Raw genomic sequence first — 288358 nt, 5'->3', positions numbered from 1 at the left:
GTCTACTACAGCATTTAAATCAGCCTGCAGGTTTTGTGAATCCTAAATGGCATCTATCACTCTATAAACACAATTATCAGCAAACATCCTGAATGAAGACTGTATACCAAGTGAAATGTCATTAACATACAACAAACACAACACTAAGCCTTGGGCAACTCCTGACGTAACTGATGCCTATTCTGAAGACATATTTCTCAGAACAACAGCTTGTCTCCGAAATGAATATTCGGCGATCCACTCTATTATTTTACCATCCAAGTTTTAGGGTTTTAACTTGGAGAGTAGGAAACCGTGTGCGACTGCATCAACTGCTTTACGGAAATCTAACAAAACGCAGTCCACAACTTGTGTCTTATCAGTTGCCGAGGCTAAATCGTGAATAAACTCACCAGTTGCGTATTGCAAGATAAACCACGCCTGAAACGATGTTGGCTGGGGTTTACGAGATTATGCTTGGTTAAATGGGCCATAACGCAACTATATATTACATGCTCGATAATTTTGCAGGTTTTACTAGTTAAGGGAACAGGACTGTAGCTCTGAACGGAGCTTCGATATTCCACCAGCCATCACATTGCATCTCAATGGCAACGTTATTCCAAGGCTAGACAGACTACGTGTACTAGGCCTTCACATACAACACAACGGGAAGGCCACACATACCCTACACATGCTCTGCCTACAACTAACCCAGGTAACGCACATGATAAAGCGCATTAGAAACCGCCGACAAAGACTCCTAGAAAAAGACGTACTCCGAATTGTGCAAGCTCTCATAATTAGCTGATTAACCTACCACCTCCCCTATCATAATCTGACTCAGGCTGAGATGCACCAGATGGACACCCTCCTCCGTACGGCACTAAAGGCAGCGCTGGGACTACCCCAACATGCGTCTACGCAGCTCCTACTACGACTGGGGGTGCACAACAGCATCCGCGAAATAGTCGAAGGTCATCTTAACAATCAATTGCAACGTCTGCAACGAACAATGCGAGGGTGCCACATTCTATCCTGTCTAGGATACCAAACACCAAGAAAACCACAACAGGAAAACCGCACACTTCTTGCGCTTAGCATTCGCAACAAAATTTACGTGGCCCCATTTCCCCGGAATATGCACCCTGACCGTCATAAAGGCCGAAGAAAGGCAAGAGCACAAGCCCTGGCTCGACTCTTTGGCGATGGCACATCGAACACACCGTTCCTATACACCGACGTGGCCCGCTACCCACAGAAACGTGCCCTATGTCTAGTCGTACTAGATAGTACAGACATTCCGAGGGCTTCGGCCACGCTCAACACTGTGGACAGTGGCACGGCGGCAGAGGCTGCTATCGCCCTAGCCATCGTACACGCTTCAACCATGCCGGCACCGGATGGACCCATCACAGTGGTCACTGATTCGCAGACCACCTGCCGGACTTTGGCACAAGGTAGGGTGACACCCTACACACCACCGCATCCTTACATCATTACACTCCACAGCGCTACACAGGGTGCGTATCGTCTAGACACCTGGACACGCCTCTCTCCATGGTAATGAACGCGCTAATGCGGTAGCCCGAGAGCTTGCTAACCGGGCGCCATCGGAAGAGCTGTCCAACCCAGTATTACAGAGATACCAGGAGGCACTTCCCTCAACCACATTATTCCCTTAACTGAGAAGATGCCGTCGCGTGGCGGCAGCTTCAAACTAATTCATTTCCCTGCCTCTTTTATCTTCACCTCTTCCACCCCACACAATATCCCTCCTACTGTCCCTATTGTGGAGCAAAGCCCACAGTATATCATTGCACCTGGGAGTGCCCACACCCTCCGGGTTACTCCCTCATTCATTCACCTTCCTCCTGGGAGACTGCGCTGACCAGCTTAGACTCGCAAGAGTAGCAACGGCTGATCCGGCGGGCACGCGGAGTGGCGCGAGCCAATGGGGCCCTGAACTAAGGGCTCCACCCTACGAGGAAGTCACCCAATCTGACTACAAATAAATGTTTTCTCTCTCTCTCTTCGCACACCACTCTATGTATGGGCACGACTCGCGCTATCTTCTAGTCATCAAGCATGGCAATTTCATTGAGGGACTTCTAGAACAACCTCGTGAAATAAAAGCGTAACCCGTCCGCAGAATTCCTTATGATAGCGACAGGAATGTCATCAGTGCCGCTTGCCTTAGCTCGAACAGTCATTCATGAATCATCATGAATGACTGTTTGATCATTTTTCAAAGCGGGTATCCATCTGTTGTCCTTGCCATTACGTTTCGCATACTTCTAAAATTATTTCATATCCCTGACTTACGGATACCACTGACGCAAAAGGTGACTTCCCGCATGCGGTGTATTTCAACAGGTAATGCCAAACAAAGATCACGTGAGCTAGACGGCAAAAACACTGATGTCGGCTAAAAATTTCAACTTTAGACTCATCATCATGAATGACTGTTTGATCATTTTTCAAAGCGGGTATCCATCTGTTGTCCTTGCCATTACGTTTCACATACTTCTAAAATTATTTCATATCCCTGACGTCTTTCTCCTAGATTCAAAAAGTCCCAGTATAGGCGCTTCTGCGCATGACTGCTATTGATTTTGATTTCGAGTGAGTGAGGCTGGGTCTCATTTCGGTTCCAGGGTGAGTTATATATATTTATCACCTCTGCATGCAAGTAGCGATGTTTCCATTCCTTATAGATGTTGTAAATTATTAAGATTTTTTTTTTCTCATGAGTCGTTAGCACTGCCTACCGGAAAGAAAAACATTACTGAAATACATATCATTCACGTGCATTTCACACGTCGTTTATAAAAGAAGGGGTCACTGAAGTCTGCAGGTTTTTTTGCAGGGTCAAAAAAAGCACGCAAAGCAACTTGAAGGGAGGTGAACATACGTTAACATATTCCTTCTCTAGGCATAGGCTATCTATACCATTAGAAATACGTGTTAGTTGGCTACCTCCTTCTCTTTAAAAATCTAATAAACCTTGTCCTGTGTATATACTTAAATATATTGCTTCTAGGCACGGTGTTCACTCTGGAAATAAAAAAAAAATGTTGAAGTGAAAAAATAGGAATGAGGTAGCCGCCGCTGGTGTTCTTAATGCACTTGTCCTCATATTGTCAGGATCTGCATAAATTAAGCGAAGGTATGAACTAAAATCCGTGCATGTTAGCGCCAACAATGATGTATAGTAAGCTTTTAGCCACAATTAATTTGTAACTGAAATGGTAGAGGCAACTCGAAAGAAACCTCAAATGATGTTGGTAACACAACTTTGGTAATAACAGTTAAGAGGGTGGGGTGGGTGTAGGATTCGGCATCGCCAGGGGGCGCAGAGCACCTCCCGCCCCCGGAGCTCCGCCTCCTCCCCCCCCCCCCCCCCCCCGCGGTAGTCAGCGCCTATGGTCTAAGCTGATGTAGTGTTTCTTCTCTAGGTACGTCAGAATGCATAATGATCGACAAAGCGCTGGACGTCAACTGAAAGTGAATTTGCACGCCATCCCGAGCTCTGCACAAACCTTCGGAGCTGTTAAGTTCCCACGCAAGTTTCAAACGTGTTTGTGAGTGAGCGCTTCTGTCGTTGTCTAGTGACCGTTTAAATTCGAGCAACTCTTGGCAAAACGGCAATATTGTTTACGAAAGTCGCAACACTCGTAATACGCACGGCATTCACACCTTCTACTTTTGTATTCTCTCCACCAGCGGCGAAAGTGGAGTCGTCGTACAAGCCGTTACTCAACCACGGGTGAATGCAGACGACTGACTACGCTCTCACAAACAAGCAAAGACAGAAAGAGAGAGAGAACAAGAAAATATGATGTTCGTAGCTTTGCTTCTGTGTCTCAGGGCCTCGCTACAGCGAAGGCTTGGCGTCCAGAACAGAAAGGCGACGAGAGTTGGCGCATCACTAACTCTGGCGTTGCGTTAAGAGCGGAGCCAGTCATCAAGGTGAAAACAATGGACTCCCAGATACGGTTGCCATGGGGACCCGCAGGGGCTTTTAAAAAGGAACCTTTCTATCGTGCGGGGCACGAGGCTTGTGACTCTTCCGAGATAGCAGCGCCCGCTCTCGCTGCGGCGCGACGGAGAGTGGACTCTACCGGGCGCCCTTTCCAACGCACCTTCGCGCCGACGTGCGTCCGTTTATTCACATTTTATCAACGTGCTTCGGCCGCCTACTTCGCGCCCCGCGACGGTGCCAAAGCGAAGGCGCCGTACGGTTCTGCAGCTTCTGCCCTGCGAGGGTGCGCCTGGTCTCGGTAGTCCAATAACCGCCGGCTGCGGCTTGGGCGGAACCGATGGCCCTACGTGACCGGACCGCCAAAGGCGATCGCCGGTGGAGGAAGAAGCCGCCGCCCCCCCCTCCCCCGTAACCCCGTGAGGCATTGCACTGCTGAGAAATGGAGATGCGCCCCCCCCCCCTCCGCTTTCCCTTTCTTTCTCGCGGGGATTAATGGAGTATACGCCCAACCAGCTAGCTATCCGCATGCAGTGCGGCTCCACAAGCTCGTGTACGGAGCACCTCAAATGTACCAGGGGCGCAGCTTCGAGATGAACCATGAGCGGAACCTCGCAATTTTTTTGTTTTCTTTCTCTGGCCCTTTTGGTTTTCTTCCGTCTCATTTAAAGTTCGTATGTCCGCGCGTGTGCCGGAGTATAATCTCGGCGCTGAAAAGCTCAAAGGCCGGTGCGGGGGACGTGGGACTAAGAAAAGTAAAACAAAAGCTTAACCAGCTCACAAACGTATGATTACTATTTTAAATGTTAATTCGTAGCGCTTTACTATCTGTGACGTAAGTCCATGGTCGTGTTTGTTGAGAGGGTGGAACTTTCTAGTGTTCAAAGCAGTAATGAGATAAATATTGGCCAATATGTTTGTTCGTGTCTGTAATTTATTTGCTTTGGCCCTGGAATAAGAGAAAATGAATAAAAGGCACGCTTGTACTGCAGAAGAGCGTCAACCAACGGAAGATAACCTTCCATTGGCATATTACATTAAACAGCTATGTAATAAAAATGCATGTTGGTAGCTAAAATTCTCGATTGACAACAGTATTCTTCGACTAAGGCGTCTTTAGATGAAAATTTCAAAGAAGCACTGCTGAATGGAAAATGGAAGTGCAAAACGGCAGCCGAGCCAAGTCTTTTGCCTCGTACACGACGGTGGAATGGTCGTCAAACCGGCTTTTCAGTGAGCCAGTTGGAACGTGTTTGGAAAGTGAAAACCCGCACAGATAGCGAAAGGAGTGGGACTCGTAAAACAGAAAAGAGGATTTATCGTCTGAAGAACGGCGAAGGAAATTTAACGTAACCGACGGAGAAATGTTCTGCGCTGAAGGGTGTAGGTGCATGCTGCCTCATTTGAGTGTGCAGAAAGCAGGGAATCGATGCGCCGAATAATGCAAAAATATAGCCGACTGAATTCCCTTGTGAAAATGGGTTTAGAGTTCCTTTAGAACTCCTAATGAGTTCCTATGAAGTCAAAAGGGACCGTATAGGAACTCGCGATCTATAGAGTTTTTCTGCACAGAATCTCTATAAGAAGTCTAAAGAAACCTGTCTACAGAAACAAGTCATTTCACACACAATTGATGTGCACTAGAGGGTGTATTTACGTAATATGTACTGAATTCGATAAAGAAATTTCCATAGAATGTCTTTAAAACTTCTAGCACGACCTCTCTATAGAATGGCCCTCCATTCGCCCTCTATAGACGTTCTATAGAGGGTGTATTGGTATCATATGTAGTAAATTCCATAAAATAATGTCTACAGAACGCTTTTAACATTTATAATGCGGCTTGTCTATAGACTGACTCTCCATTGACCCTCTATAAGCGGTCTATAGAGAGTTATTGTCATCATATGTACAACATTTTATGGAAGAATGTTTATAGAACGTTTTTAGCACTTCTAATGAGGCCTGTCTATAGGCTGGCTCTCCATTCCCATTGTAAAAATGTGCCATCATATGACATCATATGTATTGACTTGTACAGAGGAACGTTTATAGGACATATAAAGAAGCTAAAGTGCGGCCTGTCTACGAGTGGCTCTATATTTGCACTCCATAAACATTCAATAGAAGGAGTTCAATAATGTTGAATAATATCTCAAGTTGTCTTTCTAACTCGGAAAGGCAACAGTGCACCCATGGAAAATTTTGTACATGGAACAAATGATATGAAAAGTGATGTACGTTACTTCAGAGCGAATATGGAGGGTGCTCTTTGTGCTAGACTTCTAGCACGACGCTCCCAGCCTGGTGCGTGAAGCACAAGCCATGTGCGGAGTACCAGCATACAAGTCGTACAAGCTACTGAGGAGATATTGCGGCTATTTATCTGACCATCGTAGTTGTAGGATCAGCGCACTAGGACGATCTATGACAAACACAATCGCCGAGTTTGTATTCGGTGTGTTCGTTCGTGTTTATATAAGTGCGCCGCCTCTACAACTACAATCGTACTAATTAGGTTTGCTCGTACGTCTTGCTTATTATCACTCTTCTATCAGCGTCCAGAATCCCTCTTGACTTGCACGGTATTTTTAATCATACGCGCTTATGCAAAGCACGTACATTAAAGGTGCTAAACGTGATCACCATCATTATTATTCCTTATTCAAATTTTATTTATATTCTTGTGCAGCAGATGGATATTGAAAGAGGAGAGGTTAGAAGGGGCGCTCGGCTAACAAGTTTGATATATGACAGTGTCGGTAGGGCGGGTTTCTTTTCACTCATGGACCTTTTACTGAAAGGAGTAACAGTAACAGCAGGGGGCAGCATGGCATCAAGGGATGTGACTCTATCTCCGGTTACGTCTGAATACGTGCACTGGAAGGACTCCGACAAGCCCATGCCGCGCTTCTGCTTCGAACCTGTATGGATTCAGGTTGCCCCAGCTCGGCACATAACGACAGACCGGTTCTCTTTGTCATGGTATCGGACCGGCATTGAAGAAGCGGGCCTTTCTCCATACCGTACCGAAACGCCTGAAAGGCGAACGAGAATGAGATGAACTTGGACGTAACATTCGTCGGTGGCACTCGACCGCAACTGCCTGGAGCTTCCTATCACAGGCAAGCATTTTAGAGAGTGCGTATTTGTCATTACTCTCGCCTCGTAAAATGTTGAACAGCGCGCGCACGAGTGGAACTGTTAACACTCACTCACTCACTCACTCACTCACTCACTCACTCACTCACTCACTCACTCACTCACTCACTCACTCACTCACTCACTCACTCACTCACTCACTCACTCACTCACTCACTCACTCAGTAGTAGTGGGCAGTCACTGCCAGGATGTAATGTACACTTCTTATGTTACACTTCATATTTTGTTTCAATAAAGATGAAAGAGGTAGGCCGCGCGACGGTGACGGCTGCTCCTTTCAATCAGAAATACCAGAAGTTGTGACCGGCGCGAAAATACGTACCAATAACGCGTGACCATGTACACAGGTAAATTGTGCAAGTTTTAACTTCTGCGCGTTTGCGTTGTATTTCCGTTTACGTTGTATTTTTATGCGCACTTCATGTATGTGCAGTGCTCGACAGCGTTCTCACTGGAAAGAGAGAGAGAGAGAAAAAAAAAGGAAAGGCAGACAGGTTAACCAGACTTTGTCGTTTGCTGCCCTACGCTGAGGAGTGAGATGGGGGAGTAAAAGAAAGAAAGAGAACACGTGAGCCTAGCTGACATGACAAGCAACTACCCTCAAGTAGGATTTGCTCTCTTTACAATAGGACGTGGTACATGACATATCTGGCTAAGGCAGTAGCGGAATTTTAAAACATTCTTTTATAACTTCACGGCTAGCAGAAATTAGAAAGTGAGCGGGTTATTAACGATAAGCAACATTTACATCGTTCACCAACATGTTCAAAGTGTGGCACAAACTTGTGTTCAGTATTCTCACTCCTAAACTAGGTATTCAGGACAAAACTGGAGGTTTCGATTAAAATTAGAAGGCAGATGACGCAAGGACCCGGTCAGTCAACCCATACAGTCAACCCCGTAGGTAAACTGTATGAAGCGTCTCTTGGAGTCTAAGGACATCATAAACTTCATTCGCTCATTGTAAGGTGACCGTCTTTTATGCGCTCCCACAGTCTAATGTGATAAGCACCCTCGTTGAGATGCGCAGTCGATATGCAAGCACCGTTGGCCGAAGGCTTGAGCTCTGTCTGCCACACCCGAACTGTGACGCGACCTTTTGGAGCTTTATGAATAAATAATACGCTTATATCAGGCGCTCCTTATCCCGAAAAATCGCCTCCACAGCCAACATCATTTTCTTCGTACTCTTCCTCTTTCCTTTTCTCTGCTCGGGGTGCATGTGACTGCCGCGTAAGGAATTAGAACGCGATTGAACGATGCAGTAGTCTTCAACGGTGATCCCTAGTCAGTGACTCAAGCCCCCGTCCTGCGCTCAAAGCGTGTGTAAAGTTCTTGTGTCCAAACATTGGCTCAAACCCACGACGGGGGATTCGGTCAAGAAGCGAGCTATTTCACATGTGTTGCTATTCGGACTGTAACCGTAATAAATTTGTTTACAGAGCGAGGGTTAAAGAAAGGTAAATGTAGAAATTAGAAGACAAAACAAAAAGATTCTGAAATAAAATAATTAAGCATCCAGAAATAAAATAGGAGAAGTTATTGATAATCTTAAAAATTCAACAAGGTAATCTTTTTGTGCCCCTAACAAAATGGTAAATTGCGAGAAAATCATCCCTGTGGCTGAGTCCTAACGAAAACTCCGAAAAGAGAGAATGGTTGGCGAAGTCAGTGATAGCCTGAGTTATTGAAATGATATTTCTAAGAGATTTCTTTGTCTTAAATATCGTCGGCAAGAAAGAGAGAGAGAAAAAAAAGCCTAATAGATTCAGGTAAACTGCAAAATAACACAGAAGCGGCACAGCTACACCGGACCTGTGTAAGTAAATATTTAAAGGCAGAATAGTGCATCTCAATTTCGTAAAGTAATCTTCAAATTGTTTTGAATAATGTTAGTTATGCCATGGGAAACACAGATGATGGAATTCAGGGGACGATGCTAGAGTGGGTTTTGCGGAGTTCTGCGATGTGGAAAGAGGTGTACCAGAATGTGCTGTTCGTCGTCGTCGTCGTCGTCGTCGTCGTCGTCATCATCATCATCATCATCAAGAAAGGAGCAGTAGAATAATGGGCAGTAAGAATACGGCGAAAAAAAAAAGAAAGAAGTCGAAGCAAAATAATAATAACAATGTGGTTATTCGATCTTGGCATGCCATCCACTCCTTCCAAGAACCGAAATCACAAACTTACTATATAGGAGCACGGCCATCAAGGATGGGCTGCAGAGCGCACAAGTGAACGGTTCATAAATTAACGTACATAAGACCACTGCGGTGTTTGAGTCCCAAGATCGCGAGCGACAGAAGCCAGTCAGTCGGCCTCTTTATTGCCAGCATTTCAGTCATAGGAAGCGCATCGCAACCGGCCAAGCTTAAGTGGAACATGCGGGTAACAGATAGGCACCACAACACCTGCAAGCAAAACTAGTATTAATGACGAATGGGCACGTAGTTCACAGTGCTCACTTTTGTGAGGAGGAGTAACAACGATAGCGAGTGCAAGCTTAAACCAAGAATACGAAAGCGACCACCTCACTTAGTTCTAATAATTAATGCCACACATAAACGAGGTTTTACAGACGCCATCACTGTTACGCGAAGAAGAAACGTAGCTTAGCTTTCTAGGTGCAGGGCGTCAGGTTGTCAGTCAGCGAAGGTCGTAAACCTCCCACGCCTCAAAAATTGTTATAAGAGAAAAAAAAAGTGAAAAGTACAAGACTGCACGCCGCTGTTACTGTTCCTTATCGCGACTTCTTAAGAAATTGACCTGTGGGTGTGGCTAAGGCAAAAGCTTCCACTGTGCCGGATTTAACGATAAGAAGAGTTTGTGACTCAAACGAAAACTGCTGGTGGAGGTAGGTCGGCAATTCGAGGACCATTACTCGTACCTTAAAATATTTACAGGCGATTACTCACTCGCTGTTACGCTTATTCGCATATTTCAAATTGTTCACCTTGCGCCTTCCGTAATTTTTACTGTAAACCTTTAAGGGGCACTGATAACCTCATCTTTAATCGCGTGCACTGTTCAAGTAGAAACAGCTTATTGGCTGCAATGTTTCTGCTATCCTTTCTTTTCATTTTTTCTCCCCGTTCGTCGGGTATTTTGTCTTGTATAGACTGTCATAATTTTCCTTCCTTTCTCTATTGTTTGTTTGTTGGTTGGTTTGTTAGATTCATTCATTGACATATGTACTATAGGTCTTCTTGCAGCCTTTTCTTGCAGTCGTACTGCGTGCTTCATCGAACACATTAAGCAATTATTAAAACAAAAGTACTATAGAGATAGGGAATTTGTTTTGCTGCCACATTTTAGCCGCTCCTGAGCACATTGAAATGAATTGTGCGATAATCACTAAATAATTTAAAATGAACTAAAATTCACCGTTCAATTATTTCCTAATACAGATTACAATAGCTGAATCGCAACCGTTTATTTAACGTTCAAAGAATATATATTTACATAGGGCCCCTAAGTAAGTATTCTGAGATTGCTACCGCGTTCGACATATTTGTGCCCAAAATGTGACAAAACATGCAATGGTGCTCCGTGCACATTTGTACCGCATAATGGGGGTAATGATTTCAACACAAGAATAGTCAGTTGAACGCCCACGCATTTCGAAGTTTTCGCGTGTGCGCCTTGGTGCCAGTCTCGGGATAGGTGATGAATGTACACGAAATGAGCACGCACTGAATGGCTCAAAGGAACATTAAAGATAAAGTTAAGCTGTATCAGTGAATCGCCCTTCTACAATAAAAAAAAAAACGCTCACTTATTGCGAGAGGAGGCTTGATAAACTTGAAAAGACGTTAAAATGAAAGAGTGGTGGCGACGCCACCTTGTAGCTTCAGAAACAACTCGCCGTGTCCTCTTAAAATTCAGCTACTGAAGCATGCACTCTAAAATAAATATGAAAAAAAAGTTCATTGGCAGATTTCAACGCATTGGGAGATCACGTATCTATAATGCACATTTGTAACCTTATTATGCACGGTAAACTGAAACTGGACGACATAATTTGTAATCTACACCCAAGCGAACAATATCACCGACAAAATGACCTGTCTGTGTTATACAGCATTTCTTTTTTCAAGAATGACAAGGTCTCTTCTGCACAACCTGGTATGTTCATTCGTAAAGTTATCAGACCTACACCTCCAATGCTTCGGCATCAAATTTCAGACTGGGGTTCCAGAATGTCCTCGGTCCTGTGTTGTCTTTATCTTCGTCTCGTTACTTTTATAACATTATAAATCTAACGGGACGAAGATACGGAATAACCTGCTTAAGCCGCAGATACGCTGGTGCAGATTGTCTCTCGTGTTTCTTCTTCTTTTTTTTTTCTCGCACCTTTGTAAAGTTGAAAGGTCATTGAATTGCAACGGCCACTGCGGTTACTGAATTCGACTCATCCATTTTTTTCCGGCTTCCTGCCTCTTTGCACTTACCAGGTGCTATTTTTTTTTTTTAGCTGCACCAAACTTTTTAAAATTCCCTATGCCAGCTGGATAGCACGATTCGAACATTGAGCTTAATTACTCGATGAAGCGGGCATTACTTCTACGAGAAATCAATATGCTTAGTTGAATAATTAACATAATTACGCTAATTAGCTTTTAAATTATTTACTGTACAGCGCATACTTATTTTACGAGTTGTAGCTGGCGAGTTCGCAAGGCATATCTGCTTGGAACTAATTCTCAAAACTACACCAGTTTCGAGATATTTATGTTGAAAGGGTCCAACGAAATGGATTTGCGTTCCAGTTACGTGCTTCAATACATAAAACGACGTTTTTTTTAAACATTTAAGTGGAAAAACAGTGCATATTTAGCGCAAGTTTGACGGTGCATATCTTGAAACTGGTGCCATCCTGAAAAATCGTTCCCTGTCAATATGCCATGCAAACACGCTAGCTGCAGTTCGTAGATAGAAATATGTGCCGTAACGTAATTAATTATAAGGTTAGCATAATTATGTTTACGTTCAATTAAGCATTTCGATTTTCTGTAGAAGTAATGGCTGTCTTATCGACTAATTTAGCTCAAGGGCTGGAATTTTTTTCTCTAGCCGATAGCACATTGTTACAAATTTTGTGCAGCTTACCGAAAAAAAAAAAACCCACCCTATGTGAGCACGAAAGCGCGTTATAAACGTTTGCACCGTCTGCATTAACTTGGGTGTCATGAAATGTGTGCTTTGCAATTGCCAAATGCAACTAGGAAGTGGTGCCACTGTTCATGTCTTTTTTGCAGAAAACTTTGTTTTCACGATGCAGTACGCGCACCACGTGTTCAATGTGGGACATACAATATAGAAGGTGGCTGCAAGAAATTCTCGACACCGCCATGGTACCGGGAATTTTGGCCTATTTGGTGGTTGGTTGGTCGTTACTTAGTAAAATGACGCAATCCGCTACTTTCCAATCTTGCAGGAAACCACCTAACTTCGCCATTCTTTTGTCATTCTTGTACGACTGCGCCACCTAGGGCTGATCGCCGGAATCGTCGACCGCTCACGTCTGGTTCGCTCGGCAGCAGGTGGCGGGCTAGGTATACGGCGAATCGCGCAAATATAGGTGTTCTGCGGTAAAACTCCCTGAGCAAGAGAACCAGGGTGCACACGTTAAATCCTGTCGTCACGCTGCCACCTCTGCTTGTTTGATATCGTCGTGGTTCACATAGCCAGGACAAAGAGGCCTCTGATGATGGCCTCGTTACCCGCTCTGAGGCGATAGTTGAAAATGTTGGTGGTGAGAGAGAGAGAAGAAACTTCTGGTATTATTTTTATTTTATTACTATCGATGAAGTTCGCAGCGAAGAGTACAATTCTAGTGACGAACCATGCTGCCACATTACGCTTTACATTTTGGGACTAGAACACAAGAGATGCAGTGACTAGGTAGCAGTGCTATTAATGCGTTAGCATTTTTAAGTTACTTCACGCACTCAGGCCGCGGGACGTCTCTCTACGTAATTTGTCTCCAACCGCCTCGATTCCACATATGTGGGTCACAGGCTGGTCCACGGTCGAATGGATTGCGCATAGGGCTGCTGTGCTGAGGGATAAGGGTTGTAAACCAACCATCAGACCAACTTTGGGGTCACCGAGAGTGTGGCGATTTGTACACATTTGCCGCTCTTTCACCCCGGCATGGGTCACTGTAGATGCGGGACTGGGTAAGTGTCGCTGTTCAACTGTACAATGAAACTGTTTGACGCCGACTTGGACCACTGGTTATGGGCCACGCGGACTGCGCTGGTCTTCAATCAACGTCTTTGACGCCAACTTTGGTAACTATATGTTTTTGCCGCTCTACAATGACGAAAGAGATCTTTTAAATGTATCTGATGCTGGGCGGAATCGCACCCACTTCACAACGGTCCCTCAAGGACAGCAGCCCGACGCTTTAGCGAGCTGCGCCATGAATGTACTGGTTACGTGCCGCTGGTCAATGAGCATCTCGCCAACTTATTTATACTGAGTATGTGCCACTAGGTGTGCGGCAAGTCAGCGAACAATAATCAGCATTCGCAGGCACCGGCGCGTCATGCTTCTCGTCTCGGAGGCCACACGCGGGCTTCTTGGCAGCACCACTAGATGGCGCAGCGTGTCCAGAAAGAAGCGGGAAAGAGCCCGGTTTCCGCATGACGCGTTTATCAGCGTTCGCAAATACCGGCACTCTCCGCATTTCGGAGGCCACGCGCAGGCTTCGCGGCGCCGCCGCTAGATGGCGCCAAGTGTTCTGACGAAAGCCTAAAAGAGGAGTCCTGCTGAACGCGTGGCTCCGCCGCGCGTTCACGCTTTCTTGCTCTGGCAGCCCGCGGGTAGCCAGAAGTGGAAAATCGAAACCCAATGAGCGACGCAACAGTTGGTAATGCTTCGTCTGCCACTGCTGCTAAACGAGCAGCTCCAGCAAAGGCTCAGCGCCGCCATCGTGAGGACCCTGTCGTTCAAAATGAAATTCTTCACGATACATCCCGAATCTACGCTCAAAAAGGGAGTATCGTGATCGTCGTTGAATTCTTTTGGCCTGCATCCCTTCGTCCTAGGTCAAGCATGCTCTTGCGAAATAAAATAATTCTTGGGAACTGAACTCCTTTCTCAACAGTTAAAGTAGTTAATGTCTAAAAGTAGCTGACTACAGTAGGTGCTACGCCGAAAATACGACAGAAATATGTGTGGTTGCTGCTTTCACCAAAAGAAGGCTTCTCTGGTTTACATTATTCGAAGAGAGAGGGGTCAAAGTTTTATCGATAAAAGACGCACCACAGGGCACAGTGCGTAATCACACATATTAGTCCGCACCTTAGTACACGCAGTTAACAAACTTTATTTGAACCACGTAAGCATTTCCGGATATGGCCTTTAGAAGAAACTGCAAATTCACAGCACACTTGTCTGACTCCACTCGCCTCTCGCGAGGTTGAACTTCACACTTTCATGTCCATACACCCAGCTGTCAGCCAAAGAAAATGGAACACAAAAACATCGTGAAATATCGGCTAAGTATGAGCAAAAAGGCATTGCCCTTCCCTTTGCCCATTCAAAGGAAACGGTAAGAAGGAATAAAAAAAAAATGCTTATCTTCAAGTTTCCAGGAAAGGCCTTGGCACCGTAAATCAGTCCAAAGCACTCACCACACTGCTTCAGCCGATATTCAAGGCTCAATTAATGGGAGAGGGGACAGCAGAGGAACGCATGCAGAGGTCCGATATGATCCACGGAAGCAGCAGCAAAAACGGGATCACAGGACGTGAAGTTCATGCGCAGCGATCGGCAGCGTGGTGCGCCGCGCTGAAGGTAGCTTTCTGCGGAAACTGTCGCGGGTCGTCCGTGTAGTTGAGTGGTCCCCGTTCGCAGGCAGCCGCCGGCGCCAGCCTGCGGGCTAGCCGTCTCAAATTTTGACCCTGGAGCGTCGGGCTCATACGCCACCCCAGGCTCAAGCTGCCGCCGCGATGCCGGCCTCGTACCAAACATTGTGTCATGCTGACACTCGCCTTCGGTGAAGATGTTCGGGAAAACCAGCTGCTCACCCGGTGGTCGTCGGTCACTCATGGTGCAATCTAGGGCTGCAGTAGACTCGTACTCGTTGAAGTCGTGCGACGTTGGCACTGGGTCTTGCTTCGCAGCGGCAGCCTGGATGCCAAGACACACGGAACGGAAGCAACGCGGCTGCGCGTGCCGCCAGTTGCCCGCTTCTTCGAATAAGCTCTACGTGCTCGTGCCACCACCAGGCTTCGACCGAAGCTCGTTCGCCACGGGCCTAGCAAAAGAAACCAAAGAAAGAAATAAACAACACCGTTGCCCCTCTCGCTCGTTCCTAGCCACAAAGTAAATGTACAGAATAGAGCTTCATACAATAATTAACTCTGGCGCTGGAGTTTTCGGAAATTGCAAGCGGGCTCACATATAAAGAACAAAGAGCGGGCTGGTTCAGCTAACATGGGAATGATGGATTCGCCTAAACTTCGTCCTTCTGGCTTCAAACGGTTTCGTCACTTCGTAAACACATCATTGCAAATTAGGTTTTCTGTCATAACTAATTCAATAAATACAATTAATATCGCCAGAAGACAGGATTCGAAGACACGACGGCAAATTACACAAGCCCGATATTGGAACCATTACGTCAAGTACGTATGTATCCACGCACGGAGGAAGGAAACTTCCTCCTTTCCATCCTCCGTGTATCCATGCGTGTATCGACAAGCGGCATAGGACGAGACGTTCTTGCGGGTACCCTAGCCGTTTGTGCGCAGGCGCGAGTACGAGCGGATGCGAGAGTGAAAATCTGGGGGCTTTTGCTCCTTGAATATATGAGTCTGCCTAGGCACTACGGAGGATGTTTCTTAGCGTTTGTTGTATGCGTTTGGGTCCCCTAGACATGCCGGCATAGCGGAGTGGGGTCGAGTTTACGCTCCGACGCTGGCTGCCCGCGCGGTGAGGCAGTGGACACGGACGCCCCATTTGGTGATCGCTGTGTCTGAAGGTACGTCGGACAGACTTTCTCGCGCTTGCGGCGCTGGTGCTGAGTCCGTCATGCCGGATTAAACCTTTCTTGCCCCTTACGGCGCTCTACCTTCAAAAAAACATCGCTGATTTTTTCGGGGGATAGGTACCGGCTGTAGAGGTCCGGCCTGCTCTCCTAGTGCAGTATCTTCGCTCTTGGCAGGCTTTTCGTATGCTGCTGTCCGCGACTTTTCAGGAGCATGTTTGAGTGGTACCCTCTGAGTTAAATAAACGCACACCGCCTCAGCAACCGCGGTTGAACTTCACTGCCTGATGTCACGCCGTGAGGATTATTGGCTTTGCGTATCGCTCACACTAGCTCAGGTTAGCTTAGGTTTAGGTTATGTTTAGGTTGCTATAGGTTGGTTACGTTAGCGTAAAAGGCGTTAGGGTGGCGCGGCGTATTCTCACAGCGGTTACGCCGTGCAGATTTTTGTCTTTGCGTCTCGGCCACATTTGCTTACGTTAACGTTAGGTCAGGATAGGTTAGGTTAGCATAAGAAACGTTACGATAGCGCGACGTATTCTCATTGCGGTTGCAGGGGCGTCGAGAGTCACCGGCGGCCTTTCAGCCACTGGCGTTCAGACGCGGTTGCTAATGCGTTCTGACTTCTAGATTTTCAATATATGCGGTCCGGCCACTACTACGGTCCCTATCGCTTCCACGGAAACATCTGTGATGTTATTTCCAAGGTACATCGCCGTAAGACGCGAGAAAGCCATGGTCGGGCACGACTGACTTAGCACGAGCGCCGTCAAATGGGGCGTCGGTGCCCGCTGCTTCACCTATTTCACCGCACCGGCAGCCAGCGTCCGAGCGTAAACAAACTCGACCCCACTGCAGCAATGCCGTCACGCCTAGGGACAAAAGCATAGAACGCGTGCTAAGAAACCTCCTCCGTATAGTGCCTAGGAGTCCGCGCTGCGCTGTGTTTTCGCTACTTAGTTCGCGTTGATGCGAGCGGCGGCACGAAGGCCAATTCGCTCGCTGCTGCTGCTGCCGCGTCTCCTCACGACAGCGTTTTGACAGCAAGTTTTCACGTCCTATTCTCCTGCCCGGCACACCTGCCCCCTGCCTCTTGGCGCCTAACCAATCCGCAGCAGTGGGAGGCTGCTTTGTCCAGCACCGAGCCGGAACTCCAACTTCGGCTGGTGAACTGGGCGGAGGACGTCGCGACTAGGCATGGCACGCCACAACCGGCAGCCTGAAGGCCGCCCACAACGCTGCTTTTTTAATTTGTTTTTACTTTTAGCCTTCTCATCAATAAAGTTTTTCACCTGCACCACCTCCGCGATCTTCGAGTCAGACGTGTTCATGTCTGCTGGTGCGCGCGTGACACCATGCTTGTTAATTTAGTTAGTTGGAAAAAGTAACCATCTCCTTAAGGACCCTGTCGTAAAAAACACTTTACCAGATCTCACATAAAGATGAAGATCTATTCGTAATGTCGCGGCGGTATAAAAAAATGTGGCGCTGGATCACTTTCCTAAGAAAGAAAAAATCCTCTATACCTTTCCACAATATTTCTAAGTCAGTCAATAGTGCACTTCCTAGCCATAAATTGGAACTGTCGGGCGCAGTCTTCCCTTACACTGCTGGTTAAGTGTGTTGGTTGGCCTAACACGTTGGTTGGTTCCTGTTTGCGCCGTTGCAGAAATTTTTGAATTTTAAGTTTAGTAGTCTTAGATTAAAAATAGCGGTGCGCCGTGGGACGGCGGGGCAGGAAAAGTGAATTAAATGTTTAGAATTTCTGCATATGGGTGACAGTGTCCCGCAAGAATAGCAGACCCAACATGCTAGTCTGCCAAACTTACTCTAAGTGCCACGGCTGTCTCGGTGGTTTGCGTATGGACCTCCTCCTGGTGACCACGTTGGCTGCGCGCAGGCACTCGTGATGGCCTGCTGCAGTTGGAGTGGCCTGGAAATCATGGCTGTCAATTCATCTTAACGCGACAGCGTTAAGGAGCACGTGTCGCAGTATATCCGGCGTCCAGCGTTGGACGTCGCCTCGGCAAAATAATATTATAACCGAATGGCGAACCATGCATACCCAACCACTTCTCTACCACCAAAGTTGCCCATACCTCGTCTTTCATTCTTTACAAAGTTATTCCTCGGAATGTTGAGAACGGCAGCCCACAAGCAAAACAAAACGAAAACAAAAACGAAAACGTAACGAAATGTAACGAAAAAAACAACAACACACACACACAAACAGCGCTTGTCCTTTACGTTAGCTCTTCTCAGACTGCAATATTAAAAGTGCGAAACAATAACAGGAGATCGACCCACGCAAGAGGCCGCGTTTCTACCAGAAAGCTCGCCTTTGTGCATAGCGTTCGCAGCCAGCGTTTCCCGGTAAAAGTTATGGTTACATAAGCTGCAGTTGCCGGGAAGCATGAAAAGCAGTAAGGGTCTTTGAACGCTATCGCGTTCCACTCTTAAAGGCGATGCTTAAGCGTCCTCCAAATTTTTTAGGTGACGAAAAAAATAAAGCATGCCAATTGTAGCGACAATCATTTTCTATTTTGCTCGGTTTTCTGGTTCTCTCTTCTGTAGTTTCATTGACATTTTCTGTTGATAACTTTTTCTGTCATTTTACAGAAAAAGTTTGTTACATAGATTACTCTCTTACGAGATTGACTTTGGCTCCCTCATGAACTTTTATCGAATACAAGAGACTCAAATGCTGATATGCCGTTGTAACAGATCATACAAGTACAAGCACGCTACATAGAACATATGAGATGTAACAAGACAGACGATGACAAGGCACCCGGCATTATGCGACGCATCCAGGTAGCCATACTCTACCGGTATGCGTAGCTGGGCTCTGAGTGGCATGACTCGCGTGGAGAGCAGCTGTATCTGTTTTCAAAAATTAAGACTAATTGGTTCGCGCATGTAAGATCTACCTGCCTACGCATACGTAGCTGGTGAAACTGCAAACAAATATCATTGAGAAGAACAAAAGGACGAACAAAACTCATTACAGTCACAGCACTGATGACAACATTTTCATTTTATTGTATAAGGAGCAATTCTTTTAAAATCAAGAAAAATTTTGTTTTTCAGCGTAAGCAGAAAAAATACATTTTTTTTTTTGTATATCGAAGAATCTCGGTAAGGTACGGTCCAAAATTCTTCTCTAATGAGAATCCACCGTTTTTCACAAAGTTTTTTTTCTATGTTTTGGTCTAGGGGTCTCAAATGCCTTTCTCGACCTACGTAATAAATGAACACGTGCAGGGTTGCACTAAAGTCATTACAGACACACCGATTTCGGTGGGAAACCGACCCACTTTTAGGGCAGGTCGGTTTCCCGCCAATGGACGTGACGCGCCTCAGCGCCGATCTGCGCTAAAGCGGATCGCGGCTTGGCGTTAACAATACAGGCCTGGGATTGCAGTGCACGGAAACGTTGGTGCTGGCACTAATTAAATGACGTATTTTCCGGAACATATGATGCTGTCCCTTTCAAGCACCAAGAAGAGGTGCATGAAGTGATTTTCGCTCTCGGGTTGAAGACGCCCAGAAAACTTTGGCGCCGGTCTGCCAGTAAAAGCTGCCAAGAAACGGTAACTGGCTCAGTGATAAACGTTAGAAGGCACGAGAGAAAGCTCACATCACGCGAAAACTGAATGCAAATATTTGTGCATCGAAGCGACAACACAGCCTCAATTTTAAAAACCACTCGAATTTATTCTCGAGATGCCTCGTCAACGATATATATGGATCGTATTATGTGAATGAAATGAAGCACTGCAAAGTTTCCGAACGTCAATGAGCATGCAACAGCATGGATTGCTGTTGGAGGTTAGGCAGATTCAGCGTTTTCAGTACTACCAAGGGCGTACTTTGTCTGCTAGGACTGCAATGTCACTGACCGCGCCAACGCAGGCGCCCTACCTTCCCGAGAAAGCTGCATGTATACGTTTAGATACACCGCGTAGATGAACGTGATGCGGCTTGTTCTCATTATACGGCACCAGAGCGAGTAGCCTCGTGGAACGAAACGTTTCTATGACCCACGTTTCCCTTCTTCCGCCTGGGTCATACCGAGTCGAACGAGCAAACTATGCTGTATCGTGTGTGCCTCTGCGTCGCGGTCGAAGTTATGTGCATTTTCTATTATTTGGACGGCTGACATTTCTGTACCTGATACGGCTGTGCTGAGATGATGAGACGTCGCGCTTTCTTGACGTCTCTTCTCGTTACACTGCTAAAAGCTGATTGCTTAGCGATGTATTAGACAACTATATCACACGTTCGCACATTATAAAAACAAACATTTTTCGGAAAGTTATCCGAGCCTGCGCTAATATGGCCGCTAGTGCGTTAGTTCATTTGCAGAGGTCTGTATGGTCCTGTAGCATTCCCTTTGATAGTGCTGCATACACCTTCTGCTTTGTGTGACCGATTTCGCTTGGCCTACTCTTGCTTGTCTTTTGCCTTTTCCATTCTCTCTACATCCCTTTAGCTCCGGAGTTTGAACAGAGGTTTGCTCTATCTTCCCGTCTCTTCCGTTGTGCCTTGATCCCTGCATCGTTTAACTAGTAGTATAGACAACACGTTGTGACACTTTACCGCTGCAGAACTTACGAGCTAGCTCAGAACAGGGCTTGCTCTCTCCGTTTCATTACTCTGCGGTGTGCGGTGTCGTGCTATCGTCGTCGCATATCGTATTTTCACCGTCATACCGCATACCGTCACCGCATACCGACATTTTCACCGTGTCGGCGCTGTCAAGCTGTCGTTGTCGTCACCACCGTATTTATTTTCATGCTTTCATCATTGTATACAGTCCGGGGCCTTTGCAGAAGATTGAGGGGGTTTTGCACAAGGCTGAGGACGTTGAAGGTAGTCGGCGGCAGCCACTGGCGCAGCTACTATATCGCAGACAACGAGTTCAGAGCCGCAGAAATAGCTGAAGTGCCTACATTCGTTGACTGAATGACGGGTTCTACGCATCCTAGAGCAACGCAGGGGCTATGAAAGACACCGTAATGGAGAGCTACGGATTAATTCTGACCTCTCAGGGGTTATTAAGGATGCACCCAAAATTTAGTCCACGAGCGTTGTTGCATTCCGCACACATTGCAATGCGGTCGCCGCGCCCGGAGCTCTAAAACACGGTCTCGTGGTCAGCAATACAACGGAATAGCCACTAATCCATCGCAGTGGTTGCAAGGTGCTCAAAAGAAACTACGTTGGGTAGACTTGGCTGCCTATGTTTTGCCTACTTCCTCCATCTCTCTTTGTTCCCTGAACAACAACAACAAAAAAATACTGGACGAAAAACAAGAAGAAAGTGGCATGGAGGAAAGAAGTAACGAATGGAAAGGAAGTTGCCTGAGAAATAACAGATGCAGCAAAATTCTCGACACACGGGTTCTTTGTCTCCGAAGAACTGCTTATGGGCTTCGGCGTCGTCATTGTTCTTGATAGCATGCGAACAGGTGGTCGTTACGCGGGATTGTTTCCTCCTCTTCTTGTTTTTACTTCATTTTTTATGACACTGAACAGGGCTCTTGCATGCAATGTGCACCCTTAACATTCGCGAATGGTATAAGGAAGAACATAAAGGAAATAAAAGCACGAATTATTATATCATGCAGCAGAGAAAAGCTGCAGGAGCTTTCGACGGCAGTTGACAGAGAAATTAGCGTCTCTGAGGCAGGTGCGGATCCATGGTTGTCTCCGGGGGGATGGTGCTAATCAATGCATACAGAAACGGGGGGGGGGGAGGGAGTATCCCCCCTCCCTCCACTCTCGTACCGTTAGTACTTTGAGGGATTTCGATTTCATTTCTGCGTTATATGTAAGTCCTGTTATTGGACCATCTAAGCCTTATCTATCGTCAGGCTGGTTGCTCCGAAAACTCCAAGTTAGTGAGGATTGTATCTTTCAGCATGAAAAAGCGTGGCCACACATATCTTGTCAACTTCATCATTCTGACAGCACAATTCTTGGTTCTAATAAACTTACTATACGTACTAAGCGTCAAGGTAATACCTTGAAAGTGTTGTGAAGCATGTGGGAGTCAAAATAATCCACAAGCTGTAGCATTGCCTTCCTATTACCCGGTAATATGTGGACCACAGATGGAGTTGTTAACGTGATGCGCCCATGTGTTGCCTTTCTTTTTTCGCCGTCGTTTAACGCTCCTTCAAAAATATCCATGTACCTAGGAGCCCAATTTTCAAGCCCTCTGCCGTTATGTCTTTTGTGCTTGTAAACGGTGACTGTATTATACGGTGACTACATTCTAAGAGCCGCAAAATATTTATTTCTAAAGTGATTAAAGTCAAATGTATTCGTATGCGCTCTCGGGCAGCATCGACCTAGCAACGCTTAACCACAGCACGCCGATTCGCTCCCACTCTTGTCGATCAGCCACAGCGGCAACGGCAGAGGCTGTAGCCGGAAATCGCTGCGTTGAAAAGAGAGCCTTTCCAGCAGAGCATGCCCTGTGCCGTTGCACAAGTGCCGTTCACTGGCATTTCTTTGAATAACAGCGCATGCACATACAGATAACGGTACTGTTCACTTCTTCATTAATTATTTATCAACTGCAAAGCGATTTACCAGCACAACACAAAAAGCGCGTCACTCAGAAAGCCAATTGATTCTGTCGATTTATACTTAGCATGTGGCGTTATCGTAACCGTTGTGGAAAGTACAGATGTTATGCGGTGTCTTGTCAAGAACGCGTAGCCATAGTCAGGTGTTATCGCTCTGCCAGCATACACTGTGTACTGCTGACAGGAGGACGAAAATTAAGGTTGGCGCAATTGCAGTGTGCTAGGAGTATGACATTGTTGAGGTAATAGATTAATTGCTGTGAAAATGGAGCTCAGATCACTGAATGAAGAGAGGGCCACCCCAAGCGAATCAGCTGTACCATGCTTGATAGAGTCATTGACGTTTCATGTTTCAAAACAACACGAAGAGGTTCTATGAGATGCCGTATAGTTTAAGGCTGCAGATTAATTCTGCCCACTATAGGTGTTCATTAGCATGCAGTCAAAATTCAGGGCGTGGGCAGCGTTGTTGTATATTTCACCCGCTTCTGAATGTAGCCGCTGCGACCGGTAATTGAAATGCTGCTTTACGGGTCTTACGTTTGGTGTAAGTGAACCAGTGCTTAGCAAAAGGCTATATACAGTGTGTCTATATTTACATCGGACACTTTTTATAAAAAAGGCCCGCAAAAGTTACTCGAATTATGTCACGTTATAGACGAGCTATGTGCCCCGGAGGTCACTGTTTGCAAGAAATATCAAAGCAATTCATTTACTTAATAAACTAAGTTTATTATTTACTTCATATTTGAAAAAATTACGGCACATGCTTATAGTGGAAACAGGAAGTATATTCTCATCAAAGTCTGGTTCCGTGTTTCTACATTTCAAAACGGCCATGTAGACTGAAATAACGGGCATCAAATTATTCGTTCAATTTACCGGGTTACGCAAGGGGAACCGTAAAACACGGAGCTCTCTGCCCAATCCTTGTATGACACAAAAGCGTGACGTAACACGGAACTGCCGCCCAACTTCCGTCTTCCTACGATATTCTGCCCTTCGGCGCTGTGCGCCAATCACGATTGGATGCCTTCAGTCACTTCAGCAGCTGGGGCGAGACAGATCGCTTTATCGCGCCCTATTAGCCCCGAGAAAGAGGAATGGCGCCCTCTCGCGAGTGACGTCACGGCCAGGACGCCGCTCGCTCCGGCTCGCTCGGCTGCCGCGCGCGCTCGTTCCCTTCGTGTATGCTTGGGGTATAGGTGGCTCGAGCCGTGCGTATTGAACAATAAGTCGGCTTCTTTCAGCTGCAATACCTTAACCACAGTTTCTTCATCAAAAGCGTGTGAGTCGAGAAACTTTGCGGCTTGGATATCGCAAGCTAAGCAGCGTTAAAGGGGTCTACTAGGTTTTGCAATGCATATATGCGCCGTGTCTATCGGTAAATTTTGACTAAATAAAGAATATCTGCAAATTCAACGCGCGAAGTTGTGTATGATGCTTCGCTAAACACTTAACATTCCTTTAGTATTTAGCTATGAGAGGTATTGCATTTTACGTGGAAGAAAAATTTGGTAATTGGCGTCAACATGTTATCCGATGTTAGAAAGACACTGCCCAGCGAAGCTGTCATCATGATTCCTATTACTCTGGTGTGTTGTTCTATTCAAATATGGCCATTCATTAATGCGTAAAAAAATAGTTAGGCGCGCATTTCTTATGAAAATGTTTGCTGCTACTTTCATCCCCCTCTGAAACAGGCCTCCAAAAAACGAATTGCTCATGGCTGCTAACACGACGGCGTGTCATGTAGAGTATTTACATAGTTAATTCACAAACACCATAGTAGCAATCACCTGAGAGAAAAGTTTCGTTGTTTAGATCTACAGCCACTCAATTGAAAGTGATGAAATGTATCATAGTGGCCCTCAGTAGCCTTTATCGACAATATGGCACACCCCTGATCACGTAACGGTAGCAATCGACTGTCCGTATTGCGAGGCACGCTATGTTCGCGAAACCCATCAGTTCACTTCAACTTCGAATTAAAACCATAAAGCATTTTTTTACAGCGCCAACTGGAATGGCTAAAGTATTCTCGAGCTACTACTACGCAGCTTAGATTGCCTACAAAAGGAAAATTCAAGCACCTTTTGTCTCACCATGTCTCGATCCAGCGTTATTTAATTATACAAACGGATAACTATTCGCTTCGTCGGTACTTAAAAGAGAACCTTGCAGGCTAATTTAAGTTTGCTCCAATCCAATCGCAAACATTCATAAAGAAAGCACCACAAGCCTTGCATATACTTTCACTTGATTTCTGACCCTCCACAGGGGGAATTTTGATATCTTCAATATGTCCCATACTACTAGTCATTGACGCTTCGACTGCTTTCTGGCTGCAGCTATGTGGTCCAGCAGGCATACTTCACTAAAAAAATTGGGCCGAGCAACATGTGTCAGTTTGCCAAACAGATTCGTCATGTATATTCCTCAAGCAACAAGCACCAGTAAATTTCTCAAGTGAGTTTGATTTGATTTGATTTATTAATTTCCATTTACACACACACATGTACAGAGGAGTGGTAAATGGAGGTGGATGAGGGAAAAAAGCCGCACAGACGCGGCTTGAGGTAATCTCACCCTCTTAGGTACAATATGGCTGCATGGGGTAACACATCAAGCGCCATATAAATTACATTTATATAGTGGCCATAAAACATTGCAGTTATACAATATATGAAAGCACAGTGAAATATTTCCACGATAACAATGCAAAACACACTGCGGCATTGAAATAAATAAATGATATACACTTGGTAACATAGACAAAAAAAGAGGAACATAACATGCATTATTAATCATTAACAAACCCACTCTAAAGAGGTGAGTTGAACGTGTAGCACGGAAAAGGGAATATATATTGGTACATTCCTATTTGTACTCTGTAAATAGCTGTAAGCCTTCATTAACTTTACTTCAAATTTCCGCCGCTTAAAAAAAATAAACACGTGAAGAACCGCCTAATGTTGACAAGCAGTTAAAGAAGCAAGTGAGGCGTGTAGAATCTAAGCTCCAGTATTAGTTAAGTCACCGTGCTACTGCCGAGCGTTTCTGTGAGGAAATGCAAAAATTCGATATTATACCATGAACTACTCGTCGTGAGCAAACCTGTTTTAGCGGAATAAAATCAACGTAACTGCTGTAGAAGTCATATATAGCCAGCTTTGTGACATACTTGTTGCACCGCGGCAGGTATGGTATCATAACTGGATTCCTATAGGCTATGTTTTTGCGATTGTCTATCCGCGTATGAAAAACCCGCAATGGGCTGGTCTGCGTCGCTTCGGCTGGCACTGTAGCGTTGCCTTCGAGAGCTGCATTGTTGTCTAAGAAATTAGCTCTTTGAATAAATGTTCGCAAAGGAAGACGTCATAAAAATATATTTGAGACGGCCACCATAAGTATACAAGCAGAGAGAACGAGGGCGAACAAACGAAAACACCGCAGAAAGCGCCCGTACAACGCCCGAACTGTAGCAGACGACAGGCGCGAGTCCCCGCCCTGACGTCACGCGAGCGGCGCTCGCAGCGCCGCTCGTGTTCGTTCTCGGGGCTAATGGCCAAGCTTCATATTACGCCGTCCTTCTATAGACCTTTTCATCGGGCGAGGAGGAAAGGACGCACGGCGAGCCTTTCCTCCTCTCTGGCTTGGGCGATCCGGCGCGGCGCTGCTTGAAAGTATTGCTGTCGCGTGCTACGGAACGATTTCGAGATGTTTTAGATCGTACTTTGTGAAATTCACGCAATGTCCATTCATATAAGCTCGTCAGGGAAGCCTATCGGTGCATCGGTAATTACACTACGCGCAAATATATCTTGGGGGCGCAAACATGTGACGCGCATTATCAGCCGCGGTGTGTGTATGTGTTGTGAACTGTTTTGCGTATATCGGTTTTAATTCAACGAAGAAAACTGGTGTCTTTATTACCACTATGAAATGGTAAATCAGCTTACTATCTGATCGCTTGTCGTAGCGACTGAAATATAAAACATAAGAGCGCATGCTCGCACGTGTACGGCCAACCTGAGGCAACTACGAAACATCCAAGCGGCAGGCGCTATCAAATATTTGTGATACACCGGCATCGTTCTCCCGCACTTCAAGTCAAGTAGGCTTGAAATCACTGTCTACGCTAGCCTTCCTGCATGAGGCCGATGGCGCTGCTCAACAGAGCGACCAGTGCGGCTGGCGAACCAGCATGATACATATATAAGCTATGTGCTTCGGCATTGCCTTTTTGTCCTGTAAAGCCATGATATATGAAAGGGATCGCATAAAGACAATGCGACGGCTATTCTTGAGGACAAAATTTCCGTAATAAGTGTGAGTGCGTCGTAGAGAACGGAACGAACACTCAAAAAAAAAAAGTCGGTTATCGTCCTTTTTCCTGAAAAAGAGAGAAAACGGGCTAACGCCGCAATATGACCTCGCATAGTCACGCCGCACACTGTTTATAGATCTATAAACGTTGATGCCGTATGCTTGGACCATGCGCTATATAGAACAAAGATATCTGTAATCCAGCACCTATCACTGCTTAGGTCGCTCACGCAATTCGTAAATGGTCGCTTTTCTGGACAGGTATGCTGCTATTACTAGCCAAAACTATTTTATTCATGGGCGGAAACCTCATCCATCGAACCAAGTAGTCATGCAATGTAACCAGCAGCGAACAGTTTGAACGCTTGTCAAAGTATAACAGCACATACCGTAGCAGAACGGTACCCACGCTGTTACGATCGTCGCGTATGTTACATGGCTCCTAAACAGCAGCTTAGAACCAAGGAAGAATACCGCTATAAAGTGACATTAGTGAATGGAACATTCAGAAATATACAGTTTATCTCCGAGGCTGATTGTAGGCTCAAATATGCGCGCACACATCGCGCTGCGTGCTCCATCCGACACAACGCCAGCAAAAACAAAAACAAAAAAAAATGCCGGCCATGCCGAATTGAACCACTTCCACACGTCTCACAGAACCGTTTACCACGTAGAAGATGCACGACATACTAAATAGATAGCACGAACGGAAAAACAAACGCCCAGAAACTACCGCCGAACGTATACCTGCCGTGCAAGACGGAGCGCTCGCCCAAGCCAGCATGCCGACTGCCCATAGATGGCGCCACTGCGTAGCAATATAGAAGCAGGAAGAATTGGGAAGCTTACCAGCAGGTATGCGGCCTGTAGGGTGGGCAACACAGGAACAAAGAAGGTCAAGCGGAAAGTCAGAGAGGCTGAAATAATCTCATGGGTGGCGGCAATGGAAAAGAAACCTGCCATGAGTAACTACTTAAGAGGAAAAAAAACGAAATCAAGAACGACACCACTTATGATAACTCAAAGGGAAAGCTCATTACTTTTCGAAGCGAGATCGGGATGTCTTATAACACGCACCTATAAAGCGAGATATAAGAAAGAAGAAGAAGCATGTGCTTGCTGCGGTAAAGCTAGGGAAACGACGGAGCATGTTTTATTAGAATGTGAAGACGTCTACCCAGCGGTTGATTTAGGCACCACTCGCCTCCTTGAAGCGCTTGATGTTCAGCGGGAGCAGTGGTAAAGCAAACATGTCCGCAATAGGCATTAGGAAGAGGCGATTGGAGGAGTGGTGGAAGAAAAGTAGGGAAATGACAAGAGACGGAGACGTACAAAAGCACAGTTCGCAATAGGGGAGCAGAAAATTTGGGCGTGGTAGTTCATAGTGTTTTTTTTTTCATTGTTTAACCTAGGTAGGACATTAGGCAGTATAATAGCAAGAGCTTGGTGGCGCAACCCACCACCCCGTTCCAAAGGGGACGCTCATAACATCCATCCATCCCATCCAAAAACGGTGTATACGACAGAGGCGGATTGCACTGCGAGGCGTACTCCGCAGGGCTGGGTGCGTAATCAGGTAAATTGAACGGATAATTCGTCCTCATTTATTTCAGCTTGCACGGTCGTTTTGAAATCTAAAAACAGAGAAGTAGAATTTTATGACGATTGCCTCCAACTTTCCAATAGAACCTTTTGCGGTAAAGTTTGTAACTAAGGAATTAAATAATGTAATTAGTTTCTAGCGAATAAACTATTTTGCTGTTTCGTGTGTGTTAGTGATGTCCACCTGGCCAGTGGCCAGACAATAATTCTTACTGACGTGATTTGAGTAACTTCTGTGGGCGTTTTAAAGACTAAAGAGAGTTCTAAGTAAAAAAAAATAATGGATAAATATATACATATATATGAATGAGAAGAAAGGAAACCTGGGGCCAAATTTTTATTAGTCATAGCATAAGAGGCCAACAACGGCTCGTTTGTTGGCTACTTATGACTATATACATATATAATCATATGATAACAAACCAACAAATTAAAACACCAAGGAAAACATAGGGGATATTACTTCTACTTACTAACTGAATCAAAGAAATGATAAAATAATGGAAATGAAAGTGGATGAAAAAACAACTGGCCGCAGGTGGGATACGAACCTACGTCTTCGTATTACGCGTACGATGCTCTGCTGTGCCGTTTTCTCACCCACTTTCTTGGGTATTAAGAAAGCATGACGAACTAATCATGGGATTGTTAGCCATCGCCACCACTCGCAAATCTTGGCGGCGGATGTGGAACATCCTTTCTGCCGCAGGCGTCACGAGTACGTGATCTATTTGGGTGACGGCACCTGCATGGTGCAGCTACCTGGTGGCTACCTGGTGGCATGCTGAGTCTTTTACATGTATCCATAAACTGCAGATATGCATATCAGATCCCTACGAGCATTTTAAAAATTCAATTATTTTAGACAACACGCACATATGCAATACTGACATTATCTCAAATACTACTAAGCAGCTGGGACACATATTTGTTGAGTATACTCGCAGGGTAAAATAAGTAGATCATGTGGACAGCTCCAGCTTTTCTCGAGCACCGAATATTTTGCTGTACAAGCAAGAGAACCCACCCCATTAGTGTAACATATGTTGTACAGCACACTAATCTGTGCTTTAATTTACCAAGTGAGATGAGTTACATTTATGGCTCATTCAGTCAAATCACACTGCAAGCTGCATTCATCAATCTTCTATTGGATTTTGCAAATGTTTAATCAAACATGTTTCCCTGTCACGTAGATATGCCATGGCAAGCTCGTCTGTGTGTTCCAAAGGCCAAATTTAAGCTCTGAATTAAAGAAGGCATTTCTAGTCAGAAACAACAAGCAAAAATGGTGAATGCATAGTATCAGAAGCTCAAGGTACAGAAATTATGAGAAGTCCCGTATGATTTTAAGGAAAGAATGGTATTTGAAAATGCAAGACTCTTTAGTGGAGGTCAAGCAAGTCAATATAGGTAGAATACTCTGCAAAATTATGCGAGTAATGGGATAGCAAACAATGGGTCAGGAAATGCGTTGTTGTTCTGCAAAACAAAAGCTGATGATTGTCGTTACATCAGTCACTTTAGCATCATGAGACTGCTGCTTGATAAATTCAGAAACAAACCAAACAACAAGCGACGCAAAAATAATAATAAAACAATTTAATGATGCTCTCTCCGCACTGGGATAAATAAAAAGAAACGGATCACATCTAATGTGGTCATATCAGACACCTTGTGAAACACTAAAGGAAAAATTCAGTATCGAGCTATGGCACTTTCCGCATAGATGTGGGGGCCTTGCACCTATACTGATAGTTACTACTGCATTTAGAAATTGCAAGCATTCATGGAGGCAAAGATAATTCTTTAAATTTTTGGCTACCACTTCAAATGCCTCCACCAAGTGTTACAATGCTGCACGCAGTCATACTAAGGATCTCACAGCAACACCTGCAGGTAAAAAGCAAAAGCAGTCAAAGTGCTGGTGCATTCTGGACACTATCTTTGAAAACGTTTAGGCAAGAACTGTGCAAGGAGCAGGCATAAGAACTGCATTTATTTCCATAATTCCACATTTGGGGGGGGGGGATAACCTTATCTTTTTGCTTAGGCAATGCCTACACCTAGCCACAGCAGCTCTCTCATGCAGACTCCGCAAGCCAAGAGGCTGTGGAGGCAAATGCAGGTCAGAGGCAAGAAGCAATAGCACTGGTATTGACATTCAACCAAATTTTTTTCTTTTTCTTACGTTTAGGCAGCCAGCACACCTCGAACAGCCACCTTGACTGCGGATTTGTCACCCTAGTCGCCAAGGAAGCATTTAAGGGAAAGCGATAGGCAATGTACACAGCCACTTCTCGATGTAAACGATATTGTTTCGCTCGGATAACTCCTACGCCTCGCCACGCCAGCTCACCTGTGCAGACTCCATCAACAAAGATGCCGTGGAGGCACGTGCAGGTCAGAGGCAAGAAGCAGTGGCAATTGAGTTTGACATTCACCCAGTTTCTTTCTTTTTCTTACGCTGAGGCAGCCAGCACACCTCGAACAGCCACCTTGACTGCGGGTGTGTCAGCAGATTCCTGTTGTACATATGCTCATAATAAACTTCAGTAAACTTGAACTTGATATTAAACTTGAAGGCAAATGGGACATTTACGCATTGCTTTTTTTGAAAATTTAGTGCACACATAAAATATATGTTATACTTTGCAGTGCTACCGAACGTATTTTGAAGCTTCCGTCTATAGTTTTCACCTTTAATTACGTATGTGTTGTGTGGCCGTCAATGCAGCTTATGTTGTAGCAGCTGCTTTCTCTGTGTATTGCACACTGCATTAAGCTTGTGATATCCACATGTGCAAAAGGCCTATACTTCTCTCAGAGATACAAAATAAGGTTTTATGTCGTTTTCAGTGTTACAATAAAAAATAAAGGTAAACAATTCCATCGTGGAATTTTGTTTATTACAGTAATTCCTATGAGATTTATTGACAAGTTGACAACTTGAACTGGTCAATCCGTCATGGGAAGGAATTGTATGTATACGTATAAAAAAAAGGGGTATATGTGTGTGTGTTTCTAGGGGGGGGGGGATATAGGATTAGGGCGGTACGAAAAAACGTACCAACACTGTCCTCTAGACCCATTTCTTTAAGGTAACGTAACAAAGCGTATTATGCATAAAGTTCATACAACTAACTCTGATATTACTACATACGCCAGGCGACGCGAGCTACATATGCCCTAACTCGCATTTCCGGCTGCACCGGATGCCCTCCATATTATACTGGTTAATCGTGCTCATTGCACCGAGGCAAAAGAAAGATCATGGGCGCAGGTGCCTTTAGAGTATCTCGACCTTGCGAGGCACCGCTGCGCGTGCCAGGGGAGCTGTCCGTGCGAACACTCCATGGCACACACCTGCCTCGGAGGCCCCAACCTACGTACCGTTCTGCTTCGAGCTTTGATCCCCCAACTGTCCCTTGGGTGCCTGTAGTTCCTGCGCCGCCTAATTTATAATAATCTCGGGTGCTCTCCTGACACTGCTGTTTGTCGGTTACATGTGCCCTACAGCTGGATCAGTACTTGTAAAAAAAAAGATCTATCGTCGCAACGAGAAAAGCACCCCACAACGAAAAAAGCAACCAGCGACTTCTGCAACATACCGCGCCCGTGCGAAGTGAATTACGGAACCCCAACGAGGAATCTGACCACAGCTTCGAGCTCCTAACTAGTAACCTCGTCGAGTGACACCCCTGCAACAGGCGTGACCGCTGAAAACCGCGTACCACCGGAAACTTCAACAGGATCATCCTTCTATTGCATAACTGCCACCTGCACGGCCACCATTGACCACACCCACACCATCCCGCAACATAGAATAAACAACCAACTTATAAAGCCCAAACACACGGCTGCCCGCGCACCACATCACCACACTACAAGCGAGACGCCATGCTGCTACGCGGCTACGGTTGCCAGATTAAAACTGACTACTGTCACGAGGTCTAGTAAGCGTCTCAGGAGCTGGCAACCTCTGCGCGTAGCAACATGGCGGCGCTCTTGCGGTTCCCGATTTCAATGCATGGGCCCTATGGGTAGCTTGTCCTCTAGAGTCGGTGTAGTAACTCTATGTATGGAAGGGCTTTATTTTACGCCTCTGGACATTCGTAAAATCACCCAGCAGCTCGTCTGCGGTTACAGGAATACCGGACACGCTCGGTGTTGTGACAGAACACTCGCAACGCACCTGAATGGATAGATCTCGCTGGAGATCGACAGCCCACTGAGAGCTGTCCAAGAGAAGTTGGTGCCGAACACAACTGGTAGTGCAACGCACGCGTAATGCGGAGGTTGTGGGTTCGGCTCCCACCTGTGACAAGTTATCTTTTCGTCCACTTGAATTTCCCTTTTCCTTCGTTATTTTCTACATTCCAATTTCAACGACAGTTAATTTCCCCAATGCTTTCCTTGGCGACATTGTCTGTTGGCTTTATGTGGTCGTAATATATACATATATAGTCATATCATCAGAAGCCATCAAACAAGGACACCAAGGACAGCATAGGGGAAATTACTTATTACTATTACGAACAGTCTCGCATTTTATGGTAGTTTGTAAAACAGTACACACTGCAGAGATGGCGACAGCTTCTCTTTAACATAGTTCGTCTGTAATTTAGATTCTGGAGAACCAACGTTTAGACGACGCACACAGAAAAATCTTAAACACATTCCTTTGAACAGGCCCAAGTTTTACAGCGAAGCTGTATATTGCTAGGGTTCCATGCATTTTTGTTCTCAATGAACAAACACTATCATCATGAATGCCTCATACGCCCGTAAGCGTTCATGCTCCCATAAGCAAGAAAAGAATGTAATGGCTCATATGCCTGTAAGGCAGAGGCTACGAGCACTCAGCAAAGTGAAGCGAAGAGTGCTTAAATTCTTTCTAATCACACATACAACACACAGAAAAGCATGTCGAAAACTGTGATCATCAAATGCTCATACCACCGTGAGCAGTGGCTCATACCGCCGTAAGCAAGCAAAAAAAGCATGACCTATTCCACTCTGTGAAGGTGTTTGACCAGCGAAGCTGTTTAGCACACGACACAAAGGTGACACATAATATTGAACAAAGCTCCGAACTCATTCAAGAGCGGTTTACGTGTTCTGTGTTGCAGACATATCCCTTGCGATGCCACACCGATCCGGCCCAACCGGCCACCAGGGGCGTACCTGCATCGATTTGACATTATCAAAGAATGGGATTGCAGCTGGGAGTGAAATACTCACTTTGCGTGAATTAGGCGAGATGACAGTACCTTTGTGGCAGTGTCGGTACCGAAAAGGGAGCGGTTTACGCGTTCCGTGTTGCAGATATATCGCCGTACAATGCCACACCGATCCGGTCCAACCGACCACCCAGTGGCGTACGTGCATTGATATGACATTATCAAAGAATGTGATTGCAGTTGCGAGTGTACTAAAGACCATCGATCAAGACAATAAATTAGTTCGTACCTTTGTTCAGAATTATGCGTCACTTCCGTGCCGCGTGCTAAACAGCTACGCTGGTCAACCACCCTCACATAGGCGAATGGCTTGTGACTTTTACCCTGTTTAAACTCAAGGTGCTGCCTATAGAGGAGGCTGGAGAAATGCAGCCCTCCGTCACACAGATAGTAGCAGGAGCGAGCACCCTTGTGTGGCTCCTGCAAGGCGACGCCACTAGGGGAAGGAGTAAGTGTAGCGTAGTCATCAGCGCGGAGGAGTACATGACGTCCTAGAAGTGGACCACGAAGATACCGAAGTTATTTGCTGTAATAAAGAAACCCTTTTTGTGCACACTTAGTGTAACTGTAGTATAACAGTAGAATTAGGAAGAAAAAGAAAAAGTGACTGCCGTCCAGCAGTACCACAATCGTTGGAGCAAACACGATTACTGGCATTTATTTGTATTAGCGAAACGTTATTGACGAATATGGTGATATGCTGAATAAAATATTCAAGGTGAACGAGCTTTGGGCAGCTCTTCTAAAGGCGCTGTCCAGGGACACCAGGTTACCACATCTCAGCTTCATACAAGTAGTGATGGAGTCTGTTCCAGCATATGCCCATCAAGGAGCCTTCGATGATATTGCCAAACATGACGCGACACACTTTGGCTGAGCAGTTCTTCGGCACGTAACAGGTACACGAGGGGGAACGGAACAAGCTGATGAATGGCGCGTACAACACGCCCATTGAATGGATAGCATACGGAGAAGATGCGCCGAGCTCCTCTGCACAGCCACCACTCGGAAGACGACACAACGCCGCACCAGCTCCACTAATAGTCGCGTGATCGGCAGCTCCTGGCGTCCAAGGTGGATTTCGGAGTACAGGACGCCCGCCCGCCCTCGTGTGGTAGCTCCACGGGCGGCCACCACCTGGATAACGACACGATGCCGCGCCAGCTCCACGAGCCCTCTGATCGGCAGCTCCTGGCGTCCAAGGTGGAGTTCGGAGTACAGGCCGCCCGCCCGCCCTCGTGTGGTAGCTCCACGGGCGGCCACCACCTGGATAACGACACGATGCCGCGCCAGCTCCACGAGCCCTCTGATCGGCAGCTCCTGGCGTCCAAGGTGGAGTTCGGAGTACAGGCCGCCCGCCCGCCCTCGTGTGGTAGCTCCACGGGCGGCCACCACCTGGATAACGACACGATGCCGCGCCAGCTCCACGAGCCCTCTGATCGGCAGCTCCTGGCGTCCAAGGTGGAGTTCGGAGTACAGGCCGCCCGCCCGCCCTCGTGTGGTAGCTCCACGGGCGGCCACCACCTGGATAACGACACGATGCCGCGCCAGCTCCACGAGCCCTCTGATCGGCAGCTCCTGGCGTCCAAGGTGGAGTTCGGAGTACAGGCCGCCCGCCCGCCCTCGTGTGGTAGCTCCACGGGCGGCCACCACCTGGATAACGACACGATGCCGCGCCAGCTCCACGAGCCCTCTGATCGGCAGCTCCTGGCGTCCAAGGTGGAGTTCGGAGTACAGGCCGCCCGCCCGCCCTCGTGTGGTAGCTCCACGGGCGGCCACCACCTGGATAACGACACGATGCCGCGCCAGCTCCACGAGCCCTCTGATCGGCAGCTCCTGGCGTCCAAGGTGGAGTTCGGAGTACAGGCCGCCCGCCCGCCCTCGTGTGGTAGCTCCACGGGCGGCCACCACCTGGATAACGACACGATGCCGCGCCAGCTCCACGAGCCCTCTGATCGGCAGCTCCTGGCGTCCAAGGTGGAGTTCGGAGTACAGGCCGCCCGCCCGCCCTCGTGTGGTAGCTCCACGGGCGGCCACCACCTGGATAACGACACGATGCCGCGCCAGCTCCACGAGCCCTCTGATCGGCAGCTCCTGGCGTCCAAGGTGGATTTCGGAGTACAGGCCGCCCGCCCGCCCGCGTGTGGTAGCTCCACGGGCGGCCACCACCTGGATAACGACACGATGCCGCGCCAGCTCCACGAGCCCTCTGATCGGCAGCTCCTGGCGTCCAAGGTGGATTTCGGAGTACAGGCCGCCCGCCCGCCCTCGTGTGGTAGCTCCACGGGCGGCCACCACCTGGATAACGACACGATGCCGCGCCAGCTCCACGAGCCCTCTGATCGGCAGCTCCTGGCGTCCAAGGTGGATTTCGGAGTACAGGCCGCCCGCCCGCCCGCGTGTGGTAGCTCCACGGGCGGCCACCACCTGGATAACGACACGATGCCGCGCCAGCTCCACGAGCCCTCTGATCGGCAGCTCCTGGCGTCCAAGGTGGAGTTCGGAGTACAGGCCGCCCGCCCGCCCTCGTGTGGTAGCTCCACGGGCGGCCACCACCTGGATAACGACACGATGCCGCGCCAGCTCCACGAGCCCTCTGATCGGCAGCTCCTGGCGTCCAAGGTGGAGTTCGGAGTACAGGCAGCCCGCCCGCCCGCGTGTGGTAGCTCCACGGGCGGCCACCACCTGGATAACGACACGATGCCGCGCCAGCTCCACGAGCCCTCTGATCGGCAGCTCCTGGCGTCCAAGGTGGAGTTCGGAGTACAGGCCGCCCGCCCGCCCTCGTGTGGTAGCTCCACGGGCGGCCACCACCTGGATAACGACACGATGCCGCGCCAGCTCCACGAGCCCTCTGATCGGCAGCTCCTGGCGTCCAAGGTGGAGTTCGGAGTACAGGCCGCCCGCCCGCCCTCGTGTGGTAGCTCCACGGGCGGCCACCACCTGGATAACGACACGATGCCGCGCCAGCTCCACGAGCCCTCTGATCGGCAGCTCCTGGCGTCCAAGGTGGAGTTCGGAGTACAGGCCGCCCGCCCGCCCTCGTGTGGTAGCTCCACGGGCGGCCACCACCTGGATAACGACACGATGCCGCGCCAGCTCCACGAGCCCTCTGATCGGCAGCTCCTGGCGTCCAAGGTGGATTTCGGAGTACAGGCCGCCCGCCCGCCCGCGTGTGGTAGCTCCACGGGCGGCCACCACCTGGATAACGACACGATGCCGCGCCAGCTCCACGAGCCCTCTGATCGGCAGCTCCTGGCGTCCAAGGTGGATTTCGGAGTACAGGCCGCCCGCCCGCCCTCGTGTGGTAGCTCCACGGGCGGCCACCACCTGGATAACGACACGATGCCGCGCCAGCTCCACGAGCCCTCTGATCGGCAGCTCCTGGCGTCCAAGGTGGAGTTCGGAGTACAGGCCGCCCGCCCGCCCGCGTGTGGTAGCTCCACGGGCGGCCACCACCTGGATAACGACACGATGCCGCGCCAGCTCCACGAGCCCTCTGATCGGCAGCTCCTGGCGTCCAAGGTGGAGTTCGGAGTACAGGCCGCCCGCCCGCCCTCGTGTGGTAGCTCCACGGGCGGCCACCACCTGGATAACGACACGATGCCGCGCCAGCTCCACGAGCCCTCTGATCGGCAGCTCCTGGCGTCCAAGGTGGATTTCGGAGTACAGGCCGCCCGCCCGCCCGCGTGTGGTAGCTCCACGGGCGGCCACCACCTGGATAACGACACGATGCCGCGCCAGCTCCACCACGGGTTCCATGATCGGCAGGTCCTGGTATCCAAGATGAAGCTCGGAGTATAGTCCGCCCGTCAGAGTGTGGTAGCTCCACAGGCGGCCACCACCTCGATAATGACGCGATGCCGAGCCAGCTCCGCGGTGGGTCCTCTGAGGGGCCGCTCCTGGCGTTCCAAGAGACGTCTTGCCGAGATCGAGAGCGCGTTCTCCTTGCTCGTGGCTCGAGAGGCGAGCTCACGAGATTGCGACGATTCTGGCAATGATGATGTTCATGGCGATGACGAAGACGCTATATTCGGCCACTGAGTGAATGGCATATATCAGCATCAGCATAAAGAAGGGCACAGGCTCCTCCAGCCTCTCCGCCCGGCCACTACCCCGAAGACGCCTATTCCATAAATGTTCCCCTCAGCTGCCACTCCTCAAGACCAGGATGAATTTCTGAGTATAGGCTGCCTAATGCAGACGGAACGGAAGCGAACGCCGGGAGCCCGACAAACGGCCTACATTCACACGAGACGGATCGGCGAGCATGCGAACTTCACATGCGCAGCCGGCCTCACTCGCTTCGGTGAGTGGCGCGTCTGGCGTGCCGCTAGCGTGTTGCTAGGTGACGCAAGAAAAATGAGTCGCGAAGTATAAGTTCATTTATACGCAAAGCTTTTTAGTTTTAGCGGAGAAGAATAAAAAGGAACAAAACGTCTGTAAGTTCCTTTCACATTCTTTTTTTCCGATGCTCGCGTTAACTAACGGATGGAATTGACACTAGGCGTGACGTGTTTCCTGTTGCCAGTTTTTGCCGAGTGTCTCCTGTTGTTGAATTTCTTTCTCTATGGTGGAATTGTCAACGTGCGCGCTGTCACTCGCACTATAGGCCTACTCGACACCAATTTCAGTCTGCCGACTACCGGCGACAGCGTGTTTTCCTTCGTGTCGGCGCCTCTGTCACACTGTACCGACGCCGACAATCTGCCGAGGGTCGGCGGAGAGCTCAGCGTCGGTACAGTGTGACAGAGGAGCCGACACGAAGGAAAAAACGCCGTCGCCGGCAGTCGGCAGACCGAAATAGGTGTCGGGTCGGCCTATAGTATGAGTGAGCCTTTAGGAAAGCAGCTCCGAAACTCTTTCGGGGGACACAAGCCTGGCTGAGAGTCCTAAGCACAACCCACTATATGATGGAATTCAAGAATCTGGAGTAGTTGGACAATGCATAATTTTGTGTGGCCATTGGCAGTAGCATGTTGCGTTAATTCCACTCTACCCACCCAAAGTTGCGCTGTTTTGCAATGATGGCGGTGTTTAGTTATGCATCCCAGTATTTAGGCATCTCAACTTAGGCGTTCTCATTTTGGTCAGAATATGTACAATCATTTATTTATTAAGCTAGTCATTATTTTTTTCACGAGCCATATTTCACTTAAGTTTACTTGAAAAATTGTGATATTTTGTCACTTATGGACACCAGACTTTTTGTCAATGCCACTTTCTTCTTTCTCAGCTGCCGACAAGTATTTGTTCTCGAACTTTTGTTTATTTATTGGATGAACTTATTTTTTTGTTTTGTGTCCCTTTCCTTTTAGAACTGTCCAGCGAAGCCGTGCTTACAACTATATTTTGCGGGAAATAAGGACACCGGATTGACGAACCCTCTTCACTACGCTATGGTTCTATTACAGCGAAGCTGTTAAGGGCTACTTTCCCCACTATCGTTCCGGCACCCGCCGTGGTTGATCAGTGGCTATGGTGTTGGGCTGCTGAGCACGAGGTCGCGGGATCGAATCCCGGCCACGGCGGCCGCATTTCGATGGGGGCGAAATGCGAAAACACCCGTGTGCTTAGATTTAGGTGCACGTTAAAGAACCCCAGGTGGTCAAAATTTCCGGAGTCCTCCACTACGGCGTGCCTCATAATCAGAAAGTGGTTTTGGCACGTAAAACCCCAAATATTATTATTATTACTATCGTTCCGGCGTGTAAAAAAAATCCCAATGCTTGTGCAATACCGGGCCGACCCGCGGCGGAGGTGAAGCAGGCGTTTAGCACTTCCCATACGTGAGCCGATCCCAAAGATAGTGCAAATGCCGGGCCGACCCGGGGCGGAGGTGCAGTTCGCCATTAAGTGGCCCACATGCATAGCTTCACTGGTAATCCTTCTTCACAGATTGCAAGGGCACTGAGCTTTTCCGTTTATTTTTCCTTTTGTGGTCTCTGCCTTTAGGAAAACCTACCGCACACCCCTACTTTCACCATGGTCACACTAATGCCTTATTTTGAAAATGTCCGTTTTCTTTAGGCTCAACATTCTCTTTCGTACCCGCTTATTCACCTTGTCTAGGGGAAGAGAGTGAGTATGTAAGCATTGTCAAGGAAACGAGAAAAAAGAGGGTTAACCGACGAGCCTGATTCTTTATGAGTCATATCATAAGGAGCCAACAAACACTGACACCAGAATAACATAGGGGAAAATATTTGTGCCTAATAAATAAAATAAAGACGCGATAAATTAATGGAAATGAAAGTGGATCAAAAAACAACTTGCCGCAGGTGGGGAACGATCCCACAACCTTCACATTTCGTGTGCGATGCTCTACCAGTGTAGCTACCGCGGCGCCGTTTCCCCATCCACTTTCTTGTGTATTTATGTTTGCAAGTAGAAACTTGGGAGTGTTAGCCAGCGCCACCACTCACAGACTTCGGCGGCGGATGTGGAACATCCTTTTCGGCGCAGGCGTCACGATAACGCAAACATAAATACCCAAGAAAGTGGATGGGGAAACGGCACCGCGGTAGCTCAATTGGTAGAGCATCGCACGCGAAATGCGAAGGTTGTGGAATCGTTCCCCACCTGCATCAAGTTGTTTTTTCATCCACTTTCATTGTGAGCTTTTCGGGGAACAGAGGGATCGCAGCGGAGCGCCAGTACAGGAGGACCAGCGTAGCTGGCTTCTAGAACATAACAACTCGCGCCATGCTCTCACATTGAGCCCCCGCCGCCCATCTTTATTTTCCTCATCTTCAGCAGTCGGCACCAATGCCCCGGCTGATAGCGCCGACCTCGCCCCCTCGTTACGGCGTCGGTGGGCGCTACAAGCTATGTGAATCTTGTCGGAGAAAGCAATCGTTGCGGCGACGAAAACGTGTCGCCTTGTCGAAACGTTGGCTTTAAGCTGAAACTATCATTCTCAGCTTATAGTGCCGATCATAAAGAGGCGAAGATAGAATTCAAGAAATAAAACAAGAAAGAACGTAAGAAAAATAATAAGACACAAGCATGGCTAGGCAATTACTGCAGAAACTCCCTAGTGCGACTCATCAGATGGTGCGTAAACATTATTTCCAGTCGCTCATCTTGCACTCGTGCAAAGAATTAGTGGTTGAGTAGCCGAGTTGCGCACAGCGCGGCTAACAGTGTCGAGGATGACGCAATGAGCTGCAAGTATTGCAAGACCTGTTGCAATTACCTGATCGGTGAGCCTTATTAGTCGGAATTAATCTTAATGCGACCTAAGTCATATTAATTACCCTGATTAAACCCTGCTTTGCATTTATCACTCAATTAGACTCATTTATCACGAAATTAGACTTAATCAATCTGAAGTACCGTTAATTAATCTTTGTTATGCGGATTAACTTAACCTATAATAAGTTTGATTAGCCTCACTGTTCGTAATTAGCCTCAGTAATTCTTCATTACGCTTAAGTAATTTCATCGTAATTAATCTCCATTACACTTCCCTACCCTTCATTCAGTCCTAAGGAGTCTTATTAAGACAGTTATTTCATTGAAAGGAATCTTATTAGCCTTTCATTAGCCTTAATTGCTCTTAAAACCTCTTCAATACTCACTATATATAGTCATAATCACAAATAGGGCTTAAATAAGAAACGTTTAGTCATAGGGCTTTCTCACATATCTAGGACCATAGGACCCCGTCTATATGCTCGTGGAGCGCATCGCGTCACGTGTTACAGATTACAGATTTCCGAGGGAAGTAGCCCTAGAATACTTACGCATTTGAAAGTAACCGAAAGCACATGCTCAGCACTATCGACCCGTGCGCAAGGAATTCCCTTTCTGGAGATAAAACGCGGCGCAAAACAGTAGTCCCACCAGCGATGAATTTCGGCCGCCTCCATGATTACCCTTACCAACCTCACTGAATATTATCAGTTATCGATAGGCATCCTAAGCACTGCTAATGGAGGCATCGCGGCCTAAATTTTAGCATTTCTCGAGAGCCTAAGGTTTGGCGCTGAACAAAATCCCAGCAGGAAGGACACAAGAGCTAACAAAACAACTGAACGTCTATTACATAACGAGTACGAACGCCAGAGGATATTAAAACTTTTTTTTTCATTCCGCCTACTTGCGTAATTAGTCTTAATTAATCAATAAACTTCTCAAACATTATAATTATATGAAAAGTGTCAATGAGAAAATTGTGGAACGGCACAAAAAGCTCCCGACACAGCTTTCTGTTGCTCAATACGTGCTGCTTTTTAAAAGTGACAGAAGCCCACAATACACGCAAACTGCCTCGAGCGGCCAGTCGCGCGGCAATACCCAAAGAAAAACATTTATATTGTATTTAGAAGTACTTCTACGCAGGATGTCGAACCGACAAGAAAAAAAAGAATATACCGGTTCGAGTTCAGCGCACTCGGATTTCGTTCCGGTTCGCGAAACGGTTCGCAATACTGAACCGGTTCGCTAACCGCTTCGGCGCAGTCAACGTTATCCTGCCCTACGGCGAGATGCTGCACAGTACTGTCGACTTGTACGCACGACGCATGCGCAGGCTTCGTCGGAAGGCCTGGCACACTGAAAACGGAAATCGGTGTTTTTTTTTCTTTTTTTTACGCGAATATCGGCGAACGTTAACGTTGTGGTGTTGCAGCAGCCATGCACGTAAAGACGCTCTTAGGCAGTGCTACCGCGAAGAGCGTGCGGTACGCGGCACGATGCCTCGACGTGTCCTCCCTCTTTCCCGCGTTTGCTTTCATTGTCAATCCTATTGAGTACGGGGAAAACGGTAGAAATTCATTCGAAGCGCAAAATTTTTGAGTCGAATCGAATACGAGTATTGGAGAAGAACGACCGTCCAATATAGCATAGAAAATCGAATATTGAAAATTTCTAAAAAAGTGAAACAAATGATTTCGCCGAGCCTGTTCGTCCATAAAAAGTTTGCATTATTTCATACATGTGCACCGTGATACAGTACGATAAAATATGGTACGCAATGACGTTGAAAGTAGTGAAGAAAGGAACCGGACCCCAAATGCACGTAGTAAAGAGTAGGGCTCATTAAAAGAGCAAAGTGCATTTCATACAGTGCCGCGCATCGTTTCGAAGGAATCCAAACATGATGAGATTGGTCAAGTAATAAATTTATTTGTCTAAATTGAAACAGCGAATTCATAAGCTTCCTAATTGGAGACGTGTGCGTTTACTCAAAGGCTGGTAATTGTTGTGCACTGTAAAAATGTTTACACCTTTAAGGGGTTTTTTGGGCTCACTGGTGACACCCTCACCGTTAGGGCCTTACAAACACTTATAGAGGCCGACAACGGAGCTCTAACTAGATGTGTGATGACAAAAGAGGTAGTTGAAAAGTACGTAATCATTCTGACAGCCTTGGGCGCACAGAGATATCCGACAAGAGATTTTCACAGGGAGAGATATGAAACTCTCCTGTTTGTCAAGATGTCCCACCGTATGGGCTTCACCGCGGTGATATAGGAAACCGTGGAAAATAATTCGAATTGCAAAGAAGTATACGGGGTGTTTAACTTAATTTGAGCCAGACCTTAAAATATGCAAATGCTACGTAGCAGGAGAGAACCAAGGTATATGTTGTTAGTCATCGCTTGGAGATACTCATATTATTTTTTTTTGCATTCTCCTGATTAGATAATTGCTGTTAGTTAATTTCTCTATTATTTTAATTCGATGAAAATGCTCAATGATAAAATTTTAGAGGCACAGTAGAAACTCCCGATACAGCTTTCTGTTGCTCAACACGTGCTCCATAGAAGTGTTTTGCCAAGCGTGAAGAAGCCCGCGAGTACACGCAATTTGACTCCAGCGGCCGGTCGCGCAGGAATATATATATATATATATATATATATATATATATATATATATATATATATATATATATATATATATATATATGTGTGTGTGTGTGTGTGTGTGTGTGTGTGTTTGTGTGTGTGTGTGTGTGTGTGTGTGTGTGTGTGTGTACGTGAATGTGTGCATGTTCGTGTTTGTGAAGAACTACGTAGAGTGGGAAGAGACAAGAAGAAATATACACCTTATCGACTCTCGTCTACAGACAGTCTAAAGACGAAGAACGAACAACAAGAAATAGAGACTGTATCGATTTTCGTCTATAGGTAGCCTATAGAGAGGAAGTAGACAAAAAAGAAACAAACATCATATCGACTTTGTTCTATAGACCGTCTATAGACTGCGAATAGACAAAAAGAAATTGAAATCTTATTAACTTTCGTCTATAGAAAGTCTATAGAACAATAATAGACAAAAATAAATAGAGACTGTATCGACTGTCTATAGGCAGCCTACAGAGGCGAAGTAGACAAAAAAGAAACAAACACCTTATCTACTTTTTTCTATAGACCGTCTATAGACTGCGGATAGACAAAAAGAAATAGAAACTTTATCCACTTTCGTCTATAGACAGTCTATAGATTTTGTATCAGCAAAAGTCCAAATCTACAGAAAGGCAAGGTCGTCTATAGAAAGTCTATAAACTTTCTATAGACAGTCTAAAGTCATTTTTGTAAGGGGGGCGCGGATTCGCCATATTGCGTGTTGCTGTAAATAATCGTTGTAAATATATTCCGTCTCTTTCTTTCCTCGTTACATTTTTGGTGGAGGTGCGGCGTAACGCAACGCAACACCGGACTCCGCAGTGGTCTCCTCGTACGACCCCAAGCCATGCCGACTGATTCACATATGCCCCCTCCGGCTGCTTCTCCGTCGACCACCGCACCATCGGTCATCTTAGCGCAGCCTCGTGACTCTGGTACAGTTTCTGCAAACGGCAGTGTCCACGTCGAGGACTGGCTCAACTGGTATGAACGCGTCTGCCTCACAACCGCTAAGATCAGGCGTTCATGCTTGCAAATGTTATATTCTGCTTGCAAGGCACAGCGCGTGTATAGCACGAAACACATGAAGCGGAGATCACAAGCTGGGACATCTGGAAGAAAAAGCTTCGAGACCTTCCCGGTAAGATGAACGGTCGTCAGTGCACCGCGAAGAAAAAACTCGCCACTCGTGCGCAAGCGTCTATCTAATCGTACATATATATATCCTACATTCAGGATACCTTGGTCCTTTGCTGCAAGGTCGATGACAAGATGTTATCATCGGACAAAGTTGACCACGTATTAAAAGGAATCGTTGACAATGCTTTTCATTCGCTCGTATTAAAAAAATTGCGCAACAGCCGCTGGCATCATTGCAGGGTGCCGGTGGTTTGAAGGAGCGAAGAGTCGCCGAAACGAGCAGGAATTCGTCCGATTGCCCAACACCGCTGCTACTTCATCTTGCGAGGACCTACCCTTGCCTGACCAATCGTCCGCGACCGAAAACGTGGTGCGCATCGTACGACGCGAGATTGAGGCCACTCGTCCTACTGCTGTCAATGCCGCTACAACGAAGAACCTCGACCAACCATTGCGCTTATTCAAGCCGTCGTGCCCCAGGAGTTAGCGGATGCTGGTATAGAGCGCGCCTCTTTTCTTAACCGCGAAGACGTCAGTCCTATTTCTTTGTCTTTGAGCATAGGAGAAATTTAAGGGATATCTTTCGTCATTATAGGGCGGCACATTCTCAGTGGTACATACCTGGTTACCCAAACTGGCATCAAAGAGGTTCATTGGACACCAGCACAGACCGAGTGTTTCTTCGAACAGCTGTACGTAACCAGCCCCGCGTCTACACTGCCCATGTAGTGGTGAAAGAGTTTGGTTGAAGAGCGGCACGCATATATATACGTTCACTTTGCCACATACTCAGAGACCCAAGTTGGTCCGATGGCTGGTTTCGAACCTTGTTACCTCAGCACGGCAGCTCGATGCGCTACACAATCGATCACTGACTACCCAGTGACCCAGGTAGGCGGGAAAGCGGTTAGATGCAAACATATTGTTAATATATATAGACATATAGACACGGACATACAAACCTAGATATATAGACAACCACTGAAAACTGCGTGAAGTACCCAAAGAATCCTAACGCATTAATATTGGTAAGAACATGGCTTGTAAGGCCTACAAAAATAATTTACAATGGAAACGGGGGATATGATCGATAGCTTTCCTATGCCCGAAATGCAAAATAGGAACATCGACGGGAGTGTAAGTCGTGAGGAGGTATAAATCTGATTGTGCGAAAGGTGCATAAATCTGCTTGATGTACACACATGAGAAAAACTATATGGACCAGGTATAGCGCAATGTATAAAGCTGATTTTCTCCTCTGCATCTCAATGTAACTTGAAATTAAAGACTGCAGTTCAAACTTAGCACTGCGAAATTTCCAGTACACTCTTCAATTTCACCTTATGCATGTTAACGACGAAGACAGTCAGTTTTTTCGGTGACCCTGTGGTTGGTATGCCTTTGCTCATGGGTGTACATACATTCCTCTTGGCAGCTACTCTGCACTATAGGGTAAGACAGAAAGAAGCAGAAACAAGATAGGTGACAATGACGACAGAAGGAAGAGGCAGAGCACAGAATGGGCAAGTGTACTCGTAGTCTGGAGTGCACAGCCGTACCTTGTAGAAAATAATTGGCCTGGATGGCATGAAATCTACATCGGCAGTCACGTCAAGGGCCCAATACGACGTCCTCTGGCAATGGGTGAATGTCGAGATGTGCAAGAGCCTCAGTCAACCTCCGTCGCTCTTCAATGTACTGAGGTAGTAACAGAGCACCTTCTTTATAAATTTATGCATGTGACACAGGTCACTATTTGAAGACTCACTGCGTTGTATTAAGTGCAAGTAACGAAGCGTAAACACAAACCAGCCTAAGCCTGTTCAGAAAACTGGCATTGCTGTGATGAAGTTTTGGTGGTAGCTCTGGTCCTGTCTCTGGAGGCGTCTGGGGCGATATTGCGGAAGGTTCCAGTGCTTTCTTCTCGTGTTTCGTATAAGAGTTGAGAGGATACAATTGCCGTACGTCCTTCAAAAAAATCTTAATCAGTGGCTTTGAATACTTGAGAACCTTCTTCGCTTCAACATGCACCAGTTTATTGTTCTATAGAACAGTGACAAGGAATCCATTGAAATACAATATGATGACCATTCTCTACCGCAATAGAGTATGTTGCTCGGCAGTGTGAAAAACCAACTCTCTGTAGCGGATGTCTTTCGTTACGCCTATATGTACCTGCAGTCGCTTTCGCAACGCACACCTTCTGCACGTCCATGGCTGCGTGCCTACCGAACACGGGCAGGCTACCTCATCTCGGAATTTACCTTGGGATTTCAGGAACAGCGGGTCACAGGAACCCTTGTGGCGCTGACGTAGTGCCTAAGCGGGGAAGCATAGGCGAACGGCTTACTTTTTTGATGCCATTCACTCAGTGGGTGAATGCACCGCCATCATCATCGCGATCGATCATCATCACTCGCTATTGTAACCACCGCTGATCCCGTGAGCTCGCCTGTCGAGCCACGAGCAACGAAAGCGCGCGCTCTCGATTTCAGCAAGGCTGTTCGCTGAAGCTGCTGTTCTGCTCGATAATCTTCTGGCCAGGTACGACGGCACGCCACGTCGGCCGTACTTACATGATCCTTACAGGGCTATCACTCATCTGCCGACTGCGTTAACTACCAGCGCCTGGTGAGCGCTGATATGCTACGTAGGCTGAGTGCTGGTTCACCATTCGGGCCCGACATTCCTCCGACGAAGCGAGGCCGGCCAACGGTCCTTGACAGGTTCACGCTGGGAAATCTGGAGGACACCGCTTGGGGACGCTTCAAGCAATGGGGCACGAGGGCGACGCTCAAACCCGTCACAGAACTCGTCGAGGAGCGGGCGCGGTATCACGTCGTGATCCGGGTGATGGCCGTCCGTTCAGTGTACCGCACGCAGACGGACCACCGCGTCTACTCGCAGCTCCCCCTTGGACGACAGAAGCGGCCGCTCATGGGACCCATCGTGCTGCTGGCGCGGGTACGTGTCATCCGAGTGGTGGCCGTGCAAAGGGGCTACCGCACGCAGACGCACCGCCGCGTCTACTCGCAGCTCGGTCTTGGACGAGAGAAGCGGCCCGTCATGGGACCCAGCGTGCTGCTGGCGCGGGTACGTGTCATCCGAGTGGTGGCTGTGCACAGGGGCTACCGCACGCAGACGGGTCACCGCGTCTACTCGCAGCTCCCACTTGGACGACAGAAGCGGCCGCTCATGGGACCCTCAGCTCAGTGAGAACCATGTTTCGGAAAACAGCCAAGTAGAAAAAGTTAGGGCCGATTGCGTCACATTTCAACAGTGCATTGAGAAGAGCACAGGTAAAAAGGCTGAACGCGAGGTTCGCTTGGAGAAGGAAGTAAAGGTTGTTATTTCGCTCAAAGAAAAATGTGCCGAGCATGTTGCTGTGAATGTGCACCTTTACCCCGAGCTCCATCTTGGAAGCCAGGAGTGGCCGTGCACGGAACCCATCAAGGAGAAGACGCGGAACCGCGTCGTAAACCGTGTGGTAGCGGTGTGGCGGGGCTACCACGCCGGACGGGCCACCTTCACCCCAGCTCCCCCTTGGATACCAGGAGCGGTCGTGCATAGGACCAGTCGCGGAGATGGCGCGGAACCGCGTCGTAAACCGGTTGGTGGATGTGTAGAGTGGGTACCCCACGCGGACGGCTCGCCTCTTCTTTGAGCTCCACTTCGGACGCCTGTAGCGCCGCTCATGGTGCCCTTTGTGGAGCTGGTGCGGTCATGCTTCCAGCCGAGTGTTAGCCGGCCAAAGGAGCTCAGGGGATTGGTTTATCTGCGTACGTCACCCAGTCAGTGGGCGCGCAACGGAGAATTCATATGCTTGCCCCTGCCACCCACCTGTGCCTGGTGATCGCCGACGAGCTGGGCAGCCCGAACGGTGGTTGTGTGGCCCTGGCCACTGAATATCACCGGATGCTGCTGCTTCTGTGCCTGTGGTTACATATTTCCTATATTGCGCCAATGTTTTTATTAGAATATTATAAGGTGGGTTTTCTTTGCCATGTACAAAAAGCTTTTCTTTTAGTCTGTTTATGGTACAGAAGTACAGACTGGTCACTAAATAACTGTATATTGATACAGACCAAATAACTGTTTAGGGTAGACATGTCGGTGCTTGACGGCACACACTATCGCGAAAGGTGCTTCGTCAGCGATAGAAACACCGCGGGCACATTTATTTACCAGACGGCAATCTTCACATATACCAATCTTCACTGTGCGTGTGGCCGTGCAGGACAAGCCAAGTAAGGAAAAGAAAATACGCCGCGCAAGCGTGTACTGACGCCATAGATATATCATAAGCTTAAGGAGCTTTAGTGACATGCCTTGTGTAGACCGCTACGAGGGACTACCGCTTTTTTTGGGCCTCATGCAATTTTTTGACGCATACGCGGCTGTAAATCACGTACAGTAATTGCATAACAAAGGCACGGAATGTGTCATGATTAAGTAAAATTTCGGGAAGTTGAAAATACAAGAGAAAGGTATGCGACCTGGGAAGGGAGTTGCGCCTTGTTAAGTTTGTAGTGTCCAATGGCATGACATAAGAAGCCATGTATTGTGCACTGTGTATTGCTGCCTCTTACACAGTATTCATATCATCTTGAGCAGTGGTTCATTGTTTTTTGCGTTCCTTTAGGCTAGTGTTGATGGCCATGTCGCGCCATAGCCTGCTGTTTCCCTGACACTCCTTCTCTTCCAACATGTATTAGCACTGTTCTTTATTCAGCACCGCCCCCCCCCTCCCCATCATGTTGACTTGGTGTAGTTTCGGGGGATACATTATCATCTTTACATGCAGGTATGTGAGCGCAGATCCACCGACGTTTTTCCTCGAAAACGCATGATGCGCCGAACTTGCTTTCGCGCCAACATCACTAGCGCGCTCAGACACGTCCCAAAGATGTCGCTGACAGTCTGTCTTTTCCCTGCATGCGGCTGCCGTTGCTTACCGGTAGCCATGAGAAATGTGTTGTTGAGAAGTTACAATCTATAACGTATTTTCTTCGGGAGAGCTAGCAGCGCTTGTAAAACGTTTTAAGGCGAAAGATTAAGCGGCTCATACCCCCGATGGCCTTAAAAGAACGCGTCGACCAGTTCAATTGTACAACTATCATCATCAGCAATTGCTCATACTCCCTAAGCAAGCAAAAAGATGCAATGATTTATCACTCTCGTAATGCAAAGGCTACAAGCCCTCGTCAAAGTGAAGCGAACAGTGCATAAATTCATTGAAATCACCCATACAACGCACCGCAAACGCTTCAATCTCCGGCTGAGAGGGTGCAACCTAAAGTCGAAGAGGAACCTCATTGGCGCGACTGTGACCCCGCTTTACGAGCTGACCAACTGAGGACGAACTGAAGAAGCCGAACTGCGAAAGCAGCAAGGCGACGTTTCGAGACGGTGCAATATTAAGTGTGCAGCAGGCTTTCGCCTTCACGTATTAGAGGAATGTAACGTGCTGCCGAACTTTTTTAGTGTTAGACGAGAAATATGTTTGCGTTTGTTTGAGGTGTGTTCCTTGAACACACAGCACCATGGGACTATACCTTACGGAGGACTTTTTTAATGTCATCTGGATTGTGAAGGAAACTTCTGACGTTCCAGTGAACTATTCGAGTGTCCATATAAGAAAGAGTTTTGTGCTGTATGTTTAAGAAAATAAATCCACTCTCTGAAGGTTGGTGTATCGCGAAGCTGGGGACGTATTCTGAAACGATCCACTTCCGCGATACCATCGCCGTCAGGCGCGCGCTGATTGGCTGGTTGAGAAAAATCGGGTGACGTAGCGTTTAACCAGCCAATCAGCTCTTCCAATTTCGTTAAAACAGTCAATCAGTGCGCGCAGATGACGAAGGCGTCGCCAAGGCGATAGTATCGCCGAAAGTGGTCGTTTCAGAACGCGGCCCCTGTTCAGCACACGACACAGAGGTGACGCAGAATTTTGAACAAAGGTACGAACACATTTATTTTCCTGATCGGTGGTCATCGTGACGATAGTAGGTACGCGCAGACATTCTCGTGCCACCAGTGTTACTAAATGCGTGAGCATTTCTATGCTTACCCAATGAGAAATTTGTCCGTCGCTAAGTTAATCAATAGCTCATATTATTATTATTATTATTATTATTATTATTATTATTATTATTAATATTTGTTTTGAACACATATACATTTAGCAGGAAAGGAAAAGCGAGGAGCAGGCTGCCAACTGCCACCGCGGGAGGGGCACAACGCCTGCCTACTCTTAGAAGGGAGGTGACAGCAACACAGAAATGAAAGACAGGAATGAGGGAAGCATAGAGAAATGAAAGAGCAACAGGACAAATCTAAAAAATAGACAAGAACACACAGTACAGATCACACACAGTAGAGCCGGTCACTAAAGGTCACGCAACTACAGAATTATAAATAGAAGAAATAGTATCGACGCTACAAACGTGAACCTAAGTTAGTTAACTCTAGGGAAGTAAGTAGAGCGCGATAAACCGGATCACGTTTAGACGCACAAACTCTGTGTACAAACATTCGTCGAGTGTGTACACCGCAGCCCGAGGAGATGATACCCCCGTAAGGAAGAAGAAGAAGAATGAAACGGCCCATGACCGTGCGCGAGAACTTGCCCGCCGCGACGGTCCCACGGCCTCCGAGGGGCTGGACATTCAGTTTAATGACCCGCTACTCACATACCAAGAAATCACCTCACACTATCGAAAAGGCAGAATGAAATACCCGCTCCCGCACGCCAAACTCGAGCGCGCGCAGGCGGCCGCGTTTCGAATGCTGCAAACGGACTCGTATCCGTCACGAGGCCTATTAAGCCACTACAATTCAGAAATCCCGGCTAATTGCCCAGACTGCCCAGAACCCTACTGCTCACTCTCGCACATGCTTTGGCAATGTACCGCGTTACCAGAGGGCCCTCTCTCCAGTGAGCCCGAATGGGAAGAAGCCCTCAAAAGCCCGGACCTCAAACTGCAATTCAAGGCCGTCCAGAGGGCCCAAGAACTGGCGGAGCGTCACCACGTTCCCGTCCCGACTTGGGCGTCGCCTACGGTTTCGGCCCAAGGAGCTCGCCGCGTGCGATTTCCAACGGCTTAGACCCCTCAGGACCTCAATAAAGTTCTTGACTGACTGACTGACTGATTAAAAAGAATGGTGCGGCAGTTTTGGTTGTGGTGGTTTCAGATGGCGGCAAGAAAAAAAAATTATACATATGCTATGGGAATGTAACGCCCAACGCCAAAATGAGTTAAACTCCGAGACCCTATCGCTGAGGTGGGCCGCCGGTCTGCGCAGCTCCGACCTCGGCGACCAACTCTGGGCCGTGCAGCAAGCCCGCGAGGGGGCACTGTGACAAAATCTCGACGTCTCAAAGGGAAGCTCATTACTGTTCGAAGCGAGATCAGGATACCTTAGAACACGCACCGATAAACCCAGATATAAGAAGGAAGCAGAGGCATGTACTTGCTGCGGTAAAGCTAGGGAAACGATGGAGCATGTTTTATGAGAAGGTCAGCGGTCGATTTAGGCACCACTGGCCTCCTTGAAGCTCTTGGGTTCAGCGAGAGCAGGGGAAAAGTAAACATGTCCGCAATAGGGATCAGTAAGAGGCGATTGGAGGATTGGTGGAATAAAAGTAGGGAAACGACAAAAAACAGAGACGTAAAAATTATTGAGTTCATAGTGTTTTTCTTCTTTTCTTTCTTTTTTAACCTACGTAGGACATTAGACAGTATAATTGCAAGACCTTCGTGGCGGAACCCACCGCCCCGTTCCAAAGGGGACGCTCATAACATCCATCCATCCATCCGTCCGACGTCCCGTCGTGGAGACTTGAGCCCGGGTCGCCAAAAGCCTGCAGGACAATTCAATGAAGTTATTACTAACCAATTGCCTGAGAGTCTACTGATCTGGAAAGTGGTGCCTATTGATAACTAATCTTCTGAAAATACATATCCAAATGATGAGACGTAGAAGCTTTTGCACAGAATGAAGCGATATTGCATCAAATTAGGGAACTGAGTTCTTGCACACACAGTCTTTTTTTAGCCGGACACGGAAAATCCACGGGACCCTAGCCATAAAAGCGCTTCGCAGGAAGTTTTCACTTCCTATTCGCTATTTCCATTTTATCGGCGCGCCAGAAAATGTATTAAGTGCTTACCCTAGGTGGCCCTCGGAATTCAATTGCGTGCAAATGTTTTATTTAGTCAAACCAACTACAAGTATCCCTCTGAAATGACTTTTGCAAAAGAAGTGCCAACCAAGAGACAGCGGGAATCGCTCACAATCGTGGAGTAATAATCACTGACCTGCGTGAAGCAGAGGAAACCCGTGTTAGGCCACATGCCAATGCTCCGTCCGACGTGCCCACTGAACTCGAAGGCTTGTGGATAGCCTTTTACAGTAGCATTTGATGACGTAACGCCGCGTAATGGCGCTAGGCTGGTAGACACGAATCACAGGAGGGCAGCAACAGGGCGTCGCTGATACGGATGAGGCCGCCAGGCATGCGTCGTTCGTTGAGTCATTTTGCTGATATGGCGTTCCGGCAAGGCTAACCAAAAAAACCTGCGTGAAGCAGAGGAAACGCGTGTTAGGCCACATGCCAATGCTCGGTCATCCCGTGCCCACCAGGGTTGGGTACTTGTGCGGAAACACTTTCGTTGGGATTTGTGTGCTTTGGTGCGTCTGAAATTGGTCTTGATCGTGATCTTCGTTCTGTTGCACAGACCGGCAACCGGGGACGGGACTCGCCAATTGTCCGACGCCTTCGCTGTCATCTCACCATCATCTCTTGCGATGTCAATGGCAGGCTGAATCGAGCTCGCGTGTATTTCATGAACAGAACCGTTACCGCCCATTACTACATCATGTAAATAGGGGAAGAGAAAAAAAAAAATTCGCCGCCGATGTATGAAAAATGTTCAAAAGACGTACCACTGGTATGTACCCGTGGGGCCGCGCAATGTGTGCTGGTGGTTATATGACCCAAGGGCCAGCGGGAATCGGCCGCTCTTCAATTAACCTTTTTTGACGTAAATTCTTGGATCACTGCAAGTATCACAGCAGCACCACACCTACGCGGCGACATTCACGTAACGCGATTTTTCTTGCAAAGGAAGTTCGATGTCGACGATATCTTTATTACCCGCCGTGGTTGCTCAGTGGCTATGGTGTTGGGCTGCTGAGCACGAGGTCGCGGGATCGAATCCCGGCCACGGCGGCCGCATTTCGATGGGGGCGAAATGCGAAAAACACCCGTGTGCTTAGATTTAGGTGCACGTAAAAGAACCCCAGGTGGTCAAAATTTCCGGAGTCCTCCACTGCGGCGTGCCTCATAATCAGAAAGTGGTTTTGGCACGTAAAACCCCAAATATTATTATTATTATTATTGATATCTTTATTTTTTTTTTCGACTCTCAGAAAGCGTGTTTTTGCCAAATCTGACCATCAACATCGCGTTTTTGCTCTTTATGGGCTTTATGTGGATGACATTAAGCTAAAAGACTTTCGCCGCTAGCGAAGTATTTTACGAGGACTGTTTTTATTTTCCCTTTAATCATACAAAGACAAAATATTTGTGAGCAAACTGCAAAGATTACCAGAATAAGTGCTGTGGTTACGAGCGTTAACATGTAGGCCTGCGCGCTTGTTCGTTGGCTTCATTTGCAACGTTGATTGATTTCTTTGGCGCGTCCCATCTTTGTCTCTCAGCATCGCTACGAAACAATGTGAAGTCAAATCATTATAATGTACATAGTGAACACCATTTTGTGTATCGTGACGATTAGTTCATGTGTAGCTGTGCGTTTCCGTAGGGTTATGTGGTTATATGTTAGTGAGTGCTGTTGTGCCATTACCACAAGCCCGGATTCCGAATCTGCAAGATGCAGAATCTATCCTGCGAGCGCCATAATTCTCCCTTCACAAGTCAAGATGCTGCGCCTTCGTGCGGGAGAAGCCTCGGCGAAGCAGCGTGTTTAAACGTGTCCGCGTGTGCCCGACAGCCCGGCGCCGCACCTCCCTTTGCCTGGAGGTCACCGCGCGCGCGAACTTTGAACCGGGTGGCCAGCGCGGTCGCTGGTTGGACCCCTCGGACGACCGTCGTGTGCTGACTTTGTATTGGGCCGTCTGCGTGACAATGGTGCTCGGGGATTATAAAAGCAGCAACGCGCTGCCTCGAAAACAGGATCCGCCAACCCACCGGGAGAGAGGGTCGCTCCCGACTGGGGCTCGGAGTCTTCGCTACCAACGCTCTGTCACGAAACGGGTGAAGAGCGCTACGGGACCACAAAGCCGTAATCGTGGTGCAGCGGTGCAAGTTCGTAACACTGGTGGCACCGGTTGGAGTTCATAACACTGGATGGCAGCTACGGGATTGACCGGCATCAGCTACCTCGGCGCGGTGAGTGCCTGAAGTTTACCTCAAACACCAGACTTTCTCTGACACAGGTTATAGTAGCTTAGGGAAGGATTTGGTGTTGCATTGTGATAACCTTGTGTGTTTCAAGCCTAGTAAGAGTGTTTTGAAAACCAGGGGATGCTGAGGGGGTAAACAGGGCAGTGTGTGATATACTTGCATAGGTGTTACTAGTAGTGTTATAGTAGCGTACGGCAGGTATTTTCAAAAAGGGTAAACAGCAGGAGGACAGTGTGAACGATGGAGAAGTACAAGGTGAAGGAACTTCTCGAAATTTGTGAGGAGTTGGGCATTGAGTTGGGCTCAACCAAAAGAAAGAATGCGATCCTTGAGGTCATGAGGACCGGGGACGTAACGGCTGAGGAAGCCGCTGAGGCCTGGGCGGGTATCAATGAACGTCGGGAAAGGGAGGAGAAGGAACGTTGCGAGCAGGAGAGGAAGGAAAATGAACGACGGGAAAAGGAGGAAAGGAGAGAACAGGAACGTCGCGAAGAGGAAAAGGAGGAAAGGAGAGAACAGCAACGTCGCGAGGAGGAAAAGGAGGAAAGGAGAGAGAGGGAGCGACGTGAGCACGAGCTTAAAATGAAAGAGTTGGAGATCCGAAATAACTCGCCGGCGCCTAGTCTCACTTCTAATGTTCCCAGAATACGCGATCAACTTCCACCCTTTGTCGTCGGAGAGGATATGGCCAAATACCTCGTGAAATTTGAGCACGTGTGCGAACGGAATAGCATTGAGCGATCCCTTTGGGCACAGAATCTGTTAGCCTTGCTTCCTGGGGAGGCATCAGACGTAATAACTTGCTTATCGAAAGAGGCGTTTGAGAGCTACAGTGATGTGAAGGAAGCGCTACTGCGGAAGTACAAATTGTCGCCCGAAGCTTTCCGGCAGAGGTTCCGGTATGCAAAAAAGGGTAAGGAGTCGAATGTTGACTTCGCGTTTCGTCTAAAAGCCGACTTGGTGGAATGGCTGAAGGGCGAAGAGGTTTACGACGACCGCGACAAAATTGTCGAATGCATCGCGTTGGAGCAGTTCTACCGTTGCATTGATGAGGATGTCCGGCTCTGGCTGCAAGATAGGCTAAAAGAGGTTAAGCTAAACAAGGCAGCAGAGTTAGCGGAAGAGTATTACACCCGCCGCAGCTTGCACAGCAAGGCAGTGCGCGTAGAAAAAGCTGATAGGAGAGATTGGTTTTCCGGGAAGTCCGACGAACGGAAGCAAATCACGCGTCGCGAGTTTCGGAAAGATGAGTCTCTTACCAAAGAAACTGTAAGGGAAGGACAGAATACATCTCAGAATGCTAACGATGGTCCCAAGCAGCGAAACGATACGACGCGTTCTTTTGAAAAACGGAAGCCGTTAACTTGCTACAATTGCAAAAAGCAAGGGCACATCGCAGTGAGCTGCCCGGAGAAAATTGCTTTTGCGACAATACGGGAAACTAACAAAAACATACGACTATTGGAGCCATATATGCGGGAAATTAAGGTAAACGGCAAGAAGTGCCGAGCACTTCGAGACTCGGCAGCAACTATGGACGTTGTTCAGCCGTCTTTCGTCTCGTCGAGTGATTTTACGGGAGAATGCGCTTGGATACGGCAAGTGGCCGAGGAGGAGAGTGTCTGTTTACCGATCGCAACGGTTACCATTGAAGGAGAGTTTGGGAAACTTAACACAGAAGCCGCTGTGTCTGCCGCCCTCCCGGAGCATTTTCCCTACCTCTTCTCAAATAGCTCGGAGCAGCTGCTGAAGGAGCAGGGCAAATCATTCTTTGCCGACGTGGCGTACATGGCCCTCACGCGATCCAAAGCGCGCCAGCTGTCGAGGGAACTTGACTTTGAGTCGGTGAGCGAACAGCGGTGCGGCACACGGACTGATCAGGGTAACTTGAGTGGCGAGCAGGCACGGGAGAGACAGAGCTCGGAGGCTGGCCTGGTCGAGCGTGTCCTGGAAGTGACTGGGAGTGACGCGTCCCGTGCTAGCCGCGATAAGGACACGACGCCGCAGTTAGGCGACGCAGGATCCCTACTCGCTCCGGTTTCCGCCAGCTGGCAGGAGCTGGCTGCAGTTGAAAGAGAAACTCTGATTCGCGAGCAAAAGGAAGATTGTTCAATAGCCGATCTGATGAAGAGCGTCAAACTGGGAGTGAAAAAAAAGAGGGTTTCATTTTACGAGGAATCTGGCTTATTGTACCGCCGCTACACAGATAAGCAGGGTCGCAAATATGAACAGCTTCTGATTCCTCGGAAATATCGCCGACAGTTACTGGAACTCGCGCACGAAAATGCGTGGGCAGGGCATCTTGGCTTGAAAAAGACCAAGGCTAGAATGGCTCAGGAGTTTTATTGGCCGTATTGTTGGAAGGATGTCGAACAATTCGTGCGCTCTTGCGACACCTGCCAGAGAATCGGCAAATCCACTGACAAGTGGAAGGCACCGATGAAGTTGGTGCCAGTCATATCCGAACCTTTTCGGCGACTAGTAATCGATATCGTAGGCCCTCTGCCAGAATCAACGAACGGTTGTAGGTATGTTCTGACCGCCCTGTGTGTCGCGACCAAGTTCCCCGAGGCAGTACCTCTTAAGGAGCTAAATTCCTCCCAGGTCGTGGACGCTCTGCTCTCAATGTTCGCACGCGTCGGGTTCCCTTCCGAGATTCAGTGCGACAATGGCAGCGTTTTTACCAGCTGCCTGACTTCTACTTTTTTGGAAAGATGCGGCATTAAAATAGTGCACAGTTCCATCTATCACCCGCAATCTAACCCAGTAGAGCGGATGCACTCGGTGCTGAAGCGAATATTGAGAGCCCTGTGCTTTGAGCGTCACTGTGACTGGGAGGCCTGCATTCCCGCCGCTATGTTCGCCTTGAGATCGGCTCCCCATGAGAGCACCGGCTTTAGCCCCGCGGAGCTTGTATATGGCCGGAGCCTAAGAACTCCGTTGCGCATGCTGCGAGAGTCTTGGGAAGGCAGTGACGACGACCCAAATGTAGTCTCGTACGTCCTCGACCTCCTCCAGAGGCTCGGGAAAACCAAAGATCTTGTAGAGAGCCACATGAAGGCGGCGAAAACCTTGTCAAAGGAATACTACGACAAGTCAGCAAAAAAACGCACCTTCGAAGAAGGTAGCCAAGTGATGTTGCTGCGACCGTCGAAAAAAAACAAGCTCGAGGTTCATTGGGAGGGGCCCGCAAAGGTTGTAACTAAGCTTTCCGATACCAACTACGAAGTTAAATTAGGGAAACGGCCCAACAAAATTTACCACAGTAACTTGATGAAACCCTACATTCAGCGTCGCGCGATTATAAGCATGACGATAAATGCTGACGATGAGGAAGGGGCCGAAATCCTGACGACGGCTGATATGAAGGGATGTGGTATAGAGCTAATGGTGGAACAGCTGACGTTGGAAGCGCGTCTAAGTGCCGCCCAAAAGGAGGCTTTAAAGGGAATCGTTTCAGAGTTTAGGGAGGTTTTTTCGAGCCGTCCCGGAAGAACGACGGTCCTAGAGCATGACATCGAGTTAACCTCTGATCAACCGATCCGCAGTAAACCGTACCGGTGTTCGCCCGTGCAGAAAAAAATCATGGCTGAGGAGATTCAGCGCATGCGTGACTTGGGGGTTATAGTACCAAGTGAGAGCGACTACACGTCGCCCTTGATACTAGTCCAGGCTCCAGGAAAAGATCCGAGGCCATGTGTCGATTATCGGCGTCTGAACGCGATAACCCGAGATCAGACATATCCTATACCGAACCTGGAAGAAAGGGTAGAGACAGTGTCGAAGGCAAATTATATCTCTACCCTGGATCTCGTGAGAGGCTATTGGCAAGTACCCCTTACGGAACGGGCTAGCCGCTATGCCGCCTTCGTTTCCCCGCTTGGAACATTCCGGCCACTCATGTTGAGCTTCGGCCTCAAAAACGCGCCGTATTGTTTCTCTAGCCTGATGGACAGAGTGCTGCATGGTTTAGGCGAGTTCGCATTGCCGTACCTCGATGATGTTGCCATATTTTCGGACACTTGGGAATCACATCTGGAGCACTTGCGAGTCGTGTTGAGCCGGTTGAAAGAGACAGGTCTTACTGTGAAACCAGCTAAATGTCACCTAGGTTGCGGTGAAGTGACTTATTTGGGCCATGTGGTGGGGCGCGGCCGGCGTAGACCGTCCGACATCAAAGTAGCTGCTATTTTGAACTATCCCCGGCCAACCACGAAGACGGATATACGGGCCTTTTTAGGTTTAGCTGGATATTACCAACACTATGTGAGAGACTACTCTGACCTTGCCAGCCCGCTAACCGACGCACTTCGCAAGTCGGAGCCCGTCAAGGTGACGTGGGACTCAAAGAAAGAAAATGCGTTCCAAATGCTGAAGCGAGCATTAAGCCATAAGCCCGTTCTGACGGCACCAGACTTTTCGAAAGGTTTCGTCATTCAATGCGACGCGAGTGATCGCGGCATGGGAGCGGTACTATGCCAGGAAGATGCTAGTGGTCATGAACGACCAATTTTGTATTTAAGTCGCAAACTAGGTTGTAGAGAAGAGGCATACAGCACCTCTGAGAAAGAGTGCGCCTGCGTTGTGTGGGCCGTTCAGAAGCTGGCTTGTTATGTCTCCGGTTCTAAGTTTGTTGTGGAAACAGACCATTGCCCTCTAACTTGGTTAAGTAGCATGTCCTCTAAAAGCGGCCGTTTGCTGAGATGGAGCATGACCCTACAGCAGCACAGCCTCGTTGTCCGTTATAAGAAGGGAAGGTTGAACGCGAACGCTGATGCTCTAAGTCGTGCATTCTAGGCCTCGCTTCTTTCAGTGGCCTACTCGTTCCTGCTCGTTGCTTACCTTCTTTTACTTCGCGACGACCTGTCCTGTTCACAGGGAGATCGGGGCAAAAATGAATGACCTCATTTGCTTCCTCAGTAGTATGTTTTCGGTCCAAAGCGATTTCAAGGGGACCATTCTATTTATCATTATTATTGCTGATTATTAATTGTTTCTATTTTGTTGTGTTGATGATTTGAAAACTGATTGTTTAAGCCTTGTGTGCTAGATCGTACACCTGCCTCTTGTTGCAGCGGGAAAAAAAAAGGGGGAAAACAATTTAGTTAGGTTGATTTGAATTATGGCCTTGTCTGGTGTTTGACGGGAGACAGAGGGCACTTGTTCGTGTTGGGTGTTGCCTTTTGCCGGTCGGTTTTGCAAGCTGCAGAACGACCAAGCGGGACCAGTGGCGAGAAGCAAGGTCTTAGGAACGACCCGAGCGGAGCTGGTCAAGGTGCCTTGGCGACGACGTGGTGAGCAGAGCTCCTGTCCTGGCGAGTCGGACCTGGGCACGTGAGGTTACCTGGCGTCCCGACACTGGACGTGAACTTGGACGAGCCTGACGAACGTGCGCGCCTGGCATCCGAGCCACGTGGAGGCAGCTCGTCTTCCCGGCGCCTTATCTGAGGGCGGGGATGCTGTTGTGCCATTACCACAAGCCCGGATTCCGAATCTGCAAGATGCAGAATCTATCCTGCGAGCGCCATAATTCTCCCTTCACAAGTCAAGATGCTGCGCCTTCGTGCGGGAGAAGCCTCGGCGAAGCAGCGTGTTTAAACGTGTCCGCGTGTGCCCGACAGCCCGGCGCCGCACCTCCCTTTGCCTGGAGGTCACCGCGCGCGCGAACTTTGAACCGGGTGGCCAGCGCGGTCGCTGGTTGGACCCCTCGGACGACCGTCGTGTGCTGACTTTGTATTGGGCCGTCTGCGTGACAATGGTGCTCGGGGATTATAAAAGCAGCAACGCGCTGCCTCGAAAACAGGATCCGCCAACCCACCGGGAGAGAGGGTCGCTCCCGACTGGGGCTCGGAGTCTTCGCTACCAACGCTCTGTCACGAAACGGGTGAAGAGCGCTACGGGACCACAAAGCCGTAATCGTGGTGCAGCGGTGCAAGTTCGTAACACTGGTGGCACCGGTTGGAGTTCATAACAGTGCGTACTCGGACACTTTTTTTCATAACGTGCCATGTATACAATGCTTCGTACTTTGTATAAGTTATCGTCCTGGAGGAATTGTGACTCTGTGTACGTATCGTGATGAACTTCCCTTTGAGCTATCATAAATTGTTTCTTTCCTGATTTTCTTTTTTCCTCTCTACGTAGTTACTCATGGCAGGTTTCTTTTCCATTGCCGCCGCCCATGAGATTATTTCAGCCTCTCTGACTTTCCGCTTGACGTTGTTTGTTGCTGTGTTGCTCACCCTACAGGCTTCATACTTGCTGGTATGCAACGCTCCCTGGAGGGATGGAGGGATGGATGTTGTGAGCGCCCCCTTTGGAACGGGGCGCTTCTCGGCCGCGGCGGCCGCATTTCGATGAGCGCGAAATGCAAAAAAAGAACAATAACAAAAAACACCATGTTCCGTGCTATGGGTGCATGTGAAAGAACCCTAGCTGGCCCAATTTATTCCGGAGCCTTTCACTACGGCGTGCCCCATAATCAGATCGTTGTTTTGGCGCGTAAAACCCCAGAATTTATTATTTTCTGTGCCAGTACACCATAGAAATTATGCGTCGCGGAGCAACCTTCTAAAGAGCATCTTTCGTCAGTGAGGTGACAGCTTCCTCCCGCGCATGTCCGGGAACTTGTGCGGAAACGCTTTTGTTGGGATTTGTGTGCTTTGATGCGTCTGAAATTGGTCGGGATCGTGACCTTCGTTCTGTTGCACAGAGCGGGAACCGGGGACGGGAGTCACCAATTGTCCGACGCCTTCGCTGTCATCTCGCCATCATCTCTTGAGATGGCAATGGCAGACTGAATCGAACTCGCGCGTATTTCATGCACAGAACCGTTACGGCCCATTACTACATCATGTAAATAGGGGAAGAGAAAAAAATTCGCCGCCGATGTATGAAAAATGTTCAAAAGACGTACCACTGGTATGTACCCGTGGGGACACGCAATGTGTGCCACTGGGTATATGCCCCAAGGGCCAGCGGGAATCTGCCGCTCTTGAATGAACCTTTTTCGGCGTAAATTATTGGATCAGTGCAAGTATCACAGCAGTATCACACCTACGCGGCGACATTCACGTAACGCGATTTTTCTTGCAAAAGAGGGTCGGCGTCGACGAGATCTTTTTTTTTTTCGACTATCAGAAAGCGTGTTCTTGCCAAATCTGACCATCAACATCGCGTTTGTGCTCTTTATGGGCTTTGCCTGGATGATATTAAGCTAAAAGGCTTTCGCCGCTACCGAAGTATTTCACGAGGAGTGTTTTTATTATCTCTTTTATCGTACAAAGACAAAATATTTGTCAGCAGACTGGAAATATTGCCAGAGTGAATGCTGCGGTTACGAGCGGTAACTTGTAGGCCTGTGCTCTTGTCCGTTGGCTCCATGTGCAACCGTGACAGTTTTCTTCGGCGCATACGATATTCGTTTCTCAGCATCGCTACGAAACAATGTGGAGTCAAATCATTATAGTACATACCCTTTGCGTAGGCTGTACATGTTGAAAACCATTTTGTGTATTGTGACGTTTAGTTCATGTGTAGCTGTGCGTTTCCGTGGGTCTATGTGGTTATATGTTAGTGAGTGCGTATATAACGTGCGACATAAAAACCGAAAGACAATTCATCAGTTGCGTTTAGTGTGACCGTGCGGAACGAATGCCCCCAGCGCCTTTTATTTTCAGAAATGGTGTCAGTAGCAATGGTGTCCTCAGTTCTGCTCGGTGTTATGAAACGCATGTTAATTAACAGGATAAGGGATAGTTACAACCATACAAAGAAACCATACAATGAAGCCAGAGAAAACTACATCTTATTAGCTTCAGCGTTCCCTGGTTTTATTAACTTTTTTTCTTCATTTGATTTTAACTAACAAAAGAAAATCGAGACCATCGGATCTTCTTATACTTCTGGCTTAGCATCATGGATAGGCATTCGAAACAGTCAGGCTCAAATTGCCAAAGTACGACTGTACCAGGAATGTTAAACAAGTAGCAGTGCGTGAATATTCCGAAGCTTCGAATACACAACGGAACAACTTTTCTATTCTATTGCGTCCTAGAATAGAGCAGTTGCTGTGTTGATCAGGTCATCGAACGAAATATTTGCACTTTGAAATTTTTAGAATTTCTTTAAACCGTTTTCGAATATACCGCAATTATATCAAAATGGTTTACAACCGGATTTGAAACGCGTGACCTCCCTGCCGAATCGAGGCTACGTGGGCCAGAAATGTAGAAGAAGGCGGCGTGCTTACAAAACTATCCGAAATCTTGGCACCGTATTCGGAGGGTATTCGCAAACCATTTATTACGTTTTTTTTTTCGACGCTATGAGTATTATATGATTCTGATCGGATCCCATGCTACGAATTTTGGAATCCTTTTCGCTTCAGATTTAAATATGTCTATTTGCGCACACTGAAAATAGTAAAGGAAAAAATTCTACAGCCGTGCCCTACTTACCCGTAAGATACCTTCTTTAGAAAAAATTATGGGGTTTTACGTGCCAAAGCCACTTTCTGATAATGAGGCACGCCTTAGTAAGGGACTCCGGAAATTTGGAGCACCTGGGGTCCTTTAACCTGCACCATAAATCTAAGTACGCAGGTACTTTCGCATTTCGCCCCCCATCGAAATGCGGCCGCCGTGGCCGCGACTTTGTGTTTAGCAGCCCAACTTCATAGCCACTAAGCAACCACGGCGGGTGATACTTTATTTAAAATGCATGCCAGGTTTTTCATGGCGAATGAGCATTTTGTGCAACCTAGTGTCGCAAAGCTCCTTTTCATGTTCTTAATGATTCCTGGTCCAAGCGTATGTATGTATGTATATATATATATATATATATATATATATATATATATATATATATATATATATATATATATATATATATATATATATATATATATATATATATATATATATATATATATATAATGGCAACTATCAGGCACCCGGGTTTAAACATGTGCAACTGCAACCTTGCTGGGCAGAACGAAGGTAGCGTTCTTTGCCGTCGCTTGGAGATACTCAGACAATTTTTTACATTCTGCCTGTTTGCAGAATTAACTTAATTAATCAACTTCTCAAATATTATAGGTAGATGAAAAGTGTGAATGAGAAAATGGTAGAGCAACAAAAAAAAGTCCTGACACAGCTTATGTTGCTCAATACGCGCTACATAAAAGTGTTTTTCCGAGCGTGAAAGAAGCCTACGAATACACGCAAAATGCCTCGAGCGGCAATTCACGCGGCCATTTTGCGTATATATTTGGGCTGCTTTCACGCTCTGAAAAATACTTTTATGCAGCACGTATTGAACAACAGAAAGCTACATCGGGAGTTTTTCATCTTGCTCTACAATTTTCTCATTGACACTTTTAATCTAACTGTAATACTTGAGAAGTTGATTGATTAATTAATTAAGACTAATTATCTAATTAGTCGGAATTATTAAATTATACATCTCCAAGCGACGGCAAACAACATTACCTTGGTTCTGTCCAGCAACGTGGCACTTGCATATTTTTAATGTTTGGTTCAAGTTACGTGGGACAGACTATATATCATAAAGTTTTATTATGGATAGCTTTTCGGCCGCTCCAGCAAGGCTAGCCGCAGCTCTGCACCTCCAAGAGGGATGTCTGCAAGTATACAAGTAAATGAACGAATGAATAAAGCCTTTATTTTAAGGAAGGGGACGGCTCTAGGCCGCTGATGGGGATTAGGAGGGAAGGGAATGTTGGTACCCAGACTGTTGGCTGAAACACTTCTTCATCTGTCTGGGATCTTCCGCTTTATGCAGGCTCAGGTGCATGTTCAGTTCCGCCGCTCTCACATGGGCTGATCGACCCCTTTTACGCTATTCGAAACAGGCCACTTTGTCTGCCATATGTCGCAATGGCTTTCTGTGTTTCAGGGTAATAAAGAACAAATATAGAGCAACCTGTTAACATATTTAGAGTGGCTAGAATACATAAACATACTCTTGTTTAATTACTCCAATTTGCCGTCTGCAGAGGCGAAGAATAGTAAGCTTTACTTGTCAGTTGGCTCTGCGCATAGAGCCACCACGCGTTCATAGAACTCCTGACGTCATGGGATGCCTCTTGGAGAAGCAGCACATTGTGCGGTTGCTGCTTCTTGGCACTGTTACCGGGATTGGCCCTCATTTTTGGGTGAGCACGCCTCCTCAAAAAAAAAAATCCCTACCAACTATAGTGGCTAACAACTTCGCTGTAAAACGCGTGATACGACAACCGCACTCCCCCTCTCGCGCTTGCTTCTGGATACGCTGTGCCATCTAGTAGCGCTGCCGAGAAGTTCGCGTGTGGCCTCCGAGACGAGAAGCGTGGCGCGCCGGTGCCTTCGAGCCCTGTGAATTGCTCCCTCGCTCCACAGTGAGTTGCTGGTGCAACTCGATAAAGCGTTGGCGTGAAAGGCGTTCATTGCAAAGTGACATATGCCCAGTGGCACATTAGCTGCCCAAGTTGGCGTCAAAGACGTTCATTGAAGAGCGGCAGGCATGCCTACTGACACATACCCAATGACCCAAGCTAGCATCAAAGAAGTTCATTGGGGACCAGCACAGACTGAGTGCCACTCACCCAGTACTCCAAGTCGACGTCAAAGAGTTGCTTCAAACAGCAGTACCTACCCAGCCGTGCGCCTGCACTGTCCATATCGGGACGAAAGGGGTTAGTGGAAGAGCGACACGTATGTTCACATTAGACAGTTTTAGTTAGGCCTCCGCAACAGCTCTGCGTACGCAGCAAACCCGCTGAGGCGACAGTGCGCAGGCGCAGGGCGCAAGAGCACGCACGGTCTCTTGCGTGCGCCCGCAGCTTTTCAAAAGCTGGTAGAGGACGCCCAACTACGACAGTCTATTGCCACATACTCAGTGGCCAAGTTGGTTGATAGTTGATTTCGAACTTTGTTACCTCAAGGTAGCAGCCCGATGCGCTAAACATTCGAACACTGACTACCCGGTGATCCAGGTACGCGGGAAAGTGGTTAGATACAAATATATATATATATATATATATATATATATATATATATATATATATATATATATATATATATATATATATATATATATATATATATATGTATAATAATTCATGACCAGCGCTAAAGCCGAATACGAAAGAAGCACATATGACAGGACGGACGGGCGCTACACTGACAACTACTAGCATTTATTTCAAACGATCATGTATTACGTGATCATACGAACGATTGTATAAGTCAATCAGTTCATACACAAGATTATATAGTCCGTCTGTTCACGAGTCTATAGATACCTCGAAAGTCGAGGCATGATAAAGAAGTGACTTTTCTTTCGAGCCAACACACTGTATAGGGCTCTCTTTCGTTACACCTATAAGTAGCTGCAGAGTCGCTTTTGCAACGCACAGCTGCTGCATGTGCATGGCGTCGGGCCTACCGAACACGGACACGCTATCTCATATCAGAATTCAACTTGGACTTCAGAAGTGGCGGCTCACGGAAACCCTTGTAGAGCTGGCATGGGGCCCCCGCGTATTCCGGGGAGTGCCTTGGCGGAGAGGCTTGCGGAAACCCCTTCCTTTTTTTTTATGCCATCCACTCAGTGGGCGAATATAGCGTCATCATCATCGCGATCGATCATCACTCGTCATTGTAACCATCGCTAATCCCGTGAGCTCGCCTCTCGAGCCACGAGCAAGGAGAACGCGTTCTCGGATTTCGGCAAGGCTGGACACTGAAGCCGCTGCTCTGCTCGGTTATCTTCTTGCCAAGGACGACGGCACGTCACGTCGACCACCTTCGCATCGTCCTTACCGTGCCATCACTCGATGTTCATCTGTTGCCTAATTGTTCAGCTACCTACATTTCTAACTATCTACCTACAACAACCTAACCTCTTTCTGGTCCCATTGCACGATCATGCTCGCGCCTTCGTCGTTATCGTTGTCGTCTTCGCCTCTCCTTCTCAACGCAGCACGTGCACCTCATGACAATGCCCCATGGATGGCCATAAGGCAACCACGTTCGAGCTGGACGAGTCGCAGCAGTTTTTGGTAGAGTGCACGACCACCTCGTGCGATTTCAAAGGATCCTCGGCCTGGTAAGGGATCCCTTTCTGCACTCCGCCTATGTCGAGCGAAGAACCCGCAGCAACTGCAGTGAAAGCTAACGAGGAAGCGGCAGCGCTTCATCGCTGGGACTGCTGACTACTCGCTAAACTATAGGGATGCATCGCGATATGTCGCCAGAGAGCAGCGCGGTCGTGCGCATTATGGCGGGCATGAAGAGGGACATGAAGGAATCACATAATGATAATCTTACCGCTGATAATTTGTATACCGTCCCCATCAGACATGTGAACCTGTTGGTCGAGCAAGCGCCGCATTTCCAGGAGCAACTGAGGCCGTTAGCTAACGGGACATGGATGCAGTCGCACCATCCTGGGCGAGCAGCGGGACTGCGGGCAGCGGGCAGCAGAGCCTAGATAAACTATGCAAACTGTTTCTTATTTTGTCCACTAGTTAAATATAAACGTCTATTTCCCAAAGGCTCATTCCCGTGATGTATGTCTCCCTTTTTCTTTATATACACCGTAGCGGTGGTGTTTTCTATTTAATCTCAAAAACACTTATTTTTTAGAAATTCAGTTTTTACTGAAAAAGGTCAGCATGCAGTTTTTAAATGTCTGACCATTTTTCAGCGTATAAGGACATTTTCAAACTTGTTGCGCGCGCCAATGACGAGATTTAAGTTTTTGAAACAATGTTTAGGGAGTACACGAATTATGCAGCACTTATAAAGGGGGCACAGGAAAAAGAACCGCTACAGGAAAAGATCTTAGCGAAAGAACTGCGGCAGCCTACTCAGAAAGGCAGAGACGCGGCGACGTAAACCAAGCGTAAACACAGGCAAACAGGATAGACCGGAAGTTTTCTGGGACGTCTTCTGGTGGCTGTAATTCAGGTGGCTGAAGCCTGTGCTGCCACCTGTAGGGATTTTTTCTTAGAAGGGTCTATATTGGAAGCACCACGGCTGCACGCTGTCCTTTTTTAAATTTGCCATTACGATGCGGCGTGAGTGTTTGTGTGATGAACGACGCATCGCTTAATTAGTACAGGATGCGGACGCTGTGTACGACATTTTACAACTTGGGTCGTCGTGTGGCCGGCATCATTCCTCCGCCACCGCCATTGTCGTCGTGTCATCGTCTTCGTTGTGTTCATCATGCCGCCGACGTCATGACACCGGCCTCGACGTCATGTAGCCGTCGTTGTACTATACAGATAAGCGACTTAGCACAGGAGTTCAGGGGATTGCAGAAAGTATGGGATGTTGGGGAGCAGTCGGGGACTAAATTAGTGCTGCCACTGTAAATGAGTTCAGAGCCACAAAAATAGCTGACGCGCACTGATTTCTATTTTTCCATACAAAACTGACAACATTCAGCTGCGGGGAGAGGGAGGCGAACGATTTACCCCAACTCCCGCTACGCCCCTGCTGAGAGAAAGCTTAACATCGAGCATGGATCGAGGGGGCAATCAGTAGCTGCTTCCCTTCGATGTTTACGAATGCGAAGCAGCAGTTCGGGGAAAGATAAAAAAGAGAAAGGAGGGGGCGCGAAGTCAAGGACTGGAACGGAGAGTACGCAGACGTTTCGTACAACTAACTTACCGTTACGCTCTTTCCTCCACGCTACTCGGCTTGCGTGAGCTAAAATAAATGCTGCTTAATTGCCAATGGAAATAGTCAAGCAGTGTCTACTACCCCCTCGGGGCTCGCTTGTTATATCTACACCGAGCCTTATATATCGAATGTGTTTTACTTAGTTGACGCCCGAGATCTGTGGGGTGGATCCCCGAGCCTGCCAATTTATATTTAATGAGAACTGGCAAAACTCATAAGTGGTTCAGCAATAGTTTGAGTGCTAGGAAAAGCTAATTAAAAGTGCCTAAAAAGAAAGATAGAAACGAAAGAAGGCAACAGCAGATCGCTTGAAAGTTTGTTTGATCCAGAGGTGCCGTTACAAAGTTTTCAAAGCACTTCATCACGACTTTGCGTCAACTTTGCGGGCAAACTCTGCCTGTTTAATGTATATTAATTGTTGTTTCTTTTAATATATTTGATGATGACACCTCAATACTGGATGCTAGGAGACCACTTGTTGTGCAAAAACATAAACGGCAGGATACTGATATAATATCTAAAATTATGTAAGGATCTTCCGGAAGTGTGAGCGATATGTTACGCGAATGACAGTTAATGAATCAGTAAACGCAGGCGTTGCATGACAAAAGTGTCCGCTCGTTGTTCCGCAGTCTGGTTGGCAAGGCTTAAGTGATCAGACCGGGCTCCGTTTTCGTGGTTTCAGCCGCAAAGAGAAATACGTGACAGGGCCTTCAAGCGCCAACTTCCAAGTGAGTTTTATTCGATCAAGACATATTTCAGCGTGACAGATGTTGGGGCTCGAAACTTTGTTTGCACTGGCTGTCCGTCTTTCATGCTACGCCTACTTGTCATCAGTTCCCAACGTGCAACATGCACAACAGGCAACATCTGGTTGAAGAAGACCAAAACTCGGCATGCCGCCGGCTCGCGGTATATCGAGCTCGTGCCCTTGCAGAAATATGCAGGGTCTTCAAAATTAAGCTTTAGGTTTTCTTAAATTTAGGCACTGAGGGGCACGCGGAGACCGCCTGTACAAATAAGTTATGTGGCCAGGGGGGCACAAAGTGAGATGATAATTATCGCTGTCAGCAGCACAATTGACTAAATTTGAATAATTAAATTTTTGTTGACTGCAGTAAGTGGGTATGCTTGTATTGAAAAGCTAGAGGCAGTCGTGTTTCTACACAGCATCAGTTGGATGGATTCCGAACAGGCCGCCATTGGATTATGAATCTGGCAACGTTTAACGCTAGAACGTTATCTAGTGAGGCGAGTCTAGTAGTGCTATTGGAGGAATTAGAGGGCAGTAAATGGGATATAATAGGGCTCAGTAAAGGTAGGAGGCCGAAAGAAGCATATACAGTGCTAAAAAGCGGGCACGTCCTGTGCTTCCGGGGCTTAGCGGAGAGACGAGAACTAGGAGTCGGATTTCTGATTAATAAGAATATAGCTCGTAGCATACAGGAATTCTATAGCATTAACGAGAGGGTGGCAAGTCTTGTTGTGAAACTTAATAAGAGGTACAAAATGAAGGTTGTACAGGTCTACGCCCCTACATCCAGCCATGATGACCAGGAAGTCGAAAGCTTCTATGAAGACGTGGAATCGGCGATGGGTAGAGTGAAAACAAAATACACTGTACTGATGGGCGACTTCAATGCCAAGGTAGGCAAGAAGCAGGCTGGAGGCAAGGTAGTGGGGGTATATGGCATAGGCACTAGGAATAGAAGGGGATAGTTATTAGTAGAGTTTGCGGAACAGAGTAATATGCGGATAATCAATACCTTCTTCCTCAAGCGGGATAGCCGAAAGTGGACGTAGAGCAGCCCGAACGGCGAGACTAGAAATGAAATAGACTTCACACTCTGCGCTAACCCTGGCATTATACGAGATGTGGACGTGCTCAGGAAGGTGCGCTGCAGTGAGCATAGGATGGTAAGAAATCGAATTAGCCAAGACCTGAGGAGGGAGCGGAAGAAACTGGTACATAAGAAGCCGATCAATGAGTTAGCGGTAAGAGGGAAAATAGAGGAATTCCAGATCAAGCTACAAAACAGGTATTCGGCTTTAACACCGGAAGAGGACCTTAGTGGTGAAGCAATGAACGACAATCTTGTGAGCATCATTAAGGAGTGTGCAATAGAAGTCGGTGGTAACTCCATTAGACAGGATACCCCAGTAAGCTATCGCAGGAGACGAAAGATCTGATCTAGAAACGCCAATGTATGAAAGCCTCTCACCCTACAGCTAGAATAGAACTGGCAGAACTTTCGAAGTTAATCAATAAGCGTAAGACAGCTGACATAAGGAAGTATAATATGGATAGAATTGAACATGCTCTCAAGAACGGAGGAAGCCTAAAAGCAGTGAAGAAGAAACTAGGAATTGGCAAGAATCAGATGTATGCGTTAAGTGACAAAGCCGGCAATATCATTACTAATATGGATGAGATAGTTCAAGTGGCTGAGGAGTTCTATAGAGATTTATGCAGTACCAGTGGCACCCACGACGATAATGGAAGAACGAATAGTCTAGAGGAATTCGAAATCCCACATGTAACGCCGGAAGAAGTAAAGAAAGCCTGGGGAGCTATGCAAAGGGGGAAGGCAGCTGGGGAGGTTCAGGTAACAGCAGATCTGTTGAAGGATGGTGGGCAGATTGTTCTAGAAAAACTGGCCACCCTGCATACGCAATGCCTCATGACTTCGAGCGTACCGGAATCTTGGAAAAACGCTAACATAATCCTAATCCATAAGAAAGGAGATGGCAAAGACTTGAAAAATTATAGACCGATCAGCTTACTGTCCGCTGCCTACAAAGTATTTACTATGGTAATTGCAAGTAGAATCAGGAACATCTTAGACTTCCGTCAACCAAAGGACCAGGCAGGATTCCGTAAAGGCTACTCAACAATAGACCATATTCACACTGTCAATCAGGTGATAGAAAAATGTGCGGAATATAACCAACCTTTATATATAGGTTTCATTGATTACGAGAAAGCGTTTGATTCAGTCGAAACCTCAGCACTCATGGAAGCATTGCGGAATCAGGGTGTAGACGAGCCGTATGTAAAAATACTGAAGGATATCTATAGCGGCTCCACAGCCACCGTAGTCCTCCATAAAGAAAGCAACAAAATCCCAATAAAGAAAGGCGTCAGGCAGGGAGATACGATCTACCCAATGCTATTCACAGCGTGTTTACAGGAGGTATTCAGAGACCTGGATTGGGAAGAATTGGGGATAAGAGTTAATTGAGAATACCTTAGTAACTTGCGATTCACTGATGATATCGCCTTGCTTAGTAACTCAGGGGACCAACTGTAATGCATGCTCACTGACCTGGAGAGGCAAAGCCGAAGGGTGGGTCTAAAAATTAATCTGCAGAAAACTAAAGTAATGTTTACCAGTCTCGGAAGAGAACAGCAGTTTACGATAGGTTGTGAGGCACTGGAAGTGGTAAGGGAATACATCTACTTAAGACAGGTAGTGACTGCGGATCCGTATCATGAGACAGAAATAATCAGAAGAATAAGAATGGGCTGGGGTGCGTTTGGAAGCATTCTCAGATCATGAACAGCAGGTTGCCATTATCCCTCAAGAAGAAAGTTTATAACAGCTGTGTCTTGCCAGTACTCACATACGGGGCAGAAACCTGGAGGCTTACGAAAAAGGTTCTCCTTAAACTGAGGACGACGCAACGAGCTATGGAAAGAAGAATGATAGGTGTAACTCAGATTGGGTGAGGGAACAAACGCGAGTTAATGATATCTTAGTTGAAATCAAGAAAAAGAAATCGGCATGGGCAGGACACGTAATGAGGAGGGAAGATAACCGATGGTCATTAAGAGTTACGGAATGGATTCCAAGGGAAGGGAAGCGTAGCAGAGGGTGGCAGAAAGTTAGGTGGGCGGATGAGATTAAGAAGTTTGTAGGGACAACATGGCCACAATTAGTACGTGACCGGGGTAGTTAGAGAAGTATGGGAGATGCCTTTGCCCTGCAGTGGGCGTAACCAGGCTGATGATGATGATGATGATGAACATGATGATGATAGCTCGAAGAAAAGCACGTCAAAATTCGAATTAAAAAATACAGTAGAACCCATCTCTCGATTATTGTCGACGGTGATGCGTTATCATTGGATGAAATGGCGACACAATATCTTGCCACCGGTGAAACGAGTTATATATGAAACACGTACTGCATAGTGCACGTACTCTTTCGTGCTTCGCTATGAACAGTCGGTGTCATCTAGAGCTGCCTCCGAGATGCAGGGCGCGGCGGTGCTTGCGAACACTGAGAAACGCGTCATACGGCAACCGGACGCCTCTCTCCCGCTTATTTTTGGACACGCTGCACCATCCAGTGACGTTGCTGAGAAGTTTGAGCGTGGCTTCCGAGACAGGAAGCGTGGCGCGCAGATGCCTGTGAAAGCTGAGAATTGTTCCCTCATTTGGGCGTACAATCAGTGGCACATACTTAGTAAGCCAAGTTTGCAAAAAATAATTATGGGCTTTTACGTGCCAAAACCACCATCTGATTATGGGGCACGCTGTAGTGGGAACTCCAGAAATTTGGACCACCTGGGTTTCTTTAACGTGCACATAAATCTAAGTACATGGCTGTTTCGCAGTTCGCCGTCATCTAAATGCGGCTGCCGTGACCGGGATTCAATCCCGCGACAACGTGCTTAGCAACCCAACACCATAGCCACTAGGCGACCTCAGCGTGTCCACATTGGCGAGAGGTTCATTGAGGAGTGGCACATACCCCGTGCATTAATGGCGCAGCCTGCTAATGCGTCGAGTTGCTGTCCTTGAGGAACCTTGTCACGTGGTCTTGTTTCCACTCAACATACGAGAAATTTAAGGGATATCTTTCGTCATTATAGGGCGGCACGTTCTCAGTGGCGCATACCTGGTTACCCAAACTGGCATCAAAGAGGTTCATTGGAGACCAGCACAGACCGAGTGTTTCTTCGAACAGCAGTACCTGACCAGCCCCGCGTCTACACTGCCCATGTCGAGGTGAAAGAGTTTGGTTGAAGAGCGGCACGCATATATATACGTTCACTTTGCCACATACTCAGAGACCCAAGTTGGTCCGATGGCTGGTTTCGAACCTTGTTACCTCAGCACGGCAGCTCGATGCGCTACACAATCGATCACTGACTACCCAGTGACCCAGGTAGGCGGGAAAGCGGTTAGATGCAAACATATTGTTAATATATATAGACATATAGACACGGACATACAAACATAGATATATAGACAACCACTGAAAACTGCGTGAAGTACCCAAAGAATCCTAACGCATTAATATTGGTAAGAACATGGCTTGTAAGGCCTACAAAAATAATTTACAATGGAAACGGGGGATATGATCGATAGCTTTCCTATGCCCGAAATGCAAAATAGGAACATCGACGGGAGTGTAAGTCGTGAGGAGGTATAAAGTCTGATTGTGCGAAAGGTGCATAAATCTGCTTGATGTACACACGTGAGAAAAACTATATGGACCAGGTATAGCGCAATGTATAAAGCTGATTTTCTCCTCTGCATCTCAATGTAACTTGAAATTAAAGACTGCAGTTCAAACTTAGCACTGCGAAATTTCCAGTACACTCTTCAATTTCACCTTATGCATGTTAACGACGAAGACAGTCAGTTTTTTCGGTGACCCTGTGGTTGGTATGCCTTTGCTCATGGGTGTACATACATTCCTCTTGGCAGCTACTCTGCACTATAGGGTAAGACAGAAAGAAGCAGAAACAAGATAGGTGACAATGACGACAGAAGGAAAAGGCAGAGCACAGAATGGGCAAGTGTACTCGTAGTCTGGAGTGCACAGCCGTACCTTGTAGAAAATAATTGGCCTGGATGGCATGAAATCTACATCGGCAGTCACGTCAAGGGCCCAATACGACGTCCTCTGGCAATGGGTGAATGTCGAGATGTGCAAGAGCCTCAGTCAACCTCCGTCGCTCTTCAATGTACTGAGGTAGTAACAGAGCACCTTCTTTATAAATTTATGCATGTGACACAGGTCACTATTTGAAGACTCACTGCGTTGTATTAAGTGCAAGTAACGAAGCGTAAACACAAACCAGCCTAAGCCTGTTCGGAAAACTGGCATTGCTGTGATGAAGTTTTGGTGGTAGCTCTGGTCCTGTCTCTGGAGGCGTCTGGGGCGATATTGCGGAAGGTTCCAGTGCTTTGTTCTCGTGTTTCGTATAAGAGTTGAGAGGATACAATTGCCGTACGTCCTTCAAAAAAATCTTAATCAATGGCTTTGAATACTTGAGAACCTTCTTCGCTTCAACATGCACCAGTTTATTGTTCTATAGAACAGTGACAAGGAATCCATTGAAATACAATATGATGACCATTCTCTACCGCAATAGAGTATGTTGCTCGGCAGTGTGAAAAACCAACTCTCTGTAGCGGATGTCTTTCGTTACGCCTATATGTACCTGCAGTCGCTTTCGCAACGCACACCTTCTGCACGTCCATGGCTGCGTGCCTACCGAACACGGGCAGGCTACCTCATCTCGAAATTTACCTTGGGATTTCAGGAACAGCAGGTCACAGGAACCCTTGTGGCGCTGACGTAGTGCCTAAGCGGGGAAGCATAGGCGAACGGCTTACTTTTTTGATGCCATTCACTCAGTGGGTGAATGCACCGCCATCATCATCGCGATCGATCATCATCACTCGCTATTGTAACCACCGCTGATCCCGTGAGCTCGCCTCTCGAGCCACGAGCAACGAAAGCGCGCGCTCTCGATTTCAGCAAGGCTGTTCGCTGAAGCTGCTGTTCTGCTCGATAATCTTCTGGCCAGGTACGACGGCACGCCACGTCGGCCGTACTTACATGATCCTTACAGGGCTATCACTCATCTGCCGACTGCGTTAACTACCAGCGCCTGGTGAGCGCTCATACGCTACGTAGGCTGAGTGCTGGTTCACCATTCGGGCCCGACATTCCTCCGACGAAGCGAGGCCGGCCAACGGTCCTTGACAGGTTCACGCTGGGACATCTGGAGGACACCGCTTGGGGACGCTTCAAGCAATGGGGCACGAGGGCGACGCTCAAACCCGTCACAGAACTCGTCGAGGAGCGGGCGCGGTATCACGTCGTGATCCGGGTGGTGGCCGTCCGTTCAGTGTACCGCACGCAGACGGTCCACCGTGTCTACTCGCAGCTCCCCCTTGGACGACAGAAGCGGCCGCTCATTGGACCCATCGTGCTGCTGGCGCGGGTACGTGTCATCCGAGTGGTGGCCGTGCAAAGGGGCTACCGCACGCAGACGCACCGCCGCGTCTACTCGCAGCTCGGTCTTGGACGAGAGAAGCGGCCCCTCATGGGACCCAGCGTGCTGCTGGCGCGGGTACGTGTCATCCGAGTGGTGGCTGTGCACAGGGGCTACCGCACGCAGACGGGTCACCGCGTCTACTCGCAGCTCCCACTTGGACGACAGAAGCGGCCGCTCATGGGACTCATCGTGCTGCTGGCGCGGGTACGTGTCATCCTAGTGGTGGCCGTGCACAGGGGCTACCGCACGCAGACGCACCGCCGCGTCTACTCGCAGCTCGGTCTTGGACGAGAGAAGCGGCCCCTCATGGGACCCAGCGTGCTGCTGGCGCGGGTACGTGTCATCCGAGTGGTGGCTGTGCACAGGGGCTACCGCACGCAGACGGGTCACCGCGTCTACTCGCAGCTCCCACTTGGACGACAGAAGCGGCCGCTCATGGGACCCATCGTGCTGCTGGCGCGGGTACGTGTCATCCTAGTGGTGGCCGTGCAAAGGGGCCACCGCACGCAGACGGACCACCGCGTCTACTCGCAGCTCACCCTTGGACGAGAGAAGCGGCCGCTCATGGGACCCATCATGCTGCTGGCGCTGGTATGTGTCATCCGACTGGAGGCCGTGCACAAAAGTCGGCCACTTCTGATGCCATGAACCAGGAGCTGCTCAAGTCAAACGCCGAGCTCAACGCACCTTTGCGATCATCGGAGGTGGCAAAGGTGGCGCAGGCCGAAAGCATGCGTGAAGTTGTAGCAGAGAAAAGAAAACATCCGGATGCATTGCCTCAACAGAATGCAAAGATGTTCGCTCTGGACAGAATACTTCGGAATCAGGAGTGGAAGCTTACAGAAGCGGTTGGACGAAGTGTATTGCTTTCATGCCAACTGTCGGCCAGCTAGGAACAGTGGGCAAAACTTGAAGCCATTGTGACAGTGCGCACTGAACTGGAGGCAATCGGTCTCGCTGCAGAGAGCTAGAACAACAGTTGAGTCAGACTGGATGCGAGGAGGCGGCTCATGCAACGCAACTACTGGAAGAACAAGATGAACTGAAGAGTGTTGCGTGCGAAGCAGACCATCTTCAAGCACGGGTACAAGAACTCGAAGCATCCAAACAACAGCTGGACACGCCCTTCTCCGAGCGTCGCCATAAGCTAAGTGAGAGCGAGTGCCAGCTTAACCTAGCTGCCGAAGACAAGAGTGCGTTGTTTGAAATTAAGGAAGAAGTGCGAGCAGCTCACGGCTCCTTGCGTGCCCAGTTCGATGAAAGAAGTAATCGACATGTGACGATAATAGCGTCTCTGCAGCACCAGGCACATGCGTCGGAGGCCGGCCCTGGTTGTCAGACTGAACGAACAAAAGCAAACTCTTACTAAGAATTCTGGATAGCTTGAGGCCGACCCCGAACTGCTTCGTTCTGAACTGGTAAAATTACGCGAAAATAATGCGATGCTTGCGAACGAAGTATCTGAGGTTGCTCATTCTCGTGAGGAGCTCAGTGAGAACCATGTTTCGGAAAACAGCCAAGTAGAAAAAGTTAGGGCCGATTGCGTCACATTTCAACAGTGCATTGAGAAGAGCACAGGTAAAAAGGCTGAACGCGAGGTTCGCTTGGAGAAGGAAGTAAAGGTTGTTATTTCGCTCAAAGAAAAATGTGCCGAGCATGTTGCTGTGAATGTGCACCTTTACCCCGAGCTCCATCTTGGAAGTCAGGAGTGGCCGTGCACGGAACCCATCAAGGAGAAGACGCGGAACCGCGTCGTAAACCGTGTGGTAGCGGTGTGGCGGGGCTACCACGCCGGACGGGCCACCTTCACCCCAGCTCCCCCTTGGATACCAGGAGCGGTCGTGCATAGGACCAGTCGCGGAGATGGCACGGAACCGCGTCGTAAACCGGTTGGTGGATGTGTAGAGTGGGTACCCCACGCGGACGGCTCGCCTCTTCTTTGAGCTCCACTTCGGACGCCTGTAGAGCCGCTCATGGTGCCCTTTGTGGAGCTGGTGCGGTCATGCTTCCAGCCGAGTGTTAGCCGGCCAAAGGAGCTCAGGGGATTGGTTTATCTGCGTACGTCACCCAGTCAGTGGGCGCGCAACGGAGAATTCATATGCTTGCCCCTGCCACCCACCTGTGCCTGGTGATCGCCGACGAGCTGGGCAGCCCGAACGGTGGTTGTGTGGCCCTGGCCACTGAATATCACCGGATGCTGCTGCTTCTGTGCCTGTGGTTACATATTTCCTATATTGCGCCAATGTTTTTATTAGAATATTATAAGGTGGGTTTTCTTTGCCATGTACAAAAAGCTTTTCTTTTAGTCTGTTTATGGTACAGAAGTACAGACTGGTCACTAAATAACTGTATATTGATACAGACCAAATAACTGTTTAGGGTAGACATGTCGGTGCTTGACGGCACACACTATCGCGAAAGGTGCTTCGTCAGCGATAGAAACACCGCGGGCACATTTATTTACCAGACGGCAATCTTCACATATACCAATCTTCACTGTGCGTGTGGCCGTGCAGGACAAGCCAAGTAAGGAAAAGAAAATACGCCGCGCAAGCGTGTACTGACGCCATAGATATATCATAAGCTTAAGGAGCTTTAGTGACATGCCTTGTGTAGACCGCTACGAGGGACTACCGCTTTTTTTGGGCCTCATGCAATTTTTTGACGCATACGCGGCTGTAAATCACGTACAGTAATTGCATAACAAAGGCACGGAATGTGTCATGATTAAGTAAAATTTCGGGAAGTTGAAAATACAAGAGAAAGGTATGCGACCTGGGAAGGGAGTTGCGCCTTGTTAAGTTTGTAGTGTCCAATGGCATGACATAAGAAGCCATGTATTGTGCACTGTGTATTGCTGCCTCTTACACAGTATTCATATCATCTTGAGCAGTGGTTCATTGTTTTTTGCGTTCCTTTAGGCTAGTGTTGATGGCCATGTCGCGCCATAGCCTGCTGTTTCCCTGACACTCCTTCTCTTCCAACATGTATTAGCACTGTTCTTTATTCAGCACCCCCCCCCCCCCCCTCCCCATCATGTTGACTTGGTGTAGTTTCGGGGGATACATTATCATCTTTACATGCAGGTATGTGAGCGCAGATCCACCGACGTTTTTCCTCGAAAACGCATGATGCGCCGAACTTGCTTTCGCGCCAACATCACTAGCGCGTTCAGACACGTCCCAAAGATGTCGCTGACAGTCTATGTCTTTTCCCTGCATGCGGCTGCCGTTGCTTACCGGTAGCCATGAGAAATGTGTTGTTGAGAAGTTACAATCTATAACGTATTTTCTTCGGGAGAGCTAGCAGCGCTTGTAAAACGTTTTAAGGCGAAAGATTAAGCGGCTCATACCCCCGATGGCCTTAAAAGAACGCGTCGACCAGTTCAATTGTACAACTATCATCATCAGCAATTGCTCATACTCCCTAAGCAAGCAAAAAGATGCAATGATTTATCACTCTCGTAATGCAAAGGCTACAAGCCCTCGTCAAAGTGAAGCGAACAGTGCATAAATTCATTGAAATCACCCATACAACGCACCGCAAACGCTTCAATCTCCGGCTGAGAGGGTGCAACCTAAAGTCGAAGAGGAACGTCATTGGCGCGACTGTGACCCCGCTTTACGAGCTGACCAACTGAGGACGAACTGAAGAAGCCGAACTGCGAAAGCAGCAAGGCGACGTTTCGAGACGGTGCAATATTAAGTGTGCAGCAGGCTTTCGCCTTCACGTATTAGAGGAATGTAACGTGCTGCCGAACTTTTTTAGTGTTAGACGAGAAATATGTTTGCGTTTGTTTGAGGTGTGTTCCTTGAACACACAGCACCATGGGACTATACCTTACGGAGGACTTTTTTAATGTCATCTGGATTGTGAAGGAAACTTCTGACGTTCCAGTGAACTATTCGAGTGTCCATATAAGAAAGAGTTTTGTGCTGTATGTTTAAGAAAATAAATCCACTCTCTGAAGGTTGGTGTATCGCGAAGCTGGGGACGTATTCTGAAACGATCCACTTCCGCGATACCATCGCCGTCAGGCGCGCGCTGATTGGCTGGTTGAGAAAAATCGGGTGACGTAGCGTTTAACCAGCCAATCAGCTCTTCCAATTTCGTTAAAACAGTCAATCAGTGCGCGCAGATGACGAAGGCGTCGCCAAGGCGATAGTATCGCCGAAAGTGGTCGTTTCAGAACGCGGCCCCTGTTCAGCACACGACACAGAGGTGACGCAGAATCTTGAACAAAGGTACGAACACATTTATTTTCCTGATCGGTGGTCATCGTGACGATAGTAGGTACGCGCAGACATTCTCGTGCCACCAGTGTTACTAAATGCGTGAGCATTTCTATGCTTACCCAATGAGAAATTTGTCCGTCGCTAAGTTAATCAATAGCTCATATTATTATTATTATTATTATTATTATTATTATTATTATTATTATTATTATTATTATTATTAATAATAATATTTGTTTTGAACACATATACATTTAGCAGGAAAGGAAAAGCGAGGAGCAGGCTGCCAACTGCCACCGCGGGAGGGGCACAACGCCTGCCTACTCTTAGAAGGGAGGTGACAGCAACACAGAAATGAAAGACAGGAATGAGGGAAGCATAGAGAAATGAAAGAGCAACAGGACAAATCTAAAAAATAGACAAGAACACACAGTACAGATCACACACAGTAGAGCCGGTCACTAAAGGTCACGCAACTACAGAATTATAAATAGAAGAAATAGTATCGACGCTACAAACGTGAACCTAAGTTAGTTAACTCTAGGGAAGTAAGTAGAGCGCGATAAACCTGATCACGTTTAGACGCACAAACACTGTGTACAAACATTCGTCGAGTGTGTACACCGCAGCCCGAGGAGATGATACCCCCGTAAGGAAGAAGAAGAAGAATGAAACGGCCCATGACCGTGCGCGAGAACTTGCCCGCCGCGACGGTCCCACGGCCTCCGAGGGGCTGGACATTCAGTTTAATGACCCGCTACTCACATACCAAGAAATCACCTCACACTATCGAAAAGGCAGAATGAAATACCCGCTCCCGCACGCCAAACTCGAGCGCGCGCAGGCGGCCGCGTTTCGAATGCTGCAAACGGACTCGTATCCGTCACGAGGCCTATTAAGCCACTACAATTCAGAAATCCCGGCTAATTGCCCAGACTGCCCAGAACCCTACTGCTCACTCTCGCACATGATTTGGCAATGTACCGCGTTACCAGAGGGCCCTCTCTCCAGTGAGCCCGAATGGGAAGAAGCCCTCAAAAGCCCGGACCTCAAACTGCAATTCAAGGCCGTCCAGAGGGCCCAAGAACTGGCGGAGCGTCACCACGTTCCCGTCCCGACTTGGGCGTCGCCTACGGTTTCGGCCCAAGGAGCTCGCCGCGTGCGATTTCCAACGGCTTAGACCCCTCAGGACCTCAATAAAGTTCTTGACTGACTGACTGACTGATTAAAAAGAATGGTGCGGCAGTTTTGGTTGTGGTGGTTTCAGATGGCGGCAAGAAAAAAAAATTATACATATGCTATGGGAATGTAACGCCCAACGCCAAAATGAGTTAAACTCCGAGACCCTATCGCTGAGGTGGGCCGCCGGTCTGCGCAGCTCCGACCTCGGCGACCAACTCTGGGCCGTGCAGCAAGCCCGCGAGGGGGCACTGAGACAAAATCTCGACGTCTCAAAGGGAAGCTCATTACTGTTCGAAGCGAGATCAGGATACCTTAGAACACGCACCGATAAACCCAGATATAAGAAGGAAGCAGAGGCATGTACTTGCTGCGGTAAAGCTAGGGAAACGATGGAGCATGTTTTATGAGAAGGTCAGCGGTCGATTTAGGCACCACTGGCCTCCTTGAAGCTCTTGGGTTCAGCGAGAGCAGGGGAAAAGTAAACATGTCCGCAATAGGGATCAGTAAGAGGCGATTGGAGGATTGGTGGAATAAAAGTAGGGAAACGACAAAAAACAGAGACGTAAAAATTGTTTGAGTTCATAGTGTTTTTCTTCTTTTCTTTCTTTTTTAACCTACGTAGGACATTAGACAGTATAATTGCAAGACCTTCGTGGCGGAACCCACCGCCCCGTTCCAAAGGGGACGCTCATAACATCCATCCATCCATCCGTCCGACGTCCCGTCGTGGAGACTTGAGCCCGGGTCGCCAAAAGCCTGCAGGACAATTCAATGAAGTTATTACTAACCAATTGCCTGAGAGTCTACTGATCTGGAAAGTGGTGCCTATTGATAACTAATCTTCTGAAAATACATATCCAAATGATGAGACGTAGAAGCTTTTGCACAGAATGAAGCGATATTGCATCAAATTAGGGAACTGAGTTCTTGCACACACAGTCTTTTTTTAGCCGGACACGGAAAATCCACGGGACCCTAGCCATAAAAGCGCTTCGCAGGAAGTTTTCACTTCCTACTCGCTATTTCCATTTTATCGGCGCGCCAGAAAATGTATTAAATGCTTACCCTAGGTGGCCCTCGGAATTCAATTGCGTGCAAATGTTTTATTTAGTCAAACCAACTACAAGTATCCCTCTGAAATGACTTTTGCAAAAGAAGTGCCAACCAAGAGACAGCGGGAATCGCTCACAATCGTGGAGTAATAATCACTGACCTGCGTGAAGCAGAGGAAACCCGTGTTAGGCCACATGCCAATGCTCCGTCCGACGTGCCCACTGAACTCGAAGGCTTGTGGATAATCTTTTATAGTAGCGTTTGATGACGTGACGCCGCTGGTAGATGGCACTAGGCCGGTATTGACACGAATCACAGGAGGGCAGCAACAGGGCGTCGCTGATACGGATGAGCCCGCCAGGCATGCGCCGTTCGTTGAGTCATTTTGCTGATATGGCGTTCCGGCAAGGCTAACCAAAAAAACCTGCGTAAAGCAGAGGAAACGCGTGTTAGGCCACATGCCGATGCTCGGTCCGCCGTGCCCACCAGGGTTCGGGAACTTGTGCGGAAACGCTTTCGTTGAGATTTGTGTGCTTTGGTGCGTCTGAAATTGGTCTGAATCGTGATCTTCGTTCTGTTGCACAGAGCGGGAACCGGGGACGGGACTCGCCAATTGTCCGACGCCTTCGCTGTCGTCTCGCCATCATCTCTTGCGATGTCAATGGCAGGCTGAATCGAGCTCGCGTGTATTTCATGAACAGAACCGTTACCGCCCATTACTACGTCATGTAAATAGGGGAAGAGAAAAAAAAATCGCCGCCGATGTATGAAAAATGTTCAAAAGACGTACCACTGGTATGTACCCGTGGGGCCGCGCAATGTGTGCTGCTGATTATATGACCCAAGGGCCAGCGGGAATCGGCCGCTCTTCAATTAACCTTTTTTGACGTAAATTCTTGGATCACTGCAAGTATCACAGCAGCACCACACCTACGCGGCGACATTCACGTAGCGCGATTTTTCTTGCAAAGGAAGGTCGACGTGGACGAGATCTTTATTTTTTTTCGACTCTCAAAAAGCGTGTTCTTGACAAATCTGACCATCAACATCGCGTTTGTGCTCTTTATGGGCTTTATGTGGATGATATTAAGCTAAAAGACTTTCGCCGCTAGCGAAGTATTTCACGAGCACTGTTTCTATTTTCTCTTTAATCATAAAAAGACAAAATATTTGTCAGCAAACTGCAAAGATTACCAGAATAAGTGCTGCGGTTACGAGCGGTAACATGTAGACCTACGCGCTTGTTCTTTGGCTTCATTTGCAACGTTGATTGATTTCTTTGGCGCGTCCCATCTTTGTCTCTGAGCATCGCTACGAAACAATGTGAAGTCAAATCATTATAATGTACATAGTGAACACCATTTTGTGTATTGTGACGATTAGTTCATGTGTAGCTGTGCGTTTCCGTGGGTCTATGTGGTTATATGTTAGTGAGTGCGTATATAACGTGCGACATAAAAACCGAAAGACAATTCGTCAGTTGCGTTTAGTGTGACAGTGCGGAACGAATGCCCCCAGCGCCTTTTATTTTCAGAAATGGTGTCAGTAGCAATGGTGTCCTCAGTTCTGCTCGGTGTTATGAAACGCATGTTAATTAACAGGATAAGGGATAGTTACAACCATACAAAGAAACCAGACAATGAAGCCAGAGAAAACTACATCTTATTAGCTTCAGCGTTCCCTGGTTTTATTAACTTTTTTTCTTCATTTGATTTTAACTAACAAAAGAAAATCGAGACCATCGGATCTTCTTATACATCTGGCTTAGCATCATGGATAGGCATTCGAAACAGTCAGGCTCAAATTGCCAAAGTACGACAGTACCAGGAATGTTAAACAACTAGCAGTGCGTGAATATTCCGAAGCTTCGAATACACAACGGAACAACTTTTCTATTCTATTCCGTCCTAGAATAGAGCAGTTGCTGTGTTGATCAGGTCATCGAACGAAATTTTTTCACTTTGAAATTTTTAAAATTTATTTAAACCTTTTTCGAATATACCGCAATTATATCAAAATGGTTTACAACCGGATTTGAAACGCGTGACCTCCCTGCCGAATCGATGCTACGTGGACCAGAAATGTAGAAGAAGGCGGCGTGCTCACAAAACTATCCGAAATGTTGGCACCGTATTCGGAGGGTATTCGCAAACCATTTAATCCTTTTTTTTTTCGACGCTATGAGTATTATATGATTCTGATCGGATCCCATGCTACGAATTTTGGAATCCTTTTCGCTTCAGATTTAAATATGTCTATTTGCGCACACTGAAAATAATAAAGGAAAAAATTCTACAGCCGTGCCCTACTTACCCGTAAGATACCTTCTTTAGAAAAAATTATGGGGTTTTACGTGCCAAAGCCACTTTCTGATAATGAGGCACGCCTTAGTAAGGGACTCCGGAAATTTGGAGCACCTGGGGTCCTTTAACCTGCACCATAAATCTAAGTACGCAGGTACTTTCGCATTTCGCCCCCCATCGAAATGCGGCCGCCGTGGCCGCGACTTCGTGCTTAGCAGCCCAACTTCATAGCCACTAAGCAACCACGGCGGGTGATACTTTCGTTAAAATGCATGCCAGGTTTTTCATGGCGAATGAGCATTTTGTGCAACCTCTTGTCGCAAAGCTCCTTTTTTATGTTCTTAATGATTCCTGGTCCAAGCGTATGTATATATATATATATATATATATATATATATATATATATATATATATATATATATATATATATATATATATATATATATATATATATATATATATATATATATATATATATACATATAATGGCAACTATCAGGCACCCGGGTTTAAACATGTGCAACTGCAACCTTGCTGGGCAGAACGAAGGTAGCGTTGTTTGCCGTCGCTTGGAGATACTCAGACAATTTTTTGCATTCTGCCTGTTTGCAGAATTAACTTAATTAATCAACTTCTCAAATATTATAGGTAGATGAAAAGTGTGAATGAGAAAATGGTAGAGCAACAAGAAAAACTCCTGACACAGCTTATGTTGCTCAATATGAGCTACATAAAAGTGTTTTTCCGAGCGTGAAAGAAGCCCGCGAATACACGCAAAATGCCTCGAGCGGCAATTCACGCGGCCATTTTGCGTATATATTTGGGCTGCTTTCACGCTATGAAAAATACTTTTATGCAGCACGTATTGAGCAACAGAAAGCTACATCGGGAGTTTTTCATCTTGCTCTACAATTTTCTCATTGACACTTTTAATCTAACTATAATACTTGAGAAGTTGATTGATTAATTATTTAAGACTAATTATCTAATTCGTCGGTATTAAAAAATTATACATCTCCAAGCGACGGCAAACAACATTACCTTGGTTCTGTCCAGCAACGTGGCACTTGCATATTTTTAATGTTTGGCTCAAGTTACGTGGGAAAGACTATATATCATAAATTTTTATTATGGATAGCTTTTCGGTCCCTCCAGCAAGGCTGGCCGCAGCTCTGCACCTCCAAGAGGGATGTCTGCAAGTATACGAATAAATAAAGAACAAATATAGAGCAACCTGTTAACATAATTAGAGTGGCTAGAATACATAAACATACTCCTGTTCAATTACGCCAATTTGCCGTCTGCAGAGGCGAAGAATAGTAAGCTTTACTTGTCAGTTGGCTCTGCGCATAGAGCCACCACGCGTTCATAGTACTCCTGACGTCATGGGATGCCTCTTGGAGAAGCAGCACATTGTGCGGTTGCTGCTTCTTGGCAATGTTTCCGGGATTGGCCCTCATTTTTGGGTGAGCACGCCTCCTCAAAAAAAAAAAAAAATCCCTACCAACTATAGAGGCTAACAACTTCGCTGTAAAACGCGTGATACGACAACCGCACTCCACCTCTCGCGCTTGCTTGTGGACACGCTGTGCCATCTAGTAGCGCTGCCGAGAAGTCCGCGTGTGGCCTCGGAGACGAGAAGCGTGGCGCGCCGGTGCCTGCGAGCCCGGTGAATTGCTCCCTCGCTCGCCGCACTCTCAGTGGCACGTCCACAGTGAGTTGCTGGTGCAACTCGCTAAAGCGTTGGCGTGAAACGCGTTCATTGCAAAGCGGCATATGCCCAGTGGCACATTAGCTGCCCAAGTTGGCGTCAAAGACGTTCATTGAAGAGCGGCAGGCATGCCTACTGACACATACCCAATGACTCAAGCGAGTATCAAAAAAGTTCATTGGAGTTCAGCACAGACTGAGTGCCACTCACCCAGTACTCCAAGTCGACGTCAAAGAGTTGTTTCAAACAGCAGTACCTACCCAGCCGTGGGCCTGTACTGTCCCTATCGGTATGAAAGAGGTTAGTGGAATAGCGACACGTATGTTCACATTAGACAGTTTTAGTTAGGCCTCCGCAACAGCTCTGCGTACGCAGCAAACCCGCTGAGGCGACAGTGCGCAGGCGCAGGGCGCAAGAGCACGCACGGTCTCTTGCGTGCGCCCGCAGCTTTTCAAAAGCTGGTAGAGGACGCCCAACTACGACCGTCTATTGCCACATACTTAGGGTTATTCGTTTTCGGGTTTTATATTTTTTCGAATTCGGGGGGTAAAAATCGGGCGTTATTTTTCGGCTTGATAATAGGGGAGAAATCGGGTTTTTCGTGGAAAAATTCCGCAATTCGGGTTTTATCGGGTTAAATTTGCAAACTAATCATTTATTTGGTTTGCTCTAACCGGTGGGTAACAATTAGGGCTAGATTTTGGGCTGCTTTCAAGAAAATATTGCAAAATTTGGCGTTTATTTGGTAATTAATTATTACTCGCAGTGAGAGGCAACGGTCAGTTTTGAGAAAAGAAACATTTTATTCACGAGGGCTGGTCATCGACGTTCTACACGTCCTTATTAACATACATAATCATCTGCATGCGCAACATCTCGGTTTCCATACGAGACCTGTCTGGTCTCTGCTGGTACCTTAGCTGAGAGAACGTTCGCTCAACGTCACAGCTGCCATTAGCTAGGCACAACAATGATAACGCTGCATTTGCTAGCCTTGGGTAACGCACAGTTGCGTCGTTCCAAACGTCCATGCACAGCAATTTCGTGGGCACAGTTGTTTCAGAAATCGGGAAAAATCGGGTTTTACCCGAAAACGAATAACCCTACACATACTCAGTGGCCAAGTTGGTTGATAGTTGATTTCGAACTTTGTTACCTCAGGGTAGCAGCCCGATGCGCTAAACATTCGATCACTGACTACCCGGTGATCCAGGTACGCGGGAAAGTGGTTAGAAACAAACATATATATATATATATATATATATATATATATATATATATATATATATATATATATTATATATTAATTCATAAACAGCGCTAAAGCCGACTACGAAAGAAGCACATACGACAGGACGGACGGGCGCTACACTGACAACTAGCCTTTATTTCAAACGATCATGTATTACGTGATCATACGAAAGATTGTAAAAGTCAATCAGTTCATACACAAGATTATATAGTCAATCTGTTCACGTGTCTATATATACCTCGAAAGGCGCTGCATGACAAAGACGTGACTTTTCTTTCGAGCCAACACACTGTATAGGGCTCTCTTTCGTTACACCTATAAGTAGCTGCAGAGTCGCTTTTGCAACGCACAGCTGCTGCATGTGCATGGCGTCGGGCCTACCGAACACGGACACGCTATCTCATATCAGAATGCAACTTGGACTTCAGAAGTGGCGGTTCACGGAAACCCTTGTAGAGCTGGCATGGGGCCCCCGCGTATTCCGGGGAGTGCCTTGGCGGAGAGGCTTGCGGAAACCCCTTCCTTTTTTTTTAAGCCATCCACTCAGTGGGCGAATATAGCGTCATCATCATCGCGATCGATCATCACTCGTCATTGTAACCACCGCTAATCCCGTGAGCTCGCCTCTCGAGTCACGAGCAAGGAGAACGCGTTCTCGGATTTCGGCAAGGCTGGACACTGAAGCCGCTGCTCTGCTCGGTTATCTTCTTGCCAAGGACGACGGCACGTCACGTCGACCACCTTCGCATCGTCCTTACCGTGCCATCACTCGATGTTCATCTGTTGCCTAATTGTTAAACTACCTACATGTGCCTGGTGAGCGCCGATTCACTGAATACACTGAGGGGTGGTTCATCGCTGGCAGACACCGAAAGGATGTGTGAAGTTGTAGCGGCGAACAGGAAACATCGGGATGTATTACCTCGGCGGAATTCACAGATGCTCGCTCTGGACACAACACTTAGGAATCTGGAGATGAAGGTTACAGAAGTGTTTGGTAGAAGTGAACGCACTGCCAACCACCTGTGCCTGGGAATCTCCGAAGACACAGGCAGCTTGAGTTGCGTGACCCTGACCGCTGACTTTGCTCAGATAGGAGACGTCACTACTCGGATGAAGCGAGGCCTACCAACTTGATGCTCCTGGACATTTTCCACATCGCGATGACCCGCCTTACTTTGCTCCTGCCCATGGTGCTCTGCCTTGACATTCGCTATGACTCTGGTATAGTCCACTGCATATACTTTTCAGGTTATTATGTTTATCAACATATTCATATTCGATCAAATAAATGCCGATGGTCGCCATGCTTCTCTCTCGGTTGTGTTATGGCCAGTCGGTAGTCTCTGTATTTTTCACTTTTGGCGCCATGACATTCCCCTTCAGCATCAGTAATATAGATGAATGCTGACGAGGATTTATCGCGAGAATAAAAATATGCTAGAGCGCCTTCTCCGAGAAGCCGCGTCTACCAGCCGCTCTCGGAACCATTGGCACCATAATTGGCCTATATAAACTGGCCGCGGCGACTTTCTTTCGGCCCGCCTCAACAATTACTATTTTACTCATGTTATATTTAGAGGTAAAGAAGTTTTTTTGAATGATGATGATGATGATGGTGATGATGATGATGAACCTATGTCATGGCTCGCACCCACTAAGAATCGGGCGGCAGGAGGTAGCTAAAGGAAATTCTTATTTGAGGACGATAAACGCAAAGTAAAAGAAATACAAAAACTGGAGATGATGAAATAGCTAGATTTTTTACCCCAAATACGTTTAGCATGGTCATGCTCTTTTTCTTCAAGAGTACGGTTGTGCATCAAGTAGGTAATGAAACTGGATGATAAACCCTCGAGGCGTCTTCGTACACAGATCTCGCATTTCTTATCGTCGAAAGCGCCGGCGTCTACAGCGGGCAGGGTTCCTGGAAATTATGCTAAGACATCTTGTTTGGCACTGTTCCAAAAATGTCGCCCGCATATAGAGTCCGCTGCGTCGGGTGATACTCACATCAAACATTGCGAAAGTGAAATTATCCTCGAGGGTAAACATCCGGAAAGGGGACCCTACAGGTGTAACCGAAGCAAGGGTGGCTCACGGACATGTAAACTCGGCCTCCGAACCAGGCATGTTTTCTCGTGCGCTAGTGCAGAGGCGCCATTCCATCGTCCATGGCCGTTGTACTAAATCGACCCTCGGGTCATGGTTCGTTTCCTCGGGGGAGTGCACCTTAAGCAGCTCCCTGTTTGCCTCTCCTACAATCTCATCGAAACTGGAGCGGGGAGCAAGGAAAGGGCGTCAGTGGGCCCTATTATTGTCTCTTTCATGATCCTGACCGGCCATTGAAGGAGTGAGCAACCAACTGTTGCCATCTGATCCCTTCTTCATCTCCCGCAACAAGCATAATCTGACATGTCTGCTCTACGTTGCCAACTGACAAAGCACCTTGTAGATACTATCGTATCTGCCCATCTTACTGATCCATATAATGTGTGGGGATTTGGGGAATTCGACGCGCCATTGCGCGGGCGCATTTCCCCCATGTCTGCAATCCTTACGCCACGTTCGTTCTCGCTCCGAACCAGCTTTAGCGGTGGCGCTCCACTCGCGGTGGTTCACGGTGAGGGCGGAGCTAGTGAGGTCACGGAGCGGCCCTTGGTGGCTACTGCCGTGACGGTAGCGACTCTCTTGCTCCTTGGGACAGCGCCCGGTACGTACATGCTTCCTCTCGTCCGCCGACACCTTTGTGACTGGGACTGAGCTCACGCACGGTGCCTTTGCCCGTGCGGGGAGCGCGTACGTCGTGTTGTTCCTATGCCGACGCTAAGCCGAAGAACGTGTGCCTAGTGCTCGCGCGAGGTCGTACCGCACCGAGCCGCACTTATCGGAGGCCCAAGCCGAAGGAGGTTGCCCGAGCTCTCGCGAGTTGGCCCGTCGGTTATCGCGAGATCAAGTAGCATAGCCGCCGGGACTTTTCCAAGCGGCGCGTCCCAGCTTGAGCCTGTGCTCTCGCAGCGACGTGCTACAGGTGCCCCTAACTGTATTTTTCGCCCTTGGTGCGGGACCCCTTTGGTTCCCCGCCGTCCCGGGACCGGGCGTTCGTGCAGCGTTGGGTGCCGCTGGAGACAATAAACGGTTTCCGTGAACTTAGGGCAATACTGTGTTCTGGTGTGCGTCGCTCGGTAGGCCCTTGTGGCCAGAGCTCGCGCGCAGCGGCGCTAGAGGCTGACGGCTGACGCGGCCCTGTGGCTCGCTAAACTCGAACCCGCGGTGGTCGGTACTCCTGTGAGACCGGAAGACCCCACAAATGATACAATGCGCAATGCGACGTCAGGCTTCATTGTGAACTGTAAAGTAAAGAAAGCAGCAGAGTAGACTGCCATACTTGTTCTGCTCGTAGGCCTGTACGAGCTACGTACGGCAACAAAACTTTCAACTGCTGGTGGGGACGCGCTGCGCACAATGGATGAGTTTACTCGTCGCGAGGATTCTGTTATTACGGCTGTTCATGACTACGACACCTCGCTGCGCAGTCGCAGAAAGTAGCCGTCATGACCGCATCGGAATGACCATACTACACCATACCCGCTGGCAAGAAATATCAGAATTATACCTTGTATAGCAGGAATGAATTTGCCATTGTGTTCTACATTTTTAGACGCATGCACTTCATTCACTTTAAATTTCGTACATTCGGCCGCCAAGAAAAAAAAGAAAAGTAAGGAGATATTCCGTTCTGTGAAGGTGGATGACCAGCGAAGCTGTAGCACACCCCACAGGGTTAGACAAGGGCATATGTGTTCATTTTCATCATATGGTAATGGTAACGACGATAGCTTTGGGATTGGCCAAACATAGTGTTTTTTTTTTCATTGTTTAACCTAGGTAGGACATTAGGCAGTATAATAGCAAGAGCTTGGTGGCGCAACCCACCACCCCGTTCCAAAGGGGACGCTCATAACATCCATCCATCCCATCCAAAAACGGTGTATACGACAGAGGGGGATTGCACTGCGAGGCGTACTCCGCAGGGCTGGGTGCGTAATCAGGTAAATTGAACGGATAATTCGTCCTCATTTATTTCAGTTTGCACGGTCGTTTTGAAATCTAAAGACAGGGAAGTAGAATTTTATGACGATTGCCTCCAACTTTCCAATACAAACATGTGCTGTAAAGTTTGTAACTAAGGAATTAATTAATGTAATTAGTGTCTAGCGAATAAATTATTTTGCTGTTTCGTGTGTGTTAGTGATGTCCACCTGGCCAGTGGCCAGACAATAATTCTTACTGACGTGATTTGAGTAACTTCTGTGGGCTTTTTAAAGACTAAAGAGAGTTCTAAGTAAAAAAAAAATAATGGATAAATATATACATATATATGAATGAGAAGAAAGGAAGCCTGGGGCCAGATTTTTATTATTCATAGCATAAGAGGCCAACAACGGCTTGTTTGTTGGCTAGTTGTGACTATATACATATATAATCATATGATAACAAACCAACAAATTAAAACAACAAGGAAAACATAGGGGATATTACTTCTACTTACTAACTGAATCAAAGAAATGGTAAAATAATGGAAATGAAAGTGGATGAAAAAACAACTGGCCGCAGGTGGGATACGAACCTACGTCTTCGTATTACGCGTACGATGCACTGCTGTGCCGTTTTCCCACCCACTTTCTTGGGTATTAAGAAAGTATGACGAACTAATCATGGGATTGTTAGCCAGCGCCACCACTCGCAAATCTTGGCGGCGGATGTGGAACATCCTTTCTGCCGCAGGCGTCACGAGTACGTGATCTATTTGGGTGACGGCACCTGCATGGTGCAGCTACATGGTGGCTACCTGGTGGCATGCTGAGTCTTTTACATGTATCCATAAACGGCAGATATGCATATCAGATCCCTACGAGCATTTTCAAAATTCAATTATTTTAGACAACATGCACATATGCAATACTGACATAATCTCAAATACTACTAAGCAGCTGGGACACATATTTGTTGAGTATACTCGCAGGGTAAAATAAGTAGATCATGTGGACAGCTCCAGCTCAGTTTCCTTAAATTAGTGTGTACAAGGGATACGCAAAAATAATTTTTTTCTCGAGCACCGAATATTTTGCTGTACAAGCAAGAGAACCCACCACATTAGTGTAACATATGTTGTACAGCACACTAATCTGTGCCTTAATTTACAAAGTAAGATGAGTTACATTTATGGCTTATTCAGTCAAATCACACTGCAAGCTGCATTCATCAATCTTCTATTGGATTTTGCAAATGTTTAATCAAACATGTTTCCCTGTTACGTAGATATGCAATGGCAAGCTCGTCTGTGTGTTCCAAAGGCAAAATTTAAGCTCTAAATTAAAGAAGGCATTTCTAGTCAGAAACAACAAGCAAAAATGGTGAATGCATAGAATCAGAGGCTCAAGGTACAGAAATTATGAGAAGTCTCGTATGATTTTAGGGAAAGAATGGTATTTGAAAATGCAAGACTCTTTAGTGGAGGTCAAGCAAGTCAATATAGGTAGAATACCCCGCAAAATTATGCGAGTAATGGGATAGCAAACAATGGGTCAGGAAATGCGTTGTTGTTCTGCAAAACAAAAGCTGATGATTGTCATTACATCAGTCACTTTAGCATCATGAGACTGCTGCTTGATAAATTCAGAAGCAAGCCAAACAACAAGCGACGAAAAAATAAAAATAAAATAATTTAATGATGCTCTCTCCACACTGGGATAAATAAAAAGAAACGGATCACATCTAATGTGGACATATCAGACGCCTTGTGAAACACTAAAGGAAAAATTCAGTTTCGAGCTATGGCACTTACCGCATAGATGTGGGGGCCTTGCACCTGTACTGATAGTTACTACTGCGTTTAGAAATTGCAAGCATTCATGCAGACAAAGGTAATTCTTTTATTTTTGGCTACCACTTCAAATGCCTCCACCAAGTGTTACAATGCTGCACGCATTCATACTAAGGATCTCACAGCAACACCTGCAGGTGAAAAGCAAAAGCAGTCAAAGTGCTGGTGCATTCTGGACACTATCTTTGAAAACGTTTAGGCAAGAACTGTGCAAGAAGCAGGCATAAGAACTGCATTTATTTCCATAATTCCCCATTTGGGGGGCGGGGGGATAACCTTTTCTTTTTGCTTAGACAATGCCTACACCTAGCCACAGCAGCTCTCTCATGCAGACTCCGCAAGCCAAGAGGCCGTGGAGGCAAATGCAGGTAAGAGGCAAGGAGCAATAGCACTGATATTGCGATTCAACCAAATTTTTTTCTTTTTCTTACGTTTTGGCAGCCAGCACACTTCGAACAGCCACCTTGACTGCGGATTTGTCACCCTAGTCGCCAAGGAAGCATTTGAGGGAAAGCGATAGGCAATGTACACAGCCACTTCTCCATGTAAACGATATTGTTTCGCTCGGATAACTCCTACGCCTCGCCACGCCAGCTCACCTGTGCGGGCTCCATCAACAAAGATGCCGTGGAGGCACGTGCAGGTCAGAGGCAAGAAGCAGTGGCAATTGTGTTCGACATTCACCCAGTTTCTTTCTTTTTCTTACGCTGAGGCAGCCAGCACACCTCGAACAGCCACCTTGACTGCGGGTGTGTCAGCAGATTCCGGTTGTACATATGCTCATAATAAACTTCAGTAAACTTGAATTTGGCAATAAACTTGAAGGCAAATGGGACATTTACGCATTGCTTTTTTTGACAATTTAGTGCACACATAAAATATATGTTATACTTTGCAGTGCTACAGAACGTATTTTGATGCTTCCGTCTATAGTTTTCACCTTTAATTACTTATGTGTTGTGTGGCCGTCAATGCAGCTTATGTTGTAGCAGCTGCTTTCTCTGTGTATTGCACACTGCATTAAGCTTGTGATATCAGCATGTGCAAAAGGCCTATACTTCTCTCACAGATACAAAATAACGTTTTATGTCGTTTTCAGTGTTACAATAAAAAATAAAGGTAAACAATTCCATCGTGGAATTGTGTTTATTAGAGTAATTCCTATGAGATTTATTGACAAGTTGACAACTTGAACTGGTCAATCCGTCAGGGGAAGGAATTGCATGTATACGTATAAAAAAAGGGGTGTATGCGTGTGTGTTCCTAGGGGGGGGGGGGTATAGGTTTAGGGTGGTACGAAAAAACGTACCAACACTGTCCTCTAGACCCATTTCTTAAAGGTAACGTAACAAAGCGTATTATGCATAGAGTTCATACAACTAACTCTGATATTACTACATATGCCAGGCGACGCGAGCTACATATGCCCTAACTCGCATTTCCGGCTGCACCGGATGCCCTCCATATTATACTGGTTAATCGTGCTCATTGCACCGAGGCAAAAGAAAGATCATGGGCGCAGGTGCCTTTAGGGTATCTCGACCTTGCGAGGCACCGCTGCGCGTGCCAGGGTAGCTGTCCGTGCGAACACTCCCTGGCACACACCTGCCTCGGAGGCCCCAACCTACGTACCGTTCTGCTTCGAGCTTTGATCCCCCAACTGTCCCTTGGGTGCCTGTAGTTCCTGCGCCGCCTAATTTATAATAATCTCAGGTGCTCTCCTGACACTTCTGTTTGTCGGTTACATGTGCCCTACAGCTGGATCAGTACTTGTAAAAAAAAAGATCTATAGTCGCGACGAGAAAAGCACCCCACAACGAAGAAAGCAACCAGCGACTTCTGCAACATACCGCGCCCGTGCGAAGTGAATTACGGAACCCCAACGAGGTATCTGACCACAGCTTCGAGCTCATAACTGGTAACCTCGTCGAGTGACACCCCTGCAACAGGCGTGACCGCTGAAAACCGCATACCACCGGAAACTTCAGCAGGATCCTCCTTCGGTTGCATAACTGCCACCTGCACGGCCAACACTGACCACACCCACACCATCCCGCAACATAGAATAAACAACCAACTTATAAAGCCCAAACACACGGCTGCACGCGCACCACATCACCAGGCTACAAGCGAGACGCCATGCTGCTACGCGGCTACGGTTGCCAGATTAAAACTGACTACTGTCACCAAGTCTAGCAAGCGTCTCAGGAGCTGGCAACCTCTGCACGTAGCAACATGGTGGCGCTCTTGCGGTTCCCGAATTCAATGCATGGGCCCTATGGGTATCTTGTCCTCTAGAGTCGGTGTAGTAACTCTATGTATGGAAGGGCTTTATTTTACGCCTCTGGACATTCGTAAAATCACCCAGCAGCTCGTCTGCGGTTACAGGAATACCGGACACGCTCGGTGTTGTGACAGAACACTCGCAACGCACCTGATTGGATAGATCTCGCTGGAGATCGACAGCCCACTGAGAGCTGTCCAAGAGAAGTTGGTGCCGAACACAACTGGTAGTGCAACGCACGCGTAATGCGGAGGTTGTGGGTTCGGCTCCCACCTGTGACAAGTTATCTTTTCGTCCACTTGAATTTCCCTTTTCCTTCGTTATTTTCTACATTCCAATTTCAACCACAGTTAATTTCCCCAATGCTTTCCTTGGCGACATTGTCTGTTGGCTTTATGTGGTCGTAATATATGCATATATAGTCATATCATCAGAAGCCAACAAACAAGGACACCAAGGACAGCATAGGGGAAATTACTTATTACTATTACGAACAGTCTCGCATTTTATGGTAGTTTGTAAAACAGTCCATACTGCAGAGATGGCGACAGCTTCTCTTTAAAACAGTTCGACTGCAATTTAGATTCTGGAGAACCAACGTTTAGACGACGCACACAGAAAAATCTTAAACACATTCCTTTGAGCAGGCCCAACTTTTACAGCGAAGCTGTATATTGCTAGGGTAACACGCATTTTTGTTCTCAATGAACAAACACTATCATCATCAATGCCTCGTACGCCCGGAAGCGTTCATGCTCCCATAAGCAAGAAAAGAATGTAATGGCTCATATGCCTGTAAGGCAGAGGCTACGAGCACTCAGCAAAGTGAAGCGAAGAGTGCTTAAATTCTTTCTAATCACACATACAACACACAGAAAAGCATGTCGAAAACTGTGATCATCAAATGCTCATACCACCGTGAGCAGTGGCTCATACCGCCGTAAGCAAGCAAAAAAAGCATGACCTATTCCACTCTGTGAAGGTGTTTGACCAGCGAAGCTGTTTAGCACACGACACAAAGGTGACACATAATATTGAACAAAGCTCCGAACTCATTCAAGAGCGGTTTACGTGTTCTGTGTTGCAGACATATCCCTTGCGATGCCACACCGATCCGGCCCAACCGGCCACCAGGGGCGTACCTGCATCGATTTGACATTATCAAAGAATGGGATTGCAGCTGGGAGTGAAATACTCACTTTGCGTGATTTAGGCGAGATGAGAGTACCGTTGTGGCCGTGTCGGTACCGAAAAGGGAGCGGTTTACGCGTTCCGTGTTGCAGATATATCGCCGTACAATGGCACACCGATCCGGTCCAACCGACCACCCAGTGGCGTACGTGCATTGATATGACATTATCAAAGAATGTGATTGCAGTTGCGAGTGTACTAAAGACCATCGATCAAGACAATAAATTAGTTCGTACCTTTGTTCAGAATTATGCGTCACTTCCGTGCCGCGTGCTAAACAGCTGCGCTGGTCAACCACCCTCACATAGGCGAATGGCTTGTGACTTTTACCCTGTTTAAACTCAAGGTGCTGCCTATAGAGGAGGCTGGAGAAATGCAGCCCTCCGTCACACAGATAGTAGCAGGAGCGAGCACCCTTGTGTGGCTCCTGCAAGGCGACGCCACTAGGAGAAGGAGTAAGTGTAGCGTAGTCATCAGCGCGGAGGAGTACATGACGTCCTAGAAGTGGACCACGAAGATACCGAAGTTATTTGCTGTAATAAAGAAACCCTTTTTGTGCACACTTAGTGTAACTGTAGTATAACAGTAGAATTAGGAAGAAAAAGAAAAAGTGACTGCCATCCAGCAGTACCACAATCGTTGGAGCAAACACGATCACTGGCATTTATTTGTATTAGCGAAACGTTATTGACGAATATGGTGATATGCTGAATAAAATATTCAAGGTGAATGAGCTTTGGGCAGCTCTTCTAAAGGCGCTGTCCAGGGACACCAGGTTACCACATCTCAGCTTCATACAAGTAGTGATGGAGTCTGTTCCAGCATATGCCCATCAAGGAGTCTTCGATGATATTGCCAAACATGACGCGACACACTTTGGCTGAGCAGTTCTTCGGCACGTAACAGGTACACGAGGGGGAACGGAACAAGCTGATGAATGGCGCGTACAACACGCCCATTGAATGGATAGCATACGGAGAAAATGCCCCGAGCTCCTCTGCACAGCCACCACTCGGAAGACGACACAACGCCGCACCAGCTCCACTAATAGTCGCGTGATCGGCAGCTCCTGGCGTCCAAGGTGGATTTCGGAGTACAGGCCACCCGTCCGCGTGTGGTAGCTTCACGGGCGGCCACCACCTGGATAACGACGCGATGCTGCGCCAGCTTCACAGCGGGTCCCTGATCGGCAGCTGCTGGCGTCCAAGATGGAGTTCGGAGTACAGGGCGCCCGTCCTCGTGTGGTAGCTCCACGGGCGGCCACCACCTGGATAACGACATGATGCCGTGCCAGCTCCACGAGCCCTTTGATCGGCAGCTCCTGGCGTCCAAGGTGGATTTCGGAGTACAGGCCGCCCGCCCGCGTGTGGTAGCTCCACGGGCGGCCACCACCTGGATAACGACGCGATGCTGCGCCAGCTTCACAGCGGGTCCCTGATCGGCAGCTGCTGGCGTCCAAGATGGAGTTCGGAGTACAGGGCGCCCGTCCTCGTGTGGTAGCTCCACGGGCGGCCACCACCTGGATAACGACACGATGCCGTGCCAGCTCCACGAGCCCTCTGATCGGCAGCTCCTGGCGTCCAAGGTGGATTTCGGAGTACAGGCCGCCCGCCCGCGTGTGGTAGCTCCACGGGCGGCCACCACCTGGATAACGACGCTAAGCCAAGACAGCTCCACAACGAGTGCCCTGATCGGCAGCTCCTGGCGTCCAAGATGGAGTTCGGAGTACAGGGCTCCCGTCCGCGTGTGGTAGCTTCACGGGCGGCCACCACCTGGATAACGACGCGATGCTGCGCCAGCTTCACAGCGGGTCCCTGATCGGCAGCTCCTGGCGTCCAAGGTGGATTTCGGAGTACAGGACGCCCGCCCGCGTGTGGTAGCTCCACGGGCGGCCATCACCTAGATAACGACACGATGCCACGCCAGCTCCACGAGCCCTCTGATCGGCAGCTCCTGGCGTCCAAGGCGGAGTTCGGAGTACAGGCCGCGCGCCCGCGTGTGGTAGCTCCACGGGCGGCCACCACCTGGATAACGACACGATGTCGCGCCAGCTCCACGAGCCCTCTGATCGGCAGCTCCTGGCGTCCGAGGTGGAGTTCGGAGTTTAGGCCGCCCGCCCGCGTGTGGTAGCTCCACGGGCGGCCACCACCTGGATAACGACACGATGCCCCGCCAGCTCCACGAGCCCTCTGATCGGCAGCTCCTGGCGTCCAAGGTGGATTTCGGAGTACAGGACGCCCGCCCGCGTGTGGTAGCTCCACGGGCGGCCGCCACCTGGATAACGACACGATGCTGCGCCAGCTCCACGAGCCCTCTGATCGGCAGCTCCTGGCGTCCAAGGTGGATTTCGGAGTACAGGACGCCCGCCCGCGTGTGGTAGCTCCACGGGCGGCCACCACCTGGATAACGACACGATGCCCCGCCAGCTCCACGAGCCCTCTGATCGGCAGCTCCTGGCGTCCAAGGTGGAGTTCGGAGTACAGGCCGCCCGCCCGCGTGTGGTAGCTCCACGGGCGGCCACCACCTGGATAACGACACGATGCCGCGCCAGCTCCACGAGCCCTCTGATCGGCAGCTCCTGGCGTCCAAGGTGGAGTTCGGAGTACAGGCCGCCCGCCCGCCCGCGTGTGGTAGCTCCACGGGCGGCCACCACCTGGATAACGACACGATGCCGCGCCAGCTCCACCACGGGTTCCATGATCGGCAGGTCCTGGTATCCAAGATGAAGCTCGGAGTATAGTCCGCCCGTCAGAGTGTGGTAGCTCCACAGGCGGCCACCACCTCGATAATGACGCGATGCCGAGCCAGCTCCGCGGTGGGTCCTGTGAGGGGCCGCTCCTGGCGTTCCAAGAGACGTCTTGCCGAGATCGAGAGCGCGTTCTCCTTGCTCGTGGCTCGAGAGGCGAGCTCACGAGATTGCGACGATTCTGGCAATGATGATGTTCATGGCGATGACGAAGACGCTATATTCGGCCACTGAGTGAATGGCATATATCAGCATCAGCATAAAGAAGGGCACAGGCTCCTCCAGCCTCTCCGCCCGCCCACTACCCCGAAGACGCTCCGGCGCCATGCCTATTCCATAAATGTTCCCCTCAGCTGCCACTCCTCAAGACCAGGATGAATTTCTGAGTATAGGCCGCCTAATGCAGACGGAACGGAAGCAAACGCCGGGAGCCCGACAAACGGCCTACATCCACACGAGACGGATCGACGAGCATGCGAACTTCACATGCGCAGCCGGCCTCACTCGCTTCGGTGAGTGGCGCGTCTGGCGTGCCGCTAGCGTGTTGCTAGGTGACGCAAGAAAAATGAGTCGCGAAGTATAAGTTCATTTATACGCAAAGCTTTTTAGTTTTAGCGGAGAAGAATAAAAAGGAACAAAACGTCTGTAAGTTCATTTCACATCCTTTTTTTCCGATGCTCGTGTTAACTAAGGGATGGAATTGACACTAGGCATGACGTGTTTCCTGTTGTCAGTTTTTGCCGAGTGTCTCCTGTTGTTGAATTTCTTTCTCTATGGTGGAATTGTCAACGAGCGCGCTGTCACTCGCACTATAGGCCTACTCGACACCAATTTCAGTCTGCCGACTACCGGCGACAGCGTTTTTTCCTTCGTGTCGGCGCCTCTGTCACACTGTACCGACGCCGACAATCTGCCGAGGGTCGGCGGAGAGCTCAGCGTCAGTACAGTGTGACAGAGGAGCCGACACGAAGGAAAAAATGCTGTCGCCGGCAGTCGGCAGACCGAAATAGGTGTCGGGTCGGCCTATAGTGCGAGTGAGCCTTTAGGAAAGCAGCTCCGAAACTCTTTCGGGGGGGCACAAGCCTGGTTGAGAGTCCTAAGCACAACCCACTATATGATGCAATTCAAGAATCTGGAGTAGTTGGACAATGCATAATTTTGTGTGGCCATTGGCAGTAGCATGTTGCGTTAATTCCACTCTACCCACCCAGAGTCGCGCTGTTTTGCAATGATGGCGGCGTTTAGTTATGCATCCCAGTATTTAGGCAACTCAACTTAGGCTTGCTCATTTTGGTCAGGATATGTACAATCATTTATTTATTAAGCTAGTCTTTATTTTTTTCACGAGCCATATTTCACTTAAGTTTACTTGAAAAATTGTGATATTTTGCACTTATGGACACCTGACTTTTTGTCAATGCCACTTTCTTCTTTCTCAGCTGCCGACAAGTATTTGTTCTCGAACTTTTGTTTATTTATTGGATGAACTTAGTTTTTTGTTTTGTGTCCCTTTCCTTTTAGAACTGTCCAGCGTAGCCGTGCTTACAACTATCTTTTGCGGGAAATAAGGACACCGGATTGACGAACCCTCTTCACTACGCTATGGTTCTATTACATCGAAGCTGTTAAGGGCTACTTTCCCCACTATCGTGCCCGCGTGTAAAAAAAATCCTGATGCTTGTGCAATACCGGGCCGACCCCCGGCGGAGGGGGCGCAGGGTTTAAGCCCTCCCCATACGTTGGCCGATCCCGATGATACTACATACCAGGCCGACCCGCGGCGGAGGTGAAGCAGGCGTTTAGCACTACCCATACGTGAGCCGATCCCAAAGATAGTGCAATGCCGGGCCGACCCGGCGCGGAGGTGCAGTTCGCCCTTAAGGCGGCCCACATACATAGCTTCACTGGTAATCCTTCTTCACAGATTGGAAGGGCACTGAGTTTTTTCGTTTATTTTTCATTTTGTGGTCTCTGCCTATTAGGAAAACCTACCGCATACCCCTACTTTCACCACGGTCACACTAATGCCTTATTTTGAAAATTTCCCTTTTCTTTAGGCTCAACATTCTCTTTCCTACCCGCTTATTCACCTTGTCTAGGGGAAGAGAGTGAGTTATGTAAGCATTGTCAAGGAAACGAGATGAAAGAGAGTTAACTGAGGGACCCGATTTTTTATTAGTCATTTCATAAGAAGCCAACAAACACTGACACCAGGACAACATAGGAGAAATTACTTGTGCTTAATAAATAAAATAAAGACGCGATAAATTAATGGAAGTGAAAGTGGATCAAAAAACAACTTGCCGCAGGTGGGGAACGATCCCACAACTTTCGCATTTCGCGTGCGATGCTCTACCAATGTATCTACCGCGGCACCGTTTCCCCATTCACTTTCTTGTGTATTTATGTTTGCTAGTAGAAACTTGGGAGTGTTAGCCAGCGCCACCACTCACAGACCTTGGCGGCGGATGTGGAACATCCTTTTCGGCGCAGGCGTCACGAGAACGCACACATAAATACCCAAGAAAGCGGATGGGGAAACGGCACCGCGGCAGCTCAATTGGTAGAGCATCGCACGCGAAATGCGAAGGTTTTGGAATCGTTCCCCACCTGCGGCAATTTGTTTTTTCATCCACTTTCATTGTGAGCTTTTCGGGGAACAGAGGGATCGCAGCGGAGCGCCAGAACAGGAGGACCAGCGTAGCTGGCTTCTAGAACATAACAACTCGCGCCATGCTTGCACATTGAGCCCCCGCCGTCGATCTTTATTTTCCTCATCCTCAGCAGTCGGCACCAGTGCCCCGGCTGAGAGCGCCGACCTCGCCCCCTCGTTACTGCGTCGGTGGGCGCTACAAGCTATGCGAACCTTTCGGAGAAAGCAATCGTTGCGGTGACGAAAACGTGTCGCCTTGTCGAAACGTTGGCTTTAAGCTGAGACTATCATTCTCAGCTTATACTGTCGATCATAAAGAGGTGAAGATAGAATTCAAGAAATAAAACAAGAAAGAACGTAAGAAAAATAATAAGACACAGGCATGGCTAGGCAATTACTGCAGAAACTCCCTAGTGCGACTCATCAGATGGTGCGTAAACATTATTTCCAGTCGCTCATCTTGCACTCGTGCAAAGAATTAGTGGTTGAGTAGCCGAGTTGCGCACAGCGCGGCTAACAGTGTCGAGCATGACGCAATGAGCTGCAGGTATTGCAATGACCTGTTGCAATTACCTGATCGGTGAGCCTAATTAGTCGGAATTAATCTTAATGCGACCTAAGTCATATTAATTACCCTGATTAAACCCTGCTTTGCATTTATCACTTTAAAGTTATTCTATCGAAATTAGACTTAATCAATCTGAAGTACCGTTAATTAATCTTTATTATGCGGATTAACTTAACCTATAATAAGTTTGATTAGCCTCACTGTTCGTAATTAGCCTCAGTAATTCTTCATTACGCTTAAGTAATTTCATCGTAATTAATCTCCATTAGACTTCCCTACCCTTCATTCAGTCCTAAGGAGTCTTATTAAGACAGTTATTTCATTGAAAGGAATCTTATTAGCCTTTCATTAGCCTTAATTGCTCTTAAAACCTCTTCAATACTCACTATATATAGTCATAATCACAAATAGGGCTTAAATAAGAAACGTTTAGTCATAGGGCTTTCTCACATATCTAGGACCATAGGACCCCGTCTATATGCTCGTGGAGCGCATCGCGTCACGTGTTACAGATTACAGATTTCCGAGGGAAGTAGCCCTAGAATACTTACGCATTTGAAAGTAACCGAAAGCACATGCTCAGCACTATCGACCCGTGCGCAAGGAATTCCCTTTCTGGAGATAAAACGCGGCGCAAAACAGTAGTCTCACCAGCGATGAATTTCGGCCGCCTCCATGATTACCCTTACCAACCTCACTGAATATTATCAGTTATCGATAGGCATCCTAAGCACTGCTAATGGAGGCATCGCGGCCTAAATTTTAGCATTTCTCGAGAGCCTAAGGTTTGGCGCTGAACAAAATCCCAGCAGGAAGGACACAAGAGCTAACAAAACAACTGAACGTCTATTACATAACGAGTACGAACGCCAGAGGATATTAAAACTTTTTTTTTCATTCCGCCTACTTGCGTAATTAGTCTTAATTAATCAATAAACTTCTCAAACATTATAATTATATGAAAAGTGTCAATGAGAAAATTGTGGAACGGCACAAAAAGCTCCCGACACAGCTTTCTGTTGCTCAATACGTGCTGCTTTTTAAAAGTGACAGAAGCCCACAATACACGCAAACTGCCTCGAGCGGCCAGTCGCGCGGCAATACCCAAAGAAAAACATTTATATTGTATTTAGAAGTACTTCTACGCAGGATGTCGAACCGACAAGAAAAAAAAGAATATACCGGTTCGAGTTCAGCGCACTCGGATTTCGTTCCGGTTCGCGAAACGGTTCGCAATACTGAACCGGTTCGCTAACCGCTTCGGCGCAGTCAACGTTATCCTGCCCTACGGCGAGATGCTGCACAGTACTGTCGACTTGTACGCACGACGCATGCGCAGGCTTCGTCGGAAGGCCTGGCACACTGAAAACGGAAATCGGTGTTTTTTTTTTCTTTTTTTTACGCAAATATCGGCGAACGTTAACGTTGTGGTGTTGCAGCAGCCATGCACGTAAAGACGCTCTTAGGCAGTGCTACCGCGAAGAGCGTGCGGTACGCGGCACGATGCCTCGACGTGTCCTCCCTCTTTCCCGCGTTTGCTTTTATTGTCAATCCTATTGAGTACGGGGAAAACGGTAGAAATTCATTCGAAGCGCAAAATTTTTGAGTCGAATCGAATACGAGTATTGGAGAAGAACGACCGTCCAATATAGCATAGAAAATCGAATATTGAAAATTTCTAAAAAAGTGAAACAAATGATTTCGCCGAGCCTGTTCGTCCATAAAAAGTTTGCATTATTTCATACATGTGCACCGTGATACAGTACGATAAAATATGGTACGCAATGACGTTGAAAGTAGTGAAGAAAGGAACCGGACCCCAAATGCACGTAGTAAAGAGTAGGGCTCATTAAAAGAGCAAAGTGCATTTCATACAGTGCCGCGCATCGTTTCGAAGGAATCCAAACATGATGAGATTGGTCAAGTAATAAATTTATTTGTCTAAATTGAAACAGCGAATTCATAAGCTTCCTAATTGGAGACGTGTGCGTTTACTCAAAGGCTGGTAATTGTTGTGCACTGTAAAAATGTTTACACCTTTAAGGGGTTTTTTGGGCTCACTGGTGACACCCTCACCGTTAGGGCCTTACAAACACTTACAGAGGCCGACAACGGAGCTCTAACTAGATGTGTGATGACAAAAGAGGTAGTTGAAAAGTATGTAATCATTCTGACAGCCTTGGGCGCACAGAGATATCCGACAAGAGATTTTCACAGGGAGAGATATGAAACTCTCCTGTTTGTCAAGATGTCCCACCGTATGGGTTTCACCGCGGTGATATAGGAAACCGTGGAAAATAATTCGAATTGCAAAGAAGTATACGGGGTGTTTAACTTAATTTGAGCCAGACCTTAAAATATGCAAATGCTACGTAGCAGGAGAGAACCAAGGTATATGTTGTTAGTCATCGCTTGGAGATACTCATATTATTTTTTTTGCATTCTCCTGATTAGATAATTACTGTTAGTTAATTTCTCTATTATTTTAATTCGATGAAAATGCTCAATGATAAAATTTTAGAGGCACAGTAGAAACTCCCGATACAGCTTTCTGTTGCTCAACACGTGCTCCATAGAAGTGTTTTGCCAAGCGTGAAGAAGCCCGCGAGTACACGCAATTTGACTCCAGCGGCCGGTCGCGCAGGAATATATATATATATATATATATATATATATATATATATATATATATATATATATATATATATATATATATATATATATATATATATATATGTGTGTGTGTGTGTGTGTGTGTGTGTGTGTGTGTGTGTGTGTGTGTGTACGTGAATGTGTGCATGTTCGTGTTTGTGAAGAACTACGTAGAGTGGGAAGAGACAAGAAGAAATATACACCTTATCGACTCTCGTCTACAGACAGTCTAAAGACGAAGAACGAACAACAAGAAATAGAGACTGTATCGATTTTCGTCTATAGGTAGTCTATAGAGAGGAAGTAGACAAAAAAGAAACAAACATCATATCGACTTTGTTCTATAGACCGTCTATAGACTGCGAATAGACAAAAAGAAATTGAAATCTTATTAACTTTCGTCTATAGAAAGTCTATAGAACAATAATAGACAAAAATAAATAGAGACTGTATCGACTGTCTATAGGCAGCCTACAGAGGCGAAGTAGACAAAAAAGAAACAAACACCTTATCTACTTTTTTCTATAGACCGTCTATAGACTGCGGATAGACAAAAAGAAATAGAAACTTTATCCACTTTCGTCTATAGACAGTCTATAGATTTTGTATCAGCAAAAGTCCAAATCTACAGAAAGGCAAGGTCGTCTATAGAAAGTCTATAAACTTTCTATAGACAGTCTAAAGTCATTTTTGTAAGGGGGCGCGGATTCGCCATATTGCGTGTTGCTGTAAATAATCGTTGTAAATATATTCCGTCTCTTTCTTTCCTCGTTACATTTTTGGTGGAGGTGCGGCGTAACGCAACGCAACACCGGACTCCGCAGTGGTCTCCTCGTACGACCCCAAGCCATGCCGACTGATTCACATATGCCCCCTCCGGCTGCTTCTCCGTCGACCACCGCACCATCGGTCATCTTAGCGCAGCCTCGTGACTCTGGTACAGTTTCTGCAAACGGCAGTGTCCACGTCGAGGACTGGCTCAACTGGTATGAACGCGTCAGCCTCACAACCGCTAAGATCAGGCGTTCATGCTTGCAAATGTTATATTCTGCTTGCAAGGCACAGCGCGTGTATAGCACGAAACACATGAAGCGGAGATCACAAGCTGGGACATCTGGAAGAAAAAGCTTCGAGACCTTCCCGGTAAGATGAACGGTCGTCAGTGCACCGCGAAGAAAAAACCCGCCACTCGTGCGCAAGCGTCTATCTAATCGTACATATATATATCCTACATTCAGGATACCTTGGTCCTTTGCTGCAAGGTCGATGACAAGATGTTATCATCGGACAAAGTTGACCACGTATTAAAAGGAATCGTTGACAATGCTTTTCATTCGCTCGTATTAAAAAATTTGCGCAACAGCCGCTGGCATCATTGCAGGGTGCCGGTGGTTTGAAGGAGCGAAGAGTCGCCGAAACGAGCAGGAATTCGTCCGATTGCCCAACACCGCTGCTACTTCATCTTGCGAGGACCTACCCTTGCCTGACCAATCGTCCGCGACCGAAAACGTGGTGCGCATCGTACGACGCGAGATTGAGGCCACTCGTCCTACTGCTGTCAATGCCGCTACAACGAAGAACCTCGACCAACCATTGCGCTTATTCAAGCCGTCGTGCCCCAGGAGTTAGCGGATGCTGGTATAGAGCGCGTCTCTTTTCTTAACCGCGAAGACGTCAGTCCTATTTCTTTGTCTTTGAGCATAGGAGAAATTTAAGGGATATCTTTCGTCATTATAGGGAGGCACATTCTCAGTGGCACATACCTGGTTACCCAAACTGGCATCAAAGAGGCTCATTGGAGACCAGCACAGACCGAGTGTTTCTTCGAACAGCAGTACCTAACCAGCCCCGCGTCTACACTGCCCATGTCGAGGTGAAAGAGTTTGGTTGAAGAGCGGCACGCATATATATACGTTCACTTTGCCACATACTCAGACCCAAGTTGGTCCGATGGCTGGTTTCGAACCCTGTTACCTCAGCACGGCAGCTCGATGCGCTACACATTCGATCACTGACTACCCAGTGACCCAGGTAGGCGGGAAAGCGGTTAGATGCAAATATATTGTCAATATATATAGACATATAGACACGGACATACAAACATAGATGTATAGACAACCGGTGAAAACTGCGTGAAGTACCCAAAGAATCCTAACGCATTAATATTGGTAAGAACATGGCTTGTAAGGCCCACGAAAATAATTTACAATGGAAACGGGGGATATTATCGATAGCTTTCCTGTGACCGAAATGCAAAATACGAACATCGACGGGAGTGTAAGTCGTGAGGAGGGATACAAGTCTGATTGTGCGAAAGGTACATAAATCTGCTTGATGTACACACATGAGCAAAACTATATGGACCAGGGATAGCGCGATGTATAAAGCTGATTTTCTCCTCTGCATCTCAATGTAACTTGAAATTAAAGACTGCAGTTCAAACTTAGCCCTGCGAAATTTCCAGTACACTCTTCAATTTCACTTTAGGCATGTTAACGACGAAGACAGTCAGTTTTTTCGGTGACCCTGTGGTTGGTATGCTTTTGCTCATGGGTGTAGATACATTCCTCTTGGCAGTTACTCTGCACTATAGGGTAAGACAGAAAGAAGCAGAAACAAGATAGGTGACAATGACGACAGAAGGAAGAGGCAAAGCACAGAATGGGCAAGTGTACTCGTAGTCTAGAGTGCAGAGCCGTACGTTGTAGGAAATAATTGGCCTGGATGGCCTGAAATCTACATCGGCAGTCACGTCAAGGGCCCAATACGACGTCCTCTGGCAATGGGTGGATGTCGAGATGTGCAAGAGCCTCAGTCAACCTCCGTCGCTCTTCAATGTACTGAGGTAGTAACAGAGCACCCTCTTTGTAAGTTTATGCATGTGACACAGGTCACTATTTGAAAACTCACTGCGTTGTATTAAGTGCAAGTAACGAAGCGTAAACACAAACCAGCCTAAGCCTGTTCAGAAAACTGGCATTGCTGTGCTGAAGTTTTCGTGGTAGCTATGGTCCTGTCTCTGGAGGCGTCTGGGGCGATATTGCGGAAGGTTCCAGTGCTTTGTTGTCGTGTTTCGTATAAGAGTTGAGAGGATACAATTGCCGTACGTCCTTAAAAAAAATCTTAATCAGTGGCTTTGAATACTTGAGAACCTTCTTCGCTTCAACATCCACCAGTTTATTGTTCTATAGAACAGTGACAAGGAATTCATTGAAATACATATGATGACCATTCTCTACCGCAATAGAGTGTGTTGCTCGGCAGTGTGAAAAACCAACTCTGTAGCGGATGTCTTTCGTTACGCCTATATGTACCTGCAGTCGCTTTCGCAACGCACAGCTTCTGCACGTCCATGGCTGCGTGCCTACCGAACACGGACGAAAGACAGGCTACCTCATCGACGAAAGAAAGAAAGGCTACGAAAGACGAAAGAAAGGCTACCTCATCTCGGAATTCACCTTGGAACTTCAGGAGCAGCGGCTCACAGGAACCCTTGTGGGCACTGACATACAGCCCCCACATATTCCGGGTAGTGCCTGGGCGGGGAAGCATAGGGGAACCGCTTACTTTTTTGATGCCATTCACTCATTGGGCGAATGCACCGCCATCATCATCGCGATCGATCATCATCACTCGCTATTGTAACCACCGCTGATCCCGTGAGCTCGCCTCTCGAGCCACGAACAACGAAAGCGCGCGCTCTCGATTTCAGCAAGGCTGTTCGCTGAAGCTGCTGTTCTGCTCGATAATCTCCTGGCCAGGTACGACGGCACGCCACGTCGGCCGTACTTACATCGTCCTTACAGGGCTATCACTCATCTGCCGACTGCGTTAACCACCGGCGCCTGGTGAGCGCCGATACGCTACGTAGGCTGAGTGCTGGTCCACCATTCGGGCCCGACATTACTCCGACGAAGCGAGGCCGGCCAACGGTCCTTGACAGGTTCACGCTGGGACATCTGGAGGACACCGCTTGGGGACGCTTCAAGCAATGGGGCACGAGGGCGACGCTCAAACCCGTCACGGAACTCGTCGAGGAGCTGGCGCGGTATCACGTCGTGATCCGGGTGGTGGCCGTCCGTTCGGTGTACCGCACGCAGAAGGACCACCACGTCTACTCGCAGCTCGGTCTTGGACGAGAGAAGCGGCCCCTCATGGGACCCATCGTGCTGCTGGCGCGGCTACGTGTCATCCGAGTGGTGGCCGTGCACAGGAGCTACCGCACGCAGACGGGTCACCGCGTCTACTCGCAGCTCCCCCTCGGACGACAGAAGCGGCCGCTCATGGGACCCATCGTGCTGCTGGCGCGCGTATGTGTCTTCCGAGTGGAGAGCGTGCACAAAAGTCGGCCGCTTCTGGTGCCATGAACCAGGAGCTGCTCAAGTCAAACGCCGAGCTCAACGCACCTTTGCGAGCATCGGAGGTGGAAAAGGTGGCGCAGGATGAAAGCATGCGTGAAGTTGTAGCAGAGAAAGGAAAACATCCGGATGCATTGCCTCAACAGAATTCAAAGGTGTTCGCTCTGGACAGAATACTTGGGAATCAGGAGTTGAAGCTTACAGAAGCGGTTGGACGAAGTGTATTGCTTTCATCCCAACTGTCGGCCAGCTAGGAACAGTGGGCAAAACTTGAAGCCATTGTCACAGTGCACACTGAACTGGAGGCAAGTCGGTCTCGCTGCAGAGAGCTAGAACAACAGTTGAGTCAGACTGGATGCGAGGAGGCGGCTCATGCAACGCAACAGCTGGAAGAACAAGATGAACTGAAGAGTATTACGTGCAAAGCAGACCATCTTCAAGCACGGGTACAAGAGCTCGAAGCATCCAAACAACAGCTGGACACGACCTGCTCCGAGCGTCGCCATAAGCTAAGTGAGAGCGAGTGCCAGCTTAACCTAGCTGCCGAAGACAAGAGTGTGTTGTTTGCAATTAAGGAAGAAGTGCGTGCAACTCACGCCTCTTCGCGTGCCCAGTTCGATGAAAGAAGTAATCGGCATGTACGCAGATAGCGTCTGTGCAGCACCAGGTACAGGCATCGGAGGTCCTGGTTGTCAGACTGAACGAACAAAAGCAAACTCTTACTAAGAATTCTGGAAAGCTTGAAGCCGACCCCGAACTGCTTCGTTCTGAACTGGTAAAATTACGCGAAAATAATGCCATGCTTGCAAACGAAGTATCTGAGGTTGCTCATTCTCGTGAGAAGCTCAGTGAGAACAATGTTTCGGAAAACAGCCAAGTAGAAAACGTTAGTGCCGAGTGCGTCAGATTTCAACAGTGCATTGAGAAGAGCACAGGTAAAAAGCCTGAACGCGAGGTTCGCTTGGAGAAGGAAGTAAAGGTTGTTAATTCGCTCAAAGAAAAATGTGCCGAGCATGTTTCTGTGAATGTGCACCTTTACCCCGAGCTCCATCTTGGAAGCCAGGAGTGGCCGTGCACGGAACCCGTCAAGGAGAAGACGCGGAACCGCGTCGTAAGCCGTGTGGTAGCCGTGTGGCGGGGCTACCACGCCGGACGGGCCACCTTCGGGAGATGGCGGGGCTACCACGCCGAACGGGCCACCAGTCGCGGAGATGGCGCGGAACCGCATCGTAAACCAGTTGGTGGATGTGTAGAGTGGGTACCCCACGCGGACGGCTCGCCTCTTCTTTGAGCTCCACTTCGGACGCCTGTAGCGCCGCTCATGGTACCCTTTGCGGAGCTGGCGCGGTCATGCTTCCATCCGAGGGTTAGCCGCCCAAAGGAGCTAAGGGAATGGTTCATCTGCGTACGTCACCCAGTCAGTGGGCGCGCAACGGAGAATTCATATGCTTGCCCCTGCCACCCACCTGTGCCTGGTGATCGCCGACGAGCTGGGCAGCCCGAACGGTGGTTGTGTGGCCCTGGCCACTGAATATCACCGGATGCTGCTGCTTCTGTGCCTGTGGTTACATATTTCCTATATTGCGCCAATGTTTTTATTAGAATATTATACGGTGGGTTTTCTTTGCCATGTACAAAAAGCTTTTCTTTTAGTCTGTTTATGGTACAGAAGTACAGACTGCTCACTAAAAACCTGTATATTGATACAGACCAAATAACTGTTTAGAGTAGACATGTCGGTGCTTGACGGCACACACTATCGCGAAAGGTGCTTCGTCAGCGATAGAAACACCACGGGCACATTTATTTACCAGACGGCAATCTTCACATACCAATCTTCACTGTGCGTGTGGTCGTGCAGGACAAGCCAAGTAAGGAAAAGAAAATACGCCGCGCAAGCGTGTACTGACACCATAGATATATCATAAGCTTGAGAAGCTTTAGTGACATGCCTTGTGTAGACCGCTATGAGGGACTACCGCTTTTTTGGGGCCTCATGCAATTTTTTGACGCATACGCGGCTGTAAATCACGTACAGTAATTGCATAACAAAGGCACGGAATGTGTCATGATTAAGTAAAATTTCGGGAAATTGAAAATACAAGAGAAAATGATCCGACCTGGGAAGGGAGTTGCACCTTGTTAAGTTTGTAGTGTCCAATGGCATGACTTCAGAAGCCATGTATTGTGCATTGTGTATTGCGGCCCTTTACACAGTATTCATATCATCTTGAGCAGCGATTCATTGTTTTTTGCGTTCATTTAGGCTAGTGTTGATGGCCATGTCGCGCCATAGCCTCCTGTTTCCCTGACACTCCTTCTCTTCCAACATGTATTAGCACTATTCTTTATTCAGCACCCCCCCCCCCCCCCCGCCCCCATCATGTTGACTTGGTGCAGTTTCGGGGGATACATTATCATCATTACATGCAGGTATGTAAGCGCAGATCCACCGACGTTTTTCCTCCAAAACGCATGATGAGCCGAACTTGCTTTCGCGCCAACATCACTAGCGCGTTCAGACACGTCCCAAAGATGTCGCCGACAATCTATGCCCTTTTCCTGCACGCGGCTGCCGTTGCTGACCGATAGTCATGAGAAATGTGTCGTTGAGAATTTACAATCTATAACGTATTTTCTTCGGGAGAGCTAGCAGCGCTTGTAAAACGTTTTAAGGCGAAAGATTAAGCGGCTCATACCCCCGATGGCCTTAAAAGATCGCGTCGACCAGTTCAATTGTACAACTATCATCATCAGCAATTGCTCATACTCCCTAAGCAAGTAAAAAGATGCAATGATTTATCACTCTCGTAATGCAAAGGCTACAGGCCCTCGTCAAAGTGAAGCGAACAGTGCATAAATTCATTGAAATCACCCATACAGCGCACAGCATACGCTTCAATCCCCTGCTGAGAGGGTGCAACCCAAAGTCGAAGAGGAACCTCATTGGCGCGACTGTGACCCCGCTTTACGAGCTGACCAACTGAAGACGAACTGAAGAAGCCGAACTGCGAAAGCAGCAAGGCGACGTTTCGAGACGGTGCAATATCAAGTGTGCAGCAGGCTTTCGCCTTCACGTGCTAGAGGAATGTAACGTGCTGCCGAACTTTTTTAGTGTTAGACGAAAAATATGTTTGCGTTTGTTTGAGGTCTGTTCCTTGAACACACAGCACCATGGGACTATACCTTACGGAGGACTTTTTTAATGTCATCTGGATTGTGAAGGAAACTTCTGACGTTCCAGTGAACTATTCGAGTGTCCATATAAGAAAGAGTTTTGTGCTGCATGTTTAAGAAAATAAATCCACTCTCTGAAGGTTCGTGTATCGCGAAGCTGGGGATGTATTCTGAAACGATCCACTTCCGCGATACCATCGCCGTCAGGCGCGCGCTGACTGGCTGGTTGAGAAAAATCGGGTGACTTAGTGCTCAACCAGCCAATCAGCGCTTCCAATTTCGTTAAAACAGCCAATCAGTGCACGCAGATGACGAAGGCGTCGCCAAGGAGATAGTATCGCCGAAAGTGATCGTTTCAGAATGCGGCCCATGTTCAGCACACGACACAGAGGTGACGCAGAATTTTGAACAAAGGTACGAACACATTTATTTTCTTGATCGGTGGTCATCGTGACGATAGTAGGTACGCGCAGACATTCTCGTACCACCAGTGTTATTAAATGCGTGAGCATTTTTATGCTTACCCAATGAGAAATTTGTCCGTCGCTAAATATTCAATGGCTCATATTATTATTATTATTATTATTATTATTATTATTATTATTATTTGTTTTGAACACATATGCATTTAGCAGGAAAGGAAAAGCGAGGAGCAGGCTGCCAACTGCCACCGCGGGAGGGGCACAACGCGTGCCTACTCTTAGAAGGGAGGTGACAGCAACACAGAATGGATGACAGGAAGGAGGGAAGCATAGAGAAATGAAAGAGCAACAGGACAAATCTAAAAAAATAGACAAGAACACACAGTACAGATCACACACAGTAGAACCGGTCACTAAAGGTCACGCAACTACAGAATTATAAATAGAAGAAATAGTATCGACGCTACAAACGTGAACCTAAGTTAGTTAACTCTAGAGAAGTAAGTAGAGCGCGATGAGCCTGATCACCTTTAGACGCACAACCACTGTGTACACTGTGTAACAACCACTGTGTACAAACATTCGTCGAGTGTGTACACTGCAGCCCGAGGAGATGATACCCCCGTAATGAAGAAGAAGAAGAAAATATACTTCATTAAAACGAATGGTGCGGCAGTGTTGGTTGTGGTGGCTTCAGATGGCGGCAAGAAAAAAAATTAATATACATATGCTATGGGAATGTAACGGCCAACGCCAAAATGAGTTAAACTCCGAGTCCCTATCGCTGAGGTGGGCCGCCGGTCTGCGCAGCTCCGACCTCGGCGACCAACTCTGAGCCGTGCAGCGAGCCCGCGAGGCGGCGCTGAGACAAAATCTCGACGTCTCAAAGGGAAGCTCATTACTGTTCGAAGCGAGATCAGGATACCTTAGAACACGCACCGATAAACCCAGATATAAGAAGGAAGCAGAGGCATGTACTTGCTGCGGTAAAGCTGGGGAAACGATGGAGCATGTTTTATGAGAAGGTCAGCGGTCGATTTAGGCACCACTGGCCTCCTTGAAGCTCTTGGGTTCAGCGAGAGCAGGGGAAAAGTAAACATGTCCGCAATAGGGATCAGTAAGAGGCGATTGGAGGATCGGTAGAATAAAAGTAGGGAAACGACAAAAAACAGAGACGTAGAAATTGTTTGAGTTCATAGTGTTTTTCTTCTTTTCTTTCTTTTTTAACCTACGTAGGACATTAGACAGTATAATTGCAAGACCTTCGTGGCGGAACCCACCGCCCCGTTCCAAAGGGGACGCTCATAACATCCATCCATCCATCCGTCCGACGTCCCGTCGTGGAGACTTGAGCCCGGGTCGCCAAAAGCCTGCAGGACAATTCAATGAAGTTATTACTAACCAATTGCATGAGAGTCTACTGATCTAGAAAGTGGTGCCTATTGATAACTAATCTTCTGAAAATACATATCCAAATGATGAGACGTAGAAGCTTTTGCACAGAATGAAGCGATATTGCATCAAATTAGGGAACTGAGTTCTTGCACACGCAGTCTTTTTTTAGCCGGACACGGAAAATCCACGGGACCCTAGCCATAAAAGCGCTTCGCAGGAAGTTTTCACTTCCTACTCGCTATTTCCATTTTATCGGCGCGCCAGAAAATGTATTAAGTGCTTACCCTAGGTGGCCCTCGGAATTCAATTGCGTGCAAATGTTTTATTTAGTCAAACCAACTACAAGTATCCCTCTGAAATGACTTTTGCAAAAGAAGTGCCAACCAAGAGACAGCGGGAATCGCTCACAATCGTGGAGTAATAATCACTGACCTGCGTGAAGCACAGGAAACCCGTGTTAGGCCAGATGCCAATGCTCCGTCCGACGTGCCCACTGAACTCGAAGGCTTGTTGATAGCCTTTTACAGCAGCATTTGATGACGTAACGCCGCTGGTAGATGGCGCAAGGCTGGTATTGACACGAATCACAGGAGGGCAGCAACAGGGCGTCGCTGATACGGATGAGGCCGCCAGGCATGCGTCGTTCGTTGAGTCATTTTGCTGATATGGCGTTCCGGCAACGCTAACCAAAAAAACCTGCGTAAAGCAGAGGAAACGCGTGTTAGGCCACATGCCAATGCTCGGTCCGCCATGCCCACCAGGGTTCGGGAACTTGTGCGGAAACGCTTTCGTTGAGATTTGTGTGCTTTGGTGCGTCTGAAATTGGTCTGAATCGTGATCTTCGTTCTGTTGCACAGAGCGGGAACCGGGGACGGGACTCGCCAATTGTCCGACGCCTTCGCTGTCGTCTCGCCATCATCTCTTGCGGTGTCAATGGCAGGCTGAATCGAGCTCGCGTGTATTTCATGAACAGAACCGTTACCGCCCATTACTACATCATGTAAATAGGGGAAGAGAAAAAAAAATCGCCGCCGATGTATGAAAAATGTTCAAAAGACGTACCACTGGTATGTACCCGTGGGGCCGCGCAATGTGTGCTGCTGATTATATGACCCAAGGGCCAGCGGGAATCGGCCGCTCTTCAATTAACCTTTTTTGACGTAAATTCTTGGATCACTGCAAGTATCACAGCAGCACCACACCTACGCGGCGACATTCACGTAGCGCGATTTTTCTTGCAAAGGAAGATCGACGTCGACGATATCTTTATTTTTTTTTCGACTCTCAGAAAGCGTGTTTTTGCCAAATCTGATCATCAACATCGCGTTTGTGCTCTTTGTGGGCTTTATGTGGATGATATTAAGCTAAAAGACTTTCGCCGCTAGCGAAGTATTTCACGAGGACTGTTTTTATTTTCTCTTTAATCATACAAAGACGAAATATTTGTCAGCAAACTGCAAAGATTACCAGAATAAGTGCTGCGGTTACGAGCGGTAACATGTAGGCCTGCGCGCTTGTTCTTTGGCTTCATTTGCAACGTTGATTGATTTCTTTGGCGCGTCCCATCTTTGTCTCTCAGCATCGCTACGAAACAATGTGAAGTCAAATCATTATAATGTACATAGTGAACACCATTTTGTGTATTGTGACGATTAGTTCATGTGTAGCTGTGCGTTTCCGTATGTTTATGTGGTTATATGTTAGTGAGTGCGTACTCGGACACTTTTTTTCATAACGTGCCATGTATACAATGCTTCGTACTATGTATAAGTTATCGTCCTGGAGGAATTGTGACTCTGTGTTCGTATCGTGATGAACTTCCCTTTGAGCTATCATAAATTGTTTCTTTCCTGATTTTCTTTTTTCCTCTCTACGTAGTTACTCATGGCAGGTTTCTTTTCCATTGCCGCCGCCCATGAGATTATTTCAGCCACTCTGACTTTCCGCTTGACGTTGTTTGTTGCTGTGTTGCTCACCCTACAGGCTTCATACTTGCTGGTATGCATCGCTCACTGGAGGGATGGATGGATGGATGTTGTGAGCGCCCCCTTTGGAACGGGGCGAATCTCGGCCGCGGCGGCCGCATATCGATGAGCGTGAAATGCAAAAAAAGAACAATAACAAAAAAACACCATGTGCCATGCTATGGGTGCATGTGAAAGAACCCTAGCTGGCCCAATTTATTCCGTAGCCTTTCACTACGGCGTGCCCCATAATCAGATCGTTGTTTTGGCGCGTAAAACCCCAGAATTTATTATTTTCTGTGCCAGTACACCATAGAAATTATGCGTCGCGGAGCAAGCTTCTTGAGAGCATTTTTAGTCAGTGAGGTGACAGCTTCGTCCCGCGCATGTTCGGGAACTTGTGCGGAAACGCTTTTGTTGAGATTTGTGTGCTTTGATGCGTCTGAAATTGGTCGGGATCGTGACCTTCGTTCTGTTGCACAGAGCGGGAACCGGGGACGGGAGTCATCAATTGTCCGACGCCTTCGCTGTCATCTCGCCATCATCTCTTGCGATGTCAATGGCAGGCTGAATCGAACTCGCGCGTATTTCATGCAAAGAACCGTTACCGCCCATTACTACATCATGTAAATAGGGGAAGAGAAAAAAATTCGCCGCCGATGTATGAAAAATGTTCAAAAGACGTACCACTGGTATGTACCCGTGGGGCCGCGCAATATGCTCCAAGGGCCAGCGGGAATCTGCCGCTCTTCAATGAACCTTTTTCGGCATAAATTCTTGGATCAGTGCAAGTATCACAGCAGCATCACACCTACGCGGCGACATTCATGTAACGCGATTTTTCTTGCAAAAGAGGGTCGGCGTCGACGAGATCTTTTTTTTTTTCGACTATCAGAAAGCGTGTTCTTGCCAAACCTGACCATCAACATCGCGTTTGCGCTCTTTATGGGCTTTGCCTGGATGATATTAAGCTAAAAGGCTTTCGCCGCTACCGAAGTATTTCACGAGGAGTGTTTTTATTTTCTCTTTTATCGTACAAAGAGAAAATATTTATCAGCAGACTGTAAATATTGCCAGAGTGAATGCTGCGGTTACGAGCGGTAACTTGTAGGCCTGCTATCTTGCCCGTGGCTCCATGTGCAACCGTGACAGTTTTCTTCGGCGCATACGATATTCGTTTCTCAGCATCGCTACGAAACAATGTGGAGTCAAATCATTATAGTACATACCCTTTGCGTAGGCTGTACATGTTGAAAACCATTTTGTGTATTGTGACGATTAGTTCATGTGTAGCTGTGCGTTTCCGTGGGTCTATGTGGTTATATGTTAGTGAGTGCGTATATAACGTGCGACATAAAAACCGAAAGACAATTCGTCAGTTGCTTTTAGTGTGACAGTGCGAAACGAATGCCCCCAGCGCCTTTTATTTTCAGAAATGGTGTCAGTAGCAATGGTGTCCTCAGTTCTGCTCGGTGTTATGAAACGCATGTTAATTAACAGGATAAGGGATAGTTACAACCATACAAAGAAACCAGACAATGAAGCCAGAGAAAACTACATCTTATTAGCTTCAGCGTTCCCTGGTTTTATTAACTTTTTTTCTTCATTTGATTTTAACTAACAAAAGAAAATCGAGACCATCGGATCTTCTTATACTTCTGGCTTAGCATCATGGATAGGCATTCGAAACAGTCAGGCTCAAATTGCCAAAGTACGACAGTACCAGGAATGTTAAACAAGTAGCAGTGCGTGAATATTCCGAAGCTTCGAATACACAACGGAACAACTTTTCTATTCTATTCCGTCCTAGAATAGAGCAGTTGCTGTGTTGATGAGGTCATCGAACGAAATATTTGCACTTTGAAATTTTTAGAATTTATTTAAGCCGTTTTCGAATATACCGCAATTATATCAAAATGGTTTACAACCGGATTTGAAACGCGTGACCTCCCTGCAGAATCGAGGCTACGTGGACCAGAAATGTTGAAGAAGGCGGCGTGCTCACAAAACTATCCGAAATGTTGGCACCGTATTCGGAGGGTATTCGCAAACCATTTAACATGTTTTTTTTTCGACGCGATGAGTATTATATGATTCTGATCGGATCCCATGCTGCGAATTTTGGAATCCTTTTCGCTTCAGATTTAAATATGTCTATTTGCGCACACTGAAAATAATAAAGGAAAAAATTCTACAGCCGTGCCCTACTTACCCGTAAGATACCTTCTTTAGAAAAAATTATGGGGTTTTACGTGCCAAAGCCACTTTCTGATAATGAGGCCCGCCTTAGTAAGGGACTCCGGAAATTTGGAGCACCTGGGGTCCTTTAACCTGCACCATAAATCTAAGTACGCAGGTATTTTCGCATTTCGCCCCCCATCGAAATGCGGCCGCCGTGGCCGCGACTTCGTGCTTAGCACCCCAACTTAATAGCCACTAAGCAACCACGGCGGGTGATACTTTGTTTAAAATGCATGCCAGGTTTTTCATGGCGAATGAGCATCTTGTGCAACCTAGTGTCACAAAGCTCCTTTTTTTGTTCTTAATGCTTTCGCCATATATATAATCGCCATATATATATATATATATATATATATATATATATATATATATATATATATATATATATATATATATATATATATATATATATATATATATATATATATATATATATATATATATATATATATATATATATATATATATATGTATATAATTGCAACTATCAGGCACCCGGGTTTAAACATATGCAACTGCAACCTTGCTGGGCAGAACGAAGGTAACGTTGTTTGCCGTCGCTTGGAGATACTCAGACAATTTTTTGCATTCTGCCTGTTTGCAGAATTAACTTAATTAATCAACTTCTCAAATATTATAGGTAGATGAAAAGTGTGAATGAGAAAATTGTACAGCAACAAGAAAAACTCCTGACACAGCTTTATGTTGCTCAATACGAGCTACATAAAAGTGTTTTTCGGAGCTTGAAAGAAGCCCGCGAATACGCGCAAAATGCCTCGAGCGGCAATTCACACGGCCATTTTGCGTATATATTCAGGCTGCTTTCACGCTCTGAAAAATACTTTTATGCAGCACGTATTGAGCAACAGAAAGCTACATCGGGAGTTTTTCATCTTGCTCTACAATTTTCTCATTGACACTTTTAATCTAACTATAATACATGAGAAGTTGATTGATTAATTAATTAAGACTAATTATCTAATTAGTCGGAATTAAAAAATTATACATCTCCAAGCGACGGCAAATAACATTACCTTGGTTCTGTCCAGCAACGTGGCACTTGCATATTTTTAATGTTTGGTTCAAGTTACGTAGGACAGACTATATATCATAAATTTTTATTATGGATAGCTTTTCGGCCGCTTCAGCAAGGCTGGCCGCAGCTCTGCACCTCCAAGAGGGATGTCTGCAAGTATACGAGTAAATGAAGAACAAATATAGAGCAACCTGTTAACATTTTTAGAGTGGCTAATAATAATAATAATATTTGGGGTTTCACGTGCCAAAACCACTTTCTGATTATGAGGCACGCCGTAGTGGAGCACTCCGGAAATTTTGACCACCTGGGGTTTTTTAACGTGCACCTAAATCTAAGCACACGGGTGTTTTCGCATTTCGCCCCCATCGAAATGCGGCCGCCGTGGCCGGGATTCGACCCCGCGACCTCGTGCTCAGCAGCCCAACACCATAGCCACTGAGCAACCACGGCGGGTTAGAGTGGCTAGAATACATAAACATACTCCTGTTTAATTATGCCAATTTGCCGTCTGCAGAGGCGAAGAATAGTAAGCTTTACTTGTCAGTTAGCTCTGCGCATAGAGCCACCACGCATTCATAGAACTCATGACGTCATGGGATGCCTCTTGGAAAAGCAGCACATTGTGCGGTTGCTGCTTCTTGGCACTGTTTCCGGGATTGGCCCTCATTTTTGGGTGAGCACGCCTCCTCAAAAAAAAAAAATCCCTACCAACTATAGAGGCTAACAACTTCGCTGTAAAACGCGTGATACGACTACCGCACTCCACCTCTCGCGCTTGCTTCTGGACACGCTGTGCCATCTAGTAGCGCTGCCGAGAAGTCCGCGTGTGGCCTCCGAGACGAGAAGCGTGGCGCGCCGGTGCCTGCGAGCCCGGTGAATTGCTCCCTCGCTCGCCGCACTCTCAGTGGCACGTCCACAGTGAGTTGCTGGTGCAACTCGCTAAAGCGTTGGCGTGAAAGGCGTTTATTGCAAAGCGGCATATGCCCAGTGGCACATTAGTTGCCCAAGTTGGCGTCAAAGACGTTCATTGAAGAGCGACAGGCATGCCTACTGACACATACCCAATGACTCAAGCTAGTATCAAAAAAGTTCATTGGAGATCAGCACAGACTGAGTGCCACTCACCCAGTACTCCAAGTCGACGTCAAAGAGTTGCTTCAAACAGCAGTACCTACCCAGCCGTGCGCCTGCACTGTCCATATCGGGATGAAAGAAATTAGTGGAAGAGCGACACGTATGTTGTATGTTCACATTAGACGGTTTTAGTTAAGCCTCCGCAACAGCTCTGCGTACGCAGCAAACCCGCTGAGGCGACAGTGCGCAGGCGCAGGGCGCAGGAGCACGCACGGTCTCTTGGGTGCGCCCGCAGCTTTTCAAAAGCTGGTAGAGGACGCCCAACTACGACAGTCTATTGCCACATACTCAGTGGCCAAGTTGGTTGATAGTTGATTTCGAACTTTGTTACCTCAAGGTAGCAGCCCGATGCGCTAAACATTCGAACACTGACTACCCGGTGATCCAGGTACGCGGGAAAGTGGTTAGATACAAATATATATATATATATATATATATATATATATATATATATATATATATATATATATATATATATATATATATATATATATATATATATATATATATATATATATATATATATATATATATATATATAAATATATATAATAATTCATGACCAGCGCCAAAGCCGAATACGAAAGAAGCACATATGACAGGACGGACGGGCGCTACACTGACAACTAGCATTTATTTCAAACGATCATGTATTACGTGATCATACGAACGATTGTATAAGTCAATCAGTTCATACACAAGATTATATAGTCCGTCTGTTCACGAGTCTATAGATACCTCGAAAGTCGAGGCATGATAAAGAAGTGACTTTTCTTTCGAGCCAACACACTGTATAGGGCTCTTTTTCGTTACACCTATAAGTAGCTGCAGAGTCGCTTTTGCAACGCACAGCTGCTGCATGTGCATGGCGTCGGGCCTACCGAACACGGACACGCTATCTCATATCAGAATTCAACTTGGACTTCAGAAGTGGCGGTTCACGGAAACCCTTGTAGAGCTGGCATGGGGCCCCCGCGTATTCCGGGGAGTGCCTTGGCGGAGAGGCTTGCGGAAACCCCTTCCTTTTTTTTATGCCATCCACTCAGTGGGCGAATATAGCGTCATCATCATCGCGATCGATCATCACTCGTCATTGTAACCATCGCTAATCCCGTGAGCTCGCCTCTCGAGCCACGAGCAAGGAGAACGCGTTCTCGGATTTCGGCAAGGCTGGACACTGAAGCCGCTGCTCTGCTCGGTTATCTTCTTGCCAAGGACGACGGCATGTCACGTCGACCACCTTCGCATCGTCCTTACCGTGCCATCACTCGATGTTCATCTGTTGCCTAATTGTTCAGCTACCTACATTTCTAACTATCTACCTACAACAACCTAACCTCTTTCTGGTCCCATTGCACGATCATGCTCGCGCCTTCGTCGTTATCGTTGTCGTCTTCGCCTCTCCTTCTCAACGCAGCACGTGCACCTCATGACAATGCCCCATGGATGGCCATAAGGCAACCACGTTCGAGCTGGACGAGTCGCAGCAGTTTTTGGTAGAGTGCACGACCACCTCGTGCGATTTCAAAGGATCCTCGGCCTGGTAAGGGATCCCTTTCTGCACTCCGCCTATGTCGAGCGAAGAACCCGCAGCAACTGCAGTGAAAGCTTAACGAGGAAGCGGCAGCGCTTCATCGCTGGGACTGCTGACTACTCGCTAAACTATAGGGATGCATCGCGATATGTCGCCAGAGAGCAGCGCGGTCGTGCGCATTATGGCGGGCATGAAGAGGGACATGAAGGAATCACATAATGATAATCTTACCGCTGATAATTTGTATACCGCCCCCATCAGACATGTGAACCTGTTGGTCGAGCAAGCGCCGCATTTCCAGGAGCAACTGAGGCCGTTAGCTAACGGGACATGCATGCAGTCGCACCATCCTGGGCGAGCAGCGGGACTGCGGGCAGCGGGCAGCAGAGCCTAGATAAACTATGCAAACTGTTTCTTATTTTGTCCACTAGTTAAATATAAACGTCTATTTCCCAAAGGCTCATTCCCGTGATGTATGTCTCCCTTTTTCTTTATATACACCGTAGCGGTGGTGTTTTCTATTTAATCTCAAAAACACTTATTTTTTAGAAATTCAGTTTTTACTGAAGAAGGTCAGCATGCAGTTTTTAAATGTCTGACCATTTTTCAGCGTATAAGGACATTTTCAAACTTGTTGCGAGCGCCAATGACGAGATTTAAGTTTTTGAAGCAATGTTTAGGGAGTACACGAATTATGCAGCACTTATAAAGGGGGCACAGGAAAAAGAACCGCTACAGGAAAAGATCTTAGCGAAAGAACTGCGGCAGCCTACTCAGAAAGGCAGAGACGCGGCGACGTAAACCAAGCGTAAACACAGGCAAACAGGATAGACCGGAAGTTTTCTGGGACGTCTTCTGGTGGCTGTAATTCAGGTGGCTGAAGCCTGTGCCGCCACCTGTAGGGATTTTTTCTTAGAAGGGTCTATATTGGAAGTACCACGGCTGCACGCTGTCCTTTTTTAAATTTGCCATTACGATGCGGCGTGGGTGTTTGTGTGATGAACGATGCATCGCTTAATTAGTACAGGATGCGGACGCTGTGTACGACATTTTACAACTTGGGTCGTCGTGTGGCCGGCATCATTCTTCCGCCACCGCCATTGTCGTCGTGTCATCGTCTTCGTTGTGTTCATCATGCCGCCGACGTCATGACACCGGCCTCGACGTCATGTAGCCGTCGTTGTACTATACAGATAAGCGACTTAGCACAGGAGTTCAGGGGATTGCAGAAAGTATGGGATGTTGGGGAGCAGTCGGGGACTAAATTAGTGCTGCCACTGTAAATGAGTTCAGAGCCACAAAAATAGCTGACGCGCACTGATTTCTATTTTTCCATACAAAACTGACAACATTCAGCTGCGGGGAGAGGGAGGCGAACGATTTACCCCAACTCCCGCTATGCCCCTGCTGAGAGAAAGTTTAACATCGAGCATGGATCGAGGGGGCAATCAGTAGCTGCTTCCCTTCGATGTTTACGAATGCGAAGCAGCAGTTCGGGGAAAGATAAAAAAGAGAAAGGAGGGGGCGCGAAGTCAAGGACTGGAACGGAGAGTACGCAGACGTTTCGTACAACTAACTTACCGTTACGCTCTTTCCTCCACGCTACTCGGCTTGCGTGAGCTAAAATAAATGCTGCTTAATTGCCAATGGAAATAGTCAAGCAGTGTCTACTACCCCCTCGGGGCTCGCTTGTTATATCTACACCGAGCCTTATATATCGAATGTGTTTTACTTAGTTGACGCCCGAGATCTGTGGGGTGGATCCCCGAGCCTGCCAATTTATATTTAATGAGAACTGGCAAAACTCATAAGTGGTTCAGCAATAGTTTGAGTGCTAGGAAAAGCTAATTAAAAGTGCCTAAAAAGAAAGATAGAAACGAAAGAAGGCAACAGCAGATCGCTTGAAAGTTTGTTTGATCCAGAGGTGCCGTTACAAAGTTTTCAAAGCACTTCATCACGACTTTGCGTCAACTTTGCGGGCAAACTCTGCCTGTTTAATGTATATTAATTGTTGTTTCTTTTAATATATTTGATGATGACACCTCAATACTGGATGCTAGGAGACCACTTGTTGTGCAAAAACATAAACGGCAGGATACTGATATAATATCTAAAATTATGTAAGGATCTTCCGGAAGTGTGAGCGATATGTTACGCGAATGACAGTTAATGAATCAGTAAACGCAGGCGTTGCATGACAAAAGTGTCCGCTCGTTGTTCCGCAGTCTGGTTGGCAAGGCTTAAGTGATCAGACCGGGCTCCGTTTTCGTGGTTTCAGCCGCAAAGAGAAATACGTGACAGGGCCTTCAAGCGCCAACTTCCAAGTGAGTTTTATTCGATCAAGACATATTTCAGCGTGACAGATGTTGGGGCTCGAAACTTTGTTTGCACTGGCTGTCCGTCTTTCATGCTACGCCTACTTGTCATCAGTTCCCAACGTGCAACATGCACAACAGGCAACATCTGGTTGAAGAAGACCAAAACTCGGCATGCCGCCGGCTCGCGGTATATCGAGCTCGTGCCCTTGCAGAAATATGCAGGGTCTTCAAAATTAAGCTTTAGGTTTTCTTAAATTTAGGCACTGAGGGGCACGCGGAGACCGCCTGTACAAATAAGTTATGTGGCCAGGGGGGCACAAAGTGAGATGATAATTATCGCTGTCAGCAGCACAATTGACTAAATTTGAATAATTAAGTTTTTGTTGACTGCAGTAAGTGGGTATGCTTGTATTGAAAAGCTAGAGGCAGTCGTGTTTCTACACAGCATCAGTTGGATGGATTCCGAACAGGCCGCCATTGGATTATGAATCTGGCAACGTTTAACGCTAGAACGTTATCTAGTGAGGCGAGTCTAGTAGTGCTATTGGAGGAATTAGAGGGCAGTAAATGGGATATAATAGGGCTCAGTAAAGGTAGGAGGCCGAAAGAAGCATATACAGTGCTAAAAAGCGGGCACGTCCTGTGCTTCCGGGGCTTAGCGGAGAGACGAGAACTAGGAGTCGGATTTCTGATTAATAAGAATATAGCTCGTAGCATACAGGAATTCTATAGCATTAACGAGAGGGTGGCAAGTCTTGTTGTGAAACTTAATAAGAGGTACAAAATGAAGGTTGTACAGGTCTACGCCCCTACATCCAGCCATGATGACCAGGAAGTCGAAAGCTTCTATGAAGACGTGGAATCGGCGATGGGTAGAGTGAAAACAAAATACACTGTACTGATGGGCGACTTCAATGCCAAGGTAGGCAAGAAGCAGGCTGGAGGCAAGGTAGTGGGGGTATATGGCATAGGCACTAGGAATAGAAGGGGATAGTTATTAGTAGAGTTTGCGGAACAGAGTAATATGCGGATAATCAATACCTTCTTCCTCAAGCGGGATAGCCGAAAGTGGACGTAGAGCAGCCCGAACGGCGAGACTAGAAATGAAATAGACTTCACACTCTGCGCTAACCCTGGCATTATACAAGATGTGGACGTGCTCAGGAAGGTGCGCTGCAGTGAGCATAGGATGGTAAGAAATCGAATTAGCCAAGACCTGAGGAGGGAGCGGAAGAAACTGGTACATAAGAAGCCGATCAATGAGTTAGCGGTAAGAGGGAAAATAGAGGAATTCCAGATCAAGCTACAAAACAGGTATTCGGCTTTAACACCGGAAGAGGACCTTAGTGGTGAAGCAATGAACGACAATCTTGTGAGCATCATTAAGGAGTGTGCAATAGAAGTCGGTGGTAACTCCATTAGACAGGATACCCCAGTAAGCTATCGCAGGAGACGAAAGATCTGATCTAGAAACGCCAATGTATGAAAGCCTCTCACCCTACAGCTAGAATAGAACTGGCAGAACTTTCGAAGTTAATCAATAAGCGTAAGACAGCTGACATAAGGAAGTATAATATGGATAGAATTGAACATGCTCTCAAGAACGGAGGAAGCCTAAAAGCAGTGAAGAAGAAACTAGGAATTGGCAAGAATCAGATGTATGCGTTAAGTGACAAAGCCGGCAATATCATTACTAATATGGATGAGATAGTTCAAGTGGCTGAGGAGTTCTATAGAGATTTATGCAGTACCAGTGGCACCCACGACGATAATGGAAGAACGAATAGTCTAGAGGAATTCGAAATCCCACATGTAACGCCGGAAGAAGTAAAGAAAGCCTGGGGAGCTATGCAAAGGGGGAAGGCAGCTGGGGAGGTTCAGGTAACAGCAGATCTGTTGAAGGATGGTGGGCAGATTGTTCTAGAAAAACTGGCCACCCTGCATACGCAATGCCTCATGACTTCGAGCGTACCGGAATCTTGGAAAAACGCTAACATAATCCTAATCCATAAGAAAGGAGATGGCAAAGACTTGAAAAATTATAGACCGATCAGCTTACTGTCCGCTGCCTACAAAGTATTTACTATGGTAATTGCAAGTAGAATCAGGAACATCTTAGACTTCCGTCAACCAAAGGACCAGGCAGGATTCCGTAAAGGCTACTCAACAATAGACCATATTCACACTGTCAATCAGGTGATAGAAAAATGTGCGGAATATAACCAACCTTTATATATAGGTTTCATTGATTACGAGAAAGCGTTTGATTCAGTCGAAACCTCAGCACTCATGGAAGCATTGCGGAATCAGGGTGTAGACGAGCCGTATGTAAAAATACTGAAGGATATCTATAGCGGCTCCACAGCCACCGTAGTCCTCCATAAAGAAAGCAACAAAATCCCAATAAAGAAAGGCGTCAGGCAGGGAGATACGATCTACCCAATGCTATTCACAGCGTGTTTACAGGAGGTATTCAGAGACCTGGATTGGGAAGAATTGGGGATAAGAGTTAATTGAGAATACCTTAGTAACTTGCGATTCACTGATGATATCGCCTTGCTTAGTAACTCAGGGGACCAACTGTAATGCATGCTCACTGACCTGGAGAGGCAAAGCCGAAGGGTGGGTCTAAAAATTAATCTGCAGAAAACTAAAGTAATGTTTACCAGTCTCGGAAGAGAACAGCAGTTTACGATAGGTTGTGAGGCACTGGAAGTGGTAAGGGAATACATCTACTTAAGACAGGTAGTGACTGCGGATCCGTATCATGAGACAGAAATAATCAGAAGAATAAGAATGGGCTGGGGTGCGTTTGGAAGCATTCTCAGATCATGAACAGCAGGTTGCCATTATCCCTCAAGAAGAAAGTTTATAACAGCTGTGTCTTGCCAGTACTCACATACGGGGCAGAAACCTGGAGGCTTACGAAAAAGGTTCTCCTTAAACTGAGGACGACGCAACGAGCTATGGAAAGAAGAATGATAGGTGTAACTCAGATTGGGTGAGGGAACAAACGCGAGTTAATGATATCTTAGTTGAAATCAAGAAAAAGAAATCGGCATGGGCAGGACACGTAATGAGGAGGGAAGATAACCGATGGTCATTAAGAGTTACGGAATGGATTCCAAGGGAAGGGAAGCGTAGCAGAGGGTGGCAGAAAGTTAGGTGGGCGGATGAGATTAAGAAGTTTGTAGGGACAACATGGCCACAATTAGTACGTGACCGGGGTAGTTAGAGAAGTATGGGAGATGCCTTTGCCCTGCAGTGGGCGTAACCAGGCTGATGATGATGATGATGATGAACATGATGATGATAGCTCGAAGAAAAGCACGTCAAAATTCGAATTAAAAAATACAGTAGAACCCATCTCTCGATTATTGTCGACGGTGATGCGTTATCATTGGATGAAATGGCGACACAATATCTTGCCACCGGTGAAACGAGTTATATATGAAACACGTACTGCATAGTGCACGTACTCTTTCGTGCTTCGCTATGAACAGTCGGTGTCATCTAGAGCTGCCTCCGAGATGCAGGGCGCGGCGGTGCTTGCGAACACTGAGAAACGCGTCATACGGCAACCGGACGCCTCTCTCCCGCTTATTTTTGGACACGCTGCACCATCCAGTGACGTTGCTGAGAAGTTTGAGCGTGGCTTCCGAGACAGGAAGCGTGGCGCGCAGATGCCTGTGAAAGCTGAGAATTGTTCCCTCATTTGGGCGTACAATCAGTGGCACATACTTAGTAAGCCAAGTTTGCAAAAAATAATTATGGGCTTTTACGTGCCAAAACCACCATCTGATTATGGGGCACGCTGTAGTGGGAACTCCAGAAATTTGGACCACCTGGGTTTCTTTAACGTGCACATAAATCTAAGTACATGGCTGTTTCGCAGTTCGCCGTCATCTAAATGCGGCTGCCGTGACCGGGATTCGATCCCGCGACAACGTGCTTAGCAACCCAACACCATAGCCACTAGGCGACCTCAGCGTGTCCACATTGGCGAGAGGTTCATTGAGGAGTGGCACATACCCCGTGCATTAATGGCGCAGCCTGCTAATGCGTCGAGTTGCTGTCCTTGAGGAACCTTGTCACGTGGTCTTGTTTCCACTCAACATACGAGAAATTTCAGGGATATCTTTCGTCATTATAGGGCGGCACGTTCTCAGTGGCGCATACCTGGTTACCCAAACTGGCATCAAAGAGGTTCATTGGAGACCAGCACAGACCGAGTGTTTCTTCGAACAGCAGTACCTGACCAGCCCCGCGTCTACACTGCCCATGTCGAGGTGAAAGAGTTTGGTTGAAGAGCGGCACGCATATATATACGTTCACTTTGCCACATACTCAGAGACCCAAGTTGGTCCGATGGCTGGTTTCGAACCTTGTTACCTCAGCACGGCAGCTCGATGCGCTACACAATCGATCACTGACTACCCAGTGACCCAGGTAGGCGGGAAAGCGGTTAGATGCAAACATATTGTTAATATATATAGACATATAGACACGGACATACAAACATAGATATACAGACAACCACTGAAAACTGCGTGAAGTACCCAAAGAATCCTAACGCATTAATATTGGTAAGAACATGGCTTGTAAGGCCTACAAAAATAATTTACAATGGAAACGGGGGATATGATCGATAGCTTTCCTATGCCCGAAATGCAAAATAGGAACATCGACGGGAGTGTAAGTCGTGAGGAGGTATAAAGTCTGATTGTGCGAAAGGTGCATAAATCTGCTTGATGTACACACGTGAGAAAAACTATATGGACCAGGTATAGCGCAATGTATAAAGCTGATTTTCTCCTCTGCATCTCAATGTAACTTGAAATTAAAGACTGCAGTTCAAACTTAGCACTGCGAAATTTCCAGTACACTCTTCAATTTCACCTTATGCATGTTAACGACGAAGACAGTCAGTTTTTTCGGTGACCCTGTGGTTGGTATGCCTTTGCTCATGGGTGTACATACATTCCTCTTGGCAGCTACTCTGCACTATAGGGTAAGACAGAAAGAAGCAGAAACAAGATAGGTGACAATGACGACAGAAGGAAAAGGCAGAGCACAGAATGGGCAAGTGTACTCGTAGTCTGGAGTGCACAGCCGTACCTTGTAGAAAATAATTGGCCTGGATGGCATGAAATCTACATCGGCAGTCACGTCAAGGGCCCAATACGACGTCCTCTGGCAATGGGTGAATGTCGAGATGTGCAAGAGCCTCAGTCAACCTCCGTCGCTCTTCAATGTACTGAGGTAGTAACAGAGCACCTTCTTTATAAATTTATGCATGTGACACAGGTCACTATTTGAAGACTCACTGCGTTGTATTAAGTGCAAGTAACGAAGCGTAAACACAAACCAGCCTAAGCCTGTTCGGAAAACTGGCATTGCTGTGATGAAGTTTTGGTGGTAGCTCTGGTCCTGTCTCTGGAGGCGTCTGGGGCGATATTGCGGAAGGTTCCAGTGCTTTGTTCTCGTGTTTCGTATAAGAGTTGAGAGGATACAATTGCCGTACGTCCTTCAAAAAAATCTTAATCAATGGCTTTGAATACTTGAGAACCTTCTTCGCTTCAACATGCACCAGTTTATTGTTCTATAGAACAGTGACAAGGAATCCATTGAAATACAATATGATGACCATTCTCTACCGCAATAGAGTATGTTGCTCGGCAGTGTGAAAAACCAACTCTCTGTAGCGGATGTCTTTCGTTACGCCTATATGTACCTGCAGTCGCTTTCGCAACGCACACCTTCTGCACGTCCATGGCTGCGTGCCTACCGAACACGGGCAGGCTACCTCATCTCGAAATTTACCTTGGGATTTCAGGAACAGCAGGTCACAGGAACCCTTGTGGCGCTGACGTAGTGCCTAAGCGGGGAAGCATAGGCGAACGGCTTACTTTTTTGATGCCATTCACTCAGTGGGTGAATGCACCGCCATCATCATCGCGATCGATCATCATCACTCGCTATTGTAACCACCGCTGATCCCGTGAGCTCGCCTCTCGAGCCACGAGCAACGAAAGCGCGCGCTCTCGATTTCAGCAAGGCTGTTCGCTGAAGCTGCTGTTCTGCTCGATAATCTTCTGGCCAGGTACGACGGCACGCCACGTCGGCCGTACTTACATGATCCTTACAGGGCTATCACTCATCTGCCGACTGCGTTAACTACCAGCGCCTGGTGAGCGCTCATACGCTACGTAGGCTGAGTGCTGGTTCACCATTCGGGCCCGACATTCCTCCGACGAAGCGAGGCCGGCCAACGGTCCTTGACAGGTTCACGCTGGGACATCTGGAGGACACCGCTTGGGGACGCTTCAAGCAATGGGGCACGAGGGCGACGCTCAAACCCGTCACAGAACTCGTCGAGGAGCGGGCGCGGTATCACGTCGTGATCCGGGTGGTGGCCGTCCGTTCAGTGTACCGCACGCAGACGGTCCACCGTGTCTACTCGCAGCTCCCCCTTGGACGACAGAAGCGGCCGCTCATTGGACCCATCGTGCTGCTGGCGCGGGTACGTGTCATCCGAGTGGTGGCCGTGCAAAGGGGCTACCGCACGCAGACGCACCGCCGCGTCTACTCGCAGCTCGGTCTTGGACGAGAGAAGCGGCCCCTCATGGGACCCAGCGTGCTGCTGGCGCGGGTACGTGTCATCCGAGTGGTGGCTGTGCACAGGGGCTACCGCACGCAGACGGGTCACCGCGTCTACTCGCAGCTCCCACTTGGACGACAGAAGCGGCCGCTCATGGGACTCATCGTGCTGCTGGCGCGGGTACGTGTCATCCTAGTGGTGGCCGTGCACAGGGGCTACCGCACGCAGACGCACCGCCGCGTCTACTCGCAGCTCGGTCTTGGACGAGAGAAGCGGCCCCTCATGGGACCCAGCGTGCTGCTGGCGCGGGTACGTGTCATCCGAGTGGTGGCTGTGCACAGGGGCTACCGCACGCAGACGGGTCACCGCGTCTACTCGCAGCTCCCACTTGGACGACAGAAGCGGCCGCTCATGGGACCCATCGTGCTGCTGGCGCGGGTACGTGTCATCCTAGTGGTGGCCGTGCAAAGGGGCCACCGCACGCAGACGGACCACCGCGTCTACTCGCAGCTCACCCTTGGACGAGAGAAGCGGCCGCTCATGGGACCCATCATGCTGCTGGCGCTGGTATGTGTCATCCGACTGGAGGCCGTGCACAAAAGTCGGCCACTTCTGATGCCATGAACCAGGAGCTGCTCAAGTCAAACGCCGAGCTCAACGCACCTTTGCGATCATCGGAGGTGGCAAAGGTGGCGCAGGCCGAAAGCATGCGTGAAGTTGTAGCAGAGAAAAGAAAACATCCGGATGCATTGCCTCAACAGAATGCAAAGATGTTCGCTCTGGACAGAATACTTCGGAATCAGGAGTGGAAGCTTACAGAAGCGGTTGGACGAAGTGTATTGCTTTCATGCCAACTGTCGGCCAGCTAGGAACAGTGGGCAAAACTTGAAGCCATTGTGACAGTGCGCACTGAACTGGAGGCAATCGGTCTCGCTGCAGAGAGCTAGAACAACAGTTGAGTCAGACTGGATGCGAGGAGGCGGCTCATGCAACGCAACTACTGGAAGAACAAGATGAACTGAAGAGTGTTGCGTGCGAAGCAGACCATCTTCAAGCACGGGTACAAGAACTCGAAGCATCCAAACAACAGCTGGACACGCCCTTCTCCGAGCGTCGCCATAAGCTAAGTGAGAGCGAGTGCCAGCTTAACCTAGCTGCCGAAGACAAGAGTGCGTTGTTTGAAATTAAGGAAGAAGTGCGAGCAGCTCACGGCTCCTTGCGTGCCCAGTTCGATGAAAGAAGTAATCGACATGTGACGATAATAGCGTCTCTGCAGCACCAGGCACATGCGTCGGAGGCCGGCCCTGGTTGTCAGACTGAACGAACAAAAGCAAACTCTTACTAAGAATTCTGGATAGCTTGAGGCCGACCCCGAACTGCTTCGTTCTGAACTGGTAAAATTACGCGAAAATAATGCGATGCTTGCGAACGAAGTATCTGAGGTTGCTCATTCTCGTGAGGAGCTCAGTGAGAACCATGTTTCGGAAAACAGCCAAGTAGAAAAAGTTAGGGCCGATTGCGTCACATTTCAACAGTGCATTGAGAAGAGCACAGGTAAAAAGGCTGAACGCGAGGTTCGCTTGGAGAAGGAAGTAAAGGTTGTTATTTCGCTCAAAGAAAAATGTGCCGAGCATGTTGCTGTGAATGTGCACCTTTACCCCGAGCTCCATCTTGGAAGTCAGGAGCGGCCGTGCACGGAACCCATCAAGGAGAAGACGCGGAACCGCGTCGTAAACCGTGTGGTAGCGGTGTGGCGGGGCTACCACGCCGGACGGGCCACCTTCACCCCAGCTCCCCCTTGGATACCAGGAGCGGTCGTGCATAGGACCAGTCGCGGAGATGGCACGGAACCGCGTCGTAAACCGGTTGGTGGATGTGTAGAGTGGGTACCCCACGCGGACGGCTCGCCTCTTCTTTGAGCTCCACTTCGGACGCCTGTAGCGCCGCTCATGGTGCCCTTTGTGGAGCTGGTGCGGTCATGCTTCCAGCCGAGTGTTAGCCGGCCAAAGGAGCTCAGGGGATTGGTTTATCTGCGTACGTCACCCAGTCAGTGGGCGCGCAACGGAGAATTCATATGCTTGCCCCTGCCACCCACCTGTGCCTGGTGATCGCCGACGAGCTGGGCAGCCCGAACGGTGGTTGTGTGGCCCTGGCCACTGAATATCACCGGATGCTGCTGCTTCTGTGCCTGTGGTTACATATTTCCTATATTGCGCCAATGTTTTTATTAGAATATTATAAGGTGGGTTTTCTTTGCCATGTACAAAAAGCTTTTCTTTTAGTCTGTTTATGGTACAGAAGTACAGACTGGTCACTAAATAACTGTATATTGATACAGACCAAATAACTGTTTAGGGTAGACATGTCGGTGCTTGACGACACACACTATCGCGAAAGGTGCTTCGTCAGCGATAGAAACACCGCGGGCACATTTATTTACCAGACGGCAATCTTCACATATACCAATCTTCACTGTGCGTGTGGCCGTGCAGGACAAGCCAAGTAAGGAAAAGAAAATACGCCGCGCAAGCGTGTACTGACGCCATAGATATATCATAAGCTTAAGGAGCTTTAGTGACATGCCTTGTGTAGACCGCTACGAGGGACTACCGCTTTTTTTGGGCCTCATGCAATTTTTTGACGCATACGCGGCTGTAAATCACGTACAGTAATTGCATAACAAAGGCACGGAATGTGTCATGATTAAGTAAAATTTCGGGAAGTTGAAAATACAAGAGAAAGGTATGCGACCTGGGAAGGGAGTTGCGCCTTGTTAAGTTTGTAGTGTCCAATGGCATGACATAAGAAGCCATGTATTGTGCACTGTGTATTGCTGCCTCTTACACAGTATTCATATCATCTTGAGCAGTGGTTCATTGTTTTTTGCGTTCCTTTAGGCTAGTGTTGATGGCCATGTCGCGCCATAGCCTGCTGTTTCCCTGACACTCCTTCTCTTCCAACATGTATTAGCACTGTTCTTTATTCAGCACCGCCCCCCCCCCCCCCCTCCCCATCATGTTGACTTGGTGTAGTTTCGGGGGATACATTATCATCTTTACATGCAGGTATGTGAGCGCAGATCCACCGACGTTTTTCCTCGAAAACGCATGATGCGCCGAACTTGCTTTCGCGCCAACATCACTAGCGCGCTCAGACACGTCCCAAAGATGTCGCTGACAGTCTATGTCTTTTCCCTGCATGCGGCTGCCGTTGCTTACCGGTAGTCATGAGAAATGTGTCGTTGAGAATTTACAATCTATAACGTATTTTCTTCGGGAGAGCTAGCAGCGCTTGTAAAACGTTTTAAGGCGAAAGATTAAGCGGCTCATACCCCCGATGGCCTTAAAAGAACGCGTCGACCAGTTCAATTGTACAACTATCATCATCAGCAATTGCTCATACTCCCTAAGCAAGCAAAAAGATGCAATGATTTATCACTCTCGTAATGCAAAGGCTACAGGCCCTCGTCAAAGTGAAGCGAACAGTGCATAAATTCATTGAAATCACCCATACAGCGCACAGCATACGCTTCAATCCCCTGCTGAGAGGGTGCAACCCAAAGTCGAAGAGGAACCTCATTGGCGCGACTGTGACCCCGCTTTACGAGCTGACCAACTGAAGACGAACTGAAGAAGCCGAACTGCGAAAGCAGCAAGGCGACGTTTCGAGACGGTGCAATATCAAGTGTGCAGCAGGCTTTCGCCTTCACGTGCTAGAGGAATTTAACGTGCTGCCGAACTTTTTTAGTGTTAGACGAGAAATATGTTTGCGTTTGTTTGAGGTGTGTTCCTTGAACACACAGCACCATGGGACTATACCTTACGGAGGACTTTTTTAATGTCATCTGGATTGTGAAGGAAACTTCTGACGTTCCAGTGAACTATTCGAGTGTCCATATAAGAAAGAGTTTTGTGCTGTATGTTTAAGAAAATAAATCCACTCTCTGAAGGTTGGTGTATCGCGAAGCTGGGGACGTATTCTGAAACGATCCACTTCCGCGATACCAGCGCCGTCAGGCGCGCGCTGATTGGCTGGTTGAGAAAAATCGGGTGACGTAGCGTTTAACCAGCCAATCAGCTCTTCCAATTTCGTTAAAACAGTCAATCAGTGCGCGCAGATGACGAAGGCGTCGCCAAGGCGATAGTATCGCCGAAAGTGGTCGTTTCAGAACGCGGCCCCTGTTCAGCACACGACACAGAGGTGACGCAGAATTTTGAACAAAGGTACGAACACATTTATTTTCCTGATCGGTGGTCATCGTGACGATAGTAGGTACGCGCAGACATTCTCGTGCCACCAGTGTTACTAAATGCGTGAGCATTTCTATGCTTACCCAATGAGAAATTTGTCCGTCGCTAAGTTAATCAATAGCTCATATTATTATTATTATTATTATTATTATTATTATTATTATTATTATTAATATTTGTTTTGAACACATATACATTTAGCAGGAAAGGAAAAGCGAGGAGCAGGCTGCCAACTGCCACCGCGGGAGGGGCACAACGCCTGCCTACTCTTAGAAGGGAGGTGACAGCAACACAGAAATGAAAGACAGGAATGAGGGAAGCATAGAGAAATGAAAGAGCAACAGGACAAATCTAAAAAATAGACAAGAACACACAGTACAGATCACACACAGTAGAGCCGGTCACTAAAGGTCACGCAACTACAGAATTATAAATAGAAGAAATAGTATCGACGCTACAAACGTGAACCTAAGTTAGTTAACTCTAGGGAAGTAAGTAGAGCGCGATAAACCTGATCACGTTTAGACGCACAAACACTGTGTACAAACATTCGTCGAGTGTGTACACCGCAGCCCGAGGAGATGATACCCCCGTAAGGAAGAAGAAGAAGAATGAAACGGCCCATGACCGTGCGCGAGAACTTGCCCGCCGCGACGGTCCCACGGCCTCCGAGGGGCTGGACATTCAGTTTAATGACCCGCTACTCACATACCAAGAAATCACCTCACACTATCGAAAAGGCAGAATGAAATACCCGCTCCCGCACGCCAAACTCGAGCGCGCGCAGGCGGCCGCGTTTCGAATGCTGCAAACGGACTCGTATCCGTCACGAGGCCTATTAAGCCACTACAATTCAGAAATCCCGGCTAATTGCCCAGACTGCCCAGAACCCTACTGCTCACTCTCGCACATGATTTGGCAATGTACCGCGTTACCAGAGGGCCCTCTCTCCAGTGAGCCCGAATGGGAAGAAGCCCTCAAAAGCCCGGACCTCAAACTGCAATTCAAGGCCGTCCAGAGGGCCCAAGAACTGGCGGAGCGTCACCACGTTCCCGTCCCGACTTGGGCGTCGCCTACGGTTTCGGCCCAAGGAGCTCGCCGCGTGCGATTTCCAACGGCTTAGACCCCTCAGGACCTCAATAAAGTTCTTGACTGACTGACTGACTGATTAAAAAGAATGGTGCGGCAGTTTTGGTTGTGGTGGTTTCAGATGGCGGCAAGAAAAAAAAATTATACATATGCTATGGGAATGTAATGCCCAACGCCAAAATGAGTTAAACTCCGAGACCCTATCGCTGAGGTGGGCCGCCGGTCTGCGCAGCTCCGACCTCGGCGACCAACTCTGGGCCGTGCAGCAAGCCCGCGAGGCGGCACTGAGACAAAATCTCGACGTCTCAAAGGGAAGCTCATTACTGTTCGAAGCGAGATCAGGATACCTTAGAACACGCACCGATAAACCCAGATATAAGAAGGATGCAGAGGCATGTACTTGCTGCGGTAAAGCTAGGGAAACGATGGAGCATGTTTTATGAGAAGGTCAGCGGTCGATTTAGGCACCACTGGCCTCCTTGAAGCTCTTGGGTTCAGCGAGAGCAGGGGAAAAGTAAACATGTCCGCAATAGGGATCAGTAAGAGGCGATTGGAGGATTGGTGGAATAAAAGTAGGGAAACGACAAAAAACAGAGACGTAAAAATTGTTTGAGTTCATAGTGTTTTTCTTCTTTTCTTTCTTTTTTAACCTACGTAGGACATTAGACAGTATAATTGCAAGACCTTCGTGGCGGAACCCACCGCCCCGTTCCAAAGGGGACGCTCATAACATACATCCATCCATCCGTCCGACGTCCCGTCGTGGAGACTTGAGCCCGGGTCGCCAAAAGCTTGCAGGACAATTCAATGAAGTTATTACTAACCAATTGCCTGAGAGTCTACTGATCTAGAAAGTGGTGCCTATTGATAACTAATCTTCTGAAAATACATATCCAAATGATGAGACGTAGAAGCTTTTGCACAGAATGAAGCGATATTGCATCAAATTAGGGAACTGAGTTCTTGCACACACAGTCTTTTTTTAGCCGGACACGGAAAATCCACGGGACCCTAGCCATAAAAGCGCTTCGCAGGAAGTTTTCACTTCCTACTCGCTATTTCCATTTTATCGGCGCGCCAGAAAATGTATTAAGTGCTTACCCTAGGTGGCCCTCGGAATTCAATTGCGTGCAAATGTTTTATTTAGTCAAACCAACTACAAGTATCCCTCTGAAATGACTTTTGCAAAAGAAGTGCCAACCAAGAGACAGCGGGAATCGCTCACAATCGTGGAGTAATAATCACTGACCTGCGTGAAGCAGAGGAAACCCGTGTTAGGCCACATGCCAATGCTCCGTCCGACGTGCCCACTGAACTCGAAGGCTTGTGGATAATCTTTTATAGTAGCGTTTGATGACGTGACGCCGCTGGTAGATGGCACTAGGCCGGTATTGACACGAATCACAGGAGGGCAGCAACAGGGCGTCGCTGATACGGATGAGCCCGCCAGGCATGCGCCGTTCGTTGAGTCATTTTGCTGATATGGCGTTCCGGCAAGGCTAACCAAAAAAACCTGCGTAAAGCAGAGGAAACGCGTGTTAGGCCACATGCCAATGCTCGGTCATCCCGTGCCCACCAGGGTTGGGTACTTGTGCGGAAACACTTTCGTTGGGATTTGTGTGCTTTGGTGCGTCTGAAATTGGTCTTGATCGTGATCTTCGTTCTGTTGCACAGACCGGCAACCGGGGACGGGACTCGCCAATTGTCCGACGCCTTCGCTGTCATCTCACCATCATCTCTTGCGATGTCAATGGCAGGCTGAATCGAGCTCGCGTGTATTTCATGAACAGAACCGTTACCGCCCATTACTACATCATGTAAATAGGGGAAGAGAAAAAAAAAAATTCGCCGCCGATGTATGAAAAATGTTCAAAAGACGTACCACTGGTATGTACCCGTGGGGCCGCGCAATGTGTGCTGCTGGTTATATGACCCAAGGGCCAGCGGGAATCGGCCGCTCTTCAATTAACCTTTTTTGACGTAAATTCTTGGATCACTGCAAGTATCACAGCAGCACCACACCTACGCGGCGACATTCACGTAACGCGATTTTTCTTGCAAAGGAAGATCGACGTCGACGATATCTTTATTTTTTTTTCGACTCTCAGAAAGCGTGTTCTTGCCAAATCTGACCATCAACATCGCGTTTGTGCTCTTTATGGGCTTTATGTGGATGATATTAAGCTAAAAGACTTTTGCCGCTAGCGAAGTATTTCACGAGGACTGTTTTTATTTTTCCTTTAATCATACAAAGACAAAATATTTGTCAGCAAACTGCAAAGATTACCAGAATAAGTGCTGCGGTTACGAGCGGTAACATGTAGGCCTGCGCGCTGCTTGTTTGGCTTCATTTGCAACGTTGATTGATTTCTTTGGCACGTCCCATCTTTGTCTCTCAGCATCGCTACGTAACAATGTGAAGTCAAATCATTATAATGTACATAGTGAACACCATTTTGTGTATTGTGACGATTAGTTCATGTGTAGCTGTGCGTTTCCGTAGGTTTATGTGGTTATATGTTAGTGAGTGCGTACTCGGACACTTTTTTTCATAACGTGCCATGTATACAATGCTTCGTACTATGTATAAGTTATCGTCCTGGAGGAATTGTGACTCTGTGTTCGTATCGTGATGAACTTCCCTTTGAGCTATCATAAATTGTTTCTTTCCTGATTTTCTTTTTTCCTCTCTACGTAGTTACTCATGGCAGGTTTCTTTCCCATTGCCGCCGCCCATGAGATTATTTCAGCCACTCTGACTTTCCGCTTGACGTTGTTTGTTGCTGTGTTGCTCACCCTACAGGCTTCATACTTGCTGGTATGCAACGCTCACTGGAGGGATGGATGGATGGATGTTGTGAGCGCCCCCTTTGGAACGGGGCGAATCTCGGCCGCGGCGGCCGCATATCGATGAGCGCGAAATGCAAAAAAAAGAACAATAACATAAAAACACCATGTGCCATGCTATGGGTGCATGTGAAAGAACCCTAGCTGGCCCAATTTATTCCGTAGCCTTTCACTACGGCGTGCCCCATAATCAGATCGTTGTTTTGGAGCGTAAAACCCCAGAATTTATTATTTTCTGTGCCAGTACACCATAGAAATTATGCGTCGCGGAGCAAGCTTCTTGAGAGCATTTTTAGTCAGTGAGGTGACAGCTTCGTCCCGCGTATGTTCGGGAACTTGTGCGGAAACGCTTTTGTTGAGATTTGTGTGCTTTGATGCGTCTGAAATTGGTCGGGATCGTGACCTTCGTTCTGTTGCACAGAGCGGGAACCGGGGACGGGAGTCACCAATTGTCCGACGCCTTCGCTGTCATCTCGCCATCATCTCTTGCGATGTCAATGGCAGACTGAATCGAACTTGCGCGTATTTCATGCACAGAACCGTTACCGCCCATTACTACATCATGTAAATAGGGGAAGAGAAAAAAATTCGCCGCCGATGTATGAAAAATGTTCAAAAGACGTACCACTGGTATGTACCCGTGGGGCCACGCAATGTGTGCTACTGGGTATGTGCCCCAAGGGCCAGCGGGAATCTGCCGCTCTTCAATGAACCTTTTTCGGCATAAATTCTTGGATCAGTGCAAGTATCACAGCAGCATCACACCTACGCGGCGACATTCATGTAACGCGATTTTTCTTGCAAAAGAGGGTCGGCGTCGACGAGATCTTTTTTTTTTTTTCGACTATCAGAAAGCGTGTTCTTGCCAAACCTGACCATCAACATCGCGTTTGCGCTCTTTATGGGCTTTGCCTGGAGGATATTAAGCTAAAAGGCTTTCGCCGCTACCGAAGTATTTCACGAGGAGTGTTTTTATTTTCTCTTTTATCGTACAAAGACAAAATATTTGTCAGCAGACTGTAAATATTGCCAGAGTGAATGCTGCGGTTACGAGCGGTAACTTGTAGGCCTGCGATCTTGTCCGTTGGCTCCATGTGCAACCGTGGCAGTTTTCTTCGGCGCATACGATATTCGTTTCTCAGCATCGCTACGAAACAATGTGGAGTCAAATCATTATAGTACATACCCTTTGCGTAGGCTGTACATGTTGAAAACTATTTTGTGTATTGTGACGTTTAGTTCATGTGTAGCTGTGCGTTTCCGTGGGTCTATGTGGTTATATGTTAGTGAGTGCGTATATAACGTGCGACATAAAAACCGAAAGACAATTCGTCAGTTGCGTTTAGTGTGACAGTGCGGAACGAATGCCCCCAGCGCCTTTTATTTTCAGAAATGGTGTCAGTAGCAATGGTGTCCTCAGTTCTGCTCGGTGTTATGAAACGCATGTTAATTAACAGGATAAGGGATAGTTACAACCATACAAAGAAACCAGACAATGAAGCCAGAGAAAACTACATCTTATTAGCTTCAGCGTTCCCTGGTTTTATTAACTTTTTTTCTTCATTTGATTTTAACTAACAAAAGAAAATCGAGACCATCGGATCTTCTTATACTTCTGGCTTAGCATCATGGATAGGCATTCGAAACAGTCAGGCTCAAATTGCCAAAGTACGACAGTACCAGGAATGTTAAACAAGTAGCAGTGCGTGAATATTCCGAAGCATCGAATACACAACGGAACAACTTTTCTATTCTATTCCGTCCTAGAATAGAGCAGTTGCTGTGTTGATCAGGTCATCGAACGAAATATTTGCACTTTGAAATTTTTAAAATTTATTTAAACCGTCTTCGAATATACCGCAATTATATCAAAATGGTTTACAACCGGATTTGAAACGCGTGACCTCCCTGCCGAATCGAGGCTACGTGGACCAGAAATGTAGAAGAAGGCGGCGTGCTCACAAAGCTATCCGAAATGTTGGCACCGTATTCGGAGGGTATTCGCAAACCATTTAATACGTTTTTTTTTCGACGCTATGAGTATTATATGATTCTGATCGGATCCCATGCTGCGAATTTTGGAATCCTTTTCGCTTCAGATTTGAATATGTCTATTTGCGCACACTGAAAATAATAAAGGAAAAAATTCTACAGCCGTGCCCTACTTACCCGTAAGATACCTTCTTTAGAAAAAATTATGGGGTTTTACGTGCCAAAGCCACTTTCTGATAATGAGGCACGCCTTATTAAGGGACTCCGGAAATTTGGAGCACCTGGGGTCCTTTAACCTGCACCATAAATCTAAGTACACAGGTATTTTCGCATTTCGCCCCCCATCGAAATGCGGCCGCCGTGGCCGCGACTTCGAGCTTAGCAGCCCAACTTCATAGCCACTAAGCAACCACGGCGGGTGATACTTTATTTAAAATGCATGCCAGGTTTTTCATGGCGAATGAGCATCTTGTGCAACCTAGTGTCACAAAGCTCCTTTTTATGTTCTTAATGCTTTCGGAAATCGCCATTATATTAAGATTCCTGGTCTAAGCTTATATATATATATATATATATATATATATATATATATATATATATATATATATATATATATATATATATATATATATATATATATATATATATATATATATAATTGCAACTATCAGGCACCCGGGTTTAAACATATGCAACTGCAACCTTGCTGGGCAGAACGAAGGTAAGGTTGTTTGCCGTCGCTTGGAGATACTCAGACAATTTTTTGCATTCTGCCTGTTTGCAGAATTAACTTAATTAATCAACTTCTCAAATATTATAGATAGATGAAAAGTGTGAATGAGAAAATTGTACAGCAACAGGAAAAACTCCTGACACAGCTTTATGTTGCTCAATACGAGCTACATAAAATTGTTTTTCGGAGCTTGAAAGAAGCCCGCGAATACGCGCAATATGCCTCGAGCGGCAATTCACACGGCCATTTTGCCTATATATTCAGGCTGCTTTCACGCTCTGAAAAATAATTTTATGCAGCACGTATTGAGCAACAGAAAGCTACATCGGGAGTTTTTCATCTTCCTCTACAATTTTCTCATTGACACTTTTAATCTAACTATCATACATGAGAAGTTGATTGATTAATTAATTAAGACTAATTATCTAATTAGTCGGAATTAAAAAATTATACATCTCCAAGCGACGGCAAACAACATTACCTTGGTTCTGTCCAGCAACGTGGCACTTGCATATTTTTAATGTTTGGCTCAAGTTACGTGGGACAGACTATATATCATAAATTTTTATTATGGATAGCTTTTCGGCCGCTTGAGCAAGGCTGGCCGCAGCTCTGCACCTCCAAGAGGGATGTCTGCAAGTATACGAGTAAATGAAGAACAAATATAGAGCAACCTGTTAACATATTTAGAGTGGCTATTAATAATAATAATATTTGGGGTTTTACGTGCCAAAACCACTTTCTGATTATGAGGCACGCCGTAGTGGAGCACTCCGGAAATTTTGACCACCTGGGGTTCTTTAACGTGCACCTAAATCTAAGCACACGGGTGTTTTCGCATTTCGCCCCCATCGAAATGCGGCCGCCGTGGCCGGGATTCGACCCCGTGACCTCGTGCGCAGCAGCCCAACACCATAGCCACTGAGCAACCACGGCGAGTTAGAGTGGCTAGAATACATAAACATACTCCTGTTTAATTACGCCAATTTGCCGTCTGCAGAGGCGAAGAGTAGTAAGCTTTACTTGTCAGTTGGCTCTGCGCATAGAGCCACCACGCGTTCGTAGAACTCATGACGTCATTGGATGCCTCTTGGAGAAGCAGCACGCTGTGCGGTTGCTGCTTCTAGGCCCTGTTTCCGGGATTGGCCCTCATTTTTGGGTGAGCACGCCTCCTCAAAAAAAAAATCCCTACCAACTATAGAGGCTAACAACTTCGCTGTAAAACGCGTGATACGACAACCGCACTCCCCCTCTCGCGCTTGCTTCTGGACACGCTGTGCCATCTAGTAGCGCTGCCGAGAAGTTCGCGTGTGGCCTCCGAGACGAGAAGCGTGGCGCGCCGGTGCCTGCGAGCCCTGTGAATTGCTCCTTCGCTCGCCGGACTCTCAGTGGCACGTCCACAGTGAGTTGCTGGTGCAACTCGCTAAAACGTTGGCGTGAAAGGCGTTCATTGCAAAGCGGCATATGCCCAGTGGCACATTAGTTGCCCAAGTTGGCGTCAAAGACGTTCATTGAAGAGCGGCAGGCATGCCTACTGACACATACCCAATGACTCAAGCTAGCATCAAAGAAGTTCATTGGGGACCAGCACAGACTGAGTGCCACTCACCCAGTACTCCAAGTCGACGTCAAAGAGTTGCTTCAAACAGCAGTACCTACCCAGCCGTGCGCCTGCACTGTCCATATCGGGACGAAAGGGGTTAGTGGAAGAGCGACACGTATGTTCACATTAGACAGTTTTAGTTAGGCCTCCGCAACAGCTCTGCGTACGCAGCAAACCCGCTGAGGCGACAGTGTGCAGGCGCAGGGCGCAAGAGCACGCACGGTCTCTTGCGTGCGCCCGCAGCTTTTCAAAAGCTGGTAGAGGACGCCCAACTATGAGTGTCTATTGCCACATACCCAGTGGCCAAGTTGGTTGATAGTTGATTTCGAACTTTGTTACCTCAAGGTAGCAGCCCGATGCGCTAAACATTCGATCACTGACTACCCGGTGATCCAGGCACACGGGAAAGTGGTTAGATACAAGTATATATATATATATATATATATATATATATATATATATATATATATATATATATATATATATATATATATATATATATATATATATATATATATATACATCCTTCATAAACTGCACTAAAGCCGAATACGAAAGAAGTACATACGACAGGACGGACGGGCGCTTCCCTGACAACTAGCCTTTATTTCAAACGATCATGTATTACGTGATCATACGAAAGATTGTATAAGTCAATCAGTTCATACACAAGATTATATAGTCCGTCTGTTCACGAGTCTATAGATACCTCGAAAGGCGAGGCATGACAAAGAAGTGACTTTTTTTTTCGAGCCAACACACTGTATAGGGCTCTCTTTCGTTACACCTATAAGTAGCTGCAGAGTCGCTTTTGCAACGCACAGCTGCTGCATGTGCATGGCGTCGGGCCTACCGAACACGGACACGCTATCTCATATCAGAATTCACCGTGGACTTCAGAAGTGGCGGTTCACGGAAACCCTTGTAGAGCTGGCATGGGGCCCCCGCGTATTCCGGGGAGTGCCTTGGCGGAGAGGCTTGCGGAAACCCCTTCCTTTTTTTTTATGCCATCCACTCAGTGGGCGAATATAGCGTCATCATCATCGCGATCGATCATCACTCGTCATTGTAACCACCGCTAATCCCGTGAGCTCGCCTCTCGAGCCACGAGCAAGGAGAACGCGTTCTCGGATTTCGGCAAGGCTGGACACTGAAGCCGCTGCTCTGCTCGGTTATCTTCTTGCCAAGGACAACGGCACGTCACGTCGACCACCTTCGCATCGTCCTTACCGTGCCATCACTCGATGTTCATCTGTTGCCTAATTGTTCAACTGCCTACATGTGCCTGGTGAGCGCCGATTCACTGAATACACTGAGGGGTGGTTCACCATTGGCAGACACCGAAAGGATGTGTGAAGTTGTAGCGGCGAACAGGAAACATCGGGATGTACTACCTCGGCAGAATTCACAGATGCTTGCTCTGGACACAACACTTAGGAATCTGGAGATGAAGGTTACAGAAGTGTTTGGTAGAAGTGAACGCACTGCCAACCACCTGTGCCTGGGAATCTCCGAAGACACAGGCAGCCTGAGTTGCGTGACCCTGACCGCTGACTTTGCTCAGATAGGAGACGTCACTACTCGGATGAAGCGAGGCCTACCAACTTGATGCCCCTGGACATTTTCCACATCGCGATGACCCGCCTTACTTTGCTCCTGTCCATGGTGCTCTGCCTTGACATTCGCTATGACTGCATACTTTTCCACTGCATATACTTTTCAGGTTATTATGTGGATCAACATATTGATATTCGATAAAATAAATGCCGATGGTCGCCATGCTTCTCCCTCGGTTGTGTTATGGCCAGTCGGTAGTCTCTGTATTTCTCACTTTTGGTGCCATGACATTCCCCTTTAGCGTCAGTAATATAGATGAATGCTGACGAGGATTTATCGCGAGAATAAAAATATGCTAGAACGCCTTCTCCGAGAAGCCGCGTCTACCAGCCGCTCTCGGAACTATTGGCACCATGATTGGCTTATATAAACATGCCGCGGCGACTTTCTTTCGGCCCGCCTCAACAATTACTATTTTACTCATGTCATATTTAGAGGTAAAGAAGTTTTTTTTAATGATGATGATGATGATGATGATGATGATGATGATGAACCTATGTCATGGCTCGCACCCACTAAGAATCGGGCGGCAGGAGGTAGCTAAAGGAAATTCTTATTTGAGGACGATAAACGCAAAGTAAAAGAAATACAAAAACTGGAGATGATGCAATAGCTAGACTTTTTTACCCCAAATACGTTTAGCATGCTCATGCTCTTTTTCTTAACGAGTACGGTTGGGCATCAAGTAGGTAATGCAACTGGATGATAAACCCTCGAGGCGTCTTCGTACACAGATCTCGCATTTTTTATCGTCGAAAGCGCCGGCGTCTACAGCCGGCAGGGTTCCTGGAAATTATGCTAAGACATCTTGTTTGGCACTGTTCCAAAAATGTCGCCCGCATATAGAGTCCGCTGCGTCGGGTGATACTCACATCAAACATTGCGAAAGTGAAATTATCCTCGAGGGTAAACATCCGGAAAGGGGGCCCTACAGGTGTACCCGAAGCAAGGGTGGCTCACGGACATGTAAACTCGGCCTCCGAACCAGGCATGTTTTCTCGTGCGCTAGTGCAGCGCCATTCCATCGTCCATGGCCGTTGTACTAAATCGACCCTCGGGTCATGGTTCGTTTCCTCGGGGGAGTGAACCTTAAGCAGATCCCTGTTTGCCTCTCCTACAATCTCATCGAAAGTGGAGCGGGGAGCAAGGAAAGGGGGTCAGTGGGCCCTATTATTGTCTCTTTCATGATCCTGACCGGCCATTGAAGGAGTGAGCAACCAACTGTTGCCATCTGTTCCCCTTCTTCATCTCCCGCAACAAGCATAATCTGACGTGCCTGCTCTACGTTGCCAACTGACAAAGCACCTTGTAGATACTATCGTATCTACTCGTCTTACTGATCAATATAATGTGTGGGGATTTGGGGAATGCGACGCGCCATTGCGCGGGCGCATTTCACCCATGTCTGCAATCCTTACGCCACTTTCGTTCTCGCTCCGAACCAGTTTTAGCGGTGTCGCTCCACTCGCGGTGGTTCGCGGTGAGGGCGGAGCTAGTGACGTCACGGAGCGGCCCCTGGTGGCTACTGCCGTGACGGTAGCGACTCTCTTGCTCCTTGGGACAACGCCCGGTACGTACATGCTTCCTCTCGTCCGCCGATACCTTTGTGACTGGGACTGAGCTCACGCACGGTGCCTTTGCCCGTGCGGGGAGCGCGTACCTCGTGTTGTTCCTATCCCGACGCTAAGCCGAAGAACGTGTGCCTAGTGCTCGCGCGAGGTCGTACCACGCCGAGCCGTACTCATCTGAGGCCCAAGCCGAAGGAGATTGCCCGAGCTCTCATGAGTTGGCCCATCAGTTATCGCGAGAGCAAGTATCATAGCCGCCGGGACTTTTCCTAGCGGCGCGTCCCAGCTTGAGCCTGTGCTCTCGCAGCGACATGCTTACAGGCGCCCCTAACTGTATTTTTCGCCCTTGGTGCGAAACCCCTTTGGTTCCCCGCCGTCCCGGGACCGGGCGTTCGTGCAGTGTTGGGTGCCGCTGGAGACAATAAACGGTTTCCGTCAACTTAGGGCAATACTGTGTTCTTGCGTGCGTCGCTCGGTAGCCCCTTGTGGCCTGAGCTCGCGCGCAGCGGCGCTTGAGGCTGACGGCTGACGCGGCCCTGTGGCTCGCTAAGCTCGAACCCGCGGTGGTCGGTACTCCTGTGAGACCGGAAGACCCCACAAATGATACAATGCGCAATGCGACGTCAGGCTTCATTGTGGACTCTGAAGTAAACAAAGCAGCAGAGGAGACTGCTATACTTGTTCTGCTCGTAGGCCTGTACGAGCTACGTACGGCAGCAAAACTTTCAACTGCTGGTGGGGACGCGCTGAGCACAATGGATGAGTTCACTCGTCGCGATGATTCTGTTATTACGGCTGTTCATGACTACGACACCTTTCTGCGCAGTCGCAGAAAGCAGCCGTCATGACCGCATCGGAATGACCATACTACACCATACCCGCTGGCAAGAAATATCAGAATTACCTTGTATAGCAGGAATGAATTTCCCATTGTGTTCTACATTTTAAGACGCATGCACTTCATTCACTTTAAATTTTGTACATTCGGCCGCCAAAAAAAAAAAGAAAAGTAAGGAGATATTCCGTTCTGTGAAAGTGGATGACCAGCGAAGCTGTAGCACACCCCACAGGGTTAGACAAGGGCACATGTGTTCATTTTCATCATATGGTAATGGTAACGACGATAGCTTTGGGATTACTGTAATATACACTGATTGGTTCGGTTACAACCTTAGACAGAATCGATCTTTGCCAAAGTTAGATCTATGCACGCCCGTTGTTTGCTGTGTTGTGTTGTTGAGCGATTTGGATTGGTGTGTCATAACAAGCCAACAAACATAAAATAATGAGGTTTTACGTGCCAAAACCACTTTCTGATTATGAGGCACGCCGTAGTGGGGGACTCCGGAAATTTTGACCACCTGGGGTTCTTTAACGTGCACCTAAATCTAAGTACACGGGTGTTTTCGCATTTTGCCCCCATCGAAATGCGGCCGCCATGGCCGGGATTCGATCCCGCGACCTCGTGCTCAGCAGCCTAACACCATAGCCACTGAGCGAAGCCAACGAATATTGACACCAAGGACAACATAGGGGAAATTACTTGTACTTTATCAAATGAATTAAAGAAATTATAAATTAGTGGAAATGAAAATGGATGAAAATAGAACTTGCCGCTGGTGGGGAACGATCCCACGTCTTCGCTTTACGCATGCGATGATCTATCGCGGTAGCTCAATTGGTAGAGCATCGCACGCGTAAAGCGAAGACGTGGGATCGTTCCCCACCTGCGGCAAGATGTTGTTTCTTCCACTTTCATTTCCATTTTTTTTATTTCTTTAATTCATTTAGTAAAGTACTAGTAATTTCCCCTATGCTGTCCTTAGTGTCAATGTTTGTTGGCCTTTCTTCTCATTTATTGGATTCGTGTGGCATTTCAATCCAAAATCTTCTAGCACAAACTGAGTGCACCATTTCTTGTCTGGTTTTAAAATGTCCACATTGAAATATACAACAATGATCACAGGGGTAGTGTCATTACGGCTAGCTCATGCAAAGTCCGCGGTCATGCACTTCTCGATATCCCGCTTCTGTATGCCTGGAGATATATACACAGTGGTTATCACACTTCCGTCTTTCGTTTGTAGGGCACAGATATTCCCTTAGTCGGTGGCACTGTGCTCTTGCGAGTCAACGGTGTATGGTTGTACATATATTTTGGTCTTTGCGTATATGGCAACGCCGCCTGGTCGTGAGTCCATGTGCTATTCACAAACGATTCAATATACCAATCGACTTCAAACGATGCATCTTGATTTATAATAATAATAATAATAATAATAATAATAATAATAATAATAATAATAATAATAATAATAATAATAATAATAAGAGCGGAGTGCTTGAAGCCTGCTCCGCCTTCGCCACGGGTCGGCCCGGTATTGCACTATCTCCGGGATCGGCCCATGCTCACCTTTTTTTATTGTTTGCGCACAAACACGAAACATACATGGATTCCTATAGCCATATAGAGCTTCGCTGTAAAAAAAAAGTGTGTCGATCGGGGTATTACACATCTGTAACGATGATGTCTCGGACGCAATTTCCACGCAAGGGTGGGCCCTGAGACGACGGGCTTCCTTCCATTTTTTTTGACCTTGTGCAGTGGTAGACCCATACCAGCCGTACAAGAGGCCGGTAAACTCGAAGAAACTGACTGTTTGTACTGGGCGATCTAATTACAAACTTGGGGCCCAAAGACAAGACTATACCAGGCGACGGAAACGTGCGGCGAGAAGCTGCCGCGCATTTCAACTGCCGCACGACGTCGTCTCGTGTTCCTGTGCGGCCCCTGTCAAGGCAGGAGGCCCAGGAGCACCCGATGCTGCCCTGCCTACGGCACGGGACGGCGCAATTCGGCGAGGAGGTGCCTCCGATAGCAACTAGCGGCCGGAGAAAGCGAGAGTTCCCGGACGGCATTCGACGAAGCGGAACGGCCGCTGCGTGCCGCCCATCGCCTCGTGCATAGCGGCTCGCCGCAGCCCCTTCCGTGGATCGTGACCGGACTGAGCTGCGCGCACGCTCGCCGCAATTTCTTTGCCCAGCAACGGGAAAGCGCTTCCCTGCATTAGCTGTCCGCCGATTCACGTTCGTTTTTTTTTTGTTTGGCTTCTTCTTTATTTGACGTGGCAAAGCGTCGATTACGAGATTGCGAGTGGAGACTCCGACTCTGTATAGGTATGCAGCCGCACCCGTTTGCACTATCGCCTACGTGCTATTTCGCTCTTCTGTTTTGTTCTATTCCTTCACACTCAGCCTGCGCAAATTCGAACTTTTGGGCTACCGCATCGATTCACTCTTTTTGCGGCGCACCTTAAATGTTGGAGGCATCGTGGGTCGTGTCTTCGGTTGCGAGGTTCTCTCTTTTTCACTTTAGTCGACTGCATGCGCGGTTTGAAATCGCGGGATGAATGTTCATTTGGCAACGATGCGCATATATTAATATATTGGCTCAAGCCCCAAAACTGTTAATCTGAAAGATAAGTTGGCTTCGCAAGCAGCATACTCCCGTTTAACCCGCCGTGGTTGCTCAGTGGCTATGGTGTTAGGCTGCTGAGCACGAGGTCGCGGGATCGAATCCCGGCCACGGCGGCCGCATTTCGATGGGGGCGAAAACACCCGTGTACTTAGATTTAGGTGCACGTTAAAGAACCCCAGGTGGTCAAAATTTCCGGAGTCCCCCACTACGGCGTGCCTCATAATCAGAAAGTGGTTTTGGCACGTAAAACCCCATATATTATTATTACTCCCGTTTACTGTATTTATTATGCTCAGTCAATTTTGCGTTGCCATTCTTCCTTTGTACACATATTCTACGGTCCAAATGAAACCCGTTTATATTCGATAGTGATGCTGGCCCAATGCGAGGTAGGCAAGACATACCGCATGGCAAAGTTCTCCAGTTGCCACAAAAAGGACTACTCTCTCTCTCTGTTTCTTTGGCAATAATAAGTTCTATAAAATAGTTGTGGTGATGATGATGATCCTTAATGTTGCAGCCCGCTTGAAACGAGGCGGTGTCAAATCGTCATTTAGCCAGCTTGAGTTAATCCAGTTCACTAAATCTTTTGCAGGAGTTTCCCTATCTTCCCTTTATATTCTCTATATCCATTAAAGCTTCTACTTGAGTATACTGTTACCAATATGTCTTTAACGACCCTCCTCCATGTCTTCCTTGTATTTTTTTTAACCGATACTCTAAACGTCTCCTGCTTACCTCGACCACCGACCAGTTAACAGGATACAGAGCAACAGGCAAATTATTGACAAACGACACAGTAATCGTATTGTCGTAATGTCGAATCATTCGGTTAAGGGTGTTGAGAAGAGAGCAGTCTATAGCAATGTAGTTATTCTATACTCAGACAAATCGGAGCACCAGCATGTTTCATAAATTAATTTTATGCGCGATATAGCGCTGATACGAAATCACACCAGAAATAGAGGCATGCAGTGGGTTAGCGTCTTACCACGATGTACACTGTGCAGGTTTCCTGTGCTTTAAGTGTTCCATTGTCACAACCGCTAAAACGGAAAAAAAGGGTGTCGTATGTTCTGTGCACGCAATTTCTACAGGGGCGCCATTACACCAGCTGTTATGCCATATAGAGGTTGACCTTCCGGCTCTTCACGTTGCACCTATGAGCGGAACAACAGCTCTCCCGATCACTGCCACGCGTAGATCAACTGTAAAGTCCGAGCAAACTTTCGAATTTATCGGCGACGCGCGTACTTCGTCACACAAGGTCGTTTTCTTAACGCAGGCACGAATTATTGCCACCTGCCGTCTCCGCGAATTGGTTATGACGTCATGATATCACGTCACGATTGCCCACTTCCTTAACGGAAGCGACGCGTTCAAAACGTATTATCAGGTAAGCACTTGACTCCATTGAGCAATTGTCGAATGTGTTTCCAATTTGCGTAAGAGAGCTTCTATATCCCTGGCACGTTGTATCCAGATGACATAAAACAAGATTTCTCTACAAATCTGCAGGCGATTCGCTGAATACGAGCATAATCTGAAATCTGCATGCTACTATGTCGACCAATAGCCAACTCTTCCCTCTGTCCCCAGTTACGTCATCTGAGCTATACAGATGATAACAAATGCTGGATGCTGATGCAAATCGCTGGACGTGTCGCGCAAAACGTGATCTGGAGCTATCTTTATTTTTTCCCCTGAGCCCCACGACGGCGCACAATCGCAGCTGAGCAAATTTCGCCTTCTTTTTTCCTCCTTCTTAACGCGAAGTCGCACGGCCAGCGCTATTTCTGGAGGGCATGTATTTAGAAGGTATTGCGAAAATCACGCGGGCTATCCGCCAAATTCACGGATCTTGTGATGTCGCGATTGGGCTCGGAAACTTGCCGCAGGTCGAGGAAGCCGAGGGGTCGATAAATCGCGCTCTCTCTTTCATTCGTGCTTGAGTGTGCGTGCCAGCCGGGAATTAGAACGAAAGACGCATCACGCATGAAAAGGAACGCAAGACGACGACGACAACAACAACGATCGGCAACAACAGCAGCGTGCGAGATAGCAGAAAACAATAACCATGACAAAAAAAGAAGGGGGGGGGGGGCTCCGATATGGGCGGTTTGCCATGAAAACAGCGCTATTGGAGTTGACGGCTCTGTGCATTGTGCTTGTGCGTACAGACCACACAACGATGGCGAAACGGTCGATGCGTACGCCTCGCATGCGAGGGGTACTCAGATCGAATCCCAGTGTCGCCAGGTGCCCGCAGGTTTTTCTAGTGGGATAAAAATGTCCCCCAGCTCGGCGCTCGGCATACTCATAAGGGGTTTTCATCTGGAAAGGGACCATACATAAAGTTTTGAAAGGGATCTGGGCGCCTCTTATCCCACCACAGCAATGGTGAAGTAGTCGAGCATCCACCGCTGCCGTGGTAGGCAGACTAGGGCTGCGGTAGGGTAAAAAAAAGCCTGTAAAGTAGTAGGTACAAGCGAACTCCCGCCGGCCGGGTGCTCGGCCAGCACAAGGAAGCCAACGCACAAGCACTTGCACAAGCAAATCCTTCCGGGAGCTCGCACTGTCGCGTAGTGCTGATCGCGTCGCACTGGTCTGAACTGCGGGATTATTAACGCCGCTCCGCCTGACGTGGTCTTCGAGCGGCTAAACGTTCGTTCAGATTCCACGGCTCGCAATAGTGCGAACGTGAACTCGACTCTCTTTTGCATCTATATATGGTTGCGGAAGCAAGTGTGTTAATTCAACTCCCATTCAGACCCCAGCGAATCTGCGCTCTCGTGTGTTCTAAACGCGCAGCAGATGCTGAACTACAAATAATAAAAAAGAAGGCTTCAAAAAAAAAAAAGGCTAGCATACCTCGGCAACTTCTGTGCCTTTGAACTCATTTACTGCAACCACAGTTGCTCCTATAACTCACTCTAACGCCCCCAGATTTGTGAGAAACTCCGGCAACCCTTTACAATCTGCCTGAACTATATGCAACCATGATAACGACTTCGACAACACAAGAACGACGACATGATGACAGCGATGACGGCAGCGTGACGACGACGATATGATTATGACTACCAGAGGACGACGACGACGATGGCACATCGACACATTCTGTCTCAACTATGATTGCACCAAGAGTTAAAGATACGCAAATGCCACATACTTGAACAGAACCAAGGTGATGTTGTTTGCCGTCACTTGGAGAGGCTGAAATATTCTGCGCATTCCGCTTAATCCCATTATCAGTCTTATTCAAATAATTAATTATATAAACAATTAATTAATCAACTTCTTAAACATTACAATTAGATGAAAAGTGTCAACGAGAAAATCGTAGAGCAACATGAAAAACTCGTGATACAGCTTTCTGTTGCTCAATACGTCCTACATAAAGGTGTTTTTCCACCCATGAAAGAAGCCCACGAATACACGAAACATTGCCGCGCGACTGGCCGCTCGAGACACTTTTCGTGCATTCGCGGGCTTCTCTCATGCTTGGGAAAACACTTTTATGTAGCACGTATATAGTATAATGATGTCGATATAGTGGCAATTGCGACCCAAATAAAATAGTGGCAACAGTTTTGCTTACTATGGGCGCTTCAATTGCCACGAAATAATTAGGTCGCTTCTGTTCTGTGAGTGTATTATCAATATGGATGAAAATAAAACTAAAAGAAATCACGAGGATCACATAGCCACAGAGTTTAGTGGTATCTATAATACCATCAAATAAGGGCACACAAGGGCCGTGACAGGAACATTTTTTTTTTCTGCTGCATGCAGTGCAATAACATTTGGCTCACATGTTCACAATAGCCTCGTTGACCGATCGGTAACGTGTAATAAACCTGCTACTGTCTAGAGAGAAAGAAGCGAAGAAAGGGGAACAACGCATTAAACAATGCAATGATCGCGTCACTACACGCGACTTGTTTCTTATAACGAACTTCTGAGTTTATGCATTGATAACATTTAGGAGCACAGGTGTGCACCTATGTGGGCACTTATGTAATTGGATAAATGAACAAAGTAACGAACGTGTATTTGTATAACGTACAGCCTGGACATATATGCGCGACAACGCGGCACACAGGTAGTATTAATCCAACATACTGATATAAACTATAATTTATCTAAACGTCGCAGCTGAGGCGAGGTAGTAGCTTTTACACACTTAGTAAAGGCAGAACCTTCTCATTTGGAATTACTCAAGGTAGTAAACAGCTAGTAAAGGTAGTAATGGGCGGTAACGGTTCTGTGTATGAAATACGCGCGAGCTCGATCCAGCCTGCCATTGACATCGCACGAGATGATGGCGAGACGACAGCGAAGGCGTCGGACAATTGGCGAGTCCCGTCCCCGGTTCCCGCTCTGTGCAACAGAACGAAGGTCACGATCCCGACCAATTTCAGACGCATCAAAGCACACAAATCCCAACAAAAGCGTTTCCGCACAAGTTCCCGAACATACGCGGGACGAAGCTGTCACCTCACTGACGAAAGACGCCCTTAAGAAGCTTGCTCCGCGACGCGTAATTTCTATGGTGTACTGGCACAGAAAATAATAAATTCTGGGGTTTTACGCGCCCAAACAACGATCTGATTATGAGGCACGCCGTAGTGAAAGGCTCCGGAATAATTTGGGCCAGCTAGGTTTCTTTCACGTGCACCCATAGCACGGCACACGGTGTTTTTTTTGTTCTTTTTTTGTATTTCGCGCTCATCGAAATGCGGCCGCCGCGGCCGAGATTCGCCCCGTTCCATAGGGGGCGCTCACACATCCCTCCAGTGAGCGTTGCATACCAGCAAGTATGAAGCCTGTAGGGTAAGCAACACAGCTACAAACAACGTCAAGCGGAAAGTCAGAGAGGCTGAAATAATCTCATGGGCGGCGGCAATGGAAAAGAAACCTTCCATGAGTAACTACTTAAAGAGGAAAAAAGGAAATCAGGAAAGAAACAATTTATGATAGCTCAAAAGGAAGTTCATCACGATACGAACACAGAGTCACAATTCCTCTAGGACGATAACTTATACAAAGTACGAAGCATGGTATACATGGCACGTTATGAAAAAAAGTGTCCGAGTACGCACTCACTAACATATAACCACAAACCTACGGAAACGCACAGCTACACATGAACTAATCGTCACAATACACCAAATGGTGTTCAACATGTACAGCCTACGCAAAGGGTATGTACTATCGGCCAAAAAAGTATACGGACCACGGCAGAGCTGGCCGGGGCGGCTGCGGGGCCGCACCGGGGCGCTGCTATCTCGCGCCGCGTAAAGTCCCTTAGCTCCGCGAGCTGACGGAGAGAGTGCCCCGAGTGACGCCAGACTTCGCCCTCTCTCTCGCGCGGATCCTTGTCACGTTTGATAAATTTCTAGTGCGCCGTTCGGTTGCTCTGCTGCTGACGGTCGCGACGAAGGGGACTGTGCATCGCCGCTAGTTTATTCACGGAAGAAAATAAAAAAATGGGGTTCCATGCGTTGAAGGGGTCCTCAATGGGATGAAAATTTGCCGTCGACCGCGATTACTTGGCCTACTCGCCTTGGCATCGAGTCATAGAGCGCTGCTACTAGCTCCGGTCGTCCGCGCAGCGCTTCCCACTCTTCCTTCACGGCATGCCAAAGCTGATCCGCTGTGCCACCACACAGGCGCCGTGAGGCAAGAGTCTTCTTCAACATTGGCCAAATGTTCTCGATGGGGTTAAGATCAGCCCCGTTAGGCGGCCACGGAAGCTGACGCACGGCGTAGCTCTCCAGAAGTGCGCTCACAGCGCGAGCTTTGTGCACAGGGCTGCGGTCGTGCTGGAACATGTAGCAACCGTCCCGGAATGGCCCGTCCAGAACGTATGGAATCATCTCTTTCTGACGGTACTTTTGTAAAGAAAGTTTCATAACGCACTATGTATTGTAGTAGCGAATTAAAGCAGTGTGGACGGGCGCACTGCTATAGCCAACAAACCCACTGCTGGAGACAATGCCGGAAAAGTAATATCGACAGAGAACCCGCACCGGCAGTAAAGCTTGGCACCTGCAAGCGCGCGTCACCGTAGCCGCCGTCGCGGCTGCCTTCGTTGTGTTGCCTAAAATCGAGCAGGGGTAGACGCCAGCGAAATGCACTAATATGAGAGGTATGGTGAATATAAGCAAAACAACATTAAGAACGAGTCTTCGTTCCTTCTCAGTGGCGCGGTTTGACGCCGCGCGGCCGTCTACTACTGTTCGACAGTGCCATGTGCTAAACTACCGGCGATGCGACCGTCAGTAGCAGAGAAACCGAACGGCGAACTAGAAATTTATCAAGCGTGAAAAGGATCCGCGCTAGAGAGAGGGCGAAGTCTGGCGTCACTCGGGGCTCTCTCGCCGTCAACGCGCGGAGCGAGATAGCAGCGCCCCGGTGCGGCCCCGCAGCCGCTCCGGCCAGCTGTGCCGTGGTCCGTTTACTTTTTTGGCCGATAGTGCATTATAATGATTTGACTTCACATTGTTTCGTAGCGATACTGAGAGACAAAGATCGCACGCGTGAAAGCAACAGTCCGTGTTGCAAATGGAGCCGAAGAACACGCGCACAGGCCTACATGTTACCGCTCGTAACCGCAGCACTCACTCTGGCGATCTTCGCAGTTTGCTGACAACTATTTTATCTTTGTATGATTAAAGGGAAAATAAAAACAGTCCTGGTGAAACACTTCGCCAGCGGCGAAAGTCTTTTAGCTTAATATTATCCAGGCAAACCCATAAAGAGCACAAATGCGATGTTGATGGTCAGATTTGGCAAGAACACGCTTTCTGAGAGTCGAAAAAAAAAGATCTCGTCGACGATGACCTTCCTTTGCAAGAAAAATCGCGTTACGTGAATATCGCCGCCTAGGTGTGATGGTGCTGTGATACTTGCAGTGATCCAAGAATTTACGTCGAAAAAGGTTCATTGAATAGCGGCAGATTCCCGCTGGCCCTTGGGGCACATACCCAGTGGCACACATTGCGCGGCCCCACGGTACCGTACATGCCAGCCGGTGGTACGTCTTTTGAACATTTTTTATACATCGGCGGCGAATTTTTTTCTCTTCCCCTATTTACATGATGTAGTAATGGGCGGTAACGGTTCTGTGCATGAAATACGCGCGAGTTCGATTCAGCCTGCCATTGACATCGCAAGAGATGATGGCGAGATGACAGCGAAGGCATGGGAACAATTGGTGACTCCCGTCCCCGGTTCCCGCTCTGTACAACAGAACGAAGGTCACGATCCCGACCAATTTCAGACGCATCAAAGCACACAAATCTCAACAAAAGCGTTTCCGCACAAGTTCCCGAACATGCGCGGGACGAAGCTGTCACCTCACTGACGAAAAATGCTCTCAAGAAGCTTGCTCCGCGACGCGTAATTTCTATGGTGTACTGGCACAGAAAATAATAAATTCTGGGGTTTTACGCGCCAAAACAACGATCTGATTATGGGGCACGCCGTAGTGAAAGGCTACGGAATAAATTGGGCCAGCTAGGGTTCTTTCACATGCACCCATAGCACGGCACATGGTGTTTTTTTGTTATTGTTCTTTTTTTGCATTTCGCGCTCATCGATATGCGGCCGCCGCGGCCGAGATTCGCCCCGTTCCAAAGGGGGCGCTCACAACATCCATCCATCCAGCCCTCCAGTGAGCGTTGCATACCAGCAAGTATGAAGCCTGTAGGGTGAGCAACACAGCAACAAACAACGTCAAGCGGAAAGTCAGAGAGGCTGAAATAATCTCATGGGCGGCGGCAATGGAAAAGAAACCTGCCATGAGTAACTACTTAGAGAGGAAAAAAGAAAATCAGGAAAGAAACAATTTATGATAGCTCAAAGGGAAGTTCATCACGATACGAACACAGAGTCACAATTCCTCCAGGACGATAACTTATACAAAGTACGAAGCATTGTATACATGGCACGTTATGAAAAAAAGTGTCCGAGTACGCACTCACTAACATATAACCACATAAACCTACGGAAACGCACAGCTACACATGAACTAATCGTCACGATACACAAAATGGTGTTCACTACGTACATTATAATGATTTGACTTCACATTGTTTCGTAGCGATGCTGAGAGACAAAGATGGGACGCGCCAAAGAAATCAATCAACGTTGCAAATGAAGCCAAAGAATAAGCGCGCAGGCCTACATGTTACCGCTCGTAACCGCAGCACTTATTCTGGTAATCTTCGCAGTTTGCTGACAAATATGTTGTCTTTGCATGATTAAAGGGAAAATAAAAACAGTCCTCGTAAAATACTTCGCTAGCGGCGAAGGTCTTTTAGCTTAATATCATCCACATAAAGCCCCTAAAGAGCACAAACGCGATGTTGATGGTCAGATTTGGCAAAAACACGCTTTCTGAGAGTCGAAAAAAAATAAAGATATCGTCGACGTCGATCTTCCTTTGCAAGAAAAATCGCGTTACGTGAATGTCGCCGCGTAGGTGTGGTGCTGCTGTGATACTTGCAGTGATCCAAGAATTTACGTCAAAAAAGGTTCATTGAAGAGCGGCCGATTCCCGCTGGCCCTTGGGTCATATAACCAGCAGCACACATTGCGCGGCCCCACGGGTACATACCAGTGGTACGTCTTTTGAACATTTTTCATACATCGGCGGCGAATTTTTTTTTCTCTTCCCCTATTTACATGACGTAGTAATGGGCGGTAACGGTTCTGTTCATGAAATACACGCGAGCTCGATTCAGCCTGCCATTGACATCGCACGAGATGATGGCGAGACGACAGCGAAGGCGTCGGACAATTGGCGAGTCCCGTCCCCGGTTGCCGCTCTGTGCAACAGAACGAAGATCACGATCAAGACCAATTTCAGACGCACCAAAGCACACAAATCCCAACGAAAGTGTTTCCGCACAAGTACCCAACCCTGGTGGGCACGGGATGACCGAGCATTGGCATGTGGCCTAACACGCGTTTCCTCTGCTTCACGCAGGTTTTTTTGGTTAGCCTTGCCGGAACGCCACCTCAGCAAAATGACTCAACGAACGCCGCATGCCTGGCGGCCTCATCCGTATCAGCGACGCCCTGTTGCTGCCCTCCTGTGATTCGTGTCTACCAGCCTAGCGCCATCTACCAGCGGCGTTACGTCATCAAATGCTACTGTAAAAGGCTATCAACAAGCCTTCGAGTTCAGTGGGCACGTCGCACGGAGCATTGGCATGTGGCCTAACACGGGTTTCCTCTGCTTCACGCAGGTCAGTGATTATTACTCCACGATTGTGAGCGATTCCCGCTGTCTCTTGGTTGGCACTTCTTTTGCAAAAGTCATTTCAGAGGGATACTTGTAGTTGGTTTGACTAAATAAAACATTTGCACGCAATTGAATTCCGAGGGCCACCTAGGGTAAGCACTTAATACATTTTCTGGCGCGCCGATAAAATGGAAATAGCGAGTAGGAAGTGAAAACTTCCTGCGAAGCGCTTTTATGGCTAGGGTCCCGTGGATTTTCCGTGTCCGGCTAAAAAAAGACTGCGTGTGCAAAAACTCAGTTCTCTAATTTGATGCTCAGTTCTCTAATTGATTTGAGTAATAATCACTGACATGGGTCAGTGATTATTACTCCACGATTGAGAGCGATTCCCGCTGTCTCTTGGTTCTGCCGTGCCTACGACAGGTGCATTTCTATTGTTTGTGAAGTGTTTAGCGTGTGCAAGCTCCTGCTCTGCGGAGACGTAGAGTTAAATCCCGGTCCGAATACGGGAGACCCCAGTACAAAAGATCTGCTGAGGCAGTTGCTGGCTGGACAGAATAAACTTACAGACGAGGTTGCAGCTATTCGGGTACAAAAGGCAAACATGGAAAAACTGATGTCTGATTTCACCTCTAAGTTTGCCGACTTGGAAAGCCATGTAGCAAGAATATAGAGCATTGCAGAAACATTCGATACACTTCAGGCGAAAGTCGTCAGTTTAGAGGACAGAAGCAGGCGCTCGAATTTGTTGGTTTTCGGTTTCTCCGAAGACGTGGGTGAAACTGCGTTGGAACTAAAACAAAACGTTATCGATACATTTACTGAAAAGCTTAGCATCACCTGCGAATCAATTGGAAGAATTCACCGAGTTGGACAAACTGGAAAGCAAAGGCCCGTTATAATATTCTTTCAAAACTGCAATGAAAAACAGGAAATTATGAAAAACGCTTACAAACTTAAAGGAACTGACTTGAGGTTCAACACGATTACTCACGCGAGACACTTCGCAAAAGAAAGCTTCTTTGGGCTAGTGCCAAACGGGAGAAAAAAGACGGAAGGAAAATAATGCTGATAAACGATAAGCTGAAAGTGGAGAGTGAAATTTACGCTTGGGACGACGCCACATGTGCGAGGGTCAAACTGCCCCGACGTCAGTCCAGTTCAGGCAGTGAGTGACGTCAGGCTTCCAGCGATAAGGAGCTACGCCTACTGAACCCTAATGCTCGTAGTATAGCTAATAAAAGCGACCAACTTGAAGCTCTAATCATAGATTATAATCCGCATATTGTGGTAATCACCGAAACTTGGCTTAAAGATGAAATAAATGACGAAGACGTTTTTCCTCCGTTGTATAACGCGTTTCGTTGCGACAGACAATCAAGGGATGGTGGTGTAGCTGTGTTGGTGAAGCAGGGCACCCAAGCTTTTGTGATGCCGCATGTTATTCATCACGAGAGTGTCTCTTTAAAACTATGCTGGGGCCGGTCTTTGCTTTCATTTGCGGTTTACCGACCACCTGATTCGCCACAAACGTTTTTTCCCGACTTGGCTGATCACATGTCTAAGTACATTAACGATCAAATAATTCTTGCTGGCGATTTCAACCTGCCTGGATTGGATTGGAATTGTCCTGTTTCTGGTTCTGCCCCTGGCACTCATTACATTTTCGATGTTATGTTACAACATAACCTTGAACAGGTAGTTACACAACCCACGCGTGTCCAAGGTACTTGTGCTTCCATACTTGACCTGGTGTTTATCAGCTGATGAATTGAAAATTTTTGTGTCTCGGTGGAAAACGGCCTCTCCGATCACAATATGGTGTATTTTTCATGCAGCATCCAAAATCCCAACAACTCTCCACCTACAAAGCCTGTCTTTGTAAGATACTTTTCGCGTGCCAGGGACGAAAGCGTGCTTGATTACCTTGACCTATGCCAGAGCGATTTTAAAGGAAATGATGTGCATATAGTATGGGATAAATTTAAAGAAATCTGCACATACTGCATAAAACATTTTATTCCCAATAGAATAAAGAAAACGCACAAAAGAAATCCCTGGATCACGCGTAGGGTCTTGCATTTAAAACGAAAACTAAAGCGATTAAAGCGTACACGTGTCTGCCGACACGCTATAGCGACTGCACGACTTGCACTGCGTCAAGCTGTGAGCCAATCAAAACGTCATTACTTTGAACACACGCTGCCGAGCTTTATTCAAAACGCTCCGCAGAAGTTTTGGAGACACTTGTCCAAGAAAAACAAGCCTATTGACCAAATTATGCACAATGACGTTCTTGTCACCGATAAAGCAAGCATTGCTGAACATTTTAATACATATTTTTTGTGTTTTTTCGAAATCGAACTCCCAAATGCGACAAACAGCTCCATCATGTCCTTCCGAACCAGGTATTGTATCGTCTGCAGGCGTGTTATCCATGTTGTTAAATTTGAAAACAAAAAAGTGTCTCTTGTTCCTGACGGGATTCCATATATGTTCTTGCGGCGTTATAGTGAAATGATATCCAAATTTCTTACCCTAATTTTCCGTGCAAGCCTATCAACTAGCAGCGTTCCTTCGGATTCGATAGTTGCGCGGATTGTGCCAATACTTAGGAAAGGTACCGCATCATCTGTTACATGTTTTCGTCCAATATCGCTTACATCTTCTTCTTGTAAACTTCTAGAGCACATTGTAGCCACTTATATAACTACCTTTTTAGGTGACAGGGACTTTCTATCTCCATTTCAACACGGATTTAGGAAGGGACTTTCAAAAGTCACCCAACTTACATCTGTAGTTCATAGCTTTGCTGATACACTAAACGGGTCCGGGAAGACTGACGTTATTTTTCTAGATTTTAAGAAAGCGTTTGACCTTGTTCCACATGACAAACTAATATGCAAGCTTGAATTTACTGGGTTTCCTTCTTTCATAATTATCTGGGTGTCTGCTTACATTTCTAACCACACACAGTTCGTCAGCATTGATTCTCATTTTCCCAGTCACCTCCCAGTCAGTTCTGGCGTACCGCAGGGAAGTGTGCTGGGACCATTACTCTTCCTAATATACACAAATGACATTGTTGATATGATTAATGAACCAGTGAAGATTAGGCTTTTTGCCGACGACTGTGTATTGTTTAATGATATTAGGTCATCTGAAGATCAACTCATCCTTAATTCTAACCTTCGGAACATTCATTCTTGGTGCAATCGATGGGACATGAGGCTTATGACATAACAGTCTTCATGAAAGTTACCAATAAGAAGAGTAGCCTATCATTTTCATATAACCTTCCATCTCACCCGCTCGATGAAGTTAATGAATACACTTACCTAGGTGTTACTATAACCAATAATCTTAGTTGTAATAAACATATATCAAACATATGCACGTCAGCTTTTAAGAAACTTTGCCTCCTCAGGCACAAATTAAAAGCTGCGCCTACTAGCGCAAAGCTCTCAGCCTAAACCTCAATCATCAGACCTGAACTCGAGTACGCATGCACCGTCTGGGACCCTTACACAAAACATAACATTGAGGCGTTGGAAATGATCCAGAGAAAATCTGTTCGATTTATCTTTAACAAATACCGCTCTACTAACTGCACCACCACTCTCATGGCACAAAATAACATACAGACACTGGAAATACGAAGAAAGATTTAAAGATTGAAGTTACTTTTCTTAATGAAAAATAACAAACTCTCCATGAGCCCTGGTCCATTTAATAAGTCCACCATAACACGCCTAACAAGAAATCATCACGCGAAATCCCTATCACCATGCAACGCTACAGTGAATGTTTTTAAATACTCTTTCTTCACTGCGGAAGTCGGAATCTGCAATATCCGCAGTAAAAGCTTCCTACTTCCAAACAGAGGCACCCCGCAAGGGTCGGTCATTTCACCGCTACTCTTTAACGTAGCTATGATCAAGCTACTCCCCCTCCTCGAGACCATACCAGATCTGCGTCACGCGATGTATGCTGATGACGTCAAGCTCTGGACCACAGCTACGAACGTTGGAAGGCAAGAAAGTAGCTTACAAGAAGCCGTGGACACCATCGAAAGCTATCTCCGAAACTGCGGCCTCCGCTGCGCCCCAGAAAAGTCTGAGCACCTCGTCCTGAAAGCAAGAAAGAGAGGCCGACCACCCAACTACGAAGAGCCCGACCCCAGCATCACACTCAACGGGATAACAGTCCCGAAAGTCGACACCATGCGAATACTTGGACTTCACATCCACAAAGACGGATCGGGAGCTGCCAGCCTACCGAGACTAGAACGCACCCTTTCGCAACTCACGCACCTCGTCAAGAGGATCTCAAGCCAAAGAAGCGGGCTCAAGGAGCAAGACACTCTAAGAATAATACAAGCACTGCTCACCAGCCACATCACATACGGCACGCCGTACCTGGCTTTAAAGAACGCTGAAATAGAAAAGCTCAACATCATGATAAGGAAGGCAATCAAAGTCGCCCTGGGACTCCCCACCATGGCCTCTACATCACGTCTCCTTAAGATGGGCGTCCACAACACGTGGCAAGAGCTCGCCGAAGCGCACAAGAACAGCCAGCTGGAACGACTCAAGCTCACGCCCACCAGGAGATCAGTACTCCGACACCTAAACTACAGCGAGACGTATGTCGCAGACACGGACAAGAAAGCGCGAATACCACCGGGCGTTCGAGAGTGCATTTGCATCCCACGTGTCCCGCGCAACATGCATCCCATATATCACAAGAGTAGAAGACAGGCTAGAGCTAACGCCATCAAACTTAAGTATCAAGCATGATCAGAATGCCCGTCACACCGACGCGGCCAAGTATCCGCATCGAAACGCGTACGCTCTCAGCGTCGTAGACTCCCAAGGCTCCGAGCTAGCACCGGCAACCATCAAGGCACGCAACCCGGAAACTGCTGAAGAAGCGGCAATCGCTCTCGCCACCACCACATGCACAGACGCAGCGGTTATATCCACCGACTCTGAGGCCGCCTGCAGAAACTTCTTGAGGGGCCGCATCTCGGCCGATGCACTCAAGATACTAAAAGGACGAAGCACTCCGCTCCCGTACACCTGCTTAACGTGGGTCCCCGGACACGAGGGACTAGAGGGGAACGAAGCGGCCCACGCCGCTGCCCGCGAGCACGTCAGCCGGGCTCCCCTCTCCCCACGCGCTCTCGGACCCGCGACAGAAGAGGCGGAAGCCGTACCCACGAACTGTTCGGCCATATTGCAACATTACAGGCTCGAGCGTCGAGTGTACCCCTCCACCGCACCCTAAACTCGACATAGAAGAAAGCCTGATCCTTCGACGCCTGCAAAGTAATATGTACACGCACGGAACGATAATGCACCGCCTCTACCCGACGCTCCACGGCTACCTCTGCCCACTCTGCAACGTACCCGACACTCTGGCACACTTGCTCCTGGAATGCACGTGGCAGGAATGCAGCGAAATGCAACCAGAAACGCACGCAAAACGAGCAATAGACGCAAACCACCTATTCGAAACGTGGGAGGCTAAGCTAACCCTCGGGGACCTGGAAGACCAACGACAACTCGTCGCCAGGGCCAAGAGGGCAGTCGAAGCCAGAGGGTTCCTGGACTAAGGAGCCTTTCCACCTTAAGGTGATACCAGGCCTCGCTCGGGACACTGTTTCGTATAATAAACGTTTCTTTCTCTCTCTCTCTTTCCCGCGCACAATAATTCAATGGAATTTACTCCCGACTGATCTACTAACCAGCTTTGATGCCTTTGACAAAATTACTTATTGACAGTTGCAGAGTTATTGTTTTCTGTTCCTGATATGTGCCATTGTTTATATTATCTTTAGTGCAATGATTTTTTGCTATGCTCTTTGGAGTTGTTATTGCCATTCTCTTTTTTGTTTTGCCCCTCCTGCTAGGACCCATTTAGGGTCTGCAGTAGGCTGTAAATAATAATAAAATACGCCGGACGCAGCTGTCACCTCGCTGACGAAAGATGCTCTTAAAGGGACACTAAAGGTTAATATTAAGCCAACGTGGACTGATGAAATACCATCCCAGAAACCTCGAAACGCATGTTTTATGCGAAGAAGAGACTTACTTTAAGAGAAAATGCGTTCTGAAGCGTCCGCGTACCTCTAGCGCAGTTCGAATCACCCGCGCTCCAATCGAGGAGTGGCGACGTCACGGCCTCATAGTGACGTTGCACCGTCGATGAGTAAAACGGCGCCCGTATTTTCTGCGCAAAACGCAAACGCGCGGCCAGAAATAGAGTCAAGACAGAGCTGACAGCAGCGCGAAAGCGGAACGTTGGTGGCTGGCGGAAGGGAAAGCGCGCGACGATAAGCTGGTTCTTTATTTTATGACGCCAACTTTGACACTCGTTGCAATGGACTACCCTGACAACGACACATTGGCTCCCGATGCTAGGCTCGACTTCAGCGATTTAAGCACTGATGAACGTGACCTGCTGCTGAGGGCTCGCGCTGCCGGCGTCGTTGCGTACTACTATGCGTATACGACGGCAACTGTATGTCATGGCTGTACATATTCGCACATTTGTACCTATTCCTTCGTGAAAACCAAATGCCGCACTCACCGCCCCGCCCCGTCTTCGACCTGCAGTTGTTCTTGCGCTTCGCAGAATGCAGGCAAGACCGACGGAACAGCGCTACGGGAAAGCATTGCTTTGAAAGGCACTCCACACGACTTTAAGTTGGCGTTGAACTCGTAATCCTCTGGACGAAAGTGCAGCGAGCACGCTATGCGATCTTTCGGCTTTTTGCCAACGCACTGTGGCAGAGGTACGGCACTTAACCACTTCGAACGGAGAGGTTCACTCGTTGGCACACAGCGATAAGTAACATTGGATTCGCCGCTGCAACTGCCCTTGGGCAAGTTCCGCGGACTATTCGCGCATCCCACGACATCACATGGACGTGGCATTCTCGCTGCTTGTTCTAAATGCAAGTTTCGCGAGCCAGCAGAACCAGCGCAGCACGACGCGATAACGAAACAACTGAAACTTCAAAGCGCGCCCAGCGCAGAGTCGAGCGAAAACGAAACCTTTCGACTACCCATACTACTGAAGGGTAACGTCAAAATGTTATTTTTTCTTAGAATCGAACAGAAGTAGACAAGTAGCATTTTCTTCCGCCTTATAACCTAATGAAACGATCTTTTTAATACGAGTAGTTTAGACGAACTTGTTGTTGGGCGAGTTGGTAGATATTAGCGAACATTGTTTAACTGCGCGAACAAACGAACCACTAAGACAGCAAGGGACAAGGACGAGCGACAAGGCTGCGCCCGTCCTTGTCCCTTGCTGTCTTTGTGGTTCGTTTGTTCGCGCAGTTAAACAATGTTCGCTTAATACGAGTAGTTGAGTACTAGCGACATAAATTTTGATGAGGAGTGCCTTCGTCATCGGGCTATAGTACCGGAATGTCGCTGGGGGGGGGGGTCTCAAATCGTGTCATGCATTTGCCTCAATTTCTCGGTTACTAAAGCTCTGTTCGCGATTATATTGACGCCTTAGACGTTCTAGAGCATTGCTTTATCACTTTAGCTTGACTTCATAGTAACCTTTAGTGTCCCTTTAAGAAGCTTGCTCCGCGACGCATAATTTCTATGGTGTACTGGCACAGACAATATTAAATTCTGGGGTTTTACGTGCCTAAACAACGATCTGATTATGAGGCACGCCGTAATGAAAGGCTCCAGAATAATTTGGGCCAGCTAGGGTTCTTTCACGTGCACCCATTGCACGGCACAGGGTGTTTTTTTCCCTTTTTTTTTGCATTTCGCGCCCATCGAAATGCGGCCGCCGCGGCCGAGATTTGATCCCGCGAACTCAGGCTTAGTAGCACAATGCCAACGCCACTAAGCAACCAAGGTGTTGGAAACTGTCATAGTCGTATTCGCAGCCCTGGTTTTATGTATTTGTTTTTGTTGTTGTTTTTCTTGAAAAGAGACGCGTAAGGGGCAGCCCGCTGTGCGTCCTATAATCGAGGATTTCGACACATCTGGCCCATTTGAGACCAGCGCCGCTATCCACGATGGCATCGCCAGCAACGCGACAGGGAGCATCGTTCGAGAACATTTGCTGGCCTCTGTGGGTGATCGGCCTGCAGGCGTACCATTGCGCAAAAGTGGGGTTGCGCTCCCCCATGAAGGTGGGCCTGAAGGAATTGAAGTAAGCTGCAAGACGGCCGTTCCGCCTCACGCGTCAAGAACATTATAAAACTGCTGTGCGCCGGAGAGCAGTTACGCCAAAGTTTCGCTTTCCCATGTTCACCAGACTACTTGATCGATATTTTTTGTAAATACTTTCTGTGCAGGGTGTATCGCTATATGGTCTTCTTGCTTCGTTTTGCGCTGTGTCTTATTTAGACATAACTTTTTTTTTTATGAGCGCCCGTTAGACTAATAATATACCTGCTGAAGAAGCTCTAGAAATGTTATTTACCACTATGTTGGACAGTTAATATTTAGTATGATCTTGCTCCTCGCCTCTACGAGAGGTTTGATTATTATCAAAGTGCCTCTTTTTCTTTGTGTTCCGGTTTTCTCTATTTTCTAACCCTTTTATTTCTTTTTATTCTCACGATGTCTTGTTAAAAAATTATAGAATGATATTCTTCTGGACATATTGGAAGCTTCTGGACGCATTTTACTACGCCTGCCATGCGATTTGTCGGTGCTCGTGTCGTGTGCTGTATAGCTGTTGTAAGAAACCAGCATGCTCGAGCCTAGGGCAATTCAGAAGCACTTGAGTAGTTTGGCCTAGTTGGTGTTTACGGGATATCATACATCGACCGCTAATAAACATGAGGACAGGGGAAGAGAACACAAAACGACGACACGGGCCCCTGTCCTCGTCTTTATCAGCAGTCAATATCATATGAATACTGTATTATATGAATATTGATCACCTCCTATATAAATACAACAATGAAACCCCGGGCCTTAGTCCCCAGCAGCTGCGAAGCAACTGACCACGGCGGCGGTGAGACCTGTGACGCAGAAGAGGGTGCTAAGAATCTCTGGGTCCGGACAGGCCGCCATTGGAATCTGAACCTCGCAGCGTTTAACGCTAGAACGTTATCTGGTGAGGCGAGTCTAGAAGTGCTATTGGAGGAATTGGCGGGCGGTAAATGAGATATAATAGGGCTCAGTGAGGTTAGGAGGACAAAAGAAGCATATACAGTGCTAAAAGCGGGCACGTCCTGTGTTACCGGGGCTTAGCGGAGAGGCGAGAACTAGGAGTCGGATTCCTGTATAATAAGGATATAGCTGGTAACATGCAGAAATTCTATAGCATTAATGAGAGGGTGGTAGGTCTTGTTGTGAAACTTAATAATAGGTACAAATTGAAGGTCGCACAGGTCTACGCCCCTACATCTAGTCATGATGACCAGGAAGTCGAAAGTTTCTATGAAGACGTCGAATGGGCGATGGGTAAAGTCAAAGCAAAATACACCATACTGATAGGCGACTTCAATGCCAGGGTAGGCAAGAAGCAGGCTGGAGACAAGTCAGTGGGGGAATATGGCATAGGGTCTAGGAATAGCAGGGAAGAGTTATTAGTAGAGTTTGCGGAACGGCATAATATGCGGATAATGAATACTTTCTTCCGCAAGCGGGATAGCCGAAAGTGGACGTGTAGGAGCCCGAATGGCGAGACTAGAAATGAAATGGACTTCATACTCTGTGCTAACCCTGTCATCATACAAGATGTGGACGTGCTCGGCAAGGTGCGCTGCAGTGACTATAGGATGGTCAGAACTCGAATTAGCCTAGAATTGAGGAGGGAAGGGAAGAAACTGATACAAAAGAAACCGATCAATGAGTTAGCGGTAAGAGGGAAAATTGAGGAATTCGGGATCAAGCTACAGAACAGGTATTCGGCTTTAACTCAGGAAGAGGACCTTAGTGTTGAAGCAAGGAACGATAATCTTATCGGCATCATTAAGGAGTGTGCAAAAGAAGTCGGAGGTAACTCCGTTAGACAAGATACCAGTCAGCTATCGCAGGAGACGAAATATGTGATCAAGAAACGCCAATGTGTGAAAGCTTCTAACCCTACAGCTAGAATAGAACTGGCAGAACTTTCCAAGTTAATCAAGAAGCGCAAAACAGCTGACATAATGAAGTATAATATGGATAGAATTGAACATGCTCTCAAAAACGGAGGAAGCCTAAAAGCAGTGAAGAATAAACTAGGAATAGGCAAGAATCAGATGTATGCGTTAAGAGACAAAGCCGGCAGTATCATTACTAATATGGATGAGATAGTTCAAGTGGCTGAGGAGTTCTATACAGATTTATACAGTACCAGTGGCACCCACGATGATAATGCAAGAGGGAATAGTCTAGAGGAATTTGACATCCCACAAGTAACGCCGGAAGAAGTAAAGAAAACCTTGGGAGCTATGCAAAGGGGGAAGGCAGCTGGGGAGGATCAGGTAACAGCAGATTTGTTGAAGGATGGTGGGGCAGATTGTTCTAGAAAAACTGGCCACCTTGTATACGCAATGCCTCATGACCTCGAGCGTACCGGAATCTTGGAAGAACGCCAACATAATCTTAGTCCATAAGAAAGGGGACGCCAAAGACTTGAAATGTTATAGACCTATCAGTTTACTGTCCGTTGCCTACAAAGTATTCACTAAGGTAATCGCAAATAGAATCAAGAACACCTTAGACGTCTGCCAACCCAAGGACCAGGCAGTATTTCGTAACGGCTACTCAACAATAGACCATATTCACACTATCAATCCGGTGATAGAGAAAGTTGCGGAATATAGCCAACGCTTATATATAGCGTTCATTGATTACAAGAAAGCGTTTGATTCAGTCGAAACCTCAGCAGTCGTGGAGGCACTGTGGAATCAGGGTGTAGACGAGCTGTATGTAAAAATACTGAAAGATATCTATAGCGGCTCCACAGCCACCGTAGTTCTCCATAAAGAAAGCAACAAAATCCCAATAAAGAAAGGCCTCAGGCAGGGAAATACGATCTCTCCAATGCTATTCGCAGCGTGTTTACAGGAGGTATTCAGAGACCTGGATTGGGAAGAATTGGGGATAAAAGATAATGGAGAATACCTTAGTAATATGCGATTCGCTGATGATATTGCCTTGCTTAGTGACTCAGGGTACCAATTGCAATGCATGCTTACTGACCTGGAGAGGCAAAGCAGAAGAGTGGGTCTAAAAATTAATCTGCAGAAAACTAAAGTAATGCTTAACAGTCTCGGTAGAGAACAGCAATTTACAATAGGCAGCGAGGCACTGGAAGTCGTAAGGGAATACATCTACTTAGGGCAGGTAGTGACGGCGGATCCGGATCATGAGAAGGAAATAATCAGAAGAATAAGAATGGGCTGGGGAGCATTTGGCAGGCATTCTCAGATCATGAACAGCAGGTTGCCATTATCCCTCAAGAGAAAAGTATATAATAGCTGTGTCTTACCAGTACTCACCTACGGTGCAGAAACCTGGAGGCTTACGAAAAGGGTTCTACTCAAATTGAGGACGACGCAACGAGCTATGGAAAGAAGAATGATAGGTGTAACGTTAAGGGATAAGAAAAGAGCAGATTTGGTGAGGAAACAAACGCGAGTTAATGGCATCTTAGTTGAAATCAAGAAAAAGAGATGGGCATGGGCAGGACATGTAATGAGGAGGGAAGATAACCGATGGTCATTAAGGGTTACGGACTGGATTTCAAGGGAAGCGAAGCGTAGCAGGGGACGGCAGAAATTTAGGTGGGCGGATGAGATTAAGCAGTTTGCAGGGACAACGTGGCCACAATTGGCACTTGACCGGGGTAGTTGGAGAAGTATGGGAGAGGCCTTTGCCCTGTAGTGGGCGTAGACATGATGATGATGATGATGATGATGATGATGATGATGATGATGAATATTATATGCACTAGAGCAATTCCTGCGGCTACAAAGTAAGTTTGGGCAGCATGCAGCGGCATAGTTTATGCTCTCACAGTGGACGCTGCCATCTTCTCCATAACTCCGTCTTTGCGACGCGCAAAACGTTGCCTTTGTTTGCTACAGTATATGGTGACACCGAAATACATGCGCAGACGCCACCTCACGCCGAGTCTGCGCGGCGCGCTAAAGCTCGCACAAACTGGCAAACGCCAACGTTGGGCGCGACAGCTGAGTGATTAACGCGATTCGGCTGCACACTGCCGGAGGGGCATGACTTCGACCTTCCAGTGGTGGGCAAAGTTTTTCTATGCCATATGGTGAGGGTTAATGCGGGTCTAAAGTGATGTTAATATTGCCTGGCAAGAGAACAAGAGTTCACGACTGGCAGTTTTTGCCTCTATCCATAGCTTGCATTGACGTCGTCATGGCCGCCATCTTGAAGCACTGGCATGGCGAAAAGAGGTGTAAACAAGAAATGTGAGAGCATGACTGCACCACAGGCTCGTGTTGCGCCCAACGAGAAAGCGACAACAGCGATAAGCCGGTGAAAAAAACAGTCGCTGTAAGAAAGCAAAACACTGTGCACCTGCAGATACACGGTGCACAGACGCCTTCGTAGCCGCCACGTTTGGCTGTTAACGTGGTGAGAGCCGAGTCCGTCACGTCACGTGAAAACTATCTATAAAAGCTGTCCACGAATGCCTTTCGTGGACAGCTTCTATAGGTAGTTTTCACGTGACGTGTTGTAACCTGTGTGTTGACGTGTTGTAAGCTGTGTTGTAACCAGGGGGATCCGCATCACGAGAAGGAAATTACCGGTCGAATAAAAATGAGTTGGAGTCCGTATGGCAGGCTTTCCCAAGTGACGACCGGTGATTACCACCATCCTTGAAAAGAGAAGCGCACCTTCATTATGTTCTACCAGTACTAACCTATGAAGGATAACAAATGAGCTTTAGAATCGGCTGAGGATCGCGCAATAAGCGACGGAAAAAAAATGATAGGCGTAACATGAAGAGAAAGGGAGATAGGGAACCAACAGGTGTAGGCGATTTTGCGGTAGATATATTGAGGAAATGGAGCTTGGTAGTTTATGTAGTTTATGCGTAGAGCAGATAACCGGTCGTCTACTAAATTAATAGAATGAGTTTCTAAGGAAGGCAAACGTAGACTAGCTGGTCTATAGGAAAAGGAAACTTGCAGCGCATAGGATGGGGGGGGGGGAGTCATATACAGGGTGTTTCGGCGAACACTTTCAACACGTTTTAAAGGTTGCCGGTGGCAGATAGCTCAATTCTAGTTTATGAGCCGGTCTACTCGAAGCGATGGACACTACTTGCACAAAAAATTGAACTGCAAAATCGACTAATTAACAAGAATTAACAAATTAACTTTTTAGCTAAATATGACCCATATTACAATTTACAAATTCTAGTAGTGGACTTCGCAAGGCGGATCCACTTGGACGACACCAGTTTCGATATATAACTTCCCGAACTTTGCGGAGAAATGCATTGGCTTTCCAGTTGTGTGCTTCAGTGCATGAAACGATGTTTTGTTAACAAATTAACTGGAACGCCAATGCATTTCCCTGCAAAGTTTGGGAATTTATATCTCTAAACTGGTGTCATCTTAAAAACTCGTTCCAAGTGGATCCGCCTTACGAACTCCACGGTTAGAATTTGTGAATTGCAATATGGGCCATAATGTAATTAGCTAAACATTTTATTAGTGAATTCTGATTAATTAGTCGATTTTGCATTTCAATTTTTTTTTCGCAAGTAGTGTCCGCCACTTCGAGTATACTGACTCATCAACTAGAATTGTGATATCTGCCACAGACAACTTTTAAAGATTTTTGAAAGTGTTCGCTGAAACGCCCTGTATAACTCAAGACAGAGGTGATTGGAGATCGCTCGGAGACGCCTCCATCCTGTAGTGGTCATAAAATAGGCTGCGGCTGCTGATCACTATGATGATGATGATGATGATGATGACTATGGTGAGGGTGGAGCTAATATTGAGGCGGTGGCCAGACGACGGCGGCTGAACGGGAAGAACGGACACCGCAAACCCAGCGTTTCAAGCTCTTAAATGTTGTCGCAGTGAAAGAAAGGTTGAGAGCTATGCACAACTTGCATTACAGCAGTTCTTTTTTTTACCCCCATGTCCTAAACTGAACGCTGGCAAACGTAACATTGTAGTAAATATTCTTGATGTATAGTATAACATGCTGTAAGCATTGGCGTATGGGAGCCAGTAAATCATGATTCTTGCCGTGCATGGACCACCGCAAAAGGCGAGATACCTATGGTTAGGTGCAGCAATTAGCCTAGGACCTAACATATGCCACTCCGGATTGCAAGTGTGGAAGAAGAAGAAACACATGTACAAAGGGGCACGATACTTGTACATACTACATTTATTTAATTAATCTGACTGAGCGAGTTTTGTTCCAATTTCTTTCCAATGCAATGTCAGGTATGAAGTTGCTCACACGTGCATACTCGTATTCGCAGAGAAACTAACAAACAGCGAGTGGGTATCACACTGGCGAAAAAAGAAAACATATTAAACTAATTTGTCGCGCTCATTTCCAAACAAGCCCTCAGCATCCTCGAAAAACGAGACAATTTTCCAGAAGTGCACATTGTTTGGGCCCCGGGACACGAGTCCCTGGCGGGTAATGTAGCGGCTAATGCCGCTGCCCGAGATCACACTCTCCGGGCTATCCCACCAGGTTCACGAGCACCGGTAGACCAACAAGATAGCGTCCCCAAAAGATACGCCGATATCCTGAGCCACTACAGACTGGGTAGAAGGATCTATCCACCCCCGCATCCCCAGCTGACAATAGAAGAGGCGGTGATCTTCCGAAGACTACAGACCGGCACATTCCCGCACGGCACCCTGCTACACGCCATGTATCCCACGAGCTATACTCACAAATGCGCCTTCTGCTCCACGCCCAATACCCTCTACCACATGGTATGGGAATGTCAAAAAAACGCATCGACACCGCCCATCACCGGACCAACCGTCGATCAGTGGGAGGTACAGCTGACAAGCTCGACCCCTGAAGACCAGCATCGCCTGGTGAGCAGGGCCAAGCTATCAGCTCAGGCCCACGGCATCCTGGACTAGGGACGCCGCCCACCTCGGACGATTTTACCGTCGGCTCATTTCTGCTAATAAAGTTTATTCCTCCTCCTCATCAAGCCTAGCAGAGAAGGAGTGACAGCAAATCATATATATATATATATATATATATATATATATATATATATATATATATATATATATATATATATATATATATATATATATATAGATAGATATATATATATATATATATATATATATATATATATATATATATATATTCCTGTTCCTGATTCTGATGAAGGCCGGACCCCGGCCGAAACGTCAATAAACCGCTTCATACGCGCGTCTACTTCACTGTATATATATATATATATATATATATATATATATATATATATATATATATATATATATATATATATATATATTGCATAATTTATAGGTAAACGAGCCCGTCGGCCAACGCCGATGCGCATCTAGCCGTCGAAGGCTACAGTGAGTGAGTGAGTGAAGAAACATTTATTGTAGGTCCGGCGAGGACGCGAACTCGTCGCGCACCCGGCTAGTCCCACGTCGGGACCGGCAGGTCTAGCCCACCGGCCCGGTCGCGGGCACGCCGGACAGCCAGGATTTGCTGTTGAGTGATCCACAGAATATGTTTGTCCCGGGCGCTGCCGCTCAAACGTTCGAACGTCTTTTGATAAACCGCAGGAAAGCCATGCAGCGTGCAAGGCGATTACCCAATTATTGGCAGCGGCGCTGTTTTTTAATGTTTACCGTTATGTGCAGAGCAATATTGTGTTTATGGCTAAATATGTTCCTAGCTCCCGTGATGAAATCGCGTTAAACTGCCAGGAATGTCTGCACGTGCAGTTCTTTTGAACGCCGGTGCAAATTCTCATTCGTGGACGGAAGCGATCAATGAAAAATTACCTTAACAATTGGTGAGAAAAAGATCTGCCATCCATTTCAACTACAGAATAAACCTTGAACACGCAGCTCTTGCGCATAGAATCTGATTTAATCCAACTGGTCAGCTCATCTTCGTGCGTCCGATACCAAACTCGAGGTGTGCCACCGAGGTAAAAGACGACGTTGGCGAGCATGATAGTTGGGTCCCACCGGTTATTGCGGCTGACGTGTTCGTAAAGGCTAATCCAGTCCTCGACGTCTTCCCCATCTTTTGCCGAGAATACGCCAGGATCACGGGGAGCGGAGAGGGTGATGTAGGTCGTCGAAGTGGCAGCAGGTGTCGGAGCCGGTGGAGTCGGGTTGGCGTCGCCGGGAGCCATGAAGGTAGGCTCGACGGACCGTCCACTGCGAAGCTCCGTGACGAGGTACAGGGAACGTCCACCTCCACCAAATATGTTACGTAGGAAGACACCGACGACAAGCTATATACAAGTATATTTACAAGGCAATACGCCGCAGTTGACCAAGAGGCAACAGCCCGCGCTAGCTTCCAATCGTCGTCTTCGTCTTCTTCCTGCGCGGCTCTTCGTCAGTGGGAATACGACCCCGTAGCACTATCACACTTCCACTGTCATTATGTGTTATCCCTTCACGCGTGTGTCTTCATGTGCAAGGCAAGCATTCATTTTGTTCCTATCATCATTACCGAGCGACAGCTGTCACCTTCACCAAACTTGCCTTCTACGGCAACCAAAGTACTCTTACGCATTACCTGCTACAAGAAAGAATAACAGCTATTTGCTTCAATTTTGATATCGGCAGAGTGTGTCCGCGACCTTGAAGGGAGGAAGTGTACGGGAGGACGTCACGCTTTGTTCTTCTTGCACAATGCTTCTAAGACGAAGAATGGGCTTCTGGCGCCTCGCATATTGAAAAGAAGTCAGTTGAAACTTGAGACCCACCTGCGCAGGTTTAATCGCTACAGCGCCAGGTTGGTAGCGTGTGACGTGTCAACAACAAAGAGCAGACAGGTAAGTCAACGTCATTGAGCCGCAGGTACCGGTCGCTTCGGAGTTACCGCTGGTTTCGTAATATGCTCACTGTTATGTCCTTTCAATCATTCTCACTGTGAGACCTACGCGTCATTGCCAATTGAATAAAACGAGAAGGTGTTTTGCTCATGTTGTCCAATTGAATTCCGCAGATGTTGAATAAGGACGCATTCAGGTTGACGCTGTGAATCCTTGAAAAACTGCAACTATGAAGTCATTAGGCTTGTTCTGAATACGCATGGACAGCTAGCGCGACCAGCTCTTGGTCTAAGAAAGCGAATGAAAGCAAGGAGAGGAGACAGAAACGCGCGGGAAGGTGGCAGGACTGCGACCTCAGGAATGCAAGAGTGAAGAGCCTCGTCTCTTCTCTTTATCGGAAAACACGGATCACTTTGTCACCGTTTTTGAAACGCGAGACAGGCGCTTGTGTGCGCATTCGAGGAAGCGACCACTTTCCGCGAGCTCCAGCGAGTGTTGGGGCGTCCGGTTATTGCTTGGCTTCGCTTTCTGTTGCTGCGCGTATTTGTCCACGGGAGATGCTTCTGGGGTCCAGCCGTGGATTCGTTGGGGAGACAAGGGAGTGTCGTCGCCCCCTCCGAGAGACCTGCAGGACAAAGGCCCGCTTTCCTGCTGAGCCGCGGGGGGAGAAAGCACGGCGGCCGCCTAAAATGTACTGCGCCGGCGGGCCGCAGATTCCGGCGGCGTTCCTGCAGGCTGGCTTTCTTGGGCTGCCGGGAAAAAGTGGCCTCTTTAAGGAGCCGGCCCGCCAGCAGCAGCAGCAGCATGGGAAGGGGGTCCCGTGACGTAGCCGGAAAGGGGCCTTCCTCCTTCGCGCCGGGTCGCTTTCGGCAGGCGGCCCATTCGCGCTGCGCTGGCGGCCAACGTCGCGTACGCCGACGGTAGCGCGCGCGCGCTGGGCTCGCCCCTCAAGGATAGTCGCGACGTCAGAGATCAGCGCTCGCGCGCCGTCGGGTGTGCCGGCCCCCCACGGAACGACATGCGTCAACCACGCGGCCTGCGCTGAGCACAGGTGAGAAGGTGAGGCCGCGCCGATGGCCTCAACTCTTTCGCGGCGCAGCACTGCTTGGTCTCGTCGACGATCACTGCTTCCGAGGCCTCCCTACGGCCTCTGCTTTGCTTTTACCCCGTTTCCGATTATATGCCTTTTTTTTTCTTCTTCTGTCGTTCACCAATTTTGCCTGGTCGCTAGACGCGAGTGCTGAGCCTTAGCCTTGGAGAGGTTTAACGGATATTAAATAGAGCCGCCCCCTAAATGCGTTTCCTCGTGCTCACACGTATCCCGTCCGATGCAGTACTCCCCGGCAGAACGATCCTGGATCACATGGAACACAGGTACGCCGATGTGCCCGGTCGTTCTCGTTATATCCCCCCAGATTCGCTGTTTAACATTGCAACGCGGAGTTTTTCACTTGTACGAGTGTAACACCGTGGCTCTTCGGGGACAAGAGCGAGGCATCGCCCTATGGTGTACGGCGCTTCGCCAGTGACTTCGAATGAGGACATGCCTTGTAAGATATCTCGCTTTCACTTCCGGAGAAAGCGGAGCCCGGCGAGAAAGTGCTCCGCGTCAACGGGGCCGGCACCGTAGCGCCGGTTTGCTGGGTACTCGTGAACGTTACTGGCAGGGATATCACCGGTTCAATAGCCTCGTTTATGTTAGGCGAAGTGAGGGCGTGGATGTCACGCACTTGCCACCATCGGCGTTCTGCAAGTTTTTTTCTCTTCAGTGGTGAAACTAGGTCTTGTTCGGAAGTGGATCTAGTGTTCGGCAGTTTGTGTGTGTGTGTGCGAAAAAAGGCGATAACCACTAGGGTGACCCACACGTGTCCGACGTGCAGTAGACGGAATCGCTTTGTGCCATGCGATTTATGCAGCCATTTAAAGAGGTCCCTTTCTCGTTCACAGCGCAAATGAGACAGCGTACGCATCTGCGCTATGTACGAGAGCGGCATGTGCGGTAAAGTATTTTCTGAAAAACTTTATTTGGGAAGTAAGAAACAATTAGTACCGGTATGTCTCTTGGTTAAAACACGTTGGCGGGCTAGTTGGTTAGAATCCATGGTAGTGTGTGTAAGCGTGACTGGACGAGGACGAAGAGTCTGTGTATCTGTTTCTTTCTTCGTCTTCGTCCAGTCGCGCTTATACACTCTACCATGGGTATGTCTCTGTTTTGATTGTACCTCTGTTGCATGCCTTGTAATGAGAACTTATGTCGTCATCGATAGTCGTTGCGCATTCTTGTGGTTGCTGGAAAGTCTTACATAGGCTTTGTGGAATGCAAGAATATTATACCAAGAGTGTGTGTTGACGGACGGCGAAGTCGGGTGTCATTTTTTGTCATATACAGCTAGTGCTAATGTCTGTGTCTGGTCAGAGCTTTCCGATAATGACGAACGCTAAATTCCAATCAAAGAATCTCGAAACGCTGATAAATAACGCGCAAATTTGCTTGTTTTCGTGCGGTTAGTTCCTGTTCTTTCACTATTATTTTTTTTTTTCAGTCGTTAAGCAGAAACTTGTTGCGTGGAATATGGCGAATTATTGAGTAATACAGCATATGTACACGGGTGGTGTGTGGTGAGTACGAGCGTTATTTTAAACCCAGCGCTTTTCTAACGCCCTGCCGTGTCACGCTCAATAACGATCGCGGACACCCTGCTGAGAAGAAGCTTTGAATCGACAAACACACTCGTCACTCCCACTCTCCCAGCGCATCGCTCAGGAGACGCGCGGCCCGCCGGGCGCCTTCCAAGAAAAGATGTCCAGAAGCGGCTTCGGACCGGTCCAGCGTAACGATTGCACGTCTTACGACACTCACTGACGGGAGTGCGTATCTGCTTGCCGCCTTTCTGTCATTCGTTTTGCCTCTCACTTTCTTTTTCTCTCATTTTTTTTCTTTTTTCATTTTCTGCTGCCTGACCGACTGTAGATACATGCCAACGCATGGAGGCTTTACATAGTCACGAGTGAACGAGTTACGTGAGTTCCGGGTTCGCTTGAGAATACAAAATGGAACGCGAAGTGCGGCCCAAAGGTAATAACAATAATAGCTACAATCGTAAGAGGGAGAGAGAGAGAGAGAAAAGAGCGAGTGACATGGCGAAAAGCTGCGTGCCTTTCTCCCCGTTATGCGACAGCAGCAAAGGAGTGTCCCGCCGTTGCTCGGGCAGATATTTACGGCATGGTAATGCCGAATGCCGTGAACACGGCCGGAGAGGACGCGGCTCTCTCGCCGGCGTGGTGCCCCCTTCGCCGAAAATGTCGGTCAGCCCCGCGGCGGCCGATTGCCTGTCGCCAAGCGCTTTTCCGGCTTTCCTGCCGGGCCGCCTCCGAACGACCTGCATGGAGCCGTTCTGTTCGGAGACCGTTTTTCGCCGCGCTCGCGAAAACCCGTGATGATGCAGGATAACTTTCACCGACAACGGCGGCACGAGAAGAGCTGCACTGTTCACGAAGAGGATCTAATGGTTCCACGTGGTGACAGTCTGTAGTTCTGAGCCTTCTCAATGGAAGGCAATGCAAACAGTTGAGTTCATGAAAACGCTTCAAGATATACGGGTGGCAACATTTCGTCTCTCGCGATTTTTTTTTTTGCTTGGTTTGGAATTACGGGCACCCGTCAGCGTTGAACACGTGAAGGGCGTTCACTTGCAGCGCAAGAGAGACGTTTTCTTTTGCGAGCTGCTTAGGGGTTCGGCGTTTAGTTGCTTACATCCACAGCACAGATGATGAGTGCGACGTGACAAGCCAGCGGTAGCACATATATAGCATTGAATGCTATATCGCCCGAATTTGTCGCATCTTGCACTGCTGTCGTTTGCACCAGGTTAGACATTTTCGAGGCGAAAAAGCACGCTATAGAAATTATGTATTAGATTAATGATCAGACGTTGATGGCCTGCGCTGTGATTGATGACGGGTGATTGCGTAGAGAGTATTCTGAAACCGTAATAAAGGATTCTATGTTCTTGCTTTCGGGAGAAAAAAAAAACAAATAGTTGCATGGCAGCTGATTCTGAAAGGTGGGATTTCATTTCAGGAATACTTACAGTTCGCGCGCGCGTGTGTGTGTTGTGTGCGTACGTGCGCGTGTGTGTACGTCATAGAGGATACGCTGTGCATGATGCGGAAGAGACAGTGCCGGAATTGCGTCATGAATCGCGATGAAGTGGTCGGAGGTGTTAGCTACCAAGGACTGGACGAAGCGCATTCTTCTCGCACAACTTCATCTTACTATCCCGCTGTTAGGCATAGAACTTCGTCCAAGGCGGAAGGGTGTCGTTATACTCACGGCCAGGGATGTAAACCAGACTGCAACGATCGGCTTATCTTGACTGGAGGCGCGGAGGAAAAACCGGAAGGGGCAACGCAGAGCGAGAATTGCGATAGCAATCAGTTCTACAAGCAGGATGCGTATGCCTGACGTCACGTGAGACGTCGACACCACTGTTTTAGTTATTGTAATTTGCCTCTTTAATGTGGCCTATAATACTATCACCTCGCATCTGCCCTCAAGTCGTCAATTTCCGCCATCTTTTTTTCCTTTGACAAAGACATACTATGGAAAGGTTAATAATAATAATAATAATAATAATAATAATAATAATAATAATAATAATAATAATAATAAAGTAAAAATGAGCATCGGGTTCAGGTTCTCAATAGTTACACAAGTTGGGGGAGGGTTGTGGTGTCCTGCTATAAATGACATTTCATCAGGTTACGCATGGATGTAACGCATGGATGTTCTGTAACGTTCAATCAGGGTTCTTTATTAGTTCAATTTTTTTGTTCCCGTTGTTTCGCCTTTACGTGAATGCCGTATAGCTAACATTCCACTCACTTATGCAATGGCGCTCTGCGTAAATTACAATATTTTTTTTTTCTACTTTTGTGGTGCCTAATTCACTCGCTATAGAAGAAAATCTCAGAATAAAAGAACTGTGGAAATGGCTAGATGTGAAGAACCTGCATCACAGAGCGCAAGAAGCATTATTTGTTTAGAACGAAGGAGAACACTGCCAGGTACTGCGCCAGTCGTCTTCCGCAACCCTTCTTTAGGACATGCATAGTCTTGATGCATGTTTAAGGAGTCATGTTTAAGGAAAGATGAGCCTGCGCAGAAAATAAAATTGTATACGTTTGAAGTTTTTCTGTTGGATAGCTGCAAACCCTGTTCCCGTTCTCGTTCAAGAAATAGGCTTATTCCGCGCCTTCAGCTGCCACACGTTGATTTCCAAGTAATAAAATTACTAGATGATAATAAACACATCAAAGAGCGTAAAAGGAATTATAGACTAAAAACATGTTCAAGAGAACTGCAAGGAACTGCCCGCCAGAGTCATGACACTTTTTTATTATTTGCTTTTTTTTCTTTTTACTAGGGTTATGGTATGGTATGAAGAACTTTATTTCGTCCTGAAGATCAACCATAGGTTGACGCGGGCCGCTCCCACGTTGGGACTGTCAGGCCGAGCCCTTCAGCCACATCGCGGGCCTTCTGGACTGCCCGTAATTGGTCAGAGAGTGATTCGCTGTGTAGCATTTGCCGCCACCATTCTTCTTCCTTGTCACAGTCTGTGAAGACCGTGGGGCACTGCCAAAGCATGTGGTCGAGAGTAATGATGCCATTGCACTTATTACAGTTGATTTGAGTTTCCCTCTCAGGATAGATCCTGTTAATAAAATATGGAATTGGGTATGTTCTAGTCTGTAGCAAACGTAATGTGACCGCTTGGGCTCTGCAAAGCTTACCGTGTGGCAATGGGTACTCCCTTCTGCTTAAATAATAATGCTTCGAGATTTCGTTATATGTTAATAATCGATCCCTGTGTTCCCCGGGTGAAGTGTAAGTTGCTCGGTCTTGAAGAGCATGGCTAGAAAGTCCTCGTTCTGCTTCATTTGCCACCTCATTGAGGTTTCTTCGAGCTCCGTCCACTACCCCCAGATGTGCAGGAAACCAGCGGATTTCAATCCTCTCACTGTTGACCTTCTCTAGTAATTTTGTTGCTATCCGTGTCACATATCCGTTGGTAAAGTTGCGTATGGCTGTTCTAGAGTCGCTGTAAATATGTGTCCACCGATTAGCCCGAATGGCTAAGGCGATTGCTACTTCTTCTGCTACTGTTGGGTCCTTGGTATAGACGGTGATGGCATCCCGTATGCTACCTTGAGTGTCTACAACAACGGAGGTATACGCATCCTTATTTTTAACCCAGGCAGCGTCAACGAACACCGCCTGCTGCTTATGTTGATCTATGTCTTGAAGGAGTGCCTTCGCCCTTGCCTTTCGTCTCTCGAGGTTATGTGTCGGGTGCATGTTCCTAGGGAATGGGGTCGTCTTTATAGTTTCTCGTAGTCCCGCTTGCAAATGTGTTAATAATTCTCCTTCGTTGGTGTGGTTGTTAATTTCTACGCCAATTTCTTCAAGTAGCGCCCTCCCAGGTCGTGTCCCCATTAGTCTCTCCTGGTGGGCCACCTGCTGAGCCTCAGCTATCTCTTCTAGTGTGTTATGCAGCCCTAGGCGCAATAAGCTATCGTTAGCCGTGCTGATGGGAAGTCCTAGTGCAGTCTTTATAAGTCGTCGGATTAAAGCGTTTAGCTTGTTCTTATCATTATCTTTTTTTATTTTTTCCTGTAATACATAGTTGTAGTGCGTGGTTTATTGGACGACCACCAATCTTACACCTACGTTTGTCTGCGTCTTTGTTAGCCCCGTACATAGGATATTGAGTGCAGAGATATTTAATCTAATATTGATCAGTATACTGTGTAAGCGCGTTCGCTGTTCATCAGCTTCATGGCATCTTGTGCTGTTTTTCGGCCAATGAAAGTGCAAATTATTTACTTATTTAGCATAACAAAGGCATTGCAGGGAGTATACGGATGAGAGGGGTTAAGCCAGTACAAAAAGAAACATATAAAAACAAACGAGTAACAAAGTGCATACAGTAATATGGCTCCCTTATTACAAGTTAGCTAATTAAGAAATACTTGAAATGCTCGTAATAAACATCTATTTATTTATTTACTTGTTTACCTATTTATCTATTTATTTATTGAAACACTCTCAATGCCATTGCGACGTTACAGAGAGGAGTGGTTGTACATGTTTAAAATGGCAGTCTTGAATGATGCATGCTCAGGGTTGCTGGCGATTGAGGCAGGGAGGTGATTCCATTCGGATGATGTCATCGGCACGTAGGAATGGGAGTACATGTTGGCCCGGCAGAACGGCACTTAACTTTGAAGTTGTGGTCGACGCGGGATGAAAGACAACAAGGCGGCGAGATCAATGTGTGTTTCAGTTCAGGATTAGTAAAGAAGATTTTATGAAGGAGACATAGTTCTTCCTTATGATAGGAAGGTAAGGAAGGTCTAGATAAATCTTTATTGAACTAATACTGGTGGTGCGAGAATAATTGGCAACAATGAATTGAACGATTTTGGATTGCTTCTAATGCGTTTACGAGTGTAGAGGAGTGAGGATCCCAGATTGAAGAAGCGTACTCGAGTTTCGACCTGATTAAAGTTTTATAAAGAAGCCTTAAAAAAAACAGGAGCCAAAGCAAAGCTACGTCGCAAGAAATCAAGAGTGCGATTAATATGAGTATTCCATGATAAATTGTTATCTATGTGGACATCTGGATATATATATGTATTGAAAAATAGCGACTGAAGATTAGTAATGGAATAAACACAGACAGTACAGTCAGGAGTTCTTCGCGTAATCCTCATTATTCCGATAGCAATGGCTGGAGGAAGGCGATATAACCCTTAGAATGTTCGTGATATAAATGATCGAAAGAATGTGTTGGTCCTGTATGACGTAAGTCCGATCTCGTGAGAATGATCCAGCTGAGATGACACGTAACATGGACGGAACGTGAGGTCTTCGTGCAGAGAATGATGATGGACAAGGTGAAAAATAAAATGGGGCACGAACGGGTCATTTCACGTTAATGGGGTAGTGACGGTATGCCGAGTCGAAATGTCTTGCCGCTTATGCTGTTGTTTCTTCTGTACTTGGGCAGCAAGTAGCGAGCAGAGTCATTCTGAGTTACGTCTCATGAACATGTTAAGTTTTCATGACGCAGGTACCAGAATGATGCACAGTACAACCGAATTTTCGAACGGTTTCATGTTTTTTTTCGTTGGTAAGGGCTGGTCGCGCGGAGTTGTCCTTTTTTTTATGTTCCAAAGTACGCAGTTACGCACTTGAACATAAAAAAATGCACCCTTCTAAGTGCTTCAACATTCTCGTTGCCGTGACGCAAGGGGAGAAAAAAGAATTTATGAGTAACATTGGGTTTCCTTTCGAAAGCGATTCCTGTGCTAAGTGTAAACAATATTTAACGGAGAAAATCACTGCTGGCACGTTTAACATGCAGATATCGCAGTGTGGCGTGTTATGCGGTTCGGAGCAGAACAAAACAGTCCTATCTCGCAGAGCGTGATAACAAGCATCGACAATAAATGCACGCTATTCTCGGTATTGTGTGTCTAGGTTGATTCTTGCCTTTGCTATGCCGCAGCGAGTCATGTAATACCAATAGGGCCGAACGTTCATATGAATTGCGTATATTTATATGCAATTATTTATATTAGTTTATTTATATTTATATTAGTTGCATATATATGCAACTTTACAACTGAAAAAGAAAGATGTGTTGTAGTACACGCTCTATAGGAGCTGAATGAAAAACGCTGGTACGTGAAAAGAAATGATGCCTGCAGTAAATTAGCATCGAACGTGCCACATTTGGGGATAAGCTACATGCAGCAACACTATGAGAAGATTTGTAGACAATTTAGTAACATGCACCAGGTATCATGTGAAATAACTTTCTTGCGCCATCATTATACTTTCTATTCTTTATTCGTACGGGGTGTTGCTTTATTCAGCGTGAGGTTCTGATTAATTTTTCTTTTATCTTCAGTCACTTTTGTTTTTTTATTGCTATCAAAAATAAGGCTCAGTGGCCGGCGTAGCTGACGAGGAAGCAGTGAACATAAAAAGCAGACGCGGAATGCGAGATGTCCGCACTCGTCAATCCAGTGCTTTTGGTGCTAATTTTCTTGCTCATGACATTTCGTGTGAAATTCACCACCCCCGGTTTCGCTCGCTGCTCATCGATTCTACTTTGTTGCTGGAGTATTATTTCGTCTCAAATTTTGTACAACACTGTTCTGTTATAAATTGCTTTCTCTGTAGAGGGAGATGTAATGTATGACGCTGTCACTAGTCTCACCACTAGGGCCCGACGGCGTAGGCTTGTCGGGAGTTTACCCCTAATTAAGTAAAGAACGTCTACTAACACGCGACTGATATCGCATTAGAGATTTTCGCTTATGTGAGAAAGGCTCCACGAACCAGGCATTCACAAAGCACTCTTATGTTCGTAAGTGCAAATTCCAGCCAATGCTGATGCTGGACATATCATTAGCGAAGACGGCTAGCCAATGGCAAACACTACTTACGAACAAAAAAAAGATACGATCCCAGATAACTTCGGTTTACGGCTTCATGCTTGGCCGCCGTATGCCATAGCTACTGAGATGCGGCTTCGGACAAGCTGCGCAGTTGAGAACAGGATAATATTACTCCATATATGAGGGAGCTCTCATTTCTCTAGCAAAATTTAATTTAAATATTACGTGAAATGACAGGCGGTAAATGTATAGGTTCATGTGGGCATACTGATAAAACTGCCGCGTCGTCTCTACGTGAGAAGGAAAAACTAAAGAGCCCGTATTTTCAAGGGTATCGCGCTACTGTTGGTACCATTGGTCGCCACAGCTATAGCGTCGATCGAGCACAGCAGCGAGTGGAAAGCGGCAGCATCCTCTAGCTTTCACAAGTAATTCTCCATAAGCTCCAAACGTAGACAGGCACTCTGCAAGAACTAGGACTGAGGCCATGTTAATTCGTGGGATTCTCAAGAAATGCCATCAGCGACGTTCTATGCACTTCACCATTTGTTTACTATATTTTTTTTTCGATTTTGCACTTCCGTGCATAGGGGTTGGACCTGAGAGCGCAAAGTCCGTGGCCAGAATGGCGAACTGCTTTCTGCGCAACTGCAAAGTGCGGACACAAGCGAGGTATGTTGGCTGTGAGTACCCGGCCTCTTCGCTTCGAGCGCTTCTGAATTAATGGTGACAGAGAGTCGGTGCGCGGGCGAAGGGAATGACCGACTAGCACCGCCGGCGCGCGCTTTCGTTTTCTCGTCACGGTTTCACGATGTGGCCGTTCACCCGACGCCGACGGAGGGGGGTGCTTGCTACCTGGCTCGATTGCTCTGCCACGGATGCGCGCATCCCCTGCGCGCCCAGTAACACGGCTGTCCCCTCTCTCTCCCTCAGCCTTTGTTCTTCTGGCGAGCAAGTGGCACTCACTTGGCGAGCAAGGGAGAACACTGCGCTGTGCTCCCCTCGCAGACGACGCTCCGCGTACGCCTATATCCCACTTGGCGCGTCGGGGCCCCCCAGTGTGTATAGTGTACTAGAATAATGTTATTCTAGTACACTACTCATTACGTGCGATGCGAGCGGCAGCGCATGGCCGACTTTCCGGATCGAGTTATCGTGCATCTTTTAATGTCGTCGTCATGGAAGCAGGGTTTAGGGGGATAGCGAAATAATAAAAAGGCTGGGAGACGGTTTGACCTCCAGCTGGTTGAAGTCGATCAAAGACGACGTCTTCCTGAGCGAATTGCGGGTGAGACTGGGGCGGAGTCGCTGCGAACAGCACTCCCTCGCTTCAGCCCTCGCGCGAGGGAAGCAGGAGCAGCGTCAGAGTGCTTCAATTTTCGTTTTTTTTTTACTCCGCTATCTTCGGGATTGGCCAATATTTTGACGTATGATGACGTGTGAATAACTTTAAATAATTCCTGGGGTCTTACAAGCCAAAACTACGATCTGATTTTGACGCACGCGACAATGGGGCGAAAGCGTCGGTGGCCAAATGGTTACATTGGCGGGCTTCTGTGCTGGAAGTTCTATGTTGAAATCCCGTCAGTGTAAAATTTTATTTATTCATTCACTTGACTATACATATACGGAACATTACGGCTTCCATGGGCATATACCCAATAGCACATATATAATATTAAACTGCACTGATTCCGGGATCTAGGGTCAATTACTCGCAGGCGACCGGACCATGAGAATAAAATTTACAGAAGAATGAAAATGGGTTGGAGTGCATATGGACAATTATATGGTTGGAGTGCATATGTGGACAATTAGAGTTACAGAATGGGTGCCAAGGGAAGGGAAGCGCTGTCGAGGACGGCTGAACATTAGGGGAGGTAATGAAATAAGCAAACTTGCAGGGGCAAGTTAGAATCACCAAGCGCAAGACAGGGATACTTGGAGATCGCTAGGAGAGAAATTCATTCGTCCTGTAGTGGAGATAAAAATATGATGATGATGATGATGATGAGGACGACGACGACGACGATGATGATGATGATGAACTTTGGGATCGGCCAACGAAATAGGCTAGAAATTTGGTTCTTTGATTTTCTTTGAAACTCTTTCTTTGAAATTCGTTCTTTGAAATTTTGATTTTGGTTTGAAATTCAGATAACTGATACGGAAACGTGTCGGTAACTCGGTAAGAAAGACGCTGTTTTTAATATTGCCAAACTATGCAATAAACAAACAAACTTCCCACCGAGCGCACTGAGACAGCAGGTACTTTTTCTCCGCTTCATATAGCAGAGGCGACGAAGGAAGGCTCAGTATAATTACATGTACGTGCTGAATTTGCAGTGTACTGGATGTACTGCAAGCTGCAGACAGCTGTACGCAGTCTTTCAAGCATTATCGTGGATGCGGCAATGAGCGTCTTACGTATTATGCTTGTCTCCTTGAATAATAGTATCTTTCGCTGAAATTAGGTGTCGCTTTTTTCCCGGGTTTAGTAAGGTAAGAAAATGCCGGCTGATGATGCACCGCTTTCAGAACAATGCCGCAGGAATTCCAAATCTACGTCCATTCTTCTGAGTTTCCTGATAAAGCGAGAAGTGGTTTCAGTGGGGCCCACGAAACATGATAAGCAAGAATGGAAATTCCAGCCAACAAAAAAGAAAAGAAGAAAGAAAATCCCGCTGAAATTCCCGCACGCCTTCACCATAAAAGCCTCCTCCACTCATTGTGTGCTTGGCGCCTACCTTCTACCTACCTTTCTGGCAAAATTAATATGCCAGCTCTCGAGAGATGCTTTACACGTGCTTACTTTTTTGATGAGTAGTATTTGCGCTTGCCTTTGAGGAGCGCTCGCCTGTTGCTCTCTCGCCGGAACATTCTGACGAGCGAGCAGTTTAAGCACCAGCCATGAATGCGCATTTCTGTGTTCTTTTTTCGGTGCCTCCCTTCTAATGGAATGGAAAAACTTTAATTCTCTATATCTCAGAGAGATTGGCGGTGGGCCGGTGTCTTCATGTTTTGAGTCCTGGCCGCTTCACAAGGTCGGCGCCCCTATTCCAGGGCACCGCTGAGTCTTGCTGCCTCGCAGGCGTGCTGCACAATTGCCCGTTGGGCTGCGAGCTCGCTGCTGGTGAGCAGACCCTCCCATTGTTCCGCGCTTGGGTTATTTACTTTATGGAATGCGAAATTACGCTTGCATTCCCACGTGATGTGATATAACGTGGGGGTTGTTCCGCACCACGGACATGTATCCCTGTACTGGGTAGGGAACATTTTGTGTAATGTGTGCAGGTTGAAGAACGTACCTGCTTGCAGTCTTCGCCAGCTTACTGCCTCATGTTGTGTGAGCGATGTGTGGGGTGGGGGGTATTTAAGTCTCCTTCCTCTGTAATGGTTAAGTATTTCTGCATACGTCGGCTCCACCGTTAAGGGGGCCTCTAGGGTTTCCGACTGCCCTGCTCGGTGCGTGAGTTCGCGAACTAGGCGGTCCACCCTTGAGTTGCCCTCTATACCGGTGTGTGCCGGTATCCAGAAGATCCTATGTTTTATCTTTTTGTTAGGAGGCTCTGTTTTGAGGAGGATTCTCAGTGCTTCCTTACTGACTCTGCCTTGTGTGTAGTTCCTGCATGTTGCTTTGGAGTCCCTTAGAATTATCAGAGATTTGTTCCTGCGGTAACCTTCAGCCGCCGCTAGAGCTACGGCGACTTCCTCCCCCTCCGTTACAGTGCAGTTTCTCAGGGTCGCGCAGCTAATTGGTTCTCCCGTGTGGTTTACCACTGCTGCCGCGACTCTAAACATTCTAGTGTTGCGGTCCCATGGGTATACGGCCGCGTCTGTGTATACGGTGTTTTCTAGTGCGGCTAGGTTTCGTTCCACGAAATCTGCTCGTGCCTGCCTTCTGGCGGCGTGGAGATTCGGGTCCATGTTTCTCGGTAGGGGGCTAACCTGCAGTGTCTGGCGAACGCTGTCTGGGATGCTGGCAGCCCGATCCTCTATTCCGTCTGTGTTATGCCCTATTCTTTTTAGGAGCTTGCGGCCGGTGGCAGTCTGCTGGAGCCTGGCGATCTGTGCAACGAGCTGCGCTTCCGCGAGTTCTTCGAAGGTGTTGCTCAGGCCCATCTGTAACAGTTTATCGTTGGGCGTGTTTCTAGGCAGATGTAGCGCCGTCTTATACGCTTTCCTTAGTAGCGTTTCCGTCTGTTCTTTTTCGTGCTTGGTCATGTTGTGGTACGGGAGCGAGTACGTGACTCTGCTGACCACTAGGCTTCTGACCAGCTTGATTGTGTCTTCTTCTCTCATTCCGCTTCTTCTTTGAGACACCCTCGTTATCATTCGGCTTACTTGTTCTGTCGATTTTTGTAGTAAGCTGATTGTGTGGCTGCATTTCTTGCTTCCTTGAATCCACATGCCTAGGACGCGTATCATGCTCCTTTCAGGTATGTTTTGTCCCTCTAGCTTTACTATTAGTTCTTCCTTGGTGGGGTTTCTTCCCACTCTCAGGATTTCTGATTTTTCGGTAGAGCACGCCAGGCCCCTTTCTCTGACGTATTCCGCCACGCACTCGGCCGCTTCCTGCAATTTTTCTTGCTTCTGTCCCAGGGAGCCTCGATTGACCCAGACCGTGATGTCGTCAGCATATATTGCATGCTGGATGCCATCAATCTTGCTGAGTCTTCGAGCCAGTCTCATCATTGCGATGTTGAAGAGTATTGGTGAGATCACGGAGCCCTGCGGCGTGCCTTTGCGTGGGGTGGTAAAGATGTCGCTTCGCAGATCCCCCAATCCCACCGTTGCCGTGCGTTTGGTCAGAAAGGCCCTCACGTAGTCGTGGATTCTCTTGCCGCAGTTGGCGTTGTTCAGTCCTTCCATGATGGCTTCGTGGCTAACGTTGTCGAAGGCCCCTTTGATATCTAGGGCCATGATAACGTTTTCGCCTGCTCTGGGTGAGGTGTTTATGATTTCTTCTTTTATCTGTAGCAGGACGTCCTGTGTTGAGAGGTTCGCCCGGAAGCCAAACATGCTGTGCGGGTATAGCTCCTTGTCCTCCAGGTGGTGTTGGATTCTTCTGGTGACTATCCTTTCGTAGAGTTTACCGAGGCACGAGGTGAGGGAGATGGGCCTCAGGTTTTCAATCTGAAGCTTTTTGCCGGGTTTAGGTATCATCACCACGACAGCGTGCTTCCATTCCTTCGGTATCGTGCCCTCTGCCCACAGTGTGTTGAGGTATGCTGTGAGCTGATCTATCGCCTCGTCGCTGAGGTTGCGTATTAGGGAGTTTCTGATCTTGTCGGCGCCCGCGGCTGTGTTTTTGGTTGTCGCTCTAATTGCCGCGTAAACTTCCTCTCTTGTAATCGGTCTGTCCATGTGGGGGTTCTCTGTCCCCGGATACTCCCCGTCGTAGCCTTTGGGATTGTCTTTGCCGTAACATTTTACACGCACTGCCTCCAATAGTTCCTTGTCGGAGCCTTTGTGCTGGTGGACCAGTTTCTGGATTGCTTTGCCGCTTTCTGTTTTCGTTTTGGTTGGGTTCATGAGGGCTTTTAGTATGCGCCACGTCTTGGCTGTGCTGAGCGTGCCGTGCAGCGAGCTGCAGAACTGCTGCCACCCTTGCCTGGCCAGCTGTGTTGCGTACTCTTCTGCCTTCTTTGTGATCTCTGCTATCTTCTTCTTGAGTTTCCTGTTTAGCTTTTGTCTTTTCCAGCGTTTTGTGAGCCCGCGTCTTGCCTCCCATAGCCCGAGTAGACGCCGGTCCACCTCCGGTGTTTGTTCTGTTCTATCTATTTCCTGCGTGTAGAGTTCTTGTATCTGTTTTAGCTGTTGGCTCCATTCCTCTATAGAGGTGATTTCCCTTTTTAGTTGTTCGCTGTGCTTACGGAAGGCGTCCCAATCTGTGATATGGGCTGTGCCGATTTTTCGTTTTACATTCTCCGCTTCGATTGTGGTTTTCAGTACATAATGATCGCTGCCTAGGTTCGCCAGCAGGTTCTCCCACTCGGCCTGCTTTGCTCCTTTAACAAATGTTAGATCTGGGCAGGTGTCTGGGCTAACGCTATTACCCTGGCGCGTTGGCTGATTTTCGTCCGTTAAGAGGTTGCAGCCTGTGTTTTCTGCCGCAATGCATATTTGCTGCCCCTTCTTTTCGAATTTCTGGTATCCCCAGCTCGGGCTTTTAGCATTGAAATCCCCCGCAATTATTAGGGTGTTTGACTTGGCTAGCACGTTTGCTTCTGCAAAGAGTTTGCCGAAGTCGCCGTCTTTCTGCCTAGGGGGACTGTATAGATTGACTATAAATGTGCTTTTAGCTTTGTGCTTCTTTTTGGGTATTATCTCGGTTATTATGTGTTCGATTTTCGTGTTCTCAATTCCTTTGTGTGCTATGGTGACTATCTTGTTCTAAAGAAATACCTTCTAAAGAAATACGTGCGCAACGACAATTAGAAAAACAGACAAAAGAAGCATCTTCTGTCCGCAGCTGTAGGCAGCAGGCCGCATTCTCGGGGGGCGACCTTGTGCCACAAAGACTAATCAGCGCGGCGGTCCTAATGACGCCGCGGGCGCGACGCAGAGGCAAGGGCTCATGCGCCACGCCGTCATGGGGAAGACCTCACCCGTGCCGGCGGCCAGGCATGCGGTGCACGCCGGTGGCAACGGTGCATGAATGCACTCCCGAATGCGCCTACGCCTCCCACCGCCACAAACGCACCATAGCGCGGCGTACATGCACGAGGAAAAAAAAAAAAACAACAGTCAAGGTTGTCGCCGTTGAACGGGGCTCCTTATTCTTTCCGGCTCCGGATGGCGCCGCGCGGACGGAAGACCGCGGAGAGATTTGCGCCGCGGAGTAGAACGAGAAAGGAGTGACTCAAAACGAAAACAATATAGGAATGCGGAGCGAGTATACTGTTTCGTCAGATTGTCGCGCGTTCCCCTAAAACGTGTTGTCGCGTCTTGCCATTCATCGAGGCGTGTCGGCGGAGCAGGTACCCGCTCTGCATAACAAGCCTGTTGTTAAGACCGTGCAACAAAATGCTAATGAGCCGTGGCGCTCGCCGGAGACAATGACGTGAGTCACTGCCGCCGCTGCTGTAAACATTACGTGTGCGACGGTAATACGCCTCGTAACCGATGGCGTCGTACGGCTTCGCCAGGTCTTCGCTTTCATTTCTCCTTCCTCCGATTGTCTGGCCCGACGACATGAGCCGAGCCGGAGTGGGTCTTTCCAAAGACCTTTCGAAAACGCGTCGCCTGGTTGCATTACTTTCAAAGATACATTTCCTTCGTCCCGCTTTATTTCGGGTTTCCAATGGCATTGCGCCTCTAAATGTGCGCTTCGTAGCCCGATTCTGTTTGCATGCCGGTACCCGGTGCATGCTGCATATCGAAGAAGAATACCATTTTTTAACGCAACACAAATAAAGTCCAGCGGTCCATTATACGTACGCGTGTGATCGGTACATGCAATGGAAGGACATATAATATATGAGGGGGCATTCGATTTAACAAAGCAAAATAATATTTAACTTTCCGGTGCTGAGAACAAGCCAGAGATTTGTGCTGACCGCCCAAATATCTGGCTGGTTCTCAGCGCCAAAGTGTTGTGCCGTTCGCAGCTCAACCTGAATGCACAATGCTGTTCACGCGCACGAACCATTCGTAGTAACGCGTACCAGAATACTGACAAGGAGCGAAGTTATAACGAAAGAGCCGACTATATATGACAGGCAGGTCTGACAATTAACCGAAAAGCTTTGTGAATCCGGACCCACGTCTGTGCACACACTGTGACCTCCAGAGCTCAGCTCAAGAAAATTGAATCAGAGTGGTTCGTATGTCTCGATTAGGAATGACGGGAAATCTCCCAGGAGTTCTGGACTGAACTTCTTGGTTATATACGCCTTGTTTCGCGAGGCCTTTCACTGTATAGGCTTGGATCTGTGCGCGTACACAGGCGCGCCGACGACCGAAATGCGGCAAAGTGAGCTTGCAAACTTAGGTAACAGCTACCGATTGTGATGGTGCGTTCGGAAAACTTTAACTCTTGGCTGGGGTGAATGCGTTCTTCGCGGCTTTATGACCACTTAAAATAAGAACAGCGCGAGAACAGCGCCCGTTTGTCACGCTGTTCTTATTTTAAACGTGAACTACCGATAAGCCCGTATGTCTACCATTCAGAAGCTTTATTTTCACCACCCGGAAAGTGTAGCGCTTCCCCGCGGCAGCAGTGCGTGATCGAAGGTGCCATCATAGCCCTCAGTTCGTCGCCGACTGCGCATCACGTTTATGCAGAACGACGGTTGAAATGTAGACTTAGGACTCCATTTTAACGGCCATTCTCCGCACCGCACGGTGTGCTATCTGCCATCGCAACTCGCTGGGGATACTGGCGCACCAGGTGTGCGTGACCAGCTGCCGCGGCACACATGGCGCTCCTGGCCCTTCGAGGCAGCCAGTGGCGATAGCGGATTGCGCCGTGATAAAATTATGTAACCAAAGGCACGTTGCTCGACTTATCGCACACATGCTGCCCCTATAAGAGTTGCGTGGTGTTGCGGACGCTACACTGCATGTGAGATATAAGAAAGTTTTAGAATAGGAGCCCCAAAGAGCTTTGCGGGTGTTAGCGTTGGGGCACGCAGGAGTGAAGAGTTTTAGAATAGGGCTTTGCGTTTGCGGATAGCGTCTTGCGCTGACAGCGCCACTACGGCGTCTAAGAAAAACGATTAAAAATAATTAAGTAAAATATTCCATTTTATGATATGAATAGTAATTTTGACTTGCGTGTATTCGCGTTTAATTACAATTTAGAGGTTATTCTTCAAGCAGCAAACAATTAGCTGTGCTTAGTTTTGAGCAACAAAACCAACTTTACGTGCCTTCACCAGCCAAGCTTAGCCGTGTTAGGCCTACGAGCCATAAAATCCACACTCGAATTCGGAATCAGCGGCGTCTAATGAATCAATCTTCATAACATACGCTAGTTGAGAGAAAGCGATAACTGCAGTCACTTCTCCTAGCTTGCGAACTTCACGCGTTACCGCGAATCGAAGCCAGTTTGGTGCTAGGTTAGAGCCGTCGCTTCGAGGGGTGCCGCCATGTTTGTTGACGCAAAGCTTTTGGGAACGCTATTTGAGCTCCCGCTAAATCGGTGAAATAGCGTTCCCAACGCAAAACCCAAACGCAGTTTGCGTTTCGCGCATGCGCAGTGGCTTCAACGCTATTTCTTTCGGGCCCCAAAACGTTTGGGGCCCCTATTCTAAAACTCTCTATACAGTCCGAACCGTACAAGATATGCTTTCGCTTCAGAACAGTTCGCGATTAGCACCAGCAGACGATGCTGTTTTGTTCCAGCTACATTTACAGTAAATAACTCTCGTCGACAGATGGTCTTACATGTGACGTGTGACGTTCTATTCGTCGCAAGCAACTAAGCTTGACGCAAACTCGATCCTGTTGTACAAGAAATAACATGGCTGGCGTTGTCGTCTCGATGTTTCCTTTTGCATGTTTCGGCTAGCCTAGTCTATCAGCAAACTTAATAAACAATCCCGATGACAGAAATTATTCCGTTACAGCTACAGTGTGCACTCGAATGCACATGTTCTTCTTCTTCTTCTTCTTCATCATCATCATCATCATCATCATCATCATCATCATCTTTTACGTCCACTGCAGGACGAAAGTCTCTCCCTGCGATCTCCAACTACCCCTGTCCTGCGCCAACCGATTCCAACTAGCACCCGCAAATTTCCTACTTTCGTCGCACCACCTAGTCTTATGCCATCATCTACTGCGCTTCCCTTCTCTTGGTACCCATTATGTCACCCTAATGCTCCAACGGTTATCTAATCTGTGGATTACATGACCTGCCCAGCTCCATTTCTTTCTCTTAATGTCTACAGAATATTGTATACCCGTCTGCTCTCTGATTTGAGGCAATTTCGTTGTGGAAGCCTACGAAATTGCAAAATTACAGGAAATGTGCGTTCGCAAGCCATCAGTGTCACTATCTGAAAAGGAGATACGATTCCTAGGTTTACCTCTGTAACCACTGCAGTATATGTTTTCACCATGCCTTGCACACGTGCACACATCGACATGCACCACTGAATGTTTTTTTTCCTGTCACGGTCACGTTTGTTTCCGCTCGTACGATATATATATATATATATATATATATATATATATATATATATATATATATATATATATATATATATATATATATATATATATTGTTACGTCCAAGCGCGTCAAAGGGACGCGGGAATCAAGAAGAGAAGGGAAGAGGAGAACGAAGACTGTGCAGCGGCCATTCCTGTTCTTCGTAGCCTGCCGTTCCTGCTCTCGCACGCCTCAATAAACCCCTTTTCCCCGTGCTTGTAACAAATTGGTGGAGGTGCGGGGTACACCTCGTAACCACGGAGCCTACGCTGCTACAACTTCGCCGAAGCCGTCGACTTGCCGGACTTCCGCCATCCTCACCTGCTATGCCTGAATACGCCTGCCAGATTCCCGAAGGATCTGACGCGGCTTCAAGGCCAACACCTGGTGTTCCGTGGCAGTACTACCGGGTGCCACTCACTTTCGGAGGAAAAGCCGGAGAAGATGTCGACGAGTGGCTCACGAACTACCGAAGGGTGAGCCGATCTAACGGTTGGAACTCGACCGCACAATTGTCCAACGTAGTGTTTTCCCTCACCGACACAGCGCTCGTCTGGTATGAGAATCACGAAGACACGCTCACTTCATGGGAGCTTTTCGTCGAGGAGATCAGAGCGTGTTTTGGAGACTCTAGCGCAAAAAAGAAACGCGCTGAACAGACGCTTTCGCAAAGAGCTCAGATTCCCGGCGAGACATGTACGACTTATATTGAAGAAGTGCTGAAACTGTGTAAAATAGTCAACTCTCAAATGTCTGAAGATGACAAAGTTGAACATTTGTTAAAAGGAATAGCCGAAGACGTCTACAATTTTTTGATCGGCAAGGAAAGTTTGGATTCCGTGTCTGACGTCATTCGCCACTGCAGGACCTTTGAGACGCTGAAGATGCGACGGATAATACCGAAGTTTGGTCGCCTGGCTAATGTCACGACGGTGGCAAGTGTAGACCCGAGCTCGTGTGTTGACCTTCCATCCACTATACGGCAGATTGTTCGCGAAGAGTTGCTCCATCAAGAAGAGATGTACCGTTGCACACCCGGCATCACTGGCGCGTACTCACCACACGAGACGAGAAACACGGCCGTTTCGACATCATGGCAACCCACGGTTCACTCAGCGTCCATCGAGTATAGGTCTACCCCACAAACGAGAGGGACCATGAGCTATCAAGGTCATGACTACGACCAACGCCCACGCCACACGCACGCCTCCCAGCGGCCGATGCCTAGCATTGATGAATGTCACCCACCTGCTGTCTATGCAGTCGACAGCAGCATGCGCGACTACATGGAAGAACATCGCAATTTGAGGCATCTGCCGGTGTGTTTCCAATGCGGTGTCGCGGGCCACATAGCGAGGTTTTGCAATCGTCGCCCAACAACGTGGAATGGTCGATCCGGATCTTCAACAAGGCCCACACCTCCTACGAGGACTACTCAACAGCCGTACACCACCTCTTGGTCAGCTGGCGTCCCTCCCGGCAACGATTACTGGCAGAGAAGCTTCCGGAGCCGCTCGCCGGCATCTGACAGGAGTTTGACACCACCGCCAACTTCTCGTGCGCCACGTTTACGTCAATCTCCATCGCCAGTGCGCCGCTCCGCCTCGCCTTCACAACCGGAAAACTAGCTAGCGCGGCCGATGGGGGTGAGGTCGCTCGACACGTGCTATCGACAGAAATGCCCCCTGCAGTTGCTATGATTAAGAACAAAGTGCATGTACTTGTTGATGGTGTTTCTACAATGGCTTTAGTGGATACCGGAGCAACTGTATCCGTAATGAGTCTCGGTTTTAAAGGTCGGTTGGGGCGCAAAGTTGTATTTCGGTGGGACCAGGCTGCAACGTTTTGTGGAGTGAGCGGCGAGTCGTTGCGCCCTGTTTGTGTGTGCACTGCTGACGTATCCTTGGCTGGTGGAGTTTTCGCGACAGAGTTTGTAGTTATTCCCCGATCGACGCACGAAGTGATTTTGGGCATCGACTTTTTGCGACAGTGTGGTGCGACCGTCGATTGTCGCACGGGGGAAGTTTGCGTCGATGGCCATGTTTCGTCCGGGCTTTTAGAGGAGACTTGCAGTCAAGGTGAACTTTGTGTATCTGCAGATACTGTTGTGCCTGCGTCCACCTCTGTGTGCGTGCCAGTTGTGTGTCGCGGTGAAGTTCCAGACAGTTTCGATGCCTCCGTAGAGCCAATGCTTCTAAATTGTATGAAGAAGAACGTTTTTGTCCCTCATTGCGTGGTTTCTATTGGCAACGGGCGTGCTGGCTTGTGGACGGCCAACTGCTCAGCAGAACCTGTCCTGCTTCCAGACGGCTTGAAACTCGCCTACTTTACAGAATACACGTCTTCGTCCGTAGCCGTACTAACAGATCCACCGTGTGAACCTGCTGACCTTCGCCACGTTTCAGACAAAAAGCTTCTGTCTATGATAAACAAGTCACTCAGCACAAGGGAGCGCCATACCTTGGTGGATACGCTTTCTAAGCATCTGTCAGTGTTTGACTTTGCGCAGCCGGACAAAGCATTCTCGATTCCCGAGTCACGAACACGCCATACTATCGATACGGGATCTGCGCGCCCGATCAGGCAAAAGCCTTATCGCGTGTCGCCTAACGAGCGGAAGATAATCGGGGAACAAGTGAGTGACATGATGAAAAATGGAATAATACAAGAGTCCTCGAGTCCTTGGGCAGCTCCGGTCATACTTGTCAGAAAGAAAGACGGTAGCTGGAGATTTTGCGTCGATTATCGAAGATTGAACGCCGTGACTAAGAAGGATGTCTACCCCCTGCCCCGGATTGATGATGCAATTGATTGCCTGCATTCGGCCTCTTATTTTTCTTCAGTGGACCTGCGCTCAGGATATTGGAAAATCCCGATACACCCGGCAGACAAGGAGAAAACAGCCTTCATAACCCCGGATGGATTATTCGAATTCAATGTGATGCCATTTGGGTTGTGCAACGCTCCAGCAACCTTTGAAAGGTTCATGGACACAATTCTGCGTGGGTTAAAGTGGAACATCTGTATGTGCTATCTTGACGACGTTGTTATATTCGGGCGCACATTCAATGAGCACAATACGCGCCTGGATATTGTCCTCGACTGCATCAAAAACGCTGGCCTGGTTCTGAACTCCAAGAAATGTAACTTTGGTGACCGTCAAACCCTTGTGCTGGGTCATCTTGTTGACAAAGACGGTATCCGGCCTGATCCCCTCAAGACGGCAGCTGTCGAGGCATTCAGTGCACCGCAGTCAGTGAAGCAACTTCGTAGTTTTCTGGGTCTTTGCTCTTACTTTCGCCGATTTATTCCTGGTTTTGCTGACGTCGCTTATCCTCTGACGAATCTGCTACATAAAGACGCCCGGTTTGAGTGGACACCCGAGTGCGATTCTGCATTTCGTCAGTTGAAGTTCCTGCTGACCTCCCGACCCATCCTTCGCCACTTCAATCCTACTGCGCCGACAGAAATCCACACAGATGCTAGTGGCGTTGGTCTGGGTGCCGTATTGGTCCAACGCTATGACGACCGTCAGCACGTGATTGCTTATGCAAGCCGCTCATTAAGCAAACCTGAACGGAATTACACGGTGACAGAGCAAGAATGCCTCGCTGTAATCTTTGCGGTTCAGCGATTTCGCTCGTACTTGTACGGACGCCCATTCCAAGTCGTCACAGACCACCATTCCCTGTGCTGGCTCGTCAACCTTCGCGACCCTTGTGGTCGCCTTGCGCGCTGGGCTTTGAGGTTGCAGGAATATAACTTCACTGTTTCCTACAAGAGTGGCCGAAAACACGCTGACGCAGACTGCCTTTCCCGTATGCCGCTTGCCACGACGGACTGCGACGCAGACGATTTTGATCATCTCGTCGCTTCTGTGACACCCGCTTTTCCAGATATTGATGCGTTCAAAACGGAACAACGGACAGACACTAAATTGGAGCCACTCTTTACTTCTGCCCATTCAAGTGCAACAAGCAGTTACTGTGTACGTGACGGGCTCCTGTACAAAAGGAACTACTCAAGCACGGGTGCACGCTTCCTTCTAGTGGTGCCGGAGCGTCTCCGGCCAGCAATCCTTCAGGCTATGCACGATGACCCTACCTCCGGGCACTTAGGCACTGTGCGCACACTTTATCGCATTCAAGAACGCTTTTACTGGCCCCGGATGCGACATTCGGTTGAGTTTTATGTCGCCAGCTGCATACAGTGCCAACGTCGGAAACGCCCAACCACTGCCCCATCTGGTCTCCTTCAACCTGTGCCGCCTTCCAGCTCACCCTTTCGGCAAGTTGGAATTGATCTGTTAGGCCCTTTTCCAAAGTCATCTAAGGGGAACCGCTGGATAATTGTCTGCGCCGACTATTTCACACGCTATTGCGAGACGGCGGCTATACCATCAGCAACTGCCACCGAAGTGTCGCTTTTCTTACTTCACGCTATTGTTCTACGACATGGACCACCTGGTGTTATCATAAGCGACCGGGGGCGTCAATTCACGGCGGATATAGTGGAAGAGCTTGTGCGTTTGTGTAACTCGCACCTCAGGCACTCGACGCCGTATCATCCGCAAACGAATGGCCTCACTGAGCGCACTAATCGAACGATCACAAATATGCTTTCCATGTATGTTGCGTCCGATCACAAGAATTGGGATGAAGTTCTACCGTTTATTACTTACGCATACAACACCGCCAAGCACGAGACAACCGGCTACAGCCCCTTCTTCCTTCTATATGCTCGGCCGCCCCAGTATACGCTCGACACTGTCCTCCCTTTTTACCACCACGACAATCCTACGGTCGCCGATACGCTGTGCCTCGCTGAAGAGGCTCGGAGACTTGCGCGTCTTCGGACTTTGGCATCACAAGAAAACTCCAAAGCCCACTACGACGCACGACATCGGCCTGTTACATATAACCCTGGTGATCTCGTTTGGCTTTGGACTCCCACAAGGAAGCGCGGTTTGTGTCAAAAGCTGCTGGCAAACTACGATGGACCGTATGTTGTCATCGACAAAGTCAGCGAAGTGAACTATACTCTCGCGCGCCTCACGAACACTGGTAGACGTTCTGCTAGGACACAAATCGCGCATGTCGCACGGTTGAAATCATGTACGCCACGACAAGCTAGTTGACTCGCCCAGGGGGCTTTGTCTGCGAGGGGAGGTATGTTACGTCCAAGCGCGTCAAAGGGACGCGGGAATCAAGAAGAGAAGGGAAGAGGAGAACGAAGACTGTGCAGCGGCCATTCCTGTTCTTCGTAGCCTGCCGTTCCTGCTCTCGCACGCCTCAATAAACCCCTTTTCCCCGTGCTTGTAACAATATATATATATATATATATATATATATATATATATATATATATATATATATATATATATATATATATATATATATATATATATATATATATATATGTCGATGAGGCCGAAAATAAAATCTATAGTTGAAAGTGAAGCGCTGTCTCTGTGTATCTGTTTCTGTCTGCGTCCTCGTTCAGTCGCGCTTATACACTCTATCAAGGGTTCGTATGCGCCAGGACTTTACCTATAACCTCGTTGACAGCTTGGCACAATTGCAGGTTTACCATTGTCGGATGGAGACCCCTTTAACAGAGCTCAAACCCAAGAAGAGCTCTTGTGGAGCTCCTTTGCAGCACCTCAAGGCGACGGACTTGGGTGGCCGACTATAGATTAGGTACGCTACACTCGGCTTGGTGTATGTGAAAATGAGACCTAGACTCAAGTCTTATCTCTTTCTTTCGCTGCCCCGTCCTCCTCCCCATGTGTAGGTTCGCAAACTGGACAGTCTATAGTTAATCTGCCTTTCCGCCATTTCCTATTTTTTTCTCTCTCGTTCTCAAACCAAAATTTCTCCCACGAAACGTAGTGGGCGTCATTTTTGGACATAAATCTTATCTTCTTCGCCTTGTTGAGTTCTGTATCGGTAGCCGCAAGGGAAACTTGAACTATAATCAAACTTCTGGTGTATAGCAAACCCGTTTTGTGTAATGAAGGTGTTCGCTGTGCCCGGGCTCGACTGTATAATTTATTTATTTAAATATTTATAATATATTTTTATTCGTTTATCTATTTATTTTGTGCACGCATCGCGTCCACATACATCTTTCGAGTCGGGCGGAGAACACGCCCTCGTGGAAAGCCCTCAGAAAACATTGTCTCATAGTACGAAATCAAGTTTATGTTGCTCCCATTCTTTTCTTTTATTTAATTGTGATGCCGTACTAAGCTGCCGCTCACAGAAACTACGCCATAAACTAGTACGGGCGGCTAAACGCTTGCTAGCGCCGACCCAAGGACATAAATACCTCGCTTTCATCAGATAACAGTGCCGCGCCATGGTGCTGTCGCGCATCGCTATATAGTGAGCTTTAATCATCGAGCACAAGGCGCTTTCCGCCTTGGCGTTTGCCGCCTAGTGCGTGACCTGAATATGTAGTCGTATTTAAGCGGCAACGACACGTTGCACCAATAAGATAACCAAAAATCTCCCACGCATTCATGTGGTCTTGCTGGCAAAGGTCGCTGAAAGGGTTGTGCTCGCATTGCAGGCCTCAGGCGTGCAAGAGAAAGCTCCTCGGAGCGTTGGTGGTTTCGAATGGCGAACGCTATCTAGGCGATTGATCTCGAGGCAGACCTGCCTATAAGCAGAGTGCGTTGCAATGGAAACGTAAGCACGGCTAAAAGCACATTGCTGCCATTACGCCAAGCAGCCCCGGTCGGATCTTTATCTCAGGCTGAGAAGACAACTTCGAGGAAACGATAGTCCTTGTTTGCATGAATACGTGCGTCAGGGACACTTCGGGTCATTCTCACGAACGGTTCGGCCTCAGTTATACATATACGCTGATTGCATGCATCCACGTCATCGATGTGGTCATATGCGCTTGAGTATAGACAACCTTGTGGTAGCGTGCCCATTCTGTTCCCGTGCCTATGCAGGCGCTGTGACGCGTAGAACGATCGTTGAACCGCCTCGGCAGCTCGTATGGATTTAGAATAGGCTAAATCTTTTTTTTACGTATATTGGTGGAGTATTTGTTTTATTCGAACTTCAACGCGCCGTGCTAGCGAGCGTATATGTCGCCGCAGAACAATGTTGTAAATATTTAAAATAATTTACTTGAAGGCCTATCCACACTTTGGGACGTTCTTTCTAATAATTAAAGATGTTTCCCAACGAGTTGGTTAAAGTGTAGCTCAGTGTGAGGTCTTCCGGCAACAAAGAGGAGACGACAGAGTGGCTTAACCAAGAGTGGTTTTCTTTTTTCTTCTTTTTTTTTTTAGAGCGCAGCTTCTAGGCGCCCGTTCCTGGCTTGAACGTCGGCGTCCCTTGGCGTAACCGCGCGAACGCGCTCGTGCCACTGCTCGCGCGTTCGCCGTCGTCTTCGTCCACAGCCGGCTTCGATGCCGCTCAGCACGCCAGCGTTCCCATACTACCCCTCCTTCTGCGAAGGTGGGGACGGCACTGGCCCACTGCCAGTCGGTGCGGTGATTTCGGTCTCAAATTCTCTACCTCAATATATCGCGGAATGAAAACACGTATCCATCTGCGCTCAAATTTTGCATCAGGGAATATCGTAATTGCCGGACACTTTTTTGTTCGCATTTTGCATCAATGGTGTCAGTCCACCAAGCTTCATTTCGGCGCATGCCACAAGATCGCGCTATTCTTTTCCTTGTGATTTTCTTTCCTCTAGGAAGCTTGCGGCCCGTTTCTGCAAGGAAAGTTCACCACAGTTTGCCGCATCTCGGCAAGAACATGCGCCATCGGGAACAAGAACATGCCCTATGCCTCTACAAGACGCGTCATAGTCCTCCCAGCACTCGTCGCGCTGCGTGTCGCTGCTACCAGCTATACCAAACGCTTCCCGCGTCGCTACCTGGGATGCCGCCTCTCCCGCGCCTGCTTTGCATGTACCCACTGCCATTAGCAGCGGCCATCTTCTTTGTCGTGTATCCATGACGACGTTTCGCATTAGCAGGCACCGGGAGACTTAGGCACGGTCGTAGACGCGATGGGTGCAGTCACCATTAATTGCACATTTCATCACCGAAATTTTGTGGTGAACGTAAGATACGACAAAGCGAATGCCTCTAGCGTACTTTGTGCTTTCCGAGAATCGCCGGCTTCTGGGAGGCCGTGAAATTGCAGCAAAGCAAGCCGCACTTGCTTCGACTAGTGCCGCCATGTTCCCATCGTGTTTTTCGTTGTGATATGTATTTAAGAAACATTTAGCCAACAGGTGGTAGGCGATTGGGGAGAGTATGTTTCCCAGCGTTTCTTGGTCGCTTAGCGTGACAGGGCCGTCGCTCGTCTCGTACGGTTGTGAGCAATGTTGGCCATCTTTTTGTTGATTGTGAATCGGCCCTAATGATGCATTCGGACGTTTATAGCTCAGTCAACTCTTCGCATCTAAGAAAAAGGAGAGCAATAGAAAGTGATAAAAGCACGAAACAAGATATTTTTTTGTTATTCCCTTTAACGCCAAGAGGATGGGTTGTCAGTTATATGCATTGCATCTACAGCAGGAAGTCGAAATGAATATGGGTTGTGAGAATACCTGGCGGCACTGTGGCAGTGGTGTATAAGTATCAAGATGACGCTTGCAGAGGAAATGAGCTCTCTTAGATATTGGTGTCTTAGGAAAGAATATATATACAGATGCGTAAAACATGCAAAAACAAAACAAATATGCCAATTTCTTCCTCCACTTCCCTTGTAGTTCTCAAGATTTCCTTGAAATTTCAGGTGACTAGATATGCGTGCAGCGTTTTAGAGAAGACGCGGGAAATACTTAACCAGCCTCACGAGCACCGACTGCTGACGCATTCACGCTTACTGCGGTGTAAACGTCGTGAATGTTGTATTAGTTACTGATCGTTGGCAAAGCTTTTGAATCAATTCTGTTCTCCAGTCATCGATCTTACGCCGCCCTGATCGCCCCCGTCCTTGCAGGTCGCTCAGCGATACGAGACTCGGACGACCTCTTAGATGACCCTGGCGTCTTAGAAGTCACACTGAAATAGCCGGGTGTAAGGGAATTAGAAAGGAATTCTTCTTACTCTTGCGTTGTAAAGGGTGTATTTATTTATTTATTTATTTAGACTGTGTATACCCGGCACAATTCCATAAAGGGGATCTTTTTAAAAAGAAAGCACACCTGCTTGCATCTTGTGGTACAAATGAAATAATGATACTTCGTGATTATGCTCGAATGCAAAGCCATTCACTGCAGGAAAGAAAGCAACGCACAGGCCGTGCGTCGTTCTCTTCCTATCATATATAGGTAATCGCCGAATTTTGCCTCTCTCTTTAGCTGAAAGTTTTTCCAGTTTTTTTTTTTCACTCACACGTAAGCAAATAGCTCTCCGTGAAGGATTGTAATTCACGGTTAGTGAGTGTCCGACGTTCAATTTTTGTGCCTATATGAATGCATGACGGTTACCCAGGCGCGTTTCAATAATATGGTCAGATTTCGCTGTCAGTTGCGCTGCTCTTCAACGCGGTATCTTCCTAGGCGACGAGACAGCGGTGATCTGTTTCCTCGGTGCGAAACCAGTCGCCACAGCTTGGGCGGAACTCTTGCTGAAGACCGGCTCTCACCTTCGTTTCTGCGATGTCAAAAAGAAAGTTAGTGACCTATAAATGAAGCCGTCTCAAGCATATTCGTGGGCTCGAATCCACTTGCTCCTCCACGAACGTTTAATAAGATGGACGAGGCTTTGCCGATGGAAAGAGATATATTTTGCCCTATCCGCGATGTTCTCCTTCTGCCCGTAATGACGTCAATGACGCGGGTGGTAACGCGGTTGCTAAGCTGGCATCGTCGAGTGGGCAAGCAAAAAAGAAAAAAAAAAGGCTTGCGTGCCACCCAAAGTTGTTTACGAGCGCCGGAGGTATCTCTGATCGTAGCAGTGAAAATCGCTTGGCCAGTGAAGCCTCCCATCTATAGCGGGGTAGGCCTGGGGTCAGCCGCGCGCGTCTCCCGGCGCTGGTGCGGAGGGTGAACGGCCCTCAATCCGCTGACGTCCCAACTCCCAAGGCCGCGCTGGGGCCCCTCGGTTGAGTGACCGTGGGTGCCGAGTGTGTTTGCCTTCGATCCGCCCGCGCCGCGAGCCGCGGCCTTCCGCCTATTCCGGTCAGGGCTGCCGCCACGGCGGGGGAAGAGCCGCCGCCACCTTTCACTGCGAGCCACCGCCCGTCGTCGGCGGCACGCGTGCGTTCCCCTTCTGGCGAGCGGCGCGCGGGCTCGTACCCGAGCACGGCTTCGTCGGGATGCCCGGCACCGCTGAGTGGCGAAGTGGGATTCGCGCCGCCAGCGCATCAGTGCGACGAAACTGTGGCGCACACGTCGGGCTATCTGCCAGCTCCGTTCCCGATTCTTGTAGCCGCGCACGCGTGACGGGCCAGAAAGAAAGGAACGCCACAAAGAGTCGGTCCGAGCGGCGCTGACTTCCGGCTGCTTACGCGGCCAACCCCGAAGGCTTGATACACACGCGATGTGTTCGCGAGCGAAATAATAAATGCTTCGGCTGCTTACTCATAACTTTTCTTCTATATAAGTTATTCATTTCTGCGTCAACGTCAATGCATCCTAAGTCGCGTCGATCATACCAACAATGTGCTTCTCAAAGCAACTGAGAACGTACAAATATTGACTGCAGCTCTTTTTTTCTTAATAGACATAGAATGCCCTGGCACATTAGTAATGAGAAAGCGGAGTCCGGAAGCACAATCTAGTAAGTAAGTAAGTAAGTAAGTAAGTTTATTTTCGACCATCACGTCATACATGATGATGCAGGGGGACCGAAGTAAAAGCTGTCTTTCAACAGCTTGACAGAGCAACGGCCCCCCTTATTTGGCAGTAGCATACAAAGTCATAAAAAAGAAGATACACAAAAAGAAACACTGCCCACGGCGGTCACATTACACCACATAGCAATATATAAACATATTACATAAAGGCTGCATCTGGTACATAACTTTAAAAAAAGAATTAAGTCATGCTCACATGGCAAATAAAGAAATGAAGGCTTTTAATGGTTTACACAATGCAATGACATGGCAAAGGCACTTTAATAGAAAAAAAAACAGGAATAACACCGAGTAACACCATACTTCTGTAAAGCGATTTGGCTTTAGTTGCATAAAGAAATAACAAGAAATAGTTTAGGAAAGGAAGTAAGCCAAGAGTGTCCGAAATGTGGCATTTTGAAGTATTATATCCTGTCTCAATAGGTCATTAAGAAGTTGTGGAAGCCGGTGTTCTAACGTTTGTAGCCCATATGTTGTTCGAAATGACCTAATGCGATACTTATGTTAAAATGCGTTTGTGGTTTCTGATATCGTTGAACGTAGTGCGATAGATAGAAGAGTGACATCTCAATACAGATACAGAAAGCGCAATGGGACGAGATTGACAGCTCGCATTGACGCACACTGTACGCGAAGAGCCGCGATTTGTTGTTGTTGTTGTTGTTGCCAAAAAACATGGCTCGTACCGATTTGGGCTCAAACTCTTCTTCTTGGCTCGGAGACCAGACGAAAATATGCCCAGAGATCCCTTCGTGTTCATGCTCGTGCGGTCAACGCGAGAGCAACTACTATATTCGCGCACTTATCATTCAGAGGATGTCGCCTGAAGGGTGAGGTTACTTTCGAGAAACCAAAGCTACTCGTTAGAAAAAGCTTAGTAGCAAAAGCTCTCGGATTATTTCCAGGAATTCTGTTGTGTTCGCCGGGATTGTAGCAATACATTTCTCGTCATGACCCCAAAACCCACACACGTGTTAGTCCCTTCAATCCTTCGTTGTATTTACTATACGAACTTCAAATTGGACTTCTTGAGGCTTTCTTCCGTTTACAGGTTTACTAACCCTTACCACCATTCTCGTAGTATTCAAAAGCGCACAACCATCCATAACAAACAAAAAAAAGTTCCAGTATAGCCATGGTAAAAAGGAGAACGGTTCATTAAAAAAGAAGAAGAAAAAAGAAAATGTATGAAAAGGACAAAAAATGTGGTTTTCGATATTTGAGTACCAACAGTATAGTTTTGGTTTGAATCGAAGTAGTCGGTTCGGGAATGGGAGAACTCATTGGCTCGAATTTTCAATTCCGGCCGAAAAAATTGATTACTACTACTATTGGAGTCAGCCTGCCGTAGAAAAGGATCTATGCATGTAGTCTGCTGGCAGCTTCAAGTACCTATTATAATGTAATCACTAACTGCTCAGCTACCTTTCATACTTTGAATATTTACAGATTAAGCTGCCCATTTGAACGAACTCGAAGATAGCATTGCGCATTGAAGTCCTTCGTGAAAAACATTCGCGGAAGACTTTGTAAGCCTCTTTCTCCCTGTAAACGGCTGTCTTGTTTGGATTCGTATACTGAAGTTCGTTAAGGACAGGTGCCGGCCAGTGGCGATAGGGAACATAGTGAATAGGGAAGGCGGCCGGCCAATGATGAAATGCTTTTATAAAAGGAAACCCTCGTGAATTCGGCACCACCTGTAGGGCCCGTATTTCAAAACAAAAGTTCTTATGCTCGAACTGTTTTTAAGAGCTAATGCCTGCTCTGATGCCGGCCACTCAGGAAATGCGCTTACAAAAGAAACTATGGGCCCTGCCTTTTCTGCCACCCCTCCAATGCTGGTAGAGTTTGGTTGGTGTGTAACTATACTTATAATTATGTATATGTCGTTTATGCGAAATACAAAGAAATGTCAGGCGCGCAATACGTCATACATACACAGAGCTACCACCTAAGGGCTTTTACGACGCCGCTCTAAAGACGCAACTGTTGTCGAAGAGCTGCGACAGGAGCGCCGTTTAGACGCGGGTGGCCGTTAAACCGAGCCTCGACGCGAGCGACGATAGGCATTGTCCGGGGCGCAGTCCAAGGAGGTGCACGAAACGAAACACGTTTTTTTTTGTAATTTTGTAAGCATGCTTCCTACTTAATTAGCTGAATGAAACTTGGAAGGACTAAATATTTATTCTAGCTGACAAACATGGGGCTGTCTCCCTCCCGTAGAAGCCCATGTATTGACAGCAGACGGGAATTCCACAATATTTACAAATTTACTGTGTACTACGTAATTATGAAAAGTAAAGGAAAGTCGGCGTAATGTTACAGTAGCCTCCGCGGCTAATTGTCGTAAACTTGTTTCGGGATAGTTTCATAAAACAAGAGTTACAGCCATTGTCTGTAACCATGCTCCCTCTGTAGATGCCCATGTTTGGATAGCAGGTGGGAATTTGTAACGTTTGAAACTTCACTGTGAAATAACAAATTATGAGAAGCAAATGAAACTTGGCGTAACTATAGAGTCGTCTAGCAGCCAATTTCAGTATTTTCCCAAGGTACCTAGGTTGAGAGCTACAGAGCATTTGCGAGAAAGCTGGCTTTGCCGCAGGGCGTTTTCTGTTCACCGCCATGATTTCTCCGGAGGGTAGCCATGGATAGCTTCGCTGTAAAATGCTCTCCAATTCACCCTGTGAAAGTGGTTGGACGGCGAAGCTGTAAACGACAACTAGAACGTTTACCCATTGCGAAATAGGTTGAAATTATTCACATGGCGACATTCGTACGCACTTTAAATAATTATTAGCCTAGGACGTCTCGACGGCGGGAGACTTGGCTTGCGCCGCTACCTCGAGCACCTACAAAGAGTGGACCTCTTACGTGCTAAAGTGTAGTTATGCTCCTACGTGCTTCGTATACTACAGTCAAGCTGCCGTCTCCGTGGCATCTCACGCAACAGTAATCTTTACCGGGAAACGTATGCGGGGAGCGCTACGTGCTTCACATTGCATGGGAGCGCAGGGGCGCCTTATCATCAATTACGTGGTTCGGATGCGGGTTTTGAGCTTGTTCTTTATTTAAACGTATGCTCTTCTGCATGTTGTATGCGCAATTCCAAAGAATGTATGCACTGTTCGCTTCACTTTGCTGGGTGTTTGTAGCCTCTGCCTTACGGGGCTGTGAGCCATTGCATTTGGTTGTATGAGACATACGTGATGATGGTTTTCTGTCGGCGTTACGCCACGATGAAATCCCGGGATCCTAGCCATAGACAGCTTCGCTGCAAAACTAAAAGGAGGCGGGGCTTGTCACTTGAATATGACGCAATGTTTCGGCTCCCTTGTGGAAGGAATCGGGGAAGGAACGCCGCTTGCGGGTGACTGTCTCTTTGGCAGTCGAGCTCGCCTCCTGGCCCCCAATATAGAAACAAAACAATTCAATTTCATCTATCTCCTCCAATCATGAACCAATTTGAAAAAAAGAAATTTCGTAAAATACTCCCTAGACGTAATTTCACTGCTTCCAGTGTAGCATCAAAATTTGAAATGGAGCCTGGAACGTAAGAACATAAACCGGATTGTGCGGTAGCTTAACCATTTGAGGAAAGGTTCCGGAACGGAATCAGCCTCAAGAAATATACGCAGCTTCCAACGCACCCGACTTTCCATGCTTTGTCGCCTTGCCAATTGCATATATACTTGTGGATGTGGACGCTTCTTGCGGCAAGTGGCGTCGGTCGAACACAAATCATTTTCTCTCCTACCGCACGAAGCGTTGCCTTGAGTCTGGCTAACGTAAGCAGGAGCATCCGCTCATGGACCTTCACCGCAGATTGAAGCAGGTTCGTTTTTTTTTTTTTGTTAGTCGCGACTCTAGGCAGTCGCAAGTCAACGCGTGTCGGGAGAACCTGTTGAATGCCGCAGCTCCACGTCCTCCTCTAGGCGGCCCTGCCGGTTTTTACCACACGAGGTGAATGCTTACGTTGTACCGCGATAACAAGGCTATTGCGGGCAGGTAAGATTGAAAGTCGGAAGTCATTGTGTTCGCGTAACTGTTTCGGAGACATCGAAATTGTTATGAACACGGATACTCAGCGTGCCTCGTGCCGTTCGCTGTGAAAGAAGGTGGCTGCTGAAAATTTTCTGATTTGTACATCCTTAAGGCCCTACCACACGTACGCGCCTGGTTACGTGTTTGTGTCAGCTTACGCACCTCGGTGCTTGTTAGACTTCGGTGCTCTGGATTGGAAGACTCAATAAACTGGACTGCGAACCACCTCAATCGATGAAGCTTTTATCCCCTCTCCCGGAATCGTTGCGCGCCTGTCATACGCGTCTCGAGTGAGGAAATGCAAGAGCATCGCGCAGGTCTGTATGGTCCATATGTACATGCCAGATAGCCGCGTGCGCGCCTGGGGTAGAGAAGTTATGCGTGTACTTCAAAAACACCTACTTATTGGACTGTCAACCAAGGTGACACCCCCAAATTTCTGGAGTCTCACTTTATCCACAATGGCACGTTGGCTTACGCCTCTCGATATAGGTTATCTCTTGTGCTCGCCCTCTCCATGCCCACTATAGCCTGCATGGATTCCTTATATCCCCTGCGTGGGAGGCAATATTTCGGGGCTAATTGCGCTTATAGTGGCTATTGTAAATACTGTAAATATTCCAGACCGTTAAAGAGTCCCTCTGCATACTTCTTCGCCGCATTGCTACATCCGCCCCCCTGGCTGGCCGATGTACAGTGGTCAGCCATCGGCGATGCCGTTACGGTGCGACCAGCAGAATCTATTGGCTCCTTTTTTGTATGGCAACCACAAATGTTGCTTTTTTTTTAAAGAGCGGGGCGCATAAGCGGCATTTGAACTTTGCAACGCAATTTTATCTTATTTTTGTAGAACCAATTGCAGTGATAATCTGATTAGCTAACAACGTTTCAATCATTACTTTTTTATTTCATGCGCTTAACGGTAATGTTCAAGGCATAGAATACTACCCTAACCTTTTTGCGACGTCCCTTCACTTTTCGGCATTCCCGTAACAGAATTGTTTCGTATTGGAATTTTCTTTCGAAAAACTCTAGTGTAAGAGCTTTTTGTGAATGGGGACTCTGTTCCCATTAACCCCTCCCTTCGCCACCCTAATGTAGGTAACGCTGTATTCATATCACTTACAATACAGACGGTATATAACACACGTGAAACGTGAGCTGCGTGTGAGAAGGGCTTATCTCTTTTACTCTGCATTTAGAAAGCATTGCCTGATCCCTTAAAGAATATTGTTGGAACAATAAAGACTCCTCCCTGGTTCCGGAGGCTGCTTTATTTTAATTTGTCTAGTGTCGACTTGACATTGAGTCTTGCCCTTGACGCGCGGAGAGCGTCACTATAGCTTCTTTCGTTGATGACGTTATGACAGCGAAAGACGAGGACACGCCACATGGAAACCCGTTCTTCTTCTTCTTCTATTTTTTTTTTCAACGCTCGCTATTTGCAGAGGGAAGGCTCAGGCTCGCTCGCGTGAAAACATGCGTTCTTACGTCACAATCTCTAAGCAAACAAAGGAGCAAACAACGTTAAACTCTACAAAGCGAGAACAAAACATGAGTGCATGTTTGCGCGTGTTAGACAAACTTGACGCGTCAAACAACCAGGCTGCTGCAAACTCGATTTTTCAACTCGTGGGCCCATTACGCCATCAAAGGCAAGTTTTAAGCATTGCTTGGCAGGCGAGCTTCGAAAGTATTCCACAAACCGTTCATTTGCATGAACTAGGCTTGAGCGGGCCGAATCAGCGGTAGGGATGAGCCAGACGACCCGACCGCATTCACATGCCTTTTTCCAAGCGGGTCGAGTCACTTCCTGGCCAGCGCGGGTGCTTGTCTGCTTCTGTGTTCGTGCATGTGTCTTGAAGCGCGCTGCATCTGCAACAGTAGAGTTAACAGACCCTTCGCAGGTGGGCTGACAAAACCGCCATGATGCTTTCTCGTTGAGCACGTGCCAACCGGCTCACGTTGGCACGTGCTCAACGACGGGATTGCTACCTGACAAGGCGACGAGCCCAGACGTTCTCGGAGTCATGCATACGTAGCTACAGGCCTGAGAATTGCTACAGGAGAGACCATGAGATTTGGTACAGGAGCTAGCTTGTGTGGAATGAGCAGTTCGGTCGCCTCCTGAGAGGCTTAGTTAAAAAAAAAAATGCGGGCTACATTATTTGTCTCATAGGCACATGCGTAGCTGGGGTGGCCTTCACGAAATCTTACTCGTTTCGCATTGGAATGGGCGACAACGCTCTCTGCAATGCCTGTCTTTGCGAGGAGACGCTGGAACACATTCTGTGCGACTGTCCTGAATATAATGTTCAGAGACAGTTCATGGCGTCCATTCTAGCGCACCTTGACAATAGACTATTGTCAGTTGGAACAATTTTCACATATCACCGACAGAAGATATCGCAGCTGAAGGCGACGAAAGGACTACTTCGGTTTATGAAGGAGACGGGCTTGGACAAGCGGCTGTGACAGTGATGTCACGTACCGCGCAAGAGTGACAGACTCTAACCAACGATGTGTGTGCCGTGTTATTTGCTCTCTATCTCTTCTCCCCATCTTTCATCCCCCCATACCGCTCCCATGTGTAGGGTAGCAAACCGGTTAAGCTAAACTGGTTAACCTCCCTGCCTTCTTTCTCCACTTTTTCCTTCCTTCCGTCCTTGGGCGATTTGCGAGGCGAATGCAGCGCATAAACTTCGAAGCGTTCCCTACTGGCATCTTCAAGGCGGAGACGAAGGGCAAGTGTGTCCGGTGGAAATGCGAACGGTGACAAGAAGGAATCATTAAAGCATGGATCCAAAGCGCACAGCGTTCATGATGGATGGATGGCATGCAGTTCGACATTTCTTGAGCCTGTTTCTGACGGCGGAGCTCGGAACCATATTTTGCGAAAGGAACGATGTCGATTGGGGAGTTTTTATGTTACCCGTCTTTATTTTTTATTTACGAAACGACTTGCGGCCTCGTGAGAGTGAGCGCTACTGGGCAAAAGGTAGATAAAATAGAAATACAAATAATCATCACTTTCACAAATTGTTGATTGATTTCTAAAATACAAGCTATCATCATCAGCAGCAGCAGCCCATTTTACGTCCACTGCAGGACGAAGGCCTCTCCGTGTGAACTCCAATTCCCCTTGTCCTGCACCAACCGATTCCAGCTAGCGCCTGCGAATTTCTTAATTTCATCACCCCACCTAGTCTTCTGCCTTCCTCGACTGCGCTTCCCTTCTCTTGGCACCCATTCCGTAACCCTAATCGTTCACCGATTTTCTAACCTACGCATTACATGACCTGCCCAGCTCCATTTCTTTCTCTTAATGTCAATTAGAATATCGGTCATCCCTGTTTGCTCTCTGATCCACACCGCTCTCTTCTTTTCTTTTAACATTACGCCTAACATTCTTCGTTCCATCACTTTTTGCGCGGTGCTTAAGTTGTTTTCGAGCGTTGTTGTCAGTCTCCAAGTTTCTGCCCCATATGTCAGCACAGGTAAAATGCATTCATTGTGCATCTCTCTTTTTAATGATTATGGTAAGCTTCCAGTCAGGATCTGACAGTCTGCCGAACGCGCTCCAACCCATTTTTATTCTTCTGTAAATTTCCTTCTCATGATCCAGGTGCCCTGCGAGTAATTGACCTAAGTAAACGTACTCTTTCACATACTCTAGAGGCTGACTGGCAATCCCGAACTCTTCTTCCCTTGCCCGGCTATTGTTCATTATCTTTGTCTTCTGCATATTAATCTTCAGCCCCACTCCTATACTCCCTCTGTTAAGGTCCTAAATCATTTGTTGTAACTCGCCCCGCATTGTTGCTGAACAGGACAATGTCATCTGTAAATCGAAGGTTGCTGCGATATTCGCAGTTGATCCTCACTCCTAAGCCTTCCCAGTTTAATAGCTTGAATACTTCTTCCAAGCATGCAGTAAATAGCATTGGAGAGATTGTGTCTTTTTTTCTAGCCCCTCTCTTTATAGGTATCTTCCTACTTTTTTTTGTGCAGAAATACGTTAGCTATTGAATCTCTGTAGGTATTTTCGAAGATATTTACGTAAGCGTCCTGTACTCCTTGATTACGTAATGCCTCTATGAGTGCTGATATCTCTACTGAATGAGATGCCTTTTCGTAATCTGTAAAAGCCATGTAGAGAGGCTGATTGTACTCTGGCGAATTTGTCGATTACCTGATTGATGACATGGATGTGATCCATTGTAGAGTATCTCTTCCTGAAACCAGTCTGTTCCCTTGGTTGACTAAATTCCAGTGTTGCCCTTATTCTATTGGAGATTATTTTGGTGAATATTTTACATAATATTGGAAGTAGAGCTAATGGGCCTTTAATTTTTCAATTCTTTAACGTCTCCCTTTTTGTGGATTAGTATAATGTTGGCATTCTTCCAGTTCTCTGGGACCCTTGAAGTCGACAGAAAATTTGTATAAAGGGCCACCAGTTTTTCAAGCATTGCATCTCCTCCATATTTGATTAAATCGATTGGTAGTCCATTTTATCCTGTCGCTTTTCCCCGTTTCATGTCTTGCAACGCCCTTCTAACGAATTCATCGCTAGTAATAGAAGGAGCCTCTGCAACCTGCTCATTACTACTTCGAATGGAGGTATTGTGGCTGCTTTGGGTACTGTACAGGTCAGTATAGAATTCTTCCGCTGCTTTTATTCTATCTTCGACATTGCTGATGATATTACCCTGCTTATCTTTCAGTGCATACATCTCGGTTTGCCCGATGTTAAGTTTCCTCGGCACTGATTTCACGCTGCGTCCATTTTTTACTCTTTCCTCAGTCTTTCCCACGTTGTAATTTCGAATATCCCTTATTTTCTCCTTGTTGATTAGTTTTGACAGTTCCGCAAATTCTATCTGGTCTCTTGAGTTGGACATTTTCATTCTTTGTCATTTCTTTATTATGTCGTTTGTTACTTGGGAGAGCTTACCTACTGGTTGCCTTGGTGCCTTACCTCCCACTTCAATTGCTCCTTCTGAAGCCAGCCTAGTTACGGTTTCATTCATTGCCTCAATGTCATCTTCATCTCTGTGTTCTAAGGCTGCAAATCTTGTTGCAAGTGCCAACCTGATTTGGTCTGCTTTTAACTTTACTGCGTCTAGATTGGCTTGTTTCTTCTTGACCAATTTTACTCTTTCTCTCTTCAAATTTAGGTGAATGCTAGCCCTCACTAACCTATGATCACTGCGCTTCACCCTACCTAACACTTCCACATCCTGCACTATGCTGGGATCGGCAGAAAGTATGAAATCAATTGCATTTCTTGTTTCACCATGAAGGCTTTTCCAGGTCCACTTTTTGTTCCAATGCTTCCTGAAGAAGGTGTTCATTATTTGCAGCTTATTCCTTTCCGCGAATTCTATCAACATCTCTCCTCGAGTGTGGCTAGAGTCCACGCCGTAGTGGCCAATTGCTTGTTCACCAGCCTACTTTCCCCCCTCTTTTGCATTGAAGTCGCCTGTGACTACAGTATACTGAGTTATCACTTTTCGCATCACTAATCCAACATCTTCATAAAACTGTTGTATTTCTTCATCATCCTGACTGGAGGTTGGAGCGTAGGTTTGTACTACTTTTATACTATACTTCCTATTCAGATTTATTACAACTACTGCTACCCTCTCATTAAAACTGTAGAAATCGTCAATGTTGCTCGCTAGGTCCTTATGGATTAGGAATCCTACTCCGAACTGCTTCTTATCTGGTAGTCCTATATACTCGTATATTTCCACATAAGGGTGCTGAGTCTGCAAGTGGTGAGATATTCCACCTAAAGAAAGTTGACTGAAAGTTGACCCTACCTTACAATGGTCCTTCCTGCCTGTAGCTTGTGGTTTTTTTTTTCAAGGTACTTATTTTTGATAATTCCTCCGAGATTGCTGTAAATCAAATCCGAAAGCGGCGCTTCCGCGTATCGTTCGTCTTTCCTAATTAAGCCTTTCTTCAATCTCCGTCCAAAAGTCCCCCGGAAAACTTTCTTCGTCTTCTTTTTCTAGCACCTAAGAGAAGTCACACAACCACCAGATTTTGGATCTGGAAACGTTCGTACGTCGCGTGAATTCTAAATCACAAAACTTGTGAACATTTTCCGATTCAGCACATGCGTTTGTTGCGCTCTTCTCCCAACGCTGTACAGCGCTCGCTGTCCTTGGTGCGGAGGCCGGCCAACTCTCGCCCACATTACGTGGGACTGCCAGAACAGGCCACCCAAAATTAATACACCAAAAATAGCCGGCAAACTTTCCGGAAGGGAGCAGTGGGAGACTTGGCTCGCCAGCGAGGATCGGGAGATGCAACTAGCGCTTCTCGACCAAGCACGGCGGACCGCTCAAGCCAGTGGGGCCCTGGACTAGGGGCTCCACCCACTCGCTTTCTGCATTTTTTTTTCTTTTAAATAAACGTTTTGATATATATATATATTCTCAGTAATCACTTGTGTCCGCTCTACAAGGTGACAACTATAAAGCATCTTCAAGAATTACATTTCAATAACACCTTGACAATGATACACAACGTGGTGCAACCTTTCGCGACAGGGCAGCGGTTATTGGCCAGGCTTTTGATATTTAATGGTGATAAGCGCATTCGTGTGCGCTGACGTTACTCGTAAAGAAAGATCAACATCAGATGTTGTTTTTTTTCTGCTGTCCTAGCCGTCGCGGTTCGATAATTCGTCAAGCACAAGGCCATTTAATTCGATCATGCGTTCAACAATAGAAAAATCAAACTGCTTTACCTAAAGACACGACTTAAAGCATGTAGCCAGTTGCACGTTCTTTTCATTGTTGCGGTGCTCCCACCTTGCAGCGAAATCAGGAAAGCCCTGTTCGTAAATAATTTCAACACGCTTCAACGTTATCTTTAATGCAATCCGTCTTATGGGGTCAATAGGTTTTCGGCGCCGTGTGCTATCAGCGATCTTGCATCGGGCACGTTTTCTTTCTATACTCTATAAAAAGTTCTCGGTCGTGCGTGCGAAGCGGCGGCTTGTTTCTTTTCCTCACTAACGATGCTAAGTGCATAGAGGGTATCGACTTTGACCACTTAATGCATCGCACCACCTCGTTATCAGCTACCCCTCGCGCATCGGGCCCATGTGCGTCCATAACCCGCCCATCACTGATTGTCAATGAGTCATCGCCGCTTCAGAACAACCTAAAAAAGAAAGAGTCGGCAAGCCTTGAAGATATAGCGTGGAATCCCAAAGCAATCCATAAGCGAATGTTTAGTCTCTATGGTATTAACTGCAGAATCACGTGTTTTATACATGAGAGCAGCAGGTTCAAAATAGCGCAGCAAAGTAATGACTTTTTCAATATATAGGAGACCACTTTTGATACAAAAAAGAAGAGATAAAAATAAATAACCATGGCAATATGAATCGAAAACGGTAGAATAAAAATATTGCAGAAGACAACTTTTCTTTTTTATTCTTTTCTTTTTCTACGTGACCACGTCTTGCCTACATGTATACGTAAACAAGAAGTGCTCTTACCGCCAGCGTTTCCAGCTGCTCTTCGTTGGAGAGGTCAGCCAGCTGAAGCCAAGAAAGCGGGGGTTCGGGGGACGAGTTGTGTATAGGCGCGAGCGACCGACTCCGCATTGCATACATATACATGTTCCGGAGGCGCATTTATATGGCGTGAAGAGTTCCTCTTGGCGACAGCGTAATACTTGGTGCTGTAGCTGTAAGGCCCACATTCCAACCCCAGTGAGAAAAAGAGGAAACGGAAGAGAAATGACGCTGCTTATGTTACTGAAGGTTCCCCGACAGCAGCCCAGAAAAAAAAGAGGAATGATGCTCTTTTCCTCTCTCTCTCTTTTCCTCTGCATCACTCTCCTCGGTACACGAACGCTGCTTTTGGTGCAACCGCCCCTCGACGTCGGCGCTGCTGTTTTAGCGAAGCCCTGGCTGCATACGCGAAGGACGAGGAAGGAGGCGGGAGGGGGTCCAGCTCTTCAGCCCATGCGCGTCGTTCGGGGAGGCCTTCGGTCTTTGTGGAATCCGCGAAGCCGAGCTTGCTTGCATCCGTCGAACCACCTGTCAAGGACGGGTTACCAGATCGAGTCGTGCTCGAGGCGGCGATATGCGGCAGCCGAAGGAGCCGCCTCTCCGCACACTAAATAATGAACCGATTGCCCCAGCACATAAGCGCTCGAGACATATACCGAGTAGCGCAGAATTATCGGCGACCTCGTCCCTGTTGCCGCCACCGACTGCGCCCCTAGCGTGTCTTTCCATTTTTTGTTTCTTTTTCGTTCGTTTCTTTTTAATCTCGCCTCCTTTCTCCCTGGTTCGCCGTGGTGCTGTGCCCGACCATGACGTCTGTCAGTCGTGTGCCTCGTGTCAGCGACCGCACCGCGTGGCAGCGGGTCGCATTCACCGCAGCCGCCGTTCGTTCGCGGCCCTGCAGCAGACATCCGCGCCTCTTTTATTTCCAGGCGCGCTTGAAGAAAAGAGGTTTCCCAACGGCGACGGAGTACCTGCTCCTGAGGTGAGCGATGATAGCTTTCTGGGACGTGACATATCCTCGGCGTGTGCGGCTTGCCGTGTGTGTTTTGGAGCGGGGTCGGGACGAGACCTACGGGTACCAAGACGCCGCATATGCCCGCGCGTCTTAGCACCAGCTCGTCGTTGTTGTTCTTGGGTCGGTAATACGCATGACGCACTGGCTGGCTGCTGTACCCCCATAAGCACGATCTTACTGAGCATGGAATGCATTTAGGCCGTGTTTTCGCAGAGTTTTGCTCACCTCACTGATTTCACCGATCTCGCAACGCCTCGTTAAAGGTTTTGTATTACCGGCCACGCGGGCAAAGTAAAGGAAGGCCAAAGTGGAAAAAAAAATATTTCGCCGTTGGTCGAACCGGGAATGAAGACCTCGTCTTCATATGGCGTAACCGTCGACGATGTAGATCAAACTGTGAGCTGGTGATTAAACTCGGTTCTGTACACTTGTGATAGGGATGGAGACGGTGATGACAAAACTGTGGTGCTATCAGGCAAGGAAAAAGAGAGCGATGATGGCGGTGATGTAAGCTCTTGCAGTGGAAAAGGCGGTGATGAACGCCGTCAATGTATACTTTAGAGATGCATAAATATAAAACATGGCTGCATTTACAAAGCTTCTCGTTCGTAAACTTCCTTCACCATCGGCTCGTGGCCTTCGCTAAAATTATGTTCAGCATCAGAATTGGCTGGAATTCATTCTTACGTACAATTCTAGCGCAAGATTATTTTGTGAATACGGGTCGTGATGCTTACGCTTATACAATTTAGCGCGAAATGAAAAAAAAATTCGTTTCCCTTTTTTGTTGTTGTGAACTTTTGCAACGAACTTGATCTTGCTGCGGAATCCGGTCACCCTCCGTGAGGGTTTTTTTTTTTTTTTACGTACTATGGTTGTGATAAATTCCTGCTTCCAGAACGTGCACTCTAAATGTAGCCCTATAATACTGCCCTAAACACGCATTCTGCACCGTATGCGCATACGCATATACTTTTACGGGCGGCTTTTGTTTACGTGGGAAGAATTTCGGACGTCTATCTCGCCACATAGAAATACAACACCCATGGACTCCTTTCCCGCGCTTCCAAGGAACAAGAACCTGTTTGTGTGGTGCCGGAGACACGTCTCCGTGTATTCAAGGGGCGCTAAATAGCTGTGGGTCAGCCTACGCGAGCTTTCCTGCATCCTCCGGTCTCGTCCGTTTGTTTGCTCCGCTGTCGTCGACACGCTGGTTGTGTTTACCGGCCATTCGGACAGCGAAAGCATTCGTCCGCTCGCCATGGGAGTCAGCGAACTCCCATGACGCCCCGTAGTTCCTTATTACGAGCGGTCTTCCTGCCGGTGAAGGCTGCCGGGTCGTATCCTCATCCGAGATCCGCGCGTCTATTTTCCTTTCTAATAAGCACGGACACCCCCCGCAGCTGTAGCTCGGCGGCTATTTTCAACTGCATTAATTCGTGCGCCGGCCTTTATAGTGCGCGGAAATTGGTGCGCCACACACGCGATTCCCATCGCTCGCTGGCGTTCCGCCCTCGCGCGTGGCGCTTCGTACTGACGTGTTCGTGCGCAGCACGCCCTAGCGCTGTCTGTAGGTAACTGGGAGCCCCGCAATGTGCTTCCCACAATCTCTGATTGAACAGAAAGAAAGGACCTTGGGCTTGCAACTGGCAAGTTGTTGAAAGATGGTGGGTAACTTAATTTAATTTCCAGTTCACTTCAGTTCAGTTCATCTTATGTTCTTTTCGCCATAAAGGGAAAAAGGAGCAAACTGAAAAGCCACGTGTGAGATGGCTTGAGGAGCTTTTCAACCGTATAGGGGGCGCAAAATATAGCGTCACATGCTGCAGTGTTTTCTTCAGTCCTTTAGTGCAGCATGCGCAGGCACTAGAGAGCCCATGGCTCGACCCCCCCCCCCCCCGGGCTACAAAAAAAGTAAATAAATAAAAAAAAATAATGCCCGCCTCTGTGCGTCTCAGTCCGCCTCGGCGCCTGCTGTCCATACCTTTGCTACCGTAAAGCGTAAGGAAAAGAAGAAAAAAACGCGTTTTTAGTACAGATGGGATTGGAACTTGCGTCCTCTTTGGTTCGAAGTTATCACTTTAGAAACCCTCGACTACGACACCAGAATGGCCTCGCTCTCGCAAAGTGCAAGTATTTGGGGTCACGCTTAGGCGAGTTGTCGGCAACTTCATGCGGCATTCCAACGAATGTATGCTGGCGCAGTTTCACTTCACCTAAAAATGCATTTTTCTTTTATTTGCGAAGAGTGCGAAGGAAATTCTTACCGGCGTCAGCCTCGTTTCGCGCAGAACAGTTACACATCCTTGACAATCCTTGACAGTGTTCGGTCGCAGTTCATATCATGAAGAACAGCCTTGCCGTAATTTATCTGCCACTTGATCCAAGTATGGGCTGGATTCAAGAACCGAGATCTTGCATTTGAATAGAACGGAAAATGCTTTTCATTATTTTACATTCTCACTTTTAACTATTCTTTCGTAGATCTGGGAAAAAATGAATCGATCTATTTATTGCGATGAAGTGTGTCTAGTGTTTTCAGGAAGACAGCAAAGAAGCAGCAGAAGAGGAAGATATACGCTTGTTATTGCGATTAAAGAAACTTCAGGCGAATTTTCGCCGTCGCCGTGATGTTCCACATAAAGTCCAAGTGCGATAAGAACGCATCGCGCTTCGCACGCCGCATGTTGTGGGTCCGAGGGCAAGCGTGGGAAGTTGAGCACGGAAGAATTCATGGCGGCTTGATGCACGCCGTCTACCGCGTGCCCGATGTTGGCGGTCATGTGATCAAGCGCGCGCAAGGCGTGCAGGAGAGGGTGGGGGAGGTTAGGGCACCTATACTTATGTAGCCCGGCCGCGACTGCGCACGGCGGTCCGCGCGGCTGAGCGCGTAGGCAGGCTGTGTGCTCCGTCTTGGAGGTAATCTGCGGCAGGTGCGAAAATAAGGCGAGCCGAGATGTCTGGTGCCCTCATGTGCTCTGTCTTCCCGCGTATCTAGCGCTGGATGTCGCGTAACCTCAAGGTTTGGAGACGCGGGAGGCAGTACGAAGCGTTCGTGTCCCTCTGTCTGCGCTCTTGACCACGCCGGCAAGTGTTAGCGATCACCGAGTACGAGATGTTCATGTTCGTTGGTGAGCGCGTGACACCATGCCTGTTAATTTAATTGTAAACGACTGTTTACTACGATTTATGCGACCGATAAAACCAGGGCTCCTACATCGCGTTGTTGAGCAGTGTGCTAACTTGAGGCAGTTGGTGCATACTTTTGCGAAGAGTTTTTAAGGACGGGACAAGAGCTCGTGTCTGTCGTCTCCCTTGCCTATAGTTCTCAAGCGCTGTTCTTTTGCAAAAGCATCGTATAGTTTTTTGATATTTTGCTATCGCTATTAATGTTTCGCGTTTGGGGCAAGACCGCGACTTTTCTCGTGCCGCCCACTTCTTGGTTCGTCCCAGTTCTTTGCAAATGACGTTTCTTGGGAGCAACAACAAGTCATGAGCGCAACAAGAACAACGACATATAAGTCGAAATAATAATAACGGCGGTAACGACAACAACAAGAACGTCAGTGACCTCGTAGTAAGTAGATTCAGCACATGACCGGCTCGGAATTACCCACATCTGCGCTGAGCCAATGTATTACTGCAAGTGTGGTTGACTTCATTGGAGCGTACCCGCCAAAAACGAGGGCGTACGTTGAGCAGCTTAGAGGGCCAGGCAAAGTTCAGCGCAAAATGAACATGCACTTTAGGGCATGGTTCGACAGCCTTTGTTTTCCCAAGAACACCGCCAGCAGAATGAAGCAGAATGAAGAGAATATAGGAGAGGGACGCGTGGATCGTCACTAAGAACCGGGTCATTAATGTCGCACGAGTCTGCATCCAGCTACAGAAGGATTGTCATTCAGAGCATCCAATGACCGATTGCAATACAGGTACTTCTTTGAAAAACGTAATTGATTAGAGTGACTATTTACTGGCCCTTGAAAGTCACTGAGGAATTACTAAAATGTAGTCGATCACTTTTACGTAATCGATTTCATCGGCCCTACCGGGAGAAGGCGCTCCCGGTAGGGCCAATGAAAAGCTGAAAAATCGTCCTTATGCGATTTCCTAGCACCAACGTCCGAAGTGGTCATCGCTAGCGAGCCAGAAAGCGTCTGTTCAAATCGTCGACCTACGTCTGGTGGAGCGTTAAGATGAGGAGACAAATACTGACACCCGGATTTATCGCTCCACCAGCTACTGGACTGCTGGCTACTGCATGGCACGACTACGGCCGGCTAACACTGTAGATCCCGCCAAACTGAACTGCTGAAAGCTGCGTCGGTTGTAACCACTTGTCTCTTCAATAAAGTAATTGCTTACGTGTAATTGCTTAGTGAAAAAAAGTAACTGAATTGCAGTGAGCATACAGAGTAAAGAATGAAATGAATCAGATCAATTGCAGAACTGCCAAGAATGTAATTGATTAAAAGCAATTAATCTTTAGGAATCACCAAGAACAGTTAAGAGCACAGGGGTTTTGTTGTACGTCCCTTCACTTGATCTACTCCATCGTTCCTAACTCGTTTTCCTCATCTCTCCGTACCCTAATACTCATGTCTAAAACGGCGGCAGAAAAAACGCGCCAGAAGACAAAAAAAAAGTTTGCCACAATCTCATGTAATTTGTTACGTACAAGTCTGATGACAAGCATGCATTAAAAACTGTCCATAACAAAGCCAAGCCAACGCTATACCACCAAGGTATACCTGCATGACCAGCCGGAAGTCTTCTCGAGGTTCACTGTCTCCGGTCAAATCTGTGCCACCTTTAGAACGCAATGGGGTTTCCACACTGGTCGGCGCTTTTCTCATCGTGTCGGAGAAAATCGGCACTTAGGTTGTTTTTGCATAAGAGTCTTTTGATAGCGAGGTGCCATGATTAAAGCAATCTTCAAAAGGGAAAGAAGCGCCACTGCTTTAAAGAATCTTGGAAACATGTGTCAGCATGAAGGGAAAGAAGCGGTTGCAAGGGCATACTAGACCTGTCACAACGGGAGCGAACATGCAGCGAGTTTGAGGAGCCTGCGGCAAACATTCGGGAAGTATTGAGGGCTTCATGAAGATTTATTGCGATAGTAATTATATGAACACTCCGGGCGCATTTTTGCCGTCGCCGTGATGTTCAATATAAAGTCCACGGGCGATACCACCGTCGCCTCGCTCTGTTGATGTGTGTGCGAGTGAAAGCGCGCGAGGGAAGCCGATGATCGTGGCTTCCCTAGCGCGCGCGATGGAGAAAGCGGAGAGCAAACGCGCCGTCTTCCGTCGCGCGACAGGCACTGGGAGGATGGGAGAGAGGGAGGGAGGGAGGGGCGGTGGAGTTGGGCAGCAACTCCACCGCCCTCGCGGCTCAATCTCCCGCGCGAAACGGAGGAAAGTGGGGAGGTAACGCGGGAGGGAGGGGAGCGGCTTCTACTCCGCTAGCAACTGCATACTTGGCGCGGTCGCGCGCGCCGTGTCTTGAAAGCGACCTGGAGATGGTTCATACCTTGGTGCGTGCTGTTTTCTCGCCGCTGTTTGCGTTGAAGCGATAGAAAGCGCGAAGGTCAATTCGCTCGCTGCTGCTGCCGCGCATGCTCACGCCAGCGTTTTGACTGCAGTGAGTGTCGAGCGTCATCGAGTGTGATGTGTTCATGTTTCCTCTGCGCGCTGACACCATGCTTGGTAATTCAGTTAGCAAGCGAATGTTTCCGAGTTTATATGGCCGATAAAACTACTATCCTTACTTCATGTAACTGTCAACTAATTTGTAAGCGTAATCGGTGCTTCGCCTTTCGGGAGAAACCACGACTTTTTACCCCTTCATTTTCACACGTGGACATGCGGTTAGTCCAAGGAGCCTGCCGGAAGCAATGGATACTGGAACCACATGGAGCGTTTTTCGTTCGCGAAAGCACGACACGCGGCGAACGCGCGCACAACCGCTCACGCGACTGCACCCGCATGAGCACGGCGGGCGCGCGCAGGCCTCGCCGCGCTTGTTCTGCCGAGCTTTTCCGCCAGGATGCGCGGAGGGCAGCACCATCTAATGGCATTGAGGGAACTAAAGAGTGACGTAAAGCGTGACGCGTGTAACTTGCACTGCGCTTCTTTGGTGGACACGGGCGCCCGAGCGCCTTCGCCGCGCGTCAATCGCGCCATAAATCGCGCCATGCGGTTCCAGCTTTAGGGACGTCATGAAGCACCCTTTTTCTCCATGTTTGAATGCACACATGCCGCAAGTTCGAGAAGCGTGCTGCGAACAGTAGTTATGTGTAGCCTTTTAGGTGTTATGAAGCTTTCTTATGACGTGCTGTAACAACGAGAAGCATGGAGGAAATAGCAGTTATGGGTAGTTTTATGGATGTCAGAGAGCTACCTTCTGAGGGCGTCATGGGACACGAAGGAAATACGAAGGAGGCGTAGTTCCGTCACAAGTCCGTGCGTGCCTGCATGGGTGAGTGAGTGCGTGAGTGCGCGCGTGTGATGCACCAAACATGCTTGTGAGTAGGTTGAAGCTTCTGATATGATCTATCACACGACAGAATAAGCATTACTACTAGTACTACTGCTAATAATAATAATAATAATAATAATAATAATTGTAGTAGTAGTAAATCACAGATCAGAGTTAGACTGTCATTAAGTTGAGCAAAACCACGATAGAGAATTGTAGGCGCACTTGATGTGAAACAGTTCAGAACTGTATTTGTGCGGTATAACGTGCCAAAACAGCCCAGTAAGTTATGACTATAGTCACTGCACCGTCGATGCTGCGAATGTCCTTAAACAAAGAAATGCGGTACAACACAAGGTGTAATGTCCACGCTCACCGTCACTTTCGACACATCGGATATCGATTCACAAGCTCGTGGCGGCACTGCGAGACCTTTCAAGCTCTTCGCCGCTTCCCTCGAACTTTTACGCTCAGTTTCTTCATCTTGTGGACGATCCGCTCATGGAGGCGCGCAGAGTGGCGCATTTCACACCTGTGTACTCGTGCGATCCGCAGCTCTCGGTGTCGTGGCGGCGTTGCGACGAAGCGCGCCGACGGCGGCGAGCGAGTCCGGCAAGCAGCGCGCCAGCGGCCCCGATTCGCGACTCGCGCTGCGGCGGCGTGGCAGTCGCGGCGCGGGCAGGGCCGAAGCCTTTGGGCCCCAGTGTCCTCCTTGCGGCTTCGGGAGCCGCCCGAAAGCGAGAGGCCGAGGGCTTGCAGGCCTCTCCGCGATCTGGGTCATATAGAAGCGTTCCTTTCCTGTTCGGCGGCTGGCAGCATTGGCGGCCGCGAGCACGCACGCACACGTGCGCGCGAGCGGTCCGCTCCCTCCTCGTCTTTTGTTTCCTCGTCGCTGTTCTTCGGCCCCGAAAGCGGTGGCACTGCCAGAGAGTGCCATGTAAACTGCCCACGCAGCATGTCTGGCCCGGCGTCCTGCAGACGCCGAGGCCGCGCGTTTCCTCGCAATTTCCTGTCGTAGCCATGCCACACGATGCGCCACGCCGGTAGCGACATGGCTATTTTCGGTGGCCAGCTGGCCCGCTTTCCCTCTCGGCCTGGCATTTTTCTTTTCCCTCCCTTCTGCATCGTGAGAACATACCGCTCCGTTGAGGACACGAAGCGGAGCTCCAGGGCTCCGGCGGAACACTGAGCGCCTGTGGCTTGCGGGTCACGCACGCCGGCACGCTGTACAGAACGTCTTCCCTCACCCCTCGGACGCCGATCGTGCGCGACAAAACGCCGATGGCGCGCCGCTGCCGCCCAGGAAAATGGAATCCTCCGCAGGAGGCTCTCCCTTCCGCGCCGCGTGCTGATGGAACAAATAAAGAGAAATCACGCGAACCCGTGTACGAGGAAAGAGGAAGACGCGGTGTGCGTCGCACCACGCAACAAGCTACTTGTGCGACGCCAGCAACGATCGCGGCCGCCCTTTCGCTGGACCTTGAGCCGTAGGGACGGGCGCGAGCAGGCGCGTGTCTAAATGAGAGCCACCTACGCTCGCTCACTTGGCGGGGACAGAGCTCGTCGCAGCGGGAAGCTCATTATGTCAACTGCTCTCCGTTGAGTGTAAGCAAATGGATGCACCAAAGACTGCGATGGCTGTTGTGCAGTCAACATAAGGAAAACGTGGAGGGGAGATGCGATTAAACGCAGTAGAATGTCAAGAAAGAAGAATAAACGCGGAAACGCTTCTGGCTCCCAGCTCCCGCTTCTTGATGATCGGCTGCTCCGTAGACGTGCAGCGTTGCAAGCAGCCTTTCTGCTGTCGTGCCGCACCAAACTGCGGCTGAGGTGTAGAGACGCCGCCTCGGCAGGGGGCACGCGCCACAACATCCTCCTGCTCCTCCTCCTCCGCACGCAAGATGATTCTGTTCTCTCCCTCGACACCCACGAATTCGTGAACTGTGGTCAGCAGTTCGGAAGTCACAATCGATTACGCATAGTAAGCACAATATACGCTCGATTGTTCTACGGCATATATATATATACAGTGAAAGCTCGTTAATTCGAACTTCAATAATTCGAATTTATGGATAATTCGAACTGTACGATTTGGTCCGGCCAAGCTCCACAGAAGTCTATGTATAAAAAAGTCCGTTAATTCGAACGCGAGAAGGTTCCCTCACGGATAATTCGAACTACGCTCGCCTCGCACACGGCCAGAGAAACACGCCTACTGCCTACACACAAGGCTGTATTGCCTCCGAAACGGAGAGAATGGCGAGAGAAGGCAAAATCAGAAAAAAATCTAACCTGCGCGGGGTCAGCCAGAAGCCAGCGGCGGCTGCCGCCTCTCCGTTCTACGTAACCTCCGAGACTTCTTGGCCGTTGCGAATCTCGGAGGCTTTACAAATTTTGTACAGCTGCTAATGTTGTGCGGAGATGGCACGGCCAGCGCCAAAACACAGCGAATCAAGTACGTCGCAGCTGCGCTTGCAATCAAGCGTCTTGTTCAGCGTCTTTGTCTTGGCAGTCTTCATCGGTTGTGCACCTCTGTTTTCAGATTAGGAGGTATCGGCCATCGCGATTCATTGTGATGGTGTTAAGCCTCGGCTAACGTTCGTTCCGGTGGACATCGGTGGTGGGGCACAGTCGGACCCAGAGCTTCCACTTGAAGATGGCGTGTGCCCGCAGCAAACGCCATCACTTTCTGACATGCCCTACTGCTTCCAAATCGCAGTGTACTGTTGCTTTCCTTCACTTTCGTTAGTTCGAACTTTCGTTAACTCGAACTCAAGCGGCTTCCCCTTGCGGTTCGAATTAACGAGCTTTTACTGTATATATATATATATATATATATATATATATATATATATATATATATATATATATATATATATATATATATATATATATATATAACGACCTTTTTACGAAATACGCAGCAGTTGGCCATATCTTATCTTCGAAGGACTAACACTCGACAGCATTGTACGTACTTTTATGATCATATAGCAGCGTACTAACTAGTTTTCAAGTTTTCAAGTTTCAAGTGTGGTTGTACAAACCCTCTGACTCCTCCCCCATTTCTTTATTTTCCTCTCTCGCTCTCTTTAACACACACACACACACACACACACACACACACACACACACATATATATATATATATATATATATATATATATATATATATATATATATTTATTTGCGGATTGCCATTGCAATAAAAGCAGCTGAAAATGCGTCAGAGATAGCTATCTAGCTATCTTTATCATTAACAGCTCTGATTATCAATCGCACATGACGAACCAGTAGGAACCGGTATAATACAAAAAGCAACGCTGTTTTTTTTTTATTCAAAGATGGTTAGACGGGCCTCAAGGAACTTTGGTCTAAACGGCGGAAGGGGAGACTTCTTTTCGACTGTCCAGCGGCTGCCTCCTCTGCAATGCAGGCGTGCAAGGCGCAGGCGAATCGTGCAGCGGAGAACCGTAGCCCGTAATTAGTGCGGCTGACCACGCGCCGACGCACCTGCTACAGCGCGTCGCTGCAAGTCACCGAGAATTAACAATCCTCGCTGACCGAGGAGGGGATGCGTAATAAAAAAAATGAGCATCGCTTACGTGGACGTTGTTCTCATGGAAAACTTGGCCTCAGCTGTTGTTTCGTTGGATTCGACAGTGTGCAGTCGACAGCGCCCACTTTCAGAAAAAAAAAAGAAAGGAGGGAGAGAAGTGTGGGGAACCAATGACAAAGTGGGGGAGTTGCCCTTCTTGCCTCCCCCACCCCTGCTAAATACGCCTATGGATATATAATAACTCGCATGTAAATGATGGCAGAACACGCAATTAACATCCTTGTTTTTTTTTGTTTAGTGCAATCATTCATAATTTCGCAGGTGCGCCTCAGTGTATATGAGATGCGTGACTTAAGCAAACGTTTCTAGAAATGTTTCTGCCTGTTAGCTCCGCAAGGCTCGTTGTTGGCAAACTGCGTCGTCAAGCGAAAATACCGATGGAAAGAGTGACGTAACTTGACACGCAGGAAGCGCCTAGAGGGCCACCAAGGCGGCCAAGCATTCAGGCCTGCACTCTGCTATGCAGAAGCATCCATGCATGCGCATGCTGAAAGTCATAGAATTATGTGTATATAAACGGGGCAGGACATCGGAGGCGTCGGAGGCAATGCGCTTTTTTTCTTTCTTAGGTATCACAAAAGAGCATTTATTTACGTGATCATTTATTTTCATCACGACACGCAAGAAAAGTGGTATTTAATCTTAGGTCGGCAGAAGTGCGGGGACACAGGGGGGGGGGGGGGGGGGCACGTGTTCAACAAGTCATGGCGTGTGTCCACAACATTACTCATGCAGCAGATTTGGGTTAATGAATTGTAGTTTCTGCTCAGAGAGGGGAACCTGTGCTGAAGGGGTCGGTATTTTTTATTACTGTCACAGCGATAGCTGCAATGCTGTTTGATCTTGGATCGAATGGGTGCACCGAGTTGAAGGAAACCAATATTAGCCGAAGGGTAGATGAAAAAAAAAAGAATAATTTTGCGTTCTAGGAACCGAAGCTAGGTCCAACTGTTTCGACTGAACGCGCTACCGTACGAGACAGGCCGTTTGCTTCAAATGCGCTGAACGAAGCCGCATAGCTCAGCTTCATTGCCGAGAATAGCCCTGCTTCTGAGAAAAAGACGACGACGCCAGTATCGCGCGCTCTCATGTGCACTAAATGTGAGCGAATAACGCGATATCATTCATTCATTTACCCTCAATGCCCTAGGACATTAGAGAGGGGAGTGGCTACAATGTAATAAATGCAATCCAAAAGCAGCGACAACAAAAACAATACAATTGACAAGCATAACAGTTGTGATGCAACAGTTGTGTAGATATCGACCAACCAGGTTCGTAGCAGGTCTTCTGAAAGCATTATTATTTCTAAATATAAAAAAACGAAAAGAATAAAGCTTTGTCGTCGCATTGCCCTTGCTTCTCCTCTGCTGCTACAGTACTTGGCTCCGAGCTCCGAAGTTAAAGCGACCTGCGGAGAGTGCTGTAGGCGCGCTTCACTCAGCGCTCAGATCTCAGGGCAAATGTTCTGGCCAGATGTCGTATATGAATGTCGATATCGCGCCTCGTACAGTCTGTGTAGGTGGAGGAGGAATAAACTTTATTTTAGTACAGCAGGTTAATGAGACACAGGCCTTTCTACGTAGATGACTGCCTCGCGCCCTTGGGCCCTGACGGCATCCTCGGCCTGCTGTATTGCCTTAGTTGGTCTTCCGGTGCAGAGCTGAGCAACGCGGTCTCCCACTGCTCGTTGGTCTCATGTGTTTTATTCTGTGTGGGTATCCGAGGAGAAGCCCAAACCATATGCTGTAGGTCCGCCCTTCCTTGACAGAAAGTACATCTATCCGTGTAAAGGGCCGGCTAGTAGCGGTGGTAGGCCACCGGGTTCGGCTATGCATCTGTTTGTGAGAGGCACCATTGCTCGCATACCGCCTGCTTAGCGAGGAGTGTGCCGGGGAGAAACGGGTCCTTCCAAATTTGTAGTGTTTGGTGATCTCGTGAAAACTGGTTATCCGGTCTCTCTCCGTTCTCAGTATTTGCGAGTCACCTGCTCGGTCCGTCAGTTCTCGATCCAGGTTGTGCGCTGTTTTGTTCCCGGGAAGGAAGGAGTGTGCGGGTGCCCATATAATGTAGATATGTCGATCTTCACGAAAGTAGGTTCAGATTCTTAGCGCTTCCGGCGAGATTCTTCCTGTGGCATAGTTGTGTGTAGGAAATAAAAATTTGAGATAACCTACGACGCAGTGTAAAAAGACACCAACACTTTGTTGCATATATACCACCCTGCAGAGCAGTTCAGGCAATAACAATGAGTTATCCGGAAATATTTTACGTGACCCGAATTACAAATGTATCAATTGACGGGATTTTCACTTCCTGATGTCACACCTTGAATGAGATACATTGTCATGTGGAACTAAGGATCTATTTTGTCATTTGGAATCATGCAACGTGCACCAAAATCTAAATACGCGAACATTGCCTTCCGCCTCAATCGAAAAGCAATACTAGTGGCTGGGAATAGAGCCCGGGACCTTGTGCTAGTAGATGAACTGTGGAGTCACCAAGACGGGTGTATGGTGATATATCCGCCACTTCGGAGGAGATAGAATGCAAGAGCCATGGATGTGATGTGTCTTTTAATAATCTATACATGGAGGAGATTCTGTTGTGTGTGTGTCTGTGTTTTCTTTTTCTCGCAAATAGGACCAAACTGATCAGTCATGGCGACGCTGAGGGCAGATAGCAGAGTGTGCTTAGGATCTGGCATAAATGATGGAGCCGAACCGTCAGTTATGTCGTTGCATTTCAGCCTGATAACTTGGACGACTACATAACATCTATTTGTGAGCAGCTAGAACCAGCAAATACTCGAAAGTATGCCAGCGCTGACTCAGTTGGAGGGGACAAGGACACCGCAAGGAACATTAAGCGCAGTACGGTATCCTCACTCTATGAACAACAGTGTGAATCACACGCACTGTTGCGTCCCAAACCATAAAATCTTTACTCTTCTGATATGTCATCGTCTTGATTATTCTAGCATTCAAAGTTTATAATGCATTCCTTATTTCGCGTATGCGCACAATTATAAGCATCAGACTGTCATCGGCTCACACGTACTTGCGTACTGGAGAACATCGTGGCAATCTTAACAACGTTGGCGTCCTCGGCTGTGGCGCCTCGCGTGGCCTTCGAGTCTTTGGTGATAGCAGCGATTCGGAACCCTGATGTTGCATTGGTACATGTGTAAATGCAGCTTATCCCTCGTAGTTTAACTGCAAAGAGGTAGGACACTAACGTCCACGTTTGTGCTTTTTGTACTGTGTGCGGGGGCTGCCGACGCGTGGTCATGCGTTCGTTTCCATTTAAGATGTGCGTCGAAACGGGAACTGAATGCTTTCCTTGTAGGAAGACCTTGGCTACCCTCAAACAAACCGCGTGTTTTTGTCGACAACGGAGTAAATCGCGCCTTTGCGGAAAGTCAGCAGAAATCGGCCAACCGGCAAATGGTCGAAAGCGGGCCGACCTATCTCATCGGTGAAGCAGTAGCGACAGAGCTTACATGAAAGCCAATGCCATTATTGAGTCAGACTGCCACGCAGAGACAGAAATCGAGAGAAAGAGAGAGGGAGAAAGAGGGGGTACATTAAGAATAAAGCCAACAAAGGTCAGCTTAATGCCACGAGCTCTGGTCTGCAACAAAGGGTAAGGGGAAAGGACTGGGGAAGGAAACGAGAGGAAGTGACAAGAATGACGATGCTCTAAGACGGGTGCACATAAAGTCTTACTTGGCTCCTCGGGCCGCGAACACGAGCACCATGGAATAGATGGAAGTATCCCGAAAAAAAAAAAAATCCCGATCACAGAAGGCTTAGCGCCGTCATGGTGGCACAAAAACAGGGTCACCTGACAGCAAAAACATGCACAGTACTTTATAAGATCCTATAGAAACAGAAACTATTAAATTTATAAGTACGTAGTGCAACTTGACTTTCAGAAGATGAAGCGTCAACAGTGGCGGCACACTAAGAAGGCACAAAGACAGGACAAGGCGCTGTCTTTGTTCCTTCTTAGTGGAACAAAGACAGGAGCGCCTTCTGTCTTTGCTCCTTCTTAGTGTGCCATCACTGTTGGCGCTTCACCTTTTGAAAGCTATGCACTAACTAGCCCCACAACGTCTTTTGCTGCAACTTGAACTAGGCTTTCTTTCTCTGTATGTTCATGTGTGTGTGTCTACGACGTATGCAAACTTCATTTAGTCTTTTCAGCAAACTCTGCTCTAGATTTTTCGAACATATGACGCTGTTTGTTCTTGCCTTACGACACATTTTATTATTGTTGCTATTATGTGAAAAGGAGCAGCCGTCCCTAGTATTGGATAACTAAATCTTTCTTTTACTTTCATTTCAATGAAACAAGAAGCACGAGCAAAACAGTGCTCAGTACAGAAAGAACGAAGTGCGCAGTGCGGCCCTCTCCGGTACGTGAATAATTTCCCAGCATATTCAATTACGTCAACAGCCCGAACCCCGTTGAAGCTACCAAAAGGGCTTCGTAGCTTGGTGTGGCTGCTCGCATAACCCGATAGTACGATACGATAAAAGATGACGGTGTCGTGTGTGTCATGTTCAGCACTGTGAATGCTGCACATTGTAAATACTAATGCCCTTCTCGAATGCATGAAAATTTCACGTTTTAACCCTTTGCGCTTTCTAAGAAAGTGCATCATTTACGCACGTGGAACTTGGCGTGAAAAACTTCCTTATCTTAGGCCTATTTACATGCTCTTCATAGCAAAGGAAATGAAAAGACTGCCATTATTCAATGATGTTACCCGCCGCAATCCTACAGAACTGACGTTTTATTGTACATTAGTTAATACAGCCACTCGGCCGAATGAGATGGTGTCAGGCAGAGTGACGCGATGCCTGTGAGAATACGCTAATACAGCGGCACAGATATCGACGTTGGTGACTCTTACAAACGAAACTAAGCTGCAGGCGGAATGCCACACAAGTCGCAGCGCGGCGTGGTGTTCCTGGAAGCACACTCTCGAACTCACGCAGCAGTGATGGCCGGAACGTCTCCATCAGCGCCTCGTACATCTGTGCAGCGGGCGCGAATCACCGCGGGCGACACGGGCAGCGGTGGTAGCTATCGTTCGCTCGACCAGCGGCGGGGCCCCGATTTAGGACTTCGAGTGGGCGCCGCGGACTGCGACTTTGCTGAGCGTCACGACCCGACGACTATGGTGATCCTACATCGAGGCGTTCATGTACCGTGCCTTGACCGTGGGACCGTGATTCTTGGTCGAGCCAGCTGTGAATGAACTGAAGAGGAGCCCATGCAGCGGCTTAAGGGAGGGTTTGGGCAGACGGATTTCGGAACGCGCTGTTTGCGCCTCGTCCAATAAACGAACCACATGTATTCCTGTCGGTGCCTCCTCTCATCAAAGACAAATACAAGAACCGGCTTTCTCAGTAACGGTCAGCACTGGAGAAAGGGGCCCGCCAACATCACTGGCGCAGTCGACAGGATGTCCTGCTGAGAAGATAGTAGGAAACAGCCACCTTGGTGGAAGAGTAGACAGTGACTGACTGGTGACGAGCTCAGCTGGGGCGTGAATCCAAGACGCTAAATCCACTACCGCTGGAACCACGAGGAGTGCAGGTGGGTGTCTCATTCGGCTATTTCGGCTATTGGTTCGCAGCTTGTTATGAGCAGTGGGTATAACTTGCATAGTGGCGGGGTTAGCGGAATGGAACCTGACCAGAGTGGTGGGCAGATGGATGTGGGATTGAACGTCGAGACGACTAGGGTCGCAGAAGAATCCGCGGCAGCGTCAGGCTCTAACCATGTGGCAATGTTGCAAATGCAGCTTCAAATTACAAAAATGGAATTAGCCATGGAATGGCTTAGAAATGAGAACAGTGCTAAGGCCGCCGAAAATGCCCAGATCATAGAGGCAGGCTGGAGGGAGGACAGTAGGTTAAAGTACACGAGCCTTCTGAAAGACGTGTTGTTGCTCATGCCTACTCGGGAGTCGCTCGTTCCATCATGGTTTGATGATTCGGCGACACTTGATTGTTACGAAGTGTCACGCGAGTAGAGGGCAGTACTGGTGTTGCCTCGATTGAGTAGAGAGCCAGGGTTTTTTTTTTTCATCCGTCTGAGCGCAGACGAAAGAAAGGATTATAATGCTGTGAAACTAACCGTGCTTATAGGGCTTCGATTATTTACTGCTGAGTATCGCCACCTGTTTACTCAATCGAAGAATCGCAGCCGGGCGACACGGTCACAATTTACAGTAGGACTTGAAAATCACCTGATTCATTACCTTAATGGCTACAAGAGTTGCAGCGTTGAGCAGTTAAGAAATTTGATGGTAACACACAAGCTTCGCGACGCTCTAGGTTCGGAAGCCCTTTCATTTGTCATCTAGAACGAGACACCGAGTCTCAACTGAGACTGGCAGTATTGCAAATAAAATAAATAAATAAATAAATAAAACCGATGCTTCCGCCAAACTGACGAAAAGCTTCGAAGAAAGCCCGAGAGGAATGGCCAACTCGTGCGAGGTACCGGGAGGAGAAAAGCCGAAACCGTTTCCTTACGCACGCAAGACTTTACTGGTGGTAATCAAGGCAGTCAATACAAATAGCCGGCGGTGCTTTGTTTGTAGTTTCGTCGTGCATTTTGCGCGAGACTGCCCAACGGCGCGAGCAGGTAGAGCAAATCTAGTGTGGACGGATAACTGGGACAATGACAGTGTGCTCGGTGTGGGGATGGCGGCTCAGAAACACTCGGCGAGTGCCCTTATATTCCATGCTGTCGAGACAATAAACCTCATGTGCGGCAAATCAGAGTTTCAAGGCAGCATTGATTCTAGGGCAGCGATTAGTATCATCAGGAAGTCTGTTGTTCCGGGATATGAACCGACGGGAACTAATAGAAAACTGACGGGATCATTTGGTGAGCAGGCAGTGGCCGATTTAGCCTACGTTCCGCTCAGAATGTTAGGGAAACTCGGATATATTGGCTGTGAAGAAAGCGAACTGGGGATATTGTGCGCTGTTACTGATAAACTTGCAAATGGGGTAGATGCGCCCGTTGTTCATGAACGCCCCATCGTGGAGGAGGCACTACCGAAGGCTTTTTAAAAAGCAGGATGGACCAATACAGGTTAACACGAAAGTTGAGGCAGTGTGCGTCGATGATGAGGTACAGCAAACGAATGAGCCGGAGTGGGACGAAAATTTCGGTGAACGTGAGCGTTTTAGGCTAAGCCAGGTAGCTGACCCCATCCTAAAAGAAGCGTGGGGACAAACACCGGCACGCACCCATTGAATGAATGTAATTGAAGGGCTACTGTACCATAAAGATAATGTGGTTGGCCGCGAGAGGCCACCCACATATCTAATCTAGCTAAATGATGGGAGCCGACGAAGCAGTCAACGAATAAGTTGCGTGAGTACGTAACTATAGGGGAAGTTCTGGGGTAGTCATAATTGAAACCGATGAAACCGTTCGGGTATGTTCCAGCGCTGTCGAGGAGCACGCAGGGAGGCAACAACTTATAAGCTGGAAGAGATCACTTTATATACGCACAGAGACAAGAGTTAAGAGAGCAACTAAGTAGGGAATCGCAAGTGTTTCAAGATACACCAAGCAGGTGTAACGCAGGCGTACAGCATGCGCCTAAAGGCAGGGAGTGAGCCCAAACCAGCATATAACTATTGTGTGCCTCTCACCTTAAGGGGAGAGGGTAAACGCCAGGTTCAGGAGCTCTTGCACTTGGGGCTCATATACTCCACCCGGAGTAACTTCGTGCACCCTGCGGTATGCATGGCGAAAAAGGATGGAGGCATACGTTTGTGCGTTGATTACAGACACTTGAGCGCGATCACTGAGCCCGATGCGTTACCATGGGCCAAGCAAACGAGCCGCCTTACTAGGTAGCGGCAGCCACTTACATCACGGTAATCGAAAGGTTACGTGGGCACTGACAGGTACCTCTAGACGAGGATGCAAAGAAGTACACATCCTTCGTCATATAGGAGGGGCAGCACGCGCGGCAGGTGATGCCTTGCGGTCTGCAAAACTTGGCTGCCACTTTTCAGTGCATCATGAATCAAGTTCTGGAGCAGCATCGAGAATATGCATGCTCGTACATTGATGATGTGGCAATGTACTCAAGCACTTGGGAAGTTCACATGGGCCATTTAGGGCAAGTGATCAGGCGAGACTAACCGTAAATGCTGGAAAATGCAAGTTTGCACAGCAAGATGTCAAGTATCTTGGTAATGTTATAGGGTCCGGCTTAAACGCGCCCGACCTTGGAAGGGTTGCTACGGTTCAAAATATTTCGCGGCCTCAGAACAAACGGTAACTACGGAGCTTCCTTGGGCTGTGTAATTGTTACCGCGACTGCGTACTCGGGTACACTGCGTTAGTGTTACCACTAACTAATTTGACAGGACGCCGTGGTCCGCAGCACATATACACCGTGGAGCTTTGTCGCGGAGAAAACCTTCGAGCAGCTAGGCAGCTAGGAACGGCTAGGAAGGAACAGCTGCCAAGGGCGCCGACACTTAGCGCGCCTGACATAAGCAAGGGCTGCATTCTGGTAACAGATACATTCGATGTAGCTTTTAGGAGCCTGCCTCGCCCAAATCGCTGAGAATGGCCGGGAAATGCCGGTGGGTTTTCTCAGCAAGAACCCAACACCAGCCCAGACCCACTCGGCAACAGTTGAACAAGAAGCTTATGCTGTTATATGGGCATCACAGCGCCTCGAGAAGTGGATCTTTTGTGCAAATGTCGCGGTGGTCACGGACCATAATCCTCTGAGTTTCCTTATTTTGACATCCCCTCAGAGTGCTAGACTGATGCGTTGGGCTCTGGTACTGCGCAAGTTTAATGTTACGTTTGTACACACAAGGGGCAAACTTAATGCAAACGTGGACGCGCTGTCCCGGCTGGCAAGCCCATACTTATCGAAGGAGGATACGAATGCATGTATAGGAGATATACTGGTCCTAGCACTGCGGGCTTTTGGCGCAGCGGGGCACCACTACTTTGTGCTCCTTTCGCGATTGGTCTGTATCGTTCAGCCTCCCCATGCAGCAACGGGCATTCGCTTCGAACATTGGTGTGTTGCATCACGAGATGTTTATGCAACACAGTGCGGTGGGAGGTGGCGAGCAGAGCGACGCGACTCCTGTGAGAATAAGTGTGTACAACGTCCACAACGAAGGCAACATCTTTCTCGCTCTTTTTAATTTCAAAAGGGACCAGCGACAAAATGTTTGAGGCAATCCAAGGCTTCACTATAGACGGTTTCACTCGCGCGATAACTGCAGCGAGAGTGCGCCCTCAAGGAACTTCCGGCTACGGGCCTTATCAGTCTACTGCGCTGGAAAACAAAGCGCGTTTTTAAGTTGTTTTACTGGTGGAAAGGCTATTTTTAAGTTTTCAGATAAAGGACATGCGCATTACGCCTCAAGACAAATACATAAAACTTTTCGTGTCACTTAGGGCAACATTCACTTGTACAATTGTTCCTATGTACAGAGGAAAAGTGTTGAAAATCTGCGGGATTAGATTTTAACGCACTCTTGCTTGTCAATATCGCAGCCAATGCCTTTCTTTCTCGCTAAATTTAGCAGGCTATGTCAATGAGCAAAACCAGAAGCAGTGAAAGGGTCTATTAAATACATATATTGCAAATGCAGTGAGATGCGTAAGAAAAAAAAAACGGCGCGTTTTCACGAGGCATTCACAATTTGCCCGGTAGGTGTGTTAATCATAAGACAGCTTAACGTCGTCTCTCTTACGAAACGTGTGGACAGAGCCTGCTCCTAACGTAAACATGCGCTACACTCCTAATGCGCAGACATTATTTTCCCGTCGCGGATACTTTTCTTGCAACTTCTGCAGCATAACCGGTGGAACGATTGCTGCTGGTTTAGTGCAGGGGAAGCAAGCTGCGACATACTAGGAGGAAAACGGAGTACTTTTCCAACAAGGATTGTTGTTCAGTCCTCGTCAAAGCATGAGGTAGGGGAATTTAGGTGGCGTTGCTCGTGGAGGCTTTCTACCGATTAAATAAACTGTTGCGGCGAAGAGCACACATGCCACCGAAGGCCACATATGTATGTCTGCAGCTCGGGACGCTTCAGGCGCGCCGTGCGACCTCTGCGGCGGGTGCAAGTGGAGTGCGAGCGTAGATTTTCAGAGGGCGGCCAATAGAAGCCATGCGTATCAAGGCTACATTTTTTTTTCGTGTTTTCTGTAATTCACCTCCGACCTAGCAAATAGCACTATAGCGCGGTTGTTAGCATTCTTTCTAAACGGGTTTTTATAAACATTCAGCTAAGCCAATGTCGCAAGGTGCGACACTATTAATGACGCGATGGAAAAATTCCGAAGACGCATTTATAGTGAACTATAGAACCGTGCTTATAAATTGCAAATGAGCATCGTTTCGAAATTTATTTTATATGTTTAGCCTGCGGGAGGGGGTGTACAAATGCTCCAATATAGTGGCTGTCGTAACTGACGCGGAGCAAGCTTTATACGAAAGCGAAGACTTCTACGCGGCTAAAACCAAGTGTATGTTGTTAGCAGCCTCCTTGAAAAGCATCTGGTATATTTGTTTTTTATTAGTAAGGTGCTTATTAGTCATAATTAATTAACTTCTGAACTATTAACTTGATGGCCTCGATGTTAAACAAACATTGCAGAGCACATTCAAAAATACCACTTTCAGTTGTTTGCGGCGCGTTGAAATTCGCGTAGCTTTTTTCTGCCCTGAGTTAAAAGAAAGCCGCCGCTGTGGCATGCCAGCGGCGGGCCCCGGCGGCGTTTTTCTAAACTACAAACCTCGCATTGCCATTCTGGTCATAAAGTTCAATAATGATTGGTAGATATACACTACTTATTACATACATATAGATCGCTGCACGCAGCATACCTTGTATTCTTTCTTTTATTTTACCCTCGAAATGCATAGCCGCAAATCGTCCTGCATTCGCTTAACTTTTTAATATCTTTTTTGAAGTTCAATAATGCCAGTCATTATTGTTTTTACGGATCTATGGTTTTCGACTGTTTTCTATTGTTTCTCTTATTGTATTTTTTCACATCCAGTAGTGACCGAGAAAGCGAACTGCTCGTACTGTTGGACGCTTCCTCGTACAAAGCTGACGCTCAGCGTGATTTTTCCCTTTCAACGCCTGTCAATGGTTATGAGGCCCACGTGGACAGTGAGCTCGAAAAAGAGCACAAAACGAGGCGAGCAAGCTATTCCAAGGTCCTGCCGACCGTCACGCGGAGGATATCCTTTTGGAGACACCGCTTTGTCTCTGATGCCTGACAGCTGAATGGTTTCGAGCAACCTTGCGTTCTCGAACTCGGCTTGACGCTCCAAGCGATCGTGAACAGGCGCGCAGAGCGTGCGTATACGCACTACACGCGCCGCTTGGCGGTTGCTGTGGCGGGGGAATACTTTATAGAGCGTTGTACATTCCGAAGGATAAGTTTGTGCCTCTTTGGAGGCCAAGACAGCACTGTTATTAATGCACTCAGTAATTGTACCATGCGAGGTAGGGAAGAAGGGGGTGGGGCGAGACTATGGTCTCGGCGTTTCTTCTTTCGGCCCGGTTATTTGGACTACAATAATTTTTTTTTGGGGGGGGGGACGCGGAGAGAGAGAGAGTGAGAAATGCAATACAAAGTTGCAAGGGACTTACATGCTTCCTCGGCGTTGTCTTGCTCTGCAGTTTTTTTTCTTCTATTTCAGTTATTTGGTACACGTGAAGCTATTCTCTACCTATCTACTCATCACAATCTATTCATCTCGCGTTAAACGTTTCGTATGACACTACGGATATTGTGGGACATCGTTTCCTGGGAGTGGGCGCATGTTGATACTTCTCGTACCACCCGTCTCTCTTTTCATCGCTCGTGCGATTGCAACCAAGCGGCCATGACATTGGCAACCGTTCCGAGGTTGTTTTTCAGCAAGCGACAATGGCTGCAGCCTATATCTCCGGCTTGTAGGCTAATTAGGGGACCATCTCAGTAAACTTTGCGTTAGTAAGAACTGTCTGCAATAAGGCGTGTTTTCGTAACTGAATGATAAAGCCGGCGCTCTGAATAAGGCCGGCGCTGGCTCGTGGAACAGCTATAGGGGAAGAACTGCTTTGTGATCACGGGCTCAGTTTGTCTTCTGTTATGTCCGACACGGCGAACAGCGCAGAATGCGACAAAAGATACACAAACGGGATACAGCCGCATGCGTCTCGTTTTCCTGTCTTGCTCCTTTGTCTGCGCTGTTCCATATGTTGAACGCAAACGGCATAACCGTCTGGAGCACAGTCAGGATCACGTAATGACTCCTATGCCAATTGTATTCCTTCCCGCGCTTTGTCAGTGCCCCGATCGGCACACCGGTTACTTCATAAACCCGATGGTCCATTGCGTAGAAAGGGAAGGTGAGGCTGAATAGAGTCGATCCAAAACGATGGTTATATTCCACCGGCATAGCTTTTTAAAAGCGAAGCTTTCCTTCGCGAACCTCGCCGGGTTTCGTAATGGTGGGTGCTGTGGCGCCTAGCTGTTCTCTTGCCGAATGGACCAACCAATCACAGCCGAGTACGCGCGCCTCGCGCGCCGTTGCGTTCCTTACACAACCACCAGATGGCGCTCGCCTCCGCACTTCCGGGGCGGCGCCGGCCTTGCGGGGGGAAAGAAAAAAAAAGAACCAGAAAGCTCGCCTTCGCGCATCCCTGGCTGCACGGTAATGAGGAAGTGACCGCTTCTTGCGGATAGAATGGATTCGAATTGCGCTAGCTACGTACGTATGCGCATGCTGCCTTTGAAACCATGCATGATGCGTTCAAGCCTTTCGTCACACACGCTAGTAGTCAGCTACTCCGCTTAACAAAAGGCTCGCTGTAATTTGTGTGCGCCCGCGCTTGTGCGTGCGTGTGCGTGCGTGTGTGCGTGTACTCGTGTTTCGGCTGTTTATGCATTCACACGAACCTTCGCTATATATAGATTCCAACTCGCTGGATCTGCTGCATTTTGTTGTTTTTCGCTCAGCCGCAAAAGTCGGAAAGCAAATCAAGGAAATTCGTTCAGTCGAGCAGACGGGTCTCCAGTTCGCTGCCCTCTGGGCCACGTTAAAATGGAGGGACTACGAAACATTTTGAGAAAGCAATTGGAATAGCCGGCTTTATTATAACCTGCACTCACATTTGTCCGCAATTATTAAACAAGAAGTGCTAGGACCGCGGCCACACCCATCGATGTACAATTCGATATAGCGGTGCTATGAAGTAAAGCACCACGAAAGACAGCAGTAGAGACACTGAAATTACCCTGGTGGGAGCACTATTCCGTTGGAGATTCATTTGTATGTGGGAAGCGCTCCACATGACAAAAGACAAAGAAAAAGGCAGGACATGCGCGTACTTTCGTCGTGTGTAAGATCCCGTCCCGTATTCAGTTGTATTTGCGCTACGCTCTCTCGCGTAATGTTCCGCGATACTAAAGGGGTATGCGCAGAATGATTTTATTAAACCATATCGAACACGAATGGTACAAACATGGTTACAAATTCATGCTAGTCATTTTGCCGAGTATAATACGTTTGTAACACTTCTTTGAATTGTTCACAGAACAATTCACACATCACTCGTGTTTTCATTGGCCGCAAGCGAATGATCATGAGCCGGGTAGTTTGGCAAATTCTTTCTTGTGGAATTGTATATTTATCTGTCCTGTCAGCTATTACAGCAATTTGGCTTCTGGTTAAGCGGGGAAAAATTTAGCCCGCGTTTTTGCGCGTCGAAAGCAATTGTAATAATGTCGTTGTATACCTGCCTGACTGCGTGTTCGCACTGAAAGAAAAAAAAAAGCGAAGCGAAAAATCTCTTACGCCACCTTGTTTGCAGCCTCAACGCAACAATAATTTTGATACAAAAAACTACTCGCAAATACTCCGTGGTTGCGGCTTTCTGTTGCTGGGATCCCGATGGCAGTGGCACACGGAAATACTCGTGTGCAGCGGTCGAAAAATTCTGAAGCGGTCGAAAAAATTCGCGAACCTTCCACTATTGCGCCTTCACAGCCACGTAACAGACATATCATAACCAATTGCTCTGCCAACAATTATTCGGGAAATATTTGGTTAAAAGGTATTCGAATCGGCATTTGTTCAAATCGAGTTATTGTCAAAGACAATTATTTTGGACCCCAAAATACTTACAATCTAAGCAGTCTGGGATTCCTTGCTTTGGATAGGCTTCCTTCGGATGGGCTTTGCATAGGCTTCGGAGGCTTTCTAATAATCTGGAGTGACGCCAAGTGGTTGAAAGTGTTCCAGTCGGATTACTTCGAATGCTTGCTGCTGTCGGTCACGGACGCCTTGCACTGTTGCTCAAAAGGAAAGCCGAACTCGCAGTTAATGTGAATTCTAATAACATGTGCGAGACAATCCAGATATCATGGGAAAGCAAGAGCGCTGCCTGTTTTTCTCGAATAGTGATTCGAAGACCACCATAGCATTCGATGCGTTATTCCAAGAATACGAACGCTGCATATTCGTATGCCCCATACCCATAATAAAAAGATTCAGCTGAGATTAGGTGCCCTTTTCAAAACCGGCTGCACGGATACGAACCACTGCCATGATTGAGTGTGAATGCATTTGTGCAAGTCAAAGTTAAATTAAGGAAAGAAAAGAGATCAAAAGAAAGAAAATAAAAAAAGGAAAAATAAGACCAAGAGTGCTGTATTCGTGACTTGAATGCCCCACTGCTTGATGACTAATAAGCGACAGGTGAAATGTTTTCGTTATGTGCACAGGAACGTAATTCCTCAAGGCTGTGCGCTTGTGAATTCGATGTATTTTCACAGCGCGCTTTGCGTTTCTTATCGTTTCAACGAGATCAGCCTATTTACTCACCCAGTTGCTGCCTTTTGATATTTTGTGATGGATTTTTGAAGCCCCTGTTTATAGAGAAAAACACATAAAATCAACATACACTGGAGCCAAGAAAAACGTAGGGGAAACTGCGTTGTAATTAAACTGCATCATTAAATACACATGAGACTTAAAAGTACTGTAATCTTATTTAGCAAATCCCTCGGTTCCCCCCCGCAGGGGCGTCTGCGCAAGCAGGCGTTTGGTGTGTTGCGACACCACGGACCCGAGCACACGAGGGTTGGACCCTCCCGCGTTTAACCGTGCGTGGCTTAGCCGTGTCCGGGGAAAAGCGGATCCTGGGGGTTGATCCGATGCTGGGTGTTCGGACCTTTAAGGCCCCCCGGCGGAGGCAACACACCCCTTTGGCCTCGGCTTCACGCAGACGGCACCCCCGGACTGACCCACCCGGGGGAAATCGGTAGTTGCCTTTTCCTGTCTCTCTCTCCCTCCAGCCTTCGTCTTTTTCTCACTTTTTCATCTTTCCTGTCTTCTCCTAGCTTCCGTTTACTTCCAATATTTCCAGGCAGCAAGGGTTAACCTTGTGTGAATAACCAACCTAGGTTATCTCATATTTGGTTATAGTAACAACGTACAGCTGGCGTTTGCAGGACCTGTTTTTACAGTCCCTGTAACGTCCCCTTGTTGGGCTCCATGGTGGGTGGCTGGCGTTATTGCCGAAAACTAAGTTCTCTTATGGCAAATTCCTTCCCACTCCTCCTTGATCGCCCACAGAAAAGAGGGCGCACCGAAGATGTATTCAAGTTCTTTGGTCGTGAAAGACCCAACTTCCCACGATTTCATGTTATTCACTCGGAAAAATCAGACACACAAGTACGCACAATCTCCCCATTTCTAGTTTCAAAGTCCTTAACTGAGGCTCTTGGCCAAGGTTACAAGGCAACAAGGATGGCAAGTGGAGATCTCCTCTTGGAGCTCCAGAATCTGGAACAATTTGAGAAGTTATCCAGTCTCGTGTCATTTGGGGACGTACAAGTGACGGTGACTCCGCACCGCACTATGAACACTTCACGCGGCGTTGTCTCAGATGATGACCTGCTTCAGCTGACAGAGGCAGAGCTCCTAGAGGGCTTGAACGAGCAAAATGTTGTTAATGTGAAAAGAATAAAGATGAGGCGCGATGGTAAAGAAATTGCAACCAAACACCTAATTCTCGCCTTCAATTCAAGTGTCCTGCCCGAATCAATCGAGGCCGGGTACATAAAGCTCCGTGTCAGGCCTTACGTGCCTAATCCACTCCGATGTTTCAAATGCCAGCGCTTCGGCCACAGCTCGCAGAGCTGCCGAGGCCGCCAAACCTGTGCTAAATGCAGTGCCAAAGAACACACCACTGAAACCTGTGAGAACGCTCTCCGCTGTGTACACTGCGATGGGGAGCACGCCGCGTACTCGCGGTCGTGCCCATCCTGGAAGAAAGAAAAGGAAATTGTTACAATTAAAGTCAAGGAAAATATCACTTTCAAAGAGGCACGCAGGCGGGTTTCATACCTGCCCAAGAAAAGCTTTGCCGAAGTGGCGCGTCAGGGGGCAGCGTCACAACGGCCTCCGGCGGCTGTCCGACCCACACGCAGTGAGTCGGCAGTTACGCCGTCTGCCCCTGCGGCGGTTGCAGCTAGCGCTGCTCTGCTCCGCCAACCGTGGAGAAGGGACCATCGATCCCGAAGGTGGGCGCAGCCGAGGCTGCCTCAACCTCCCAGGTCCCTTCCAGCGCTGGCAACGGCCGGCGCAGCCAAATCCCTCAGGGAGCCCCAACGACCTCCGGGCTGTTGGGCGCAGCGGTCTTGCCCTCCAAGGCGGGACACTCCCTGATAACCTCTCGCTCGCAAGAGCACGTGTCCGGCGCCTCACAAGAGGCAATGGACACTACACCTATCCTCCAGGGGCGCCAAGCGCCTAAGGAGCGGCGAGGTTCACTCGAACGCTCCAGAAAGGGCAAAACTCCCGTTACAGGGCCTCGAAAGGGCTCTGTAATTTAATCACTGTAATTTACATAAACACTACTTCTGTTTCTGTACACACAGCACATATTATCTCCCAATATGGATACACAGATAATTCAGTGGAACGTCAGAGGTCTCCTTAGAAACCTTGATGATGTTCAAGAATTAATCCACAAACACAATCCCAAAGTGCTGTGTTTACAAGAAACAAACTTAAAACCCAAACACACCAACTTTCTCCGACAGTATATAACTTATCGCAAAGATCGCGATGATGCTGTCGCATCATCGGGCGGTGTCGCCATTGTTATCCATAAGAGCATTGCGTGTCAACGTTTACAGCTACAAACGCCTCTCGAAGCAGTGGCGGTTCGAGCTGTTCTCCTAAACAAACTCATCACCATTAGCTCTCTTTACATACCCCCACATTACAAATTAACGAAACATGAATTTCAATCCTATGTAGATCAATTGCCAGAACCTTATGTTGTTCTTGGCGATTTCAATGCACATAGCACCTTGTGGGGAGACTCTCGCATCGATGCGCGAGGTCGTCTCGTTGAACAGTTCCTTTTTTCTTCTGGAGCGTGCCTTCTAAATAAGAAAGAACCCACATATTACTCTCTTGCAAACAGATGCTTTTCGTCAATAGACCTTAGTATAGTTTCCGCGTCTATACTGCCTGAACTCAAATGGGAAGTTACGAGCAATCCTTACGGGAGCGATCACTTCCCCGTACTGCTAAGAACATCTAAAGAAAATGAATTTCCGCCACAAGTTCCTAGGTGGAAGATAGATACAGCCGACTGGGAGAAATTTCGAAATCTATCTAGACTCTCATGGGCTGATATGTCTTCTCTAGAAATCGATGCCGCTGTGGAGTATTTTACAGCGTTTATAATAGATGCCGCTTCTAAATGCATATCTGAAGGAAGCGGTTTGGCATGCAGACGGCGTGTCCCATGGTGGAACGAGGAATGTAGGATTGCTCGTAAGAAACAGAACAAAGCGTGGGGGTTGCTACGCGCTTCTCCCACCGCAGAGAATCTAGTCAACTTTAAAAAAGTAAAATCCGAAGGCAGGCGAACCCGCCGACAGGCCAGACGAGAAAGTTGGCACAAGTTTTTATCAAGTATTAACTCGTTTAGGGATGAGGCCAAAGCCTGGAACAGAGTAAATAGGATTAGTTGGCGGCAAACACATTCACTCCCCCTAATAAACACACACGGAGATTCACTGCAAGATCAGGCCAACTCACTCGGAGAGCACTTTGAGAGTGTATCAAGCTCAAATCATTATACGCAATCCTTCCTAAAATATAAACAAATAGAAGAACGTAAGCCACTAACAAGAAAAGGTCGAGAGAATGAGCCTTACAACCGTCCTTTCTGTATTGCCGAATTGAGAGCTGCCTTGAGCGCATGCAACAGCTCCGCACCAGGATCTGATAGAATCATGTATGAAATGCTCAAACACTTACACAATGACACGCAGGTTACACTACTCACACTTTTCAACACCATTTGGGATGCAGGGTACCTTCCAGCTGCATGGAAGGAAGCCATTGTGATCCCTGTTTTGAAACTAGGCAAGGACCCTTCCTCAGTGGCAAGTTACCGCCCGATAGCCCTCACAAGTTGCATTTGTAAGGTGTTCGAAAAAATGATAAATCGGCGACTCATCTTTTTCCTTGAACAGAGCAAAATTGTTGACCCTTATCAGTGCGGCTTCCGAGAAGGACGCTCCACAACTGACCACCTTGTACGTGTAGAAGCAAATATCCGGGACGCATTTGTACACAAACAATTCTTCTTATCCATATTCCTCGATATGGAGAAGGCGTACGATACGACGTGGCGTTACGGAATCTTAAGAGACTTGTCAGAAATGGGCATCCACGGTAATATGCATAATATAATAGAAAGCTATCTGTCAAATCGTACCTTCCGAGTAAAAGTCGGCAATGTACTTTCACGCCCTTTTACGCAAGAAACGGGTGTACCCCAAGGAGGCGTGCTCAGCTGCACGCTCTTTATAGTGAAGATGAACACGCTTCGTGCTTCATTACCACCCGCCATCTTTTACTCTGTCTACGTGGACGACATTCAAATAGCTTTCAAATCTTGTAACCTCGCAGTCTGCGAGAGACAGGTACAGCATGGCCTGAATAAAGTCTCAGTGTGGGCAGACAAGAATGGATTTAAGGTCAATCCTAACAAAAGCTCTTGCGTTCTTTTTACAAGAAAGAGAGGCCTGGTTCCGGATCCTTCCTTAGAACTGTGTGGACAACGAATACCTATCAGCAAAGAGCACAAATTCCTAGGTGTCATACTTGACTACAGACTCACTTTCGTCCCCCACATTAAATATCTAAAAGAAAAATGTCTGAAAACAATGAACATAATCAAACTTCTATCTCAGACTACATGGGGTAGTGACAGGAAGTGCTTAATGAATCTCTATAAAAGCCTCATTCGATCGCGACTAGACTATGGCGCCGTTATTTATCACTCTGCCGCCCCGAGCGCGCTAAAGATGCTAGATCCTGTTCACCATCTAGGTATGCGGTTAGCCACTGGTGCTTTCAGAACGAGCCCGATTCAATGCTTATACGCGGAATCAAATGAATGGTCCCTCCATCTACAGAGAACTTATATCAACCTTACATATTTCCTTAAAATACAATCCAATCAACAACATCCATGTTTTAACACTGTTAACGATATGACCTGCACTACCCTTTTCCATAATCGCCCCTCTGTAAGAAAGCCTTTCTCGCTACGAGTGAGGGAGCTTAGTGAAGAAATGCACGTTCCACTCCTTGAGCTTCGCCTAATGCATCCAGCCAAGCTGCTACCTCCTTGGGAGTGGCAGCTCATACAATGTGATATATCTTTCGTGGAAGTGACAAAGCATGCTCCAGAGATTGAAATCAAGATGCATTTCCGGGAACTCCAGCACAAATACTCCTGCACGGAGTTCTACACCGACGCATCAAAGTCACACGACGGGGTGTCCTATGCAGCCGTCGGTCCATCCTTCTCGGAATCCGACGTACTGCACCCGGAAACTAGTATCTTTACGGCTGAGGCCTACGCACTGCTCTCGGCCGTAAAGCATATAAACAAATCACAACTCCCGAAATCAGTTATATATACGGACTCCCTCAGTGTTGTGAGGGCCTTGATGTCTTTCTGTAATCACAAAAATCCAGTATTTGTTGAACTCTACTCCGCACTGTGCAAAGCATATATATCTAACCAACATGTGATCATATGCTGGGTGCCTGGACATAGGGGCATCGAGGGAAACGTTCTAGCAGACCAGATGGCCACATCAATCTCATCGCATGCAGCTAACTCTACTGCTTCGGTCCCTGTCACAGACCTGAAGCCTTTCTTAAGAAGGAAACTACGAAACCACTGGCAACGCATGTGGGACGAAGAAATAAATAATAAACTGCATGTAATAAAGCCACAATTAGGTTTCTGGCCTCCTGTAACAAAATCCCGCAGGACAGATGTCCTATTCTGCCGTCTAAGAATAGGACACACTTTTGGCACACACAACTTCTTACTCACGGGAAGCGAGCCACCAACCTGTGGTAGATGCGGGGAGAGGCTGACCGTCCTCCACGTCCTACTGGAGTGTCGGGAAGCCGAACCCGAAAGAAAAAAACACTTTCTCTTAGTATACAGGCACCACATCCCCCTTCATCCTGTTATGTTACTTGGTCCAGAACCACTCTTTGACACCAACGCCGTCTTAGGTTTTTTGGAAGATGTTGTGTTTCATGTTATTAGCCCCACACGTTCGTAGCACTTCCTCTCTTCAGAGGATGCTGCTGCGATAATTATTTTGAATAAGCACATGCCTCTAAGCCCTTGTGGTTCAAGGGCTCTGGCGAGGCTGTAGTGCTGTAAGAAATTCAACGTCTCGCATATTTTAAACAATGCATCATTCTTTTACGATGGATTTTAATCTTCACAGTCTTAGTCATTATTCATCGCCATAATCTTATAGTACATAGATTTTACGCATTTACAGCGACCATTTTTAGGCCACTTTACAGCCAAGTCACATCTTCCATAATACATCATTAACACTACCACCAGTCATGGCGCTCTTTGGCCAAACCTGGCCCTTGCGCCACAAAACAACACACATCATCATCACCCTCGGTTCCCATCTTTCTTGGCGGTCTTAATATGTCAAATTCCGATAACTATGAGAGCGGGGAAAGGGGGGTGGGGGCTGGAGGGAGGCGCTGCACGTCAGCGTTGATCCGTACGTTGCTTGTCGTTCCTAAACGCGATGTCACTTTCGTTTAACAAGACGTCACGTCGATGTAGTAGTCTTTGTCATCCTGCCATGGTGACAGCTGTCAGTAACGGAAGCGCCGTTCACCCCTGATATGCGCAAGTGTGCAAGTGCTGACGAAAAGAGAGGTGCTAAAGCTGCGTGCGCATTTCCTTTGAGTGCAGATGTCTACAGTCGGCCGCGTGTCAGCTGCTTGTTCTATTCTTCTTCGGTTTCCATGTTTTCTTTTCCTTCTTTCTTTCTCACTTGTTAAGCTCACATGTTGTTTACATACAAAGAAATCCGTGTTTACGGGGTAAGGCATGCGTTCGGCTGTGCTAGTCTATGCTGGAAGCCAGGCGTATGGTAAAGTGATGACTGAGACGTTTTACGCCTGTCTTTGTAGTATCTTAAGGGATAAGGACAAACTGCAGAGGTCAAGTTCTGAAAATGAAAAAAAAAAATTGACCTATTGCTAAGAAAGAACTTCAGCAGACTCAGTTGACGACGATATGACATCCGGTGGAGTAGATTTATGCAGGGTCTCCATATCGCTTGCATTACAAATCCTGACCATTCCTGACCTGATGGCGCATGTTTGTTTCGGAGCTGTGCACCATTTACAGTAAACATGTCCCTGCATGCGACCACATACAACTGGGCAAATATCTGCAGCTGCGTGTTATGAATCAATTCGCAGATCACCGGTATAGTTTAGATAACTATACGGATTTAATAAGGCTTGTAAAGCCGGCTAGTTCTCGTCGCACAGGTTACAACACGGAATGAAGGTGGAACCAGACGCGTACTTCGTTTTCGTGCCTCGTTCCGACTTTCTTTCGCGTTGTTTCTCGCAACCTGTGTAGCGCGACATTCGCTCACACATACGTATTTAGTCGCGTCGGAAACTACAGCTAGCCGCTTTTTGGCCCCAGGCGTCTGTTAGGTACACAAAAACACTGCACCTTGCGAAAGGCCGAGCATTGAATCGCATCGCTGTGGAGAAATGTGCTACGCTGAGAAGCTATGCGCACTGAACCACAGAGTGCGGCCGAACAGCGATCTTGGACTGCCCTGAGTGTCCTTTACTACTCAGTGTCCGATTTAACGAACGAAACTTTTCGACGGCGGTATTAAGTCTTGGTGAAAGGCAAGGAATGAAGGAAGGAAAAAGTGGTGAAGGAAAGGCAGGGAGGTTAACCGGTTTAGCTTAACCGGTTTGCTACCCTACACATGGGAGAGGGATGGGGGCGAAGAAAGATGGGGAAGGGATAGATAGATAGATAGATAGATAGATAGATAGATAGATAGATAGATAGATAGATAGATAGATAGATAGATAGATAGATAGATAGATAGATCACATAGCACAGCACACACAGATCGTCTGGTGAAAGGCAAGTTTAATTAGAGGGAAGCGCGCATCGGTAATAAACATCCGCTCTTGGTCGACGACGGTGGCAGCTTTGTTGACGTTTCCGTTTTGCTTTTAATGTGCCCAGCAGTCGCACGCGGTGAGCGGGCAGGTTTGCGCCGACCAGCGAGCATGGACGTGGGTCACCGGTCGCTGCCGCCGTCGCGCCGCGAGAAGAAGCGGCCGGCCGAGGGTCCGCTGGCGGCGCTGGCCGGCGACGCGCCCGAGTGGCTGGACGTGATTCCGTGCGGTCAGCTAGGCGCTGTCAGGGACGTCCTGAAGGCGGCAGCCGCCGCCGCGGAAGACAAGTCAGCCGTGCCATCCTGCTACGAGTCTTGCGACTCGACGAGTCTCTCGAGCTTCGACAACGGCTCTGAGGGCGGCGCCGGCAGCGGCAAGGAAGCGCGCTCCAAGGACGCCTTCGCGGGCCGCTACTCGTTCAAGTCCAGGGCCGACGATCACACCGACGGGGGCTGCCAGATCACGCGCCTGTGCATGAACCGGGACGCCTCGGTCCGCTCCACGGGCTTCGTGCCGAGGGTGGCCGACGCTGGCGACGACGAGCCGCCCGAAATCCTCGTCACCGCGGACACCAGCCGCTGCTCGGACGACGAGGTGAGAGCCGCCGCGCTCTTGGTGGCCGCGCCTGCAATCGCGGTGTGCGGTGAGAGAACGCTCCGTTCATCGGCGATTAGGCGGGCCCGTTTGTACGAAGTCGGCGCCTTTGCGTTTCGCTCAGATTTCGCTGTCACACTACTCCGTGCTGTCACTGCATCCCACTGGTGCCACTATGGGAGCAGTTGTGACGAATTCTTTTTGGCGTACAAATAGTTCCCCGCGTATGGCGAGAAAATACTTTCGCAGGGGCTGCAGCATAGAATGAAGTCTGCACTTTCTTTTGGCACTGTACATGGAGCTTAGTTCTAATCGCAGTTATGGAGGCCGCACTTCAACGTGCATATACCTAAGATGCTCGGCATAAAGCTTCTGTTATGCGCGTCAAACACAACCATGCGGTAGAAATGAATTTAGAGTGTGTTCGGAGGAAGGGAAGGGGGTGGGTACGGGGCAGGGGGAGCGGGGGCTCGGAAACGTGCCTTTCGCAGCCCGCATACCGGGTGTCGAAAACATCGCATGTCATGACTATTAAGCGCTTTGGCATTAGCAGTACGCGGTCGTTTAGTAATTCATAATAATTATTTTTCGGAATATACCCATAAGACAATATTTAAGAGACCCACGCAGATTGTCTCAAGGATAGTCACAAGATCATATTGGAGCAGATTTTTCTACTTCATATATCAGCTGTCTTTTTTTCTGAGTGGGGCAGTTACCTCTTTAAATTGCTTTTACACGTCTCGTAGTCCTACACTGCAGTCACGTCTTAAAAAAAGCAGTGAAAGAAAGCATCCGCCTGTAATATGAGTTCTTCTGGGAATATATTTTTTCCCGGTGCTCGCTGCACGTCCTGGATTGCCGCATGTTGCAAGATCTGTGTCGTTTATTATGCGTGGCTCCACAAATTCTGGCATACAAATAAAGCAATGAAGGTAATGACAACCTTGTCTTGAGAACTGCATGCGCGCTGATGGCTTCCTTAGGCACAGCTTCTTTTTTCTGTTTACTCTTGTCTCTCTCTCTCTCTTTCTTCTTGTAGCTCTCTTTTACCAGGAAAATGTTGGCGGCAACGTTTTCCATACAGCGCACGTCAACCACCCCTTAAACTAAGAAGATCATGCAGCGGCAGCTGATCTTGTCACGGACCACTAAAATGCCTATCAGCGTCGTCCATTAATAGAAGTCGTAGCGAAGCCTATCATTCCACGACCGCTTTTTTTTTTTCGAAGCAACGTCTTTCTCGTGCCTGGCGCTTTCGATTTGGTCAACGCTTGTAGCAAGTAGATGACAACGCGACAAGAAGAAAAAAAAAGACGAAATCGAGGAAAACAGGCGGCCACTAATAATTCGAATGTTCAGCTACGGTTTCCTTTTCTTTTTTTTTTTTTCCTCGCCTGACCCTTCCGCCGGCCTTGGCTGGGGTTTCGCGGAGAGTGCGGAGCCCGTGGAGGAGGCGAAGGCACGGTTACGCAACCGGCCCTGCAGGCGCTGCGCGCGTCGTTTGAAGCCGCGGCGGCCGGCTGCCGCTCGCACAGTTCCCCGCCAGTGTCCGCAGGAGGAACCGGTGCCGGCCGTCACTCTGTGATGCGGCCGGCCTAATCGTCGGGCCGGGAAGCTTTCCTTCTTCCAGCTGATCCCTGCGCATCCTTCGTTCGCACGCAGAACGGCAGCCGCTGCGCCGTCGGCCGTGGCTCACCGTACGCGTCGCTGCCGAGGGACTTCCTCCGGGTGCCCCGGAGCCGCAAGGGCCGCCTGGTGCTCTCGGGACCCAAGAAGGCCGGCCGCAAGAAGGGCGCCGAGGTGTTCGAGGTGCGCCGGGTGCCCTCGGACTCGGCCGACTCGGGCATCTACACGAGCTTCGGCAAGGAGATCCGCAGCTACGGTCTACCGCAGGAGGACGCCGCCGAGGCTCCTGCCGGCCGCAACATGCCGTCCCCGGAGTCCCAGGTGGCGGAGAGCTCGCTGGCCACGGTTGTCGCTCCGTGAGTAAACCCTGTTCGCTCGGGCTTGCGCCTCTCTGCCGCGGAAATGTTTGCCACACAGCCGTGACGTTGTGTCGTGTGTGCGTGTGTCGTTCACCGGATATCTTGTGTTCGGGCTGTCTTGATCCCTTCCTGTGGTGGCATCAACGTGTTCTGCCCTCTTCTTGCCCACGAGAGTTCGGCCAACAATCGAAGTGTAAGAAAAGTCGAAAAAAAAAATAGTTTTAAACACTGCGTGACCAGCGGTGTTTAAAAAAACACACCGCTGGTCGCGCGTTTTCTTCTCCTCTGCTGTCACCCTTTGCAATCCATGCTGTCAATATAGAATCTGAAAGACAGTACTTACACCGAACAAAAAAGCCACACACATCAGTACATCCCTGGGAAAAAAGTGTGCGGACCACAGACTTGCCGCAGAAATGGAAGGTATTCTCAATTATGATAAAAAAACTGAAATTGGCGGACGCACTCGTAAGTTGGCAAAGCCAAGTTTTAACTGCAATCCTTCATCTCAAGTTACATTCATAGGCGGAGAAAAAGATCGGTCTTCTGGCGGGATCCTTGCTGCGTCATATTTTCGCACAGGGTAGTGCACCCTCATTTAACCACCTGGTGCTGTTACGTCAACACGTTTTTTTTTTCTTCAGGATTGATAAAGATAAGTCTTAGCACGGAGACACACGGACAGAAAGAAATAAAGACGACGCACTATAGCCCTCCGGCGTCGTTCATGTTGCTGCCTTTTTGTGCGCCTTGACGCTAGGATATCATAATGCCAAACCAACAAGTCCGACAATCTGTAATTCTGAAATCCATAACATTCACACGTGAAGCGTGGATGTTGTGGGTTTTGTTCCCAACGATGACTTGTCTTTTGCTTTCCTTCACATTTCTCCAGTGCCGCGCTCATATAAGCGTTCACGCAGCGTAACAGTCGTTAACTCCATGTCTGCAATTTCGGCCTGTATGTGCGTGACGGTTGCTTGGTTGAGACGTTCCTTGTTCAAGAGATTATGAACAAGATAACAATAAAAAAATAATATTATGAAGACTATTCACGCTTTATGCAACTACCTTGTTTGAGTTTAGCTTGCATGCTTTAGAAGTACATTGCCCGCATGGCACCATTTTTTAATTATTGATATTATTATATAAATAACTAAATTTCGCGCGGCAAACTGGTGAAATCATTTTTCGCTGCAGGTTTCCATCTCTCAGCTGAGGTTCTGTTTGCGATTCATTGGGAGATTGAGATTTATTCGTGAAATGTTAAACAATATCGAGGTCGCGTTAATTATTATTATTATTATTATTATTATTATTATTACTCAAGAAGTTGTATTGCTCAAACCATCACGGTAGAATTGTTATCGTTGCAGTTACGCAGGATTGTTTGACTCTAGAAACAAGGATAGTGCTGAAAACTCATTTAGAATTTTTAGAAGTGTTTTTAGAATTGCTAGTAGGTAGAGCGGGGCTTAGCACTTTTGACGGAGCTCGACGTTTCTGCGCAGGCGCGAGTAAGAGCGGGCGCGAGAGTGAAAATCTGGGGTCTTTTGCTCCTTGAATATATGACTCAGCCTAGGCACTACGTAGGAGGTTCCTTAGAGCGCGTTGTATTCGTTTGCTCCCTAGACATGCCGGCATTGCGGAGTGCGGTCGAGTTGGTTTATACGCTCCGCCGCTGGCTGCCCGCGTGGTGAGGCAGTGGGCGCGGACGCCGCTTTGTGATCGCTGTGTCTGAAGGGACAATGTTCTGACTGGTGTTGTATAGGTCGCGGGTCGCTTTTATCGTCGCGATGATAGATCAGATTTTTTACAAGCACTACTCCAGGAGGGCACATGTAACGGGCAAACGGAGGCCTCAGGAGAGCACCTGAGGTTATATTAAAGCAGGCAGCGCAGGATCTCCGGGGCACCCAAGTGGTAGCGGGGGATCAAAGGTGGAAGCAGGGCAGCCCGTGGGTTGCGGCCGCAGAGGCCGAAGCGTGCCAGGGGGTATTCGCATAAAAAATTGGCTGTCCGCTGTCGCGGACAGCCGCTCTTATACTCCCCTGGCACGCGCAGGCCTCTGCGAGCCCCAATCCACGGACCAGTCCGGCTTCTAACTTTGATGTCCCCGTTGCCGCTTGGGTGTCCTGGAGGCGCCGCCAATAATGTGAAATAATGACACGTTGTTTTGATTAGTAAAAGCATGAGCGAATAAATATGATTGCGTCGAGCCGCCAACTTGCGATGCTAAGTTCAGCACTACCGCACCCCGTGACTTCTGTCGGCACGTTTAGGGACAAACGCATACAACGCGCGCCAAGCACTCCTCCGTAGTACCTAGGCAGAGTCGTATTTTCAAGGAGCAAAGCTCCCCACATTTCTTCGCTCGCACCCGCTCTTACACGCGCATGCGCGCAAACGTCCGTAGTCTCCGCAAGTGCCATGCCCCGCTGTACCTACAAGTAGTCGGAAATACGCACCGCCTGTCTGCGCGGAGGAGAACGCGCCCTCCCTCCCCTCCCCCCGAAGCCTTGCTCGCGACGGAAGGCGGCGCGCGTCCTCCCAGCTTTCCTCGGTTGCGTGCGCGAGATTCGGCGCGATCGCCGGCTCACCCTGGCACGCTTTCACTCGCACATAAAGCATAGGGCACGCTGCGACGATTTTATCGACCTTGGACTTTATACGAAACCTTACGGCGACGCCGACGGCAGAAATGCGCTCGGAGTGTCGATATAGTTACTATCGCAATAGAACCGAAAAAGTGCACCGAATTTTGGGAGAAGCAACCTATTTGCTGGGCACAGCTGATAACAGCAGCGCCCCTGCTTTTGGCTGGCAAACAATAAGACTGGTGTCCCTCTTTTCAACGCAGTCAGCTGCGTCACATTGGATTTTGTCTATGTGTCAAGATTCCCGCGTTTGAGTACGCAAGGCGCTGAGTGCCAAATGTCATCATAATTATCTTGGAGAACAAGTGCTCTAGAAGTACCTAACAGACTAGAATTGTTTTCGAATACTGTTGTCTTCAAGTGCATAATATAAGCGTACACCATAATTATGATACAAAGAAAAGTAAATAAAAAATTTCTTGCTAATTAAATATTTGCGGACGACCTCACTAGTTCGATAAAATTGTGTGCGACAGAGTGCATAAACCATCTGTGCAAGGAGCATTTGCGTGCGTATACCATTTTGATTGACGTTACTGACAGTTTAATTGACAGTATAACAGTTCTTGCTTACACGTTCAACCTGAAAGTTCAGTTACGCGCTTTGTGTCTCAAAGTACGAACCACACAACGTGCTCTCACAAAACCATTGGAGCTAAAAGCACGTGCGGGGAGAACTACAGTCTAAAAAAAGTTTACACCCTTTGGGGTGTATATCTGCCACACAACGATAAATCATCTTCCCTGATTGCGTTTCCTTTCTTGAAAACGCCGCGCCCGCTACTTTCCTGTCGGCAATGCTATGTCATGCTGATAACGCGCATGCCGTTCGTTGCTGGGAAGTACCGGGCTCGTAGCGTTAAAGAAAGGAAATGCTGACAAGACAGATGACGTTTACTGTTGTGTAGCAAGATACGACTCAAAGGGTGCAAACTTTTCTTAGAGTGTAAAATAGATAATAAAGCGGATGATGTAAACTAACGCAATTTGACGCATCTTTTAGAGCAACTGAGGTAGAATTACGATTTTTGCTGACGAAGCTTCCGAGCAGGACGGCCACCAGAATTGGCACGATAATCGCTAATAGAATGTATATTAACAAATATTTTTAATTAACGTTTAATTAATAACATTAAGCGGCATGCCGTTTAGTTATGGAATTGAAGACAACCAGTACTGAAAGTATAGCATTTTGCTAGAAACTTTATTCCTAGCTCTAGTTTCGAGAAGGACGGACCAAAAATATACGCTCTAAAACAAAATAACACCCTTTGGGTCGTATCTTGCCACACAACAATAAACGTCATCTGTCTTGTCCGCATTTCTTTTCTTAAATGCTGCGAGCCAGGTACTTTCCAGTAACGAACGGCATGCGCGTTATCAGCATGACATAGCATTGCCGACAGGAAAGTGGCGGGCGCGGCTTTTTCAAAAAGGAAACGCAAGCAAGGCAGATGACGATTATTGTTTTGTGGCAGATATACACCCCAAAGGGTGTACCTTTGTCTGAGGGTGTACCGTGACATGCATTGCTGTTGGAGTTAAGAGAAAGCTCTAGCTCGCGTGCTCCTATCTAAATACATGTAAAAGGAGAATTCGTTTTTATCGGCAACCACTGCACCAAATTTGACGAAATTTGTTGCAGTTGAAAGAAACATTTAATATCTGGTGACTGTCGGTTTCGAATTTTCGATTTAGACGGTCAATTTTTTCTAAAAAATTGGCAAAATTGGAAGTGTTCAAAAAACGATATTATCAAGTTTACAACTCCCTAACTCAGCAACGAAAAATGATAATACAATTCTATGAATTGTATCTGATAGTATATCTAAAGCGGACAAAATTGATATGTTACACTAGAATCTCAAAAAAAAAATTAGTAACGTGGAAATACAGCTTTTGCAGAACCCTTGTAAACGACGTAACAAATTTACGTAAGATGTAAAATGACATATAGAATTTGTCCGCTTTTAATGGTCTAATGAATGCCGTTCACAGAACCGCGATATCTGCTCTTGATGCAGAGCTATGAATTCGTAAACTTCGTGCTTCTATATTTTTTAAACTTTCGAATTTTTGAAAATTTTCGCAACATAGTTCAGGCCCTAAATCGAAATTCCGCTTCCAACAGTCACTAGAATTTGACTTTCTCTTTCAAATGAAACAGATTTCATTAAAATCGGTCCAGGGGTTATCTCAGAAAAACGTTTTTGCGTTTTACATGTACTTGAATAGGCCGCGTCGGAGTTGGGCCCGAGGTAAAGCTTCCTTTTAACAGTTTCCCCAGATTCCCGTACAGCATTATTCCACAGTCCGGAAACATACAGACTGTAATCTCAATATATTAACGCTATCGGCTCTAAACCACTCAGTGATGACTGATTTGGCTGACAGGGGGCGTTGAGGGAACTTCGGCGAACTGATTAAACTGTATTTACAGAAGAAATATCCACAGACACTGCGAAAGAACCTCACGTGTTCTCACTCTCCTACGCCATTTTATCATGAGTTAGAGCCCAGGACGCTGTTATGCGTATATATTACGAAGCCTCACTGTCCTATTGTTATGTCACTGTAGTTCAGACTGTTCGCAAGTGCTCCGTACCGTGCCTACATAAAGGTAATGAGCAAAGTAGCGCGGCACTGGTGGAGTTAAGCTTACTCTCTTTGCTAGCGCTGGTTGAATTTTCGAATTCACATTTCCCCTCGCTGACCACGGCTCTCTCAGATTCCGACGTTCATTGGCAATGTTTAGGCGCATGCACCGACCCTGTCTCTTATTGCTGGGTCATCCGCCTAGTTGGCGCTGAACTTTGCGCGACGCCGCCGTGATGCTTGTTCGGAAACACGGAGCGAGAGCCGGGTCGACAGGGGACCGTCCTTTCCGGGGAATGCATTTGGCCGCGCCTGTCTGCCCCAATAGGGCACACAGGCGTGGCCTTACGCAGCGTTTGCAGTCATCTTGCGCGCATCGAGGTATTCTGATGTCGTTCGCCCCAACATTTGCAGCGCAACGGTGGCGGCTGAAGCGCCGTCCGACGAGAGCGCCGCCGACTCGGCCCAGGTGGAGATGGAGCGGCGCCGAAGGCAGCGCAACACGGAGCTGGCGACCATCTTCATCTTCATACCCGTGCTCATCGCCTGGATACTGATTGTGCCATTGGTGTTGTTTTCCTACTCGTTCGAGAACCCGTACAGCAAGCACTTCGAGGTGGCGCTGTGGATATGCATTCCGCTGTCCACGCTGGTGCTCAGCGCTACGTGCCTCGTGAGCAACGTTTACTGGTACTACGACGGCGAGGCTGGACGCTGGCGGTACCGCATACATTGCGGAAAGGGACCCGCTAACTTTTACTGGGGTGACGTGCTCACAGATCCTGGCAACGGGAAGCAGCAGCAGCTGGGCAGCGTGCAGGTCGTCTAGCAAAAGGCACAGTGGCCACGACGGAATGGCCGAGGCAGGGCCACGTTTCCACGGGCAGTCCCTGTGGCACGAGACAGAGTTGCAAGTTCGGTGCCCTACAGTTACAGGAGTCGTTAGGGCAGGATCCACTCAGTGGTTTCGTTCAGGAAAGGGCTGGGTTAATGTAAGCATCCATTAAAATGCTATTCCTTTTCGCATTTCGTCATTGGTGCGAGCGGTGCTCCGCCCACCTTATTGCCAGGATCGGCCGGCTATGAAGGGTACATGACAACAAGGGAATACGATCGGGCGAGATGAATTCTTACGTTATGCCAGCCCAGGGCTCGTATTCACAAAACTTATTTCGTTAACGCCGTCAGCCACTGCCCATTGACGCGGCCGTCGTCGAGTTATCTCGCCGATGGTTATTACGTACTATAGTGGCAGGTGCCCGAACGCCGGCCGACGAGCAAGTGTGTTGCGAACACGGGCTTAGTTTTTATTTTCTGCACTTTGCATACTAAACGTAAAGGGAACAGGGTTCTGTAATCCGCCCGGAGAGACGTGATACTGTATGGGAATGGAGAAGCGCAATGTATTCATGCACAACACCGTGGCACTGGTATGCTCATGCTTCGGCATATTACGCCCGCCAAATTTTGGAAGGCCGCGCATCTAGGCACTTTTATCTAGAACAATGCCGAATTTTCCTTTGGTGTGCATTCAGTACCACTGAAAGTTTGGACTGGCCGGTGTAAACGCATTTTGTCGACAGGCTATCGCCGCAGTTTGCCAACTAAGAGCCTCTTCAGGGGTAGTGGCCATGCAGGCTGCATAGTGTGCTGTGTGCTGTTTCATGTACTTTTCGTGTGATCGCGCTACAACAAATGAAAAAATCGCCTACCAACGAGCCCATATAACCGCTCTCGTCGACTGCATAGTGAGGAACACGTCGCCTGTCGGCGGCACTACATAGGAGTCGAGTTCACAAGTAATTTCGAGCGTGAGTGCAGTTGACGACCGACTGCGCCGTCTTGGGTGCTAACTTTGACGCAAGACAACAACAAACTTCACTCATGTAAAGGAACCCCTATGTATCTGAACCCGTAATTGCGGTAAGGGACCCTTGTCAGCGTGCTAGGTGCTTAATCATTAGATATTATGTGAGCTACTGATGTAGAGAGTGTCCCGTGTGTATAACATTAAGATATGATTTAGGAAAAAACAAAAAAGTTTGATTGCTCGTTTTCAAATATTTGGGCACAATCAACCTTTGGTAATGAATATTTTATATGATACGTGCGTTTAAGCCCTATCGGTTGCAGTTCACGCAAAGCGACTTCCAAAAGTTGTATCGCTTTGGGGACCAGCCCACTTCCCTCGTTCCGGTTGTTCCCTATATTAGTCTGGGTATTCTGACATTTATACGCAAAACGGCCTATTATTTAATCGTCAAATGAAGATGAGCACTTCTAGTTCTGAACACAGTGCTCATCGACACTGTAGTAACGGCGTATTGAAAAGAGACCAAACTTACGATGTGATGTGTAGTACAAACAGCAAGAAAGGAAGTCGACACGGTGAAGCAAAATGGTCAATTTAGCCGGCAATATTTGCGCTAGAGGCGTAATTTTATTTTTATATCTCACAGATAATGTCGCTGCACGGCAATGCCTTGAATTTCTGCTTTCTCATTTTTTTTTCATCACACTGTTCCAGACTTCTCCAGAATACCTCTCGCACATACAAAACTACAGTGATAGTTGATGTTTTGCATAAACAGAACATGCTGCACAGCAATTCTGCTTTTACATGGCGAACACAGACTCAAAGGAAATATTGAACGTAAGAGAATGCAGCCAGCGTTTAAGTACAAATAAGCATAAAATAACCCGTTGCAAATGCTTGCGTCATGCGTTTCTTTTTTTAAACAAAAGTGTTGTGCGCGCTTTATTGCTGAAAAATTGCGTTATTGAAAGTTGCGAGTAGCAATGCCATACACTGCTTTTTTGATCGAACGTAGGAGACCTACGAAAATGTTTTACTCAGGGTGCCATTTGAGATCTTCTATTTTCCTCAGTGCCCAGAACACGCGTGCACGGAGAATTTCTGATGCGTTTCCCCTGGTCCAGCTATAGCATTTATGGATGCTTGACACTGTACTGTACACATTGCATGCTCCACAGCAATTCCTAGCGGGGCTCAGGACAGAGTTTGTCTTTATTGGAGATACGTATGTATACTTCAGTACGGGGGCATCTGTATTGTTTTACGTTTCCCATTTTGGTGTTGTTTGTTGTGTTTTATTTTTCATCTTTTCGTAGTATTACTCTGCCATCGTTTCACCAGTATGCACCGTGTTTTTCGCACAGGCTTAGCGCAAGCATGATGGAAGTTGCGCACTCGCGAGCTGGCTTGACTTTGTGCTACAATAAAAAAAAAGAATGTCTGTGCGTGAAATTTCATTACGCATCCCAGCCTCGCGTCTGAGACTGGCGAGTGGCTACGCACTAAGGAGTCGCATCCGGCGTAGTCTGGAAGCTGGTGCAATGTGTGATGTCTTTCGGCAACTTGATGAGTGATCAATGTCCTGTGTGTTTGAAAGTTCTTTAGTTTCTTGTGCTGTATAGTATTTCGCTTTGAGAAGCCTCGACGAACCTATGTATCCTTGTGGAAATATGCACCATGTATTCGAAAGCCACGTCACAGTAAAAGTGCTGCGCGTCCTTCCTGTGCTGTAAAATGTATTGAGCCCCTTAGCCTGTACCTTTGCAAACATGTCGAGAGAGAGGCAAACTAGTGGTCATTTTCTGTCGTGCAACACCAGGTTATCGTGAACTCATCAAAGAATGGAAGGAGCCCTTCCATTTTGCCCGCTCAGAGGCCACGTGTTGCTCTCATATGTAAAGCCCCATCATAAAAAAAAAATCATTTGACGTGGCGCCTACCAGTAGTCCGAAAGCTACTAGTACATCGAAGTCGTCGGCGTTGTATTTGTACTCTTTGTACCTGTATGTATTCAGCCAGTTGCCATGGTTCCATCGCCATGTTTTGTTCTTTATGAAACAAATAAACCGCATAAAACAATATTTGTGCGATACTCATTACCTGAGGGTGGTCTACAAGTAGCGCTGCATTTTTCGGATTGTCAATGTCGAGAGAAGGTAGCTCGGTCCAAGTGGGGGAACACAGATGGACAGGTTGGAAGCGACATGTTTCCGTCTGCTGGATTTTTACTTTTCAGAAAAGAAATCATGCCATCGCGCACGGACAGAAGTAGATTTCATGTTTGTTTTACAGAGGCTATGCAACGCATGCTAAGAGCCAAAGAACCTCTCCTCGAGCACACGTATGATGAAGAAAGCTTGCACAACGTGGGAATAAAACGTCCGAACAGGTAATCTTCATTCACGCAGTGCTCAATGATGGTGGACGCTTCTTAAGGTTTATAATGACTACCGATCAGTACTATCGATCAGTGATGTGTTTGACCAGATGTTAAAGTACTGGACGTTAACCTGAAAGTCAGAACATCACTTCACACAGTCAAGAACTCTGCCGACTGCATACCAAAGCTGGCAATGAATGATAGCGTGACACACTGTAATTTCCAAGAAATTTTGCAGCAACTAGGTATCAAAATATTTGCTCCGCATAAAGCGTGAACCAAGAACACCTCATTCCACGAAGACCCACGCCACTCCAAGCATAGGACGGTGAATGTCGTCACATGTCGTTGCTCAAATCACAGCTGATGCGCACCGTTATTTATTTGCGTAGCATTGCAGGTGTTGTGCCGGTCTTGCGCGGCTGCCCGAATTCAGGGAAATTTCTCCCTTCTGCTGCTCCATATCGCGCCCTTCACAATGTGCAGTGACATCGAACAGGCATATACGAGCCGCCACTGCAGAACGCTCTTTACGCACCGTATACCTTTTGTCCAACCGGCTCTGCTTTTACGAATACAGCAGTGTCGACAGTTGCGCACAACAAAACACGTAGCAGGACTGAGTATACGAAGGGATTGAACGATGAATGCAGGACAGCTGCCCCATGCAGTACACGAACGTTGAGAAGTCTTAGCTCGGGGCTAACCTCGATCTTCCTCAAAATACACCTGAAACTTAAGAATGCTCTTGTTAGGCATGTGTTGAACTAATTTGAATTTCTTCCAATCACAAGAGAAAGCTAAATTATGCCACCTTCTGAAGCAGAATGTCCACAGACTTCAGAGAGAGAGAGATGCAAATGAGAGAAAGGCAGGGAGGTTAACCAGAGCTAAAACCACCGGTTTGCTACCCTGCACTAGGGGAAGGGAAATGAATAATGTTTACAGCTCCGTACATATGCTGCAAAAACAGATACCATGATTCTGTAAACTATAGCTCTGAGATCGCAAAAATCTGGAAAATATGGGTCATAATTTTACAGCCTATGTGAAATTATTACATTGTTCATGCGAGTTCCACCAATGTCTTACCCACAATTTCGCGGTATATCAAAAAGCGGCTGGGTATACTACCTCAAATTTGTCCACTTTAGATGTCAGAAATGTGATGACGGTTCTTTATTTCTGAGATTTTAAATTGAAAACACGATTTTCTTTTTTAAATGCCCGATTTTTAGCCATTTGGAGTAAAAAAAAAATGCTTCACTATATCGGGAATATTTCGCAATGGTCTGTATAGATGCTATGATTTTCTTTAAAATGCAGCAAATCTAATAAATATTGGTGGAGTGGATACTGTGCCAACATGGTTTCTTCCTTACCACGTATTCGAATAACAGCTCGCGAGATAAAGCAATAAGAGCGAACGTACAATGGCCTATATTCCTCAGCTTAAATGTAAGTACGCATGCAGATTCTTATGAATTATTTTGCGAAAGCTGAGTACAACGCACCGCTCTTGTGCATCACTTCTAGACGACGCATGGTATATCTGGAAGGCCGTGTTCCCTCACCAACAATAATTAATAATTGACTAATTAATTTGTTCACACACGTACTTATTCCTTTAGGACGAGTCGCAAAATTCGCACACCATGGCTGGACCCATAGCAAATTAATTGGGGAATGACAATAAAGATAAAAAATTTTCAGAAAAAAATTAAGATCGACTACATGCCTATAAACTCTGTAGGTGCGCCAGTTCTAATGAATGGACTGTAACAAAATGATTAATCTACCAGCTTGTTCTAAATGGTGGCTTTGTATCCGTTTCACAGGCTGACTTTGAATGACCTCGCCATTCCTAACAAACGGCCACTTGGCTCCGCTGGCTTAACACTAAGAAATAAATGGTTCATTAGCAATTCTCAGTTAATAAAATTATTAAATTATCTATCATATATTTTTGCCCAACCCTGCTGTGGTTATTGGCCAGAGAAAACTATCACCGTGTCTTGAAGCCCCTATTTTTAATAACTAGAGACATTTGTCACTTAAACACCCGATACATTGGTGAACATAGAAAACTATTAAAAAATCCACAAGACAAACCACAAGACACCCTTAGTGGTAATATTAATTATTCTAGATAATTTTGAGTAAATGTGTTAGATTTCCTGCACACGAGTCTAAAGCTGATACACTGGGCATTTGACTAAATAGCTTATACTGAAGAAGCTTAAGCTTAGTGGGTGTTACGTCAAATGTTTCTTGCCCACTGAGCTCTCTAACTTGCGTAGGGGTTGTAGCAGTTTTTTTAGCAACGTGTGTTAAGATGATCGCTCTGCTTCTATCTGGCGACGTTGAGACAAATCTAGCACCTTCTACCGAAGAATAGCTAACTGCTGTTTTCGAAACTGCAAGAAGAATTGAATGCGGACAGGCAGATATGCGTAGCGATTTGCACGCAAAGCACTTGCACGGATCTGTCATTGTGGAACTGCAACAGTTATCTTCAAGAATACGTGTTCTTGAGGTTGACATGTCACCTTTGGAAAACAAAAAAACAAAGATGCATTTACAGTCCGCCCGCCTGAAGCTATTAATTCGATATTTCAGCAACTTAAGAGTATTGAACCTAGATGCGACGATACCGAAAATCGACTAAGGCGATCTAATCTCCTCTTTTTTTTTGGCATCACCAACGATTCCAATGAAACGTGGGCAGAATCAGAAGCCGAATACATTTATTTATGTTCAAAAGAGCTTGGCGTTACAAATGAACATTTGCAAGTTGAGCGTGCGCATTGCCTTGGCAAATATTAAGTGGGGAAATGCAGACCGGTTATTACAAAATTCACATTCTGCAAGGACAGGCAAAGAGTAATTGAAAAAGGTTATAAGTTCAAAAGTACAAATTTCGCTGTTCGTGAAGACTTTTCATTGCAAACATGCGTAGCCAGAAAGAAGTTAATCGAATGTGCGAAGTCCAAAACTGTGCCGTCGATAAACTGCGGATTCAATGATATAGATAACAGTTTCAAAGGCCGGCAGTCTAACCAGATTGTCATCCACCTCAGTTTCAAGTGTCCATAATGTTTTCGATATCCTTTACGAATATGGACTGTATACACCCAAAACGTGTCGAAGTTTGCTCGCATCTAGAAAACAGCAATTGTAATATTGTAGAACTCACAGAAACGTGGCTTCATTCCGAGATCACCGATGACGAAGTCGTACGACCATCAGTTGACTACAGCATCCATCGTAAAGATGGAGAGGAAAAAAAAGGGGCCGGGTGGGGGGGGGGGGATATATAGAACTCAAGAAGAACATTACTGCCAATCGAAATTTCAAGCTCACTTGAAATAGCTTGGGTCTGCGTACCATCCTCGCATTCTAACAACGTATTTGGAAAACGTTGTCCACCACCAGAGAGCACAGATACGTTCACGTCTTATTTGTATGCAAATGCTAGCGAAATTACTTCGAAATTTCCGAAAGCTAATTTGGCTATTTTGATTACCCCGAAATTGACTGGGCTAACGTCACCCTGCCAACACTCCAATGATATCGTCGAGCTTACTTAAGACTTTTCTCTAGTGCAAATGATTCGTAAACCCACCCGTAGCAATAATATTCTAGACCTCGTTTTCACATCCATTCGAGAAACAATTACATCAGTTTCTTTGATGTCTGGCTTTAGTTTTCATCTACTCGTTAACCTTACATTGGAACTACCCTTATACAAACACACCCCAACACCTAAGCACATATTTAATTATAAGAAGGCTGCAATCAGCATAGGTTTAGGGAACTTCCACAGCTCGCACATAACGCTACTTTCTTCCAGACGTGTTGAGGAAAACTGGAAGCTCTTTAAGCAAACACTCATGCAGCTTACATACGCTGATATTCTGCTAATTTAGAATAAAAACAGGAACAGCGCAACACAGGACGAGCGAGTAAACAGGACAGAGCGCTCTGTCCTGCGCTCTGTCTTGTTTACTCGCTCTTCCTGTGTTACGCTGTTCCTGTTCCTGGAAGTGACCAACCATTTCATGGTTGGTCACTTCCTCGTGGGGCTCGGATGTTCGTAGGCATGATAAGCTAACTGAACTGAGAATTTTGATGCATGGCGCACGTAATTATTGATTATATGTATTATTGCTCACGTATTATTCCGGCAATTGCAGACGTAAACTACAGGTATATGGCGTCGAAAAAGATTGACGCCTTCGGCATCTCATTTCTAATAAAGAACCTAAAGGAACTTGAGCCAGCGTTGACGGTAATAACAATAAAAATTTAAAGCATACAGTCACATATTCAGCCCCCATCCTTTCACGCATTTTTGAGCCGTCCTTATCAACACGGGATCTACCATGTGATCGAAAAGTCGGGAAAATCATTCCGATCTTTAAGTCTGGCGAGAAAAGCAAGATTAGTAATTACCGATCCATATCATTAACAAGCATTCCATCTAAACTGCTAGAGCATGTCATAGCATGTAATTTTGGGCAGCACTTAGAGTCTAACAATTTTTTCTATCCCGAGCAACACGGTTTTAGGAAAGAACTTTCCTGTGAAACTTAACCTATCGAATGCACTAATGAGCTATTCGCATACGTAGACAATGAATTCCAGAGCGATAGCATCTTCATTGACTTTTTCAACGCGTTTGATCGCGTCCCCACGCTAAATTGAGAGCCAAACTATCATCATTACATTTAGACAGCCTTACAATATCGTGGATAAGGAACTTTCTCACATCCTGCAAACAGTTTACGTTTACTGACAATCATTAACTCAATCATTTGGACATTTGGACAATCATTTTGGACATCAATGATTTGCCGTCCAAAATTACATCAGCAATCAGATTATTTGCCGACGATTGTGTAATTTATCGCAAAATTAAGACAACTGACGATCACTTTGCGTTTCAAAAAGGTCTATATGAAATTACAAACTGGTGCACGCTATGGCAAATGTCACTAAATACAAAAAAATTCAAATTAATGACCATCCAGCGAAAGCAAACAAACCCTGCTTAGAGTTACTCGCTTAATAATAGTGTTCTCCCTGTCACCCTTTTGTACAAATATCTCGGTATCAATGTTACAACAAACTTATCCTGGAAAGCGCATATAAGACATGTTACAGCAAAAGCATCCAGCAAACTTGGTTACCTAAAACGAATACAACGTGAAACCCTTTCAGCCACTCCTTAAATAACGCACAGAACCTGTATTCGTCACGTAGGAGACAACCGAATGCGCTACGAAGCCGTAGCATAGAGTAATATAGAAAACGTAGAGTGGACGCTTCCGTAGGCGGCTGCAGCCGACTCAGGCTCTCAGCGCACCTAGCGGAATCGGCGAAACGCACCAGCCTCCAAGATGGTCGCCGCGCGTCGCCGAAACTCTAAGGCCATGATTTCATTTCCGTTTTTTTTTATTTCTCTTTTGAGACCAGTTACGTTGCATAAATCGCGTGATTTGATGCAGGTGCTTGTGGCGCTGTTTATATGTTGCGACGAGGAGCGCACAAAGGTGTATCACTTTGTTAGTTTTATTCAAATTCATATTCGTTATGTTTGAAGCTGTAACTTAGCGCAACAATCATGCCAACTCTTAATGACAAAGTAGAACTTCATCGTTTGTGATATTGCAGTTCTAATAACTCACACCAAAAGGAGTATCGTAAATAAATTTGCCATTTTCCTTCAATCAGCTTTCTGGGCAGCCAAGAACACGGAAATAGAAGACAACGATTTATTGCAGCAAGAGTGTGAGAAAAGTGGCAGACACATGAAAACGGGAAGGAAGGAAGGAAGGAAGGAAGGAAGGAAGGAAGGAAGGAAGGAAGGAAGGAAGGAAGGAAGGAAAAAGTGGAGAAGGAAAGACAGGAAGGTTAACCAGTTTAGCGTAACCGGTTTGCTACCCTACACATGGGAGCGGGATGGGATCATGAAAACGGGAAGAAAGTGCGAAATGCAAGTAATGTAGAATTGCCGGAAAATAATGGCGTGATCGCAATAAACTTTACACAAGCGTAGCAACAGACACAAGACGTGTTGCAACTATACATAGAATGAAAAAAAAATCTACACAGACAAGCCAGCAATAAGTTTACTCAGAATGGGATTGTTTTAGGAGGAATAAATATCAGGATTCTTCTTGTACTTCTACGAAGGACTGTGAATTAAACTAGCAGAATTATGTGAATGGATGTGTAACAAAGTAAAATGGCTACAAAAATTATTGGGCCCGCACCAACAACCTCATGTCGAATGCCTAATTCAGCGAGTTCCTCATTAAACAGCTGCAAGATACTGGCACCTCAGTCAAGTAAGCACTTTGACTGAGTTGAGGGTCTTCACCTGCTGTATTCGAAGCCTTGCAATCGTCTTATGTTACTTGGAAATTTGTCCTTGAATATGCATGATGTCCTTTGGCTGCAGAGTGTATTTTGAGAAATGACTAGTGGAGATATTCCTGCAATAGGTAGAATTACAGGCAGAACGTAAGCAACACTGGAGCCTTCAATGTTTTTGAATGGAGATGCTACGTTCCTTCGTGTAATACATGTTTTTCTGATCATAGGTCAAGGAACCACAGTTATAAATGCTAAGATACAAGAAACTTGCTACGGTAAGAACTCCATGCACAATTAGAAGATGAAAACACGTATGTTCAGTTCTATGTAAAACAGCTCATAACGCTCTAGCGAAAGGTTCTCTCAAGAGAGGTTCAGAGAACGCGCATTATTGCCATACTGCAAATATTGCACGTGTACAGCTTTGGAAATAGCCGCATTTCTTTTGCAAAACCGGCACCCCATGCTTTTTCAGAAGCCGCTACGCATAACCTTCGTGAACAAATCAACATAAAGCTCTCTGTACCGAACGACATGTGTTCATAAGCCGCATTTCTTAGTGAACCATTTTATTTTATTTTCTAACTTCGTCGTCGTTTCGAACGTGCCTTGCAGCTTGGACGCTGCCGCATCGCTGTTATCGCTGGCATCATCACTCATTGCTGCGCATGATAAAAAAAGGATGCAAAATGAAATTCAACGTCGCAAATGGGCAGCAGTTGTTTATGGCTTCAAGGCCGCCATGTCCCCCTCCGTCACTCGTTCATGCGGCTGACAGTGAGATAACGAAATATCACGAGAACAAGCGTTTAACAACCTGCAAAAAAACTTCCTGTGGCCTTGCCATGAAACAGCGAAGAGAAGCAGTAGTGTCAGACGCTGGCATAAGAGCCCAACAACGATCCTCGTGCGCATTTTACAGAATAACGACGCAGCGAGCCCGGCGACAGAGCCTGACTGGACTAGTACACTGTAACTGGACTTCGCACATGCTGGGTCGTGCCACTTGTCAAGCTGCTAGCCACGGCCGCAGCCACAGCCACATTTTTCTTGATGTGCTCTGCCACGTAGCGGAACCGGCGAATCTCCACAGCTCGGCCGCGAAACGGCTCGAGTGTCCACTCTTGTCGTTTACTATGTTACTCTATGGCCGTGGCGCTTATTGGCTTCGTTGTGCATTTGGTTGTCTCCTACATGACACATTCGTTTACGCGTCTGTCCAGAGCATTTATATGACTATCTGAATGAAGCTTGCCAGTTAAAGTTTAGCGCTCTGTCCTGTCCCACCTTTTTTGCGTAGTCTTGTTCGCGCAAGTAACTATGTCCAGCAAATGCTAGTGATAGAATGCTGTCATATAGCGAGGCGGGGCATACACGTATACCTAAATATATACGGGAATTTTAGCTCATGGGAAAACCGGCGCCGGACGCCGACACCGGATTGTATGCGTCACGGGGCACTTAACACTATCGCGTTAAAATGTCACAGTATCGCCTGAAAGGTGAACCATTGATTGCGATAGCAAATTATTAGACAGCTATACGAAGTCAGGATACTAGTTTTATCGGCCGTATCAACTTGTAAACATTCATTTACTAACTAAATTAACTAGCATGGTGTCACGCGCACAGAGGCATATATGAGCATATCTCCCGCGATGACCGCGGACAATCGCTGCGAAAGCGCTGACGTGAGGAAAAGCGGCAACAGCGGCGAGAGAATTGCCCTTCGTGCTGCCTCTCGGTTCAACGCGAACCAAGCGGCGAGAACGCAGCGCGCACGAAGCCATCATCCCTCGTTGCGCCTGCCTATATAGACTTTGTGCCGACATCAGATCGCTTTCAAGATTGGGCCCGCGCAGTCGCGATCAGCCGCGTCAAACAGAGCCGCCGTAGGACGTAGAACGCCCGCCCCCTGCCTCCTCTGCTGCCTTGCCCGCACGAGATCGAGCCACCATCCTTCCTTCTCGGCTCACGCTTGCACGCTTTCACTGGCACTCACAGCATACGGTGCGCGGCCACAACGTTAGTGCACTTGGACTTTATACGTAACATTACGACGACGGCGGAAATGCGCCTGGAGTGTCCATATAATTGTTATCGCCATAAGAACAATTATGGAGGAACAACGCACATGTTGGAATTTGTGTAACGCGAAGGTTTCGTGAAGTCTCGTGAAGCGGTAAATCAAGAAATACTACTACTACAAAAATAATGATGATGAAATTGTTTTGTGCTACAAGGGCTAATAATAATGATAATAATAATTATAACAGCCTTTTACTTCAACACGACGTACATAAAACCGCTCGGGATCACCAACGCCACGAGGAGGCTTTTATATATGGTGACAGACGGCAGCAGCAACGTGTCGGCACTAAGTAACATGTTTCAACTAAACAAGGGCCCTATGACGTAAAACTGTTCCAATATGCTTTTATTCTAATCTCGTGACGTCAAATTTACGTAACCACCGACGCAAACATCGTGCGGCAACCCGCAGCATTGTTTCAAAAGCCCAATCAAACGCACTCCTTATTTATTGGAGCGAACTTTATTTTCCTTTCAAAGCGAATAGCATTGCCTACAGTGAGCAGATTTTCTTATTTGGCTGACAAGAGGCAAAGAACACGCTCAAAAGGGGAGGGTTTCGATGGGACTGAACTAGCACAGTGAAAGTAGATAACCGGATGAGGAGGGCGCTGCCGGCGTCTGCTATTGGTCAGCTTCCCCTTAGCTTGCGGTGGCTGGTCGAAAATCGTGGCAGAGTGCAACGGAAGCTTAAAAATGCCGCTAAAACGGATGCTCAGCAAAGAAGAGTTGGCAGAGCGATGTTGTATACATGCGGAAAGGGATCGATAACGTTATCTGCGCCGCAAAAATTATACGCAAATAAATCCATTCTCCCCGGCACCTCCGAGTAACCAACTTCTCCGAGTAGCCATCTTATACTCCTTTGAGAACGGAGCATTCTTCGGCTATTCAGAAGAAAAAAAGTTTTCTTTGGCATATTAAAGCGTTTTTTGCTATTGTATGAGACACTCAAAGAACTTACAAAAGCAAGCGCATTGAACCACGTAATTGCATTCCAGTGGATACCTGGGCACTGCAATATTCCTGGAAATACTGCAGCGGACGCAGCTGCGAATCGGGCGCACAATAACGTGGAGACAACCAATCTTCCTCTATTGCGTAGTGAAGCCCGTCTGCTCCTGAGACAGATTTCTTGTCGCCTCAGCAAAACTACCTGGTTTGATCAGCAAACTAAAAACTCTGAGTTATACTCTATAGACCCATGTATAAACTTCACAATGCCGGGAAATCTAAGAGACAACAGAAAATTTGAAACATTGGTACACCGCCTGCGTCTTGGTACTGCGTTCACTAAACACTTCCTGTACAGGATAAAACGTGTCTCTAGTCCACAGTGTTCTTGTGGCCATACAGACGAAGATGTGCATCATCTTCTCCTCGAGTGCACTAAATACAATCCACAAAGAAGGGTACTGCAAGCAAATTTCTTGATATTAGACAGAAGACCTTTCACTCTAAAAAAAATACTTGGCCCATGCCCAATTGCGGGCCTTCAAAAAAGAGCGCTTCTTGCTCTGAAAAAGTTTTTAGAGGAGACCAACATTTTGGGAAAATATTAGGCATCAGATGATCCGAATGCGCTAAATGAGTAACATAAACGTTGTTCGTGATTCATAATTGGTTTATGAGGCGATCGCAACTTTTATGCAATATGTATAATTCTGTTCTGTACTTGCAGTGCATTACATGTGTTGAGTGTTATGTCTGTTCTAAATATCTGACTTTATATATGCGTACGTGGACTGGACTTATGCACAGAACTTTGCGACTCATGTAGTGTTGGACTGTATATTTTTTATTCATCCAGTGTTCTACTGAGTGCCATCTTTCGTGTCGCTATTCCCCTTTTTACGCAAACTTGTTTCCTTTGCCAAGTGACAAGGAGTAGCCGGTGCCATCATAAAGGCGCCAACCTCTCCTACTATTCATCTCAATAAAAAAAAAAGCGTACGCGTCATTTCGCTGCTTGAGCTTTGGCGCCTTTGTGACGTCGCGTGACAGACAGGCGAAGTGGGCGCAGCCAAAAACGTTTTACAAATAGAAGGCTAACAGCGAAAAAGGCGTCGAATCAGAAATAATTTTTCTTTCGTGCGGTCTAATCGTGCATAATCAGTATTCACATGATATCAGATGGGTCGTTTTCGCGGATTTCGTGACGCTGCCTGACAGACAGGTGAAGTGGGGTGGCCTGAAAATTTTTTGAGCAATCGTGGAAGGCTGATTGCACAATTGGAATACACAGGTATGGAATAGCTTTACGTTATAACGCCCCGGCTTACCGACAATACAAAAGTGAACTGAATAAACGCGTGAAAGGTTTTCTAAGCAAAATGTAATAATATTTGGGGTTTTACGTGCCAAAACCACTTTCTGATTATGAGGCACGCCGTAGTGGAGGACTCCGGAAATTTTGACCACCTGGGGTTCTTTAACGTGCACCTAAATCTAAGCACACGGGTGTTTTCGCATTTCGCCCCCATCGAAATGCGGCCGCCGTGGCCGGGATTCGATCCCGCGACCTCGTGCTCAGCAGCCCAACACCATAGCCACTGAGCAACCACGGCGGGTTAAGCAAAATGTAGCAGCCTGTATTTGGTAGCGTGAAGTCAGTGAATATATGTCGTTATGTGGCTCTATAAACATTTTAGGCACGTATATGTATAGGACCTCGGCGATTATCCGCAGTGGGTGCACGCTTTTCTTACCACGTAACATAAACGATCGAAACATCCGTCTTAGCTGTATGCCTATTATAGTTTGTGTTTCGTATTCTGTTTGCAAAAGTATTTAGCACGGCAATTTGTATAAACAGCTAGCGTATCAAACGAATGCAAGCCAGATACTTTACACAGGCCTTCCATTTGATCTGTGCTTGTATAATAATGAACACTTTCCGATATATTTTAAAAATAACATTGATACGCTTTTTCCATGTAGAACAGCCCTTAAAAACAGCACATACTGCATCTAAGAATGCAGTAACCCAAAGGATGCGCGAGGTGCTTTGAAAAACAAAAAATGGTAAAAATGTTTTCATGTTACACAAGAGGCATATATATACACACACACACACACACGAAGTTATTTAACAGACGTAGACAACCCCCCCCCCCCCTCCCCCCCTCCCAGGGCTTTTCAGGGTACGGAGGCATGCAGGTAAAGGTGAACACGCTAAAGGGTGAAAATTAATGAAACCACCTTTTGGGCGGTACCAGGCTTGCGAAGACTGTGGAAACAAAGAAGACGTGACTTTCGCTGGATGAACTTGTGATAGATGAAGTCCGAACCATTAAAGCAAGTCGCTAGTCGAGAAAATGCAAGGAAGTATTCAGTACGAATCGAGACGAGCAGCGTGTCGTCAGTGTAGTGATAAACTGCTGAGCAGATGATATCTGACATCAGGGAAGTGCACTACCATGCTCTAGAACGAGGGCACCACATTATATTTCAATGGATTCCTGCTCACTGTGGCATCGTCGGCAACAACCTTGCTGACAAGGCTGCCCGGTCTGCCCACGAAGATACACAGACGCGTCCAACACCTTTGGCGAGGTCGGACGCTGCCAGGGAACTTCGCCTACTTCGCCTAATCAATTGCCGATTACATAAACTGGACCTCACGCTACGGCTACAATTGCCATCTAGCCTTTCCCGCGGCGAAACAACCTTGCTGTCCCGTTTGTGGATGGGAGTGGCGTTCAAGAACGCATACTCCTATCGTTTGGGAATGGATGAGAGCCCGATATGCGACTCCTGTGGATGCGAGGAAACCATCGAGCCCCTATAGTGTACCTGCCTTCGCTACGATGTCCAACGCCTCTCTCTGCGGGCAACTTTACACCGACTGGACTCGAGACCGTTCACCGAGTCATAGATACTCGGACCGTGGCCACACCCGTCACTGGCTCGAAAAGCGATTCGTGCACTAGTGCAATACTTGAAGTGCACCGGCTTAAGAGACCGTTTATAGTGTCCCTGTGTATAGTGTCCCTCCCACACGCACTCAGTGCTTACTATCTCCCTTTTTTCCTCTTTCTACTCCCCTTTCACCCACCCCCAGTGTAGGGGCCTCCCGGCCGGGCTGCTCTGATGATACTGGGACAACACTCTACCTTTCTTCCTCCTACCCTCTGTTTCTTTTAATCCGATCTCCCCCACCCTGCTGGCGCTGAGCCGTGCTCCCGCATGGGTTGCAGAAGATAGTGCCAGCCTGTCCTCCTTTCCCACAAGAATCACTTCTCTCTCTTCTGATTGACCTCCATGCCTTTCCTATATCCTTGTTTTCTTTTTTTTCTGAATGTGTTGAGGTTATTTCAAGGTGATTAACGAAGAGATTGAACAGCGACGGTGATAATACTGAGCCTTGCGGTACTTCACTGTGTAAGGCAGTGCCATTTTTTACAGATCCGAGCGATACGACCTTGAAAGGTGAGAAAGATAATTGCGTACAAGTGGCAAGAAAGAACCACGGAATCCATAACAAGAGAGTTTTTCACGCAAAACAAACTGAATAAATGTAGCGCTATCAGGCTGTTCATAGTCTGCAACGTGTTTGGAGCCATTGCGACTACGTGTCTTCCCGGCAAGACGAGGAGACCCCCACCGTGCAATGGCTACGTGAATGCGGAATACGCTTACGACTGAATTGTTCGTAAGGGCAAATGCCATCACATACTCTTGCTGGAGATATCATTAGAGAAGGTGGCTGGCCAATAGAAAAAGGCATTTACGAAAGAAAATCTTTGTGAATTCAGCCTCAAAAACGAGTCCCGGCTCATATGTAAGGAAATAGCACAGATGGCTATAGGTATACAGAGATGTCCAGAGTGTGGTTATAAATTGAGGCACGCACGTTTACATACAGACAAGGACTATAACTACACATGGAATGCTGTCTATCACTATCAAGTTGTAGAACTATTGAAGCTACTCCCAGAGATAACTGAAACAGCATAGAGTTAAATCCATTCATACATACAAAAAATAAAAGCACTAAAAAGATTTTTCTTTTGTAAACACGACAGCTCATCCTGTTCTTGTCGCTCTTGCTTATTCTCTAACAGCAAACGTCCGTTGTATGTCTTTCATAATATATATCAAACAGTACGATGAAATGTTTATATATTGAAAGTTATCTTGGCGTGTGCTATTTTTAGCAATTTCTCTATGTTAATTGTGTCTATTCATATGTATATGTTTGTGCATGTGTGTATCTTTGATATATATATATATATATAAATATATATATATATATATATGTATATATATATGAGTATATGCTTATGTATAATAAGTGTATAAATAGAATACCTGCGTGCTTTTGGCTGCTGTATGCAAATTGGAGAGATGTAGTCCAATCAGACGTCATTTAGTCGCTTTTAACTTCATTCCTTGACAGAAGCATTTTAGCAGATTCCAATGACCATGCAATGTATGGTACCTTGTACCTTTTTAATCTATCAAAATAAGCTATCCTATTCTATCCCATCCTATCATATACTATCCTATATATATAAGCCGATTAGTTATACTAGTAGTCTTGTGGGTGAGCTATTCGGCAACACAAGAGGAGCCGCCAGCAGCAGCAGCGGTCAATAAAGTCCAGGGGGGGCTAGCAAACAAAGCATCGCTTTTAACGCAGTTCAAGTTTATGGAGTAAAAATTGGTGACACACTTTGTAGAAACCATTAGAAACATCCAGAAATATTCTATCAGCTAATGATAATCTGCCGCAAATAACCTTCAATTTTCAGGTGAAAAAATTAGCATGAGCGCTGAAGCACCTGGTCCAAATTTCCAATCATACAAGCGATATTTCAAGAGTTGGCGACAAGCGGCACGGGGGGAGTAGCGAAATAGCACAGGCAGCTTTAGTATAGCGTGGAATGCTCGCGTTAGCGTTAGCGTGTCCCGCAGGCTAACGACAACGCAAGCATTTTACGCCAAACTAAAACTGTCTAGTAGCGTGGTTAACTGCAATTCCGAATAGTAGTCGCGTCAGTGCGACAGTTTAAAGCATCCTCGATACGCCTTGACCATGGCCGCTGCCAAGGCATTTTGTGATGTTTGGGTTCGAATTCTGCCGCACATGTTTCAATCGATAGCACGTACCGACGCTCTGTCTTTCGAGCTTCGTCCCGTTTTCTTTTCCGACACTGTGTGCGCTGGGCGGAGAGTTCGTGTACAGGCAGCTGCCGTCGGCAACTGCAACACTGACACCGAACGCCGCGCCAGTTTCCGGCGCGTGCCGGTACACCGCGGAGCCTCGGCTGCCCGGCCGCCTGAGCGCTTCTCACGAACGTTACTGATGTAACTTCGCAGCAGATAGTGGCAGCGGCTCTGTTGAACAGCGACTACACTTACGCAGTTCCAGCAAGTTTTGTTTACAGAAGGGGGCGTCTACCTCTGCAACAACAGTTATTGCGGGCACCTGTGTGCCTCAGAGTGATGTACGGTGTTGAATGTAACCGACGAGAGCTGCAGGACTAATATACAAATCGATCCATCTAACCTCACAATTAAAAAGTTACAGGGTCGCTTAAGATCTCTCTTAAGAGGTGAACGGCGAAAGCCTAATCTTCCTCTTATCATTCGCCTCTTTCTCTCTGCATCTTCTCTTTCTCTTCATTGTTTTAGTTATTACTGCTCACTAATAAGCGTTCTTAGTCATTTGTAATCAATTGTGGTCTTTCCAAGCCGTAGTTGGACATGTCGGTCATATTATAATCATTAGTAGTCATTACAAGTCATTTCACTCATTATTAGCCATTACTGGTCATTACTAAGGAATTGTAGTCATTCCTAATGAATTGTAGTCATTACAAGTTGTCGTTAGACATATCGGTCATTTCGTAGTCATTACTAGTCATTACAAAACATTTAAGTCATTACTAGTCATTAGTGCTCGCTACTAAGCATTTTTAGTCATTTGTAATCAATTGTGGTCATTACAAGCGGTCGTTGGACATGTTGGTCGTATCATAGTCATCAATAGCCATTACAAGTGATTCCAGTCATTATTAGTCATTACTGCTCACTAGTAAGAATTTTTAGTCATTTGTATTCAATTGCGGTCATTAAAAGCCGTCGTTAGACATATTGGTCATTTCGTAGTCATTAGTAGACATTTTAGTCATTACTAATTACTAGACATTTCTAGTCATTTATAATCAATTGTGGTCATTACAAGCCGTCGTTAGACATATTGGTCATTTCAGAGTCATTAGTAGCCATGACAAGTCATTAGTAGTCATAATTAGTCATTACTAGTTTTTATTAACCTATACTAATCTCTATTAAAACGTTATCATCCAGTAACTGTCACTATCAATCATTTTTCATTCTTTAATCTGTCTTTAATATGTCTTCATATGGCGTAATGATGCTTCGGCGAACAATTCCACGGTCAGGTCTGCCGACACAAACTTCCCCATGAGCCTAGAAAGGCTTTCGCCTTAAAATAAATAATCGATTGCATTATCATCGGGTCACGTAGAAAGCTTTTCGCAGGCGGTAAAAACAAATGAGAGGAAGCAGACTACAGTAGGGCAAAACCTAAACAAGGAAGGAGGGGGGTTCGAAAAACTGTGGCGGCGCAATGTTTCAAATATGCCTTTCGAAGCACGAAAAGAAACCGGGGAAAACAGAAACGGTCACGAACAGCAGTTTTGCGGACTTGCGCTTGATACGGGCCCCGGATAAAGCATCGCACCTTGGGCGAACCTGCCCAGAATGTTTGTCAACACACCGTAAAATGTTCCATTACTGTGAAGAACTTGAGCTGAACAGATCATATTCACACGTATACTTGTTTGTCCTTTTTCGAGGAACAATATCTCACCCGCTAAGAAATTTACCGTTCAGCGCAAGACGCGCCTGCATGATTTGGAACTTGCTCAAATGTAATCGTTGATTCTATCTGTTGTCTACGTTCTCGCCGAATCTTGTGTGATCAGATTGTATGCGCGACGAAGTAGCGTTACACTTTCTGGAAGGTATGCGAGCACCAGCGATAACGCTGGGACTTTCGTCGAGTCGGTTATAAAAGCCGACGCGCTTGACCTGCAGATCATGTGTCGACGATCGACGACTGTGCTCGCTGCTATTATTGTGCCTTGAGTGTCAATTGCTTTTGTGGGCACTGGTTCACCCAATAATAGGTTAGTTTCGTGATTCACAGCTATTGCTACTGTGTTCGTCACCGTCCCTACAACGTGACAATATGAAGCGTAGAGAATATAAGCAGTGGTCTGTTAAAATATCAAAATGGGCAGCTGGAACGGCATGATTAGATGGAATGATCAGGTTCCAAAATTAAAAAATTTGCAGGCTTATCTGTTGACTGACGCAAGCCAAGCATAATGAGAGGTCGCTGGGATAGGCATCCGCCCTGGGGCACTATAACAAAGCTATTCCTAACTGTTTCTTTTCCATTTCTGCAATCGGCCATCCCCGATTGGTCAAAAATGTTTCGGGCCACCTCCGCTTCACCCCTCCCTCCCTCCCTCCCTCCCTCCCTCCCTCCCTCCCTCTCTCTCTCTGTCACGCGACGTCCCGAAAACCGCCTAAACTTCCCATCTGATATGACGTGTACACACTGATTATGCATGATTCGACGACACAAAAGAAAACAAAATTAGCCCCCTTCCCCTCTGTGAAGAAGGATAACCCGCGAAGCTGTATTGTGATAACTATATTGATAACTACATTGATTCGTATGGTTATTGCTGTATTGATTGAATAAAGACACATACATGTAACTTCGTGGTTGTTATTGTCTGTATTTTGTCTCATTCATTACCACAGTAACCATAGCTTTGTGGTCACTGTGGTACACCGCGATCGGCTGTACTGCTACGTTAGACAGGTTCTTGCCAAAGGGTAAATTTGTACACGACCGGTGAAGCGCGGTCGGCACATTGACGTTCGTGTAGCACTCAATAGCAAACCGTTCCTGCCGGAATGATACAATCCACTTTCCGTAGGGGTGCGCTAGGTTGACTTTAAGTACTTTTCGTTTTACATCATACTTTTCGACCATCCAATGGGAGCGAAGGAGCGCCGCCATCCCACGTTTTATATACGTCCCTTAAAGTCATGCATCATAACATGGTCGATAAGACGATAACATTCAGAGCGACCGCCGTGACTGATAACATCACGCGGAAACAGTTGGACGACTATATGTATCTTTTTCCATTCTCCACGGCTTTTTCCCGCGGACACATTTCTGATCAGAACCTAACCGTATACAGCTCCGCTGCAATAATTTTTGCCTATTCTACACCTTTTTTGTCTATAATCCTCCACTACTGGTAAAAATTTTCGGGGTGCGCCCACTTCACCAGTCTAACGCGACTTCACAAAATCACGGAAACTGAGCACGTCAAAGTGGCGTGTACGTACTAAAGATGCATTAATAGGCCGGAACAAATTGATTTCGTTTTTCCTGAATAGCAGGAGACTGTCCCGTTCCGAAAGGAATAGAGGATGTCTGCCCACCGATCGTTCTGGCACCGGCTACTCGGAGCTGCCGGGGAGAATGGACTTATTTGTTTATAATAACTTTTTCATGGCCGTGTAACTTGGTCGAGGCGTTTAGGCACGTTTATGACATTGCTCTGCCAACACTTCTTCGTTGAGGATTTGCTTTAGCGGCATTCTTAAAGTTCCTGTTGTACGCCGTCGCGATTTTCGACCAGCCACTGCAAGCTAATCAAAGGAAAGCGGACCCATCGCAGACGCTGGCACCAACAACCCTTCTCATCCAGTTATCTACTTTCACAGCGATAGCTCGGCCTCACCAAAGCTCTCTCCACTTCTGTGCGCTCCTTGCCTCTCGTCTCTCTCTCTCTCTCAGCCAATTAGATAAGAAATACCTGTCAAGATAGCCGATGCTATTCGCTCTGAAAACAAACGAAAGTGACTTCCTATGTACCAGGAGAGGGTTTAATTGGGCGGTCCAACAACGCTGCGGGTCGCCACCTGATGCTTGCACCGGCGGTTGTGGAAGTTTGACGCCAGGAGAGTGGAATAAAAACAGCCTGGAATAGTTTTACGTTATAGGGCCCCTACAATGGGCATAGAGGTGATAAGGATCATGATGATAAAAAAGTAATTAACTATATTAGAGAGATCTTACGGGGAGAGGTCAAACAATATTTTCAACATGCCTGATGTAATGCCATCTGGACCCAGAGCTGTGCCAGGGAGCAGTTGAACAACGGGCTGAAGCTCTTCCGTTGTTACCTCCAAGAAACCATCCCCTGACAGAGCCCGTACGAAGTTTACCTGCAGCTGAGTTGTGAAGCGCTGCTCTGAACCTTTAGGGATTTTATCTAATGATTCTAACAATTATTTTGGTGACAGAACAAATGAGTCAATATTTATGGGAACTGGAACGGCCTTGCGAGAGCGGAGAAACCTTTCCCCTCTTCTTCTTTCCTTTTACCCTACATCAACCACCGTGTGTGGTCCTTAATGGTCGCTTTCCTCTTTGTATTTTGTTCCGATGGCGCGTTAGATTTTGCTAACGTGGCTTCTTCGTCGTTGTCTTCTTGCGCTCGTCCATTCGTTCTCCATGCTAAGTTGTCTTCGCCGCACCGCTTCCTTCATGTACACCCCTGGTTTCGCGAGCTATCACTCCCCGATCACTCAACACACAACACATACATGTGCTGTATCCAGAGACAATAGAATAGGACAGCAATTCATCGTGACTTTGCTAGGGATACCAATTCCCCAAGTGCGGCTCAATTATGCGGAGCTTACTAAGGCTCTAAGCGTCTCAGATACTTTGCCAGTAGATTCTGAGTTTTTTTCTTCTTTATTTTTGCGCAAGTATGGCTTCGCGTCTCAGGCAGGGACAACTAAGGAGGAGTCGATAGCTTTTGTGTCTATGGATGTAGCAATTTGGTCTGCTAGCATATTACCCTCGATGCTTCTGTCTCCAGGCATCCAGTATGACATGCTGGTTAGACCTATATCTTGCTGGTTAGACGTATAACTGAACAAACACATTGAGTTCAGAATTTTTGCCTTTACACAGTAACATCCAGGCTTTCACGACGCTTAGTGATTCTGTAAATATAATTATTTTCTGAAGTCTTAATTTCTTGATATGTTTCATTGCCGACAATAGTGAATAGGCCTTAGCCATAAAGATACTTGTTTCTGGATGCGGTACCATAGAATAAAGAAAATACTTAGAGAAGGGGAACTGTACCTTCCGCCGTGGTTCGAAAATAAGCAGCGGCAGCGCATGGAACTTACTTTGGGGGACGCCAGATGACGTTGCTCAATCCGGAAGCGGAAGTGCAATTTTTTTTTTTAGCGCAAAATTCAATATGGCCGTTTTTTGCCGGTCGCGTACGCTGGTACGCGCCGTGCTTGCTCCGCAGGCTAGGCGGCATGCGTCAATGCCTTCGCTGCCGCGTAGCTGGTGCGTTCTAATTGCCAAGAGCCTCTACTGACGCCCATACAAACAAGCCACAAGTGAGTGAACAGAACGCGCGACTTTATTGGCAAAAGACAAGCAGTGTACATTCTCGTGCAATAGCAGAAATAAAATTTGCATGTCGAGATACGCTGGAATCATTGACGCGAGCTCGTAAACGGCTCACCGTCGTCGTCGCACGTGGTGGTCAGGTTAACGAGCAAGAACCAGCAGCGGAAACATATTGGACAGAGTGTGCCACTTATTTGCAGCGACAGTCGCCGTTAAAAATGCCCAAGTTGCATTGCGAAGCAATCGGGAGACGCAGGCATCTGCTGCTGCAGCCTACACAGCGACATGGGCTACCCCAGATTTTAGCCGTTCACTCCTTTCCAACCTGCACGTTTCTTTTCTTTCGGGGGCCGCTAATGTGTGGCTCACACTTTGTGTCCCACATTGTCTCGCTATGGACAAGTCGCTTTCGTGGGCATCGCCTCCATCAGCTACTTTTGCGGGCCTTTCCACCCATCTAGCTATCAACTTCAAACGCATCGGACTATGTAAGCACGTATGCTGGTCTCCGTACATGCCTAATCGCGGCCGAGAAAGGCCAGAGGCACAATATGCCCATTGCTGCAGCAGTAAAGCGCGAACGGGGAGCACGAATCACGGTGCATGATAATTGGGAGTCTATGTCGCTGTGCAGGCTGCAGGAGCGAATGCTTACTTCGAGAGACTGCTTCCCAGTGCAACCGACCAGGCCGCAATATTCTAAAAACATAACACTGCGACCATAACCAAGTGACATAACAGCAAAATTAAACAGCAATCAGTCACCGCATGAGGTTCAGACAATACATTATACATCGGCGATGAACCATATGGCAACAGTGAGCATTCACATACACGAGTCTCTTAGGGTACATTGAGCTGCCTACCTACAGGCGTAGTGCCTGCCTTCGCGCACGTGGTGGTCTACTAACGAGCAACAACCAGCAGCAGAAACAGATTGGACAGAGTGTCCCGCCTGTTTGCGGCGACAGTCGCTGTTAAAGATGAGCAACTTGCAGTGCGAAGCAATCGGGTGACGCAGGCATCTGCTGCCGCAGCCTACACAGTGACATGGACTACCCATCATTTTAGCATTGACTCCTTTCCAGCCTGCATGTTTCTTTCTTTTGGAGGCCGCTAATGTGTGGCTCACACTTGGTGTCCCACATTGTCTCAATATGGACAAGTCGCTTTCGTGGGCATCACCTTCATCAGCCACTTTTGAGGGCCTTTCCACCCAACTTCATACACGTCCGACCATGTAAGCACTTATGCTGGTCTCCGTTCATGCCTAATCGCGGCCGACAAAGGCCAGAGGCACAATTTGCCCATGGCTGCAGCAGGAAAGAGTGAATGGGGAGCACGAATCACGGTGTGCGTAAATTGGGAGTCTATGTCACTGTGCAGACTGCAAGATCAAATTCTTACTTCGAGAGGCTGCTTCCCAGTGCAACCGACCAGGCCGCAATATTTGAAAAACATAACACTGCGACCATAACCAAGTGACATAACAGCAAAATTAAACAGTAATCAGTCACTGCATGAGGTTCAGACAATACATTATACATTGGCGACGAACCATATGGCAACAGTGAGCATTCACATACACGGGTCTCTTAGGGTACATTGAGCTGCCTACCTACAGGCGTAGTGCCCGACTTCGTCGCACGTGGTGGTCTACTAACGAGCAACAACCAGCAGCAGAAACAGATTGGACAGAGTGTCCCACCTGTTTGCGGCGACAGTCGCTGTTAAAGATTAGCAACTTGCAGTGCGAAGCAGTCGGGTGACGCAGGCATCTGCTGCCGCAGCCTACACAGCGACATGGACTACCCATCATTTTAGCATTGACTCCTTTCCAGCCTGCATGTTTCTTTTCTTTTGGAGGCCGCTAATGTGTGGCTCACACTTGGTGTCCCACATTGTCTCAATATGGACAAGTCGCTTTCGTGGGCATCACCTTCATCAGCCACTTTTGCGGGTCTTTCCACCCAACTTCATACACGTCCGACCATGTAAGCACTTATGCTGGTCTCCGTCCATGCCTAATCGCGGCCGAGAAAGGCCAGAGGCACAATTTGCCCATGGCTGCAGCAGGAAAGGGTGAACGGGGAGCACGAATCACGGTGTGCGTAAATTGGGAGTCTATGTCGCTGTGCAGACTGCAGGATCAAATGCTTACTACGAGATGCTGCTTCCCAGTGAAACCGACCGGGCCGCAATATTCGAAAAACATAAAACTGCGACCGTAACCAAGTGACATAACAGCAAAATTAAACGGCAATCAGTCACCGCATGAGATTCAGACAATACATTATACATTGGCTACGAACCATCTTACAGGCATAATGCTTGCCTTTGTCACATGTGGTGGTCTGGTAACGAGCGAAAACCTGCGGTACAAACAGATTGGACAGAGCCTTGCACCTGTTTGAACCAACAGTTGCCGCTGAAGATGAGCAACTTCCATTGCAAAGCAATCAGGTGACGCAGGCATCTGCTGCCGCAACCAACACAGCGACATGGACTACCCGTCATTTTAGCGTTAACTCCTTTCCAACCTGCACATTTATTTTCTTTCGGGGGCCGCTATGTGTGGCTCACACTTTGTGTCCCACTTTGTCGCAATGTGGACAAGTCGCTTTTGTGGGCATCACCTTCGGCAGACATTCTTGCGGGCCTTTCCACCCATACGGCTATCAACTTCATACACTTCGAACCATGTAAGCACATATGCTGGTCTCCGTTTTGAGCAAGTCATGGCCGAGGTAGGCCACAAGCACAATTTGCCCATGGCTGCAGCAGGCCAGAACGAACGGAGCGCACCAGTTACGGTGTGTGTATACTGGGAGTCTATGTCGCTTTGCGGACTGCAGGAGCAAATGCTTACCTCGAGGGACTGCTTACCAA

At 47.5% G+C, this 288358-nt stretch overlaps 4 protein-coding genes and 2 long non-coding RNA genes across 15 annotated transcripts; 4 read left to right on the top strand and 2 right to left on the bottom strand.

Annotated features, from left to right (window-relative positions):
* Window positions 1-14440: 14440 nt before the first annotated feature.
* LOC139056405 (uncharacterized) lies at window positions 14441-15733 on the bottom strand. Its single transcript, XR_011512344.1, has 2 exons — window positions 15489-15733; window positions 14441-15393 (listed from the first exon to the last, which is right to left on the bottom strand). It is a non-coding gene; the product is annotated as an uncharacterized lncRNA (long non-coding RNA).
* Window positions 15734-34903: 19170 nt separating this feature from the next.
* LOC139054294 (uncharacterized) lies at window positions 34904-37843 on the top strand. Its single transcript, XM_070531067.1, has 2 exons — window positions 34904-36265; window positions 36395-37843. The coding sequence occupies exons 1-2, from the start codon at window positions 35054-35056 to the stop codon at window positions 37703-37705; spliced, it is 2523 nt and encodes an 840-aa protein (XP_070387168.1). The 5' UTR covers window positions 34904-35053; the 3' UTR covers window positions 37706-37843.
* A 37900-nt stretch (window positions 37844-75743) lies between these two features.
* Window positions 75744-80292, top strand: LOC139054293 (uncharacterized). 2 transcript variants are annotated; one of them, XM_070531065.1, is made up of 2 exons: window positions 75744-76398; window positions 76471-80292. In XM_070531065.1, the coding sequence occupies exons 1-2, from the start codon at window positions 76372-76374 to the stop codon at window positions 76969-76971; spliced, it is 528 nt and encodes a 175-aa protein (XP_070387166.1). In that variant the 5' UTR covers window positions 75744-76371; the 3' UTR covers window positions 76972-80292. The 2 variants fall into 2 exon arrangements, with proteins under 2 accessions (XP_070387166.1, XP_070387167.1); XM_070531066.1 differs by having other exon boundaries at window positions 75744-76656; window positions 76729-80292.
* A 33942-nt stretch (window positions 80293-114234) lies between these two features.
* On the bottom strand, window positions 114235-219800 carry LOC139054292 (uncharacterized). Its single transcript, XR_011511102.1, has 4 exons — window positions 219697-219800; window positions 138812-139075; window positions 115825-116088; window positions 114235-115367 (listed from the first exon to the last, which is right to left on the bottom strand). It is a non-coding gene; the product is annotated as an uncharacterized lncRNA (long non-coding RNA).
* LOC139054290 (uncharacterized) lies at window positions 131620-136171 on the top strand. Of its 2 annotated transcripts, none has more exons than XM_070531055.1 (2): window positions 131620-132274; window positions 132347-136171. In XM_070531055.1, exons 1-2 carry the CDS (start codon window positions 132248-132250, stop codon window positions 132845-132847), a joined length of 528 nt encoding a protein of 175 aa, XP_070387156.1. In that variant the 5' UTR covers window positions 131620-132247; the 3' UTR covers window positions 132848-136171. The 2 variants fall into 2 exon arrangements, with proteins under 2 accessions (XP_070387156.1, XP_070387157.1); XM_070531056.1 differs by having other exon boundaries at window positions 131620-132532; window positions 132605-136171.
* On the top strand, window positions 178550-265187 carry LOC139054291 (uncharacterized). 8 transcript variants are annotated; one of them, XM_070531058.1, is made up of 5 exons: window positions 178972-179025; window positions 180404-180519; window positions 253529-254052; window positions 255718-256037; window positions 261707-265187. In XM_070531058.1, exons 1-5 carry the CDS (start codon window positions 179015-179017, stop codon window positions 262119-262121), a joined length of 1386 nt encoding a protein of 461 aa, XP_070387159.1. In that variant the 5' UTR covers window positions 178972-179014; the 3' UTR covers window positions 262122-265187. The 8 variants fall into 8 exon arrangements, with proteins under 8 accessions (XP_070387164.1, XP_070387162.1, XP_070387161.1 ...); XM_070531057.1 differs by having other exon boundaries at window positions 253526-254052; XM_070531063.1 differs by lacking the exons at window positions 178972-179025; window positions 180404-180519 and adding an exon at window positions 178550-178702.
* Window positions 265188-288358: the final 23171 nt, after the last annotated feature.

This window comes from Dermacentor albipictus, chromosome 1 (assembly GCF_038994185.2).
Source record: "Dermacentor albipictus isolate Rhodes 1998 colony chromosome 1, USDA_Dalb.pri_finalv2, whole genome shotgun sequence".
Lineage (NCBI taxonomy): Eukaryota > Metazoa > Arthropoda > Arachnida > Ixodida > Ixodidae > Dermacentor > Dermacentor albipictus.
This window is presented reverse-complemented; position numbering and strand designations above follow the sequence as displayed.

Bases quoted from the DNA above. Each gene is read 5' to 3' on its own strand.
- LOC139054290 (XM_070531055.1), top strand. From the start codon at position 132,248: ATGGGACCCAGCGTGCTGCTGGCGCGG. The intron at 132,275-132,346 runs GTACGTGTCATC...GTCTACTCGCAG, and splicing joins CCAGCGTGCTGCTGGCGCGG to CTCCCACTTGGACGACAGAA.
- LOC139054291 (XM_070531057.1), top strand. The intron at 180,520-253,525 runs GTGCGTATCTGC...TAATGTGCCCAG, and splicing joins TACGACACTCACTGACGGGA to CAGTCGCACGCGGTGAGCGG. The intron at 254,053-255,717 runs GTGAGAGCCGCC...GTTCGCACGCAG, and splicing joins GCCGCTGCTCGGACGACGAG to AACGGCAGCCGCTGCGCCGT.
- LOC139054293 (XM_070531065.1), top strand. From the start codon at position 76,372: ATGGGACCCAGCGTGCTGCTGGCGCGG. The intron at 76,399-76,470 runs GTACGTGTCATC...GTCTACTCGCAG, and splicing joins CCAGCGTGCTGCTGGCGCGG to CTCCCACTTGGACGACAGAA.
- LOC139054294 (XM_070531067.1), top strand. From the start codon at position 35,054: ATGCCGCGCCAGCTCCACGAGCCCTCTGATCGGCAGCTCCTGGCGTCC. The intron at 36,266-36,394 runs GTGGATTTCGGA...CTGGCGTCCAAG, and splicing joins GGCAGCTCCTGGCGTCCAAG to GTGGAGTTCGGAGTACAGGC.